Source organism: Homo sapiens, chromosome 6, assembly GCF_000001405.40.
Source record: "Homo sapiens chromosome 6, GRCh38.p14 Primary Assembly".
Classification (NCBI taxonomy): domain Eukaryota; kingdom Metazoa; phylum Chordata; class Mammalia; order Primates; family Hominidae; genus Homo; species Homo sapiens.
This window is the reverse complement of record NC_000006.12, coordinates 14,775,959-15,059,928: the sequence shown is the minus strand read 5'-3', so window position 1 is coordinate 15,059,928 and position 283,970 is coordinate 14,775,959. Positions and strand designations below refer to the sequence as shown.

Sequence of the window (283,970 nt, the reverse complement as noted above, 5' to 3'; positions counted from 1 at the left end):
TGGCCTTGAACTCCTGACCTCAGGTGATTCTCCTGCCTTGGCCCCCCAAAGTGCTGGGATTACAGGTGTGAGCCACAGTACTCGGCCATTGCTTTTATTTCAAGCGGTGTCATTTAATGGCCCATGGAGATATCAAGAAGCAGTGTAGCATAAAGGTTAGGGGCTCAGGACGGGAGTCAGACAGTCTGGATGTAGTTTCAGCTCTATTCTCTGAACTTGGATTTTTTCATCTGAAGGATGGGGTGATATAATATTAGTAGCTACCTGCTATAGAATGACTGTTTTTGTCCCCACCAATATTCGTATGTTGAAATCATAACCCCTAATGTAATGATATTAGGAGGTGGAGCTTTGGTAGCTGATTAGGCTGTAAGACAGAGCTCTTATGAGTAAGATTAATACCTGCTATGGTTTGAATATTTGTGGCCCCCCTCACCCAGATTCATAGGTTGAAACCTAATCTCCAATGCAGTAATAAGAGGGATATGACTTGGTCATAAGGGTGGAGCCCTCATGAGTGAGATTAGTGCCCTTATAAAAGAAACCCAAGGGAGCTTCTTCATTCCTTCTGCCATATGAAGACACAGCAGGAGACACAATCTATGAACCTGTAAGAAGGTCCTCGCCAGACATCGAATCTGCTGGTACCTTGATCTTGGACCTCCCAGCCTTCAGAATTGAGAGTAATACATTTCTTTTGTTTCTAAATTACCCAGTCTAAGGTCTTTTGTGATAGCAGCAGAACAGACTAAGACAGTGTCCATATAAAGGAGACCCTCCGTGGGGTGGGGACAAGGATTGAAAAACTACCTAGTGGGTACCATGCTCATTATCTGTGTAATGGGTACTCTAGAAGCTCAGCACCTACCAGAACACATTATTGCAATATACCCATGTAGTAAATGTGCACACGTATCCCCTGAATCTAAATTTTTTTTAAAAAAGGAAAGACCCTGGAGAACCCCTTGCTCCTTCTGACATTTGAGGTTTTAGCAAGAAGATGGTAATCTGTGAACCAAAAACAAGCCCTCACCAGATACTGAATCTAGTGGCACCTTATCTTGTACTTCCAGCCTTCAGAACTGCGAGAGAGAGAGAGAAAAAAAAAAAAGAATGTTATTTGAACCACCCAGTCTATAGTATTTTTGTCATAGCAGCCTGAACAGACTAAGATACCAACATGTAAGACTCTAGCAGGGGCCGGTGGAAATTGAGACAATAGATGAAAAGTATTTATATGCATACAGAAGACACTCGATACATGTTATTAGTCAATTATTAGGTGGAGGCAAGAGTTTACTGGCCTGCAGATGCTATCATCACCACAAGGGCAATATATTTGAAAGCGGTATTTAACCCTTAAGCTGCACCCAACTTAAAGCAGCTATTTTTCTTTTTAACTTCTTTCTATGTGTAAAGCCTATTTCCTTTAGGTCATATATTTGTACTGATTTGCAGGCATCTGTGAAGTTATCAGAATAATTGAATTTTAGAGCTTATCAGTCATCCAGTAGAGTGTTTTCCACCCGGGATACCCAGAGGGCTCAGCCTCCCTGAATATGGTAATAGGAGTCCTCAGGCTTTTTTCAATACGGGCATACTTCCTTTTATTGCGCTTCACCTTAGTGCATTGCTTCTTTGCAGATACCTCTCTCTCTCTCTCTCTCTTTTTTTTTTTTTTAAACAAATTGAAGGTTCCTGGCAACCGTGCTTCAAGCAAGTCTATCTGTGCTGTTTTTCCAACAGCATGTGCTTACTTCCTGTCTCTGTGTCACATTTTGGTAATTCTTGGAATATTTCAAACTGTTTCATTATTATTATGTCTGTTACGATGATCTATGGTTAAGTGATCATCTTTTAGTTTGTTTGCTTGTTTTTTGTTGTTGTTGTTTGTTTGTTTGTTTTGATGGAGTCTCACTCTGCAGCCCAAGCTGGAGTGCAATGGCACGATCTCGGCCCACTGCAACCTCCGCCTCTCCGGTTCAAGCGATTCTCCTGCCTCAGCCTCCTGAGTAGCTGGGATTACAGGCATGCACCATCACGCCTGGCTAATTTTGTATGTTTTTTAGTAGAGATAGGGTCTCATCATGTTGGTCAGGCTGGTCTCAAACTCCTGACCTTAGGTGATCCACCCGCCTCAGCCTCCCAAAGTACTGGGATTACAGGTGTGAGCCCCCGCACCCAGCCTATTTGCTTGTTTTTGAGACTGGGTCTCACTCTGTGCCCAGGCTGGAGGGCAGTGGCATGATCTTGACGCACTGCAGTCTTGACCTCCCAGGTCAAGCAATCCTCCTGCCTCAGCCTCCCATCTGGCTGAGACTACAGGTGTGTGCCACCATGTCCAGCTAATTTTTGTATTTTTTGTAGAGATGGTGGTCTCACCATGTTGCCCAGGTTGGTCTCAAATTTCTGAGCTCAAGCAATCCTCCCACCTTGGCCTCCCAAAATGCTGGGATAACAGGTATGAACCACTGTGCCAAGCCTATTTGTTTGGTTTACTTCTCTTACTATCATTCCCAAATTGGTGATCTTTGATGTCACTCTTGTAGTTGTTTTGGGACACCATGAACTACGCCCATATAAGATAGCAGACTTAATTGATAAATATGTGTGTGCTGACTGCTTCACCAACTGGCTATTCTCCCATCTCTCTCCCTCTCTTTGGGCCTTCCTGTTCTCTGAGATGCAATCATTTGAAATTAGGCCAATTAATAACCCTACAATGGCCTTAAATGTTCAAGTAAAAGGAAGAGTCATATGTCTCACTTTAATCAAAAGCTAGAAATGATTAAGCTTAGTGAGAAAGCCATGTCAAAAGCTGAGGTAGGCCCAAAGCTAGGCCTCTTGTGCCAAATAGTTAGCAAACTTGTGAATATGAAGGAAAAGTTCTTGAAATAAATTAAAAGTGCGACTCCAGTAAACACACAAGTAATGGGAAAGTGAAGCAGCCTTATTGCTGATACGGAGAAGGTTTTAGTGATCTAGGCAGAAGATCAACGTAGCCACAATACTCCCTAGATTCAAAGCCTAATCCAATGAAATGTTTTAACTCTTTTCAATTTTATAAAGACTGAGAGAGGTGAGGAAGCTGCAGAAGCAAAGTTTGAAATTAGCAGAATTTGGTTCACAAAATTTAAAGAAGCTGTCTCCATAACAGAAAAGTGCAAAGTGAAATTTAATAGCAAGTGCCGATGGGGAAGCTGCAGCAAGTTATCCAGAAAATCTAAGATAACTGATGAAGGTGGCTACACTAAACAGCAGGGGTTTTTTTTATCTTTTTTTTTTTATTTGAGACAGAGTTTCGTTCTTGTTGCCCAGGCTGGCGTGCAATAGTGCAGTCTTGGGTCACTGCAACCTCCGCCTGCTGGGTTCAAGCAACTCTCCTGTCTTAGCCTCCTGAGTAGCTGGGATTACAGGCATGTGCCACCATGCCCGGATAATTTTGTGTTTTTAGTAGAGACAGGGTTTCATCATGTTGGTCAGGCTGGTCTTTTTTTTTTTTTTTTTCTCATCATTGTTGCCCAGGCCGGAATGCAATGGCATGGTCTCGGTTCACCACAACCTCTGCCTCCGGGGTTCAAGTGATTCTCCTGCCTCAGCCTCCCGAGTAGCTGGGATTATAGGCGTGCACAAGCACGCCCGGCTAATTTTGTATTTTTAGTAGAGACGGGGTTTCTCCATGTTGGTCAGGCTGGTCTCGAACTCCGGACCTCAGGTGATCTGCCCGCCTCTGCCTCCCAAAGTGCTGGGATTACAGGCATGAGCCACCTCGCCCGGCCTGGTCAGGCTGGTCTTGAACTCTTGACCTCAGGTGATCTGCCTGCCTCGGCCTCCCAGAGTGCTGGGATTACAGGCGTGAGCCACCTCGCCCAGCCAACAGCAAGTTTTCAATGTAGGCACAATAGCCTTATATTAGATGAAGATAAAAAAAGAAAAAAAAAAAAAAGAAAATCTTGGCTATCACTAAAAATAAATAAATAAATAAATAAATAAATAAATAAATAAATAGGCCAGGGGCGGTGACCCACGCCTGTAATCCCAGCACTTTGGGAGGCCGAGGCGGGTGGATCATGAGGTCAGGAGTTCGAGACCAGCCTGGCCAAGATGGTGAAACCCCCGTCTCTACTAAAAATAAAAAAAAAAAAAATTAGCTGGGTGTGGTGGCGGGCACCTATAATCCTAGCTACTCGGGAGGCTGAGGCAGGAGAATTGCTTGAACCCGGGAGGTAGAGGTTGTAGTGAGCCGAGATCGTGCCACTGCACTCCAGCCTGGGTGACAGAATGGGACTCCATCTCAAAAAAATAAATAAGTAAAATACAAATAAATAAATAAAGTAAAATAAAGGGCCAGGCATGGTGGATCATACCTGTAATCCCAGAACTTTGGTAGGCTGAGGTGAGCAGATCACTTGAGGTCAGGAGTTCAAGACCAGCCTGGCCAACGTGGTGAAACCCAGTCTCTACTAAAAGTACAAAAATTTGCCAAGAGTGGCGGTGGGTGCCTGTAATCTCAACTACTCAAGAGGCTGAGGCAGGAGAATCACTTGAATCTGGGAGGCAGAGGTTGCAGTGAGCCGAGATCACGCCATTGCACTCCAGCCTGGGTAATAGAGCAAGACTCCGTCTCAAAAAAAAAAAAAAAAAAAAAAAAAGAAAAAAAAAGAAAAGAAAAAAGGAAAAAAGAAAGAGGAAAATCCCATTTTTTTCTCATGCTTAAAAATCAACTCCTCAGTCTCAAAAATAAATAAATAAATAAAAGGAAGAGAATGCCATCTAAGACTTTCTTAGCTAGAGAGCAGTGCCTGGCTTCAAAGCTTCAAAGGACGGGCTGACTCTCTCGTTAGAGGCTGATGCAGCTGGTGACTTTACGTTTAAAGCTGCTACTCATTTACCATTCCAAAAATCCTAGGGTCCTTAAGAATTATGCTGAAGCTACTCTGCCTGTGCTGTATAAATGAAACAACAAAGCCTGGATGACAGTACATCTGTTTATGGCATGGTTTACTGAACATTTTAAGCCCACTGTTGAGAAGTACTGCTCAGAAAAAAAATAAATAAATAAATTTTCAAAATATTACTGTTTATTGATGATGCACCTGGTCATCCAAGAGGTCTGAGGTCTGAGGGAGATGTATAAGGAGATTCATGTCGTTTTTGTGCCCCTAATACGGCATCCATTCTGCTGCCCGTGGATCAAGGAGTAATTTCAACTTTCAAGTCTTATGATTTAAAAAGATACATTTTGTAAGGCTATGGCTATAAAATCATAGATAATGATTCCTCTCAGGAAAGGATTCACCATTCTAGATGCCAATTAAGAACAATTCATGATTCATGGGAGAAGGTCAAAATATTAACATTAATAGGAGTTTGAAAGAGGTTGATTTCCAACCCTCGTGGATGACTTTGAAAGGTTCAAGATTTTAGTGGAGGAAGGAACTGCAGATGTGGTAGAAACAGCATGAGAAGGCCAGGCATGGTGGCTCACACCTGTAATCCCAGCACATTGGGAGGCTGAGGTAGGCAGATCACCTGAGGTCGGGGGTTTGAGACCAGCCTGGCCAACATGGTGAGACCACTGTCTTTACTAAAAAAAAACAAAAAATTAGCCAGGCATCGTGGTGCATGCCTTGGGAAGCTGAGGCAGGAGAATGGCTTGAACCTGGGAGGAGGAGGTTGCAGTGAGCCAAGATTGCGCCGTTGCACTCCAGCCTGGGCAACAAGAGTAAAACTCTGTCTCAAAGAAAAGAAAAGGAAAGAAACAGCAAGAGAAATAGAAGTGGAGCCTGAAGATGTGACTGAATTGCTGCCATCTCATCAAACTTGAATGGATGAGGAGTTGATTTTTAAGGATGAGAAAAGATTGGGATTTTCCTCTTTTTTTTTTTTTTTTTTTTTTTGAGACTGAGTCTCACTCTGTCACACATGCTGGAGTGCAATGGCATGATCTCGGCTCACTGCAACCTCCACCTCCCAGGTTCAAGCAATTCTCCCACCCCAGCTTCCTGAATAGCTGGGATTACAGGCACCCACCATTATACCCAGCTAATTTTTGTATTTTTGTAGAGACGGGGTTTCACCATGTTGGCCAGGCTGATCTTGAACACGTGACCTCAGGTGACCTGCCTGCCTCGGCCTCCCAAAGTGCTGGGATTACAGGCGTGAGCCGCCGTGCCTGGCCAAGAATGGGATTTTTTTTTTTTTTTAGACGGAGTCTTGCTCTTGTCGCCCAGGCTGGAGTGCAATGGTACAATCTCGCTCACTGCAACCTCTGCCTCCTGGGTTCAAGCGATTCTCTTGCCTCAGCCTCCCGAGTAGCTGGGATTACAGGCGTCCACTACCATGCCCGGCTAATTTTTGTATTTTTAGTAGAGACAGGGTTGTGCCATGTTGGCCAGGCTGGTCTCAAACTCCTAGCCTCGTGATCCACCCGCCTCAGCCTCCCAAAGTGTTGGGATTACAGGCGTGAGCCACCACGTCTGGCTAAGAATGGAATTTTCTTGAGGTGAAATCTTCTCCTGGTGAAGATGCTGTGAACATTGTTGGAATAACAACAAACATCTTACAGTACTACATAAACTTAATCGATAAAGCAGCAGCAGAATTTGAGAAGATTCACTCCAATTTTGAAAGAAGTTCTGTGGGTAAAATGCTATCAAACAGCATCTCATGGTACAGAGAAATCTTTTGTAAAATGAAGAGTAAATTGATGCTGCGAACTTCACTGATGTCTTCTTTTTAGAAATTGCCACAGCCTCCGTAACCTTCAGCAGCCACCATCCTGATCAGTTAGCAGCCATCATCAAGACAAGACCCTTCCCCAGCATAAACATTACGGCTTGCTGAAGACTTAGATCATAGTTAGCATTTTTAAGCAATCAAGTGTTTTAAAATTAAGGTATGTACATTATTTATTTATACATAATGCCATCTTACACTTAATAGACTACAGTATAGTGAAAACATAACCTGTATATACACTGAGAAACCAAAATCTTCATGTGACTTGCTTTATTGCAGTGGTCTGGAACTGAACTCACAATATATCTGAGGTATGCCTGTATTTCAGGAAGTCTAACAAAAACCACGCATCATTTGTCTGTGGGAAGAGGGTATAGTATAATTGAAATGTCAAGGTTTTTCAATAGTTTGCTTTTAATGGAATAATAGTTGCTAGGTGTGGTAACACTGGTTATCTCATGAAAAAAGGAATTAACATATACAATTTGTTTCAGATAAAAGATTTACAAAGTATAGGGAACATACGTGAAATAATAAAAGTGTCTTTGTATTGTGTTCCAACCATTTAATGTTATGTCATGCTGTTATGTGATGTTGTGGTCTCTCCAGGACCAAATAGAGGCTCCAAGAGGTTCAATAAATTGTCTATGGTCACAATTATTTAGTGATAGGGACAAAATTATCACACAGGATTTTGACTCCCAATGCAGGACTCTTCCCCAACAATATTTTCCATGAGTTCTGAGGATTCTTAGACCTTTGGTATCTATCTATCTATATCTATATCTATCTATCTATATCTATCTGTCTGTCTGTCTATCTATCTATCTATCTATCTATCTTATTTATTTATTTATTTTTGAGATGGAGTTTCACTCTTGTCACCCACGCTGGAGTGCAATGGCGTGATCTTGGCTCACTGCAACCTCTGCCTCCCAGTTTCAAGTGATTTTCCTGCCTCTGCCTCCCAAAAAGCTGGGACTACAGGTGCCTGCCACCACGTCCAGATAATTTTTGTAATTTTAGTAGAGATGGGGTTTCACGATGTTGGCCAGGCTGGTCTTGAACTCCTGAGCTCAGGTGATCCACTCTCCTCAGCCTCCCAAAGTGTTGGGATTACAGGCGTGAGCCACCATGCCCGGCAGGCCTATATTGTTCATCCATTTGTTCAACATACAGATGTGACCGGTCCAGACACTGCCACTATATTCACAGAGCTTGCAGCCCTGGTAGGAACATAGTCATGGGACTCCTTGGCCACCAAGTAGCAGAAGCCCAGCTTTAGCAAGAGTGTGGATATATGGCGAGCACCTTGGAGCTCCTTGCAACCCCAGAACCAGGGACACCTATTGTCGGAGCATACCTGATCCTTTGCCTCTGAACTTTTCCATGTGTTGGCTTCCTTCTATTCTCTCTCTTTCTCTCAATCTCCCTCTCTCTTCAAAAATCAACTTCCCTCAGCTCCGGGGTCCACATGGTGAAACATATAGCCAATGCCTCCTCCAAGGCCACCTATAAAAAGGTGAGCACTTTTTTGATGGGGGTTACACAACATGCTATTTAGAGCACTGGAAAAGGGCATTTCACATTTGTGCTGAGACCTGAATGGTGCATCAGCAGGAGGGGAGGTGGAGGGCAGGGGTAGGGAGAGGGAGGGTATTTCAGGGACAGCATTTGTGAAGGTCCAGAGACAAGACAGGAACTGCAAGTGGGCCAGTAGGATGAGAGGGGGTGTATAATGGGATGGGGCTGGGCAGGTGGCGAGGGGAGGGCTGAGGCTGGAGAGGTGAACAGGGGCAGGAACACTGGCGCCCTATGGGCCATTTTAAGTTAAGTAAGGACCAGACATAATCAGATTTGGCTAAATTTCATCTGCTGAAAAAATAGTTGATAAGAGAAACTGTGAGTGTAAGGAATGATCAAAACAAACTATGTAAAATGAGTTCTGTTTTCTTATTTGTTTACACCATGTATTTTGTATTCAATGTCCCATGGAAGAAAATATTAGGCCACATCCAGTTACAATTCAGACCTTGCTAGGTGCCAAGGGCAAGGACCCACTAGCCCATGGTGGGCAGGGATTCAGGGTGCTGGGGTGCACAGTCTAATCCAATATACCATATACTGCTTTCTCCTGAAATGTTTTTGGTTCTGATCAATCAACAGAAATATCTGACCCCATAGAAGTGAGGGAAAGCTCTCATTCTGCAGTGTGCCTACCACTCTTCCAGGATGTCAGCTGTCACCAGATTCCTGCTGCACTGTGTGAGGTCTAATTCTAGTCTTTCTAATTTGTTGGTTTGGTTCTTTTTTTTTTTTTTTTCTTTGAGACAGGGAGTTTCGCTCTGTTGCCCAGGCTGGAGTGCAGTGGCCTGATCTTGGCTCACTGCAACCTCTATCTTCTGAGTTTAAGCGATTCTCCTCCCTCAGCCTCCTGAGTAGCTGGGATTACAGGCATGCACCACCACGCCCAGCTAATTTTTGTGTTTTTAGTAGAGACAGGGTTTCACTGTGTTGGCCAGGCTGGTCTCGAACTCCTGACCTCAGGTGATCTGCCCACCTCAGCCTCCCAAAGTCCTGGGATTACAGGCTTGAGCCACCATGCCCAGCTGGTTCTTTATTTTTGGACAAAAGTTGTGTTCCTGGTGGATTTGGTTATTCCTTCTTGTCCTGATCTATTACACCATTTCATCAAATCAGTCGACAATATGTTGTTCTTTTTAAGTAACTCCAGTTGACTTGTAATACTGATAGCAGTCCTGCGGTATCGCGTTTCCTTCTGGGGTAGCAAATTGAAAAGTATATTTCAATTTTCCAATTACAAGAAATATTTTTCAAAGCCATTTATTTATTAAAATCTTAAGTGCATAGTAAAGCTATGTTTTAATGTGATTTTACAGAGCATTTTAAGACCTGTTTTGTTAAAAAAAAATTATTATTCTGGCCACTGGCCAAAGTGCCCATGTTAGTCTTGTTTTCTTTTTAGCCATTGAAGGCCACCAGGAATTAGCTGGCATTGTGGCATGCACCTGTGGTCCCAGCTACTCTGGAGGCTGAGGTGGGAGGATTGCTTGAATCCAGGAGGTCAAGACTGCAGTGAGCTATGATGGTGCCACTGCACTCCACACTCCAGGCTGGGCAACAGAGCAAGACCCTGTCTTAAAATAAATAAATAAATAAATAAATAAGGCCAGGTGTGGTGGCTCACGCCTGTAATCCCAGCACTTTGGGAGGCCAAGGTGGGCAGATCACTTGAGCTCAGGAATTCGAGACCAGCCTGGCCAACATGGTGAAACTCTGTCTGTACTAACAATACAAACATTAACTGGGCATGGTGGCAGGCACCTGTAATCGCAGCTACTTGATATTGGGATTGGGAGGCTGAGGCGGGAGAATCGCTTGAACCCAGGAGGCGGAGGTTGCAGTGAGCCAAGATTGTGCCATTGCACTCCAGCCTGGGCGACAGAGCGAGACTGTCTGAAAAACAAAATAAAACAAAGCAAAAAAGGCCACTAGGATTAAAATGCAATTTATGCCTCAGAAGAAATAATCCATCCCATCCCCTGGCATTCTCCTTCTCATCTAGATCAAATCTAGTGATCGGTCTGGTCCCTACCCCCTCGAACAGCCTAACCCCTGGTCTGTCTCCAGACTGCAGACACTCCTTCATCTCTAGCTGGCCCTAGAGTCACGGGCTTCTCTTTTTCCTAGACCCTTCACCTTGCTCCCTGAGGTAAGAAGGCCAAAGGGAAGAAAAGAACCTGCTCTGTCGTTTAGTAAGCTTGCACTGGTAGCCCAAGCCCAGGAACACATGCTTCCAGCAGCTTCTCCTTCAGAAGCTCACCCAGGTCCTCGGCAGACCAGCCCTCATCACAGTGCAGGCTTCAGAGCAACAGGCTCCTGGAGAAGTAGGCTTGTGAAAGGCAAGTGTCAGGAAAAAGGAAGCGGAGCATGGCCTGAAGTCACGGAGCATCTTTGGATGAGAGAGGAGGGTGGGGCGGGCGAGTGCAATGCGGTGCAGAGGCTTGGGCAGATCTGACTTTCTTCACATCCGACTTTCCACTTAGTTGGTGTTGTAATTGTGACTTCAAAAGGCCATTCCACCATTCTATCCATCCAGCTGCTTCAGGATGATGGGGAACATGGTAAGACCAGTGAATTCCATAAGCATGAGCCCACTGCCACTTCTTTACCCATAAAGTGAGTGCCTAGGTCAGAGGCAATGCTGTGTGGAATTCCATGATGGTGCATAAGGCATTCTGTGAGTCCGCAGATGGTAGTCTTGGCAGAAACGTTGCGAGCAGGATAGGCAAACCCACATCTTGGCCTGCATGAGCCCTCCATACACTCACACTTAGATTCTTCCCATACATCCTTTCCTCACACTGGGATCCCTACTGGGAGCTTACCTTTGGAACCCTACGCGGTTGTACACCACATGGATGAGAGGTGACCTCTGGGGCTGGCGCACCCTGTCACTCTGGGCACACATTATTCTACAAGCAATGGATGAGGTTTCAGCATCCCTTTCTCTCCAGACCCGTCCCCACTCTACTGCAGCTTCTTTACATCATGTTTTACACAATAATCCCTTGAGGGTTCAACACTGATTTTTTTTTTAAGCCTGAAGAAAAACACATTTTCTCTCCTCTTTCATTTTTAGTTATCAAAGCACTGAAGCATTTGATTCGAAAGCAAAACAAAAAGCAAACACATGAGGCCAAATTATGCCTTCCATGGACAGGAACTGTGCGTGTGGATTAAAGAACTGGGTTGGTTCCCAGGAAGAAAATGACATGGATTTCTAAGAACAGATAGAGGAGAAAAGTAGGTCCACTTTTCAACCTCTCAACCCTGTCATTGTCCTTTAAAACTCATTGTCAGTGTTTGGTGAAGTCTGTGCAAGGCCATGAATACTGAACTCATGCTCTGGGCAAAATAAGGAGCTTAGCATTTGAGAAAGTGTGGCTGAACTTTGTCTCCATAAAGACATTGTAAGAGAGTCAATTACTTTTATTTCTTATTTCAAATCAAGGCTAATGGATCACCAAGTAACGCTTTGCCATTTTGATGGGAGGAAAAATTCAAATTTGATCATAAGAAACTAAGGTTTAGAAAAGTATTTTTTGCTTTCTTTTTTTTGTTTGTTTGGTTTTTTTTGTGAGATGGAGTCTCGCTTAGTTGCCCAGGCTGGAGTGCAGTGGCGCCATCTCGGCTCACTGCAAGCTCCGCCTCCCGGGTTCATGCCATTCCCCTGCCTCAGCCTCCCAATTAGCTGGGATTACAGGCGCCCGCCACCACGCCCGGCTAATTTTTTGTAGTTTTAGTAGAGATGGGGTTTCACTGTGTTAGCCAGGATGGTCTTGATCTCCTGACCTCGTGATCCGCCTGCCTCAGCCTCCGAAAGTGCTGGGATTACAGGCATGCGCCACCATGCCTGGCTTTTGCTTTCTTAAAAAAAAATTTTTTTTGTAAAGACAGGGTCTTGTTCTGTTGCCTAGGCTAGAGTGCAATGGTGTGATCACAGTTCACGGCATCCTCCAGGCTCAAGTGATCCTCCTGCCTCAGCCTCCCAAGTAGCTGGGACCACAGGCACACACCACCACACCACCTAATCAAAAAATATTTTAATGAGATATTCTTTCTTTCCGAATCAAAACTAGTAGAACTAAGGACACAGTCATTAAAGCAATTTTTTTCCTCCCACCAGTATTGACCAAGTGTCTACTATGTCTGTGTTCGTTTTCTGTATGTGCCCTAACAAATGACCACAAACTTGGTGGCTTAAAACAACAGAAATTTATTTTCTCACAGTTCGGGAGGGCAGAAGTCCAAAATCAAGGGGTTAGTGGGACCACCGTCTATCAGAAGACTCTAGGGGAGAGTCCTTCCTGGCCTCTCCCAGCTTTTGGTGCCTCCAGCGGCTTTGGCTGGGGGCTGCATCACGCCACTCTCTGCCCCAATCTTCACACGGCCTTCTCCTTTGTCCATGTGCCTCTCATCTTTTGCCTCTTACAAGGACACTTGTCATTGGGTTTAGGGCCCATCCAGATAATCCAGGACAATCCCGTCTTAATTGTAGCTGCAAAGACTCTTTTCCCAACTAAGGTCACCATCACAGATTTTGGGGTGTGGGAAAATCTTTTTGGGGGCTACTATAATATATAACCCACCACAGTGTTGAAACACTGCACCTGGTACTGTAGAGTGAAGGCAGCTGTGTTCTCAGGGTCACAGCTGGGAGTGTGTGTTGGCGTCAGAAACAGATGTAAACGTGTCTGCGTTCAGAGTGGGGGATGCATTTCTGGAGGGGCTTCTCTCAACAGTTTATAGATGGGATACCACCTGATCTGGGCCTTTGGTAGGATTTTTGTTTTATTTTTCAAAAATGTATGTTCAATGCAGACATTTAGAAGTTACAGACAAACAAAAAACAAAACAAAATGCAGTCACTTATATTTCTACCACTTAGAAGTTCTATAAAATCTTTTCAGGTTTTTTTCTGTTTCTGTAAACATATTTAAAATATGCTTTCTAATAAATAAAATCGGAACATTAGACCTCATTTTTTGACCCAAAATTTTTACTTATGAAGATGGCAAGAACATGTTTCTGTGTTAAATTTAGAATGTCTATTCCAATTTAATTGAGTGATTGATGGATGGAGGTGGAGTCTCACTCTGTCACCCAGGTTGGAGTGCAGTGGCACCATCTCGGCTCACTGCAACCTCTGCCTCATGGGTTCAAGTGATTCTCCTGCCTCGGCCTCCTGAGTAGCTGGGACTACAGACACGCACCACCATACCCAGCTAATTTTTGTATTTTTAGTGGAGATGGGGTTTCAACATGTTGGCCAGGCTGGTCTCGAACTCCTGACCTCAAGTAATCCTCCTGCCTCAGCCTCCCAAAGTGCTGGCATTACAGGCGTGAACCACTGCGTTCGGCCTCTATTCCAATTTTAATAATGTGTTAGTAGTGTTTCACCTAATGATTGTAGATACCAACAATTATTTAACCAATCTCTTATTGTTACACACGTAATTTTTTAACTTTTGCTATTGTGAAGCATGCTGCAATTAATATTCTATTATGCCATTTTGGCTGGACACGGTGGCTCACACCTGTAATCCAAGCACTTTGGGAGGCTGAGGCAGGCTGGTCACTTGATGTCAGGAGTTCGAGACCAGCCTGGTCAACATGGTGAAACCCTGTCTCTACTAAAAATACAAAAATCAGCTGGGCGTGGTGGTGTGTACCTGTAATACCAGCTACTCAGGAGGATGAGGCAGGAGAAAGAATCACTTGAACCCGGGAGGCGGAGGTTGCAGTGAGCCAAGATCGTGCCGCTGCACTCCAACCTGGGTGACAGAGACTCCGTCTTAAAAAAAAAAAAAATCTATTTTGTCATTTTTTTGATGCTTGTCTGATTATTTTCCACAGAATAAATGACTAGAAGTAGAATTGCTGGGGGCAAAGGTATGTGCTCATAGGGCTTTTGATAGTTATTTCCAAAAGGCAACCTGAAAGGCCATTAACAGTGGAAAGTCAATTAAGATATTTGAGAAGCGTGATCTCCAGAAGACCCCTTCCAGCTTTACAGTTTTGTGACTCTGGGATTCCTAGATTTAAGAAGTGTTAAGGCTATACTGGAGGAAGAAAGACACTCAAAGAGAAAATCACTGGATTTGTAGAGCTTGGATATCCACAGAGACCTTGGGCATTGCCCAAGATAATATTGGGATTAGGACCAGAGAGGACTCCCGTGGCCAAGGTGTTAAACGCCTTCATTTATGTTTGGGGTTCAGTAGAGACCAGAGAAGAGGAGGGAAAGAAGTGGTATTCTCTACTTATTCATGACTTCTCCTACCCTAGGAGTTCTGTTTATTGCCTTGTCTCTGTGTTGTTTGCCTCTGTTTCTTTTGTGTCAGCTGGTCTTTCCTATATCTTGCATCTGAATTCTCTGAATTGCAGAATATGATTTGACCAGCCAATCACAAGCTAATATAGAGGCTGCATGCTGTGCAGATTACATCAGGGCAGCTGACTAGCCTTCATGTTATATGTCCACCATGGTCTGGTTGGCTGTGGTCAGCATGACAAGGTACTATAGTACCAAGTACAGGGGCGAAGTTTTGCTGAAAATTCAACTCACAAAAATGCAGGTTAATAAAAGAGAAGGCATACAGATGCATTACTACCGTGTGCATGGGCAGAGTCACAGAGTGATTGCCCAGTATCCCAATGGGGTACAGATTCTTATATACCCTACTTCTTAGGGAAAAGGAAGATGGTGGGGGGGCGGTCTGTGGAGGATTTTAGGGGTAGTAACCGATTTTTAGAGAATTCAATGGGCTTGAAGAACATACAATGGTCTTGGGACAAAGTCTTTTGAGCCTGCAGAGCAGACAATGGTTTGTGACAAAAATCCATCTAGGTTTGTTGACAGACTTCTGCCTGCCTTCCTGCAGTAAGGGTTCAGTTAATGAAAACTCAGGGAAGGGACCAGAGGTCATTGCTTTGTTCTCTGGTAGGTCTGGACTTTAGGCAGATAAAGGAACTTCAGAGAGCAACTTCACTCTGTGCTTTGGGAGAGGTAGAGGATTAAGAGGGGGGAAGGACACAAATTGTTCTCCTTAGTGGGTCTGCTGGGCTTAGTGTAGATAGGGGAAAAGTCTCTGGCAGCATCCACTCATCTCTAAGGACCTGTAATTCCAAATACTTGTTATACCAGGGAGCCAAATTTGAGGGGAAGTTCCCTGCACTCCTTCACAAGCATATTGAAGAACCTCTAGGTTCTAGGCTGGGATGTGGCAGGCACTCAGAAACTTGAAGTGTGGGTGAATTCCTGGTGGCTTCTTGGAATTCTCTGCCTAGGACAGGAGACCAGTTAGGAAGAGCTAACGTAAACCAGCCAAGTTGTAACACGAGCCTGAAATAGGGAAAGAGAGTGGAAATGAAAAGGAGGGAGGCAATAACACAAATGATAGTGCACATTTATTGAGTGCTTTTGATGCGCCAGGGTCTGTTCTCAGCACTTGACATGTATAGTAAAACCAAGTGATAAATCAATATCCCATAAAACATGATTGGCTATTGGTAATTATCTCCCGGCCTCTGCCTGCTCTCGTTCTCATATGGGAGCTGAATAAATTCCTGTTCTTTTCGAGAGGAAGGCCCTTTATAATCCACAGTTCTGAGGTTAACCTTGATCCTAGCCCTCCCTTTCCCATTTCTTACCAACTTTTTTTTTTTTTTCCGAGATGAAGTTTCGCTCTTGTCGCCCAGGTTGGAGTGCAATGGCGTGACCTTGGCTCACAGCAACCTCTACCTCCCTGGGTTCAAGTGATTCTCCTGCCTCAGCCTTCCAAGTAGCTGGGATTACAGGTGCCCCCTACCACACCAGGCTAATTTTTGTGTTTTTAGTAGAGATGGGGTTTCACCATGTTGGCCAGGCTGGTCTTGATCTCCTGACCTCAAGTAATCCACCTGCCTTGGCCTTCCAAAGTGCTGGGATTACAGGTGTGAGCCACTGCACCCGGCCTCCCATCAACTTTCAAATTTAATTTCCAGAGGCTGTGCTCTCCTGCTCTGCCCAACGGTGTCATTTCTTCCTCCCACTCCTGTCCCTTCCTGCACCTGAGGGTGGAGGAACAGGAGAGAGATGGTGAGGGCATTGTTTCTGGTCAGTTGAGCACAGTGTAGGTTTATCTTTACTTTTGTGCTTTTCATGACAAAACAGACTGACAAAAATCCTGTTTTTCATTAACCTTGCCTTAACACAAACCCATCCTTTTTGCCACTGAATTTTTGGGGTCATGTTTATCACTTACGTGTTAGGAAAGTGTTATAGTGTATCATAGGGTAGAAACTACTGTTTCCTCCTGTTTTATAGGTGAGTTAACTGAAACAAAGAGATCTCAAGTAATCAGTTCAAGGGTCCACAGCTGATAGTGGCATAACCAGAATTCAAACCAGGCAGCCTGATTCTACAGCTTGTAAGGTTGAGACTGATACCGCAGAGAGGACAAATTGCCCCTTGTCATACCTCCCAGAGATAACCTCTAATTATGCTCGTGTATACAGATGTCCCTGACTTATGGTGGTTGGACTTATGACTTTACGGTGGTGTGAAAGCCATATGCATTCACTATTTTCCTCAACTTATGATAGGGTTACCTCTGGAGAAGCCTATCGTAAGTTGAAAATATCCCAAGTTGAAAACACACTTTTGACTTACAGAAATTTTCAATTTAAGATGGCCTTATCAAGTTGTAACCCCATCCTACATTTGGAGACATGTTATTCTCTTTTTATTCCTATACTTCATTTTTTCACTGTTCTTCCCAACACACTTATTTTTTGATCAAGAGATGACTTCTATTTCTTGGCCCACTTAATTTTCTCCCAATCTATGAGCATCTTTCCTGTTCTATTTCCTTTTCCTACACAGCCTAGATTGCATATTTTATCGTCTCTACCTTTCCCAGGTATTAGTTTTTTTTGTTTGTTTGTTTTTTCAAGACAGAGTCTTGCTCTGTCGCCCAGGCTGGAGTACAGTGGTTTGATCTTGGCTCACTGCAACCTCTGCCTTCTGGGTTCAAGTGATTTTCCTGCCTCAGTCTCCCAAGTAGCTGGGATTACGGGTGAGCACTACAACGCCCAGCTACTTTTTGTATTTTTAGTACAGATCAGAGTTTCACCATGTTGGACAGACTGGTCTTGAACTCCTGACCTCAAATGATTCGTCCACTTCAGCCTCCCAAAGTGCTGGGATTACAGGCATGAGCCACCGCGCCTGGCCTCCCAGGCATTAGTTTTTAAGCTAGCATACCAATTGCAGCTTAGGCTAGATCATAGTGTTGAAAACTTGAAAGCATTCTCTGGTGCTAGCCTCTTTTTTTTTTTTTTTTTTTTTTTTTTTTGAGACGGAGTTTCACTCTTGTTACCCAGGCTGGAGTGCAATGGCATGATCTCTGCTCACTGCAACCTCTGCCTCCCACGTTCAAGTGATTCTCCTGCCTCAGCCTCCTGAGTAGCTGGGATTACAGGTGCCCACCACCAAACCCGGTAGAGATTTTATTTGAGCCACCGCGCCCAGCCTCAAGCTAGAGTTTTATAAAACCCGCCATCATCAGACTTTTGCCCATATCCATATATCACCTATATTATTATTTACTATTATTTACCTAATGTTTTCTTCTTTCAATCATCTCACATGTTTAAAGTGAATTTATTTAACAAAAACCACCTTCCTAATTGAACATGGGCTAGACAGCATGAGGGAATTATTAATGTTATTATGTGTGATAATGGGTAATGATTTTGTGGAAGAATATTCTTGTTTTCTGGAATTGCATGTTGAAGTATTTCAGGAGAAAAGTGTCACAATGTCTGTAATTTAGTTTTAAGTTTTTGGACAAAAAATAAATTATAGATGAGATTGTAAAGAATGGTTGAATCTCTGTGGTGAGGATACGGTTATTCATTGTACTATTCTTTCTGTTTTTTATTTTGAAAATTTTAAGATAAAAAATAAAAAGCTTCTTTTTGCTAATATAAATGGAAATTTTCTATCACTTGCTATACGGAGAAGATAACTCTAAAAAGAAACATGCTGAAAAACAGTGTCTTCACATTCTAGCTAGATAATATTGCCTGATCAAAGGCACTGCACCTATTCTCTTTGCAAATAAAAGGAATTTTTTTTTTCTTCCCTGGCGCAGTGGCTCACGGCTGTAATCTCAGCACTTTGGGAGGCCAAGGTGGGCGGATCACTTGAGGTCAGGAGTTTGAGACTAGCATGACCAACACGGTGAAACCCCGTCTCTACTAAAAATACAAAAATTAGCTGGGCCTGGTGGTGAGCACCTGTAATCCCAGCTACTCGGGAGACTGAGGGAGGAGAATCGCTTGAACTCGGAAGGCGCAGGTTGCAGTGAGCCCCAAGTGTGCCATTGCACTCCAGCCTGGGTGGCAGAGTGAGACTTTATCTGTTTTTTTGTTTTTTTTTTTTTGATGGAGTCTTGCTCTGTCGCCCAGGCTGGAGTGCAGTGGCGTGATCTTGGCTCACTGAAAATCCACCTCCCGGGTTCAAGTGATTCTTCTGCCTCAGCCTCCTGAGTAGCTGGGATTACAGGCGCACGCCACCACACCCGACAAATCTTTGTATTTTCAGTAGAGACAGGGTTTCACCATATTGGCCAGGCTAGTCTCAAACTCCTGACTTCGTGATCTGCCTGCCTTGGACTTCCAAAGTGCTGGGATTACAGGCATGAGCCACTGCACCCTGCCTATACTTTATAATTTTTAGCCTTCAATCCCTTCATCCAAATTCAGCCACAAAAACCTGAAGACATTAGATAACAGATAAAGCTGGGCATGGTGATGAGCCTGTAGTCCCAGCTACTCTGGAGGCTGAGGCAGGATGATCCCCTGAGCCCAAGAGTTCAAGGCCAGCCTGGGCAACACAGCAAGACCTTGTCTCAAAACAGAACCAAACCAAACCAAAAAAAAAAAAAAAAAAAAACCCACAGAAGCCGGCTGTGGTGGCTCATGCCTGTAATCCCAACACTTTGGGAGGCTGAGGAGGATGGATCACTTGAGGACAGGAGTTGGAGACCAGCCTCGTCAATGTGGTGAAATCCTGTCTTTACAAAAAATACAAAAATTAGCCAGGCTTGGTGGTGTGCACCAGTAGTCCCAGCTACTCGGGAAGCTGAGGCAGGACAATTGTTTGAGCCTGGGATGCGGAGGTTGCAGTGAGCTGAGATCACACCATTGCACTCCAGCCTGGGCCACAACTTTCCCATTTCCTAGCTTTGTTCTTTTTCCTTTGTCGTTTGCCATGCCCTAGAAGGGAGTGGATTTCCTGAGGAACTGAATGAAGTCTCCATCTCCTTTCCTCCTTTCCTCCTTACACTATTGGCGGTTGCCATCTGGAAACAAATGGAGGAAAGTCAAACAGACAGTGATTTCAATGCCCATCCGCTCCTCAAATACTCCATCGGAGGTTTTTCTTTGTCTCATTAGTGGTAGGGTATACAATGTGGGCAAGTTATATTTTGTAAAAACACGTTCTTTTTATTTTCCTTTTCCTTTTTTTTTTTTTTTTTTTGAGATGCAGTTTCACTCTTGTTGAGTGAAACAAGGCTGGAGTGCAATGGTGCCATCTCGGCTCACTGCAACCTCTGCCTCCTGGGTTCAAGCAATTCTCCTGCCTCAGCCTCCCGAGTAGCTGGGACTACAGGCTTGTGCCACCATGTCCGGCTAATTTTGTATTTTTAGTAGAGATGGGTTTTCACCATGTTGGTCAGGCTGGTCTTGGGCTCCTGACCTCAGGTGATCCACCCACCTTGACTTCCCAAAGTGCTGGGATTACAGGTGTGAGCCACTGGGCCTGGCCACGTTCTTTCCTCTTTATACTTATTAACCCTTGATGATTATATGGTAATGTTGCACCAAGTTATATCTTTGATATCTCTTTATATGATACCTAATCCCTGTAGTTAAAGTTAATAATTATATGAAGAAATAGTCCCTCTGGGCAAGGTGGCTCATGCCTGTAATCTCAGCACTTTGGGAAGCTGAGGCAGGAGGATCACTTGAGCTCAGGGCTTCAAGACCAGCTTGGGCAACAAAGTGAGACCCTTGTCTCTACAAAAAAAATTAGCCAGGCATGGTGGTGCGTGCCTGTGGTCCCAGCCACTTGGGAAGCTGAGGTGGGAGGACAGTTTAAGCCTGGGAGTTTGAGGCTGCAGTGAGCCATGATGGCACCACCGCACTCCAGCCTGGGTGACAGAGCGAGACCCTGTCTCAAAAAGAAAAGAAAAAAAAATTCTTTAGGAGCTTGGTGACCCATGTCTTGCAAAAGGGCACTGCTATCAAGATGACAATTTTACACAATCAGATTCTGCCTGTACTTCCTCTCATGCCAACCACCAAAAATAGAAAACAAAATAATTGAGATAAAGAACATTATCATTCCTTATTACAGTTAATGGCTAGAAGGCTATAGAACCAGCACAGGAGTGCACCCTGAAATCCAGGCCTGTGGAAGAAAAGGTTAGTTTCTGTAAATGAGGCTCAGAGAATGGATGGAAGTAGCTGTAACTCATCCTCTTCAGTGATTTGGAGATAGCTTACTTTTAAAATTAAAGTGCCAGGAAGCAACAACCCTAAAATGTAGCTAATGTCAGATAAGATGTAATCTAGGAAATTGTAATATGCCCATCATGAGGTAATGTTGTAATGGCAGTAGCTTTTGGTGGCTGATAAGGAATATTGGAAAAGGTGCCGGAGTGAGAGAGTGAGTCTCCAGTTTCTCCAGCAGAGACCAGGGCAGGCATACCCTGACTGTCCAGTTACATGTTGTCTTCTGGTTGGCAGCTGGATGGCTGCATGGTGGAGGATGGAGAATCAGGCGCTCACAGCCAGAAGCTATTCCCAGAGACCTTCTGGCTCCTTGTAAACTGGGCCTGTACTCTGCCAGCAGTGGGATCATCTTAATAGGATTTCCCAAGTTAATTTTCCTGCTGGGAGCAGAAAGTACCCACCAGCTTGGAAGGCAGAAGCAGGTGTGAAAACAGGGTGGTCAGAATCTTGACCCTGCCAAGTACAGAATTTGGGGGCAGTTAGCTTCAGTCACCTCTCCCAATAGGCTTCCTCATTTGTAAAATTCAATGACAATATTTCCCCCATGGGGTTTTTGCGAAATACGCACCAGGTAATGTAATTGGAAAGCTCAGCGCCCCCCAACTCCACATACCTGGGGATTCCAGTCATTCCGGCACTTTTCTTTTTCTATGTTAATGAACACATTTGCACTCTGTTTTTGCTCATTCATTCTTTTTCTCCTCACTCAGATCTGTTTATGCAACAGATGTTTATAAAGTGAACGTGGGCCACCCCTGTAATCCTAGCACTTTGGGAGGCTAAGATAGGAGGATCGCTTGAGCCCAGAAGTTCAAGACCAGCCTTGGCAACATAGTGAGACCCCCATCTCTACAAAAAATACAAAAATTAGCTGAGAGCGGTGGAACGCACCAGCAATCCCAGCTACTCGGGAGGCTGAGGTGGGAGGCTTGAGCCTGGGAGGTCAAGGCTGCAGTGAGCCGGGATTACTCAACTGCTCTCCAGCCTGGGTGGCAGAATGAGACCCTGTCTCAAAATAAATAAATAAAAATAAAGATAATGTGAACCTGAAGTGAATTTGTGTGGAGGGACTTGAACCCTTGGGGACAGCTCCCTTTCTGTAGGCGAGGAGCCACTGGGTAACTTGAGTCAAACTTGAGCATACTCAAATGAGATGAAGGCCTTCGGTCACTGTGTCAGGGATCAGAGGGTACAGCTTCCTCAGGCCTGACTTCCTTCTGGAAGCCTTTTTGAGCATCTTGGCCCTTACTCTGTGATTTTCCCAAACTCTGCACACTTCTGGCAGAGGCAGGTCAGGGTAGGGGTGGAGAGTGTGGATTCTGGGGCCAGGGTGCCTGTGTTTGAATTGTCGCCACTGACTGGCAGCCACTTCCTCAGCCCTGTCTGTAAAACAGGGATAATCACGTACCCTCCTCATGGGGTTGTTATATAAATGAGGTGAGTTTGTGTGTGGAGAGATTAGAACCTTGCCTGAGCCAGGCATGGTAGCATGCACCTGTAGTCCCAGCTACTCCAGAGGCTGAGGCAGGAGGATTGTTTGAGTCCAGGAGGTGAAGGCTGCACCGAGCTATGATCGTGCCACTGCACTCCAGCTTGGGCAATGCAGTGAGACCCTGTCTCTTAAAAAAAAAAAAAAAGAATTTTGCCTGGCACATAGGATATGCTACATAATGTAAGAGTCAGTGACTGCTGGACCATATGAAAGTTTTGTTTTTGTAGGCAAAAATGATCTGATACTGGCAGCTTCACTTGGTTGAACGTGGTATTTACTGCACCGTGCTGCAACTCTTTGCTTCAGGAAGGCTCACCTCCCTGAACTGGGGTTGCTGGGAGAGTCTGCTGGCTCCGTGGCAGTGTCTGTGTGTTTCTGCCTTATCCAAGTGACTTCTGTGATTTTGACTTTGGCCCGTTTAGCTATAGAGCAAGCAACGGTGTCATCACTGTGTCACGCCCAGCATAATCTCACGCACAAGGTGGTGGTAGGAGCAAACAGGCTGGTTAAGGAGGCTCTGGAAGATTCCGCTGCTGTGGGGGAGAATGCCCTGGGTCATTTAGCCAACAGGGAGGTTGGCCCTGGCAGGAAGCCAGGTCACCACGCCAGGCTGTCACTCGAGTACATAATCCCTGTTCTGTGCTCCCTGTCAGCTGCCTGATGGCTGCTCACCAGGGGCAGACTCTTATCTGGGAGCAGTCATCCTGATCTTGCAGTTTGTCACTTCAAGCCTCATGACCAGAGTTGTGAAAATGTCACTCTGAGTTGAATATCCAGTCCAGGCATTCCTCTGGCTCATTGCGCTGCAGTCCACGCCTATACCTCTTGGGCCAGTCAAACTGATGGACAGTCATTTAAAAAAAAAAAAAGGAAAAAGGAAAAAATAGAGTTTATTTTATGTATTTATTTGAAATGGAGTCTCACTCTGTTCCCCAGGCCAGAGTGTAGTGGCGCGATCTTGGCTCACTGCAGCCTCCGACTCCTGGGTTCCAGCAATTCTACCACCATTTATTTATTTATTTATTTATTTGAGACGGAGTTTCACTCTTGTTGCCCAGGCTGGAGTGCAATAGCGCTATCTCAGCTCACCGCAACCGCCTCCTCCCGGGTTCAAGTGATTCTCCTGCCTCAGCCTCCTGAATAGCTGTGATTACAGGCACATGCCACCACGCCCGACTAATTTTGTATTTTTAGTAGAGACGGAGTTTCTCCATGTTGGTCAGGGTGGTCTCGAACTCCCGACCTCAGGTGATCCGCCTGCCTTGGCCTCCCAAAGTGTTGGGATTACAGGCGTGAGCCACCGTGCCTGGCCTCTACCACCTTTTAAAGGATGATTTTAATTTTATTTTTATTTTTAATTTTTGGAGACAGTGTCTCACTCTGTTGCCCAGGCTGGAGTGCAGTGGCATGATCATGGCTCACTGCAGCCTCGACCTGCTGGGCTCAAGAGATTCTCTCACTTCAGCCTCCTATGTGGCTGGGACCACAGGCATGCATCACTACACCTGGCTAAATTTTAGTTTTACATTTTTTTATAGACATGGGTTCTTGCTGTGTTGCCCAGGCTGGTCTCAAACTCCTAAGTTCAAACGATCCACCCAACTTGGCTTCCCAAAGTGTTGGGATTACAGGTGTGATCCATCATGGCTGGCAAAATAGAGTTTAAATGGAAAACTTTTTGTTTTGCTCAAGGGAACACACACAGGATAGGCCTTTACTTACAGACACTGAGGAACTGCCAGTCATGACATGAGCTTGTCAGGGCTAAGCAGAAGCCTGATGCAGTAGTGCAGTGGGCTCTGCATCTCCCCTTGGCACCCACATATTCATCCCTAGAGAGCAAGAGCATCTTATTCATCTTTTGCATCTGCAGTGCCAGGTACTGTATTTGATGCAAAATATGTAATTAATAAATATTTATTGACTGACCAAAGAGCAGGCACTCAGTAAATACTTGTTGGTTGTCACTTGTGACCTCTGGCATAATTACCTTCTCCCTTGACCTGGACCCTGGCAATTCTTGGGTGTGTGGCCATGGGAACCGAAGGGTAGCTGGGTTGTACTTTCTCTCAATCCATGGGTCAACATTCTCCAAGCATGTGATACTCAGAGACTTGACTTGGGGCTTCATGTCCCCTCTCCTGAGGCCACGATGGCAGGTCTACAGAGTTTAGATCCTTGGCTGTCAGGAAGGTAGGGGACTAGGAAGAATGAGAGAAGGGCCCATCTCAGCCTGGCCTCCACTTGCTGAGGCCCTTCTCCTAACTTACTCTTTCCAATTCCATGTTTATAAGGAATGGAACCATTCATTCTTCCAGCAGGTGTTTATTGAGCTGCTCATATGTGCCTGACTCTACACGGAATTAAACAGAAATGCCCTCTTTACTGGCTTATGGCTGCCAAGCATTCATAGCAACCTTGCTTTCTGATGCTTCGATGTTGGCTCTTCCTAGTATTAAAAAAAAAAAAAGGGAAAAGAAAAAAAGAAAAAAGAAGAAAGAAAGAAATGCTCTCTGTTCTTAGAGCACTTATAGCCTAGAATGAATGAACTTTGGTTTTGAGAAGTTAAAAGGGTCCATATAGAGTAATGGGGACGGGGGTGGAGAGGTAGGGGAACAAAGCAAATAAAAACTGTCCCCAACCACCCCCTACAAGGAGAAGAGCAGCACATGCATTAGTCATTCTGTGCTTATCATCCTCAACTTCAATATTTCTAAACCTATGTCTGTTTCTATATTTTAGCTCTGGTAGATATTTGAAATAGTCAATCTTTTTAGTTAAAAGCACTTTGTTTCCTTCTTTTCTTACAAAAGTAGAGATGGTCAGGCACGGTGGCTCACGCCTATAATCCCAACATTTTGTGGGACTGAGGCAGGCGGATCACTTGAGGTCAGGAGTTCGAGACCAGCCTGGCCAACAAGGTGAAACCCTGTCTCTACTAACAATACAAAAATTAGCCAGACGTGGTGGTGGGCACCTGTAACTCCAGCTACTCAGAAGGCTGAGGCAGGAGAATCGCTTGAACCTAGGAGGCAGAGGTTGCAGTGAGCCAAGGTCACGCCACTGCACTCCAGCCTAGGTGACAGAGTAAGACTCCATCTTAAAAAAAAAAATAGTAGAGACAATGTTTTGCTATGTTTGCCTAAGCTGGTCTTGAACTCCTGAGCTCAAGCAATCTGCCCACGTGGGCCTCCCAAAGTGCTGGGATTATAGGCCTGAGCCACGGCATTCAACTTGAAAGTGATATAGGAGTTAAGAAGAAATTACTTAGGCAGTTAGTGAAGGTACAGGAGTCCTCGGTAAGGTTTCCCTTTTTAATGAAAAGCAGCCCCCAAATCATTTTCTAACAAACAGCAACCTATAAAATCGAGCTGCAGACATAGATGCCGGCAGGTGTACCAATCATGTTCAAAATGATGGCCCCAGCTTCCCTTCTGTCTCTGCCAGCCTTGTGTACAGTAAGGAGCAAACAAGATGGTGCCGGTCGTGTGGAAAGTTCATTCGCATAATAAGATTAGGGTGGGGCGGCCAGCCTTCCCTGCACTATGTAAACGTTACACCTGATCGAACCTATCTGTGGGCCCTAAGTAAATCAGATACCGCCTCCTCAAGCCTGCCTATAAAATCCGGGGCATCTACCACCAGCTGGTCTTTCCCTTTCAGAAGCTCATCTCTTTCACTAGAGAGAGAGCTGTTCTCCTTTCTCTTTACTTTGCCTATTAAACCTCCACTCCTAAACTCCTCAAATGTGTCCATGTGCTAAATTTTCTTGGTGTGAGATGATGAACCCTGGGTATTTACCCCACACAAAGAAGCCACTTCAAAAGAACTTTGGGCGGGGTGCAGTGGCTCATACCTGTAATCCCAGCACTTTGTGGGGCCGAGGTGGGCGGAACGTCTGAGGTCTAGAGTTTGCGACCAACCTGGCCAATATGGTGAAACCCCGTCTCTACTAAAAATACAAAAAATTAGCTGGGCGCATTGGCAGGTGACTGTAGTCCCAGCTACTGGGGAGGCTGAGCAGAATCGCTTGAACCTGGGAGGTGGAGGTTGCAGTGAGCCAAGATCGTGCCACTGGACTTTGGAGGATATTTACCCCCCTACCAAAATTCATACATTGAACCTCTAGCCCTCAATGTGGCTGTGTTTGGAGATAGCGCCTTTAGGGAGGTAGTTAAGGTTAAATGAGGTCACAAGGGTGTGTTCTTAATCCTATAAGACTGATTGGTGTCCTTGTAAGAAGAGGAAGAGATGGGTGCAGTGGCGTACGCCTGTAATCCCAGCACTTTGAAAGGCCGGAGTGGGGAGGCTAGCTTGAGCCCAGGAGGTGGAGAACAGCCTGAACAACATAGCAAGATCTCCATCTTTACAAAAAATTAGGAAGAAAAATTAACCCGGTTAATTTTTCTCCCAGCTACTTGGGAGACTGATTGAAGTGAGAGGATCACTAGAGTTTAGGAGGTCGAGGCAGCAGTGAGCTATGATTTTGCCATTGCACTCCAGCCTGTGTGACAGAGACCTTGTCTCTAAAACAAAAAGAAGAGGCAGGGACACCAGGAATTCCTGTGCACAGAGGAAGGGCCACATGAGGACGTAGAGAAGAGGCCCCCATCTTGCAAGCTAGGAAGAGGAGAGCTGAAAGAAAATACATTTCTGCTGTTTACACCACCCATGCTGTGGCACGTTCTTATGGGAACCAGAGCTGACTAATAAAAAATAGTTTTAATTTTTCCTTCAGTGAAGATTCAGAAATAAATAAATTCATAGGATGTCTTCTTCTCTCCCAAATTCGTTGCGTTTCAATAGGTATTTATTAATATCTTTAAGGCCACTCGCTCAGTTTAAGTATTCAAGTAGCAGATGCAACTCGAAACCTTCCTAAGAAATGCTAACATTTTCCCCTGGTTTCCCCAATCTCTGAGTCTTTCATAACAAATATGTTTGGAAATAAAGATGCAATTCCTGCATCTTATATGTATTTTCAGTGGTAATTCATGCTGATCTAATGCATGAGCACAGATTTTATTTATCCACCGTGCTATGGGATCAGGGACGGACACAGGGCAGTTCTAGGTGAATAATGCCCCGGTACTCAAATAGCATCTGTTCCCCAAAGTCAGGCAGCCCAACCCTGCTGCAGGAATTGAGGGGGCTCCCACACACTGCCTGGTTCTGACTAGCTTCTCTTAATTTAGTTCTCATAGGTATTGATACATATTTATATAATACTATGTATATTCAATCAGTTATTTTTGAATGGAATTATGTAAATGTGTGCTCACTCATAGTATAAAAATGATGCTGCCGCAAATGTCTCTGCCTCTACACCCCTTCTAAGGAACAGGAAGCCACGAGGTATCTGTAGAATCACAGCTTTCATTTGTTGCTGGGGGAAAATATTTATAAGCAGAGATGTAGAATTTCATTTGTTTTGACACATTGTGGGAGGTGTTCTCAGAAAGGTGTTTTGGAAAAGTGTAATGTCATCTCCCATGGATCTTATTTTGGGATCCCCAGAATGTGCAGGGAAAATGAACAGACTGTCTTTAACGACCTCTTTAACGGCTGGTGGCGCTTCCCTTGCTGCACAGAAAATGTTCAATCGTGTTCTTTTTCTCTCCCCTCTCACTTTTCCTTATCTTACTTCTTTTCATCTCCCCTCCTCTTTCTTCTTCTTCTCCTTTTCTTCTCTTTTGAACACTTTTTGACTTTTCTTTTGTAAAATAAAATAATCAAACTAGGTGAGTTGTTGGCCAAGTTCAAGGGCAAATGTGTAGTTGACATGAGAAAGCCACCTGTTTAATGATAACTGTTGGGGAAAACTGCCTCTCACTAGGTAACCTACAAAGTAGGAGAAACAACGACAATGACAAATGGAAGCACGCGTCTGCACAACTTTCCACTGAACTTTTAGGGAAGATTGTGTTCCTTCTGCTGGCCTGGCTGCCCTATTCAGGCTGATGAGTAGAGCCTTGGCTGATTTAACCTAGCATGGGGATAAACAACTTAAACAGGAGAAAGGAGTAGCTCCAGGACAAGTCCTGGGGCAGAGAACTGGGAGTGAAACCACCTCTGCAAAATTATGGCTGAGACAGTGAAAGAGATCTAACTTAATTGATTCCATCTTGCTTCTAACCTCCAAGCTTTCCATGTTCATTCCTGGGTGTAGGCTGAACTAACTTTGGGAGAAACTTAGTTTATAGTTTATAGTGTTTTTTTGGTTTTTTTGTTTGTTTGTTCGAGACAGAGTCTCACTCTATCGCCCAGGCTGGAGTGCAGTGGTGTGATCTCGGCTCACTGCAACCTCGGTCTCCCGGGTTCAAGCGATTCTCCTGCCTCGGCCTCTCGGGTAGCTGAGACTACAGGCGACCGCCACCATGCCTGGCTAACTTTTGTATTTTTAGTGGAGATGGGGTTTCGCCATGTTGACCAGGCTGGTCTCGAACTCCTTGACCTCAGGTGATCCACTGCCTTGACCTCCCAAATTGTTGGGATTACAGGCATGAGCCACCCCACCCAGCCTATAGTTTATAGTTTAAAACAAAGAAGAAAACAACCCTTTCCCAAAGTAGACCTCCTTCTTGCCTGGGGACTAGATTGCCTTTGTAGGGCCAACATTAGCCAAAAGATTAGAAATTATAGTTTAGGAGTCACGCAGCTAGAGATTACAAGATCCTGACCCTCCCTAAACTGCTGCTAAGATCAGTGCTTGAGATATTTTGCAGATCCTGCACTTGATGGATCAGCTGGCCCCACCCAGATCAATAAACTGGCCCATCTGATCTTGTGGCCCCCTCCCAGGAACCAACAGTGCAAGAGGACAACTTCAATTCCCTCTGATTCCATCTCTGACCAATCAGCACTCTTGGCTCACTGGCTTCCCCCAACTCACCAAGTTGTCCTTAAAATGCTCGGGGAGACTGATTTGAGTAATAATAAAACTCCAGTCTCCTGCACAGCTGGCTCTGCATGAATTACTCTTTCTCTATTGCAATTCCCGTGTCTTGATAAATTGGCTCTGTCTAGGCAGTGGGCAAGGTGAATCCATTGGGCAGTTACAGGAGGGAAGGAGAATGATAATTTATTTTATTTTATTTTTATTTATTTATTTATTTTTTGAGACAAGGTCTTGCTCTGTTGCCATGGCTGGAATGCAGTGGCACAATTATAGCTTCCTGTAGCCTCAACCTCCCAGGCTCAAGTGATCCTCCCCCTTCAGCCTCCTGAGTAGCTGGGACCACAGGTGTGTGCTGCCACACCCAGCTAATGTTTTAAATTTTTTGTAAAGACGGTGGTCTCACCATGTTGCCCAGGCTGGTCTCCAATGCCTGAGCTCAAGTGATCTGCCTGCTTTGACCTCCTGAAGTGCTGAGATTACAGGCGTGAGCCACCACGCATGGCGCAAATGAGGGTTTGGGTGGGCTTTGCTTTATTTCTCTTCAATGTTTTCTTTTCTTTTTTAAGGAATTCGGGAGGTCAGACTGGAATTTCTCCTGATGAATACTGTGTTTAGATACTTGGTGGAAATGTGAAAGGTTTTTTTCCCCTCAATTCAGCTATGGTGTCTTACGCTATGCAAAATAAATGTAAATATCCGTGATAGGGTGCCTTGGTCAATAAAGGGCCTCAAGATTTTTTTTTTGTTGTTGTTGTTGAGACGGAGTCTCACTCTGTTGCCCAGGCTGGAGTGCAGTGTCGCGATCTCAGCTCACTGCAAGCTCCGCCTCCCGGATTCACGCCATTCTCCTGCCTCAGCCTCCCGAGTAGCTGGGACTACAGGCGCCTGCCACCACGCCTGGCGAATTTTTTTTTTTGCATTTTTAGTAGAGACAGGGTTTCACCGTGTTAGCCAGGATGGTCTCGATCTCCTGACCTCATGATCTGCCCGCCTCGGCCTCCCAAAGTGCTGGGATTACAGGCGTGAGCCACCGCGCCCGGCCAGCCTCAAGATTTTTCAAGCCTCTGTGGTTATAGATGGATTCAGACTTCCACTGAAGTGGTGACAACAGTGTATTTTTGCTGCAGGGAGGTCCCATGGTTCTGACTCCCTCAATATTGGATCTCACAGACCTGCAAATGTAAAGGTAAAGCAAAGAGATTTGGGCTATGTGGAAGTTGGAGGCATGTGGCTCAACTTCTCTACACACGAATTGAACAAGACTGTCTTCTTGGTGGGCAGAGTTGCATGTTTGAGATTCAGTTTCCATTTAAAGCAAAACAAAACAAATCAGGACCCTTTTTTTTTTTTTTCTTCTCTGGGGGCCTCAAATGATATGAGGCCTGGAGCCTTCGTGGTTTCTTTTTTAGAGAGGCAGTCCCTGAAACAGAATGGTGAGCCAAGACTCTGAAACATGTTCAGAATTTTCTGGGCTCAGCTTCTTTGGTTATCCCCAAGCCTTCCAAAGGCCACATGATGAATGTGAAGGCCTGGCCTCAGGCAGCACTGTGTGGGAAGGAGGGCAGGCTTGGCCCACTCTTGGGGCTGGTGGAGGTGGCCACAGTGGAGAATAGAAGCTGGTCTGAAGATGCCTATCGAGGGTCTGAAGGGCAATGGGCTTGAGCCAGATGCTGGTTTGTGGCAAGTGACAACCAAGGCAGATTTATAGAGCTTCTCTGCACTCTCCAGGGTTCCTAGATGCTGGGAGAGGGGAACTTGGTAAATAATTGGACCTTGCATGGCCAAACAAGTTAGTTGGGTATGTGAAAGGAAGGTAACATCTTGGGACCCCAAACTCACTATGCCAAAGGGAAAGTTAAGCTTGGGAACTGAGTCATGCAAAAAATCACCTTCCTTTTTGTTCCCAAACAGTTATCTAGCTGCAATGATAGAAGGCCACCTATCCCGCTGACGAGGACTTCCTCACAAATTGCTCACAAGGAAATTCCTTGTGGACACCCAAATCTCTCAGAATGCATATTCCCTCTATAAACTAACCCTAAAACAGAGTTCTGTTGAATCTCACCCTGACAATGTAAATAAATTAATAGCCTATCTTCACAGGTACGGGACAAAAACAAGACTAGAAACCATCCCTCCACCTATCCTGAGACAAATGCATATTTTACTTCTTCCTCTACTCTATGCTTATTTTGTTATTTATTATTTGTTTTGAAACAAGGTCTCACTCTGTTGCCCAGGCTGGAGTGCAGTGGTGTGATCATGGCTTACTGCAGCCTTAACCTCCTGGCTCAAGTGATCCTCCCATCTCAGCCTCCCAAGTAGCTGGACTATAGGTGTGTGCACTACACCTGGCTAATTTTTTTTTTTTTTGTAGACTCAGGGTTTTGCCATGTTGCCCAGGCTGGTATGCTTACTTTATCTTATGTAAAATGAAGCATGACATGAATGCATAGTTGACTCTCCTCACTCTTCTTTTTTTTCACATGTAAAATGTGGATTTCGAGAGCACCAATCAAAGCCTCACAAGATGTAACCACCTCACCTCCTACCCTCCCCACTTTCTTTTTTCCCCTTTCTTTTCCTCCTTCCCCTCCTGTCCACTCTTTCCCCTTTAAATACTGAAGTTCTAAAAACTCTTTCTGGAAAAAGCACAGGCCTCTCATCCTACCGTAACTTGCCTCTTTTCCCCAGGCACGTCCTCAACCTTGGCAAAATAAACCTCTAAATGGACTGAGATCTGTCTCAGACACTTTTTGGTTTATAGGCAGTAGAGGGAAGTGGCATCCCCAAGGACGGAGAAATCTGAGACCTCTTGGTTATGAGAATGATTATCAGAGTAACAAGACTTCCCATCTAATAAATGCTTACTATGTCTCTGGTACTTAATTGTATCCAAATTAACTCATTGAATCCTCACAACCACATTGTGAGGTATCATTCCCACTTTAGAGATGAGAACACTGAAGGTCAGAGAGATTGGGTAAATTGCTCAAGGTCATGCAGACAGGAAACACTGGAGCCAGAATCTGGACTCCACCGGTTTGATTCTGGAGCCCACACTCTTGGCCATACCACCATGACCACCAGCCCAGGGGGTACAGGAGCCCCAGGGAACCAGCACTCACTGAGAGCAGGAATCACATCTGCTGGCATCTTGCCTTTGATTCTTGCACAGTTCCAAGCACACAGGAGGTGCTTAATACATGTTTGTCAACTCTATCCCTTTGCTTAGGGGGGTTTATATTCTTGTTAGAGGGAAAATACTATTACGCCTGAGAGAGAAAACAATTTAGAACAAAATACCCAATGCCAAAAACCATGGGGGGTGATAAGGCAGGAAAACACAATCATTTAGCAGACTGGATACTGTTAGCGCCTTCTCTTCCAGTGAGGAAACCATCAAAAATCAAATTAAGATCGGAAGGTTGCTTGATGAGTTTAGAACCCTGGGCAAAGGAAACTGGATTTCCTAGAGGGTATATTTTTATCACACGGTGGCTGTCCCCGTGAAACATCCTCCTTCAGTGAGGAGTATGTTTGCCCAGTGGACTGGATGTTTACATTGGCCAGCCATGTTCTGCTCTGGTCAGTGCTGGAAAACACCCAGTGTTTTGCCCTCCAGCTTTCCAGACTCCATGGAAACTCCCCGCTCTCTGTTTGCACTTGTCATTACAGCATCCCTTCCCTGGCTTCCACACTCTCCTCACATTACAATTTCCATGTGTCCGGTTTATTTTACATGGGTTAGAGTGCCTGCTCCTCAGGACCGTGGGGCCACTTGTCACCTGATCACATTTTAGGGTTGCCTCCTCCAGTGAATGGGTACTTGTTAGCCTTAAGGAGCTAGCCCATCTGTGCCTGCATTTTTGCCTTTTCCTAGAGCTCATATTAGGGCCTTTCTTTGAAACTTTGGCTGTCTGAATAGCTTAAGGTGCATTCCTCCTATTTACCTGTTTATCTATCTTTCTCTCTTTTTTTTTTTTTTTTTTTTTTTTGAGACAGGTTCTCACTCTGTCACCCAGGCTGGAACATAGTGGTGTGATCATAATTCACTGCAGCCTCAAATTTCTGGGCTCAAGTGATCCTCCTGCATCAGCCTCCCAAGTAACTGGGACTACAGGCATGTGCCACCACACTCAGCTAATTTTTAATTTTTTGCAGAGACGGAGTCTCACTATATTGCCCAGGCTGGTCTGGAACTCCTGGGCTCCAGCAATCCTCCTGCCTTGGCCACCCAAAGTTCTGGGATTACAGGTGTGAGCCACCACACCCGGCCTTATCTGTCTATCTTTCTATCTAATATATATATATAATATATATATATAATTAAACTTTTTATTTTGAGATTATAGAGTCACATGAAGCTGTAAGAAATAAGACAGAGAAATCTCCTATACCTTTTGCCTAGTTTCCCTTAATAGTATACCCTGCAAAACTATACTAAAATATGATAACCATGATATCAACATTAAAACAGTCAAGAAAGAAAACATTTATATCTCCAGAAGATCCTTCCTGTTGCCTTTTTATAACCTCCGCCTCCCAGGTTCAAATGATTCTCCTGCCTCAGCCTCCTGAGTAGCTGGGATTACTGGTGCTCGCCACCACACCCAGCTAATTTTTGTGTTTTTAGTAGAGACAGGGTTTCACCATGTTGGCCAGGCTGGTCTTGAACTCCTGACCTCATGACCCACCCGCCTCTCTTGCCCTTATGTCTTCTTTAACCTGCTTCTCTCTTGTCCTTATGTCTTCTTTAACCACTGGCAACCACTAATCTGTTCTCCATCTCTATAATTTTGTCATTTCAAGAATGTTATGTCAATGAAATCATACAGTATGTAATCTTTTGGGATTGACTTTTGTCACCCAGCATCTCTGGAGATCCATCCAGGGTGTTGACTGTAGTGATAGTTCATTATTTCTGTTGCTGAGTGATGTTCCATAATGTGGATCTAGCAAAGCTGTTTTATAACCACTTACTTATCAAAGGACATCCGGGTTGTTTCCAGTTTTTGGCTATTACAAGGAAAGCTGCTATAAACATTCATGGAAAGTTTTTGTGTGAGCAGAAATCCTAAATCATCTGGGATAAATTAGCAGGAGTGCAACTGCTGGGCCTTAGAGTAAGCGCGTATTTAGTTTTTTGGGGTTTTTTTTTTTTGAGGCAGACTCTCACTCTGTTACCCAGCCTGGAGTGCGGTGGCATGATCTTGGCTCACTCCAACCTACGCCTCCCGGGTTCAAGTGATTCTCCTGCCTCAGCCTCTCAAGTAGCTGGGACTACAGGCATGAGCCACCATGCCTGGCTAATTTTTATATTTTTAGTAGAGACGAGGTTTCACTCTGTTGTCCAGGCTGGTCTCAAACTCCTGACCTGGTGATCCGCCCACCTTGGCCTCCCAAAGTGCTGTGATTATAGGCGTGAGCCACCATGCCCAGCCATGTGTGTATTTAGTTTTTAAAGAAACTATCAAACTGCCAGAGGATCACTTGAGCTCAGGAGTTCAAGAGCAGCCTGATCAACATAGGGAGACCACGTTTCTACTAAACAACAAAATAAAAATACAAATTAGCTGGGCATAGTGACACATACCTGTAGTCCCAACTAGTCAGGAGACTGATGTGGGAGGATCATTTAAGCATGGGAGATCAAGACTGCAGTGAGCTATGATCACGTCATTGCACTCCAGCATGGGTGACAGAGCAAGACCCTGTCCCCACTACCCCCACAAAGAAAGAAACTGTTTTTTTGTTTGTTTGTTTGTTTTCCGGAGTCTCACCCTGGCTGGATTGCAACGGCAGAATCTCGGCTCACTGCAACCTCTGCCTCCCAGGTTCAAATGATTCTCCTGCCTCAGCCTCCTGAGTAGCTGGGATTACTGGTGCTCGCCACCACACCCAGCTAATTTTTGTGTTTTTAGTAGAGACGGGGTTTCACCATGTTGGTCAGGCTGGTCTCGAACTCCTGACCTCGTGATCCACCCGCCTCAGCCTCCCAAAGTGCTGGGATTACAGGCATGAGCCACCATGCCCGGCCCAGAAAGAAACTGTTAAACTGTTTTCCAGAGTGGCTGTACCATTTTTACATTCTCACCAGCGATATATCAGTGATTCGATTTCTCCATATCCTCATGAGAATTTAGTAGAGATGGGGTTTCACCATGTTGACCAGGCTGGTCTCGAACTCCTGACCTCAAGTGATCCACCCGCCTCGGCCTCCCAAAGTGCTGGGATTACAGGCGTGAGCCACCATGCCTGGCTTGTGATTAATTACTTTTATTTTTATTTATTTATTTTTTTTGAGACACAGTCTCGCTCTGTCGCCCAGGCTGGAGTGCCCTGGCGCAATCTCAGCTTACTGCAAGCTCCGCCTCCTGGGTTTACGCCATTCTCCTGCCTCGGCCTCCCGAGTAGCTGGGACTACAGGCGCCCGCCACCACACCTGGCTAATTGTTTGTACTTTTAGTAGAGACGGGGTTTCACCGTGTTAGCCAGGATGGTCTCGATCTCCTGACTTTGTGATCTGACCGCCTCGGCCTCCCAAAGTGCTGGGATTACAGGCGTGAGCCACCGCGCCCGGCCGATTAATTACTTTTAAAGAACGAAACCCAAGCCTCCTCAGTGAAGCACACTATGAAGTCCTGTCTACAAAATACAAAATTCCCTTCACAATTTTGGGATGGAACTTCTTCTTTTTATTTATTTATTTATTTATTTTTTGAGACAGAGTCTCTCTCTGTCGCCAGGCTGGAGTGCAGTGGCTCAATCTCGGCTTACCGCAACCTCTGCCTCCTGGGTTTAAGTGATTCTCCTGCTTCAGCCTCCTGAGGAGCTGGGACTACAGGCGCGAGCCACCATGCCCAGCTAATTTCTGTATTTTTAGTAAAGACGGGGTTTCACCATTTTGGCCAGGATGGTTTCGATCTTTTTACCTCGTGATCCGCCCGCCTCAGCCTCCCGAAGTGCTGGGGTTACAGATGTGAGACACCACAGCTGGCCTGGGATGGAACTTCTTAGTCAAAGTTTCATGTTCCTTTAGCACCTTCTCTGTTTGCTTAGTAATAGGGTAGACATGCAAGAAATATCTGTGTGTGGCAAGTTTAAGACCAAGGTGTGAATGTTAGCAAGACTGCCTCCCTGACTGACACAGCCATCTCTGTGTCAGGTTGCCTGGGGTCTATTACCTACTCTGTGTGTGAACTTAGCAATTTCTTTACCCCTCTAGGACTTGTCCTTAAAAAGGGGGCTGATGACCGGACAGCTACTTACCTTCTAACGTTGCTAGGAACAGAGTAAGGGACTAAGAGTTCCTAGTTGCTATTGTTGTAGTTGTTCTGACAAAGTGAAGGAAATGGCTTTCTTTCTTTCTTTCTTTCTTTTTTTTTTTTTTTTTTGAGACAGAGTTTCGCTCTTACTGCCCAGGCTGGAGTGCAGTGGCGTGTTCTCGGTTCACTGCAACCTCCACCTCCCGGGTTCAAGCAATTCCCCTGCCTCAGCCTCCGGAGTAGCTGGGATTGCAGGCGCCCGCCACCACGCCTGGCTAATTTTGTATTTTTAGTAGAGACGGGGTTTCGCCATGTTGGTCAGGCTGGTCTCGAGCTCCTGACCTCAGGTGATCCACCCGCCTTGGCCTCCCAAAGTGCTGGGATTACAGGCATGAGCCACTGCGCCCGGCAGGAAATGGCTTTCTTTAATTGGTCCCACTTTAGACAGAGGAAGAGAGAGTCACTATGTTACTCTCTTTAAATGCAAGATTTCTCTACATCAGCATTAGTAACATTCGGGGCCCCATAATTCTTTTTTTTTTTTTTTTTTTTTTTTTTTTTTTGAGACAGAATCTCGCTCTGTCGCCCAGGCTGGAGTGCACTGATGTGATCTTGGGTCACTGCAACCTCCGCCTCCCGGCTTCAAGAGATTCTCCTACCTCAGCCTCCCGAGTAGCTGGGATTACAGGCATGCACCACTACGCTCGGCTAATTTTTGTAGTTTTAGTAGAGAGGAGGTTTTGCCATGTTGGCCAGGCTGGTCTCAAACTCCTGACCTCAAGTGACCCGCCCGCCTCGGCCTCCCAAAGTGCTGGGATTACAGGCGTGAGCCACCGCGCCCGGCCTGGGGGCCCCATAATTCTTTGTAGCGGGGGGGCTATCCTGTTCATTGCAGAATGTTTAGTGGCATGGGTGGCCTCCATTTCCCACCTGCAGTGCTGCCTTCCACCCCCAGCTGTGACAATCAAAAATATCTCCAGACATTGCCAAATGTCCCCTGGGGGTAAAAACTGCCCCACTGGCCTCTAGTTATGTAAACTGTTCACATTTCTTTGAAATTAATACATGCTTGTGGGGAAAGTTTGGAAAATCGTTGTAATAGAGGTAGAGGTAAAAATACTATTTTAAACCATGGCAGCTGCTTCCCCTCAGGGAGTGGCAGAATTCCTCTCCGGAGTAAGTAGCCTTGTGTTGGGTAAAATACCTTGACTGGCTACTTCACTGGTGAAATGCAAAGGGGAGGTCCTTCCCCAGGCCTGGTGGATGGAGGCTCTGAAACACTCTGCATTACAAATGAAGAAGAATTCGTGGGCGGTGATGGAGGAAGGAGGGGAGAGGTGAGGAAAAGGAGGGGTGAGAGGGAGAGGGAGGGGGCCGGCCGCAGGGTGACGGGTGGCAGCCTGGGGCTGTGCAGATGTGGGTGGCTGAGAAGGGCACTAGGGTGGGGGTGGCTGGAGGAATTTTAAGTGCTGTGATGAAATGGGCACCCTTCTCTGCCCTCCATCGCCAAGCCCTACACCTCTGCGAAGACTGTGACACATAAAGTCCTGTGTCAACGGTTGGTAAGAAATCGGGAAAGCGCAGGGAAAAGATCAGCTGAGGGAGGCGAGGAGTCCGTGGGACTGAGGGTGGAACGGGGGACAGGAAATGAGAGCCTCAGATGGTGAAGCCCAAGCCCTCTGGAATTCATGGTGGCTTCGGGGAGGATCCTAGACTTCATTCTGGAGGTGGGAGAGGGGGTCCGAGTGAAATTTATGTCACTCTTAAAGGAGGCAATGATTTAGGCTGCCAATTCTGTACAGGAAAGAAACCCATTTACAGTATTTCCTTCCATTATTATTTTCCATGCATATTTTTAATGCAGTTAATCTTGCGTGTATGGCCATTTTTTTTTTTTTTGTCCGCTGTGTCAGTCCCCTGAGGGAGCGGGAGATATTTTCGGTCGTTGCCAATGTCACCATCTTGTGCAGTGCCAGGTAGAGACAAAGTCGCTGGAATTGCAGCCGCCTGGTACCTCTGGAGCATCTGGGTCCCTGGAGGGCAGAGCTGTCTTGAACTGCTTGCAAAGGAGTGAGGGAAAGTGTGTGTGTGTGTTGTGTGTGTGTGTGTGTGTGTGTGTGTGTGGCAGGCACATGGGAATGGGCGGGAAAGTGGATAATGTAACTTCTCCTACCTTCATTATTTTATTATTATTATTTTTATTTTTTTGAGACTTAGTTTCACTCTTATTGCCCAGGCTGGAGTACAATGGCATGCTCTTGGTTCACTGCAACCTCCGCCTCCCAGGTTCAAGTGATTCTCCTGCCTCAGCCTCCCGAGTAGCTGGGATTACAGGTGCCCACCACCATGCATGCCTAATTTTTAAAAAATATATTTTTAGTAGAGACTGGGTTTCACCATGTTGGCCAGGCTGGTTTTGAACTCCTGAACTCTGATTCATCTGCCTCGGCCTCCCAAAGTGCTGGCATTACAGGCGTGAGCCACCACGCTCGGCCATTCTCCTACTTTTATGATAATCTCCGCAAACAGGGCTCTCAACGTCTCTCAGAGATTTAGTAAACAGGCCTTTTGGTTTTTTACTCTGCCTTTTCTGCTTTAACTTAGACTAGAATCCTTGCAATTTAGGTCCAAGGGTTATCTGCAGGTAGGGGACCATGAGATTTTGCCCTAAGATGAAGCTCTCTCTTAGGATTAGTTCTCTCCCAGGGGACTCTGCCAAGTCTCCTGCAACTCATTTGCAGGGCTGCCTCCCAGGCCCTCCAGATGGATTGAATCCTAGGAAGAACACAGGGGAAATGCAGGGTTACGTTCAAGCCACAATGTTACCAGAAAGGGGTCCTTATTCAGACCCCAAGAGAGGGTTCTTTTACCTCACACAAGAAAGAATCCGGGGAGTATCCATAGAGTAATGTGAAAGCAAGCTTATTAGGAAAGTAAAGGAATAAAAGAATGGCTACTGCATTGGCAGAGCAGGGGCGTGGGCTGCTCAACTGAGTATACTTATGGTTATTTCTTAATTGTATGCTAAAAAAGGGGTGGATTATTCATGAGGTTTCCAGGAAAGGGTTAGGCAATTCCCGGAGCTGAGGGTTCCTCCCCTTTTTAGACCATATAGGATAATTTCCTGATGTTACCATGGCCTTGGTAAACTGTCATGGCGCTGGTGGGAGTGTCTTTTAGCGTGCTAATAATTTACCTTATAATTAGCATATAATGAGTAGTGAGGATGACCAGAGGTCACTTTCGTCGCCATCTTGGTTTGGGTAGGTTTTGGCCAGCTTCTTTACCGTGACCTGTTTTATCAGCAAAGTCTTTATAACCTATATCTTGTGCCGACCTCCTGTCTCATCCTGTGACTAAGAATGCCTAACTTCGGCTGGACACAGTGGCTCATGCCTGTAATCCCAGCACTTTGGGAGGCTGAGGTGGGCAGATCACCTGAGGTCAGGAGTTTGAGACCAGCCTGACCAACATGGTGAAAACCCGTCTCTACTGAAAATCCAAAATTAGCTGGGCATGGTGGTTCATGCCTGTAATCCCAGCTACTTGGGAGGCTGAGTGAGGCAGGAGAATCACTTGAACCCAGCACTTTGGGAGGGCAGGTGGATCACTTGAAGCCAGGAGTTCAAGACCAGCCTGGCCGACATGGTGAAACCCCGTCTCTACTAAAAATACAAAAATTAGCTAGGTGTGGTGGCGGGCACCTATAATCCCAGCTACTTGGGAGGCTGAGGCAGGAGAATCCCTTGAACCCGGGAGGCGGAGGTTGCAGCGAGCCGAGATCGCGTCATTGCACTCCAGCCTGGGCAACAAGAGTGAGACTCTGTCTCAAAAAAAAAAAAAAAGAAAAGAAAAAAAGAATGCCTAACCTCCTGGGAATGCAGCCCAGTAGGTCTCAGCCCCTATTCAACATGGAGTCACTCTGGTTTGAGCGCCTGTCACAATGGCAACCCTTTGTCAACCTTCTACACCACCCCCTAACTCACACAGGTCAACATAAACACCATTAGCCAGCGGAAAAGACAGTTCTTTTAAGATGAAACCCGAGAGCTGATAAGCCTGGAGGTAGTGGTGCCTCCAGGTAAAACTGTGAAGGAGGATGCCACCATCTTGTTCACACAGTAGTTCACCCACCTGCCCCCTTCTTTCCTATTCTCTCTTCATGGACACAGCTCTGCCCGTAGCTTGCCACGTTTGTTTTTCAAAAGCGTGTGTGTATAAGGGGTTTGGTTAACTGAGGACACCTGAATACGACGATAAACAGAATTCTGTCCTATTCTCCCCCACCCCCAGCCCCCATTCATAGGTTGGAGATTATAGGGGAGAAAAAATTTTCTCTACCCTCATGTTCAGCATCTCTGGGCCTACAAATTAAACTGACAGAAAACATTAACAGGAGAAAAAAGGTATATATGTGTGTATATATATATATATATATGCTCACAAAGGAGTAGCTGGTTCTTTAAATGGTTAAAGTTAGAGGCTTATACATCTAACTTAGTAGGGGAAAGGGAGGGAGAGCAAAAGCTTTTATGTGAGGAACAAATAGGTTTCTTTAGGAAAGACAAATGGGTTTTTAGGAGAGCAAATGAGAGATAAAGTTTGTGATAATGTTTGTTTATACAGGTATGAGTGATCTTTCCGTCTCCTTCAGGACCGTAAAACCCCTGGAGAAGGGATTGGGGGTGGCTTTTATTCGTGTTCTCCCTTCTGGGAGTAGATATGATCTGAAGTGGGGATTTACAGCAGCCTTATTTCCTAGAAGTTGCTGTTTTTAGTTCGATAAGGGAAGTTCTGAGAAGGCTTCTTTCTGCATCTGTGGATTCTCAGTCGCCATACCCCAATGTGGCATATTATGGGGAAGCATCTTCTGATCTCCTTCAATCTCTAACCCCCACTGTGATTGTATTTGGAGCCGGGGCCTATAAGGAGGTACTTAAGGTTAAATGAGGTCAGAAGGGTGGGGCTGTAATCTAATCGGAGTTGTATCTTTTTTTTTTTTTTTCTGAGACGGAGTCTTGCTCTGTCCCCAGGCTGGAGTGCAGTGGCGCGATCTCAGCTCACTGCAACCTCCACCTCCCGGGTTCAAGCGATTCTTCTGCCTCAGCCTCCCCAGTAGCTGGGATTACAGGCGCCCGCCACCACGCCCGGCTAACTTTTGTATTTTTTGTAGAGACGCGGTTTCACCATGTTGGTCTGGAACTCCTGACCTCAAGTGATCCGCCCACTTTGGCCTCCCAAAGGGCTGGGATTACAGGTGTGCGCCACTGCTCCCGGCCCACATTACAAAAAGGCCAACCCTGGTGAGGTACCACAATTTCTGTCCTGAGTCAAAAAAGGTAAGAGAATTTTGCAAATTACCTATGTGCGCTAAAAGATAAGAATTGCATCACGTGAAGTCTTACCATCTGCTGGCCTTTCTGCTAGAAACCACCTCGACATTGTTCAGGGTAGAGTGTTACCTGCCAGTGAGTCTGAATCTGGGACTCTACCCTTGGAACCTCCTGTTCTCCCTTCCAGTGGGCCCTGATAGAGGAGTGGGGCTCCAGGGACCCTAATCAGATGCATGCGATCATCTGGAAATGTTTAAAGTCCTAAGGACAGATAGAAGCCATATTGCTGATTGGTTCCTTATTTTGAGTTGAGCCTGCTTCATTGTTTAAGCACTCTCATTTGTTGGGATTTTCTCTTCAGCATTGTAAAAAAGCAAACTTACTCTGCCATACGAGAACAGGACCTTCTAAACTGGGCTTTGAAGTTTGCAGCTTTGTAACGAGTCAGCCATCTGAAAGCCTCTGCTTTCCAGCCGGCTCCAACCAACCCTCAGCTACTGATTAGCATATCAAAGAGTGGGCGTGTCCTGATGGGCTCCGGCAGTGGCACTGGCTCACTGGTTTGGTGGCCCATGTTTCGGACGGGAGGAGATCTAGTGCCTTTCGGCCGTGTGCCCTGATGCCGGGTGGTTACCATTTCACCTTTCATTCCATTTCTTCTCCTCTTCCAACTGTGTGCTTAAAAACACATACCACACACATACATACAAAACCCAGCCCTCGTTCTGAATGATAGAAAGGAATCAGAAATGAGGAACAAGGAAAGGAAATGAAAGGGAGGCTTTTAAAGGGGGATAAAGCCCTATCTTCCTCTCTCATCCCTCTCTAAAATCCAAACAACTCCCACAGATAAATACACTAAGTATTCAAAAGTGTCTTCGTTTTGACTAATTGAATTGCCGGGTTAGAAAAGAATCTTCAAAAAGGTTGGTGGAAGAAATTTAGAGTAAATTTTACCATTGCCCTGGGGTGCTGATCCCAAATAATCGCAACCCTTAATAGCCAAGCTGAGCTGGAGACTGCCTGATTATTTTTATCCTAACAAGAGACTCTGGCACTGCCAAGGAAATTGTCTCTCTGGGAGAGGATTGCTTCTGTGACTTGACCAGCAGCAGTAACAAGTTTTGGGGGCCCCCAGACGGGTGTGTAGAAACAGGTGACCATGAATACAGATGGGGGGAAAGGAGACAAAATGGACAGAAACCGAAGACTCCCAAGATAACACGTCATGGAAATAAACAAAAGTCTACAGAAATTAAATGAGGGATAAAAGACACAGACTCCTCTAATAAACTGATTTTGAAAGAAAATCATTTGAATTCTTTTCATGTTAAAAGTATAAACAAGGTAGACTCATATTCTTGAAAACTGAATTATATGACTTTTATTTTTAAATCCCTCATATATGTAAGGGAGAGGATAGCAATACATTAATTTCTCCTCAAAGTTCCAGTTTTTTATTGAGTTAAAAAAAATCAGAAAGGAATTTCATCAACAGTTAGATTTTTTTCCCTCTGTTTTTCTTTTTAGAGATGGAGCCTTGCTGTGTTGCCCAGGCTGGACTCAAACTTCTGGGCTTAAGCAACCCTCCTGCCTCAGCCTCCAGAGTATCTGGGACTACAGGCTGGAGTCACCATGCCCAGCTTAATTAATCAACATAATATAAATATTTGGGTAGATTATGGATCATTTTATCTTGTTTTTTATACTTTTTTGGGTGTTTTTCAAAATTTTTTTTTACAATAGGGATGTATCCATTTTATATAAAAAAAGTAGCATGCTATTAGTAAAGATCATGGATTACATTTGGAACTGGATGGGGGGATGGCTGTCTTCCCGCTGTTATATAAATTATGGACACCACAGAATTTAAGGTAGAAAGAACTTTGGATGATTATTTCTCCCTCTCATTTCAAAGGTGAGAGAACTGAGGAACCACTGAGGACCTTAGTTAAATCCAGGGTCACATCTCTAGCTGCCAAAGGATCAGAGTCTAGTGCTCAGTAGCCACCAGACACACATGGCTATGGAGCATTTGAAACGCACCTGGTCCTAACTGAGATGTGATGTAAGTGTAAAAGATACGTTGCATTTTGAAGAATCTTTTGCTCCATGTATGAGAAAATGTAAAATAACTCAGTAATTTCCATATTGATTACATGTTGAAATGATAGTATTTTGATACGCTGAGCTCAAATTAACTTAATCTGTTGCTCTTCATTCATTTTAGTGTGGCTACCAGAATATTTAAAATGACATATAGGGGCTGGGCATGGTGGCTCACACCTGTAATCCCAGCACTTTCGGAGGCTGAGGCAGGAGGATCACCTGAGGTCAGGAGTTCGAAACAAGCCTGGCCAACATGGTGAAAACCCATTTCTACTAAAAATACATGGTGGCACAGGTCAGTATTCCCAGCTACTCGGGAGGCTGAGGCGGGACAATTGCTTGAACCTGGGAAGCGGAGGTTGCACTGAGCCGAGATCGCACCATTGCACTCCAGCCTGGGCAACAAGAGCAAAACTTTGTCTCAAAAACAAAACAAAACGAGAAAACGTACAGGGCTCTCATTCTATTAGTTTGGTGCAAAAGTGTTTTTGCACCATTACTTTTCAAGGCAAAACCAGAATGACTTTTGCACCAAACTAACATTTATTTTGGACAACACTGGTGTAGAATACAGATCTGGATTCTCCGTCCAGTATTCTCTTCATATACTGCTTTGAAATGTAGAATGTCAAAAGGTAAGGAAAAATTTGCTTCCCCTTTTCTAGAATTAGGTAGTTAACCCAACTCAAAGCAACAATATCATTATTGATTTGATAATTTCTCATTTTGTTGAAGATGTGTAGTTTGTATCTGCTATAGCTAATAGAGATTTGTTTATTGCATAATCACATAGATATTCATGTCTAAGGTGTTTCCTTGCAGTTATTTTTGGATGTTAGGCATCATTACCACTAGTGATCAAGCAGTTTTCCTTGCCTCCCCCTCAGAAAAACTCAGAACAATGACAAAAACCATGGACTCTAAAATCAAACTTTGAGAAGTGCCAGAAATTACTTTTTTTTTTTTTTTTAAGATGGAGTCTCGCTCTGTCGCCCAGGCTGGAGTGCAGTGGTGCGATCTGGGCTCACTGCCACCTCCGCCTCCCGGGTTCAAGCAATTCTCCTGTCTCAGCCTCCCGAGTAGCTGGGACTACAGGTGCACGCTGCCACACCTGGCTAATTTTTTGTATTTTAGTAGAGACAGGGTTTCATCATGTTGCCCAGGCTGGTCTCGAACTCGTGAGTTCAGGCAATCCGCCCTCCTCGGCCTCCCAAAGTGCTAGGATCACAGACATGAGCCACCACGCCCGGCCACCAGAAATTACTTTTAAACAATACTGTGTAACTTTCCATGCAATTATGCAAACATTTCCTAAAGAAAGCAACTCTTCTCTTGCCAGATCTCTTCCCTTTTCACTCCCAGTCCCCTTACCCCCTTGCCGTTTAGCACAGTGGTAGCATGTGAGAACTTTTTTCTTTTTCCAAATCAGTTGACAGTGTGACTGATTTGGGAAATATTAATATAGATGTTCTTTTAAACATAACTGTATGCATTTCATCCTATTCTATAAATTATACTTCAGCTAGAAATTATTTTAGCATTTCGGGTTACATATCATTTAGGGAAGGCAGGCATTTATAGACACAGCCACAGAGAACAGATTGCTGGGTCACCCTGCCACCAAGAAGACATGTCCTGTGTCACATCCAAAGCTTCAGGCAGCTCAACATTGTGACTCTTTCTCTGACAAGCACTGTGTGTTAGGTCCATTGAGGAAGTGTTGGAGAGGGGGACAAATGAAGATGACCTTGACCACTGGGGAGCTAAAATCTGGTTAGAAAACTAGATTCATGGCCGGGCGTGGTGGCTCACGGCTGTAATCCCAGCAGTTTGGGAGGCCAAGGCGGGTGGATCATGAGGTCAGGAGTTCGAAACCAGTCTGGCCAACATAGAGAAACCCTGTCTCTACTAAAAATACACAAAAAATTAGCCAGATGTGGTGGTGTGTGCCTGTAATCCCAGCTACTCAGGAGGCTGAGGCAGGAGAATTGGGTGAACCCGGGAGGCGGAGGTTGCAGTGAGCCAAGATCGTGCCACTGCACTCCAGCCTGGGTGGCAGAATGAGACTCTGTCTCAAAAAAAGAAAAGAAAACTAGATTGAATCCCAAGCCATGTTGAAAGACTAGTGTAACTCAGCACTGAGTGATGTGGTTCTAGGTACAAGTGCTTTAGGGAAAGGAAAACTTAGAGTCCTGATCAGAGGAGTTTGAAGGATTGTAAGAATGAGCTTGGACTTGAGGCAGAGTCTGAAAAGATGGGTCAGGGTTATTATTTGAATGAAAAAGAGAAGCCAGGAGAAGACTCCAGGCAGTATGGGCAAAGGCAGAGAGGTGGAAACTGACAAATTACCTGAGCCCCCAAAGGAGGCCAATGGAAGAAAAGCATGAAAGCAAGTACCTTGTCTCTCTCTCTCTCTTTTTTTTTTTGAGACAAAGTTTTGCTCTTGTTGCCCAGGCTGGAGTGCAGTGGCGTGATCTTGGCTCACTGCAACCTCTGCCTCCTGGGTTCAAGCGATTCTCTTGCCTCAGCCTCTCAAGTAGCTGGGATTACAGGTGCCCACCACCATGCCCGACTAATTTTGTTTTTTGTATTTTTAGTAGAGACAGGGTTTCGCCATGTTGGCCAGGCTTGTCTTGAACTCCTGACCTCAGGTGATCCGACCTCCTTGGCCTCCCAAAGTGCTGGGATTACAGGTGTGAGCCACTTTGCCCGTCCTGTCTCTCTTATTTATTGCCATACTCCCTGTGCCTAGAACAGTGCCTGGTTCATCGGAGGTATCTGCTATTGGTTTTGTAAATGCATGGATATACTGCTACCTTTTAACAAGTACAGGAGGCACATAGAAAGGATTGTCTCAGGGCTGTTCTTTTTGGAGCAAAGGGAGACCGGGTGTGCTGCTGGAGTCCCAGCGATCAGCTCTGGGACACTAGGTGACAGATGCCAAGCACTTCTGGAGTTGGTGGCACACTGTGTCCAGAGTTGTTAGCCTGAGCTTTGAGTTGGTTTGGTGTTTTAGTCTATTTATGCTACTATTCAAAATACCAAGATTAGGTAATTTGTAAACAATAGAAATGTATTTCTTTCAGTTCTAGAGGCTGGGAAGTCCAAGACTGAGGCACCAACACTTGGTGTCTGGTGAGGGCTGGTCTCTGCCTTCAAGGTGGCCCCTTGTTGCTGCATCCTCCAAAGGAAATGGATGCTGTTCCCATCAGCCCTTTCAGAGAGTTGCTAATCCCATTCATGAAGGCAGAGAGGGAATATTCCACACAGTATTCCATCGTATGGAATCACCTCCTAAAAGCCCCACCTCTTAATATTGTGCATTGCGGATTTAAGTTTCAACATAAATTTTGGAGGGGACACAAACATTCAAACCATAGTGGGTGGTGATCTGGCCTGATTCAAAGGGTTGAAAAGGGAGGAGAGAGGCAAAGAAAATGAATTGAGATCTTATCCTCCCTTTCTACCCATATCAATAGGCTTTGGATGCTAGAAGTCTCTTTAATGTTTGTGATAATTCACAAGCCATTCAGAAGGAGAAGGAAAAGAATGTTACACTTACCGAGCATCTACTGTGTGTCAGGCATTTGCACTTGATATCATTTAATTCTCACAGAGATTAAATAAGGTAGCCATTTAAAAAATTGTAGTAAGAAGCAACATGAAATTTACCATCTTAACCATTTCTTTTTCTTTTTTTTTCTTTTCTTTTTTTTTTTGAGACAGAGTCTCACTCTGTCACCCAGGCTGGAGTGCAGTGGGACCATGTTGGCTCACTGCAACCTCCATCTCCTGGGTTCAAGCAATTCTCTGGCCTCAGCCTCCTGAGTAGCTGGGATTACAGGCACCCACTACCACGCCCGGCTAATTTTTAAAATATTTTTATTAGAGATGGGGTTTCACCATGTTGGCCAGGCTGGTCTCAAACTCCTGACCTCAGATGAGCCACCCACCTTGGCCTCCCAAAGTGCTGGGATTACAGGCATGAGCCACCACGCCTGCCTACTCATCTTAACCATTTCTAACGGTACAGTTCAGTAGTATTAAGTATATTCACATTATTGTGAAATAGATCTATGGAACTTTTTCATCTTCCCGAAATGAAACTCTTTTTGTTTTTTTTAACTTGTATTTTAGGTTCGGGGATACATAGGCAGTTTGTTATGGAGGTAAACTCACGTCATGGGTGTTTGTTGTACAGATTATTCATCATCCAGGTACTAGTCCCAATAGTTTTTTTAAAATTTTTTTCTGCTCCTCTCCCTCCTCTCACTCACCACCCTCAAGTAGACTCTAGTTTCTGTTGTGCCCTTCTTTGCATTCATGAGTTTTCATCATTTAGCTCCCACTTATAAATGAGAACATGTGATATTTGGTTTTCTGTTCCTGTATTAGTTTGCTAAGAATAATAGCTTCCAACTCTATCCATGTTCCTGCAAAAGACATGATCTTGTTCTTTTCTATGGCTGCACTCTTCCATAGAACAACAACCCAGGCTCCTCCCCCAGTTCCTGACAGCCACCATTCTACTTTCTCTCTATATAAATTTGACTACCCTAGGGACCTCACGTAAGTGAAATCATACAGTATTTGTCCTCAAAGTTTATTCATGTTGTAGCGTGTGACAGGGTTTCCTTCCTTTATTAAGGCAGAATAATATTTGATGGTATGGATATAGTGTGTTTTGTTGATCTATTCACCACCGATGGACACTTGGGTTGTTTCCACCTTTTGGCTGTTAGTGCTGCTGTTACGAACATAAATGGGTATGTAAGGACCTCTTCGAGACCCTACTTTCAATTCTTCTTTTTTTTTTTTTTTTTTTTTTTTTGATACAGAGTCTCACTCTGTCTCCCAGGCTGGAGTGCAATGGTGCGATCTCAGCTCACTGCAACCTCCGCCTCCCGGATTCAAGTGATCATCCTGCCTCAGCCTCCCAAGTAGCTGGGATTACAGGTGCCCGGCACCACACCTGGCTAATTTTTGTATTTTTTAGTAGAAATGAGGTTTCACCATGTTGGCCAGGCTGGTCTTGAACTCCTGACCTTGTGATCTGCCCGCCTTGGCCTCCCAAAGTGCTGGGATTACAGGTGTGAGCCACCACGCCCGGCCTCAATTCCTTTTTTTTTTTTTTTTGAGATGGGGTCTCACTGTGTCGCCCAGGCTGGAGTGCAGTGGCACGATCTCGGCTCACTACAAGCTCCACCTCCCGGGTTCACACCATTCTCCTGCCTCAGCTTCCCGAGTAGCTGGGACTACAGGCGCCCACCACCACGCCCGGCTAATTTTTTTTGTATTTTTAGTAGAGACAGGGTTTCACCGTGTTAGCCAGAATGGTCTCGATCTCCTGACCTCATGATCCTCCCGCCCCGGCCTCCCAAAGTGCTGGGATTACAAGCATGAGCCACCGTGCCTGGCCAATTCTTTTGGATATATAACCAGAAGTGGAATTGGTGGAGTAGGCAGGCATTTCTATCTCCACTTTATGAATGAAGAAACAGTGGTCCAGGGAACTCCTGTAACATGCCCACGGTCTGCAGAAGGCTGCAGAGTGAAGGCTCACCCTTGACTCTGGTCTTTGCCCATTTCCACCCCATTCTGAGGTCACAGCCTTAGCTGCATCATTTAAGGGTACACCTAGGTTTAACTTGGAAAATTGGGGATTACATTTATGCATACTTGTGGCAGCAGCTGATTTTGCAGTTTACATAATTGGAAATGGGAGAAGGTTTAGAATTCTGTTTTGTCCCAGGCTCAAGTTGCATTAAGTGGTTGACAACCATAAATTGGCTGAATTCTTTTCTGGACACCAGATTCCAACATTGTTCTGCATGTTGTTTTAGTTTTGTGTTAATTAAGTGTTAACAGAAGTCTGGGGTGTATTGTTTTGGAATTAGCTGACCAAGGACCCATTTATAGTTTTTTAACTTTGGGCACGTCAGTATTCAAAAGCAATTTTATTTTTTTTCAAAAGCAATTTTAACCTGAACTGTTCAACTGTTCTGTTTAACTATGAAGTTCTAATTTATGCCAATTATCACATTGCCAAATAGTTTTATAGTCATATTAAAATTTCAAGTGGAATTTGCTGAGTCTAATTTTGTAGTGGCTCTGAGATTAAGATGTGTGAGGAGAAAAAAGTGATTTTATTTGTTTCCTTTCTAACCCTAATTGTTCTGTACTGTCCCTGGGTTTCTGTTTGGTTTGTGTGGTGTTCATGGGGGAGGAAGCTGTGTGTGAAAGGAGAAGTCACGAGGAAGAGAAAGGAGGACGGGTAGGGCAGGTAAAAAAGGTCTGTAGAATGATCTTATATCCGACAGGATTGTTGAGACCATTTCAGCCCTTTGTTTTTTCTTTTTTTTTAAATTAATTAATTTTTTTTTAAACACTTTGTCGCCCAGGCTGGAGTGCAGTGGTGCGATCTTGGCTCACTGCAACGTCTACCTCCTGGGTTCAAGCAATTCTCCTGCCTCAACCTCCCAAGTAGCTGGGATTACAGGTGCCCGCCACCACAACCAGCACCCAGCTAGGTTTTTTTTGTTGTTGTTGAGATGGAGTCTTGCTCTGTTGCCCAGGCTGGAGTGTGGTGGCACGATCTTGGCTCACTGCAACCTCAACCTCCGCCTCCTGGGTTCAAGTGATTCTCCTGCATCAGCCTCCCAATTTAGCTGGTACGCACCACTATGCCCAGCTAACTTTTTGTATTTTTAGTAGAGATGGGGTTTCACCATGATGGCCAAGCTGGTTTCAAACTCCTGACCTCAAGTGATCCACCCGCCTCAGCCTCCCAAAGTGCTAGGATTATAGGCATAAGCCACTGCGCCCAGACTAATTTTTGTATTTTTATTACAGGCGGGGTTTCACCATGTTGGCCAGGCTGGTCTAGAACTCCTGATCTCAAGAGATCCACCCACCTCGGCCTCCCAAAGTGCTGGGATTACCTGCATGAGCCACTGCACCTGGCTTCAGCCCTTTGTTTTATCCAAGAGAAGGTCAAGAGCAGATAAATTGGGTATGTCATCCTGCCACGTGGATGAGCATGGTGGAATGCTGCTGGAATCCCTGAAGGTCCACTAACCCTCAGTCCAGGGGTCTCTGGATTTCCATATATCTGTTCGCATCTGCTCAGAAGTCATGTTAGGGCTCTTACAGGAAATGAAAGGCGTATACCAACTGGGTCATTTGAGGAGAGTTTATGAAGTTGGGGCAGGACAGGGTGTTGGAAGCCCTATGGAGAGCGCGGTGTGCCAGGGTAGATAGCGGTGGGCAGAGTTACCATTCTGAGGGTGGACAGAGTGAGGAAAGAGAAAGACACTGGAGCCTGGAGAGAGCTAGATGGCTCTAGAGGGAGGACTGCCTGACAAGAGCCATGGACCCCAGTTGAGAGGCTCAGCCAGCTCACAATGACTAAGTAGAACCAACACCCTGAGCTGACTGTCCTCTCTCCCTCTATCACCTGCTGGAGCTCCCTATTTGCCAAACCCAATCAGAAGCCAGGGACAAGAGAGCTGTTTGATGTCATCCTTACAGATCAGCCTTTTGTGTAGAGAAGGGTGATCTAGAAGGATGAAAGGGATGCCCAGCACAAAGGTTTAGAAATGCAGTTCAGGCTGGGCATGGTGACTTGCACCTGTAATCCCAGCACCTTGGGAGGCTGAGGTGGGCAGATTACTTGAGGTCAGGAGTTCAAGACCATCCTGGCCAACATGGTGAAACCCTGTCCCTACTAAAAATGCAAAAATTAGCTGGGTGTGGTGGCAGGCATCTGTAATCCCAGCTACTTGGAGGCGGAGGTTCAGGAGGATCCTTTGAACCCAGGAGGCAGAGGTTGCAGTGAGCCAAGATAGTGCCACCGCACTCCAGCCTGGGTGACAGAGCAAGACCCCATCTCAAAAAAAAAAAAGACAATTCAAACCTCCTAAACAAAAAAATTTAGCTGTGTAGCCTTCCATGGTTCCCCAGGCCCTGACTGAGTTTCCGTGGTATTTGCTTAGCAATTACTTTGTTTTTGTAGGAGCAGGCCCCTGAATTTTGATCTTTCTGCACTCAGCTCTGAACTGGTCATTGTCTCTTTCAGTGATTTCATGATCTGGTTGACTCTGGTGATTAGGTGGTGGCCTATGTCAATTATCACTGCGTATGTCTGGGCAGACAGAATAGCCCATATTGCAATCTGGCCATTTTCCCCATGCAATTATAGGCCTTAATTTTAATGAAACTGTTTGGGGTTTATTCTAATCAGCAAAATGAAATGTGGTGGTTACTGTAGAATTTCCTTTTGGTTGGGCAGTGAAACCATACATGATCCTTTGGCTGCCCTTGGCTTTCATCTGAAGTCATGGGAGAATGTGGTTTCACATGGAAAACTGTGCCTCCCTGGTATTCTGCTATGAATGGAATATAGCTCTTACACGCATGACCATTATTTAATCGCAGGTGCAGAATATCTTGAGCATATCACAGCTGACTTATGTCTTCCTTTCCCCATCAGTCACAAAATCCAGGAAATTGAGAGTTATCCTGTTGTGAAGAAGGCCTGGATTGGCAACATGGCTTCATCCATAGAGACATGCATATCCTTGGAGGGGGATACAGGGACTTAGTTTTGTGGTCTGAGAACATTCTTGGCCTGCTGATAAGTCATTTCTGAAATTTGTTGTGCAAGAGGAGTGGACTTTTAGTATCGAATAATAGTCTTTACATCAATTTCATGAACTTACGTAGTAGGTAAATTATATGCTTAGTCAGTAATCCATAGACCCAGTACATTGGATTTTAAGACAGTCTACCTTACTTTACCTTCAACCACTTCTGTGATTTTATAGCATTGTATTGGGGCTAAATGGAAGTGAATGGACAAATGCTGTGAATTTCTTTCTTAAGATTGCCTGGGTTGAATCCAGGCTCTCCACTGGCTATTGGACCTCAGACAAGCTACTCAATTCTCAATTCTCTTATATGTAAGTCTCAACACTCTCTCTTTTTTGAGACAGGGTCTCACTCTGTTGCCCAGGCTGGAATGCAGAGGCACCATCACAGCTCACTGTACCCTCAAACTCCTGGGCTCAAACAACCCTCCTGTCTCAGCCTCCTGAGTAGTTGAGACAACAGGCAGGCATCACCACACTTGGCTAATCTTTTTTTGATTTTTTTTTTTTTTTAGTAGAGACGAGGTCTTGCTATGTTGCCCAGGCTGGTCTCAAACGCCTGGCCTCAAGTTATCCTCCCACCATGGCCTCCCAGAGTATTGGGATTACAGGCATAAGCCACCATGCCTGGCCTCAATATTCTTACATGTAAGATGAAGGGAAGGTGTCTCGGTTATAATTAGGTTAAACAACATAGAACAAAACATCCCAAAGAATAGTGGCTTAGTCACATAAGTTAATTTTTTTCTTGTATGAAATAATTCTGGTGGTAGACAGCCAGGGGCTGGGTTGGCAGCTCCTTGATTGTACCAGAGGCCCAGGTTTCTTTTATCTTCATCCTCTGCTACCTTTAGTTTGTAATCTTCATCCACAAATTACAAGATGACAGTTGGAGCTCAAACCATCTCATCCATACTCCAGGCAGCAGAAAAATTGGAATGGACAAAGAGGGCATGCATGCCATCAATCTGTCTCTCTTCTCTTCTGGAGGTGTCACTCAACAACTTCTGTTTCCATCCTGTTGGCCACTGCTAATCACCAGGTGAACTGGTCAATTAGTGCTTTAGGGCTGGGCCCAGTGGCTCACGCCTGTAATCCCAGCACTTTGGGAGGCCGAGGCAGGTGGATCACCTGAGGTCAGGAGTTCGAGACCAGCCTGACCAACATGATGAAACCCCATCTCTACTAAAAATACAAAAATTAGCCAGGTGTGGTGGTGTGTACCTGGGATGTATCCCAGCTACTCGGGAGGCTGAGGCAGGAGAATTGCTTGAGCCGGGGAGGCAGAGGTTGCAGTGAGCTGAGATTGCACCATTGCACTCCAGCCTGGGCAACAAGAGCGAAATTCCATCTCAAAATAAACAAATAGATAAAAGATAAATAAATAAATTAGTGCTTCAGTTAGGAGCCTTGAAGTTTCACATAAAATAGGGACTCTCTTCTAAGGAATAAGGAAAGAATGGATCTCTGGCAGACAACTTTTGGATTCTGCACAGGGGATGGAGACAGACTTTTGTGAGGTTGAGATGATAAATTCCCATCAAAGTGTCTAGCAAAATGGCTGGCACTAGGAAAGCACTCATCGCACACAATACATAATTATTATCTATTTATAAAGCAACGAGACTTTCAAAAACATAGCCAAATTAAACAGAACAACATTTATATGGTTTTACCTTCAAAAGTAATCACCTTGAAAGGCAACAACATATCATTTCCTTTGCACTTGATCTTAGTCAAAAGGCCGAGAAGCAATATATCATTTCCTTTAATTTAACATGACTACCTTGAGAACCAGTTTATTATTTACATAAGAACATCAGCTTTGTTGGTTTGTTTCCACTATTAGCTTCATCATCTGTTGTATTCAATAAAATTAACCTTGAATGACACTCAAGGATGATGAGACTTGACCCTTGGGAATATGTTTAAAAATGTTCACAGTTCTTAGGGAATTCTGGTTCAGTTATCTCCTATTTCTAGAAGTCAGACTTCCATACTTTCCATGCTAATGGGAGATATTTGCATAAACATAACAGAGGAAAGTATATGTAAAACATGTATGTAGCCAGGCACAGTGGCTCAGACCTGTAGTCCCGGCACTCTGGGAGGCTGAGGCAGGAGGATCACTTGAGCGCAGGAATTCGAGACCAGCTGGGCAACATAGTGAGAATTCATCTTTACAAAAAAAAAAATAATAATTAGCCAGGCTTGGTGGTGCACACCTGTGATCCCAGCTACTTGGGAAGCTGAAGTGGGAGGATCGCTTGAGCATAGCGGGTTGAGGCTGCAGTGAGCTATGATCTCACTGCTACACTCCAGCCTGGGCGACAGGGCAAGACTCTATGTTGAAAAAAAAAAAAGTGTAAAAAAAACAGTTTGCCCTAGCCATGAAGATTAGTACATTTGAAAGTACTTACTATCCTTATTAACCTTTGTTCAGATATTCATGGTAATATAGGCTTACAGATGAGATTGAATAGTGATTCACTAGAATTATACAGATACAGGTTGAGCATCTCTAATCTGAAAATCCAAAATCTGAAATGCTCCAAAATCTAAAACTTTTGTGCGCCAACATGATGCCACATGTGGAAAATTCCACATATTAATTGCTTAATGTAAATTTTGTTTTATGCACAAAATTATTAAAAATATTGTATTAAATTACCTTCAGGCTGTGTGTATAAGGTGTATATGAAACATAAATAAATTTTGTGTTTAGACTTGGGTTCTATTCCCAAGATATCTCATTATGTATATATTATGTGTATATATTATATAATTATATAATTTATATAAATAATATATATAATTGTATATATTTATATATTATATAATTTATATAAATAATATATAATATATACACATAATATATACATAATATATAAAAAATAGTATTATGTAGATATTATGTATATAATATGTATATATTATGTATATATAAATACCCCAAAATCTGAAAAAATTCAAAATCCGAAATACTTCTGGTCCCAAGCATTTTGGATAAGAGATACTCAACCTGTATTCCCATTTCTTATTGAAATTAGTTGAAAGTTTGTATAAGAAAACTTCAGCTTTTGTTTGTTTTTAACTTGTGGGTAGGACTGGTAAATATTTCCATACGACTAAAGCTTTACAAACACACAAGACTTATTTACATACTAAATCATGCAATTATTTTCATAAGATAAGTCCATTATATACATTCCATTTAAGACTAAAAACATGTGATGTGAGTTCTGGTTATTTACTGGTCAACTTGAGGGGATATGGTATGTTACAAAGTCTACCCTGTTATACTGTTGACCCTGACATCATTACATGTAAGATGTAGAGGTAATCTCATCTATCAAGTTGTTTATTTTACAGATGAGGAAACTGAGATGCTGAATTTCAATGTCTTGCCTGAGATCTCACAGCTAACATATGGCAGAGCAGGTATCAGCATGCAGCCCACCTGGGTCCTAATATCATGCCTGTTTGACACCCAATTCCCTCCCATTCTCTCAGGGTTGACATTGCTCTGTCAAGTTTTCCCCATTGGAGCAGGGAAGGTGAACACCGAATCTGAGGATTGGAAATCTTTGCCTCTTACATGTTGTGAGACAATGACCACTCTTTGTCGGTCAATATCCACTCTTCCTTTCCTTATACAACTCCTAAATTTTTGCCGGGTATTTGGCTATACAACCAGACTACATTTTTGGTCTTGTTTGTGGCCAAGTGACTGTTCTGACCAATGGGATGTGAGTGAAGGTGGGTGGATACAACTTCTGTGAGCCACACATTAAGGATGGTAGAGCTACCCCGCCAGCTTTGGACAGTGCACCTCTGGACTATTATATGAGAGAGTATTTAAGTGTTTAAGTCCCTGTGTTTCGGGGTCCCCTTATTACAGCAACTGTGACTGTACCCTAACTAATACACTTGGTATCAATCAATTAGTGCAACTGTGACTGTACCCTAACTAATACACTTGGTATCAATCAATTAGTTCTGTATCGTAGCAGGAAGTAGACTTTCTCCTCTTAAGGCCTAAGGTGCAATTCACAAAGATGGATTTCGCTCAGGCTCAGATTTTAAACTTTGATATTTTTAAAATTAAAAAAAAAATTTAGCCGTGTGCAGTGGCTCACGCCTGTAATCCCAGCACTTTGGGAGGCTGAGGCGGGCAGATCACCTGAGGTCAGGAGTTCGAGACCAGACTGGCCAACATGGTGAAACCCCTCTCTACTAAAAATACAAAAATTAGCCGGGCCTGGTGGCACATGCCTGTAATCCCAGCTACTCAGGAGGCTGAAGCAGGAGAATCAGTTGAATCCGGGAGGCGGAGGTTGCAGTGAGCTGAGATCGCACCATTGCACTCCAGCCTGGGCAACAAGAGCGAAACTCTGCCACACACATAAAAAATAATAAATTATTTTTTAGAGATGGGGTCTTGCTCTGTTGCCCAGGCTGGACTTAAACTCCTAAATTCAGGCAATCCTCCTGCCTCAGTATCCTGAGTTACTGAGACAACAGGTACACACCACTGTACCTAGATTTTAAATGTATACCCTTGTTTTAAGTCAGTGTAAGGACATGCTTGTATGAGGCAAAGTAGTTTACTAGAAAGAATGTTGCCAGGCACGGTGACACACGCCTGTAATCCCAACACTTCGGGAGACAGAGGCAGGAGAATTGCCTGAGCCCAGGGTTTCAAGACCATCCTGGGCAACATAGTGAGACCTTGTTTCTACAAAAAATTTAAAAAGTAGTGGGGCATGGTGGTGCATGGTGGTGCATGCCTGTGGTCCCAGCTATTTGAGAGGCTGAGGTGGGAGGATTGCTTGAGCCTCGGAGGTTAAGGCTGCAGTGAGCTATGATAGCACCACTGCCCTCCAGCCTGGGTGACAGAACAAAAAAAAAAGAAAAAAAATGTTGACCCAGGGAGTTTGGTCAAGGGTTTCTAGCATTAGTTTGCTACTAACTTCCAGAGCACCTTCATTGGGTGTCTGCTTCCTTAGTTATAAAATGGTGATTATATTGTTCATTTATCTCCCAGGGTATTATGCATAATACTTCATAAAAAATGGTTGTAAAGCATTTGGCAAATGCAAGCTTTCTGCCTATTATGCTGAACTAATCCGGTAGCTTTCTTGGCACCCACAGTCTCTAACGATTTATAGATGGGCCTTTTTACTGAAGGGGGCTTGACTTTGGCATGATCTGCCTGAGCTGCTGGACTCTCCGTTGACTGTTAGAATTCAGTGGATATGTTATACTTTCCCTGGGACCCTCCTTAGCACCATGATGAAGAAGGCATCTCAGCATTGGAGAGGAGGGCCGGAGGCCCCTATTGACAATTCTCTTCTCCAGAGCTGGTGTTTGCATCAATGTATTGGTGATTTCTTGAGCCTAAAAATGTTAAATAAACAAGTCTTGCTTCTGAAACCCTTCTCATGTGATCAACATCATGTTTGCAAAAAACAACACCAAGTTAGAATCATGCTTTATGCATTTAAAAAAAAAAGCAACCTTGTGACTGGTATAATTCTCATGTTACATCTGTGCCACATACATATAATAGCTCATTGTGGTGGCTGAACAGGACTCCCGATATTTTGCCTTGGAGACCATTACTTAAGCAGGTGACTCTTGAGCTTTCTATTTCAGCACTTTGAGAAGTTTGCCAGAAGGTGCTTGCTTGTGCCAGGCAGTCCTTAACATTTCCCCCGGGGCAGCCTCCACGTTTTAGTTACATTACTTTTGACCACTAATCTTTCTTTTACCCTGAGCATCTCTGTAAGAGGCAGATTTGGAACACTTCCCTGACTAGACCCATTCTTCTAAGGAGCATAAATCTGTTAGAGTGTAGTAACTATGTGAGAACGCAGTCCAAGTACATTTTTCAAGAAAAGTATAAAAAACGTTATCAGGACAATGAGAGAACAGGATTATCATGCTAATAGTTCCATGTGGAAATGATTGGTTGGTATCAAAACTCCATTTACCAGAGTTCTTGTAATGTTGGCATTCAAGTGGAATGGGTTTGGATGCAATTACAAGGTAGTTATCTTCCAATGTGATACACAGTTGAACCTTGAACAACACAGGTTTGAACTGCGCATGTCCACTTATACATGGATTTGTTTTTAATAAAAGTTACCCTGCCTCTCCTGCCTCCCCTCCCACCTCCTCTATCTCTTCTGCCTCTGTCGCCCTGAGACATCAAGACCAACCCTTCCGGGCCGGGCGGGGAGGGCTCACGCCTGTAATCCCAGCACTTTGGGAGGCTGAGGCGGGACGATCACCAGGTCAGGAGATCGGGACCATCCTGGCTAACACGGTGAAACCCCGTCTCTACTAAAAATACAAAAAAAATTAGCCGGGCCTGGTGGTGGGTGCCTGTAGTCCCAGCTACTCAGGAGGCTGAGGCAGGAGAATGGCATGAACCTGGGAGGTGGAGCTTGCAGTGAGCCGAGATTGTGCCACTGCACTCCAGCCTGGGCAACAGAGCAAGACTCCATCTCAAAGAAAAAAAACAGAAACAAAAACAAAAAGACCACCCCTTCCTCTTCTCTTCCTCCTCTGCCTACTCAACATGAAGATGAGGAGGATGAAGACGTTTATGATGATCCACTTCCGCTTAATCAATAGCAAATATATTTTCTCTTCCTCATGATTTTCTTAATAACATTTTCTTTTCTGTAACTTACTTTATTGTACGAATACAGTGTATAATGCATACAACATTCAAAAATATATGTTAATCGACTGTTTATGTTATTGGTAGGTAAGGCTTCCAGTCAACAGTAGGCTATTAGTAGTTAAGTTTTTGGGGAGTCAAAAGTTATGCATGGGCTGGGTGCAGTGGCTCACGCCTGTAATCCCAGCACTTTGGGAGGCTGAGATGGATGGATCACGAGGTCAGGAGTTTGAGACCAGCCTGGCCATTATGGTGAAACCCCATCTGTACTAAAAATACAAAAATTAGCCAGACACAGTGGCGGGGGCATGTAATCCCAGCTACTTGGGAGGCTGAGGCAGGAGAATCACTTGAACTCGGGAGGCGGAGGTTGCAGTGAGATGAGATCTCGACACTGCACTCCAGCCTGGAGGACAAGAGTGAGACTCCGTCCAAAAAAAAAAAAAAAATGTTATGCATGGGGCTGGGTGTCATGGCTTACACCTAGAATCCCAGCGCACTGGGAAGTTGAGGTGGGCAGATTACTTGAGCTCAGGAGTTCGAGACCAGCCTGGAGAACATGGTTAAACTCCATCTCTACAAAAACATACAAAAATTAGCGGGGCCTTGTGGCATGCGCATGTAGTCTCAGCTACTCAGGAGGCTGAGGTGGGAGGATGGCTTGAGCCCGGGAGGCATAGGCTGCAGTGAGCCAAGATCATGCCACTGCACTCCAGCCTGGGCAATAGAGCCAGATCCTATCTTAAAGAAAAAAAGCTCTCCAAAACAAAGTCAGACATGGATTTTTGAATGTGTGTGGGGACAGTGCCCCTAACCTCTGTGTTGTTTTAGGGTCAGCTTTACTGTAGTCATTTCTGCATCACCAGTTTTAGCTGTTCTTTGAAATGGAGGAAGGAAGGAAGAAAGATAGGGAGGGAGGGAGAAAGAAAAGGAGATAATGATGTGGAATAGGAGATGGGGAAGCGGGAAGGGCCTGGAGCCCACACCTGCCGTATGCTATGAATATGGTACCATTGAGTTCCCATGAATCCTATGTCATTTCATCCCCCAACATCCCTGTGTGGTTGGTATTATCCCAAATGTACAGAGGAGGAAGTCATGAGTTAGAGAGGCTGAGTAGCATTCAGTTAGGAAGTGTTGGAGAGAAAATCTGAATCCGCATTTACCCGACTCCAAAGTCCTTACTCCTGTCATGAGGCCATCTCATCTTTTTGGTATGGAATGTACCAGAGGAAGGAAAAGCATTCAGGTATGTTGCCCAGGCAGGTCTCAAACTCCTGGGCTCAAGTGATCCTCCCGCCTTGGCCTCCCAAAGTGCTGGGATTCCAGGTGTGTGCTACCATGTCTGACCCTCAGCCAGTTTAATCAGATTCCTCTGAAGGAGCGTTGCTTGGAACATAATCAACTTAAACAGGAAAAGAAGACAGAATGAGGAGCTACCTTGCAGCATCCCCATGGCTAGGAACTGCAGACAGCCACGAGGAGCTGACAGCCATTCCTGCCAACCCTCGAGGGAAAAAGGGGCCCTCAGTCCTACACTCACAAGGAAATGAATTCTGCCAACCTCAGCTTGGAAGAGTATCCCAGCCCCAGCTGAGAAGGCAGCCCCAGCTGACACCGTGGCTTCAGCCAGTGAGACCCTGAACACAGAATCTAGTTACTCTGTGCCCGGATTTCTGACCTATGGAAACAATAAGATCATAAATGGGTATCGTTTCAGCCAGGCGCGGTGGCTCACACCTATAATCCCAGCACTTTGGGAGGCCAAGGCGGGCAGATCACTTGAGCTCAGGAGTTCGAGACAAGCCTGGGCAACATGGCGAAACCCTGTCTCTGCAAAACTTAGCCTGGCGTGGGCCGGGCGCAGTGGCTCACGCCTGTAATCCCAGCACTTTGGGAGGCTGAGGCTGGCGGATCACAAGGTCAGGAGATTGAGACCATCCTGGATAACATGGTGAAAACCCGTCTGTACTAAAAATACAAAAAAAAAATTAGCCGGGCATGGTGGTGGGCACCTGTAGTCCCAGCTACTCGGGAGGCTGAGGCAGGAGAATGGCGTGAACCCGGGTGGTGGAGATTGCAGCGAGCCGAGATCGTGCCACTGCACTCCAGCCTGGGCGACACAGTGAGATTCTGTCTCAAAAAAAAAAAAAAAAAAAAAAAAAAAAAAAAAAAAAAAATTAGCCTGGCGTGGTGGCACATACCTGTAGTCTCAGCTACTTGGGATGCTGAGGTCGGAGGATTGCTTGAGCCCAGGAGGCGGAGGTTGTAGTGAGCCAAGATCGTGCCACTGCACTTTTAGTCTGGGCGACAGAGCGAGACCCTGTCTCAAACAAATAAATAAAAATAAATAAATAAATAAATACCTATTGGTTTTTTTTTTTTTTTTTGAGACGGAGTCTCGCTCTGTCGCCCAGGCTGGAATGCAGTGGCACTATCTTGGCTCACTGCAAGCTCTGCCTCCCGGATTCACGCCATTCTCCTGCCTCAGCCTCCGGAGTAGCTGGTACTACAGTTGCCCGCCAACATGCCCGGCTAATTTTTTTGTATTTTTAGTAGAGACGGGGTTTCACCGTGTTAGCCAGGATGGTCTCGATCTCCTGGCCTCGTGATCTGCTCGCCTCGGCCTCCCAAAGTGCTGGGATTACAGGCATGAGCCACTGCACCCGACCATAAATAGCTATTGTTTTAAGCCACAGAGTGTGTGGTGATTTGTTACACAGAAATAGAAAACAAACACATAGATATCCCATTTCCCTGGTTCCCTCCACAAGCCTATGAAGAAGGTAAAGCAAGTATTTTTTAGTCTCTATTGGATTTGGAGGAAATTGATGCACAAAGAAAATATACATCTAGCTCAAGTTTATTTAGCTAATCAATCATTGAGCTGGGAGGAGTTTGGTTCCTTTGACACTTCCAGAAATGCTTGTACATCCTAATGGTGTGCTTATGCTGTTTTTGTTAGCAGAGCAATGCCTTTGAGCATGTTTGGATCCAGTGGAAGAGTTGGTGATAAGGGGCAAATGACGCAGTGGGGGAGAACTCAGGAGAGGGGAAGGTGATGGGGGCTCCATCTACCTTCACATTATTCCTAGCTAATGCCCCTCTGCATCCCCCTTTAGATCTGTGCCCGCAGAGAGAGCCTGCTCCAGCCTCTTTGCTACAGCCTTGAGTCTTCTGCTGTAAGTTTTCATTCTTTACCTTTTTTTTTTTTAATGAAAAACTTATGGTTAATTATTGTATTGCATTTGGGTTTGTGTGTGCATGCATATGAATGTGTATCATGTTCTCCAGGGGTTTCCTGGAAAACCCTTTAAAGCCTCTGTCTATCTCAGACAGGACAAGAGGAAGAGGAGGGCTCGGACGCTGTGGCACAGAGGGCTGGTTTCCTCCCAATGTACATTTCCCTTGCTTCCATGTCATACAAGTGTTTATCTGTGCTCGTGGCTGCCCTGAATAAGAACTGTATTTCCAGCTTTGTGGAAGCCAGGTGTGGTCATGTGACTAAGTTGTAGCCAATAGCCTGTGGGGAGTAGTGAGGTGTGCAACAACTGGCCAGAGCTGTTAAAGGGAAACGCTGTGTTCTTCCTTCTGTGTTCCCCCTTCCTTGGCTGGAATTGCCTGTGGCAGTGCTCTACTTTTCCTTTTTCTTTTCCTTTTGGTTTTTGTCTCACTCTGTTGCCCAGGCTAGGGTGCAGTGGTGCAATCTCAGTTCACTGCAACCTCTGCCTCCTGGGCTCAAGCCATCTTTCCATCTCAGCCTCCAGAGTGGCTGGAACTACAGCTGCATGCCACCATGCCAAGCTAATTATTTATTTAAATTTTAAAATATTTATTTATTTTGAGATGGAGTCTCACTCTGTTGCCCAGGCTGGAGTGCAGTGGCACGATCTTGGCTCACTGCAACCTCTGCCTCCTGGGTTCAAGCGATTCTTCTGCCTCAGCCTCCTGAGTAGCTGGGATTACAGACATGTACCTCCATACCCAGATAATTTTTGTATTTTTAATAGCGACATGGTTTCACCACGTTGGCCAGGCTGGTCTCGAACTCCTTACCTCAGGTGATCTGCCGCCTCGGCCTCCCAAAGTGTTGGAATTACAGGCATGAAACACCGCAGCTGGCCAGTCCTCTTTTCGTTTTGTTTCGTTTCTTTTCTTTTCTTAGAGATAGGGTCTCACTATGTTGCCCAGTCTGGTCTTGAACTCCTGGCCATAAGCAATCCTCCTGCCTTGGCCTCCCAAAGTGCTGGGATTTTCTCTTTCTTCTGAATCCACCTCCAGCGTTACCAAGTTTGGTTCCTCTGGTCATGTAGCATCCTCTCATGTGTGGCCTCGGGACCCCTTGCGCTGCCTCTGCAGGTTCTGAGCACACTGTATTGAGGTTTCTCCCGTCATGGCCCTTATCACACTAGACTGAAATAGCCTGTTCCCTTGGTGCCCTCCCCACAGGGTTGTAAACTGGCTCAGGGCAGGATCTGTTTCCCATCCTACCAGAGAGCCTGTTACATATTAAGTCCACAATACATATTTGTGCAACCATCATACATATGAATGAAAGAGGGAGTGAAGGAATGCATAAAAATCACTGTAGACTGGAGACTTGGATGTCAGCATATGTGGGACTCTGCAGTGTGGGTGTCTGATATAAAATAAGGTTTTATTTGGGAGGGACGCACTAGACGTGTGAAGTCAAATGCTCTTTATTCTTCTTACAAAGTGCGCTTTCAAACTCAGCGAGGGGCATCTAACTTTCCATCCTGTTTTTCTCTTGTTCTCCTTGTCCATTTCCTTCTACCCTCATGAAAGCCCCCTCTCTCTATCCCTTAATTTTCAAGAAGCGATCGTGTAGTAAATCCCATCCCACTGAGTCAAATTTAGGTCATCTTTTATTTGATCAAAATATAGTCTTACTGGCAAGTGGTATCACTATTATTCAGGAACACACATATTGTTTTACTTACAGCTGTGTAGTATTTTATGTTCTCATATAAATGTTATGCCTGGATTATAGTGGAAGCAAACTGGACTCCATTTATTTGAAAAAAATAATGGGAAATCGGGTTCATTCTATCCACCGTCCTGATGGTTTCCCATTTCTCAAAGGAGTCCTTGCCTGGGCTGTGCAGTGTTGCTTGGTAAACAGGCTCTCCGCTGATTTCTCTGAGATGGTTTTCCTAGTAGTCTGCACTAAGCCCTCGGCTGGGGTAGGAGTGAGGCAAGAAAACATGACAGGGAGAGATAGAGAGCTGCTTGATTGAGCTCCTTGCAGGGACAGAGGTGGACAAAGCTGTCAGGTTCTCTTGGGTAAAGATCTTGGAAGGTAGTTAGAAAAATGTATACACTTCTGTGGGCAAGACATTCAGAACAGACGGGAGAATCCAGCACTGGTGGTGGATTTGCGCATCATCATCATCGGGTGTCGTCATTATCATTATCCTGTTCTCAGGAAGGGTCCGCTTTGTTTAGAGGGTGTGTGCGTGTGTGTGTGTGTCTATTAACACTCTGCTCAGTCTCCCCTTCGCTAGCAAAGAGTGAACAGAAATCTGGCTCTAAAATCCAGGCTCTCTCTGCTCTACTTCTCAGCTCCTTTAAACATGCAATTGCTGACCCCACTTCTTCTGTCCTTATGTATGTCACCTTGTACTTATACATGTATGTACACATGTATATAGATGGCTACTTTTATGGAGGTGTGTGCAGGAACATAGTTCTTGAAGTCTTTTCACAGAATCACACAGACAGGAATGGCATTGCAGAACCTCCTTTTGGCTGAGTGCGGTGGCTCACTCCTGTGATCCCAGCACTTTAGGAGGCAGTGGTGGGCAGATCGCTTGAGCCCAGGAGTTCGAGAGCAGCCTGGGCAACTTGGCAGAACCCCATTTCTACTAAAAACACAAAAATTAGACAAGCATGGTGGTGCCCTCCTATAGCCTCAGCTACTTGGGAAGGTGACGTGGGAGGATCACTTGAGCCTGGGGAGGTTGAAGCTACAGTGAACCATCGTTGTACAACTGCACTTCTGCCTGGGTGACAGAGTAAGACACTGTCTCAAAAAAAAAACAAAAAACTGTATATATGTATACACACACGTGTGTGCACACACACACATACGTGTGAATAGTACCTGAAACAGAGTCAGCTTTCAATGAATATTAGCTAATATTGTTATGAAAACAGGATCAGAATGTTCAGTTTCTTACAAGTTATTTTTTTAATCACTTACGATAAGAATTGACTGTTGACAGTATAAATGAATATAAATACATAAATAAAATAGTTTATATATTTTGAATGTATATCAATAGACATTAAATGTTATTATTTATTAAAATCCTGATTTGGTTAAGTTTAAAAAGTTAAATAGCAAACCTCTAATAATTTTTCTTTTTTTTTTTTTTTGAGACCGAATCTCACTCTGTCACCCAGGCTGGAGTGCAGTGGTGCGATCTTGGCTCACCACAACCTCTGCCTCCCGGGTTCAAGCCAGTCTCATGCTTCAGACTCCTGAGTAGCTGGGATTACAGGCGTGTGCCACAATGCCCAGATAATTTTTGTATTTTTAGTAGAGAAGGGGTTTCACCATGTTGGCCAGGCTGGTCTCGAATTCCTGACCTCAAGTGATCTGCCCACCTTGGCCTCCCTCCCAAAGTGCTGGGATTACAGGCATGAGCCAGCACGCCTGGCATAATGTTTATTACATTGTTATATGCAATAATATTGTAAAGGAATCATGCTGGAATAATAGAACATAAATGTATGCATTTATATGTATATTTTATGAGATATGTGCATTTATATATCTACACATGTATTTGAAATTGTAAACAACACATAATACAAAATTTACCCTCTTCGGCCAGGCACGGTGGCTCACACCTGTAATCCCAGCACTTTAGGAGGCCGAGGCAGGTGGATCACATGAGGTCGGGAGTTGGAGACCAGCCTGACCAACACGGAAAACCCCATCTCTACTAAAAATACAAAATTAGCTGGGTGTGGTGGTGCATGCCTATAGTCCCAGCTACTCGGGAGGCTGAGACAGGAGAATTGCTTGAACCTGAGAGGCAGAGGTTGCGGAGAGCGAAGATCACACCATTGCACTCTAGCCTGGGCTACAACAGTGAAACTCCGTCTCAAAAAAAAAAAAAAATTTATCCTCTTCACCATTTTTAAGTTCACTAGTGCTAATTATGCTCACATTGTTGTGTAATAGGCCTCTAGAACTTTTTTATCCTGCAAAACTGGAACTCTGTATCCATTGAACAACTCTCCATTCCCTCTCCCGCTACCCTGACCACCATCCTACTTTCTGTTTCCATAATTTGACTACTCCAGGGACCTCATGTAAGTGGAGTCATGCAGTATTTGTGTTTTTCTTCTGGATTATTTCACCTAGGACAATGTCCTCAACATTCATCCATGTTGTAGCATAGGACAGGATTTCCTTCTTTTTAAGGCTGAATAATATTCCATGGTATGTATAGACCACATCTGCTTTATCTGTTCATCCACGGATGGACATTTGGGCTACTTCCACCTCTTGGCTATTGTGAATAGTGCTGTTGTGAACATGCGTGTGCAAATATGTCTTCAAGATCCTGCTTCAATTGCTGGATCATATGATGATTCTATTTATTTATTTATTTATTTATTTATTTATTTATTTATTTATTAGAGATGGAGGCTTGCTAATGTTGCCCAGGCTGGTCTTGAACCCCTGGCTTCAAGCTGTCCTTCCACCTCAGCCTCTGAAGTAGCTAGGACTATACATATGTACCATCATGCTTGGTTAATTTATAAATTTTTTTTTTTTTTTTTGAGACAGGGTCTTAATCTGTCACCCAGGCTAGAGTGCAGTGATGCAATCGTGGTTCACTATACCCTTGACCTCTTTTCTTGGTAAATTACCCAGTCTCAGGTAGTTCTTTGTAGCAACATGAGAATGGGCTAATATAGGGGCACAGAATTCAATCTGTAATGGTACATGTCAGGCACTACACTAGAAGTTAGACATCGTCACTCATTTACTCCTGACAGTGACCTATGAGATCAGCAGTTATTATCTCAGTTACATAGATGAAGACTTGGAGTTTTAGAAGACCTCAGTGACTTGCTAGGGTTTCCCACTGCGGATAGCACCCTCCAGCCACTTGCCTTTGCACACAACTAGGCACTGTGACACTTAGAGAGGAAGCTTTGCTTCTGGGGCTGTCTAGTACATTGGTGTTTTAGAGATGTTTTTTCTTATGCTTCTGTTTGATTCAAAGATTTTCCAGATGGTCAGTTTACCTGGCCGCAAAAGGAAGTTTCCCTTAGACTGGAGCAGGCCTGTCTGGTCAGATTTTGTCCCATTCTTCCTGGACATGAATACAATGTCTAGGAAGACAATTTCCAGGGAGAAATTCTAGGTCTTTCTATATTGCTCTTCCTAAGCCCAAAACTCCTTTTAAGGAGTACAGAAAGATCTAGAATCCAGGACTTAGAGGAAAACCAGAGAAGATTTCAAATGTACATGGGTAGTGATTTCCTGGTTGCACAGATGTTATACATAGCCATACATAAGACCTGAGATGAATACATGGATTATTGTCCTTCATGGAGCAGAGTCTGTTTCTATCTCTGGCCTTTCCTAATTCTTGCTTTCTTTAGACTGATCATATTGGAGAAACTGAGGCAATTCCATGTTACTCTCCACCCTTGCCCTAAAATTGCTCTCAAGAAAACAAATGCCAGTGAAACCCAACTATACACGTCTAACTCTTCTCAGGAATCTTTATCTCTTAGCAGAAGGCAAAGACAAAGGAATTAAACTGGATCAATTCTTTCCTTTTGTGGGGTCTCTGGAGCTCCTCTTTGCTCCTGGGGCAGTCTTCAAGGTCCTCTCTACAGAATCCTTAGGGCTTTAGGCCGCCCAGTTACAAACCACTGGCCCAGGTCACCTTTCAATTTTCTTGAGTGAAGAAAGATCTCTAAGACACATGAAGAGAATAAACTGAGGGACAGAATAGCACGTGTGGTCTAGATTTCGTTTCTCCATTATTTATGCATACGCAAAAGAGAAAGAGCTAGCACAACCCACAATACCTGTGATAAGCATCTAGAAAGGCAGAGGGATTAGAGTGGGAAAATCAAGAGGACTTTCAATCCCAAGTTGTTTGAAAGATTTTTGCAGAGCTGGGTGCCGTGGCTCATGCCTGTAATCTTAGTACTTTGGGAGACTGAGGTGGGAAGATCACTTGAGCCCAGAAGTTTGAGGCGGCAGTAACTGAGGATCATGCCGCTGCACTCCAGCCTGGGCGACAGAGAGAGGCCTTGTCTTTTTTTTTAAAGAAAATAATAATAATAATTGTGCATGTGTGTGTGTTCATGCACTTAGATGTTACTTGTGTAATTAGAAAGAAATTTCGGGCTGGGCGTGGTGGCTCATACCTGTAATCTCAGCACTTGAGCCCAGGAGTTCAAGACCAGCCTGGCCAACATGGTGAAATCCCGTCTCTACTAAAAATACAAAAATTAGCCAGGTGTGGTGGTGCACACCTATAATTCCAGCTACTTGGGAGGCTGAGGCACGAGAATCACTTGAATCCAGGGGGTGGAGGTTGCAGTGAGCCGAGATCACGCCACTGCACCCAAACCTGGGCAACAGAGTAAGACTGTCTCAAAAAAAAAAAAAAAAAAAAAAGGAAATTAAAATAATGAATTAAAACCCCTATATAAGGCTATATGTCTGTAATGAATTTCAGTTGTCAGCTCACGACATATTAACAGAGTATTTTTGTTTGGATCAAATAATAATTTTTTTTCTTTTTTATACATAGCCACACTCAGGTGTGGTATACCTTCAGTAGCTTTGAGATATTTGATCCATATATTTGTGATTTATTTATAGGTAATGACATGGTGTGATTCTTCAAAGGATAAACTGATACAAGACTAAAGGTGCCTTTGACAAAAAGCCCCTGTGCCTCTTTCTTCCTCTTAATCAATAAAAAGTCACTTTTGACCAAAGGCAGAACCTGACCCAAGGATGTTTGAGGAGCCTTTCTAATAGAAGGCATTCTTCTCACATTGAGAGAAGGTGTTTTATTTTTTCTCTTGCCTAACTGGGCAGGCTCCCAGAGTGAGGGTTTCGCTTAAGCCCAAAAGGAAACCAAGTGGACTATTTTTTTTTTTAAAGAAGGGTTTATAGCTGCCATAGCTTTCACCACCAGCTGCCTAACACAAGGTTTCTGTTTTGAAGAAGGGATGGAGGTGTGCAGGGCAAATTATCCCACTCACTCTTGGTTCCCTGCCTCTTGATATAGTGTAGTAACAGTTAAGACCTGCAGTGATTAAGATTTGTTGTGATTCCAATAATATCATGCCTCTGCCAAGCTAGGACTGATTTTCCAAGTTGTGGTCATCTTTCTTTGTGCATTTATTAAACTGCATATATATATATATATATATATATATATATATATAAAATTGCAGCAAAACCGTGACAAGACACAGAAGTCATATCTGCAAACTAGCAGAGATAGGGCAGGGAAGGAGGACTGCCTTGAGGACTCAAGAAAGTGTTCATTCATCCATTCACCTAGTAGTTCATTGAGTTTCTTTTTTCTTTCTTTTTTTTTTTTTGAGACAAGTCTTGCTCTGTTGCCCAGGCTGGAGTACAGTGGTGTGATCTTGTCTCACTGCAACCTCTACTCCCAGGTTCAAGTGATTCTCCTACCTCAGCCTGCCAAGTAGCTGGGATTACAGGTGCGCACCACCACGCCTGGCTAATTTTTGTATTTTTAGTAGAGATGGGGTTTCACTGTGTTGGCCAGGCTGGTCTTGAACTCCTGACCTCAGGTGATCCACCCACCTTGGCATCCCAAAGTGCTGGGATTACAGGTGTGAGCCACCGCGCCCGGGTCCATTGAGTTTCTATGTGCCAGCTATAGTAATAATTAGTGGGGATGAATAAGTGATTGAGACACGATTCATAAGCTCAACATAAAAAGAGTCCACATTCTAAATAGGCTGATATTTTTGAAGAATCGCAGACCACAGATTTTAGAGTCAAAAGAAAATGTAAAGATACTTCCCATCCACGTCTTAGTAACTGGGCTTGTTTCAATTAGCAAAACTGAACACATCTACCTAGATAGTGGGAATATGTTGATCTATATCTGTTAGAAATTGATGTATCCGTATGTATAGCTTGATAAATTATAAATTACCATTTTAAAAATTCTTGTGTCTTTTTTCTTTTTTCCTTTTTTTTTGAGAGAGTCTTGCTCTTGTTGCCCAGGTTAGAGTGTAATGGCACGATCTCAGCTCACTGCAACCTCCGCCTCCCAGGCTCAAGCGATTCTCCTGCCTTAGTCTCCAGAGTAGGTGGGAATACAGGCGCCTGCCACCACATCCAGCTAATTTTTGTATTTTTAGTAGAGATGGGGTTTCATCACGTTGGCCAGGCTGGTCTCGAACTCCTGACCTCAGGTGATCCACCTGCCTCGGCCTCCCAAAGTGCTGGGATTACAGGCGTAAGCCACCGCACCCAGCCTTTTTTTCTGTTTTTAAAGGCATGTGAATTTGCTTTTTCTCATCCAGTTAATTGTTGACAAGGGAACATTCATTTATTTGAGTATGTAGAGAACAGCAAGAAAAAATGTGTGGGGCTTTGGGACTGTCTTCTCACCTAAAAGGCCCTGGGCCAGCTCTAAAGATCATTCTTGGGACACTTGGGGAAACTTCATTATGGGCTGTGTAGTAGTGCTAAGTTTGTGCTAAGCTTCCCAACATGGTCCCTGTGCTGTGGTTATGCAGGAGGACCTCCTTGTTCCTGGAAGTGCCGATGTTTTTGGGAGTGAAGTGTCATGATGTCTGTTAGAAACTCTTCAATGACCCAGCTGAAAATAAACACTTAAAATAAACAGAAATAATTAAAATTATATGTATACATAGTCATGTGCTGCGTAACAATGTTTTGATCAACTATAGACCCCATATACAATGGTGGTCCCACAGGATTATAATGGAGCTGAAAAGTTCCTCTTACCTAATGATGTGGTAGCTCTGGTAATGTCCCAGTGTAATGCATTATCTTTCTATGTTTAGATACACAAATACTTACCACTGTGTTCCAGTTGCCTACAGTATTCTGTACAGTAATATGCTGTGCAGGTGTGTAGCCTGGGAGCAATAGGCTGCACCATCCAGCCTAGGTGTTCAGTAGGCTATGCCATCTAGGTTTGTGTAAGTACACTGTGATGTTCACCCAAGGACAAAATTGTCTAGTGACACATTTCTCAGAATGTATTCCCGTTTTTAAGTCACACATGACTATACACAGATACACATACACACATACATACACATAAACACATATATATACCCCCCCACACACACACACACACACTACGTATCATGATTTGAATCTCCCCCACTGTCTACCTTTTGAGAGAGTCTGTAATTGTTCTTATGATTTATACTACTCGCTCTGGGGGAAAGATTATACTTCCCCTGTCCCACCACTGTCAAGCTTTGGTCCCTTGACTTGCTTTGGACAATAAAATTTGCATACACTGGCACTCACAGTAGAAGCTGAACAGCCAGGGCATTGTTGTGGCCCCTCACTACAGAGTCCCGGTACCATGCAGCACTCATCAGCACTGCTACCCTAGGGTTCACATCTTGGGCCGGGTCTTAGATTCCCTCCTTGTTACTAACCTCCAAAGAATAATTTGGGCAAGAGTAATTGGACATTTTATCCAATTTTTAAAAAGACATACACACATTAGTCTGTTCTTTTGGCCTTTTCCCTTTGGCCCCTGTCTTGCTGTGCTGCTCCTTTGGAGTCCTCTTTACCCCACTGAGTCATCTGACAATAAACTCTCTTGCTCCTGGTTGGGACACGCTGATGTTTCTGTAGAACAATTAAGCATCATTTCAGGGTGAGCTAATTTCATGACAGCTTTCTGCGGTTTAGAACTATCCCCTGTAGGGTATCAGAGCCCAGGGGCTGCTCAGCTGAGGCACGGAAGCAGTCCCTGACAAGCATTCCTTTTGTTTCAATGCCCTTGTGTCTAGATCTTTCTGCACCTTCCGCCTTCCCTGAGATTGGGCATTTACATGCCTTTCCTCTCCTTCACATCTACTTCTTCCTTGTGCTGGTGCTTCACTGACTGGCTCCTATTTCAGACTTTTCTCCTCCAAATATCAGTTTGCTTATCTGTAAAATTGATATAGGAATGTTACAGTAGGTAGTTAGGCAGACATGAGCAGGGCAGGAGAGGGCTCCCCCAAACAGGAACATTGGGAGACCATCAGGTGATGGTCAGGCGGTTGTTAAACTGTCTCTCTAAGATAATAATGGGGCTGGGCGTGGTGGCTCACGCCTATAATCCCAGCACTTTGGGAGGCCAACATGGGCAGATCATAAGGTCAAGAGATCAAGATTCTGGCCAGCATGGTGAAACCCCATTTCTACTAAAAATACAAAAATTAGCTGGGCGTGGTGGTGCACGCTTGTAATCCCAGCTACTCGGGAGGGTGAGGTATGAAAATCACCTGGGAGATGGAGGTTGCAGTAAGCCAAGGTCACGCCATTGCACTTCAGCCTGGGCAACATGAGCAAAACTCTGTCTCAAAAAAATAAATAAATAAATAAATAAATAAAATAAAATAATAATGGGTTGCAGCCAGTGCCAGGGAAAGGAAGTCTCCCAATAGATAGAGAACACCTGAAACTGGTGATCAACAGCTTCCCAATAAGATCTCAGGAGATGGGTGAGTGGGCTCAAGCATATGTACTAAGGCAAAATAGCAGAGTTTAACTTACCAGTTGAGCATACCTAGTCGATTTCTGCAGTTGACAGTCCTTCCCCTGGTAAGGTATATGACCTCCCTCCAGGAACGCTCGACTGGTGAGCAAAAGACACCTCAAGTCAACATGCGCACAACTTCAATAAACACACCGTACATGTGGCCCTCTCAAGGGCTGGCAGGCCACTGTGCACGTGGACAACCCACCCCAAGGGAAGCATCAGGGGAGAAGTAATGCCGCCCCTGGAAGCATGCCAACATATAAAACCCCAAGTCAAAGGGTAAACCATGCACTTGAATCTCTCAAGTCACCTGATTGGCCCTTTTCCAAGTGTACTTTACTTCCTTTTGTTCCTGCTCTACAACTTTTTGATAAACTTTTCCCTCCTGCTCTAAAATTTGCCTCTGTCTTTCCCTCTGTCTTATGCCCCTCGGTCTAATTCTTTCTTCTGAGGAGGCAAGAATTGAGGTTGCTGGCTGGGTGCGGTGGCTCTCGCCTGTAATCCCAGCAGTTTGGGAGGCCGAGGCTGGCGGATCACCTGAGGTCAGGAGTTCGCGACCAACCTGGCCAACACGGTGAAACACCATCTCCACTAAAAACACAAAAATTAGCCAGGCATGGTGGCGCATGCCTGTAATCCAGCTACTCGGGAGGCTGAGACAGGAGAATCCCTTTAACCTGGGGGACAGAAGTTACAGTGAGCCAAGATCACGCCACTGCACTCCAGCCTGGGCAACAGAGCAAGACTGCATCTAAAACAAAAACAAAAACAAAAAGCAATTGAGGTTGCTGCATACCCATACGGATTTGAGGCTGTTAGAGGCTGTTAACAGCCTATGTAGCAAGGCTGCCTGAAGTTTCAACCATAGGATAGATGTAAAGCCCCCAGCGCAGGGTCTGGCACAGAGCATTCTTAGCCTGATAGTGTTGCTTCTCTTTCCATCATTAGCTCGGCTGATACGGATGGTGGCAAATAGGGATGGGGAGGGGCTTTCTATAGTTGTGCCTTTGCTTGTTATAGATATACTTCTCTATTTGTTGTGGGGTCTAAAATTGCTTCTTCTTCTGTTTTTGTTTTTGTTTTTTTGTCACCGTAGCAGGTGTTACATTTTAGCCCTGCCAGTTGGGATTCATTTTGCTCTTCTGTTCCTCTCCCAAGCCACTCAGCACCAACCTCCCCAACCTTTGGTTTTGTCTGTCCTCTAGTCTAGGTTTTCATTGTCCTCCCCAAGGGCCGTGAACTCCTCTGCCATCTGCCCTTGTCTGGCCCAGCTGCTTTTTAGGTCACCTAATCCTTTTACATTATCCCCTTTCCAGGTAATCAACAAACGGCTGTATTTTCCAAGTAGCTCCCACAGATGCCATCTCCGTTTCTTTAAAAATACTTGGCATTGATGTTTTAATACAACTCCAGCTCCTGCAGATGCCTCCTCTGAACTTCTCACACCCACTCCCTTTCAAGGGGGAAAGGGGATCTCTCTCACCAGCTCACTAAGGGGCACGCCCTCCTGAAGATGCCCCCACCGCAGTCCCGTGCAAGGATAGAATCTCCAAAGTTTGAATCTATGCATGCTTTGAATATAGAGGCAAGAAGCCCTCAGAAGTCTCAGGGGCAGCCTGAAGGACACTTCTGACCTGTTCTGAATTTTATCTCTAGTTTCCAAATTAGCTGGGGATATGTTACTTTCTATCTACCTGATTGGAGGAACTCATCCATAACCTGCTAACATTTCAAACTGACTTCAGGAACATTTTTTTGTTCCCTTTTCGAATACACTCCCCATAGGATTTGAAATCAAGGGTGACATTCTAGAGCACAAAATAGTTATCTGTCCACCCCAGACCCCCTCCCCTAAAGTCTAGTCAAGAGACATTCAAGGAAACAAACAAACAAAAATCTCAGAAGGAAATATGGAAATAAAGAACATCGACTCTTCTGCTTTTTTGGCAGGAGTTCACGCCAAGTGCTCAAATAACACAACATATGCTGCATTGGTGTTTTGAGGTGACCAGAGTGGATTAGTCAGGAATGAGGGTCAGCGATGAAGGCTTTTCCTTGTCACAGAAAGACAGCTGAGCAGAACCAGACCTTCCGTTTCTGCCTCTGCCCTTAACTAGTTGTTTGATGTTGGGCAAGTTACTTAACTGGTCTACGTTTTAGATTCATGGGGATAATGAAACCTCTGTTACTGGATTGTCCCACTGGAATGATGTCACACACAAGGAGCACTTGGGACCACGTGGGTGCCTAGGGAGTGGCCACGATTGTTGCAGGAATGAGAGTAGGCAAACTCTGAAGGTCAGGCAGATCTCTATTTGGAGTTGTCTGGGCTTTTCTGGCTACGGATGAACTGTGTTCATATGATCAGTCCAGAACTGGGATAACCAGCTAATTTCAGGCAAGGTTATATGATTCTGCAGGGCAAAGCCTACATTACTGCCTGTTTTATAGCCTGTGACTTTTAATGGCTCCTGCAATTGACAGTCCTTCTCCCTGAAGCCAAAGTGAACTTGTTATCCTGCACTTTATTTTGCAATTAATAATGCTTTGCATTTCCAAGGTGCTTAACAGGCATTAATTCATTCTTCCTCCTGCTTCATCCTATTCTTTTCTACTGTTTATTTATTTACTGACTTATTTTGCAGACTGGGGAGTTTACTTGGGGATTTGCCCAAAGCCATGCAGACCTAGTCAGGATGTTGCAATTCTATTCATGTTCACACCTCTGTTCTGGGCTAAGTTCCCTTCTCACTGTCCAGGGATCATCAGGTGAAATCAAAGGACTTTTGGGTCTTTGGGAAAGGATTCCCGAAGTTAAGTGTCTGCTAGGACTACTCTTTTTATTTTGGGCAAATTTTGACGGGTGGGAATATTTATGTATAAGCCCTCAAAGTTTTAGGATTTTGGAGCACCACATGATTCTAGGGGAGCTACACCAACTGGCTGGGGGCCTCTGTCTCAGGTTACTGTGAGTCAGTTTGGCTCCAGTTCAAATGCTGATCCAGCCATTTGGGTAAAACAGCTGGATCAGATTTTTCTGTTCTCTTTTATAAAGAACTTGGGTTATAAGAAATCACTCTAATTTGTCACTCTGAAACCAGAAACGATCTACTCACTGTTCCCCAAATGCTCACGCCTCCTTTTTCCTTCTTCCAGGTCTGCAGCCACTCCTCAGACACTTGCTCAGAAAGTGTCAGGTATTTGGCTTTTTTTTTTTTTTTTTTTTTTTTTGGAGGCAGGGTCTTACTCTGTCACCCAGGCTGGAGGGCAGTGGTGTGATCACAGCTCATTGCAGCCTTGAACTTCCAGGCTCATGCAATCCTCCCACCTCAGCCTCCTGAGTAACTGAGACTACAGGCACGCACCACCACACCTGGCTAATTTTTGAACATTTTTTTTGTAGAGACAGGGTCTTGCTGTGTTGCTCAGGCTGGTCTCGAATTCCTGGGCTCAAGTGATCCTCCTGCTTCAGCCTCCCAAAATGCTGGGATTACAGAAGTGAGCCACTGTGCCTGGACTTTGGTTTCTACTTAACAAAAATTGTAATATTCATATCACAATTAAGTCACTTGCCAGGAACATTTAATTCAGAGGTAACATACACATGCTACTACCACCAAACCATTTTAAGTTTCTGCTATTCAGTTTTGTGAAGCAGTGAAAATTTTCCATTTTTTTGAGACAAGGTCTTGCTCTCTCAATCAGGCTGCAGTGCAGTGGCACAATCAGAGCTCATGGCAGCCTCCATCTCCCAGGCTCATAGGATCCTCCTGCTGCAGCCTCCATAAGTGTGCACCACCATAACCAGCTTTTGTTTTGTTTTGTTTTGTTTTTTAAGAGATAGGGTCTCACGGCCGGGCGTGGTGGCTCACCCCTGTAATCCCAGCATTTTGGGAGGCTGAGGCGGGTGGATCACCTGAGGTCAGGAGTTCCAGACCAGCCTGACTAACATGGTGAAACCCCGTCTCTACTAAATACAAAAAAGTAGCCAGGTGTGGTGGCATACACTTGTAATACCAGCTATTTGGGAGGCTGAGGAAGGAGAATCGCGTGAACCTGGGAGATGGAGGTTGCGGTGAGCCGAGATTGCACCATTGCACTCCAGCCTGGGCAACAAGAGGGAAATTCCATCTCAAAAAAAAGAGATGGGGTCTCACTTTGTTGCCCAGGCTGGTCTCAAACTCCTGGGCTCCTGCCAAAGTGTGCGATTACAGGTGTGAGTCGCCAGGAAATATGGAAATTTTTTGGTCAATTTTTCCTTTTGTTGTGTCTTCCTACTTCATTTTAATGTCGTCATTCTTGGATGCCTTGAAAAATCTTGATTCTAGAGAAAACTCAGGTGACTGAAATTGCAAGTGCAGAAAAGCAAAAGAGAAGGACGTAGCAAAAGCGGGGTAGCCGTGGAAAAGTATTAAAATAAAACCCTAGAGAAATAAATTGAAGTGTTTAATTGAGCAAAGAACGATTTGTGAATCAGGCAGCTCCCAGAATCAGCATAGGTTCAGAGAGACTCTGGGCTGCCACATGGTCAGATAAAATTTATGGACAGAAAAAGGGAAGTGCTCTACAGAAAACAGATGCGAGGTACAGAAACAGCCAGATTGGCTGGTTACAGCCCTGCCTTTGCCTTATGTGAACACAGTATGAACAGCTGGCTGCCTGTGATTGGCCAACACTCGGCTGCTGTGATTGGCAGAGACTCAGTTGCTGCGATTGGCTGACTCGGTTACTCGCTATTAGAGTAGGTTAGTCTGTTTATAGGAGCAGTAGGTAACAGCTCACTGTATAGAGAAAGCGTTAGGCTGAACTTAACTATGTAAGGAGGCTAAACGTAATTTAAGAAGTATTCAGGCTTCAGGCTAAACTTAAGAAGTATTTATCCAACAGCACTTTGGGAGGCCGAGGTGGGTGGATCACGAGGTCAAGAAATCGAGACCATCCTGGCCAACATGGTGAAACCCTGTCTCTACCAAAAATACAAAAATTAGCTGGGTGCGGTTGCACGTGCCCGTAGTCCCAGCTACTCAGGAGGCTGAGGCAGGAGAATCGCTTGAACCCAGGAGGCAGAGGTTGCAGTGAGCCGAGATCGCGCCACTGCACTCCAGCCTGGCGACTGAGCGAGACTCCGTCTCAAACAACAAACAAACAAACGAAGAACTATTTATCCAAACAAAGCACCATTCACTCTTTTCACTCATTCTTGCTCTCTCTCTCTCACCAAAGAAGCTCAGTTCAGGGCCCAGGCGCAGTGGCGCATGCCTGTTATCCCAACACTTTGAGAGGTGGAGGTGGGCAGAACACCTGAGGTCAGGAGTTCGAGACCAGCCTGGCCAACATGGAGAAACCCCATCTCTACTAAAAATACAAAAATTAGCCAAGTGTGGTGGCACGTGCCTGTAAACCCAGCTACTCGGGAGACTAAGGCAGGAGAATCTCTTGAACCCAGGAAGCAGAGGTTGTAGTGAGCCGAGATCGCACCACTGCCTGGGTGACAGAGCAAGACTCTGTCTTAAAAAAAAAAAAAAAAAAAAAAGCGCAGTTCAGGGACGTACTACTTACATTCTAGTAATGAGTCTTTAGTGAGCACTACACCTTTTTACACCTGTGACAACCTGCTGCTGTTTGGGGAGGGGGACACAATTCATTCTAAACCAGTCCTTGACCACCAGGCAAATGTATCAGCATAAATATCCAAAATGCCCAATGAAGGTTCTGGCTACTCCTGAGTGCAGAAGTGTTCCTTCACCTTCCCTGTGCACCTGCCATGGCTCCATGGTGCCTTTCTAAGGTACCAGTGTCTATTTTCCTATTGATATTTCCATTTTCTGGAGATTACCCAGCTATGGTTAGCAGAGTTGATCAATTATTATACTTTACGGAGAATGTCAGGGTCTTTGAATTGCTGTTTTGGTCTTATAATTTATTTTTCTCTCTGAAGAGTGGTTTCCTTTAAGCTACTTGAGAGCACCCTTCGAGGACAAAGGTGGGCTTTTGGACAATAACATGTGAATGGCTGGGTAGGAAGATAGGTTCCAGAGATAAATGTAATCTTTGCTTTTTGGAAAAGCATAGGGACATAGTCGCATCATTCCTGAAAAGAGAATTCAATGTGAGGTCACTTTGGTTATTATACCTAGTATTTCTATGAGATTTGAAAATATTTGAGAATGCAAAAAATTTGGCTTATGAATTTGTGAGTTCCCTGAGCTAAGATGAAAGATAACTTCCAGGTAGATTAAATGAAGCTCAAGAAAGGGTGGGGGGCGGGCAGGCATTGGAACGAACAGTTTATAAACTGATAAACATTTGTTAAGCAGCCACTGTGAGTTCAGCCTAGAAATACTGAGATGAGCTGAGCACAGTGGCTCATGCCTGTAATCCCAGCACTGTGAGAGGCCGAAGCAGGTGGATCACGAGGTCAGGAGTTTGAGACCAGCCTGGCCAACATAGTGAAACCCCATCTCTACTAAAAATACAAAAATTAGCTGGGCATGGTGGTGCACACCTGTAGTCCCAGCTACTCGGGAGGCTGAGGTTGGAGAATCACTTGAACCTGGGAGGCAGAGGTCGCAGTGAGCCAAGATCGCACCACTGCACTCCAGCCTGGGCAACAGAGCAAGACTCCATCTCAAAAAAAAAAAAAAAGAAAAAAGAAAAAAGAAATACTGAGATGAGTAAAACAAAACTCCTCACCTAAAGTTCTCAAGTAAGTTATAATAGAATGTGGTGAAAATTAGAATAGAAATATGGAGAAGGCACAGAGTAACCTTATCCAAAAAGGGAGGACTATGTAGTTATAGTTCCAAGGCAGGTGGTAATTCTGAGCTCGGTCATAAAGAATAAATAGAAGGTCATGAGTTGGGTAAAGGAGGATGTTATAAGAATGTGAATTGTGGGCCAGGCGCGGTGGCTCGTGCCTGTAATCCCAGCACTTTGGGAGGCCGAGGCAAGTGGATCACCTGAGGTCGGGAGTTGGAGACCAGCCTGCAACATGGAGAAACCCCATCTCTACTAAAAAGATAAAATTATCTGGTGTGGTGGCATGCACCTGTAATCTCAGCTACTCGGGAGGCTGAGGCAGGAGAATCGCTTGAACCCGGGAGGCAGAGGTTGTGGCGAGCTGGGGAGGCAGAGGTTGTGGCGAGCTGAGGTCGCGCCATTGCACTCCAGCCTGGGCAACAAGAGCGAAACTCAGTCATCATATTTGGAAATAGGGTCTTTGTAGAGGCAGTTAGTTAACTTAAAATGAGATCATACTCTATAATAATTTAATTATTTTATATTTATTTACTTTTAGAGACAGGGTCTCACTCTGTCTCCCAGGCTGGGGTGCAGTGGCACGATCATAGCTCATAGCAGCCTTTAAACTCCTAGGCTCGAGTGATGCTCCTGCCTCAGCCTCCCAAGTAGCTAGGAGTACAGGAAAGGGCCACCATCATATCTAGCTAGTTAAAAAACATTTTTTTGTTTGTATGGAGATGGGGTCTCACTATGTTGCCCAGGCTGGTCTCGAACCACTGGCTTCAAGAGATCCTTCTGCCTCAGCCTCCCAAAGTGCTGGGATTACAGGTATGACGCACCACACTCAGCCCTATTTCTTATTGTTAAATTATTATAGAGTATGGGTCAGGCACGGTGGCTCATGCTTATAACCCCAGCACGTTGGGAGGCCAAGGTGGAAGGATTGCTTGAAGCCAGAGGTTTGAGACCAACCTGTGCAACACAGGGGACCGTATCTCTACAAAAAAAATGTTAAAAAAAAAATTAAAAAAATTAAAAACCAGCAAACAAGCATTGACAAGGGTGTAGAGAAATTGGAAAGCTTGTGTTGCTGGTGGGAATGTAAAATGGTGCAGCTGCTATGGAAAACAGTATGGCAGTTCCTAAAGAGTCCAACATAAAATAACCATATGATTCAGCAATTCCAGTCCTGGGGGGTATACCCCAAAGAACTGAAAATAAGGATTCACACAGGTATTTGTACACCAGTGTTCATAACAATGTTATTCACGGTAGCCAAAAGGTAGAAGCAACCCAAGTATCCATCAACAGATGAATGGACAAACAAAATGTCTGTATCCAGACTGTAGAATGCTATTCTGCAATTAAAAGGAATGTGATTCTGATACATGCCCAAACACGGATGAGCCTTGAAAACATTATGCTATTTGAAATAAGCAGGCGGGCGCGGTGGCTCACTCCTGTAATGTCAGCACTTTGAGAGGACGAGGTGGGCAGATCACCTGAGGTTAGGAGCTCAAGACCAGTCTGGCCAACATGGTGAAAACCCGTCTCTACTAAAAATACAAAAGTTAGCTGGTCATGGTGGCAGGCGCCTGTAATCCCAGCTATTTGGGAGGCTGAGGCATGAGAATCTCTTGAACCTGGGAGGCGGAGGTTGCAGTGAGCCGCCGTTGCACTCCAGCCTGGGCAACAAGAGCGAAACTTAAAAAAGAAAGAAAGAAATAAGCTAGACCCCAAAGGACAAGTATTATATGACTCCAGTTATATGAGGTTCCCAGGATGGGCAAATTCATAGAGAAAGAAAGTAGAATAGAGGTTACCAGGGGCTAGGGAATCAGGGCAATAGGATGTTATTGCTTAATGTGTACAGAGTTTCTGTTTGGGGTGATGAAAAGCTTTTGGAGACAGTGGTGATAGTTGCACAACTTTGGGAATGTAATCAGTGCCCCTGTAGTCTACATTTAAAAATGGTCAAGATGGCAAACTTTTAAATACATATTTTACCACTATAAGAATAATGAGGTTGGCTGGATGTGGTGGCTTACCCCTGTAATCTCAGCATTTGTGGGAGGCCAAGGTAAAAAGACTGCTTGATGTCAGTAGTTCAGGACCAGCCTGGGCAACATAGCAAACCTCATCTCTACTAAAAAAAAAAAAAAAAAAATAGAAAAAAAAAATTAGCCACATGTGGTTGTGCATACCTATAGTCCTAGCTACTAGGGAGGCTGAGGTGGGAGGATGGCTTGAACCTGGGAAGTTAAGGCTGCAGTGAGCTATGATCTTGCCACTACATTCCAGTGTGAGTGACAGAAAAATACTCTGTCTCAAAAAAATAAATAAATACAAATAAAAAAGAAAAATATAAAAAGAAAATAAAGGCCAGGTGCAATGGCTCATGCCTGTAATCCTAGTACTTTGAGAGGCCGAGGCAGACGGATCACCTGAGGTCAGGAGTTGGAGACCAGCCTGACCAACATGGAGAAACCCCATCTCTACTAAAAATACAAAATTAACCAGGCGTGGTGGCACATGCCTGTAATCCCAGCTACTAGGGAGGCTGAGGCAGGAGAATCACTTGAACCCAGAGGTGGAGGTTGTGGTGAGCCGAGATCGCGCCATTGCACTCCAGCCTGGGCAACAAGCGCGTAACTGTCTCAAAGAAAGAAATAAATAATAAAAACAATGAGGTCATATTGACTTAGAATGGGCCGTAAATTCAATCGCTTGTGTCCTTAGAAGAAAAGACACAGAGGCAAAGAGAAACACATAGAGAGGAGAATGCCTCGTGAAAATGGAGACCGAGATTGGTGCAATGTGTCCACAAGCCAGGGAATGCCAACGTGGCCAGCAACCACCAGAAGCTGGGAGAGAGGCATGGAACAGAGTCCTCGGAGCCTCCAGAAGGAACCAACCCTGTTGATACCTTGACTGAAAACTTCCAGCCTCCAGAACTGTGACAGAATTAATTTCTGTTATTTAAAGCCATTCAGTCTGTGGTAATTTGTTACATCAGCCCTGAATAGCAAATACAGATGACCCAGGTTTAAATCCTAGTTCTGCCACTTATGAGCGTGGGTACATAACTACTTTCTAGAGCCCCGGTTTCCTCATCTGTAAAAAACCTCATACGGTTATTAAGAAGATCAAATGAGATACAAACATAAATTCTTAACAGTGCTGGCATGTTAATTGTTCAATAAATATGAGTTATTTACAACAATTGTGATAGTAATGAGTAACACAGAGAAATGAGAATTGACTTAACAGAGGCTGGCTCGGCAAGCCTCTATGCCAACAAAATTTATTTGGAAATCAAAAGTATTTACTTCAGACTGGGCGCAGTGGCTCACACCTGTAATCCCTGCACTTGAGGTCAGGAGTTGGAAACCAGCCTGGCCAACATGGTGAAACCTCATCTTTACTAAGGGAGGAGACCACCCCTCATATTGTCTGCATATGCCCAGTTTCTGCCTCCAAAGAAAGAAGAAGTAAAAACTAAAAGGCAGAAATGAAGTCCACAGGCAGACAGCCCGGTGCCACACCCTGGGCTTGGTAGTTAAAGATCGACCCCTGACCTAATCAGTTATGTTATCTATAGATTACAGGCATTGTATAGAAAAGCACTGTGAAAATCCCTGTCCTGTTCTGTTCTGTTATAATTACTGGTGTATGCAGCCCCCAGTCACGTACCCTCTACTTGCTCAATCGATCACGACCCTCTCACGCAGACCCCCTTAGAGTTGTGAGCCCTTAAAAGGGACAGGAATTGCTCACTCGGGGAGCTCGGTTTTTGGAGACGTGAGTCTTGCCGAAGCTCCCGGCTGAATAAAGCCCTTCCTTCTTTAACTCGGTGTCTGAGGGGTTTTGTCTGCGGCTTGTCCTGCTACACTACTAAAAACACAAAAAATTAGCTGGGTATGGTGGCAGGCACCTGTAATCCCAGCTACTTGGGAGGCTGAGGCAGGAGAATTGCTTGAACCCGGGAGGCTGAGGTTGCAGTGAACCCAGATCTTGCCACTACACTCCAGCCTGGGTGATGGAGCGAGACTCCACCTCCAAAAAAAAAAAGGAAGAAAGAAAAAAAGAATTTACTTCAAGGAAAATTTACTTTCCCATTCTCGTTATGGAAAAAAGTGTAGGGGAAATATGTGTTATTTGAGTTAGCATCACTGAAATGGATATGAAAGTTGGATGATTTCTCAGGCTCTGAGAAGTTTAGAGAAATTGACAAGCTCATCAGCCTCCCCCTTTCTCTTGATAAAAGAAAAACTTCAGCCGAATTAAATTTAAAGGAGTTTAATTGAGCAATGAACAATTTGTCAATCAGGCAGCCTTCCCAGCCAGAGTAGGCTCAGAGTCTCCAGTGCAACCACGTGGTGGAAGATGATTTATGGACAGGAAAAGGAAAGTGACGTACAGAAAATGGAAGTGAGGTACAGAAGCAGCTGGACTGCATTATTTGAACATGGTTCGAACAGTTGGTTACATTTGATTGGCCAAAACTTGATGATTGTCACAAATGTAGGCTATAGTCTTTTTACACCTCCACTTGTTATAGTTCATGATGTACAGAAAAACCTTTAGGTCAAACTTAAAATATTTAGGAGGCAGCTTTAGGCTCAACTTGATTTAACACTCTGACATAACCTACCCATAAGCTCACTCAGGCTGTTACACTTAGAAGGGAGCCCCATTCTTACATTCTAAGGGTGTTCTTTCTGCCCAGTGGCATGGGGAAGGAACGCACCTCAGCTGCACAGGTTCAAGCTGCCGGGGAGCTCTATGCAAATTCGAGACCCTGCTGGGATACTCACAAAGCCAGAATTGCTTGCTGCAGGACTAAAGAGGGAGTGTATTTGATTTTTTTTTTTTTTTTTTTTTGGTGATAAATGGGAAAAAACAATGCATTTTTTTCAAAAAGCAGTCCAATACCCTGATGTACTATAAAATGGAGTTTAATCCATAGGAGAGTGGGAGGCACCAGGAATGGACTGGGTGGGGTAGCAATAGCTGTTGTCTATCATCTGTGGTTAGATTAGCTGTTATCTCTATCAACACTTTCACTGTCATCACCAGCATTAACATGCCCACCTCTTACAGGGGCTGTGTTGGACCGGTTAAATGTGCATGCTTCTTGGTGCTTGCAACAATTTACAGAGATGAATTCACAGGTCTGTCTAGGCTGAGTTTGTATTCTTAGTGCAGACAGCCCTCCACATCCTCAGATGTTGCATCTGAGGATTCAACCAACCACAAATCAAAAACATTTGGAAAACACAGCAATAAAAAATAACAATACAACAATAGGACCTAAAATTTTAAAAATAATACAGTCTAACAACAATTTACATAGCATTTATATTCTATTTGGTATAGGCATTTTTGAGAGCAAGTTGAGTCCACCACAAAGCCAGGAGGCTGAGCCCCTTAAGCCCTGGTCTTCTGGTGACCCATCAAATTCTGCTTACCCAGCACTCTGCTGCCTCCTCCATGTGGGCCCATTGCCTGTACTGAACTCTCCAGGATTCTCCAGACCAACATTCTCTACCTCATCATTTAGCACGATATTGGATATTGTGTGTTGAATTGCTTGCCAACTGTTCCACAGAGATCAGCCTCATCCACCTGTATTCTTTTTCCTTTCATTGCTCTCAGGATAAAACACAAACTCCTTACTATGCCCACCAGGCCCTATCCTCTCACTCCAGCTCCCTCTGGCCACGGCACCCCTTGCCCTGCATTCCAGCCACATGGCCATCTTTTAGTTCCATTTGGCCTTTCTTACTCAAACTTTATCTCTTAGTTTAAAGGTTATTTGTTTCGAGAAGCATTCCCTGAATCCCTCTGGTAGGATGTCTGCCTATTCCTTCTTGAAACAATAGTGGTAAAAAACACATAACATAAAATTTACCGTCTTAACTATTTTTATTTATTTATTTATTTTTGAGACAGAGTCTCACTCTGTCGCCCAGGCTGGAGTGCAGTGGTGCGATCTTGGCTTACTGCAACCTCCACCTCCCAGGTTCAAGCGATTCTCCTGCCTCAGCCTCCCAAGTAGCTGGGATTGCAGGCTCGTGCCACCACTCCCAGCTATTTTGTATTTTTTGTATTTTAGTAGAGACAGGGTTTCACCATGTTGGCCAGGCTGGTCTCCAACTCCTGACCTTAAGTGATCCACCCGCCTCGGCCTCCCAAAGTGCTGGAATTACAGGCGTGAGCCACCAAGCCCAGCCTAACTTTTTTTAAATGTATAGTTCAGTAGTGTTAAGTACATTCACATTGCTATACAACCAATCTCCACCACTCTTTTCATCTTGGAAAACTGAAACTCTATACCACTAAACAACAAATCTCCATTCACCCTCTCCCCAGCCCCTGGCAATCACCATTCTACTTTCTGGAACTTGACTATTCTAATTACCTCTTATAAGTAGAATCATACCATAGTTGCCTTTTTGTGGCTGGATTATTTTATTTAGCATAATGTCCTGAAGATTCACCCATGTCGTAGCATGTATCAGAATTTACTTCCTTTTTAAGGCTGAATAATATTCCATTGTATGTATAGACCACATGTTGTTTATCCATTCATCTGTCAGTGGACACTTGGGTTGCTCCCACCTTTTGGCTGTTGTGAAAAATGCTGTTGAACATGGATGTACAGCTGGGTGCGGTGGCTCACATCTGTAATCCCAGCACTTTGGGAAGCTGAGGCAGGCGGATCACCTCAGGTCAGGAGTTCAAGACCAGCTGGGCCAACATAGCAAAACCCTATCTCGACTAAAAATACAAAAATTAGCGGGACATGGTGGTATGTGCCTGTAATCCCAGCTACTCGGGGGGCTGAGGCAGGAGAATCACTTGAACCCAGGAGGTAGAGGTTGCAGTGAGCCAAGATTGTGCCGTTGCACTCCAGCCCGGGCGTGAGACCGTGTCTCAAAACAAAAAAAAAAAAGAAGAAGAAAAAAAAAAGAACATGGGTGTACAGATATCTCTTTGAGACACTGCTTTTCATTCTTTTGGGTATAAGAGGTGAGCCCTTTGGGAGGTGGTTAGGCTATGAGGACTCTGCTTTCATGGATAGGATTAGTACCTTTATAAAAGGGCTTGAGGGACCAAGTTCATCCCTTTTGTTCTTCCGTCTTTTCTGCCATGTGTGGACACAGCATTTGTTCCATTTCCGCTTCTGCTTTGTGAGGATGCAGCAGCAAGCAGCCATCTTGGAAGCATAGAGTGTGCCTTCATCAAATCTGCTGGTGCTGTGATCTTGAACCTCCCAGCCACCAGATCTGTAAGAAATACATTTCTGTTGTTTATAAATTACCCAGTTTAGGTATTTTGTTATAGCAGCAGGATCAGATTAAGATAGAGGATATTTTATTGCAGTTAAGTCCCAGGCACAGATAGCTTTTTTCTTTTTCTTTTTTTTTTTCTCCAGACAGAGTCTTGCTGTGTCATCCAGGCTGGAGTGCAATGGCGTGATCTCAGCTCACTGCAACTTCTGCCTCCTGGGTGCAAGCGATTCTCCTGCCTCAGCCTCCTGAGTAGCTGGGATTACAGGCACATGCCAGCATGTCCAGATAATTTTTTTCTTTTCTTTCTTTTTTTTTTTTTTTTTCTGAGATGGAGTTTCACTCTTGTTGCCCAGGCTGGAGTACAATGGTGTGATCTCAGCTCTCCGCAACCTCCGCCTCCTGGGTTCAAGCGATTTGCCTGCCTCAGCCTCCCAAGTAGCTGGGATTACAGGCATGCGCCACCACGTCCGGCCAATTTTGTATTTTTAGTAGAGAAGGGGTTTCTCCATGTTGGTCAGGCTGGTCTGGAACTCCTGACCTCAGGTGATCCGCCAGCCTTGGCCTCCCAAAGTGCTGGGATTACAGGTGTGAGCCACTGCGCCTGGCCTAATTTTTTGTATTTTTAGTAGAGACAGGGTTTCACCATGTTGGCCAGGCTGGTCTTGAACTCAGGACCTCGTGATCCACCCACCTTGACTTCCCAAAGTGCTGGCATTACAGGCGTGAGCCACTGTGTCCGGCTCACAGATAGCTTTTTAATCAGTGATGTACACTTGGTCAATGTTAGCCTCCTGGACCATGTATCAAAATTTTTTTTCTTTTTTGAGTCAAGAGTTTCACTCTCTAGCCAGGCTGGAGTGCAGTGGCCTGATCTCGGCTCACTGCAACTCTGCCTCCCGGATTCAAGCGATTCTCCTGCCTCAGCCTCCTGAGTAGCTGGGACCACAGGCATGTGCCACCATGCCCGGCTAATGTTTTGTATTTTAGTAGAGATGGGGTTTCACCATGTTGGCCAAGATGGTCTCGATCTCCTGACCTCGTGATCTGCCTGCCTCGGCCTCCCAAAGTGCTGGGATTACAGGTATGAGCCACCGCGCCCGGCCAATGTATCTAAATATTTAGAAGTTGCAAACTGCTTAATAATTTTTTACCCTCTACCTTGTCAAATATATTGTCATTAACAAATGTAGGCTGGGCGCAGTGGCTCACGCCTGTAATCCCAGCACTTTGGGAGGCCGAGGCGGGCGGATCACGAGGTCAGGAGGTCAAGACCATCCCAGCTAACACGGTGAAACCCCGTCTCTACTAAAAAATACAAAAAAAATTAGCCGGGTGCGGTGGTGGGCGCCTGTAGTCCCAGCTACTCGGGAGGCTGAGGCAGGAGAATGGTGGGACTTCCAGCCCACACTTCTGATATGAGTTTATGCCAATGGCAATTGCTTTTCTAATTAGCATATTTTCTCATCCTATGATTTTCTTAATAACATTTTCTTTTCTCTAGCTTACTGTATTACAAGAATATAGTATATAATGCATATATAAAATATGTGTTAATTGACTGTTTATGTTATTGTTAGGGCTTCCAGTCAACAGCAAGCTATTAGGAGTTAAATTTGTGGGGAGTCAAAAGTTTTACATGGACTTTCAACTGCATGAGCAGTTGGTGCTCCTAACTTCTGCATTGTTCAAGGGTCAGCTGTAAATGTTAAAAAGTGAAAAATCAAAATTATTTTTCACACGTTTTCCAATTTTTTTCTAAAAATACAAAATTTTCAGAAGCAAAAGGTAAAATACAAGTTATAATTAAAATGTCTAAAGATTTAAAAATAAAAATAATTTAGGCTGGGTGTGGTGGCTCACGCCTGTAATCCCAGCACTTTGGGAGGCCAAGGAGGGTGGATTACCTGAGGTCAGGAGTTCGAGACCAGCCTGGCCAACATGGTGAAACCCCCTTTCTACTAAAAATACAAAAATTAGCCAGCCATGGTGGCATGCACCTGTAGTCCCAACTACTCAGGAGGCTGAGGCATGAGAATCACTTGAACCCAGGGGGCAAGTGCAGTGAGCCAAGATCGTGCCACTGCACTCCAGCCTGGTGACAGAGAGATACTCTGTCTCAAAATAAATAAATAAAATATAAATAAAAATAATTTAAATAGAGACAATATTTTTAATTTCTTTGTTTGGAAATTTAATCGCATCTTACTCAATGTTTTTATAAAGATAAAACTATTTGCCATTCTAGCATTCTATGTTCATCCAGTTGCCAATATTAAAGAATTAGTATCACTGAATTAGTATCACGGTATTTATACTCCTACAAATACATATTTGTAAATTTAGAGTAATATGAGTTGTTTAATATTGTAGAATTTTTCTCGGCTGTCATGTGCAACATTTGGAAAACTATGCTAATTTATGAGTAGCTTTGGAATCACTAATTGGAACACAGAGAGAAGCAAGAAATGATGCTTTGTTATGCAAGAAGCTATGGCATTTATGCAGCCTGAGAGGGAGTTTTTGACAAATAATTTGGAATTTTACCTTAACTTAAAGCTTCTGCTTTTCAAGTCTTCTCAGCACTTTGAAGGAGGGTCTGTTGCAGATGTTGGCAGTGGTAAAATTCGCAGATGTTGATGGTGCTGAGATGCAGTTGTCCTATGAGGGAATAAGGCAGGATAATGGGGAAACACATCCCTGGGGCCTGAGTGAGGTCAGTCTGAATGCTGTGTGAGGCTGTCTAATATGTGGGCTAGGCAGAACCCTCTAGCTAGGACTTCCAGCTCACACTTCTGAGTCTGGTTCTCCAAGGCTGTGATATGAGTTTATGCCAATGGCAATTGCTTTTCTAATTAGCATAGTGAATGTTGGAGATGGTGTTCTATTGCTGAAATCAGTGGCTTGTTGTTGGTTGATGGATTCTAGAAATGGGCTCCTGGTGAAATTGTAGGTACTCAGCATTTCTGTGTTGGTTGGAATATTTTAAAGACTTCCTAACTTACATGAACAGAGAGTAAGAATGTAGTGAGTTTATAGCCTATACACGTGGGAGGGGTTCCTGAGGCTTGATTCTGAAGGGGCCCAAAATATGCTACACCAACATATGCTACTTTGGTATATTGATGATCTTGAGCTGAAGACAAGTGAGAAACAGCAGACACAGGAAGAGCTCTCTGCCCTCCCCATATCTGCCTAAAAGCATGGCATAACTTTCTCAAGAGAAAGTGCTTTCCTTGTACCAGAAAAAGGAGCACAACTCTTATCATCAGCAATGGAGAATTGACAACAAGACAAAGCTACATAAACATGCCTTACTAAAATAATCTTTTTCTTCCATTAGCTTCCTCTATATATTTCCTAGTCACTTTCCCACAACTTATCATCCCCAGTAGCCCAAACCCCTTTTCCTTTGTCTAGTCACTTCTCCACAATTTATCACCCTTTGCTAGAATGGTATATATGACCCTGTGTGTAAATGCTTCTTTGGATTTCTACTTTTCTGTGAAACCCCTGTGCATGTAACCATAACATCAGTAAAAATTGTGTCTTTTCTTCTGTTAACCTGTCTTTTGTCAATTTAACTCATAGGCCCCAGTCACTGAACCAAAGATGATAGAGGGAAAAATTTTTTCTCCTACATGACTTTTTCTTAATTAAAAATTTTAATTTTAATGGCCCAAATAAATTGTTTTAAACTTATAGTCATCATTCTTTTTTTTTCTTTTTTTTTTTTTTTGAGACGGAGTTTCACTTTTGTTGTCCAGGCTGGAGTGCAATGGCGCGATCTTGGCTCACCGCAACCTCTGCCTCCCAGGTTCAAGCGATTCTCCTGCCTCAGCCTCCTGAGTAGCTGGGATTGCAGGCATGCGCCACCACGCCCGGCTAATTTTTGTATTATTAGTAGAGATGGGGTTTCACTGTGTTGGCCAGGCTGGTCTCAATCTCCTGACCTCGTGATCCACCCACCTCAGCCTCCCAAAGTGCTGGGATTACAGGCATGAGCCACCACGCCCTGCCACTTATAGTCATTATTCTATGGAGAATTCCATGTGTAAAATTTTATAAAGATGGATTAGACATGTGATGACCTCCAGTGACTAACAGGGAGTCTGCGGAACCCACAGCATTAGCTAGCAGGCAGTGATTGAAATTTTCAAAGGCTTTGGCAATGAGAGTCAAGTGGACAGTAATCCATGGCTGTTGTGCATTTTAGTGTATCTGGAGCTTGATATCCTGCACTGTTTTTAAGCATTCCAGTATTGACGAAGATTCTACTTTACCATGGCCTAGGCAACCAATGGCACTGACAATTGATGGCACTGTGCCAAAAGCTTGCAATGCTGCCTGGGGGTAATTTTCACTCCCAGTGCTGTAGGCTCACTTGCTGGGCCTCCAGCTCCTGCAGCAATGGGACTGTTCATAAGTCTTGTTCATGTGAGCATCCCTAAGCCCTAGCCCAGTGCTTGGCACACAACAGGCACCCAGTTAGGATTTTTAATGTTGCAATTCAGCAAATTGGACTTTTACTCCCTTCCACCAAGCAGCTCTCTCACACCTGCCTGCTTTTCTCTTAAGGGAGCAAACTCCACCCTGCCTCCCTCACTCCCACTCCCACTGCCGCCCCATTGCCCTAGTTCTCTCCAAGACCCTTGGGACAGATCCCATTCAAACTACTTACTTTTATCTACTCCCCAATAGTTAAAACTTCCACCTTCTGGGTGGAGCTGAATTTAGCTAGGAAGATAGCAACCTGATAAAAAATAAGTCACTCTAAAGCTTTACCCTTCTGTGGAAGTCTTTGCATTTTAAAAGGTAAGAGGGATTTTGAGCCTGAGGGACTTCCTCCTGCACTCTGTTTACCCCAGGCTGTTGGGATTGTAAATGAATCCACCCAAATCTCCAGCTATACTCAAGGCATGGTACAGCATGGACAGCACCTGGGAGCTTGTTAGAAGTGCAGGGTCCACCTCAGGCTACTGGAGCCCACATTACTGGTTGAGAACCTCTATTTACCTTCAAGTTTGAGACCACTGAGTCTCCATCCTGTCTTCCCAGGGACGTATAAGGATGCACTCCTACAGATGAAAACAGTGGGTGTCTTGGTTCCTCATTTGGGAGAACTTTAGGATCCTTGCTTGCCCTAGGGTTATATACTTTATCAGTAGTTTTCAATTTTTTTTTTTTCTTTAGACAGTGTCTTGCTCTGTCATTCAGGCTGGAGTGCACTTGTGTGCATATAGCTTGCTGTAACCTGGAACTCCTAGGCTCAAGCCATCCTCCCACGTGAGCCTCTGGGGTAGCTGGGACTACATGTGTGCCACCACCTTGCTAGTTTTAATTTTTTTTTGTAGAGGTGGAGCCTTGCTATTGTTACCAGAAAGGCGTCCAGATCCAGACTGCAACAGAGGGTTTATGGATCTTGTGCAAGAAAGAATTTGGGGCGAGCCCATGCAGTAAAGTGAAAGCAAGTTTATTAGAGAAGTAGAGAAACAAAAGAATGGCTACTCCACAGACAGAGCAGTGGTATGGGTTGCTCAACTGAGTATAGTTATGGTTATTTCTTGATTATATGCTAAACAATAGGTGGATTAATAATGAGATTTCTGGGAAAGGGGTGGGCAAGTCCTGGAACTAAGGGTTCCTCCCTCTTTTAAACCATATAGGGTAATTTCCAGACATTGCCATGGCATTTGTAAACTGTCTTGGTGTTGGTGGGAGTGTCTTTTAGCATGCTAATGCATTATAGTTAGCACATAATGAGCAGTGAGGACAACCAGAGATCACTTTTGTTGCCATTTTTGTTTTGGTGGGGTTGGCGATTTTCTTTACTGCACCTTTTTTTTATCATCAGGATCTTAACAAAATTTAGATTTTTAAAATTAAAAAAAAAAATTTAAAACGAGCTGAGTGTTTTGAAATTTTTTTTAAATTAAAAAAAGATGTAAACTCCTGGGCTCAAGTCTGAGCAACAGAGCAAGACCCTCTAATAAACTCGGTATCCTGTGATACCAGTCCTGATGACCTCCTATCTCATCCTGTGACTAAGAATGCCTACCCTCCTGTAAATGCAGCCCACTAGGTCTCAGCCTTATTTTACGCAGTCCCATTCGACATAGGGTCACTGAATGGCTCTGACGCTATATTTCCTAGGCTGGTCTTGAACTCCTGGCCTAAAGTGAGCCTCCCACCTTGGCCTCCCAAAGTGCTGGGATTACAGGCGTGAACCACTGCACCTGGCCTCGAAATTTCAAATTTTTACTGTGCACTAGCCTCATTAGAGGGCACTAGTTAAAAATGTAGATTCCTCTGAGAGTCTGACTCACTAGGTCTGGGATAAGGCCCAGGAATTTGCATTTGTAACAGGGGACTTAGGTGACTTCCTAGGAAGGTGGTACTAGTTTCACACTCTGAGGAATCTAGTCCTTCATCTGGTCCAGCCAGGCAGAGTGATTCACGAGGACTGCAGAGTATGCCACACTGAAGCCTGCCTGAGGAAATGCTGGGACTAGCCTGGAGCTTCCCTTGAAAGCCCTAAATTTATAGTCTAAAGTCCTTGTTATTTACAGACTGGATCTTCTGCCTGTTGTCAGCTAAGGAAATATGAGAACTTCACATTTCAGGGTTGGTTTAAGGCAAGTAATTGGAAGTTATGTTTACCACCTGGGTATCTGTTTTACTCTCTGCAAAAGAAATGCGATTTTTCCCCTACCGCCTGGCCTCTGTTTCTCCGTGGCTTTCCCTCCTGCCCCTGGGACCCACCCTTGGGCTGTTCACACTTTTGGGAGCCTGGGGAATGGCTTCTGACTACAGCAGGTGAAAGCTTTGCAGGTGGTTGATAGGGAAGGAGATGGAATTGCATCACTTTCTTGGTCTCTTCTGAGTTATTACGGAAAATGAAATCGTTGGCTGTGGGGAATTAATTGAATATGATGAGCCCAGAACTGCTAAGAAAATACCTGTCCTGAGATTTTCTGGAAAGGAATGCTGTAGATTGCATTTCCAATTTGCCATTCTTTCCCTAGGGTTTTGGCCGGTAGGACTGCTGAGACAAAGGGTAAATGTGGTGACACATTAGATGACGCTAGCATACATATATTTGCAGAGAGCACAGATAGACAACACGTGCCATTTGTTGGCTGTTCCTGAGTGTGTTTAAATGAAGAATCAACGTGTCAGGATTGTTCACGCTGCAATTCTGAAGACTGTGATTGTTTCTTAGGCTTTGGGTGTCTTTCATAAAAAGACTGTTGAATATTCCAGAATGTGTGTTCTATTAGGAATGTGATAATTGCAACCATGTGTGATGTGGCAGTTCTATCACCTGATGAGAGGACCTGGGAGAACAAAGACAGCTAGGAAGTTCATGTGTATTTGTTGTACAAATTAATACAAACTAATTGTATTAATTGTTGCTTACTAATTAAGCAAATTCCTAACATTCTGTCTCACCCAACACTGGGCTGAGATGTAGTCATCTGTGCCTCTTGATGTTTGTCCTGTGTGTCTTTTTCTCAGCGAGAAAGGCAGTTAACTGTTTTATGAAAATGCCTAAAATGGTCACATTTTAGATGTCCTCATACAGCAGGGGAAATCTCATTTGTTTGAACACCTCTGGCCAGTCCTTCCTTGTAAGCCCCAAATGGTGCCTTGGCCTTCCCCTTGATGGATTCATTGTGTTGATTTAAGCCAATGTGGCAGAAAATCTGATGTCATCTGCAGCTGCTACACTGAGATTCAAAGAAGCAGCCATTAACCCTTACAAAGATCCACATGACGGCACTATGGCCTTTCCAATATTCTGTCTGTCAATAACCATCGTGTGAGTCAGATTTCTGTATTGTCTTTAAAATTTATTGGGCATTGGCAAAGGAGCTTTTAGCTCTTGCATACGTTTAATAAATACACATTTACTGAAGCCCTGCAATGTGCCAGGCAAGTATGTAAACTCAGCTATGTCTGTAGTCTCCCTCAGCTCTAGGTGCCTTAGGAATCCCCCAGGCTTTAGGAAACCTTGGTCCATGAGCGCGGGGGAAGGAATTTCACTTCTAGGAAAGGCATTGGGAACCCTTGATGTTGCCCCTGCCGCGAAGCTCTCTTTCACACTCCCGGCCGAAAGCCCTCAGAAGATGCGAGGAGGAGGATTTTGGCATGGACAGTGATGCCATAGGGCAGTTGCTGTGGTAACAGGAGTCTCTCATGCTGTTGGAGTAGTGTCTGGGAGTCCTTAGGACTATTTTTTTTTTTTTTTTGAGACGGAGTCTCCTGTAGCCTAGGCTGGAGTGTAGTGGCGCGATCTCAGTTCACTGCAAACTCTGCCTCCTGGGTTCACACCATTCTCCTGCCTCAGCCTCCCGAGTAGCTGGGACTACAGGTGCCCGCCACCATGCCCAGCTAATTTTTTGTATTTTTTAGTAGAGACGGGGTTTCACCATGTTAGCCAGGATGGTCTCGATCTCCTGACCTTGTGATCCACCTGCCTCGGCCTCCCAAATTTTTTTTTTTTTTTTTTTTTTTTGAGATGAAGTCTCGTTCTGTCGCCCAGGCTGGAGTGCAGTGGCACGATCTCGGCTCACTGCAAGCTCCACCTCCCGGGTTCACGCCATTCTCCTGCCTCAGCCTCCCGAGTAGCTGGGACTACAGGTGCCCGCCACCACGCCTGGCTAATTTTTTGTATTACTAGTAGAGACGGGGTTTCACCGTGTTAGCCAGGATGGTCTCGATCTCCTGACCTTGTGATCTGCCCGCCTTGGCCTCTCAAAGTGCTGGGATTACAGGTGTGAGCCACCACGCCCGGCCAGGACTCATTTTTAGAGGTCAGGAGGAGGCCCCCAAGCCTGATCTCTTATACTGAAGTTTTTGGATACCCTCAATGGCTACTTTTTTTTTTTTTTCATACGAAAGACAATTCTGAAATTTATTTCTATTTTAGGAATTAACATTTTATTGGATGGGTGTGGTGGCTCTTGCCTGTAATCCCAGCACTTTGGGAGGCCAAGGTGGGAAGATCACTTGAGCCCAGGAGTTTGAGACCAACCTGGGCGACACAGAAGACCTTGTCTCTAAAAAAAAAAAAATTAAATTAAAAAAAAAATTAGGTGGAGTATTTCAGTTTTTTTTTTTTTTTTTTTTTTTGAGACGGAGTCTTGCTCTGTGATATAAGTTTTAATTTTAATTTTAATTTTAATTTTCTCTGGATAATGAAATTTCAGGGAAGGGGTTGAAGGCAATTGTGTTTCTCTTTGGGGGTCTAGTTTCTAGGTAGATAAGGGAACTTCAGAGAAAAGCTTCCTTCTGTGTTTTGAGAGAGGCAGAGTATTGAGGAACAGGGCTGAGGGAGGTCAGAGAGACCTTGAGGCTGTTTGTTTAGTTCTCCAGGTCAAAGCACCCTATTTTGGGGTACTGTTTCCTGAGCCCCAACATATTTGACTGATAACTGATGATTTGGACACAACTTTTCATGTACAAATACATCTCGATTACAAATGGAATAATATCAAGCATATAAATGCACATTTTTAACCTACTGCCTGGCGCCCAGGATGTCCAGCCAATGGTGCTTATTATTATTGGAGATTTTTGAAGGGATCCTCAAACCATTAAGAAGATAGGACCCCATCCGGTGGTTGGCCAGGTGCGGTGGCTCATGCCTGTAATCCCAGCACTTTGGGAGGCCGAGGCGGGCAGATCACGAGGTCAGGAGATCGAGAGCATCCTGGCTAACACGGTGAAACCCCATCTCTACTAAAAATACAAAAAAATTAGTTGGACATGGTGGCAGGCAAATGTATTCCCAGCTACTTGGGAGGCTGAGGCAGGAGAATGGTGTGAACCTGGAGGCGGAGCTTGCAATGAGCCGAGATCGTGCCACTGCACTCCAGCCTGGGCTACAGAGTGAGACACCATCTCACATACACAAAAAAAGAAGATCCAGTGGTGGGAAGCTGAATTCGGCAGATCACTTGAGGTCAGGAGTTCAAGACCAGCCTGGCCAACATGGCAAAACCCCGTATCTACTAAAAATACAAAAAGATTAGCTGGGCGGTACCTGTAGTCCCAGCTACTCAGGAGGCTGAGGCAGGTGAACTGCTTGAACCCAGGAGGCGGAGGTTGCAGTGAGCCAAGATAGCGCTGCTGCATTCCAGCCTGGGCGACAGAGCGAGACTCTGTCTCAAAGAAAAAACAAAACAAAACAAAAACAAAAGGTCCAGCGGTTACACTAGGTCTTTGACAAATACTGAAAACTAGACAAGCTATAAAAAAAGAAAAGATATCCCCTGAATGGTAGGTGTGAGAACTCGACAAGAAAGAGGGAATGGATAAAAGGGAGAAAATAGGCAGAAAATCACCTATAACTATATAGAGATATTTATATTTAGTAAAATATTTTCAGCTTCAGCTTACACACACAAAAAACCAGTGAAGCATCCGGTTGAATACAAGAATATGTCACTGCAGGGAGACGGTGCTTCACAGAGAGATTTTCTTCATAAAGAAATAGAGCCTCACCTATTCAAAAGCCGTTCCATTTAATGCAACACTGCATTGAACAGGGTTCCTTTTCAAGGGGTTCCTATTAGAAGCAAGATTATTATCTTCAGCATTTAGATGGCGTGCTGACTGGGGCCATAACACCAGGGCACTTAGGCGCTCCCATTATCAATGGACAGTATAATCTTTGGAAGTTTAAAATAGCTTTCATGGCCGGGAGCGGTGGCTCACGCGTGTAATCCCAGCACTTTGGGAGGCCGAGGTGGGCGGATCACCTGAGGTCAGGAGTAACCTCACCTCTAGGTGCAGAGAAGGACAGAAGAATGGAACACTTTGCTTCAGTTTTTTGTTGTTGTTGTTATTAGGCATTTATCCAAGAGCTCCCTTTTCGAAAGGTTTGAGTCACTCATTAGAAAAAACTTTCTAATAGAACAGTCCAAAGACATAAACAGGCCAGGCACGGTAGCTCACACTTGTAATCCCAGCACTTTGGGAGGCCGAGGTGGGTGGATCACTTGGGGTCAGAGTTTGAGACCAGCCTGGCCAACATGGTGAAACTCTGTCTCTCCTAAAAATACAAAAATTAGCTGGGTGTGGTGTCACGCACCTGTAATCCCAGCTACTCAGGAGGCTGAGGCGGGAGAATCGCTTGAACACAGGAGGCGGAGGTTCCAGTGAGCTGAGATCGTGCCACTGCACTCCAGCCTCGGCAACAGGGTGAGACTCTTGTCTCAAAAAAAGGTAGTCTAGAGTAGTCCCAGCTACTCTAGAGATTGAGGTAGGGGGATCACTGTAGAGACTGAGGATGCTTTATGAGGTGCTGAGTTTCTAAGTGCTTCGACATATTTGAATAGATTCTGGGGGACACTGGCTGGGCCGGCTATAGATGATATTCAAACAAAAGGATCTTCCAAAGGCAACAGTGAGCAAAAGAGAGAAAAAGCCAAGAGTAAGGGAAAGCTAGGACGTGGTTTGTTCCTGGAGGCATGAGCAGAGGAGAGTGGAGTCACCCCGTGATGGTAGAGCCCTGGGGGCAGTAAGTGCCTTCTCCCAGGAGGGCAGCCACCAGTGTGGCTGCTGAGCCAACAGCACTGCTGTATGCTCCAGACAGGGCCTGCTGTCTGTGGCTGTCCAGCCCTATGCTGCCCACATGATAACACCAGGCACATGTGGCTGCTTCCATTTAAAATAATTAAAATGATGGTCGGGCAGTAGTGGCGTGAGCCTGTAATCCCAGCTACTCGGGAGGCCGGGGTAGGAGAATCACTTGAGCCTCGCAGGCGGAGGTTGCGGTGAGCCGAGATCACACCACTGCACTCCAGTCTTGGCAAGAGTGAGACTCTGTCTCAAAAAAATAAAATAAATAGAAATAAAATAAAATAATTAAAATGAAACGAAAAATGCAACACCTCCATCACATTTGCCACATTTTAAGTGCTCAGTGCCTGGTGAGTGGCCCCAGAATTGAAGATTGCCAAGAACATGTTTGTCCTCACAGAAAGTTCTGTTGGACAGCAAAGATTTATACGGTTTCTTGTGCTCATCACTTCCCCATGTATCCTTACCTGAGATAACTGGAACTCGCCCCTATTCTATACCTTCAGAGTCTCTCTAATACAGTGACTTAAGGTCTCTTTAAATCTCACCTACTATGGAGAGTGTAGATGTGTGTGCTATGAGGTGTTCTGGCTAAGACTGGGCCCCAAGGCAGTTCCCCCACTATTTGTTTATTTAAAATACACATAACATAAAATTTACTTTTTTTTTTTTTTTTTTTTTTTTTTTTTGAGATGGAGACTCGCTCTGTCACCCAGGCTGGAGTGCAGTGGCGCCATCTCGGCTCACTGCAACCTCCGCCTCCATGGTTCCAGTGATTCTCCTGCCTCAGCCTCTCGAGTAGCTGGGACAACAGGCGCCCACCAGCACACCCGGCTAATTTTTTTTATTTTTTATTTTTAGTAGAGACGCAGTTTCACCATGTTAGCCAGAATGCTAGATCTCCTGACCTCATGATCTGCCTGTCTTGGCCTCCCAATGTGCTGTGATTACAGGCGTGAGCCACCATGCCCAGCCCAGGATTTCTTTTTTTGATATTCCATTGTATGGATGTAGCTTAGTTTGCTAATCTATTCATCTGTTCATGGACACGTGGGGTGCTTCTACCTCTTGGCCAATGTGAATAATACTTTTTTTTTTTTTTTTCTGGATACAGAGTTTCGCTCTTTTTGCCCAGGCTGGAGTGCAATGGCGTGATCTCAGCTCACTACAACCTCCACCTCCTGGATTCAAGTGATTCTCCTGCCTCAGCCTCCCGAGTAGCTGGGATGACAGGTGCCTACCACCACGTCCAGTAATATAGAATTTTTAGTAAAGATGGGGTTTCACCATGTTGGCCAGGCTGGTCTCAAACTCCTGACCTCAGGTGATCTGCCCACCTCGGCCTCCCAAAGTGCTGGGATTACAGGAATGAGGCACCGCGGCTGGCCCATTGTGAATAATTCTGCTAGTTACATGAGTGTAGAAATATCTCTTTGAGTCTCTGCTTTAAATTCCTTTGGGTATACTGTATACCCAGGAGTGAAATTGCTGGATCAGATGGTAATTCTGTGTCTAATTTTTTTGAAGAACCATCATACGATTTTCCATAGCAGCTATTCCACCCTACATTCCTACCAGCAATGCATAAGGGTTCCAGTTTCTCCACATCCTTATCAACACTCATGTTTTGGTTTTTGTTGAAGGTAGATCTCCTAATGGGTATGAGGTGTTATCTCATTGTGGTTTCAATTCGCATTTCCCTAATGATTAATGATGTTGAACATCTTTTCATGTGCTTATCGGCCAAGGTTTACTTTGTGAAACATCAATGGCTAAAAGTAGGGGGGAAATGCCATTTAAAAAGTTTAACTACAGCTGGGTGCAGTGGCTCATGTCTGTAATCCCAGTGCTTTGGGAGGTGGAGGCAGGAGGATTGCTTGAGGCCAGGAGTTTGAGACCAGCCTAGGCAACAAAGTATTTTATGGCAAAGTATTTTAATGGTGAAAACCACAATTATTTTTGCACCAACCTAAATAAGACCCTGTGTCTTAAGAAATACAAAAATTAGCTGGGTGTGGTGGGGTGTGCCTGTAGTCACTGCTACTCTAGAGACTGAGGCAGGGGAATCACTTGAGCCCAGGAGTTCGAGGCTGCAGTGAGCCATGATTGTACCACTGCACTCCAGCCTGGGTAACAGAGTGATACATTGTCTCTGAATAACAACAACGACAGCAACGACAACAGCAAAAGAAGTTTAACTAGTTGTTTTGATGTCTTTGTGTTATTTTGTTTCTATTTCTCTGGTGTAGGGGCTTTGTTTCACCTTGAGGACAGACTGTTTTACAGAAAATAACTGTAAGGGCCTTTAGTTAAACAATGGTGAAGCAATGATCCTTTTCAGAAGTGGAGAAGTTTGAGACACCAAGAACTAATGACCTTAAAGTTTGTCTTATTTCAAGTTTCTGCAGATGTGTTTTTCTGGAAAAAGCTTTCCTTAATCTTCAGGAGGTTGGGCTTGGACATTCTGGTGGGGAAAGAGAACTGATCCTCGCCAGGCATGGTGGCTCATGCCTGTAGTCCCAGTTCTTTGGGAGGCCGAGAGGGGCGGATCACATGAGGTCAGGAGTTTGAGACCAGCCTGACCAACATGGAAAAACCCTGTCTCTACTAAAAATACAAAATTAGCTGGGTGTGGTGGTGCATGCCTGTAATCCCTGCTACTCAGGAGGCTGAGGCAGGAGAATCACTTGAACCCGGGAGGCAGAGGTTGTGGTGAGCCGAGATTGCGCCATTTCACTCCAGCCTGGGCAACAAGAGTGAAACTCTGTCTCAAAAAAAAAAAAAAAAAAAAAAATTAGTTGGGTTGTGGTGGCACGTGCCTATAATCCCAGCCACTTGAGAGGCTGAGGTGGGAGGACCGCTGAGGCAGAGGTTGTAGTGAGCTGAGATTGTGCCACTGCACTCCAGCCTATGCAACAGAGGGAGACCCTGTCACAAAAAAAAAAAAAAAAAAAAAAAAAAACGCTTAAGAACCTCTTTTAAAGAAATTAAGTCAAAACTGAATTGGTCAACTTTTCAAATTCTCAAAATCAGTTTTTAAGGTAATTTTATCTTATTCAAATTGAATAAAGATATAATTTAAAACAGATGCCATCAAAAGGAGAGAATCAAAAGCTCCAAAATAAGCAGGAATGGTTGTATTCATCAGTTAGCTTAAAGGATCAAGAGAAGATGGTTGTAAAATCAGGTTTTTGTTTTAGGCTCCTAATTTAGGAATAATTGCTTAAGCCACGTCCCTTGCTTTAGACTTTTAATGCTATTTCCCTCTCTCATTTCCCCTTTCCTCCTCCTCGGTATGCCTTTTGTGGAAAGCACCTTCTCTGAATAGCCATCAGGACAAGCGTCAGCTATCAAAAGCAGATGTTTCCAATTTTCAACCTACCTTGTTTGGGAAACCTTGTGTTGAAGAATGTTACTTTTTTTTTTTTTTTTTTAATTTTTGGGTTTTTTTTTTTAATAGAGACCAGATCTCACTATGTTGCGATGGCTGGTCTCAAACTCCTGGACTCAAGTAATCCTCCCGCCTATGGCCTAGAAAGTGCTGGGATTACAGGTGTGAGCCACCACACCTGGCCTGAATGTTATCTAACCAGTGTCTCACTGATAGGCATACACTGGGCTGTTCCAACATCATACCACCCCTCCCTGTCCCCACCAACCGGACCTAATTCAAACATCAGGATAACTAATCAATCAATTCAAATCAAAGCGCTTATCTGCTCTAAAATTTCAGCTTCTCTGCTGTACCTTGAGTTGGCTTCAGTTTGAGTGCTAAAATATATGTATATGCATATGTGTAATTTACATCAGGAAAAAATCAACTGATCAAAAAAGATCCCAAAAATGTACTAAAAATAGAATAAAAGCAATACCTTTTTACTACTGTCCCTCTATTTCAGTTTCTGGATATAAAAGTTGTATTAAGATTAAATTTTTGGCCAGGCATGGTGGCTCATGCCTGTAACCCCAGCACTTTGGGAGGCCGAGGCAGGCAGATCACTTGAGGTCGGCAGTAGTGAGACCAGCCTGACCAACATGGAGAAACTCTGTCTCTACTAAAAATACAAAATTAGCCAGGCGTGGTGGTGCATGCCTGTAATCTCAGCTACTGGGGAGGCTGAGACAGGAAAACCATTTGAATCCGGGAGGCAGAGGTTCCAGTGAGCCAATATCACGCGATTGCACTCCAGCCTGGGCAACAAGAATAAGACTCCATCGCCCCACCAAAAAAATTAAATTTTTTTCTCATAAATGAAGATAAGCTCCTCTATATTCAATAAGACACTAATTCCTAATTTCCAAATACACAGAAATTGATAGCCATGTTTACAAGTATTACATGAGTAAATTAAACCATAACAGTATAAAATAATGCAAAAGTCATCTCTATTTGACTTAAGGATCTATATGTTATTTGTATCAATGTATTATATGAGTTATTTGGGGATGGGAGAAGAACTGACCTTTTATGAACACACATCAACCCAAGGCCAGGGAAGACAGCCTAGGAGCATGCTAGATTTAAGGAAAGCCAGCCAAAATGCATCCTCCCAGACCTACCCACCCGTCTAGCTTTGGGGTGGCTCTCAGAATTGCCCCCTCTTCATGCCTTCAGTATCCTCATGGTCCATTCCCATCACCCCACACCTGAACCTCAACATCAGACTCATAACTGGTCTCACCACTACATCCCTCCCCAAAGCCATCCTTCCCAGAGGGAGTAGCACTTTATACATCCAGGATGCCAGGGCCTTGCAAAGATGGAGAGAAGTCCAGGCCACTTACATTTTTTGAGGCTTCCAATATGTTATCAAAGAAGAAGGAGGAGGAGGAAGAAGAAAAACAAAGGCCAAGGCGCCCATCCTGGCCAACATGGTGAAACCCCATGTCTACTAAAAGTACAAAAAAATTACCGGGGTGGTGGCACGTGCCTGTAATCCCAGCTACTCGAGAGGCTGAGGCAGGAGAATCGTTTGAACCTGGGAGGCAGGGATTGCAGTGAGCAGAAATCGTGCCACTGCACTCCAGCCTGGTGACAGAGCGAGACTCTGTCTCAAAAAACAAAACAAAACAACAAAAAAAACGCAAACAAAAAAAAGAAAGGCCAAGGCGGGCAGATCATCTGTGGTCAGGAGTTCGAGACCAGCCTAGCCAACATGATGAAACCCCGTCTCTGCTAAAAAAAATACAAAAATTAGCTGGGCATGGTGGTGCATGCCTGTAATCCCAGCTACCTGAGAGGTTGAGGTGAGAGAATCGTTTGAACCTAGAAGAAGGAGGTTGCAGTGAGCTGAGACCCAGCCACTGCACTCCAGCCTGGGTAACAGAGCAAGACTCCATCTCAAAACAAAACAAAACAAAAAAAAACAAAAAAAAAAAAAACAAAAAAAACCACAATGCAATCTCCTGTGAAAGTCAGGAAAGTGAAATTCCTCTGGTTAAAGGCTTGCTGAGCTTCCTCCTTTGAGGTCCTCAGGAAACACCTCAGAACGCCAGGACTGAGAGGCAGACAGATTGAAAAAGGTTGATCTGATTTAGTCCCTGTACTTACAGATGAGAGAACCCAGGCTCAGACCAAAATAAGACTTACAAATGCATTCAGTCTTTACCAAAGCACTTATAATGCCATTAATAGTAATAATAAAAAATAACAGTAATATTACAGTTATAATATTAATATAATATATAAATATAATATATAATAATATAATAAAATGTAAAAGCCCCTCTTTAGAGCCTCTTCTTTTTAACCTCTCTCTCTCACCTTACCTGTGCCTCTCTGCCCCTCCCTGCTCTCTCCACTTCTCTAATAGGATCTCAGAGAACATGCTACCACACAGAATCAAAACACAGAGTGGGTAGACTTCAAGCCAGTCAAGTGACTGCCATACCCACCATGAGGACTCCCAACCCCCTGTAACCACCCAATGGGTTCACCTTGCCTGGTGCCTAGATAGAGCCAATTTGTCAAGACAGGTGAATTGCAATAGAGAAAGAGTAATTCACACAGAGCCAGCTGCGCGGAATACCGGAGTTCTATTATTACTCGAATCAGTGTCCCCGAGCATTCCGGGATGAGAGTTTTTAAGGACAACTTGGTGGGTGGGGAGAAGCCAGTGAGCCAGGAGTGCTGATTGGTCAGGTCAGAGATGAAATCACAGGGAACTGAAGCTGTCCTCTTGCGCTGAGTCAGTTCCTGGGTGGGGGCCACAAGATCAGGTGAGCCAGTTTATCCATCTGGGTGGTGCCAGCTGTGCCAGCTGATCCATCAAGTGCAGGGTCTGCAAAATATCTCAAGCACTGATTTTAGGAGCAGTTTAGGGAGGGTCAGAATTTTGTAGCCTCCAGCTGCGTGACTCCTAAGCCATTGTTTCTAATCTTGTGGCTACTTTGTTAGTCCTACAAAGGCAATCTAGTCCCCAGGCAAGAAGGAGGCTTGTTTCGGGAAAGGGCTGTTACCATGTTTGTTTGTTTGTTTTTGATACAGGGTCTCACTGTGCTGCCCAGGCTAGAATGCAGTGGTGCAATCTTGGCTCACTGCAACCTCCACCCCACAAATTCAAGCGATTCTCCTGCCTCAGCCTCCTGAGTAGCTGAGATTACAGGCACACACCACCACGTGCGGCTAATTTTTGTATTTTTAGTAGAGGTGGGGTTTCAGCATATTGGCCAGGCTGGTCTCGAACTCCTGACCTTAAGTAATCCACCCGCCTCGGCCTCCCAAAGTGCTGGGATGCCATGCCCAGCCCATCTTTATTTTAAACTATAAACTAAGTTCCTCCCAAAGTTAGTTCAGCCTACGCCCAGGAATAAACAAGGTTCATTCCTTGTTTATTAGCTTGGAGGGTAGAAGCAAGATGGAGTTGGTTAGGTCAGATCTCTTTCACTGTCTCAGTTACAATTTTGCAATGTCAGTTTTACTGCAAAAGGTGGGCACTAGCAGAGGGGAGAGGCAAGTGACAGAATGCTACAGAGTAGCCAGCCCTGAGGGGCAACCATCTCAGACCTACGTAACAAGGTCACACTTCCTTCTTAAACCCAGATCATCCCAGCACGAGCCCCACTGTGTTGGACTGCAGGAAGTAAGACTTCTACCAGGTTCCCTTCCCCACATCGCAGTGGGGATCCCCAGGGAATGCCCACATGTTCCACAAATCTGTCCCGCTTATCACTAGCCACCTCAGCCACCATCTGTCCCGTCGCCATGGCTCTACCCTCCTTGTTGTCCTGAAACCTGACTCTGTAGGCAGCTGCCATTCCCTTGATTTCACCCCAAGCATGGGCACAAATCCTCCCCTTAACTCCCCTCAGTGGCAGTGAATCTGATTGCAATATTTGCAATGTATGAAAATCAGGGCATGACCCAAGGTAACTGCCACCTCGCCTGACCAAGCATTTTTAAAAACATATTTAAATACCGTGGACGGCCAGGCATGGTGGGTCACGCCTGTAATCCCAGCAATTTGGGAGGCCGAGGTGGGTGGATCACCTGAGGTCAAGAGTTCAAGACCAGCCTGGCCAACATGAAACCCTGTCTCCTAAAAATACAAAAATCAGCCAGGTGTGGTGGCTCACGCCTGCAATCCCAGCCACTTGGGAGGCTGAGGCAGGAGAACCACTTGAACCTGGGAGGCAGAAGTTGCAGTGAGCTGAGATTGCGCCACTGTACTTCAACCTGGGTGACAGAGTGAGACTCTGTCTGAAAAACAAACAAACAAACAAAAAATACCATGGACTCTTTAGAATAATGTCTTCAAGTGTATAAGATAAAACATTTTAAATAACAGAGGAATCTAATTAAATGAAAGTGCATTTAAAAATATTTTTAAAGACCAGATTTGCCATATAGTAGTATATGTGCTTCTCTGTTGGTGCCTGAAACAACAAGACCTCGTGGCAGATCTAATACTTACCATAATTTCAAAGTAGTAGTATGTAGAAATGATATTTTGTGATGTCTATAACAACCGTAGGTGATTTTTATTGATGACAAAAATCACAGTTACTGATCATACTACTGTAGTTTATTGCCTACATTCATAATAGAAGAAAATGCTAAATTTGAATTAGAGGCTAGTGAAAATAAAAACATATTTTCCCCTACTTTTGACTACCTTGAATTCTATCTATGGGCACCTTGACGAGTCTAAAGACCCCAGTTTAAGAACCTTTGCTTTAGAAGATTGCAGATTCTTAAATTTTTAAATGATTGTTTTGGTAAAATATCTCTTTCCTCTGTTGGTATTTCTCTAACTGAAGTTCTAAGCAGAGTGTCCTAAATATACATTGTATTCAATTAAAGATTCCTGTCTTAGTCCATTTTCTGTTGTTTATAAAAGAATATCTGAAACTGAGTAATTTATAAAGAAAAGGAATTCATTTTTATAGTTACGGATGCTGGGAAGTCCAAGGTAAAGGGGCTACATCTGGTGAGGGCCTTCTTGCTATGGGGACTCTGCAGAGTCTGGAGGAGATGCTGGGCATCAGGTGGTGAGGGGGCTGAATGCAATAGGTCTGGTATCTTTTCCTCTTCTTATAAAGCCACCAGTCCCATTCCCATGATCACCCATTAATCCATTAGTCCGTGAGTGGATTAATTTATTTCTCAAGGCAGAGCCCTCATGACCCAATCACCTCTTTTTAAGAAATTTAATTAATTTTATTTTTTATTTGGAGACAGGGTCTCACTCTGTTGCCCAGGCTGAAGGGCAGTAGTACAACCTTGGCTCACTGCAACCTCCACCTTCCGGGTTCAAGCAATCCTCCCATCCCAGCCACCCAAGTAGCTGGGGTTATAGGCGTGTGCCACCATGCCCGGCTAATTTTTGTATTTTTTGGTAGAGACAGGGTTTCACCATGTTGGCCAGACTGGTCTTGAACTCCTGACCTCAAGTGATCCACCCGCCTTGGCCTCCCAAAGTGCTGGGATTACCGGCCAAAGCCATGGCACCCAGCCCCCAATCACTTCTTAAAGGCCTCACCTCTCAATACTGCCACACTGGGGATTAAATTTCCACATGAGTTTTGGAGGGACAAACATTCAAACCATAGCAGTCCCAAACTCCAATTTTTTGTCTCCCCATCACCTTGAGACTTGAAAGCTTTACTCAGCTTTTCAGCTGCTTTTGGTAAGCCCTCTTAGCTTCTTGCTAAACTTCTAAACATAGCTTAGGAATTAACCAACGACTGGAGGGGAAACCAGTGAGGAGCTTCAGGATTCCTTCTCCACATCTCTCTCCTCTCTGGCATTTTGGCCCCACCTCTCAGTTGCCCTGACAGCCACAGCTCCATTTTTTGTTTGCCTAGACCTGAGGGATAGCCAAAAGCTCTGCACTGATTCTTATCCTCTAGCTCAAAACTGCTTGAAAACCAGCAAATGAAGTGTTGGCTCTCTCCAGGAGCTTCCATTCTTTCTGGATCCTGGTGCTTCTGGAGAATTCCATAGCTTCCCAGTGCATCTGAACAGATTATTTTTGTATTTTATCCAGATCTTCCAGTTGTTCAGAACCAAAAGCAAATAAATTCACAATTTAAAAAACCTTTTTTTTTTTTTTGAGATGAAGTCTCGTTCTGTTACCCAGGCTGGAGTGGGGTGGTGCGATATCGGCTCACTGCAACCTCTGCCTCCCGGGTTCAAGCAATTCTCCTGCCTCCGCCTCTCTAGTAGCTGAGATTACAGGTGCACACTACCACACCTGGCTAATTTTTGTATTTTTAGTAGAGATGGGGTTTTACCATGTTAGCCAGGCTGGTCTCGAACTCCTGACTTCTGGTGATCCACCTGCCTCGGCCTCCCAAAGTGCTGGGATTACGGGTGTGAGCCACCGGGCCTGGCCAAAACCACTTTCTTATAAGTTCTCATGTTTGAGCTTCACAAAAACCTCGTGTATCAGAAAGGGTTTGGGTCACTACTCCCACTTGACAGGAGAGATCCTTGACTGGAGGAGGTGGGAAGTCTGAGAAGTGGAGAGGAGAAATCTCATCTGCCTCACAGCAGGGCTGAGACTAGAACCCACGTCTCTTGGTTCCTAGCAAAATAGATACTATTTTTCTTCACACCATCTTGCTTCTCCATGTGTATTTATTTGCAAGGGCTATCAAAACAAAGAACCACAGACTGGTGATTTAAACAACAGGTTTATTTCTTCACAGTTCTTAAGACTAGAAGTCCGAGATCAAATTGTCAGCCTGGTGGGTTTCTTCTGTGGCCTCTCTCCTCAGCTCACAGGTGCCATCTTCTCCCACGTCCTCACATGGTCTTCTCTGTGTGTCAGTCTGAGTGCTAATCTCCTCTTCTCATAAGGACACCAGTCAGATAAGATTAGGGCCGTCCCTGCTGACCTCATTTTAACTTGATTATCTTCTTAAAGACCCTAGCTCCAAATATAGCCACATTGGGAGATACTGGGAGTTAGGGCTTCAACATATGAATTTTGGGAGTAGGGGAGAGACCCACAGTTCAGCCCAGAGCACCACATAAGTGGCTTATGATTGTAATGACCAGTTTTCTTGAAATATCTGTAAATTAAATGTGTAGGCCCCCTCTTTGCTTTAGCATGGAGTTCTCAAAATATGGCACTGGCTCCATGACCATCTGCAGCTTTAGCATCAACAGTAGCACCAGCACAAACTGGTTAGAAATGCAAACTCACTCCCCACCTTAGACCTACTCCATTAGGACCTCCAGGAATGGGTCCAGCAAACCTTTCAGGTGATTCTGATGCTGCCCAAGCAGTTGCGCAAAGGACAGCTCCGAGGCAGAGTTGGTTCAGCTGTAAATTCTGGTCATGCTGTTCCCCAGCCCTTTTCTAAAGGATGACTCTCCTGAGACATCAGGTTATGATTGATGGCCAGATCTGTCAGATAGCAGCATTTAAATCAATGCTAATCTGTCTTGTGGTATCATTTGGCATTCAAATATCACCTACTCATTTGAGGATTTATAAAGGAGGCAACTTTCAGTAGGAAGCTTTCTTATTTGAGAAATGAGATTCTTTGCTAATCTGGGCCTCAGTTTTATTATCTTGAAAATGAGAAATCTGCATTCCTTTTTCAGTGCAGACAGTCTGTGCATTCATAGAAATGATCAGAGCAACTAGTATCCCAGAAGAAACCGTGTTATGATGTTTTGGGGTTCCCTGAATGGTCAGACTAAGCAACCCAAACTGCACCAGGCAGAGTGCCTCAAATTGGAAATTTTTAGAGGCGAGCATGAGGTTTGCACCCAATCATTGCTCTGGTTCTGGCTGAATATATGTAATGGGTGCTTGATAAACATGGGAGGGTTTAGATCAGAATTTGTATATTGCCCCTAAGAGCTCAAACTCCCCCAAACCCAGTACCCGGCTTCACCTACTGGTGAGGGCCCTGGCGGAATTGTGGGGCTCAGTGTCCCTGCCGCCTCACTGCTATGCCCCAGATTCACAGTGAGCAGCACCATTTTTCTTCTACATGAGCTCTTTTTAAAATTTCTCTTTTGGCCGGGCGTGGTGGCTCATGCCTGTAATCACAGCACTTTGGGAGGCCGAGGCGGGTGGATCACGAGGTCAGGAGATCAAGACCAGCCTGACCAACACGGTGAAACCCCATCTCTACTAAAAATACAAAAATTAGCTGGGCATGGTGGTGGGCGCCTGTGATCCCGGCTACTCAGGAGGCTGAGGCAGAATTGCTTGAACACAGGAGGCGGAGGTTGTGGTGAGCCGAGATCGCACCACTGCACTCCAGCCTGAGTGACAGAGTGAGACTGTCTCAAAAGAAAAGAAAAATTCTATTTTGAGACAGGGTCTCATTTGTTGCCCAGGCTAGAGGGTAGTGGCGGCATCATGGCTCACTGCAGCCTTGACCTCCTGGACTCAAGCAATCCTCCCACCTCAGCCCCACCGAGTAGCTGGGACTACAGGTGTGTGCCACCATGCCTGCCTAATTTTTTTAGTTTTTATAGAGACAGGGTCTCACTATGTTGCTGAGGCTGGTCTTGAACTCCTAGGCTCAAGTGATCCTCCCACCTCTGCCTCCCCAAGTGCTGGGATTAGAGGCATGAGCCACCGTGCCCAGTCCTTACACGAGCTCTTTCCATCTCTTTATCATAACCTCACAAAGCAAGCAAGCAAGGTTTTATTGTGTCTATTGTGCTGCATTATAGAAAGCTTGAGAAAGGTAAACACTGGTCCAAATGTACAAACTGGCAGGTGGTGAAGGAGCTAGGAAGAAACCCTCCTTGGCCATTGCCAAGGTACTTCCCCTCCTTCAAATCTTTGTTTTGGGGACTGGAATAAAATGGAGAAAAAACACACGAAACAACCAAACTCCTGAAAAATGAGGCATGCCTTGAAGATTCTGCTGTGGGTGGCCACAGAGCTCTGAGCAACTTCTCTTCCCTGATACAATCAAATTTATTTTTAAACACGCCGAGTTGATTAAAGTGTCAGGTCGGGATGGAGTGGGTGAGTAGGCAGAATAAGACCGGGTTGGTTCCTACATTAATTTTCTCCTTATAGCTGTGGAAAATCCAACTGAAAATTCAACCCACCATGTTTCTGGGGAAATTTAGAAGGCTATTGGTTATTCTTATCAAAGGGAACTGTGACTTGGCCTGCGTGGAAGGAAATCAATAGGAGGCGAGGGCTGTTGTGGGCAAAGCAGCAGGCTGCACGCTAGATTCCTAGAGGCAGGTCCGGCATTGCTGCGTGTCTGTTTGCAGGACTGTAGTCCATTTGCATGCTGTAATGACGTATTGTCTATGCATTCGTGTTCAATTTTTTCTTTTTTTTTGGAGATGGAGTCTTGCTCAGTGCCCCAGGTTGGAGTGCAATGGCATGATCTTGGCTCACTGCAACCTCTGCCTCCCAGGTTCCAGTGATTCTCCTGACTCAGCCTCCCGAATAGCTGGGATTACAGGCACCAGCCATCATGCCAGGCTAATTTTTGTATTTTAGAAGAGATGGGGTTTCACCATGTTGGCCAGGCTGGTCTTGAACTCCTGACCTCAGGTGATCTTCCCGCCTCGGCCTCCCAAAGTGCTTGGGATTACAGGCGTGAGCCACCGTGCCTGGCCCGTGTTCATTTTTTAAAATGACCATAACTGCTATTAACATGTGACCATGCCTCATTAAAATGAATGTGTAATTGGGCCAGGCGTGGTGGCTCATGCCTGTAATTCCAGCACTTTGGGAGGCCGAGGCGGGCGGATCACTTCAGGCCAGGAGTTCAAGGCCAGCCTGGCCAACATGGTAAAACCCTGTCTCCACTAAAAACACAAAAATTACCCAGGTGTAGTGGCACACACCTATAATCCCAGCTACTCAGGAGGCATGAGAATTGCTTGAACCTGGGAGGTGGAGGTTACATTGAGCCAAGATCGCACCACTGCACTTCAGCCTGGGCGATGGAGCAAGACTCTGTCTCCAAAAAAGGAAAAAAGAATGAATGTGTAATTGTGTCTGTCAGTAATGATATTGTTTTAATGGACTATGGGACATTAACTCTATTCCTTTAGATCCTTCACTACCAATTCTCCAGGTAGAATTCAGAGCCCAAGCAGTCATTTCATCTACCTCTTATGTCTGAGTGCAGTTGTGCTTAAGCTATTTGAGAAGATGGTTATTTTACTTATTAACACACATAAACACACATATACACTTCCTCTTAACTCTAAAAAGTCTACAGCCATTCTTGGGCAATTTGCTATAGTGGTTTTACAACTGACCCCCAAAGGTTTGTGCCTAGGTTATTTTTGATGTCTGTAAAGCTCTTCCTTCTCTTTTTTTTTTTTTTTTTTGAGACAGAGTCTCGCTCTGTTGCCAGGCTAGAGTGCAGTGGCGCGATCTTGGCTCACTGCAACCTCCGCCTCCCAGGTTCAAGGGATTCCCCTACCTCAGCCTCTCAAGTAGCTGGGACTACAGGCGTGTGCCACCATGCCTGGCTAACTTTTTGTATTTTTAGTAGAGATGGGGTTTCACCATGTTGGCCAGGGTGGTCTCGATCTCCTGACCTCATGATCCACCCGCCTGGGCCTCCCAAAGTGCTGGGATTACAGGCATGAGCCACCGTACTTGGCTCCTTCTCTCTTTTTTCTCCTCCAGAGCACAGCTATTCTCAACCTTGAAAGTTGACCTTGGGACATCTGGTTCCAGTTCTCTTTCAGGGGTGGTACTCCCCAAGAGGGCATTTGGAAATGTGTGGAAGATTGTTCTGGTTTTTTGTGTGTTTTTGTTTTGTTTTGGATGTCACAATGTCCGAGTGCATGATGGGCATTTCCTAGGCTGAGGCCAGAATTGCTAACAATGCTTGTATTTCAGACTAGTTCAGTCTCATCCGACAAAACATTGGTCTGGTCCAAATGCCAGTAACACCCCTATCAAGAAATACGTCCCTAAGCCTCCCTCTCCCTGGGCTGTAGGACAACATGAGTTTTTTTTTTTTTGTTTTCTTTTTTTTTTTTGAGTTGGAGTCTCACTCTATCACCCAGGCTGGAGTGTGGTGGTGCGATCTTGGCTCATTACAACCTCCGCCTCCCGGGTTCAAGTGATTCTCCTGCCTCAGCCTCCCGAGTAGCTGGGACTACTGGCATGTGCCACCACGCCTGGCTAATTTTTGTATTTTTAGTAGAGACAGGGTTGTGTCATGTTGGCCAGGCTGGTCTCAAACTACTGACCTCAGGTGATCTGCCCGCCTCGGCCTCCCAAAGTGCTGCGATTACAGGTGTGAGCCACCGCACCTGGACCCAAGTTTATAGTTTTTATGTTTGCTGAGGTGACCTCTGAGCGTTCGCATCTCCTACCACTGAAGACTTCCAGTTCCCTCCCTGAAACAACATCTCCTGTCATCAGTGTTTTCTTTGAAACAAAAAACCAAAACACCAGTGTTACTCTCAAAGACAGAAGAACTGTTTCTAGAAAGGATCTTAGTCCATAGTCTCCTTGACGCTATCCCAATATAAATGCAGAACAGACACCTACTTGGAGAAGAAAGAAAAATATGCTTGTTATGTGTTTAAACACAGATGCACTTCAGATGTTGTTGTTGTTGTTATTATTGTACATTGATGGTCTTGCCAGCCATTATGGTCGGAAGTTAAAACACCTGGTTTACATTATTATGACTTGTATTTCAGACTACTTCGCAGGCATTTGGGCAGAGGATGTGTGTATGCTCAGGAAAGTGGTATCTGATCCTTACTGGGGATTTTTTTGACTTTTGTTTCCCTTCTCTCTCTCCTGTTGCATTTCCTTGAAGGCGGCTTCTCTTCACAGCTGCTGTTGCTGCTGGCTGGCATTGGTGTGGTCTTCCCTCACCAAGGAGACACAGAAAGCCAGATGCCTCGTCTTCTCTTAGCCTTTCCTCCCTCCTATGTGCCATTTTACTTAATCCCTTAAAGCAGTTAGTAATTTAGATGGGACAGGATGTGAGCATGTGCAGCAGATGGGGGCTTCCATCTCTGATCTCTTTCTTCTTTCTTTTCTTTCTTCTTTCTTTTCTTTCTTTTCTTTCTTTCTCTCTTTCTTTCTTTTTTTCCCTCCCTTCCTTCCCTCCTTCCTTCCTTCCTCCCTCCCTCCCTCTCTCCCTCTTTCTTTCTCTCTTTCTTTCCTTTCTTTCTTTCTTTCCTTCTTTTCTTTCTTTCTTTCTTTCCTTTCTTTCTGATGGACTCTCGCTCTGTCTCCCAGGCTGAAGTGCAGTGCTGCGATCTCGGCTCACTGCAACCTCTGCCTCCCGGGTTCAAGCGATTCTCATGCCTCAGCCTCCCCAGTAGCTGGGACTACTATGCCTGGCTCATTTTTGTGTTTTTAGTAGAGATGGGGTTTCGCCATGTTGGCCAGGCTGGTGTTGAACTCCTGACCTCAAGTGATCCACCCACCTTCGCCTCCCAAAGTGCCAGGATTGCAGGCATGAGCCACTGTGCCCGGCCTCATGTCCCTGTGCAGCTGCAAAACAAGAGAGCAGGCTCTTGGATGCCCAGGTGACTTCTGGGGGCCGATTGTCCATTTTTCTTGTCTGATCACCCTCCTTTTGTGTAGGACAAAATTTTTGACAGTAGGGGGATTATTCAGCCAATTTAATACCAGCTGGAAAGCTGCAGGGGGTGGCTTGTTTTGAGTAAGATGGAGAAGTTTTATGAGAACCATAGTGTTGGGGGAATATAAAAATTTTGAACATTTGCAATCATCTGTCAGTCTTGTAATCCAGTTTCCCAAGGTTGTGACTGAGGAGGTCTGGGGTGGGTTGACAGACCTGCAGAAGGCTGGAGTCTTCTAGTTGATGAAGAATGACACTGCACTGCTGTTAATAAAGCCTTTGAGTTTCTCTGCCTGCTCCCCAGCCAGGTGAGTGCAGTTTGTTTTATGACTTTCCCAGGGGTGATCATCCTCTGAGGACTGATGCAATCTTGCCTAACTCCCAACAGGGTGATTAATGCCCCAGAAAGCTGAAGTCTTACTTTATGGTGGGTCTATATTTATCATGACTGCCCAGGAGATCTTTGCCTTGGCTTCTCTTCTCCTGATGAAACCTGGATGTCAACTGTCCCCCTCTGCTCTGATTCTATGGCTCCATATCTGAATGTAGAACTTAGAACCTCCTCAGGTTCTTGTTTTGTTTTTTCTCTTTTTTTGAGACAGAGTCTTGCTCTGTCGCCCAGGCTGGAGTGCAGTGGCGTGATCTCGGCTCACTGCAGCCTCTGCCTCCTGGGTTCAAGAGATTCTCAGCCTCCAGAGTAGCTGGGATTACAGGCTCATGCCACCACATCCAGCTGATTTTTGTACTTTTAGTAGAGATGCGGTTTCACCACGTTGGCCAGGCTGGTCTTGAACTCCTGACGTCAGGTGATCCACTCACCTCGGCCTCCCAAAGTGCTGGCGTGTGCCAACACGCCCAGCCTCTCCACAGCTTCTTTAAAAGAGCAGCAGATGCTTTAGTGAATGTGCTGTGTAGGGGAGATAGAGAAGGGGACTGAAATCAAATCTCAACAGCAAACAACCTAAAATGCATTCGATATTTCTGTTCTCTTCAAAGCCCCTTCCATTCCACTCAGTGCCTAATCTCTTTGCCTGTTCTTTTCCTTCCCTCTGCCCTGCACCCGCTTCCTGACTTTCCTGTAAGTTGTTTTTTTTTTTGTTTTTTTTTTTTTTTTGAGACAGAGTTTTGGTCTTGTTGCCCAGGCTGGAGTGCAATGGCACCATCTTGGCTCACTGCAACCTCCTCCTCCCGGGTTCAAGTGATTCTCCTGACACAGCCTCCCAAGTAGCTGGGATTATAGGCACCTGCCACCACATCCAGCCGATTTTTGTATTTTTAGGAGAGACAGAGTTTCATCATGTTGGCCAGGCTGATCTTGAACTCTAGACATCAGGTGATCCACCTGCCTTGGCCTCCCAAAGTGCTGGGATTACAGGCGTGAGCCACCGCACCTGACCCTTTCCTGTAATTTTAAAATTCTTTACATTTTCATTATGCAGAGCAATTTAACTGTGACCATATTCATAGTCAAGTTTACCTACTCAAACCCACTGAAATGCTCACAAAATAAAAGACCCTAAGGTGTTGGGAATTCCCGAGAAAGCAGATCGGCATTATTGTTTATTGCTTGGCATCTCATTCCTCAACCCATCTGGCTAATCAGTGGATTTCTTCCTGGTAAATATAGGACTGTCCCTAAGAGGAGGTCTTATTCCAGCTGCTAAGGAAGAAAAATTTCCTCTGTCTCATTACACCAGAAACTGGAAAGCAAAACTAGTCATTAGAATGTTGTTCAGTTTTCAGGGTATGAGAGTGAAAGTAGCTGGGAGGGTGTCAGGGAGACTTCAGGCTAAGTGAAGGGCAGGTGGCACTTGCGCTCTGGCCTTGAGTGTGTCATTCTAATGATGGTGTGACTGTGGCCAGGTTCATGGATGGGTAAACCCTAATCATTGCTTCCTTCCCAGCTCGCCTTCTGGGCTGCATCTAGACTTTCCCCTCTCCACTTGATCTGTCATTATAATACTGTGTGACTTCGAGTATGTGTTCATATTTTATTGATTTCATTTTGTATGATAATTAGTTGCTTCCAAGGCACCTTCATTTCAGGAGTTAGAGTTTGCCACATCTCTCTTGTAGGATGCACTCATAGTGGAGGAAAGATTTCTTTTTCTCACCCATTGCTAGGTTCATGACTGAGGCCCTTATAATATAATAAAAGACAGATTAATAGGAGAAAAGCATACAAATTTATTTGATGTCGGTATTATATGCCTGGGTGAAGTGGCTCATGCCTGAAATCCCAGCACTTTGGGAGGCTGAGGTGGAAGGATCACTTGAGCCCAGGAGCTGAAGACCGGCCTGGGCAACATGGTGAGACCCTGTCTCTATTTAAAAAAATAAAATAAAAAAGTTTTACATGATACAGCAACCTCAGAAATGAAGACTCCAAGAAACAGGTAATCTTGCATATTGTTATGCTTAGATTAGATGAAGTAGATGGTCTTGCAGAAATATGATTGGACAAAGGGATAATAAACTGGGGGAAACTTAGCCAGGCCTGTTAGTTAGATTCTTCTCCATGTCCTTGTGTTTTCAGAGACAAGGATGTTCCTTTCTTCAGGATACAGCAAGGGTACCTCTTGAATGAGGGTCTCATGACCTGCTTCAGGGGAGAAGGGCAGTGGGGATAAGGGGAGAGGGACCTTCCTCCTTCTGCTATTTTCTCAAATGTCAAGGTGCCATATTTTGGGGTAGCCTGTCCTGAACCCTACCACGCTCTTCAGAAAGCATTCTTGGCAATTGCCAATCTGCTCGTAGACTAATCATAGGTATTAGAACTGCGAGAAACCTGCACACCGTCAGTCCCCCTTTTACTGAGGCTCAGAAGAATAATACTACTTTCCCAAGTGCACACAGTTTGCATTGTAGCTAGGACTAAATCCCGGCTCTTCTGTGTCTAGTTGCTATGTTTCAGCAACGGGACAGCTTTATCTTGCTGCCTATCAGCGTAGTTTGGATGGTTGTTCTTTTCTCTGTGGCTCTTCGATTAGGCCATCAGCTCCTTGAAAAGTGGAAGTGTATCTTCTCTAAGATATGGTTAGGCTCCCAGTGGGCACCCAATGTATGCTGTTTATCCATTTTAGCAGACAATTTTAGAGCTCTCACTATATTTGACCATGTTCTGTATGTATGTGCTAGTGCTGGAGATGTAAGAAGATGAAAAAGATACTATCTTTTATAAGAAGCTCATCATCCATGAGGCAGCTATAATAGATGTACGGAGACAATATATATAAGTACAAGGGAAGTAGAGAGAAATTTCATCAAAGGGCCCAGAAAACTTTTTTTTTTTTTGAGACGGTCTCGCTCTGTCTCCCAGGCTGAAGTGCAGTGGTGCGATCTCAGCTCACTGCAACCTCCGCCTCCTGTGTTCAAGCGATTCTCCTGCCTCAGCCTCCCGAGTAGCTGGTACTATAGGTGCACGCTGCCACGCCCGGCTAATTTTTTGTATTTTAGTAGAGACAGAGTTTCGCCATTGTTGCCCAGGCGGGTCTCAAACTCCTGAGCTCAGGCAATCCACCCGCCTCAGCCTCCCAAAGTGTTAGGATTACAGGCATGAGCCACCGGGCCTGGCCTCATTTTTGTTTTTTTAGTAGAGATGGGATTTCACCATATTGGTCAGGCTGGTCTCAAACTCCTGACCTCAGGTGATCTGCCCACCTCGGCCTCCCAAAGTGCTGGGATTACAGGCGTGAGCCACTGCGTCTGGCCGGGGCTCAGGAAACTTTATGGAGAAGGCAGGACTAGGGCTGGGCCTTACGAAAGAATTTCGCCAGAGTAGTAGGAAAAGGAGGGACCTATTAGTAGCAGCTTGAACAAACACTTAGAGGCAGGAGAGCACAAAGGTATGTTGAAGAATGGCCCACAAGCCCCTGTGGCTGATACATGTGGGTTGCAGTGGGATGTTTGAGGCTGAAAAAGGAAGACATTGTACAGGGCTTTGAGTGTGAGCCTTTGAATATGCATGCGACAGTGGAATAATGCACTCCTCGGCTGGGCGCGGTGGCTCATGCCTGTAATCCCAGCACTTTGGGAGGCCGAGGCGGGCAGATCACGAGGTCAGGAGATTGAGACCATTCTAGCTAACACGGTGAAACCCCGTCTCTACTAAAAATACAAAAAAATTAGCCGGGCATGGTGGCGGGCACCTGTAGTCCCAGCTACTCAGGAGGCTGAGGCAGGAGAATGGTGTGAACCCGGGAGGCGGAGCTTGCAGTGAGCCGAGATCGCGCCACTGAACTCTAGCCTGGGCGACAGAGCGAGACTGTCAAAAAAAAAAAAAAAAAAATGCACTCTTCTAACATCTGTTTGAGATAGAACCTGGCCAAGGACAGATCCTTAATCAATATATGTAGAAATTAATATTAAATATGCTCCAGGTCTACTGACTATAGAAATTATGGTATCCAGAGGCAGTATATTGTTTAACAGCATGGACTTTGGAGCCAGAATGGCTACATTTAGAGCCTAGCTTTGCCAGTTACAAGCTGTGCAACCTGGGAAAGGTTTTTAACCTCTTTGAACCTCAGTTGCTTTAATTTTTGTGAAATGTGGATGATAATAGTATCTACCTCGTAGGCTTGTTATGATGATTAAATTAACTGAGTTAGTATATGTGAGGCACTAACAATTTACAATAGAAACTGGTTCATAGTATTATATTTCTTTTCTTTTCTTTTTCAAGACAGGGTCTCACTCTGTCACCCAGACTGGAGTGCAGTGGTGGCATCATAGCTCACAGCAGCCTCAAACTCCCTGTCTTGGGTGATCCTCCTACCTCAGCCTACCGAATACCTGAGACTACAGGCAAGCACTACAAATTTTTTTTTTGTGGGACACTCCTGTAGAGACAGGGTTTTGCCATGTTGCCCAGGCCAGTCTTGAACTCCTGAACTCAAGCAATCCACCCACCTCAGCCTCCCAAAGTGCTGAGATTACAGGTGTGAGCCACTGTACCCGGCCTTATATTTCTTATTTATATTATTATAATAATTATTGCTGAAATAATTGTATTTTACTGTCACAATAGGAAAAAGCCTGTCTTCTCAAAAATGTCTCCTACTATACTGCCTTACTGTCTGAAATGCTCCCCTTAGGGCTTCTTTAAAAATTCACAGATCTTTATTAAAATACATACGTAATTAGGAAGCCAACTCTAGGATATCAGTCATTCATTCTTTAGCAAGAATTCAATTGCTCCTAATAGAGTCCAGAGGAAATGGGCTATATAATGATAAGTCAAAAGAATTATTGTGGCTCACGCCTGTAATCCTAGTACTTTGGGAGGCTGAGGCGGCTGGATCACAAGATCAGGAGATCGAGACCATACTGGCCAACATGGCGAAACCCCGTCTCTACTAAACATACAAAAATTAGCTGGGCGTGGTGGCACGCGCCTGTAGTCCCAGCTACTCCGAAGGCTGAGGCAGGAGAATTGCTTGAACCTGGGAAGCGGAGGTTGCGGTGAGCCGAGATCGCGCCATTGCATTACTGTCTGGGCAAAAAGAGCAAAACTCCATCTCAAAAAAAAAAAAAAATTGAGGCATGAACTTGAATCACATTTGCCACCAGGATAAGGGTGGGGTGTGGGCAGCAAAAGTCAGTCTAATGAGGGTGCCCAGCAGATGGATCATCCAGCTTTCATCAGCCTCTCAATTCTGCTTTATTCTCTACTGGCCTTGTCTGCACTGTAACTCTTTTGTTTTGTGATGGAAACTCAAATTCTTTGTGAAAAATGGCCCTGGAGCTCCTTGTAGAAATGACTGATTCTATGGCTGGGGCAGGAAATATACAAGATGAGATGGAACATATTGCAGTGCCTGCAAGTTAAGGCAGTGCTCAACAAAACAGAACCAAAAAAGCCCAAAACCAAAACCTCCCTGGGTACCCACGATATTGGGGGGTATGTCAAAGGGTCACAGGGGCCAAAGGAAAGAGCTCCCAGTGGTGAAAGTTGCAACGATTTGAGAAGCAAAGTAAATAAAGCAATACTGAATTACAATCCAACATATAAAGTAAATATCCATGAGTCCATATGAACATAAGTGAATGACTAAGTAAATTAATAAATGCGGATGAAGGGCCAAACCTCCTGTGCAGAAAAATTCCAAATAATTTATATACGTACCCTGCCCTCAATGAGGGGAAGCTTAACTCCCCACTCCTTAAGTGTGACCAGCTCGTAGTGACTTCTTTCCAAAGACGACAGTTACAGAAAGGCAGAAAAAAGAGTAACTTTGGAAAAATCTGTCAAGTATAACTTCAGCCAGGTGATCAGAATCAGCATCAGCAGTGAGATATCAGGCTGATCATTTGTGTCCTTAATATGATATGACAAAAATGGCACTTTACCTCTGGGATCTTCCTCCTTCAAACTCATAACCCTAGTCTAATTATGAGAAAAACAGAAAATTCTTACAGGGGCACATCTTACATAATACCTGACCAGTATTCTTCAAAAATCCCATCGTCATCAGAAACAAGGAAGGTCTGATGTATTTTCACAGCCAAGAAGAGCCTAAGGAGACAGAGCAATTAAATGTAATGTGGTTGCTGGGCATGGTAGTTCACACCTGTAATCCCAAGCACTTTGGGAGGCTGAGGCAGGAAGACTGCTTGCGTCCAGGAGTTTGAGACCAGCCTGGGCAACATGGCAAAACCCTGTCTCTACTAAAAATACAGAAATGAGCCGGGTGTGGTGGCTTGTGCCTGTGGTCCCAACTACTCAGGAGGCTGAGGTGGGAGGATTGCTTGAGCCTGGGAGGTCGAGGCTGCAGTGAGCTGTGATTGGACTAACGCAGTCCAGCCTGGGTGACAGACTGAGACCTTGCCTCCCTGCCTCAAAAAAAAAAAAAAAAAAAAGTATATATATGTATATGTGTGTGTGTGTGTGTGTGTGTGTGTGTGTGTGTGTGTGTTAAACATGATTTCCTATGAGGGATTCTGGAACCGAAAAAGGACATAAAGGACACTTGGTTAAAACTAAGGAAATCTGAATAAAGTACGGACTTTAGTTAATAATAATGTATCAGTATTGGTTCATTAGTTGTAATGAATGTACCATACTAATGCAAGTTGTTAATAGTAGGGGAAACAGGGTGTGTGGTGAGCATGGGGGATATATGAAATTCTCTTTACTGTGTCCTCAATTTTTCTATAAATAAAACAGTCCTAAAAGATAAAGTTTAATGTAAGACCCCAATCTATGAAATTAGTAGAAGAAAACATAGGTGAAATGTTTTAAGACATTGGTCTGGGCAAAGAAGACCTCCAAAGCACAAACAACAATCCAGGTGAATTCTTGGAGCTAAAAACAAAACAAGGCCGGGCACGTTGTCTCACGCCTGTAATCCCAGCACTTTGGGAGGCCGAGGTGAGTGGATCATGGGGTCAAGAGATCGAGAGCATCCTGTCTAACATGGTGAAACCTCGTCTCTACTAAAAATACAAAAATTAGCTGGGCGTGGTGGTGCGTGCCTGTAGTCCCAGCTACTCGGGAGCCTGAGGCAAGAGAGTCGCTTGAACCCGGGAGGCAAAGGTTGCTGTGAGCCAAGATCGCGCCACTGCACTCCAGCCTGGGGACAAAGCAAGACTCCGTCAAAAAAAAAAAAAAAAAAAAAAAAGGCACAGACAACAAAAGCAAAAATAGACAAATGGATTATATCAAATGAAAAGCTTCTGCACAGCAAAGGAAACAATCAACAGAGTGAAGAAGAGACAATCTGTAGAATGGGAGAAAATATTTGCAAAGTGTTCATCTGAAAAGGGATTAATATCCAGTTTTTACAAAGAACTCAAACAACTCAGCAGAAAAAAAAAATCTGATTTAAAAAAATGGGCAAATGAGCTGAATAGACATCTCTCAAAAGAAGACATACAAACAGCCAACAGGTATATGAAAAAATGCTCAACATTACTTATCGTTAGGGAAATGCAAATCAAAACCACAATGAGATATCTCATTGCTGTTAGAATGGCTAATATAAAAAACACAAAAAATAGCAAATGCTGACAAGGACACATAGAAAAAGGAACTCTTTGTTCCCACTATTGGTGGGAATGTAAATTAGTACAGCCATTATTGAAAACAATATGGAGATTCCTCAAAAATCCCAAAACAGAACTACTATATGACCAGCAATTACACTCCTGGGGGTATATCCAAAGGAAAGAAAATCAGCGTGTCAGAGAGTCATCTGTAATCCCATGCTTACTGCTGCACTATTGTCAATAGCCAAGATATGGAATCAACCTAAGTGTCCACCAACAGATGAATGGATACAGAATATGTGCTATAATATACAATGGAATACTATTTAGCCATAAAAAGAACAAAGTTCTGTCATTTGCAGTAACATGAATGAGCTTGGAGGGCATTATATTAAGTGAAATAAGCCAGGACAGAAAGATAAAGACCACATATGTTCTCACTCATATGTGGGAGCTAAAAAAGTTGATCACGTGAAAGTGGAATAGAATAATGGTTACTAGAGGCAGGGAAGGGTAAGAGGAAAGAGGGATTAGCCAGAGATTGGTTAATGGATATAAAATTATAGCTGGACAGGAAAAATAAGTTCTAGTGTTCTACAGCACTGCAGAGTGACTATAATTAGCAATAATTTATTTTATATTTTCAAATACTTAGAAGAACAGATTTTTTAAAAATTAATTTTTTTTTTTTGAGACAAGATGTCTGTCTGTTGCCCAAGCTGGAGTATAGTGGCACAACCACAGCTCATTGCAAAATTGAACTCCTAGGCTCAAGTGTTCCTCCCATCTTAGCCTCCAAAGTAGCTAGGACTACAGGTGTGAGACACCACTTTGGCTAAAAAGAAGAGGCAGAGTCTCGCTATGTTATCCAGGCTAGTCTCAAACTCCTGGCCTCAAGCTGTCCTCCTGCCTCGGCCTCCCAAAGTGTTGGGATTACAGGCGTGAGCCACCATGAAGAGCAGATTTTTTAATGTTCCCAACACAAAGAGATGATGAACGTTTGAGGTAATGGATATACTAATTACTCTCATTCAATCATTACCCATTGTATACATTTTTTGAAATATCACATTGTACTCCATAAATATGTACAATTATGTTAATATCACATTGTACTCCATAAATGTGTACAGTTATCAAGTTAATATTTAAAAATGATAAAAAGTCTAATAATTAATTTAAAAAGAAAAAGAAAAGGCAAAAAAAAAAAGGCCCTAGAAAAAAATGTAACCACTAGTGCTGCCAATGCAGTGAGGAGATTTGATGAATATTGTTCTTAGAAAGACTAGAAGTTTCATGGGAGAAATTGAATATGAGAATTTATGAAGACCTGGGTATACACCCCTTTGGAATGTCAAAGTCTACTCTTTTTTTTTTTTTTTTTCAGATAGAGTCTTGCCCTGTCACCCAGGCTGGGGTGCAGTGGTGTGATCTCGGCTCACTGCAACCTCTGCCTCCTGGGTTCAAGCGATTCTCCTGCCTCAGGCTCCTGAGTAGCTGGGATTACAGGTGTGCGCCACCATGCCTGGCTAATTTTTTTGTTTTGTTTTGTTTTGTTTTGTTTTGTATTTTTAGTAGAGACAGGGTTTCACCACATTGGCCAGACTGGTCTGGAACTCCTGACCTCAGATGATCCACTTGCCTCGGCTTCCTCAAGTGCTGGGATTACAGGCACCTGCCACCATACCTGGCTAATTTTGTTTGTATTTTTAGTAGAGACAAGGTTTCACCATGTTGGCCAGGCTGGTCTCAAACTCCTGACCTCAGGTGATCCACCTGCCTCGGCCTCCTGAAGTGCTTAGATTACAGGTGTGAGCCACTGTGCCTGGCTGACAGATGAATTCTTTTGGGAGGCTCTGCTTTTAGGCAGCAGAGGGGAGTTTGGAAAAAATAAAATTAAACAAAAAGACTCTTCACAGGGACCCTTCAGTGGAACGCTGGGTCTCCCAATGTCACCAACACAAACCTGTGTTTACTGTGGTCAGGGAGACACCACTTAGTCACAGCTCTGACAGTGTCTCCGGAGTGGGTGGCAAGGTGGAAATGGATTGAGAAGCGGAAATTTAGTTTAAGGCATGTCTTTGCAGTGTGGAGGCTTGATTAGGATTGGGTAAGGATCATGATGCAATTGTCCAGGATTGATGGAAACAGTGAGGTGAGGATTCTGAGGTGAGGGGCTCAAACATTTTAGGGCTCACACCATCTGTTTTCTGTTTTCCATGGAAGAGTTAATGAGCCTTCTGGAAGTTCCTGTCATGGACAATCACGACAGTTACCACTAGAGTCTGCAGGAATGGGAAAATCATGCTAATGAGGATGATGGAGCAGTGAAGTCAAGTTCATGTTAGCTGGGGGTTTGTGGGAGGTGTGGTGGGGTCATTTTAGTCCTCAGCATCCAAAGCTATATGCTTAGTTAGAGGGTTTTGGTTCTCAGATTTCTCTGCAAGACTAAAAGAAAAAAGATCAATATATAGTAAACAAAAATGGATTCATGCTCGCCACACTACTGCTACTTTTTCTTTGACCTTAATAACCTATCATGGCTGCTCTTCCATGTCTTACAGCCAGGTCGAGGTCGCTCCTTTTAATCAGAGAATCATTGCAAAACTCCAATGTCCAAGTTGCTTTGTGGCTGGTGGCCCTATCTTCTGATTGCTTAGTTGAGACCGAACTGGCAAGGGAACAGGTTCTTAGGCCATGACGTCCACTGTCTTGCTTTTACTTTAAAACAAAACAAATAACCCTCTTCCAGATTCTTATGGCAATTTTCTCAAGGGGAAGAAAATCCAAATCTTCCCTGTCAGTCTGCACTTGGCTTGGGGGAGAGCAACTCCCTCACTGCTTTGTCCCCATGAAGCTGGCTGGGTCCTCTCTGCAGGTCTGAGAGCACAGGATGAGAATGTCAGAGGGTTGGGAGACTCAGAAGCTCAAGGTCACTTGGCCAACACCATAAAAGTCACCTGCCTGGCTGAACAGTCATTTGAGGAATATAGTTTTGAAGACACACTCCCACTTAAGGAGTGACTGACTGGGGGTTGAAATCCTCCCTGGTGTGCAACACAGTTTCTGAGCAATATTTTTATCTAATTTTTAAAAATATACAGGGGGTATCCTTTCCTTATGACTTTTCTCTGGTCACCCTGATGTGTGCGTTTTGCAAGCTTGGGTGTAATTATCCCTCCCATCCTGCCGAAGGGACCTGGGGTGTGCTCCCAGAGTTTTCTGGAAAGTTCAAGACAGATCATTTTGGCCGGGCATGGTGACTCACGCCTGTAATCCCAGTAATTTGGGAGGCCGAGGTGGGTGGATCACCTGAGGTCAGGGTTTCGAGACCAGCCTGGCCAACATGGCGAAAGCCTGTCTCTATTAAATATACAAAAATTAGCCGGTCGTGGTGGTAAACACATATAATCCCAGCTACTAGGGAGGCTGGGGCAGGAGAATCACTTGAACCCGGAGGCAGAGGTTGCAGTGAGCTGAGATCGTGCCACTGCACTCCGGCCTGGGTGATGGATCAAGACCCTGTCTCAAAACAAAACAAAACAAAACAAGCCACACACACACCTTTTAAGTCCAGCCACCAGGCCCCATTGCTTTTCCTCAATTGCCTCGGAACACCAAGCCCTCCCCCTCTGGCCTTCCCACCCTCAGCCTTGTTCTCCCCTCCCCTTAGCCCTTGGCACCCTTAAACTTTTTTCCACTTGCTATATTTCTTTCTTTCTTTTTTAAACAGGAACACAATATCTCTCCAAAGCAGGGTTTGCATGGCATGTAGTAGCAGCCGTTACAAAGAGAACAAGTAATTTCTTAGCCTTTCAGCGCTGCACTGCCTGTTTTTTTGTGAGTGGCCAGTGCACCTGTTGTGATAAGCAGTACTCCCTTCTCAAGCAATTTGAAAAGAGGGCAAACCCTGCACCCCACTCCCGCCCCCTTTCTTTTAAGTGGATGTTAATAATTTTAAGGGGGGTGGGGAGAGAAGACCCGTCCTGCGGATGGATTCTTTAGGCTGACACTCACAAGGCTCTCAGAGGCTGCAAAGAGAAGACAGTGCAGCCCTTGCTGGCTTCATCAGGGGCTGTGCCAGGCCAGGCTCAGTGAGACAGGCTAGATGGAAGTTGGCTTCCGTTTGGAAACGGAGGCTTTCCTTTCCTTGTTCTCTGTGGGCTGTTTTGGTTTATTTGTTCCATGGTTCTCTGAGCTTCTTTGTTTGACTCTGGCTGGTAAAGAGCCTGGAGGCTTTGGTGAAAAGAAGCTTCTCCCAGCAAAACACAGTTTGGCATAAGGAGAATAAAAGGCTTCCCTTTTTCCTAGGGTGGGTGAGTGGGAGGCATGCATATGGCCTCTTCTGGTTTTTTTCTTTTCTTTTCTTTTTTTTTCTTTTCGAAAGTCTATGAACCTCAAGCTGGCAAAAGGTGTTGGCCTGACAGGCTAGAGAGTGGAAATTCTCTGTTTGGCCCTGGAAAAGTGGCCCTCTGGCCTGTCATAGATAACACCATATCTCAGGGGACGAGGAGTCCAACATTCTGTGCATGAAGCTCCGGTGAAGTCACCTACACCCTCCCCTGCCTCGGTCTAGTCAAGACAGGGGGCCCTCTCTGTGAGCCTGAAGTTTCTCTGGGGTGCTGTGGCTGGCAGGCCCCCTGTGTGGAGCGCCTGGGAGGTGTTTGTGTGACAGCTGGAGGGAGCAGGCCTGGCCTGAGAGGGGACTAGGGCATGCCTCCCCAAATATACCACTTTGACAGAAGAATTGAGCTGGAGGGATTGAAAGAAAAAAATCTTTAGGCTGGGCATGGTGGCTCACACCTGTAATCCCAGCACTTTGACAGGCTGAGGCGGGAAGATCACTTGAGGCCGGGAGTTTGAGACCACCCTGGGCAGCATAGCAAGACCTTGTCTCTATTAAAAAAAAAAAAAACGAAAAGAAAGAAAAGAAATAAAAAGTCTTTTAAAACATTTAAGATAAATTCTTCGTCTTCTAGTTTTTCTTTTAACAGATGGGGGCTTGCTATATTGCCTAGGCTACTCTTGAATTTCTGGCCTCAAATGATCCTCCTGCCTCAGCCTCCTGAAGTGCTGAGATTACAGGTGTGAGCCACCGTGCTCAGTCCCCCCAAAATCTTTTATCTTCCAAAAGGCAGAGCCTCTCAAAAAAACTCAATTGTCATAAATCCCCTCCCAAGAGCAACTCAGTAATCTCTTCTCAGAGTCTAGAACTCAGCACCACACCCAAACAGATATTGTCATCAAACTCTCAAATCTCTCATCCATTCTCCTAGGAGCCCATTTCTCCTTCCAAAAGTCATTTGCTTTTCCATTAGTGCCCTCTCTCCCCAACCCTTCCTCCAGTAAGTTAGGTACATAGACCTCAAATTCTTTTTTTTTTTGAGACAGAGTCTTGCTGTGTCTCCCAGGCTGGAGTGCAATGGCGCAATCTTGACTCACTGCAACCTCCACCTCCCAGATTCAAGTGATTCTCCTGCCTCAGCCTCCTGAGTAGCTGGGACTACAGGCGCCCATCACCATGCCTGGCTAATTTTTGTATTTTTAGTAGAGACGGGGTTTCACCATGTTGGCCAGGCTGGTCTTGAACTCCTGACCTCAAACAATCCACCCACCTCGGCCTCCCAAAGTGCTGGGATTACAGGTGTGAGCCACGGTGCCTGGCCAGTAGACCCCAAATTCTAACCACCCCTGTGAGTTGCTCCTCACTGGGTGCTCTCATATGTAAGGAAGATGCACAGGTTTACAAACTCCTGTTGGTTTTTCTCTCATGAATCTGTCTTTTATCAGCTTAGTTTATAGGGCACTAGTCAATAACCTAGGAGGGTAGAGGTAAAAAGGTTTTCTTCCCATACACCTGTGTCCTTACTGAGACCTCTCTGTGGCTTGGGAAGTCTTTGAGAACACCAGACAGCAGGCAGCACAGCCCCTGGCTCCCAGTAACCTGCCAAAAAGATTTGGTGAGTCCAGGCATGGTGGCTCATGCCTGTAATCCCAGCACTTTGGGAGGCTGAGGCAGGTGGATCACCTGAGGTCAGGAGTTCAAGACCAGCCTTGCCAACGTAGTGAAACCCCGTCTCTACTAAAAATATAAAAATTAGCTGGGTGTGGTGGTGGGCGCCTGTAGTCCCAGCTACTCGGGAGGCTGAGGCAGGAGAATTGCTTGAACCAGGGAGGCGGAGGTTGCAGTGAGCTCAGACCATGACACTGCACTCCAGCCTAAGTAACAGAGTGAGACTCTGTCTCAAAACAAAAACAAAAACAAAAACAAAAAACTCAAAAACAAAAAACAACCCAAAAAGATTTGGTGAGTAAATAACAGAATATCTTACTCTGAGTGACAGCATTTAAATGCAAGTGGTCCTAACCAATCTGTGTATTAGTCACTCAGGGCTTCAGCTGAGATCTGTAGAGTGGGTGATGGGGTTTTGGAGGAGAGGAAAGGGCATTTTGGAGGGAGGGGTTGAGTCTCTGTGTGCAGGTCTTGCATTGTTGATTTAAGATGGGGTGTGGGGCCCAGTTGTATGCCTATTCAATGTATTAGTAATTCGTCAGCCACACCTAACTTTGTGGTTCTAGGTGTGTCTCTTCTAACCCACTCACTGGGCCAACCAGGGGCCAATCAGCCTTTTTCTTATCTGGTATTGGCACCAGGGAATTATAAGTCTTTAAAGCCAAGTGCTAAGTTTCCAGGGTTGGGGCCACTTGGCTACCTCCGGGAGGCTGTGATTTGAATCTTATATCTGATCTGCTATGGGTTCCTCCCCTGGCCATTCCCAGAAGGTAAACTTTCATCCTCTTCTGCTGACTTTTCCTTATGGTTTTGTCCTGCTCAACTGCCTGCCAGTGTCAACTCCTAATGCCTGCTTTCAGATATTTTGAAGAATGGGACTTCAACAGGGCTTTCTCCTATCCTGATCCAATTGATACGCAATCAGTTGATGTATTATTAAAGGATTTTACAGCTGCAAAGGGTTGGAGATCATCTTAAAGGGAGATTTCTGGGGTTAAAAGTTGACCTGGTACTGGCTGGGCGCGGTGGCTCATGCCTGTAATCCCAGCACTTTGGGAGGCCGAGGCAGGTGGATCACGAGGTCAGGAGATCAAGACTATCCTGGCTAACACGGTGAAACCCCGTCTCTACTAAAAATACAAAAAATTAGCCGGGCGAGGTGGTGAGTGCCTGTAGTCCCAGCTACTCGGGAGGCTGAGGCAGGAGAATAGCGTGAACCCGGGAGGCGGAGCTTGCGGTAAGCCGAGATCCCATGATGGCTCTCCAGCCTGGGCAACAGAGCGAGACTCCGTCTCAAAAGAAAAAACAAAAGACAAAAGTTGATCTGGTACTTATTTCAAAGAATACACGTCATTATTTCTAAATGGCCCTTGCATTTTACAAGAAAATGAATCTGTGCAGTGGTTATTGTGGAAGAGGATGTACCTTTCTTTTCCAAGTGCTTGGGGTGGATTACCTGTCCTGGGAAGACAGCTTAGGGTCTTCTGTTTGATAGCATCCAGCTTGGAGGGAAACTAGGGACCCCTTAACATGGGAGTCGGAGGTGACTGCAAGAGGTCACACCAGGAAATTAAATAATATACTAAATAGCACAGCAAGAAGGCAGTATCTTTCAATTCCCTTTTATGCCCACTGATTAGATCAGAGAGCCTCAGCTTAGTCCTAAAATGTCTTGAACACTTCTCTGACACCAATTCTTCTTCTCCTTTTCTATCGGCTTTCTCTTCTTCTTCCTCATCATCGTTCTTCTGGTAAGTAAAGAGGGAGCAATTCCCAGGCTCTCAGCTTTCAGGAGCTTGCTGGAATCTAGAACATTTTCTCCATTATGTTTATTTTTCTGGCTGCCTTGTGTTTATGGCAAGTGACATTGGTTTTTCCCTTCCCCATTAGTGTTCAAAATTTGTACTTAACATCAGAATATTTAAATATAAAATGTGAATTGATTTAAAGATGAAAGTGGCAGGTAGAATTGGATGTGGCACACATTTTGAAGGTGGTATGTGGATGACCATTTTTCCTGATTTTTCCCAATTCTAGTATCCTCTTGCCCATTAACCCATCCTTTTTTGAGAAGATTTCATGTCAGTTTCTTCTCTTTTGTTCTTATCTTCTTCACCACCACCTTCTGCTGCTGGGAGATTTCCAGTTTTTGTTGTTGTTGTTGTTGTTTTTTAGATAGGGTCTCCCTCTGCCACCCAGGCTGGAGTGCAGTGGTGGGATCATAGCTCACTGCGCCTTGACCTCCTGGGCTCAAGGGATCCTTCTACCTCAGCCTCCCAAGTAGCTGGGACCACAGGTGTGCCCCACAATGCCTGGCTAATTTCTTATTTTTTGTAGAGATGTGGTTCTCTCTATGTTGCCCAAGCTGGTCTTGAACTCCTGGCCTCAAGCAATCCTCCTGCCTCAGCCTCCCAAAGCTCTAAGATTACAGACCTGCGCCACCTCTCCTTTGCAGGCCACGCCCACTCTTTCTCTAGTTTGCCAGAGTGTTCAGGTGAGCAACAGGGACAGGAATATCAGCAGAGGCAGGCATGTCTCTTGCTTGTCTGATACTTTTTTTTTTTCCCCTGAGACAGAGCTTCGCTCTTGTTGCCCAGGCTGGAGTACAATGGCATGATCTCGGCTCACTGCAACCTCCGCCTCCTGGGTTCAAGCGATTCTCCTGCCTCAGCCTCCCGAGTAGCTGGGATTACAAGCGCCCACCACCATGCCCAGGTAATTTTTTGAATTTTTAGTAGAGATGGGATTTCACCATGTTGGCCAGGCTGGCCTTGAACTCCTGACCTCAGGTGATCCACCCGCTTCCGCCTCCCAAAGTGCTGGGATTACAGGTGTGAGCCACCGCGCCTGGCCGTCTGAATACTTTTAACATTTGTTTTTGCACTTCCAATTGGGGTGTGGAGTTCCTGTGCTTAACCTCTGGGCTTACTGTCTTAACTCCTCTCCTGGGTTGCCAGGCCTTACGGTGTTGTGTCCTGTTTAGCCCATCTCTGCATCTTGCACGGAGCCGAGGCCATTGTGAGTGCACAGGAGGTCCCTAATATTGGTTGTAAACTGATCACTATGGCATTTTAGCAATTGTCAGATTCATCTGGTCAATGTTGGCAGCCTCTGGCAATTAAAAGACAGGTGGAGGTTACACAGCCCATCCTCCACAGCCACAGCCTCATGGTCAGGTTGAAAGCCAAGTCTTTTTTTTTTTTTTTTTTGTAACGGAGTCTTGCTCTGTTGCCCAGGCTAGAGTGCAGTGGTGCGATCTCGGCTCACTGCAAGCTCCGCCTCCTGGGTTCATGCCATTCTCCTGCCTCAGCCTCCCGAGTAGCTGGGACTACAGGCGCCCACCACCACTCACGGCTATTTGTTTTTAGTAGACATGGGGTTTCACCGTGTTAGTCAGGATGGTCCCGATCTCCTGACCTCGTGATCCACCTGCCTTGGCCTCCCAAAGTGCTGGGATTACGGGCGTGAGCCACCGCACCCAGCCGAAAGCCAAGTCTTAGACCAAACATTGATGTACAGGTTCCTGTAGGTTGGTGATGTGGCACTCTTTGTCCTTTGGCACAGGGACAAGTACATTGCATCATAGGTTCATTCTGAAGTGACATTGTTGCCCTGTCTTGGAATCAGGTGACAATGTTCCCTGTGAATAGGGTGGCATAGGCCTCAGCAGGGTTGAAGGCCCACTATGTTGTTTTTAAAATTTTGAGATTAAGACTTACAGGATTCATATGCCTTATTCATATGGGGTGGTAGTACCTGAGCAATTTTTCTCTCAACCATATGTTGCACTGTAACCACTTCACAAAGGAAGAACAAAGTGTCATCTTTAATGCTAATAATGAAGCCTATGGTGTGGACTTTCTTTTTTTTTTTTTTTTTTTTTTTTTTTGAGATGGAGTCTTGCTCTGTCACCCGGGAGTGCAGTGGCGAGATCTTGGCTCACTGCAACCTCCGCCTCCTGGGTTCAAGAGATTCTCATGCCTCAGCCTCCTGTGTAGCTGGGATTACAGGCAGGTGCTACCAAGCCCGGCTAATTTTTATATTTTTAGTAGAGATGGGGTTTCATCATGCTGGCCAGGCTGGTCTCAAACTCCTGACCTCAAGTGATCTGCCTGCCTCTTAAAGTGCTGAGATTACAGGTGTGAGCCACTGTGCCCGGCCTCTTCATTGGGTTTTTTTTTAATGCACTCTTGTAGCACCTTTGGGGTATCTGTGATTGGTAAAGATCAAATGCTAACTATCTCTAGGGCACAGATTATAATTCACACACACACACACACACACACACACAAATATCACATTGTTAATAATGAAGTATTTTAGAGCAAATCACTACCCAGGCAATGTAAGATTTATGGAACTGAAGAATGTTGTTGGGCAGAGGCAGATGCCTATGTTTTATTTTTATTTTATTTATTTATTTTCGAGACCAATTCTTGCTCTATCGCCCAGGCTGGAGTGCAGTGGCGTGATCTTGGCTCACTGCAGCCTCCGCCTCCGGGTTCAAGTGATTCTCCTGTCTCAGCCTCCCGACTAGCTGGATTACAGGCGCCCACCACCATGCCTGGATAATTTTTGTATTTTTAGTAGAGACGGGGTTTCACCATGTTGGTCAGGCTGGTCTGGAACTCCTGACCTCAGGTGATCCACTAACCTCAGCCTCCCAAAGTGCTGGGATTATAGGCATGAGCCACCACGCCCGGCCAGATGGCTACGTTTTAGTTGCAGCTCTGCCTCCCTTAAAGGGGCTCTGTTTCTTCACAAGAATTGCTAAGATGACTTCTGCCAGCCCAACCAATGACAGATAGGTTCTCCCCATCGATTTCTTGGGAAATTTCCTTATCTGTGAAATGGGAATAGTAAGCGTACTTAAATATCAGGTTTTCTTCTTACCTTGAGGAGCTCATGAGATGTGTGTTAAATTGCCTGGTGAACGGTAAAAAGCCATTCTAATGTAGGTTATTTTCACTGTTATCACCAGGAAGACCAAATAGAAGCCAAAGATCAGGGGAACTGCTTCTTACCTGGGATAGAGAACTAAATCACTGGTATCTGCTAAAATCAGGAGTGAACTGAAGTCCTGTCTACCCTTCAATGGTGTTGAGTTAGGTCTGAGAAAGTAACCAGAAATCGAACATTTTCTGGTTCAGATGAAAATCTCTGTTCTGCTCTGAACTTTTATGTGTACTTCCAAGGCTTAATAGGCAGTATTATGAAGCATAGAGAAGAGATTCTTTATTAACACTAGCGTTGAAGATATGGATGACTGGTTTGTTTGTCAAGAGTAAGGTCATAACTCTGTAATCTGCTTTAGTCTGAGAGTTGGACCGATCCCATTTGGCTTACCCAATACCAGTGTGCTACTCTTTTTCTGCCTTCATATATTTCTGCCCACATTGCTTGACTTAAGAAAATATGCATTTGCCTGCTACACATGACTAGTGACTCTCCTATTGAATTAGATTCTCATAAGAAAGCAAAGAGGGAGTGAATGGGGGAGAGATGGAACACACTATATTTCTTTGAGACCAGTGCTTATTTTCTTGGCTGGCAAGTGCTTTTTTCTCACCTTTTGACATAATCCTAATGGTCCTATTAAAATACATTTAGCCTTCTCTCTCTTCTCCATCTGCCAGCACTCTGTGTCATTTGGTGGACGGCAGGCAGGTTTTAAGTTCCGAAAAGCAGAGAACAGACTAAGTATTGGAACAGGATCATATGTCTCCTGTTTTATTTTCAGAAACACACCCCTTCGCCCCCTTGTTTTATTGCTAAGTGTTGAGTTGCAGCTGGATCAGGAGAGGGTGGGACAGCAGGGAGACGTCTTTGCCTCTGAGGATTGTGTGATGCCAAGGAGGGTTTTCCAAGGAGTTCAAGGAGTCTCTTTCATTAGGAATCTTTTGAAGCAAAATATTCTGATGCTGTTATTTTTGGAAATTCCAATTTGGGCTTGTTTAGATGATTCCCAACATTCCTTCCATTGCTTTGAGTGGGTGATTTTTGTGGCTGTGTTTTGGGTTCAAGTTCACAAATAATGTGAGTGTGCCTCAGCCTTATACAGACTTTCTGCCAACAGAAAGAGCTGGAAAGAGCTAAGGCAGTTGCATATTAAGGGCAAATATAGCTCGTGTTCAGCGAACATGAACTGTGTTTGCTCATGCTCTTTGGATGAGCTCTTTGCCTAGTGGGGAGCAGTGGCAGCAGCTGGGGTGGGTAAGTGATACTGTGCTGCAGAGCCTCTGAAACTCCCTGTTCCATCACGGGCAGTGACATTCAATCCCTTCCAGGAAGCAACGTGAGCCCACCACAGCTGGCCAGAGGGAGCTTTCTCTTCTGGTTGGGAGGGGCGGGCTTTGGTCTTTAGAGCCTGACTATCACTGCCTGTGGAGAGCTTTGCATGCTGTCGGGTGGCAAGAACCGGTTGAGTGTCCTTCCTTCCCTTGCAGGGAGCTTCAGGAATGGAGCCCAGTTCTTAACTCAGGGATTTGGGCAGGGGTTTGGGATACTGAGAAAATGCCCATCACGTCAGGCTCCTGAGCAGAACTGGAGGAAGAACCTTTTGAGAATTGGCTGGTCTGGGGTGTGTGGGGGGAGGTTTCTAGACCAGAGGTGGGCCTGGGGGGCGGGAAGCTGGTGTGCTGACCTGCCTCAGGACAGAGGCTAACACACTGCCCTCCCTGATGTGTTCTGGAGCTCTGTTTTCAAAGTAGCGGTACTCAATGTACAGCTAAGGCTCTGTGTCCCCAGTAGCGCTGGACACCAGGATTTCTCAACCTCAGCGGTGCTATTGACATTTGGGATACAGAATTCATGGTGGTGGCGGTGGGGGCTGTCCTGTGCGTTGTAGGATGTTTAGCAGCATTCCTGGCCTCTATCCCCTGTATGCTGGTAGCACTTCCATTCCACTGCTACAACCAAAAATATCTCCAGACATTGCCAAACATCCCCTGGTGGGGCAAAATTGCCCGCAATTGAAAAACACTGCATTTTACAGAAAACAAAACACACTGCTCTCTTCCCCCACCCCCAACTCTGAATTTATATGTACTATTTAGGAAGAGAGCAGGTGGGAAGTCAGATAATATGTTTTTAATATTTGAATACCAGGCTCTTTTATTAGATTGAGGCTTACGAAACTGTCATTCTTTTTGGACGTCAACATGGTTGAATAAGGGCAATTTTGTATGGCTCAACTTAATACCAGCCCATGAAATCAGATTTGTACAAACCTCAGTCACAAGGGGCCTCAGGACAAGGTCATGACCTATGCTGTTTATTAAACACCTCGAGAAGCATCCTCTGCAAGGAATTGCATTAAGACGGGTGGGTGGGGTGAAGAGAGGGAGAGCTGGAGTGAGCCTGAGAACAGAGCCAAAAGCATTGAAGAATATGGAAGAGGAGAGGGGGGGACAGGGATAGTTTTACATGTCCCTGGCTGTGGGAAAGGAAGGTCGCAATCCTACTGGGGTCATAAAGCAGAAGGAGCCATTCAGGTATAGAGGGGAAGAGGGGAAAGGAGACCAAGAGATACAAAGGGACTAAGGCTGGGGGAGATGAACTTCAGAGTCTTAGAGCAAAAATGAACAGGAACTTACCTTCTTCCCTTTGTGATTTAAGAGGCAGAGGTTAAGTACAGGTATGAATCTGGAGGCAATTGGAGACTTGTCCTGGAGCTTTGGGAACAACCTGAGCGTGGTGTATTTTTGGAAAGAAGAGAGGAGCTGGGTATGGGCCCTGGGCATCTTTCCTTGCTGGCCTGGCCTCTCAGGAGCCTGCCCCTCTGGCTGGGTAGATGTAAGCCCCCCTCGAGCAGGTCTGGGGATACCTCCTCTCAGCCATGGCACTGACCTCTTTGTGTGTTGAATCGTTTGTGTTCCTATTTTTTTGTACATTGCCATCATGGCTATACTAAGACAAGTTCCTCAAAAAAGTTGTGTTCTTGGTTTTTTTCTTCCTTTCCTATTCTTTAATCCTTGCCTCTCTGGCATGTCTCAATATGCCCTTTCAAAAATTGGTGCACTAACACCTGTTTTTCCATTTCGTTACAAAGTTGTCTGCAACTTGATCAGCTAGGGGTCTTGTTTGGGGCAAGAAGGGTGATCGGGCAGTGGGAGCCAGGGAGGCTGGCTCTGGTGAGGCACAGGCCTTGGCAACTGTATAAGGAATGTGATGGCTCAGATAAATAGGGCCAGTCCCAAGATGGGAATCTCGTGAATTCACAGGCTACAGCAAATCTCAGAGATGCTCAGTTCTGCAGCTCCATTTCACAGGTGAAGGAATCCAGGCCCAGAACGACCTCCTGACTTGCTCACATCACACAGTTAGTACCAACGCTGAGCACGTAAATCTTTGGGCCTAAGCCCATGCTCTTTTCCCTGAATTACCCCAGTATGCTGTGGTGTGGCTAAGGGTCGAGAAGTTCCAGGGCCCCTCAGTCAGGAGTTTTAGCTCTCATATAAAGGAAAGGGCAGATGACTGCTGCTGTTACTTTTCTTTTGTAATTTGGTGCGTGCATTCAGTGGGCATGGGATGCAGGCTGGTCCAGTGCCTGCCAGGGGGAGTGACTCAGGAGTAGGCTGCCTGCTCCGGCCAGGAGCTCATTAGCAGGGCTGCACTCATTTGCAAACCAGGCAACACAGACCCGATAGCTTCCTGCAGTCCCCGGCTCAGACTCAATAAATATCTGCAGCATTTAGGTGGAAGGGAGGAAGCAAAATAAAGAAGAAACATACTCAGAGGGCGGTTCCTCCTGACTCATTTACGGTGTGAGTGGTTCCCTAGAACACACTTTGGATTTGGGTCAGTTTGCTTGGACTTTGTCAGAAAGCCGAAACTCAAGGAGAAGGGGCGTTCATGCACATCCTTATGCTCAGCAGCAGATTTACCAAGAAGCTAATGAAACACGCTTTGGGACCCTTCACTTGTATGGACCCCTTTCAAGTTCTCACAACTAATCTGTACTTATAATTTTGTAAACGCTTCGCATTTTAAAAACTGTAGATGCTTCCGGTCTTGCAAAATGTGGACTTGCTTCAGAAACCACAGCACGTGATAGGCCAGTATCTTACATGATTTCACTAAACCGACTGAGAAAAGGCACCAGGGTCACGAGTGCCCTAAGGAGCAGATGAATGGGAGAAGTAGAATATGTGCACCAGAAGCTGCATTTCTGCACAGGACCCTCCCATCCTAGCCCTGTTTAAACAAATGTCAGATCTGTCAAAGGAGGCAGTGAGAGTCCATTTGAATTTGGCTTCCTTTTTTTTTCACCTCTTCTTTCAACAGTGACATGGAGCAGAGGGTATAGTTGAGTAGGGCATCCAGCAGCAGGGATTAGGAAGAGGATTTAGGCTCTGCCGAGGCCTCTGAGGATGACCAAAGGAATCCTTGAAGGTTCCTAAAGCTGGAAACCAGCAAAGGCTGGGATGTTGTCACATAAGCCCCAGGGTGGAGACTTTACCTTACCGTGTCCTGTGTTCAAGGTGCACGGGGTCGCAGGTTTCAATTGTCTTCGAGGGCAACGAGGGGCCACGCTAGGGTTGCTTGAGAGCAGTTTTGCTTCCATTCATCCTCCCTTCCCCCTTCTCCCTCATTTGTACATGTGTAATTAGAGTGACCAGCCTGCTGGCCTGTTTACAAGGGGAGGAAGTCCCTCCTCCCACCGCTTTTGTGGTAGCTTTAAGTGGACTCTATTCTTCTGTGCTTCCTGCCTTGAAAGTGCTGACCAGGGTCACTCACAGGGCTGTTAAACAGCTGCTGCGCCTCACCCTGGCAGCAAACAAGGCCATTCCAGGCCCATCCATCAGCGTGGCTCGACAAGTGCTTTGGGATCTGCCTGGGTGAAAGATGGGAAGTGAGCGTGGGCGTGGCCCTGACGCGCGTCAACCTCCAGATCAAATTTGTCCCAGGCCCTGGTGTCCCCGACGCAGGGAGGAACAGAGACTGTGGGGAGAAACTTGGGCATCCCCATGTTGTCATCTGGGCAGTAGCCATGGCTACTTCTTTCTCATTCATTCTTTAAATATTAATTGATTGCCTGCTTAAGACTGCACAAAAGCCTGAATTGTCAACTGCTTTATTTCAATAGCTGACATTTGATTTAGTGGATGTAAAAAAGATTGCTTGGTTTTTTTTTTTTTTTTGAGACGGAGTCTCACTCTGTCACCCACCCTGGAGTACAGTGGTGCGATCTTGGCTGACTGCAACCTCTGTCTCCAGGGTTGAAACGATTCTCATGCCTCAGCCTCTCGAGAGCTGGGATTACAGGCACATGCCACCACACCTGGCTAATTTTTGTATTGTTAGTAGAGACACGGTTTCACCGTGTTGGCCAGGCTGGTCTCGAACTCCTAAGCTCAAGTGATCTGCCCGCCTTGGCCTTCCAAAGTGCTGGGGTTACAGGTGTGAACCACTGTGCCTGGCCAGAACTTTTAAATTTTTATTGATTTTTTATCTTTTCTTACCCTGCCAGGGTGCCTAACATCCAGCTCAAGGCTTTAGTTTTTTCAGTAGATGATTCCAAACTGCTGTCCCCCAAATATCACAAGTGATTCCTAGTTTTCTAACTGGAGAATCTCAGATTTCACTTGGTTACTCTGTTCTTGAGAAAATAACATTGAAAACCCAAACCTCATCTCCGAGGACTTTTAGCAGTCGCCTCATGTGTGGGCATTGGGAAACCATGTGCATTTGGGCAGACTCCTCCAGCCCTTCCAGCTCTGGTGTCTGCTGTGCTTCTGGTCTCTGCTTTTAGAAAGAGAGGTGGGAGCCAGCAAGTGGAGATTGTTAGTGGGTGAGACAATATTCCCCTCCCTTAAGCCCCTCCTCAAGCCTCTGTCTGCTGTGACAATGTATTTTGGGATTTCTGAGCCCTGGCCCTAGGATAACCCGAGATTGAATCCTCAAAGAGGGACAAGGGGACAGAGGGTGACATTGATGATTGATGGGACATAAGGTGGAAGATGGCAAAAAAAAATGTCTTTTTTTTTTTTTTTTTTGAGATGGAGTCTTGCTCTGTCGCCCAGGCTGGAGTGCAGTGGCGTAATCTCGTGTCATGGCAACCTCCGCCTCCCAGGTTCCAGCAATTCTCCTGCCTCAGCCTCCTGAGTAGCTGAGGTTACTGGCATGCACCACCACGCCCAGTCAATTTTTGTATTTTTAAGTAGAGATGGGGTTTCACCATCTTGGCCAGGCTGATCTCGAACTCCTGACATCAGGTGATCCACCTGCCTCAGCCTCCCAAAGTGCTAGGATTATAGGCGTGAGCCACCGCACCCAGCCAGAATAATGTCTTCTACCAAGTTTTTCTTTTTCTTTTTTCCAAGACGGAGTCTTGCTCTGTTGCCCAGGCTGGAGTGCAGTGGCGCAATCTCGGTTCACTGCAAGCTCCGCCTCCCGGGTTAACGCCATTCTCCTGACTCAGCCTCCTGAGTAGCTGGGACTACAGGCGCCCGCCACCGCACCCGGCTATTTTTATTTTTTTGTATTTTTAGTAGAGACGGGGTTTCACCATGGTCTCGATCTCCTGACCTTGTGATCCGCCTGCCTCAGCCTCCCAGAGTGCCGGGATTACAGGCGTGAGCCACTGCGCCCGGCTGTCTTCTTCTAAGTTTTTCAAATATCTGAAAAGACTGTTGTGAAATCATACATATTTATGATAAAAGAATTACATAATTGACAGTGGCCTTTTGTGGCCATGTGCTTTCTCCACCCAAGGAAATTAAAATACAATTATTATCATGTGATTGTTGAGGATATTATTTGACTTAAAAGGGATCTTGATATTTGAAACGTTCACTGATCTTTAGAAACTAAAATATGAATGTGTCTGGGCATGGTGACTCACACCTGTCACTCCAGGACTTTGGGAGGCTGAGGTGGGAGGATTGCTTGAGTCTGGGAGATCAAAACCAGTCTGGCCAACATAGTGAGACCCCAGTATCTAATTAAAAAAAAGAACGTTCATTCTGGAAGATAAAATAGAAGCCATGGAAGCTGGCTGTGCTGTAAAAATGGCCTAAATCTGTTTTTCACCTTCAGATCATTGGCCTTTCTGCAGTGCACACAAGCTCTGAGGTTTGTACAAACCTAATATGATCAGCACAACTGCTTCTAGAAGGTCTCTCAGAGCCAGTTAGTGAGGCAGGACTCTGAAGGAGGGAAGACAGGAAAGGAAAGTTAATCTTCCAGCAGCTCTTGGGGTGTAGAAAGCCCCTCAGATCCCTCAGCTCACCTCAGCTGTTTGTCTCCTGGCCCAGCTGCCCTGGTTTAGCGGTCGTTTAAATATTTTCTTTGCTTTCCCTTTGGCTTGATGAATTGTGGATGTCTAAACATGGGCCCTTTCCCACCTGGGCCTGCCCCGCCTCTTTCCTGGGGATATAATGGGCTTGTTTGAAGGGCCTGACCTGGCATCGGTGCTGGCCAGCAGGAGCTGGGGGAGAAACACCTCTGTGTGTACAGCGCTTGGGCTAAGTAGCCCTTTCATTGGAGTAGTCAACACCTTTTGTTGCTGCCAGACCCTTCGGGACTGATCCAGTATTCGCTGTCCTTTGAGGTGGGTTGGAGAGAGGTAAATGTGCCCAGAGCAGCTTCCAGAAAGAACTCGCTGAACACTGCCTCCTTTGGTTCCATCCTTCAGGAGATCTGCTAAGGAAAACAGAAGCTTGTTAGTCTCAATTTTGGTGATAAGTAGAATACATAACCAGAGAAAGTAAAAACGCTTTAGGAAGTTCCCACTTAACACGTTTGCTTCTATGATTCTTCACATTTTTACATCCTCCGCTTGATTTCCTATTTCCTTTCTATGAAATTTTCATGAGTTGGTTCCTTTCGAAAAATCTTTTTTTTTTTTTTTTGAGATGGAATTTCTCTCTTGTTGCCCAGGCTGGAGTGCAATGGCACGATCTTGACTCACTGCAACCTCTCTGCCTCCTCGGTTCAAGCGATTCTCGTGCCTCAGCCTCCCCAGTAGCTGGGATTACAGGCATGCACCACCACGCCTGGCTAATTTTGTATTTTTAGTAGAGACAGGGTTTCACCATGTTGGTCAGGCTGGTCTCAAACTCCTGACCTTAGGTGATCTGCCCGCCTCAGCCTCCCAAAGTTCTGGGATTGCAGTCAAGAGCCACTGCGCCTGGCTGAAAAAAGAAATCTTAAATCATACATAATTATATTTACTCAGACTCTACTTAACGTATGAACTCACTGAACTGACAAGGGGACCACTCTGCTAGGAAATCTCAAGTTCAACCAAATGTTCCCAAATGGAGTATGGGGGAAGCAGAGGCCCACTGGGTCTGACGTGTGGCTTTTGAATCGTGAAGATACTTCTGCAAGCTTGCTGGTGGATGGTTGGATTGACAACGGCATGTCTAGTTACTGTTGCAAGGGATTAACCTGAAGTATGGTGATCTAAACTGCAATGCAAGGAAGGATTCTCAGCTCATCTTTTCTGTCCTCAAACTGTCTTCCTTTGCCAAAACTGTCAACATTCTGCCTACAGATAGACTGTCAAACGGAATATGACAAACTCCAAAGCACTTTTTTTTCCACAGCGCCTATCTTAATTTCATGCTTCTCCCCTTACATTACCTACTTTAAGGGATTTTTGGTGGTGAGAAGGGAGGAGTACCAGGAAGAATTTTGCATAAATAAATGCTTTTGCTCAAAGTCCTGAACTTTTGAACTTTTGTTCAAATTCTAAGATTTTAAAGTTTTTTTTCCTATTATATCTACCCTGTTACTAAATTTGCAATGAAAGCAATGAATCCTTTTTATTGGCCCTAGCGCTCCGTCTTGTGCAGAGGCAATGAAAAGATATGCACGGTCTCATCCTTAAGAAACTTGACCGTCTGGTAGTCAGGGCAGGATTTATGAATGAGTCAGCTGAAGAGCAGTGTTTGAGGAATCTAATTTAGTCTCTAGCCTAGTGGTCTGAATGCAAAGAGGGTTCAGGTGATGTTAGCCCAATAAAGAAAGCACTAAATTACAGTGTTCAGACAATAGTGTGTCCAGAGTCGGTGGGTTCCTGGTCTCACCGACTTCGAGAATGAAGCCGCGGACCCTCACGGTCAGTGTTACAGTTCTTAAAGGTGGGGTGTCTGGAGTTTGTTCCTTCTGATGTTCAGACGTGTTTGGAGTTTATTCCTTCTGGTGAGTTCGTGGTCTCGCTAGCTTCAGGAGTAGAAGATGCAGATTTTTGTGGTATTACAGCTCTCAAGGCGGCGCGTCTGGAGTTGTTTCTTTCTCCCGTCCGGAATTGTTCGTTTCTCCCAGTGGGTTCGTGATGTCGCTGGCCTGAGGAACGAAGCTGCAGACCTTCATGGTGAGTGTTACAACTCATACACAGTGCGGACCCAAAGAGCGAACAACAGCAACATTTATTGCACACAGCGAAAAAACAAAGCTTCCACACTGTTAAAGAGAACCAGAGCCACTTGCTACTTCTGGCTGGGGCTGCCTGCTTTTATTCCCTTATCTGGCCCCACTCACATCCTGCTGATTGGTCTGTTTTACAGAGAGCTGATTGGTCCATTTTGACAGGGTGCTGATTGATGCATTTACAATCCCTGAGCTAGACACAAAAATTCTCCAAGTCTCCACTAGATTAGCTGGACACAGAGCACTGATTGGTGCATTTACAAACCTTGAGCTAGACACAGAGTGCAGATTGGTGTATTTACAATCCCTTAGCTAGACATAAAGGTTCTCCACAGTCCCCTCTAGACTCAGAAGCCCAGCTGGCTTCACCTAGTGGGTCCCGCACCAGGGCCCCTGGCAGAATTGCCCGCCAGCACCACTCCATGTGCCCACAGTCCTCAGCCCTTGGGTGGTTGATGGGACCTCGGCGGTGCCTGTCGGGGAGGCTTGGACTGTGCAGGAGCCCACAGCAGGAGGAGGCTTGGGCACTGCGGGCTGCAGGTCCCGAGCCCTGCCCCGTGGGGAGGCAGCTGAGGCCCGGCTAGAATTCCAGTGCGGCACCGGCGGGCCGGCACTGCTGGGGGACCTGGTGCACCCTCCGCAGCTGCAGGCCCGGGTGCTAAGCCCCTCACTGCCTGGGGCCGGCGGCACTGGCCGGCTGCTCCGAGTGCGGGGCCTGCCGAGCCCATCCAGAACTCGTGCTGGCCTGTGAGTGCTGCATGCAACCCCGGTTCTCGCTCGCGCCTCTTCCTCCATATCTCCCCGCAAGCAGAGGGAGCCGGCTCCGCCCTCGGCCAGCTCAGAGAGGGCCTCCCACAGTGCAGCGGCGGGCTAAAGGGCTCCTCAGACGCCGCCAGAGTGGGCGCCGAGGCAGAGGAGATGCCGAGAGCGAGCGTGCTGTGAGGGCTGCCAGCAGGCTGTTACCTCTCAATAGCATGGTAGGACCTCAGAGAACTGGGAGAGGAGGTAGGTTCTAATAGTTGTAGTCTGTGTGCAGAAGGTGGGGATATGAGCTAGGTCTTGAAGGAAGAGTAGAAAGGTTGAATGGGTTGAGAGGGTGTCATTGGTAATTGGAAAAGTCAGAGGAATGACCCAGGGAACAGCATCTTGGTTGGATCAGAGGGTATGCCCTGAATAAGGACCAGTAAGAGATAACATGAGATGAATTGTAGAAGGGGTTGCAAATCAGAGTTGAGACTTGGATTAAGCCAAGTTGATAAAACTATAAAGAGAGCTATTGTAGGTTTGGAGGGTTTGCTTATAGTAAATTTCTTTCTCTCTCTCTTTTTTTTCTTTTTTGTTTGAGACAGGATCGCCTAGGCTGGAGTGCAGTGGCACCATCTTGGCTCACTACAACCTCTGCCTCCTGGGTTCAAGCGATCCTTCCACCTCAGCCTCCTGAGTGGCTGGGACTACAGGCATGTGCCACCACACCTGGCTATTTTTTTTTTTTTTTTTTCTGAGATGGAGTTTTGCTGCTGTCACCCAGGCTGGAGTGCAATGGCACAATCTCAGCTCACTACAACCTCCGCCTCCTGGGTTCAATTGATTCTCCTGCCTCAGCCTCCCGAGTAGCTGGGATTACAGGTGCCCGCCACCATGCCCAGCTAATTTTTGTATTTTTAGTAGAGACAGGTTTTCCCTATGTTGGCCAGGCTGGTCTCGAACTCCTGACCTCAGGTGATCTGCCTGCCTTGGCCTCCGAAAGTGCTGGGATTACAGGCACGAGCCACCGTGCCTGGCCTTGGCTAATTTTTTGTGACTTTTGTGGAGACAGGGTTTTGCCATGTTGCCCAGGCTGGTCATTTGACATTCCCACTAGTAAGGCACTAGGGTTCTAATTTCTCCCCATCTTCACCAATATTTATTTTCTGTTTTTTGTTTTTTCTCTTTTATAGTAGACATCTTAATTGGTATGGGATGATATTTAATTGTTGTTTTGATTTGCATTTCCTTAATGACTAGTGATGTTGAGCATCTTTCAGAAGCTCAGAAACATAAAAAGATGACCACATTTGTATATCTTCTTTGGGAAAATGTTCAAGTCCTTTGCCCATTTTTAATAGATTTTTTGGGGGCTGTTGAGTTTTAGGCATTCTCTCTATATTTTAGATATTTATTAAACCCTTATCAGATATGTGATTTGCAAATATTTTCTCCCATTCTGTGGGTGACCATTTTACTCTGTTAATAGTGGTTTTTGATGGAAAGAGATTCTTAATTTTGATGAAGTTCAATTAGTATGTTTTTTCTTTTGTTGCCTTTGCCATTGGTGTCATATTCAAGAAATCATTGCCAAATCCAATCTCTGAAGGTTTTTTGTTTTCCTCTGAGAGTTTTATAGCTTTAGGTCTTACATGTAGGCCTTTGACCCACATTGATTTAATTTTTTTGTATATGGTATGTGTATATTCAGCTTTCCCAGTGCCCACTGTTGTCCTTTCCCTATTGGATAGTCTTGGCAAAATATCACTTAACCGTATATGCAAAGGTTTATTTCTGAATTCTCTATTCTATTCTACTGGTCTGTCTCTTTGCCAGTAGCCTGCTGTTTTTTATTATTATGGTATTGTAATACGTTTTGAAATCAGGATGTGTGAGACCTCCAACTTAGTTCTTTTTCAAGATTGTTTTGGCTATTTGTGGTCCCTTGAGATTCCATATAAATTTTAGGATGAAATGTTCTGTGTTTGCAAAAAATGCCATTGGGATTTTGATTGGGATTGCATTAAATCTACAGATCACTTTGGGTAGTATTGACATCTTAAGAGTATTAAATCTTACAATCATTAACAAGGGTTTTTTTTTAATTTATTTTTGTCTTTAGTTTCTTTCAGCAACATTTTGTAGTTTTCAGTATGTAAACCTTTTGTCTCTTTGGTTAGGTATTCAACTCTTTTTGATGCTATTGTAAATAGAATTGTTTTCTTAATCAAGGCAGATGGTTTTGCCATCCACGATGGTTCTTACCTCTCTATTCCATGTTCCCTTTCTGAAAGGCCGGCTGATACTAATTAGGATGAGGGTGGAGGCCACCCAGAGGGTCACCTTCGCCCTGGGAAGTGAATACAATTCTGAACCTGCAGAACGAAGGAATAAGGGCTGGTTTAGAGTCCATCTGAGGTTGTTCAAGGTCTTTGAGACACACAGACATATTATTTAATATGCTTTATCGAGAGCACAAAGACAAATAACTTTCTTCCAAATCCTACTTCAAGCAAAGGGAAGAGAAATATAGCAGCTGTCGGGAGGCTATTCAACTTTTAAAGTTTGACTCCAGCAAAAATTGTAAGAGGCAAACAGTATATCCTTAGCTGTGTCATCTCCTCACCCCAATTCAGCTTTGATCTTTCTCTTCTTTTATACTGTTTCCCTGTTATCCTGTCATCACCCTACCTCACTCCTTTTTCCAAAGTTCCCTTTCCTCTGCTTCCTTAACAAATGTACCTATCCCATTGTCATTTCCTCAGGTTTTTTGCTGGGCAACAGTAAACTCTTCCTGAAAAATTAACTCTTGCAAAGCAAGAACAGGTGAAGTCTTTGCAATTTAACAAGGTGACAGTGTCTTCATCTGAGCAAGGTGAATGAGTTAGTCTAATTCTGGTGACTTCAGGAACCCACAGACTGGGAGGGAAAATGATTTGGGATTTTGCCTAGACCTAGTCTGATCTGTTAGTGGGCGGAAGCGGGAGGGGACAGAGAAGCCAGGGACAGATGACTGGGAAGCATGATGTTATGCTGCTCTTTGAGGCAAAGGAGCTTCACTACTAGAGGTGCCTCAGAGTCAAACTCAGTCTTGCCTTAAGTGGCTTGTCACAAGGTCTCAAGGAGCCTAGAGCTGTAATTGAAATTGATATTGTCTCTCAGTGACCCATTTCTAACCTTAGAGCTTCCTACAGACTTGGTCTTGGGAAGGGTTTACCCCTAGACTGTGTGGTTGCAGGAACCTGTGGGCATTCCAGAGGGAGTCTGTTAACTCAGCTTCAGAAATGAGGAAGATTATAAGTCAATGCAGGCTGAAAACCAGAGGACCCCAAACTGCATGGACTGGCTGATCACTAGCATGTGGGCTAACGTAAAGTGGAAAGCCTGCAGGCAATGGTGGCAGGCCATGCCTGCGGACCTCTGTTACATACCACCTGCCTGACCACTGTGTGTGGGGAGGTAACAGCCCCCATGTCCAGACCCCGTAGCAGCTCTCTTCCGCTCTGGTGAGCACCGAAGGCCAGGGCTGCACCGTCCTGGGCTGCGCAGTGGGAGGTGGGGCTTGGCAGTGAGCTGGACCGGGGATTCTGCTTTGTGTCCGGCTGCCCCGCAGAGATGTCTGCACCATGAATTTGATACAAAGTCCACAAACATTTCACTGCAAAAGGCACATTTTATCTCCCTTTGCAGAACCTCCAAGAGAGCCAAGCTTGGTGGCTTGCCAGACAGGCTCTACTCCTTATGTCTGATCTAGGGTACATGCTGGTGTTTGCCATCTTCCTATCGAACCCACATCCAGAGCTTTGGATGTGAGATGAAGGGGATGGTAGCTGGGGGAGGCTAGAGGAGAAAGACAATGCAAACAATACCTCAGGCAATGGGCTAAGCACACAAACCGATTTAGGTGGACCAGAGGAGAAAAGAAAAAAGCCCCAACAAACCAAAAACAAAGCAATACTTCTTTCCTACTTCCTTCCTTCCCATGCGTCTCATTTGTGTTGGTGGAAACTACAGATTGATTACTGTTTTGGGGCCTCTGATTAAAAACTCACATGTGTAAGAGACTCAGCTTCGAGATTAGGAGCTTCTTTGTTGAACCGAGGCAATCTCATGTTATTAAACCTTCCCTCTCAACTTGCCACCTGCTCCTCTCCTTCCCTAGCCCTAAGACCCTGAACCCATCTCCCCTTTTATCTTTGTTGCCTGTTAATTCCTGTTTCCTCAGGTGGAGGGCTTGTTCTGGAAATTAAGGTTTTGGGGACAGGGTTCCTCACCTTCCTCTCTTTGGGTATAGGAGGGCAGTCCTAAGATTTCCATAATCACAGCTTTTCCTGTGCCTCCTGCACTTAACGACTGCTACCGTACATCTGACTTCTTAAATTCATGGCCTGGAACTGCAAGGATATTTGCTAGTGTGTATGTTTTGTCTGCAACTAGATTGTCAGATTGGGTGAAATGGGCTCTGTATTAGTCTGTTCTTGCACTGCTATAAAGAAATACCTGAAACTGGGTAATTTATAAAGAAAAGAGGTTTAATTGGCTCATGGTTCCAGAGGTTGTACAGGCAGCATGGCTGGGGAGACCTCAGGAAACTTTCAATCATGGCAGAAGGGGAAGGGGAAGCAGGCACGTCTTCTACGGCCAGAGCAGGAGGAAGAGAGACAAGGGGGAGATGCTACACCCTTAAACAACCGGACCTTGTGAGAACTCTCACTCTCACAAGAACAGCAAAGGGGAAATCCACTCCCATGATCCAGTCACCTCCCACCAGGCCCCTCCTCCAACACTGGGGATTACAATTCGACATGAGATTTGGGTGGAGACACAGAGCCAAACCATATCAGACTCCAAGGCCAATTTTAAGTGGCTCCAGGATTCTCAAATTCTAAGTGTTTTAAGTGCTCAGACAGAGGCATAGCAGGCCTTCAATACGTTTTCACGATTTTCACTTTCTAGGAGCCTTCAGAGTGACTGTCTAAGGAGTTTTCTGGTCAAGCGCCGGGGTAGGCATTGGCATTCTTCTCCAGATGAAAGTCAAGAGGCAGACAACACAGTGACCAATGCCTCATCCAAACTCCTGAGGCAGAGGAGAGTCCAACTGCCACTTCCTAACAATGTGAAGCCATGATACGAGGCCTAATAAACTTTCCCTGCAGTTTCAAGAGGATGTGGTCTCTTTCACTTCCTGTCCCAAACTGTTCTGCACTGTTGCGCCATGCAACAGCTGCTTCGGATCAAGCCACGGCCAAATTCTTGCTGGGGAAGAGCAGTGACATTTGGGGAACCACAGGGACAACAGGGAGCCACTTCTGTGGGTGCTGGAGACTCCACTCATAGGACGTCTGGACACTGATGTCTAAAGCCTAAAGGAGGACATTAAAATGTTAGATCGGGGAGGGGACAGATCCACCATTGTAATTTCAAAGGTGAAACTCGGATGTCCTGGAAGGAGGGTAGACAGACCTGCTTGTGACCTGCTAATCCACTATCACAAACTGTGCATGCTTTCTTATCATTTTACTTCTTTCATAAATAGAGGACAGGAACAAAAAGCCAAAAGGTTACATGAAGGAGCAGGTGAGAAATCTCTAGCTAGTTCCCATGGTACTGTGGAGCTAGTACCGCATCATACTGTTCATCATACTTTGCTTGTGTTGTGGAGAAAACTCAAGCATAGACAAGGTGTCACTGGCCTCGCTGTAAAATAACAGGCTGTTAATGAAGCAGCCGAGGGATATGGAGATGGTGTCTTCATCCCTGTGCTCACCTTTTCCCGAATGTACCTTTTTCCCTTTAATTTCCCTAAATGAGATGTGCCATAGAATGTACCTAATTTGTGTCAGGTCTATACAATGAGAAAATCATAATACATCCATGAATCAGGGTTCAGTTAATTTATTTCCTAAACATCTACATTTTGAACTAATTTCAGATCTACAGAACAGATGGAGTCTCGCTCTGTCATCCAGGATGGAGTGCAGCAGCATGATCTCTGTTCACTGCAACCTCCGCCTCCCAGGTTCAAGTGATTCTCCTGTCTCAGCCTCCTGAGTAGCTGGGATTACAGGCACCTTCCCTCACACCTGGCTAATTTTTGTATTTTTAGTAGAGCCAGGGTTTCATCGTGTTGGCCAGGCTGGTCTCGAACTCCTGACCTCAGGTGATCCACCCACCTCGGCCTTCCAAAGTGCTGGGATTACAGGTGTGAGCCACTATGCCTGGTCAGGGTCATGTTTTATATCAAAGATTTAAAGCACTTCTCAGTGTTTTATATAGAAGACTTATAATGTCAGTTTGTCTCATTATAGAGGATAGATTTTGATCACTTTATTCGTCTACCAGGTTTCTATATTGTAAAATTATTATTTTTCCCTTTGCAATTAATAAGTACAATGTGGGGAGATAATTCCAGACTATACAAGTATTCTGTTTCTCAACAAACTATTATCCATTATTTTTAGCATCCATTTATATTTTGTTGTTGTTGTTATTGTTGCCCAGACTGGAATTCAGTGGTGTGAACGTGGCTCACTGTAGCTCACTGTAGCCTTGAACTCAAGTTACAAGAGGATCCTCTCACCTCGGCCTCTTGAGTAACAGACTACAGGTGTGCACGATGCCTAACTAATTTTTAAATTTTTTTTTTTTTTGTAGAGATGGGGTCTCACTTTGTTGTCCAGGCTGGTCTTAAGTTCGTGGGCTCAAGTGATCCTCCTACCTTGGCCTCCCAAACCTTTGGGATTACAGGTGTGAGCCACCATGCTGGGCCCTGGCTTGATGATTCTTGAATGAGTTAATCATTATCACAGTAATAATCAAATGCTTGTTTTTCTAATTTTATTATTCACATTTATCAGCTGGCATTTCCTGTTAGCATGAACTTTCTCCTTTCCCTTATTTATTTCTTTCTTTATTTATATCAGCATGGACTCAGAGAATCTTTTTTCACTCAGTGGCTTATTATTCATTACTATTGTTATTTATTTTGATGTTTAAATTGTCCTAGATTTGGCTGATGGGAGTCCCTTCCAACTGGCTTTTGTGTGCTTTTATAAATCAGGTGTATTTTGGTATAATTTACATACAGAAAAATCCATCCCTTTCAAGAGAATAGTTGGATAAATGTTGACAAACATACAGCTGTGTGAGCACCACCACTGTCAAGGTATGGAACATTTTATCACTCCAGAAAGTTCTTTTTTTTTTTTTTTTTTGAGACAGTCTCACTCTGTTGCCCAGGCAGGAGTGCGGTGATGTGATTTTGGCTCACTGCAACCTCTACCTCCCAGGTTCAAGCAGCTCTCCTGCCCCAGCCTCCTAAGTACCTGGGATTACAGGCATGTGCCACCACAGCTAGGTAATTTTTGTATTTTTAGTAGAGAGGGGGTTTCACCATGTTGGTCAGGCTGGTCTCAAACTCCTGACCTCAAGTGATTCACCCACCTCGGTCTCCCAAAGTGCTGGGATTACAGGCGTGAGCCACCGCACCCAGCCCCAGAAAGTTATTTTATACTGAGCTCATAGTCAGTCTCCTACTCCCAGTTCCTGGCTATCACTGCTTTGATTTTTGTCTCCATAGTTTTGCCTTTTTAGAATGTACTTTGTATTTGCTTGTTCTGCTTAGCGTAATTATTTTGAGATTCACCCATGTTGTTACATGTATCAATAGTTCATTCATTTTTATTACATGTAGTATGCCATGGTATGGATATTCCACAGTTTGTTTATTCATTCTTCTGTTGATGAACATTGGGGTTGTTCCCAGTTTTTATTAAAAATAAAGCTGTGGATGGGCATGGTGGCTCATGCCTATAATCCCAGCACTTTGGGAAGCTGAGGTGGGAGGATCACTTGAGCCCAGGAGTATGGAGACCAGCCTGGGCAACATAGTGAAATCCCATCTCTACAGAAAAAAAAAAAAAAAACCCCACAAAACAAAACAACAAAAAACTGCTATGAATGTTTGTGTACAAGCAATTGTATAGACATACACTTTCATTTCTTACAGGTAAATATTTCATAGTGGATGGCAGGGTTGTATAGTAGATTTATGTTTAACTTTTTAAGAAATTACCTGTTTTCCAAAGTGGTTGTACTGGCTGAGCATGGTGGCTCACTCCTGTAATCCCAGCACTGTGGGAGGCTGAGGCGGGCAGATCACTTGAGGTCAGGAGTATGAGACCAGCCTGCCCAACATGGTGAAACCCCTTCTCTACTAAAAATACAAAAATTAGCTGGGCATGGTGGCACATACCTGTAATCCCAGCTACTTGGGAGGCTGAGGCAGGAGAATCTCTTGAACCCTGGAGGCAGAGGTTACAGTGAGCGGAGATCATACCACTGCACTCCTGCCTGGGCGACAGAGCAAGACTCTGTCTCAAAAAACAAAAAAACAAAAAAGTGGTTGTACTATTGTGTATTCCCATCACCAATATATGGGAGTCCTAGTTGCTCTGCATCCTTCTCAGTGCTTGGCATGATCAGTTTTTTTACTTTTGGCCATTCTAGTAAGCACGTAGTTTTAATGCACATTTTCTTCCTTTTTTTTTTTTTTTTTTTTTGAGACAGAGTCTCACTCTGTCGCCCAGGCTGGAGTGGAATGGCATGATCTTGGCTCGCTGCAACCTCCGCCTCCTGGGTTCAAGCAATTCTCCTGCCTCAACCTCCTAAGTAGCTGGGATGACAGGCATGTGCCACCACACCCAGCTATTTTTTTTTATTTTTTATTTTTAGTAGAGATGGGGTTTTGCCATATTGGCCAGCCTGGTCTCAAACTCCTGATCTCAGGTGATCCACCTGCCTTGGCTTCCCAAAGTGCTGGGATTACAGGCATGAGCCACTGTGCCCGGTCTTAATGCATGTTTTCTTGATAACTCATGATGTTGAGCTTCTTTTCATGTCCTTATTTGTCATTCATGTATCTTCTCTGATGAAGCTTGGCTTCACATTTTTTGCTCATTTGAAAAATTGCACTGTCTTCTTTTTATTGAATTGTAAGAGCTGTATTTTGGATTGAAGTTCTTTATATTTAATTGTAAAGAAAAATAATGTATTCATTCATTTAAGTGAAGATTTAGGCCAGGGCTAGATAATATTTTAGGCTCTGTGGGCCGTATCATCTCTCTTCTAACTACTCAACTTTGCCTAGTCATAGATAATCTCTAAATGAATAAGCATGTCTGTGTTCCAATAAAACTTTATTTATAAGAACAGGCAGAAGGACAGATTTGACCTGTTGGCCAGGGCTTGCCAACCCTTAGCTTTGGCTTCAGTTTCTAGCACTGGACAGGGTTGACTGAATCTGGGTTCCTGCTGTGAATTGCAAGATTGAAATACAGAGTTCATTAGAACGATCTGGGGGCTAAGTCCAGTCCATTTTACTTAAAAGTCAGAATTGCAGGACATATAGAATTTCTATATCAAGCTACATGTTTCCTAAGTTATTTTTCAGACCTGGGAGCCAGTGATCCTGAGGATGCACTGTCATATGAGATAGTCCAGCAGAAGAACGTGTCCCTCCTGGTTAGGGGTCCTCATATCTGGCGTGCATCATAGTCACTGGCAGCTTTTCAGTAGATGTTCCTGGGCTCTATCTGCTGCATCAGAATCTCAGGGGTGGGCTGGGTTATGTGTATTTCTATTTTTAAAGCATCTTCCAGGTGTTTCAGATGAAGTCAGATGAGGGACTTGCACTAAGTGATGAATAGAGATTCTCAGGAGACTTATCTTAATGAAGAGATAAGAATAATCTCTAATTACTGCATTGATTTTATGTAAATAGATGCTTCTAAAGTGTTCACAATATTTTAAAGTTAATAAGTAGTTAAAATACTCTTTCCTAAGCCTGCTCTCCAAACTTGATTGCCACTACTGGGATTCTTATCAAACTATTTTTTTCATGCACAGTGCAAAAACAAACTTCAGAACAGCCTCTGCTGGATTTTCAAAAAACCTGAATTATTGGACTCTAAATTAAAGAGTAAAAAGTATTGTGGAAATTCAAGCCCATTACCATTTATTCATAAAGACAAGTGACTCAATCAAAACAGTATCTTTGATGGATTAAGTGTGTTTAAACAAATAGTTAACCATAATACTAGGGGATTAGTATTTTTGAAGAGCTCTATTTTTGGTAGAGCTTTAACTGATATTCTTTGATAATCCCTGTTTTTCCCTGGCAGTTGATGCCTCTATTTGCTTTGGAAATAGCCTTTTAGTATGTTGCATTTTAACAATATTCTTATAGTACAGAATGTGCAATTCTGTTTGTAATGCAAAAATCTATCAGGTAAGCTTGGGAAATGACAAAATAGTTGCTTGCAAATTGCTTTAGACCTAAAGTGGACAATCTGAAGTTATCAATCAAATTGTGATTTGTTGATGTAGGACTCTCAACTATTTTTACATTTAAAAAACCCCCTGTCTATTATTGTCTTAGTCTATTTGCTGCTATAACAAAATACCTGAGATTGGGCAATTTATAACAACAGCATTGTATGTCTCATAGTTCTGGAGGCTGGGAAGTCCAAGATCAAGGCCTGGGCAGTTTCAGTGTCCAGTGAGGGCCCAATTTCTGCTTCTAAGATAGCAGCTTGTTGCTGCAACCTCTGGAGGCGATGAATGCTGTGTCCTCACCTGGTGGAAGGAATGGAAGGGCAAAAAGGGCCTAGCTAGTTCCCTCCAGCTGTTTTATAAGGTTGCTAATCTCACTGGTGAATGTTGTACCCTCATGGCTTAATCACGTCCTAAATCAGCCTACCTCTAAGTACTATCACATTGGTGATTAGTTTCAACACACAAATTTTTGGGGACATTCAAACCATAACAATCGTTAAGAAAAATTATGTAAAACTTTTGGTGTCACCCTGGGGTCTTGTCTAACAAGCTCACCCACAGATTATTTGATTCTCAAGAGAATGTACTTTTCATTGAATTCTGTTTACTATTGATTAGGGCTCAGATGCTGTGAAGTTACATGTTAACTTAGAGACTTTTGTTTATTAGAGACATAAATGATTTTTTATTGGTAGAAAAGATAACCTCAATGCTTATAGTTTTATTGTCCTGTAGGTCATTAACCAGCTTGATCTCTAACTCAGTAAACTTATTTTGGTATAACTTTCTTTTCTTCTCTTTCCCTCCTTCCCTCTTTCCCTCCTTCCTTCTTTCTCTCTCTCTCTCCCTCTCTCTTTCTTTTTTTTTTGAGATGGAGTTTCACTCTTGTTGCGAGGCTGGAGTGCAATGGCACGATCTCGGCTCACTGCAACCTCCACCTCCCGGGCTCAAGCAATTCTCCTGCCTCAGCCTCCTGAGTAGCTGGGATTACAGGCATGCGCCACCATGCCCGACTAATTTTGTATTTTTAGTAGAGATGGGTTTTCACCATTTCACCATGTTAGCCAGGCTGGTCTCGAACTCCAGACCTCAGGTGATCCACCCACCTTGGCCTTCCAAAGTACTGGGATTACAGGTGTGAGCCACCACACCTGGCCTATACCTTTTACCTTTGCTGATTTAAATCTGCGTCCTTTCTCTGGAGTGAATGGTAACTTTTACTCCATCTTTTTTGAGTTCTCTGAGTCCCTGCAGCAAATCATTGAATCTGAGGGTAGTTGTGGGGACCCCAACACAGACATGGATATATAAAGTGCTTTGCTCAGTGCCTGGAAGAGTCTGTCTGGCTCTGCCTTTGCCTGACTTCTGATCCTTGGCTTGTCCATCCTTTCTAGCCCCATAATCCCAATTGTGACCCTTTGGACCCACTGACTATCTTTGCTCGTTCTGTTTCCTCTAAGAATTGTTCTCTGGAAACTTCATTTTAAAGAATAAAATATCTAACCTCAGTCGGTTGGTTGAGGGCAGCTCTCCTCAAAGCTTCGGCCTGTGTAGGCCTAATAATCTGTGGCTGTGCCAGTTTTTAACTTTTGATTCGTGTCTATGTCTTCCCTCCTGCGCTAGGTTACAATTTATGTAAAGTGGATAGTGCCACTTCTTTCCTTGTCATCCACAGTGCCTGGTGCCTGAGAGGACAATGTGGCCTAATGGGAAAGACCTGAGTTTTAGAGTCAGCATAAGCCTGCCTTGAATTCAGCTCAGCTATGTACCTGCCACATCAGTCTGGGCAAGTTGCTACACCTCTCTGAGCTTCAGTTTCCACATTTGCAACACGGGCCTCACATTTCCTATTTCACAGGGCTGCCAGGGGTTTTGATGGTATCCTGGCCAGCTCAGACCTAAGACGTGGCTATGCCAGCATTTAGAGTTAGGTGGCCCACTTATGGGGGTTGTGTGCTTTGCATAGATAAAACCTCTCTAACAGGCATGAAATATTGGACGAGAACACGAACTCTGCCCTCAACCAGGGTTCAGGAGTGAACAGACATGGCTAATGGGCTTCAGGGCAGGACAAGAGATAAAAGCAGGTTACAGGTAGGGACAAGTAATCACTGTTGCTAAGCTTAGTTGAAACCTTAACCATATGCCAGACTCTGTTCTAAGCAATTAACATGTAATATACTCTCAATCTTTCCAATCCCTATAAAGAAGGCCTTTTTCTTTTGAATTAGGAAACTTAGACACAGAGAATTTAACGAACTTACCCACAGCCAGGAAGTGGCAGAGCGAGGACTGAGGGGGCAGTGATCCAGAGCCATGCTCCTAACCATAATACCATATGGCCCTCATTGAACTAACTGCCTGCCAGAGTGCTAACACATCCCAGGCAGGAGAAGCGTGATGAAAACAGAGTTCTTTATTACTGGAAATATAATAAACTCTCCTGGGGAAGACTTTCTCAGCGAGTTGGGCAGTAAAACTGAAGTTACAGTAGCATGAGAGGTGCCTCACCCTCACCCAACCCTTGTATCAAAAGAGCTGGGCCCCTGAGATAAAAAGGGCTTCTCTAGCCTGGTGTGGTGGCTCACACCTGTAATCCCAGCACTTTGGGAGGCTGAGATGGGCGGATCACGAGGTCAGGAGATCGAGACCATCCTGGCTTACACAGTGAAACCCCATCTCTACTAAAAATACAAAAAAAAAAAAAAAAAAAAAAATTAGCCAGGCGTGGTGGCAGGCACCTGTAGTCCCAGCTACTTGGGAGGCTGAGGCAGGAGAATGGTGTGAACCTGGGAGGTGGAGCTTGCAGTGAGCCGAGATCGCGCCACCACACTCCAGCCTGGGCAACAGAGCGAGACTCCGTCTCAAAAAAAAAAAAAAAACAAAGGGCTTCTCCGTATCGGATGGAGAGAGATAAGTCCAGGAGATAAGCAGCATGGAACGTGAGGCTTCCAGAAAGCAGCAGCAGCAGAGATGGCACAGGATACCAGGACCGCTGTGTCATAGGTAAATAGGTCCCCCAAATGCAGTGTTGGCCCTGCAATGAAAGCTCTGTAGGTTCTGACACTGGTGGGCCTGGAGAAGAACTCAGGATAGCAGCAGCCAAGCACTGCAGCCCGGACATTGGGATAGCACATCTCCTATATTCATTTTAAGACTTCTGTATTGGAGTATGAGAAAGAACAGGAAAACTCACAAGCCCTAAGTGTCCAGTTCAATAAACATTTATAAACTGAACCTAATCCCTGACCAGGGTTAAGTATCAAAATGTGACCAGCACCCCAGAAGTACTACTTTTGCCTCCTCCCTGTCATTCCTCCCCAAGGTCGCCCCTATCTTGACATCTAAAAAGCCTTGGGTACATTTTACCAGATTTTGCTCTTTATATAAGTGGAATCATTCCTGTACTTTACTTCTTTTGCAAATATGGCTGTGGGTAGGTGTCATTCATTCACTCTCATTGCAGCATGGGATTCCATTGAGTAAATATCCCACAACATTTTCATACATTCTATTGCTGATGAGCATTGCAAGTAGTTTCCAGTTTGGGCTCCCTCCGCTTTTGAGGAATCAAAGAAAGACACAAGAGGAGAAGGATTGAGAACCTCACATTGGTGGAACTATGAACAAATTCTTACCATAATGGCCTTAGGAAGCACAACATGAGATTCTCAGAGATGTCTGGAGAGGAGGACTACTGGAAAGCAGAGGCAAGGATCTGGAGGACTGAAAAGGGAGGGGTTGGCTCAAAATTTGCCTTTATTATTATTTAATTTAATTTAAAGTTCCAGGGTATATGTGCAGGATGTGCAGGTTTAATACTTAGGTATTAAGCCCAGCATGCATTAACTATTTATCTTGAAGCTTTCCCTCCCCTAGCTCCTCACCCACAGGCCCCAGTGTGTGTTGTTCCCCTCCCTGTGTCCCTGTGCTCTGATTGTTCAGCTCCCGCTTATAACTGAGAACCTGTGGTGTTTGGTTTTCTGTTCCTGTGTTAGTTTTCTGTGGGTGATGGCTTCAAGCTCCAACCATGTCCCTGCAAAGGACATGATCTCATTTCTCTTTATGGCTGCATAGTATTCCATGGTGTATATGTACCACATTTTCTTTATCCAGTCTATCATTGATGAACATTTGGGTTGATTCCATGTGTTTGCTATTGTGAATAGTGCTGCAATGAACATACACATGCATATGTCTTTATAGTAGAATGATTTATATTCGTTTGGGTGTATTATCCAATAATAGAAATACCAGTAATGGGAACCAAACACTGCAGGTTCTCACTTATAATAATTGCTGGGTCAAATGGTATTTCTGGCTCTAGGTCTTTGAGGAATTGCCACACTGTCTTCCAGAATTGTTGAACTAATTTGCATTCCCACCAATAGTGTAAAAGTGTTCCTATTTTTCCACAGCCTCACCAGCATCTGTTGTTTCTTGACTGTTTAATAATCGTCATTCTGACTGGCTGGCACGAGAGGGTCCTCATTGTGGTTTTGATTTGCATCCGTCTAATGACCAGTGATGTTGAGCTTTTTTTCATGGTTTTTGGCCACATACATGTCGTCTTTTGAGAAGTGTCTGTTCATGTCCTTCGCCCACTTTTTTTTTTTTTTTGAGATGAAGTCTTGCTCTGTCGCCCAGGTGGCTGGAGTGCAATGGTGTGATCTTCGCTCACTGCAACTTCTGCCTCTTGGGTTCAAGCGATTCTCCAGCCTCAGCCTACTGAGTAGCAGGGATTACAGCCACCCGCCACCTTGCCCAGCTAATTTTTGTATTTTTGTAGAGATGGGGTTTCACCATGTTGGCCAGGCTGGTCTTGGACTCCTGACCTCAGGTGATCTGCCTGCCTCAGCCTCCCAAAGTGCTGGGATTACAGGCCTGAGCCACCACGCCCAGCCCTTTGCCCACTTTTTAATGGGGTTGTTTTTTTCTTGTGAATTTAAGTTCCTTCTAAATTCTGGGTATTAGACCTTTGTCAGATGGATAGATTGCAAAAATTTCTCCCATTCTGTAGGTTGTCTGTTCACTCTGATGATAGTTTAGTTTGCTGTGCAGAAGCTCTTTAGTTTAATTAGATCCCATTTGTCAATTTTTGCTTTTGTTGCAATTGCTTTTGACATTTTCCTCATGAAATCTTTGCCTGTGCCTACATCCTGAATGGTATTGCCTAGATTTTATTCTAGGGTTTTTATAGTTTTGGGTTTTACATTTAAGTCTTTAAGCCATCTTGAGTTAATTTTTGTATAAGGCGTAAGGAAGGGGTCCGGTTTCAATTTTCTGCATATGGCTAGCCAGTTCTCCCAGCACCATTTCCTAACAGGGAATCCTTTCCCCATTGCTTGTTTTTGTCAGGCTTGTTGAAGATCAGTTGTTTGTAGTATGTGATATTATTTCTAAGATCTTTATTCTGTTCCATTGGTCTGCTTATCTGTTTTTGTACCAGTACCCTGCTGTTTTGGTTACTGTAGCCTTGTAGTATAGTTTGAAGTAGGGTAGTGTGATGTCTTTAGTTTTGTTCTTTTTGCTTAGGATTGTCTTGGCTATACAGGCTCGTTTTTGGTTCCATATGAATTTTAAAGTAGTTTTTTCTAATTCAGTGAAGAATGTCAATGGTAGTTTAATGGGAATAGCATTGAATCTATAAATTATTTTGGGCAGTATGGCCATTTTCATGATATTGATTCTTCCTATCCTTGAGCATGGAATGTTTTTCCATTTGTTGGTGTCCTCTCTGATTTCCTTGAGCAGTGGTTTGTAGTTCTCCTTGAAGTCCTTCACATCCCTTGTTAACTGTATTCCTATTTATTCTGTTCTCTTTGTATCAATTGTGAATAGGAGTTTATTCATGATTTGACTCTGCTTGTCTATTGTTGGCGTATAGGAATGCTTGTGAGTTTTGCACATTGATTTTGTATCCTGAGATATTGCCAAAGTTGCTTATTAGCTTAAGCTTTTGAGCTGAGACAATGGGGTTTTCTAGATATAGGATAATGTCATCTGCAAACAGAGACAATTGGACCTCCTCTCTTCCTATTCGAATATCGTTTATTTCTTTTTCTTGGCTCATTGCCCTGGCCAGAACTTTCAGTACTATGTTGAATGGGAGTGGTGAGAGAGGGCATCCTTGTATTGTGCTGGTTTTCAAGGAGAATGCTTCCAGCTTTTTCCCATTCAGTATGATATTGAAAATTCGCCTCTATTTTTACTACCATTTGGTACATGTGGGTTGTAAGGATTGGAAACAATATATGAAACACCTAACTTGGCACCAAGTAGGCACCCAATAAATGGAAGCTGTTGATATTGTTAGGCATGTGCTGATAGCTGATGTTAACTTTATGAATCAATCTTTAACAAAAATGGGGCATGATAAGAAGAAGAGAAAGGTGTGCAAAGTTATATGTAGACAAAGTGGGTGCTGTTGTCATTCTTGCTGGAGACTACAGGGGCTTGTCTTACTTCATTCAGGCTGCTATAACAAAATATCATAAACTGCCTATAAATAATAGAAATTTATTTCTCATAGTTCTGGAGGCTGAGAATTCCAAGATCAAGGTGCTGGTAGATTTAGTGTCTGGTAAGGGACTATTTCCTTGTTCATAGATGGTACCTTGCTGTGTCCTCACATGACAGAAGAAATGAATGGGTTCCCTTGGGTCTCTTTTATGAGGGCAATAATTCCATTCATGAGGGTACTACCCTCCTGACCTAATCACCTCCCAAAGGTCTTACCTCCCAGTACCATCACCTTGGGGGTTAAGATTTCAACATATGAATTTCAGGGGGACATAAATACTCAAACCATAGCAGCAGTCTGGGAGGGCTTCAGGCCCAGAATAAAGCCAAGGGGCACTCCAGACAAAGTTTCATCCAACCTCTTCACTTTATTTTTTATTTTTTTGACATGGAGTTTCATTCTTGTTGCCCAGGCTGGAGTGCAGTGGTGCAATCTCAGCTCACTGCAACCTCTGCCTCCTGGGTTCAAGTGATTCTCCTGCCTCAGCCTCCCGAGTAACTGGGATTACAGGTGCATGCCACCACACCCAGCTAATTTTTTGTATTTTTAGTAGAGACAGGGTTTCTCTATGTTGGCCAGGCTGATCTTGAACTCCTGACCTCAGGTGATCCCCCTGCCTTGGCCTCCCAGAGTGTTGGAATTACAGGTGTGAGCCACTGTGCCTAGCCCAACCCCTTCACTTCAAAGATGAGCACAAGGCAGCCTAGAGGGTTCTGTGACTTGTCTTTGGGAAGCTTCTGGGTGTCTGCTTCAGGTCAGAAAGGTAGGATCAGGACTCCTGGTCAAAGAAAGGGAAGAAACCCACCCAAGAAAGATGCAGGGATGAGAAGTGGGGGGATTCACTGGTGCACACAGCCAGTTCACCGAAGGTTCAAGGTGGCAGATGGCCTCAAGATCACTTGGAACCAGGGTTTTAAATGTTCTAGGATTCTCCTCTCAGTCTCTCAGTTGGCTTTTATCACAAAGCTGGAAGTAGGGCTGTAGGCGGCTCTTGGTTTCACTACCAGAGAGGGATCATCTGTCTTCCTTCAGTCCCTAAAATGCAGGGAAAGGCTCTGATATGTCTGTTGGGCCTTATATTTTCCCCTGTGGGTTGAGAAGGGATGTTGGGGCCGGCTTTAATTTGCAGCCTCCTTTAGAACTGTGTATGTGTGTGCGCGTGTGTGTGGTGGTGGGGGGAGGAACAGTTCCCCCAAAGAAGGGAAGTAGTGTTTCCAGAAGAAGAAAGGGGTGTGTGGCAGTTAAAACAGTAGGCGACCAGTTATCTCAGTTCAGATACTTTAGGTTGTAGGTAATAACTCTTGAACTAATTTAAACAATAAAGACAATTTGTTGGCTCACATAGCTGAAAAAGTTCAAGGTAGATCCTCACTTAGGAGCATTTGGATCTGGGTTCAAATTCTTTTTCCTTTGATTTCTTTCTATTGAATATTCCCTGCAGTGTGTGTTGGTTTCATCCTCAGGCTGGCTTCTAGAATAAGAAATATCTTTCACAGTTTCAGCTGAAGTCCTGAGATTCATTCTGATCAGACTGGGTTAGGTCATAAGACTAGCCATGGCTGGGTGCAGTGGCTCACACCTGTAATCCCAGCACTTTGGGAGGCCGAGGCGGGCGGATCACCTGAGGTCGGGGGTTCAAGACCAGCTTGACCAACATGAAGAAACCCTGTCTCTACTAAAAATACAAAATTAGCTTGGCTTGATGGTGCATGCCTGTAATCCCAGCTACTCAGGAGGCTGAGGCAGGAGAATTGCTTGAACCCGTGAGGTGGAGGCTGCGGTGAGCTGAGATGGCACCATTGCACTCCAGCTTGAGCAACAAGAGCAAAACTCTGTCTCAAAAAATATATAATAATAATAATAATAATAAATAAAAGACTAGCCCTAAACCATTGTGCATGTGTGTGTGTATGTGTGTGTGGCCAGGTGATAGAACACACTAATGGCTTTTCTAAGGTTCCTTGGTCCAACTTCTGGAGCTATGGTGCAACTGGCATCCCTAGAAGGGAAAAGCATAAATGCTAAGGTGGTGGAGCAACCAACAGGAACCCACTTTATCATGAAAAAGATGAAGAGAGGTTAAATAAACAACCCCAAATCACACTCCTAGTCAATAGTGGTTATGAGTTTTGCACTAAAGTCCAACTGATCTCCACAGTCAAAGCATTTGACAAGAAGTCCTCTCATTGGTAAATACAAAACCTGTTATTGATTGCTGCATCATACACTACCCCAAACAAAGTAGCTTAACAATCACAAATTATGATTTCCCCCACCTCTGCTATCTGGGCTGAGCACAGCTGAGTAGCTATTCTGTTCCACGGGTTTCACTCAACAAATGTCTGGTGCCGCCTCCGGGATGCTGGAAGAGCTGGTTGCTGTTATGTGTTTGTCACTCCACGTGGACTTACCAGTAGGATAGAGAGACCTCTTCACTTGGTGGCCCAGGCCTCTAAAAACAAGCATTCCAGAAGGATAAGCCTCTGCTTGTGTCATTCTTGCCAAGTTTCACTGGCCAAGGCAAGTCATGTGGCCAAGCCCAGAGTCAGTGTGGGAGGGATCTACACAAGGTGGTGACTATGAAAAGAAGTAGGTTATTGGAGGCCATCCAGGGTGACCACCATGGCAGTGTGCTCTTGCTCTCCTTCTCCAATATAGAAAAGATTCTGTCATAAGTCAAGGAGCAGAACCCTCTTTTCTTAAACTCTCCTCTTCTTTGAAGGGAATAACTATTCATAGTTAGTCCAATCAAGGGTACAGTGTCTTGTGAGAATCCCATCAATGGGCCCTCCGGGGACCCTTGGTGGGGTGTGGCTGCATGGCCATTGCTGTGGCAGGGTCTGCTGGCAGCTCTGCAGCTAATGACATTTGCAGTTTCCATTACAGTCTGGCTTTCACAATATAGATTGTCCCAGATGCACACCTTGGAGTATGGAGTTTTACTTCTTATTTTATTTGGTTTTATTTCTTAAACATAGGCTGAATGTTAAGTTGCTTGACTTGTGTTTTTCCCCTTTAGGTTTTATTTTGGGAGCTTTACGTGATTAAAGCCGTAGTAGGAGGCTTTACATTTCACCATCTTTTCAGATGCCCAAGGCGTACGTTTTACTTTGGGTATTCTCCTGGGAAAAAAGAGGAGAGTCTTTCAGAAGGGAGGCCATTTGTCACCCACCCCGTGGTCTCATCTAAGGCTGCTGTGTACTGTTCAGCTAATAAATGTCTCATCTCTGCTTTCCCAAGGACCTGGATGATCCATCCACTTTTTATGGGTTGTTAGTATTCCATCACTTCTTTTGCTAAATAGAACAGCTTTAAAATTGGTATCTTTTTCTTATAAAGCTTCCTCATTCCATTTTTTTATTTTTCCCCTTCTACTGTAAAATTAATTCAAATATATTCAAGTTTCTAAATCCCAGGGTTAAAATTTGTCAAGCTCAACATTCTTTTTTTTTTTTTTGAGACAGAGTCTCGCTCTTGTTGCCCAGACTGGAGTGCAGTGGCGCGATCTCGGCTCACTGCAAGCTCCGCCTCCTGGGTTCACGCCATTCTCCGGCCTCAGCCTCCCGAGTAGCTGGGACTACAGGTGCCCACCACCACGCTTGGCTAATTTTTTGTATTTTTTTATAGAGATGGGATTTCATCGTTTTAGCCAGGATGGTCTTGATCTCCTGACGTCGTGATCCACCCGCCTTGCCTCCCAAAGTGCTGGGATTACAGGTGTGAGCCACCGTACCTGGCCCAACATTCTTAACATCATGTAAATTTGTTTTAGGTGGTGTGAGAGTATTTCTTTTTATTTGCTGTTTTCCTTCAAGGGCCATGACACAATAGTTGTCTCAATTCAGCTCCACTTGTTTCCACATACGAATGCTGTCTTTAAGTTTAGTATTTTATTTTCTCTCTCCTCTCATTTCATGTATCAGTCTGAGTTATGCTCTGGATCTTTTATCTTCTAACTTGGCATTTTTTGGGGAACTTACTCTATGGATGTGTTCACCCCACTTTAGCTGTTTTTCTAACTGTCATTTCATGGCTCATAAACAAATAAAAAATTTCAGAGTGTGGCATTTCTGGTAACTCATAGTGGCACATGTTTCGAAGTCAAACAATGGCTACTTGCAGTAGATTTCCAGACTGAAAACAGTCAAATTTCTACCCGAGTCTAGAAAATCAAAACTGGGTATCCCTGTGTCCCTTTCTGAGATACAGAAGCTTGGAGAATGCCCTTAAATATCCTACAGCTTTTGGCATCTCTGAGTCTGTATTCTGAGTCTATAGAATGGGCTTTCTGAGCATTCTTTTTTTTTTTTTTTTTTAGACGGAGTTTTGCTCTTGTTGCCCAAGCTAGAGTGCAATGGCACGATCTTGGCTCACTGCAACCTCCGCCTCCCAGGTTCAAGCGATTCTCCTGCCTTAGCCTCCCAAGTAGCTGGGATCACAGGCGCCCACTACCATGCTTGGCTAATTTTTTTGTATTTTTAGAAGAGATTGGGTTTCAACACGTTGGCCAGGCTGGTCTCGAACTCCTGACCTCAGATGATCACCCACCTCAGCCTCCCAAACTGCTGGGATTATAGGCATGAGCCACTGCACCCAGCTGTTCCTGAGCATTCTTTAGAGACTGAGCCTACCGAAACACAAAAATGACTGCCAACCTTAGTGATGTTGTTTGCTTCCCACTCGGTGCAACTGAGAACCATTTGAAGGCAGAAGACCACATGACAAGTAGGACTTTAGCCACTTCACTTGAACAGAGCAACTGAAGGATGTTCTAGCCACATAGAACTAGGACATAGCAACTGGAACTGGACTCCCTCGGAGCTGAAAGGAATTTGAGATATCAGGTCCATTCTCATGTATTGACTGAACTTTTCCAGCCAAGTGATATTCTTCCCTGGCTTAGAACAATTCTTGTGAATGATTTACAACTCTGCTAGAGTTTAACTATCCACCCTTTTTGAATGCCCAAGACAAATTCTACACAGCAGGGTGGATTAAGCTTCTGACTTGGTTTATCCTTGTGATATAATCTGGATGTCTGTCCCTTCCAAATCTCAAGTTAAAATTTGATGTCTGATGTTGGAGATGGGGCCTGGTAGAAGGTGTTTAGGTCATGGGGGCAAGTCTCTCATGAATGGCTTGATGCTGTTCTCCTGGTATTGAGTGAATTTTTGCTCTGTTAGTTCCCAGGAGATCTGGTTATTAGAAATAGCCTGGCATTTCCTCCCTTCTCTCTTCCTTTGTCTCTTGCCATGCATTGCTAGTCCCCGTTTGTCTTCTGCCATGAGTAGAAACTTCCTGAGGTCCTCACCAGAAGCAGATGCTAACACCGTGCTTCTTGTGCAGTTGGCAGAACCGTGAGGCAAATAAACCTCTTTTCTTTCTAAATTACCCAGCCTCAGTATTCCTGTATAGTGATGCAAAGGGACTAAGACACCTTGTTGGGGATTATGGGAAGTCCTGGCCAGACTCATTTATATGGAAGACCTAGGCTTTGTGATGCAGGTGCAGATAAAGGAAGGTTACGTAGCTTGGGGCTTAGATGCAGAAAAGGGAACCTTTACAAGAGAAGGGATAGCAAGGATTTTAAGGTCTGGAATCTGGATGTTAGGCATGGGAGGTAGGGCTTACTGAGTGACAAAATCGTTGCTTTGCATGGTGGCATAGGTTGTTTTGGCATGGAGGCATGGACCTTCCTGAGGAGAAGAGGGAGGATCAAAGCCAGGAAGTCCCATTGTTGGTTTTTTTCTTGGACCTGGGAAGTGGCAGAGAGGACAGCTGCCGTTGGTGATTTGTGCTCCCTTCCCACAGTAAAGTTGTTGCTTTCTCAGCCCATCTAGATCCAGGTAGGGCCATGAAAGTGAGTTCCAGTCAATGGAATGTGGGCAGAAATGATGACGCCGCCTCTAGTCCTGGCCCCAGAACTTTCCTACAGGATCCTGTACATGTTTTCTCTTTCCAGGAATGCCAACTGACCTCAGCCCCCAGGGCCAGGGCATGGGGACCATGTGTGGAAGATGGCATAGCTTCTGTCAGGTGTGTTTACCATGGTTGTGTGAACTGAGTTTCCCTTCCCCCATTCTCCTCCTTCCCTCCATCCCCAACCACCAGTCTCTACCATTGATGTGAGCAAAATTAAATAACTCTGTATCTTGTGAAGCCCCTGAGAATTTGGAGTGTGCTCGTTATGACAGACAGCATTAGCCTAACTAACACACAGGGGATTCCTTATTCTTCATGGGCTGCTGGCCATTGTCCCCACCTTCGGCATATCCCCATGAGGCACAGTTAGAGGACACGGAGAAGCCATCCTCGCTGAGCCTGCTTCTTGGTCTGAGCCGTTCTTTCCTTTTCAGACATGCTAAAACTTGTGAGCAGAAATGATTACTATACTTGAGTTTTACTTTGGCCCTCCTCTGGAACAAAGCCTGATTCTTTCTAACCTGGACCTAGGACAAAATTGCTTTTGATTACTATTTGCTATTCTCTATGCAAACAACAAGCATTTATTAAACCCCTGGTTTTATCTGGCTAGTTTTGGGCTGGACAGAAAGAGATAGCAAAGAACACAGCCTGTCTTTCCAAATATTTTATAAATTTAGTAGAGACAGAGGAGATTCATGCAGAAGTCATCTAGAGGATAATATGATGCCATATGGGAATAGATTGTATAGGAATTCAGTGAAGGCATAGACTTGTGTGGATTGGCTTTATTGAAGAAGATACTAGGAGATCTAAGGGTTCTACTTGGCCTTGGAGGGAGACTGAGAACCAGAGAACAATGAGTAAGGATGGGCTCTGGTGTGAAGCCTGATATCCTCCTGCTTAGCACAAAAAGAAATTGTCACCTTTTCTTTGGAGCAGCAGAATTAAGTTTGGCCCAGTGAGATGGAGGCTCTCAGGTAACTGCAGCGGGCCAGAAGGGTGGGGAAACTGGGTGAGATGGACACATCTTGCCTCACAGTGATCCCACGGGAGGGGAGGAATTCAGGACCATGGGTTGGTTCCTCTTGTCTCCGGCCCCTGGGGGGGACGTGTATTAGTTTGTTTTCATGCTGCTGATAAAGACATGCCCGCGACTGGGAAGAAAAAGAGGTTTAATTGGATTTACAGTTCCACATGGCTGAGGAGGCCTCAGAATCATGACGGGAGGTGAAAGGCACCTCTTATATGGCAGCGGCAAGAGAAAATGAGGAAGAAGCAAAAGTGGAAACCCCTGATAAACCTGTCAGATTTCGTGAGACTTATTCACTGTCACAAGAATAGCATGGGAAAGACCAGCCCCCATGATTCAATTACCTCCCCCTGGGTCCCTCCCACAACATGTGGGAATTCTGGGAGATACAATTCAAGTTGAGATTTGGGTAGGGGCACAGCCAAACTATATCAGGACCCTACTTCCCTGGGGAGCTCTGCTGTAGCACATATCCCCTTAAACCAGGGGTGTGCTGAAGGCAACGCATTTTGGCTTAAGAGAGTTGATTAGAATTTTGTGAGCCAGTTGTTAAACACACCTATTATTATAAATTAAACTATAGTCTGGGTGTGGTGGCTCATGCTTGTAATCCCAGCACTTTGGGAGGCTGAGGCAGATGGATCACTTGAGCTCAGGAGTTTGAGATGAACCTGAGCAACATGATGAAACTCCGTTTCTACTAAAAATACAAAAATTAGCCTGGCCTGGTGACACGTGCCTGTGGTTCTAGCTACTGGGGAGGCTGAGATGGGAGGATCACTTGACCCTGGGAGGTGGACGTGGAGGCGGAGGCGGAGGTTGCAGTGAGCCAAAACTGCACCACTGCACTCCTGCCTGGGTGACAGAGTGAGACCACATCTCAAAAAACAAACAAACAAATATATATGTATGTATGTCTTACATGAACTTATACTAAATAAATTATAAAACTAAATAAGTGAACTTACAACTAAATAAATTAGATTAAAGTAAATATAATAAATACTCAAAAGTCATCACTTCCCAGGTGTTTTGCTGTTTCTTTCTTTTCTTTTCTTTTTTTCTTTGAGACAGAGTCTCACCTGACACCCAGGCTGGTGCGCAACGGCACAATATTAGCTCACTGCAACCTCCGCCTCCAGGATTCAAACAATTCTCCTGCCTCAGCCTCCTGAGTAGCTGGAATTACAGGCACCTGCCACCACACCCAGCTAATTTTTGTATTTTTAGTAGAGACGGCGTTTCACCATGTTAGCCAGGCTGGTATCAAACTCCTGACCTCATGATCCGCCCGCCTTGGCCTCTCAAAGTGCTGGGATTACAGGCATGAGCCACCGCGCCCAGCCTGTTTAGCTATTTGTTTTGTTTTGTTTTGTTTTTTGAGATGGAGTCTCGCTCTGTCACCCAGGCTGTAGTGTGGTGGCGCGATCTCGGCTTACTGCAAGCTCCGCCTCCTGGGTTCACGCCATTCTCCTGCCTCAGCCTCCCAAGTAGCTGGGACTACAGATGCCCGCCACATGCCCGGCTAATTTTTTTTTGTATTTTTAGTAGAGACAGGGTTTCACCGTGTTAGCCAGGATGGTCTTGATCTCCTGACCTCGTGATCCTCCCGCCTCGGCCTCCCAACTATTTTTTATTATCTATGCTCTAGAAGCTCTTTATGACTATTGTCACTGTACGGTGGTCTTATGGGTTCATTTGTGTTCCCTCCCTCCACAAATTCATATGTTGAAGTCCTAACCCCCAGTATCTCAGAACGTGACCTTATCTGGAAAGAGGGTTGTTGAAGATGTAATTAGTTCAGATGAGGTCATTAGGGTGGGGCCCTAGTCCAATATTACTGGTGTCCTTATAAAAAGAGGAAGTTTGGGCACAGAGAAATATGCACGCAGGGAGGATGTCACGTGAAGATGAAGGCAGAGATTGGGGCGATGCAGCAGAAGCCAAGAATCGCCCAACACGGCAGCAAACCATCAGGAGCTGGGAGAGACACAGGGAACAGATTTTCCCTCGGGGCTCACAGAAGGAGCCCCCCTTGCCCACACCTTCAACTTGGACTTGCAGTCTCCTGAACCGTGGAACAATGAATTTCTGTTGTTTGAGGCACTTGGTTTGTGGCACCTTGTGATGGCAGCCCTAGGAAACTCACACCAGTAGAAATATGACATTAGATTTCTACAAGCTGGTGAACACCACCTCCCCATACTCCTCGTGCAGTGACTTTGCATTGTTAGCTTGAAATAGCCACAGCAACTGATTTGTAAACAAACGCTACAAATCAGGCTGGATTTATTGTCTCATTGGTTGTCTAGACAAGGGGTTGGGAACTACAGCCTGTGGGCCAAATCTGGGCCCCCACTTGCTTTCATAAAAAGTTTTATTGGGACATAGCAGGGACGCTCTTTTGTGTTCCTGTTGTCGACGGCTGATTTGGCACTACAATGGCCCCGTTGAGTAGTTGTGACAGAGACCGAATAGCTCACAAAGTTAATATTTACTATCTGGCTCGTAAGAGTCAAATTTTATGGAACCCTTGGTCTAGACTTAAGGAAGTGAGGGAGATAATATTAAACATACAGATAAAACTTTAAAGTCTGCCTATCAATAGCCATTACTTTGTGAATGACACAAAAAAATTTGAGAAAATCTTCCTCCAGTCTTTGACAACTGTATCTGATTCTGTAAAGGAGTTGTTCCTATCATTGACGAATGAGTGGAATTCTGACACAGATCTTAGTTGTTTCACTTTCCTGTTGTTTACATAAATGAAAATAGCAACCAACAGCCATCCCAGAACTATACTTGTTCATCAGTTGCCACACTGGTTGGCTACAGAGAAGAGAGTTTGTCAAAAATCAATGGAAGTTGCTGGGTGTGGTGACTCATGCCTGTAATCACAGCACTCTGAGAGGCTGAGGCAGGAGGATGGGGCAGGAGTTCGAGACCAGCCTGGGCAACATAGTGAGACCCTGTCTCTGGTTATTATATTTAAAAATAAAAATAAGTAAAATAAAAATCAATGAAAGCATACATAAGAAACAATTGGCTATATGGAATTTACCAGATTGTGTGTATCATATAGCAGTAAAGTTTATAATAAACCTATGTGTTTACATCTACATATGCACACATTTTCTCTCCTGGAGAGCCACTTATTAAACTTTTATCAGCACGCCACTTCACCTAACCTCTGTGCGACACCTGCAGCTGGGCAGAGGACACATAGTTTGTGGGGCTGTTGCCATATGACTCTGGCCTTGGCTTGGTTTCACCACCATGCTGCCTAAGGGAGCACAGTTGGTAGAAACAACTGCGGTAGGAAGGCCCAGTGGCACGAAGGAACTGGGCTTGGCTACTCCCTGCCCTGGGGGATGGACAGTACGTACCAAGCTTCAGGGGTGAAGCAGGCCTGCTGATGAAGGGGTGCCAATGCAAATCCGAGGTTGGACTTGCTCCCACCAGTGATAGAAGTCCTTCAGCAAGGGAACAACAGGGTGACAGGCCTGATTTAAGAAGCCAGATTTGGTAACAATGTGAAGGACAGATTGGATGGGAACAACCAGCTCTGGGGCTGTCACAATCTGTGGTTTAGTAAACAGAGCTCAGAAAGTCCATGGCTCTGCCCTAGGCATGTTTTTTGGCATTTGTAAAAAAGGCTTGCAAAATGTTAAGAAATGGGATCCTTGCTTGACTGTAGAAGTCTCAATGGAACCCCAGAGCCTACAAAACAGAAAAATAGAAAAGCAATTCTGAAAAGCTTTGCCAAATGGCTGTCATGTGGCTTTCTACCATCCCTCTGTTGCTTTCTAGGTGCCTATTAGAAATGAAGAAATAGTTTGGCAGCGACCTTCCCTTGAAACAAGCAGTTATGGATGGAGGGCCTTGATTTGAAACTAAGACTGTGCATTTGCAGTAACTTGACAAGGCTCTTGGGTTCCATGGAGAATATATTGGGTGGGGCCGCCCACAGCACCTTGGGTTCATCTCTAGCAGGGCATGTCAACTCTTACCTGGTCTTCCCAGCCCGTGACGGCAGATGCCGGGACAGTTGCTCACCACATAGCAAAAGCTGCTCATGACATTGCAAACCCCTCACTACCCAGCAAGGCAATGACTTTAGTCAGTATCCTGTCCTCAGGATGGTCTTCTTACAGCTGCTTCTTTCCCCCAAGCCCAGGTTTGATTTTAGGTGGGAAGGATTTAAGAAACTTTAACTTAGGCCAGGTGTGGTGGTTGACACCTGTAAACCCAGTACATTGAGAGGTTGAGGCGGGATGATTGCTTGAGCCCAGGAATTCAAGACCAGGCTGGGCAACATAGTAAGACCCTGTCTCCCTCTGAAAAAAAAAAAAGAAACTGCAATTTGTTGCTCTGCCATCTGGCATGCAGCCCCGGACTTGTCCGCTACATCGGGTTCAGAACTGGCTGCTGGTCTGGAGCGTTTCTCCCAGTGTGGGGCTGGTCAGGTCTGCCTGTTCCTGGGGTCCCTGCTCAGTGTTACAGATGCCCTAGGACAGGGGTGCAGCCTGGTTCGTGGCAGTCCTCCTGTGGCCTTCAGAAATGGATCCTCACTCCGGGTTCCCAACCCACTGGGCTTGTAACTTGCTGACAAATATTCAGATAACTGCCTGTCTGCATGCATTTGTTCAGTCAGGATACTGACTGACATCACTGACTTGCTGGGTGGTGAGGGCTTATTGCTAGAATTTTCTTTTCTCCACTCAGCACTGGACTTCAGATATGTGGTGGAAAAGACAGTGACTTTGGAATCAGCCAGATTCAGCTAAACTCTATGTTTTGCTGAAAGGTAGCTGTGTGGTCTTGGGCAAATAAGTTAACCTCTCTGAGCCACGGTTGCTTTTCTGTAAAAAGGAGGGTCAGACTGTCTGTGTCAGGTTGTTCTGAGGATTAAAAGAGATGACATAGGTAGAGAGACACCTCAATGTGCAGTGCTTGTCGGTTATCTGTTAGATAATACAGATAGTATCGTAGATATTAGCTAATACCAATGAGATCTGTTTGCTAGGATGTTCTTCAAATGCGACTGGAGATCTGTTTGCTAGGATGTTCTTCAAATGCATATTCTGATTCGGTTGCTCTAGAGCTGGGCCTGAGATGCTGCATCTTTAACAAACCCCCAGATGATGCCGATGCTGCTGGCCCCAGACCACACTCTGAATAGTGAGATGTGACATTGACCTTGGCTTCCTTCCTCGCACCTGCAGCCTCCAACTCCTGCCTTATCCCAGAGGGAAGCTCTTACTTCAGGCCAGAGACCCATGATCCTCCTTCTCCTAAGTCATCACCTAGCCTTGTCAGGAGATAAGTCCCCTGACTTCCGTAAGTCAGGCGAACTAATGTCAGAGGAGGGAGAAATGAAACGTGAGTGTGTGTGGTGGGGAATTTACAATTACAACAATCGAGGTGGGCAGATCACTTGAGGTCAGGAGTTCGAGCCCAGCCTGGCAAACATGGCGAAACCCCATTTCTACTAAAAATACAAAAAAAAAAAGTTAGCCAGGCATGGTGGCGGGTACCTGTAATCCCAGCTACTCAGGAGGCTGAGGCAGGAGAATCACTTGAACCTGGGAGGCAGGGGTTGCAGTGAGCCTTATTGCACTCCAGCCTGGGAGACAGAGTGAGACTCTCTCAAAAAAATAAAAATAAGTAGAATTAGAACAATGAGCAGGATAGATGCAGTAACAAGCAGTCAGCAGGGGCAGGTGAGTGCAGCTCCATTCATTCCTAATATCTTAAGCACATCATGACTTAAAAAAACATTACGATGAATGAACCACAGAGAGCTGGGATGTGGAAAAATTTGGAGGGAGCTCATGGCTCTGTCCCTGAGCTGATATAAGATATGGAAAAGTTGCAAGAAAGAAGGCAAAAAACAATGTGCATGCTTATGTGGGTCTGTGCTCTATCCGGTTTTCATTCCTGGAAATGCACCTTTTCTTCTTCTATATTTTATTTTCATCACTGAATGCCTTTGTGTGAAACCTTTGGGTGCATGCCTCTCTTTCATCCAGATGTTCACACTCTCCTCCTTGAGGCCCAGCCTGAATGCCATGTCCTCTTACAGCCCTTAGTAGGGTAGTGAGTTTCTCCGAGCCATCCTGGTCCCACTGTGTCAAACTGTCCCAGTCACAGGAACCGCAGCAGCCCCCTGACTCTCCCCCAGCCCTGCTGGATCTCTCTAGTCCTGCCGGGCTTTCCCTCTGGGTGGGGACCAACAGGGAGTCGCTTAGTGTTTGAAAATGGCTGTGATGGCAATGGAGGCACCACCGCAGCTCCCCACAACAGACCCCACACTGTTGGTCTGGCCACTATAGTTGGGATTCTGTCTGCCTCCAGAAGGCCTCATGAATGAGGAACCTGTGTGACTTTTATCCTGTTCCTCTCCATCAGGCTCTGGGTTAGGGTGAGTGGGTGGGGATTACAATTCTTTCCCCCACACCAGGTCACAGCCTGCAATGGGACAGTGATAGAGCTTCGACTGACTCAGTTTTTAGCTCATCTCCGCCTTCTTAGGAAGATGGCTGTGGTCCAGAGGGAGCTGGCCGGGAAGTTTCTCATCCAGGGCTCTGCTGGCTCTTTAAGTGTGTTGACCCCGTACGGCTGTCTGAGGAGCTTCATAAAGGCATCAGTTGTAAGTGTCCAAATAGACAGCTCCATTTCCCTTTCCCATGAAGCTTCTCAGTTGTTCTTGCAAATAGAGCAGCTTCCTGTCCATCTCCCTCTCTCCATCCAGAAGCACTTCTGTCTTCTGAATTTTTTTTTTTTTTTTTTTTTTTTTTTTTTTTGAGACGAAGTCTCTCTTTTGTCAACCAGGCTGGAGTGCAATGGCGCGATCTCGGCTCACTGCAACCTCCGCCTCTTGGGTTCAAGCGATTTTCTTACCTCAGCCTCCCAAGTAGCTGGGATTACAGACATCTACCACCACAAAATTTTTTTGTATTTTTAGTAGAGACAGCGTTTCACCATGTTGGTCAGGCTGGTCTCAAACTCCTGACCTCAGGTGATACGCCCACCTCAGCCTCCCAAAGTGCTGGGATTACAGGCATGAACCACTGCCCCCGGCCTGTATTCTGAACTTCTATAGCCACCTTCACTTGTCTCTGTTTCCTATTCCATTCCTTTTTACACATGCATTATTTCAGACTGGGCTGGATTGTCCTGGAAGGCAGGATTCGTGTTGGAAAATATGTTCTTAGTAGGGGAGTGAAAAATTCGTATGCTTTTGTACCATATCAGTCTTATTAAGCCAGTCTCAGTTAGACCTGAAATTTATTTTCATGTCTTATCTTTGTCTCATCTCAGCTTAATATTGAGCGACTCTTGAATCTTTTAGAGTAGTTGTGATGGGCAGATACACCATTTGCTGTACCACATAGATCCTAAGAAATAATATCACCAGGCCATTTTCAAAGTCAAAAGCCACATAATTTAGTGTTTGGAAATACAAGATTTTTTTTTTTCCTCAAGTGTGGAGACTAGAAAAGTAAGCTGGAATGCCAAACACTTGTTTTGAAATTCTTTTAAACATTATAATTGATATTCCTTATGTTTGGCTTTGAAAACAATTCTCTCCAGAGCCTACAAAGAGCTCCCTCCGATCCTGGTAGCCGGCTGAGGCCGCAATGCTGGAAAAGTTGCCTGCCTGGGTCTGGGAGTCAATTCTGTTCTTTCTCATCAATAGTGGGAGGAGCCAAAGACGATGGAGCTCTAAAGTGTGGACCTCTTTCAGAGCAGTTAAAAAAATCAGTGTCTCTGGCAGAAGAAAAAGGGTAGGGGGAAGGACAACTCAGATCTTGGATCATAAATGAAAGCATCTCTTTAAGCCGCTGCTCCCTCCTTCCTCCTACCCCCAGGCTGCGCTCACACAGAATCGCAGAATCATCACCAAGAGTGGGTTTAAATTTGGTTGCACTGGTAAGGGTAAGGCCCTGACATGACCGTAAATTACAGGGGATGGGGTGCAGCAGCTGGAACTTAATGGGATTATTCTGGGTTGTGACCCCTGCCGGGCAACCCCACCAGGGAGAAGCCTCTGCATCCACACTAAAATTGCTCTGCACTCCATCAGCTGGAAAGGTGTCATATTGCGTTGTGTCAGTGACTTGAGAGTTCTTAATTCAGAGCAGCTGGTTGACCTCTGCAGGAAGGAGTGGCCTCTTTGGGCTATTTCCTCCTCACTGTCTCTTCAAACTTTGCTTTTGTGGAGTTTGGGCAGCAGATCTAATTGGTGGCTCTGTGGGCTTCCATGTGACTTTTCTGTAGCAGCACTTCCATCGGAGCTCCTTCCTCTTCCTCTAGGACCCGCGTTTTATTTTATTTTAGTTTCTTTGAGATGGAGTTTTGCTCTGTTGCCTGGCTGGAGTGCAGTGGCACTATTTTGGCTCACTGCAACCTTCGCCCCCCGGGTTCAAGCAGTTCTCCTGCCTGAGCCTCCCGAGTAGCTGGGATTACAGGTGCCCATCACCACGCCCTGCTAATTTTTGTATTTTTAGTAGAGACAGGGTTTCAACATGTTGGCCAGGCTGGTGTCAAACTCCTGACCCCAAGTGATCCACCTGCCTCGGCCTCCCAAAGTGCTGGTATTACAGGCATGAGCCACCGCGCCCGGCATGGGCCTGCATTTTAATCAAATCTCTAGTCACCTTTTCCTGGCCCAAGCGGTTCTGGAGAGCACCACCTCTCAGATCATGGAATTGAAGCTGGTTGGACGCATATGTTAAGTGTGGCTGTTACTTAAATACGTGGTCACCAGAATAGCTAATTAACATGCTTCCCTGCCCCTTCTGCCGTCCCCTGCACACAGAAAGGAAAATAATGTTTTATTTTTAATTTTTTGGCTTCTCTGATTTTGCTTGCTATTTTTGGCCGAAAGTCTATTTTATTAAGTTCAAAGGCATCTCTGTTTTGCCAGGAGTGGAGAAATAGAGCAACTTGCCAGCAGTACCTGAAGAGACCAGGGTCTTCTGGGCCATAGTGTTATTCTGGGAATCCTGGTTTCCACAGGAAGCATGCTGTTGATTTTTGTTTCTAATGTTGGAGTTTCGTAGTAACACTGTTTTAGTATTGGGGGACTGGGTGATGAGATTCCTCTTGGTATTTCATCCATTTACAGGCCACCACTGACTGAGCACCTACTACCTGTCCTGTGCTCTATTCTGAGACACAAGGATGAATGATCTGTGTCTTTAATGCTTGTGAGGCTCAGAGAGTATCGAGGAAGAAAGTTATGTAAACTGTGGATTGTAATGTAATGTGATAAGTACGGGTGTGTGTCTATTTGCAACACGAATGCTTCCAGGCATGCCAGCTTGTGGGTACAGATGAGGTCAAATGCACTGTCAGAACTCACATTTCATTGTTCCGGCCCCTCCCCCATCACTCAGAACCTCAGCCATTTATCGCTGTGAGTCCCTGGGGTCTCGCTTCTTTTCTTTGGCTCGTGCCTTTATGCTGTCCCTGGCCCCCAGGTCCACTGCTGGGTTCCTCTGCTGCTTGTGTTCCCTGGGATGACCCTTGGGCTTCTGCCAAAAGCCTGACAGCTCCTGCTCCCCAGGCCCACTCAATGCCTTGGTCCTCACCCACATCCCTGAGCTGAGCCACCCTCGGTCCTGGGCAAGAGAGGGGAGAACATGGCTCGCCTCTCTTTTGGGTTACATTTCATCACTGGGCACAAAGCAGCATGTCTGGGCTCCTGTGTCTCACAGCTCCTCTTTCAGCCAAGTTTCAGCAGAACTTGGACATAAATCCATGGGGCCAGGTCAGGGTCCAACATCTGGTACAAACACAATAAGCACCTTCTTGCAGACATCACCCCCATTGAGTAAGTGCATTCCTCTCTTTCTCTTACTTCCTTCTGCCAAGCATCACCTCCTTAAACAAATGGCTTCTGCCGGCCACTGGTCAGTTCATTAGACACACTCAGACTTAATGCTTCTTAAGGGTGTCCTTTTCTTCCTGCTCTCACCATTTTATTTCAGGTCCTCATGACCTTGCCTGAACTGTTGGCCATAGTTTTCTAATTGGCTTTCCTTCCTCTGGTCTTTGCTCCCTTCCACCCTGTACCCAGAGTTGCTTCAATCAATGACCATCCTTGGAAAGGGTCTGTTCTGAGTTTGCGTTGTACAGAAATGATCTTGCTAATTAGAGCAAGGTCCCAGGATATGATTAAAATTACATTGCTGGTGATTGGCCTCTTATATATTTTTTATATATACGGTTTTTACCTTACCCAGTTTCCAAATGGAATTTGATTTCATGTGATTCCATGAATCATTCTTGTTATTCCCAGCCCATCAATATCTAGGGGAAATGGCCATTTAGAATCAATGTCTTTATTTGTTCCATCTGGATAGTTATGAAATTTGAAAGCATTAGAACTCTTATGAAGAAGATGGTCCTTACCAAATTTCAGAAACAAAGATTGGATTTAGGCCCACCATAGCTTTATTCACGATGGGCTTTAATGATAGTATCTGAAATGGATTCACTAGAGAATGCGGTCCTGCCCTGGGGCCTCATGTTTCTGAACTGATGGAAACCGCTGGACGAGCAGAGCTGGGAGCTGGGAGAAGTCAGGATATTAACTAGGCAGCACTGGATAAATCACAAACCAAGATCCACAACTTCCTCAAAGGGTTGACTCATAGCATTGACCAGTGCCAAAGATCTACTACAATAGTAGCCTTAAAAAAAAAAAAGTTTCACTAAGGTCAAGAAGAACCATAAGCACTGCCTATGCATTAAATTAACACTGGGGAACATTTTTATCATAATGCAATACAATTTAGATTTTTCTCATTGTTTTCATTTTGGAGGGAAAAGTGAGCTCCTCAAAGCCGTTTGCTTAGTATGTGTGTCACCGATTTGGAGACCAGATGCTGGGAGATACTGGAAGTCTGTGTCTAGAGGGGACTCTGCCTGTGGAGCTGGAAAATCTTTCTCCTGACTCAGTTGCTCCACCCCAAAAGGATACCAAAAATATTGTGCAAAGAGAGAAAAGTCAGGATCTTGGTGAAGGGAGCAGCCTCCTCCATCCTTTTAATCAAAGAAAATTTCATGATTGTATCCTTACAGTCCTTTGTTGTAAGGTAAAGGCTGTAGAAAGAGATCCCAGCAGGCTGGATTAGACAAGGAAATCTCCACAATATAAAAGGAAATTGCCCTTGTCTCTAAAGGATGGGCAGGATTTAGACAGCTGGAGGCAAGAACATTCTCCATGGGGAAAGGGGCAGTGGAGATGGAAATGGGATTGATGGATTCCTGAGACAGAGGTCGGGAGCCTTGCTGTGAAAGAGGAAATGTGTTGGGAAATAGTAGGAACCGAAGTTTCTGGGCAGAGCAGGCCTTTATTATGGAGGGCCATGAAAGACAGGAAAAAAAGTTTCTGTTTAACCTTGCAGGAAGCTGGAAGCCATGGAAACTTTTCAGCAGGGGAATGACAATAACAAGACAGACTTGGAGACAGAAAGCCTGGATTTGGGGGCATTGTAATTGAGCGCCAATATCATGAAAATAAAATAAACAATAACAACAAAAACTGCTGAGACTATGGAGACTGATTTGTTATGGGAAGGGAAAGAAAGTGATGTCAAAGATGCCACCAGGGGTTGGACTAATAGAGACCAGGGCTACCCAAAGACACGAGGAGGGGCTGCTGGTCTGGAGGGAGGGTTGTGAGTTTTGTTTTGCCTGTTTGAGTTTAAGAACATGATGAGGAACCCAAGTGCAGCTCAACAGTGGGGCTGCTGCCTGAGCCCCTGGAGACTAAATCCGCTTAGAGGTGATGATTGAAAGAAAGTGTGAGCCTGGAAAAATGTTCTTTTAGAGAAAGCGTGAAGAAAGGAGAGCGGGGGCCCAAGACTGGGCCTTGGACTGGAGGCTGAAGAGGAACCTGTGAAGGAAACAGAATGTTCCCAGCCAAGGGCTCCCTGGTCCTGCAGGATGCCTTGCTGCCTGCTGCCCAGGGCACAGCAACCATTGCTACCAAAACAGTGCCAGCTCCAGCTTGCGGCAGAGAAAAGCGATGCAGGCCTGGAGGCCAGCAGCAATGTTGACATGATGTGCTACATTATTCGACCTACCCACCTTGGTGTCTACTTTAGGGCACCCTTTCAAATCCGGCGCTGTCGGGTGCAGTATCCATGTTACCAATGGTTTAAGCTGATAGTTTAGAAGGGCCCTGTAATTAGGGTTGCCAGATTTAGCAAATGAAAATATAGGATACTCAGTTAGATTTGACCAGATAAACCATGAATGTTTTTTAGTATAAGTATGTCCCAAATATCATATAATATATACTTGTATTTTAAAATGTGATTATTTCTCTGAAATTCAAATTTAACTGGGCATCTTGTTTTTCATCTGGCAATCTTTCTATACTCTGATAAATCTTCTGATCTCAGTTCTAAGGGGGCCATGATCACACCTTTTCTTGGCGAGTGGCCCCTCTTCCCCAAGACACATTTCATTCTCTTTTTTCCCTCCCCCACATTGAATCAGATGGTATTATTCAGAATACACAGGCCATTGTTCTACACCCACCATGTGCTTGGCAGGGCACAAGTTATTTTCACATATACAATATCAGTAGTTTGCAACTTGTTCAGGGGATATAGAACTTGAAAATCAGGTGCTTTTGGCAGACTATCACAGATGTAAAAATTTTTTTTTTTTTTTTTTTTTTTTTTTGAGACAGAGTCTCACTCTCTTGCCCAGGCTGGAGTGCAGTGGCATGATCTTGGCTCACTGTAACCTCTGCCTCCTGATTCTCCTGCCTCAGCCTCCTGAGTAGCTGGGATTACAGACATGCATCACCATGCCCGGCTAATTTTTGTACTTTTAGTAGAGATGGGGTTTCACCATGTTGGCCGGGCTGGTCTCAAACTCCTGACCTCAGGTGAGCCGCCCACCTTGGCCTCCCAAAGTGCTGGGATTACAGGTGTGAGCCACCGTGTCTGGCCATAAATGTAAAATAATTATACCAGCAATTCTGACAATGCCATGGAGGTGGGAAAGAAGCCCCAACAATGATTGAGACTGAAAGTTATGTGCGGGCATGCAATGAAACATTACAATAGAAAAATACATATATCCAAAGTACAGTCATGTTTTTAAGTCATTCCATTGATATTTTTGACAGGCAGTTTATTGAGATATGTGTTTTTGTTCTCCCTGTTGTATTTTCACCTTCCTCATTCCTGAGAAACTGAGTCTTGTCTTATAAGACCAAAGCATGACTTGTTGGTACCCAGAAGACAACTCCACCTGATATTTGTTGTAAAGGCCCTTTGAGTAGGATTACACTGGGCCTTCTGGGAAAGGAAAGGGATGAAAGAAAATGTTCACAGTTGAGAAATTGAATTGGGTTGGTGGGTAAGGAGTGGGGGAGTCCATGAAATTAAGAGCAGGACTGGCTTTGGGATCTCTAAACATGGGAGGTCCTGGGCCCTGAAGGGGTCTAGAATAAGCCAAGGTGGCATAAAAAAATTATTTTGAGCTGAAGGCATTTGAGTTCATGAAATCTCTTATCTGCCTAAAAGCAGAGCCTCCCAAAAGAACTCAGTTTTTATAAATCCCCTCCTTGGAAGCAATTCTAATCTTCTCTTCTTGGAAATGAGAAATTGGTACCACAGTCAAACAGATATTGTTACAAAAAGATCATTTTTCCCTTTTATTCTCCTATGGGCACATTTGTCTTTCTAAAAAGTCATTTGTTTTCCCTAAGTGCCATTTCTTCTCCATTTCTAAGTAGTCATTTGTTTTCCCAGAAGTGCCCCTCTGCCCCTCCCCTTCCCCTAATAGGGTAGCATATAAGCCCTGAATTCTAACCACCTCCTTGAGACTCCTTGAGTCTTTGTGAATTCCAGTGTGTACATATACAATTATAATCTGTTTTTTTTCTCGTCCTCATCTATCTTTTGCCAGTTTAGTTTGCACATCCCCAATCACCGCACCTAAGAGGGTAGAGGAAAAGTTTTTCCTCCCAGACAGTCCCTCTTGTGCCAAGTGCCTCCTGAGGATTGTGGCAGGTTGCCTGTAGGGTTAGGGTGGGGGTCCCATGGGTGTATCTGTGGACACAGTGGCTACATGGGGGCTCCCTGAATTCTTTCAGAGTAGGATGTGCTGATCTTGCCAGGCAACCAGTGCTCAACAGAAGCAGAGAGAGAGGGACTGTTGGCCACAGTGGCAGCCCCCACAGCTCAACCTCCTGGTACATTCCTTCCCTCCTCACATATTCAAGTCCTGGTACCACATAGCACTCACAATGCCACGGCGGGGGAAGGAAGCCTCAATAATGACTGAGACTGAATTTCCTACCAGCTAGGCAGGTGGGGATCAGAAGCAGAATAAATTTAATTCAGAAATATAAAAAATCCTATTCTTGCCTCTTTGCGTCAAGAGAAACATTCATTCCTTTTTCATTTTTCTTTTTGTTCATTGTTTAAGAAGTCACAAGAACTACAAACCTAAAAAAAAAAAAGTCTACTGGAGAAAAGCCTAACATTGAGAAAATTCTAGAAAATTCTATCCATTAACTTAATCCCATCCCCTAACCCTGGGGTTATGAAAATGTCACCATTTAAGAAAATTTTTAGCAGCTGAACACCTCAGTTAGTTCAGTGCTGTAGGAATGCAGTTAGAAAAACCATATTATCTCATGGGGTAAGGCTGCGCACAGGATGCTGACATTTAAAACCCAGTGTCCAGCATGACACAATGATGTTATTTATAGACCGAGAAGGATCTAGGACAAATGTGATGCATAGAAAGAAATAAAAAGAAGGAAGGAGCAAGCCATAGAAACCCGAGGTTGAATCGAGGAGGAAAACCCCCAGCAAAAAATCTGAGACACATCAAGCTTTTGTAGGGTTCATGTTTAGCAGGAAGTTGAAATGACTCACCGTATCCTGTTGTACTCGCCCTGTGATTCCATTTATCCCCTCCAAGGCTTTTAAAGCTCTGATTTGTGTAGGAAAATCACACAGCATGTCAAAGAATGACTACGCTCTGGTTTTACACATCCGTATTTTTAAACAGCACAAAATGGTTGTACTTCTCAATATCGAAATCTGACTGGGGCCTCTCCTGCTTGACCTTGCCCTGGAGGCTGCTGTCCTTCCATGGGTGGGTGCCCAGGCTGAGCTTGCACGGGCTCCTTCATGTCCCCCTTGGTCAACCTAGGTGAAGAGGGGAAGAATCCAGCTCCCACCATGCACCTTATTGACAGAAGCCTTCCTCAGATGAATATTCATGAGCAGCCTAAGTTTCTTTGGCTTTTCTGTTTACTAGTTTTATTAGCTCTTGAGAGGGGAGAGAGAGAGAGAGAGAGAGAGAGACTGGGGGAGACAGAGAAAGAAGCTGGGTGCGGTGGCTCATGCCTATAATCTCAGCACTTTGGGAGGCTGAGGCAGGAGGACTGCTTGAGCCCAGGAGTTCAAGACCAGCTGAGCAACATAGCAAGATCCCATCTCCATAAAAAAAGAAAAATAAAAATTGAAGAGAGAGAGAGAGAGAGAGAACTTTCCATAATTAATAGAGATAAGGTCAGCAAGATAACTCTTTTTTGCTCTTTTCCTAATTGCCCCTTCCTGGGGTGATTCCTTTCCTAAATGGGCCTCCTCTTAATCCTCAAGCTATTATGATATAAAAATTAAAGTGTGATATCCTGGCTCGCCCATTTCCTATTAATGGAATGACCTGTGGTAATCAATAGAGGAAATGCAGGAATGTTAACAGATGTGTGGTTCTGTTTGAGAGTCTCCAATTAAGTGATATGTCTTCAAGGTGGAAAGATGAGATCATTTTGAAATTAGTTTCTTTTTGGCTTTTTAAGTCTTTGGTTATTATCAATTGCATTAAAAAAACCAATTGGAAAGGAAAATCGATCGGTGCTGAATTCCTCCCCCACCTGAAGTCTTCATGCTTCCTCAGGTGATAGGATGCTAGAGAGGAAAATTTGGAATTAGCTTTTAAAAGGAAGAGAAATGACGGTGTAACCATCTGCCAAATACATGGAAACAACAACAACAAAAACCTCATCATTCACCTGGCCTGGCAAATAGGTTTGTGCATTTTTTTTCTTTTCTGTCCACCCTGTTGTTTGTCAGAGGTTGACCAAGAACTTGTCCAAGGGCCATTCCTGTGGTGTCATTGGTTAGAGACTTTTTAACAATTTCAAGTTCTGGTGAAATACTGTGAGTAAATAAAGAGAGAATTTTGCCTGAGTTTAAGGGGCTTTCCTGGGAGGTAATGTATTTTGTGGCCTAACACTTCATTACTTAGCCTGCAGATCTGGTTTCTTTTGAAAACAAACCCTAAGTCTGGAACTTTCCATGCTGAGAGTCCACGTCAGTTTCAAGAAGGCCTGGTAAGATGTAGCTGAGTAAAAACGAGACTCAATATGAATGATTACTGCTGTTCTTTCTCACTGGGAAGCCTGGGGACGTCAAGGATAAAATGACCTTTTGTACAGTGGTGATATTTCTCCATGTCTCAGCCTTTTTATCAGCATAACTATGGCCAAACCCAGTGCTTTTGTGGAAAACATTGGTAGCACCGTCATCTCAGAAGTCTTTATGTAACTTCCCATAGTCATGTCAGAGGAGATGGGGATACAAATCATCAAACGCTTCTCTTTGGATTGTGCAAGTCAGCAAATCAGCTCTGGCGATTTCCAAAGAGCTAAGACTACCATCCCTGGGTATGGTCCCTGAGTCTTCTTTCCCCATCCTCTACAGCCCCCACTCAAAGAAAGTGCCTCAAACAGATGGAATGACGCAGAGGTAGAATTGCAAACTTCAGAAATGCATGCTTAAGAGGGCAGGTGAGCCGGGTGTGGAGGCTTACATCTGTCTTCCCAGCACTTTGGGAGGCAGAGGAGAGTGGATTGCTTAAGCCCAGAAGTTCCAGACCAGCCTGGGCAACATGGCAAAACTCCATCTTAATGAAACATGCAAAAATTAGCTGGGTGTGGTGGTGCACGCCTATAGACCCAGCTACTCAGGGAGGATCACCTGTACCTTGGAGGTCAAGGCTGCAGTGAGCCATGATGGCACCACTGCACTCCAGCCTGGGCAGCTGAGCGAGACCCAATTTCAAGAAAAAAAAAAAAGGCATGTGATTATTTTCTTCCAACATCCATCTGTCCCCCAAGTGTTGTAGGTCCTTCTGCACAAAAGTTCCATACCCTCCCTTCTCCTTTGGTTTTCTAATTTAAGTGTGATGAGTAGCAGCCAGCCAAGTGAAAGAAAGGCCTAGGGATTTCAAAGGAAAGATACAAGGCTGGCGGCAAAAAGGAAGGGCTTTCTCCTCACTGGGCCCTCTTCAGTGGCTTGAACTGTGAGACTCCTGGAGGTATCAGCGCTTGGTTCAACCCTAAAAGAAGTTGCATCAGACATGGCAACTTTGGCCTGCTTTGCTTGTATTCTCTGTGGCGAATGGAGTATTAATAAGTGGCTCTCTGGGGAAGTTTGCGCAGCTCATACTAGAAAACAAATAGATACGTAAAGTTCTTGAATGATGTAGATGTGATGCCATATCTGCTCTCCTTCCCATAATTTCAGAGAAAAATCAAGGACGATGTGTGGTGAACATAATTCCTCATTTTTCCTTTATCCATGAAATATTTGCTTTAAAGCAGCAGCTAAAACCACAGGTTTTAGTGAGCAGATTATTACCTTTCTGAGAGACACAGAGATTAAGAGAATGGTCAGTTGCTTGCCACTGAGTAGGGAAAAGGGAGAAAAATTATGATTCAAGGCATTTTCTCTGCTTCCAGTTAGCTGCTGGGGGGGACTGGATTATGCTTCTCCAATATCTGAAGGGTTGTTGAGCTGAAGGCAGTAAGAAGCAAATGCAGGAAAGCTCTCATCTTCCCCTCTGGTTACCTAAAAGCAGGACATAGATTTACAAAGACAAAAGGTACCCTGGCCACCCCTCCTCCCGGAGAGAACAAAGGTTAACCACTGAAGGCAACTTTGTACTCTTATTGGCCTGGAGATGGAACCAGAGGAATCTACATTAACAAGCTTTACAAATGAGCCTTTGACTGATAGTTATTTGCCCCCCTCCAAGTTACCACCCATAAAGATTCAAAATCCTTTGCTTTTGTCTTGCCACTTTTTTACAAATTTCATAGCCAGCACGATGGCTCATGTGTGTAATCCCAACAGTTTGGGAGGCTGAGGTGAGAGTATGGCTTCAAATCAGGAGTTTGAGACTATCCTGGGCAACATAGCAAGACCCTGTCTCAAAAAAAAAAAAAAATTAGGCAGGCATCGTGGTTCACACCTGTAGTCCCAATTACTCAGGAGGCTGAGGTGGAGGGATTGCCTGAGCCCAGGGTTCAAGACTGGCCTGTGCAATATAGCAAGACCCCATCCCTAAAAAATAAAAAACACCTATCAGGGTGGGTGCATGCCAGTAGCCTCAGCTACTCAGGAGGCTGAAGAGAGAGGATCACTTGAGTCCAGCAGGTTGGGACAGCAGTGAGCTATGATTGTGTCTCTGTACTTCAGCCTGAGTGACAGAGCAAGACCCTGTCTCAAAAAAGAAAAAAAAAAGTTTACTATTTGTTGTTGAAAATGCTATATAAGCTGGAATTCAAAGCCACCTCTTTGAGAATTACTCATTTTCTGGGTATATATGAAATATACATGGTAATATGTGACATATACATGGTAATAAACTTCTGTTTGTTTTTCTCTTGTTTTCTCTTGTCTTTTGTAACAGGGGTCCTTTCCAACCAAGAACCTATGGGGTCTAGTCTTCCCCTACACTGCCTTTCACTCACCACTGGGCTGCCTGCTTTAAGCTAGGAATCAAGAGACAGTGGCCTTCCACAGGTGCCTCGACAGGTGCCTCAGCTTCCAAACAGACACAGGAAGGACCCCAGCATGGTAGCATTCATCTCATTCACCTTTATTGGGTTAAAAGTGTGTGAGACACAAAACTGAAACTTGAAAGTTAAGAAACTTGAAAGTTAAGTAACAGCTTTTCTCTGTCTTCGTATTTTTCTCCCAAATACATGCAATCTCTAGAGAACTTCAAGAAAACTTCCTCTCTAAGCAGCAGAGAATAGCTTGCAGAAGAGGGAAAAATTCAAGATCTATTGTATTTTATTGATTTATACCTGGTTTTGTTCCAAAATTGTTGTTAGCTGCATGCATAATTAACTCTACCACTGACTGCCGTGTAACTTACTCCAAGTTCTCTTTATTGTAGTTTCATGCACGGCCTTGGCATATCCAAAGATTAATGAAGATGGATCCAAATCCTTACTACTAAGCAAAAAGCCTCCAAGCAAATAACAATGGACTGAAGAGTTACCTTTGTAGGCATAAACGTATCATTACAATTAAAGAGATGTCAAATGAGCCAGTTGTGTGCTAGATAATGCTGAGGCTCAGGACACACTACCACAAAACATGGTACCTTTCCATTTGAGAAAACAGCAGAAGCAGGAAAGTCACTCTCACCTTCCCCACTGCCCTTCTCCCCTGAAGCAGGTCCTAAAACCTGTGACGGATTCTCTGACCTTCACCTAAGCAGGTCATAAGACCCTCGTTATTTGAGAGGTGCCCTCCTTGTACCTGGAGGAAGGGAATGTCCCTATCTCTGAAGACGGGCACAGGAAGAATCTGAACAAACAGGCCTTCCTAACTTCCCCACAGTTATTACCATGAGGTCAGACCCCCTTTGTTCAATCACACTTCTCCATAACTGTCCATTTCTTCCTCAAACCTAGCATCATAAATACCAGGTTTCCTTGCTTCTTTGGATCTTCCTTTCCTTATGAAGGCTCCCATGTCATGTAAAACCTATACATACATTTGTTTGCTTTTCTTTTGTTCATCTGTCTTTTGGTACAGGGGCCTCAGTCATGAACCCAGTGAAGGGTGACAAAAGAAATATTTTTTCCCCTAGAATGCAATAGCCCACTAGTGCTCTCAAAGATGCTGGACTTCTCTGTGATGTTATTTATCCAGGAACATTGGAGAACTAAAGGTGATAAGAAGAAAAGAGGCATGGAAAGCCAATAACACAGCCAGTACCTTTGGCCAATTGAAGCTGGCCAACTTCAAGCTATCACTGGGCCTTAATAATTGTACAAAGGGATGGGCAGTTCTGGGGCTGCACCCACATATCTGTGAGCTCTGCTCGGCGGTGTTTTGAGGATAACCCTTATCCCAGATTTTTCAAAGTATTGTGGTCTTGATGGCCAGTTTCTTACGTACTCCAGATGACTACTGCCATGCATGATTGCAAAGGCTGTGCAAATATCAAGGACGGTTAAGGTGCTGGCGCTTTTTGTGACTCAACCTCCTTTTTCTTCAAATCTTTATTTTATTTTCCTTTCATAATGTAACCAATCTTTCTCACAAAAAATTGCTTTGGGTTGCAGTGGAGAAGAATTTTAGGATTTTCCCGACCTGTCTTATATTGCTCTTTAACAACTTGTGCCTAAACTATGGATTTTTTTTTTTTTTTTTGTCTTTTAAAGGTATGGAGTGAAGAATCAGTAGTTGGTCAAGGGGAAGTGTCACTGGAAAACCAAGATCCCCAAAGGCTTAGTTTTTTCTTTTTTTCCTGCTAACATCTCTAAAAAGAATTTTCCTGCAGAGCAACAGTAACATAAATTGACAGACAGCTGATGTGTGTTCTTAGCAGTTTCATTCATTGGACAGCCTTGGTGATTATTATATTTCTCTCTCTACGACACTTGACTCATTTACCAGCCTCATTCCTGGTGACGCGTGTGCTGAAACACGCAGCCAAGTGTTAGTACCAGGTGGGGTGATAGGCCAGCTCCCTGCCAGTTGCATTTATTTAGAGTGAAGAGGACAACATTGAAGTGGCATGAACAAGGCCCAGGGAAGGCTCCCAGGAAGGAGCCAGTCGACAGATGGCAAAAGAGACTCAGGGTATCTTTTTGCACAGGGGTCTCCAAATAGCCAGAGGATCTGTGCTCAGGGCATTATAAACACATCACCTTATGTTACCTTCATCTGTGTCTACCCAGCGGTAACTCTGATTTTTTTTTAAATTGTGTTTGCAGGTTAGCTGCTTCATTTGGAAAAAACTAGGAAGAGCACCGTCACCTCAGCTTCAGCTCTCCTCTTGTTTTTTCTTGGTTCTCTCTGTTCTTGCCCACCAGCCCCATGTGTCAGGTTTGAATCTAGGCTGGTGAATACATTTTGCAGGAGATGATATGTAACTAGGGTACCGCTTCTCTTTCATCATTATTCACTTTTTATTTCATCATTCTTCACTTTTTCCTTGGTCTGCTTTCATCTAACTAGGGGTGCCTCGGCTGACAAGGTGGACTTCTCAAGTGAGAGGTTGTATTTTCTCTCTTCTTTTATTAGACATGTGGAAGTTTGGGCTCATAGGACTAATTAGACTATTGAGGAAGTGATGGGTAAAAGTCTCACACACCTTTCTTTCTTCCTTGATAGTGTAGGGGAAGAAAAATCATTTTTTTCTCCAATCTTCATAACTTCTTAGTTGGAATGGACCCCTGTTACAAAAGACAGATTAACAATTGAAAAACAGTTTATTAACGTGTATTTCACATACCCAGAAAATGAGCCTCTCAAATAGGTGGCTTTGGATTCCAGCTTGTATAGCAAGTTTAACAATGAACAGTAAAATTTTAAAAACAAGACAAAGGAAAAGAACTTTGAGTCTCTAGAGGCTGGTGGCAACTTGGAGGAGGGCAAATAACTGTCAGATAAAGGCTCACTAGTAAAGCTTGTTAATGTAGATTCCTCTCCAGGCCAATAAGGGCCCAAAGTTGTCTTCTCCCTGGTAGGCAGTATATCTTTTGCATTTTGGTAAATACAGAGAGAGCAGAGAAATTTCCTGTATCAGCTTTTAAATTGCCTTCAGCACAACAATGCTTCATAGTCTGGGGTGGCATATTTTGATCTCCCACAATATGTATCTTGAGGTTATTTCTGGAGACAGAGGAGGCAGGCCTGTTGTGTTTTAAAGAGTGATATTTATACATGTGTAACAAAGAACATATTTTGCTGACTATTTTTCACTCTATGAACAGGTGGTCTTGCTGTGGGGCACTTCCTTGAATCTTAAATCGTTGATTACACATGAAAATGTCTGCATTGCAGACAGAGAGACAGCACTTATGAAGATGGGGTGGCATTGAGAGGACTGGGATGTTCTGGGATACAAGAGTGATCAGAGTACCTGGAGCTTGGGAGAGGAGAGGGGAGAGGAGAGGAGAGAGAAGGCTCAGAAGTGCTTTTGAGCCAGATCAGGAAGGGCTCAAAGCCTTGCAAAGCAGTTTGGGCTTTTTCTTGAAGGTGAAAGGAAAACCTCTGAAAGATTTTATGCAAGGACTGGCCAGACCATTTTCACATTTACAAAATATAATGATGGCAGAATGGAGCAGCAGTATGGAGAACAGCTGAGGGGCACAGGTGATGGACAAGATGTTTGATAAAGAGGTGATTGAAGTAACCCATCGGAAAAATAATGATGGCCTGAACCAAGTACGTTAGGAGATGAACTTGAAAGTTATTAAGAAAGTAGAATGGGTGCCCCTGATTTCTATCTTGCCTTTCTGATAGCCACTAGAATGGCATTTGGTGGCTCCTTTCTCTTTGTGGATAGACATGTGTTATTGGGGGGAATAAAGGGCCCAGTCAAAAACCTAAGTCTTCCAGACACCGTTGCAAGGGGGCTAATGAGATATGGCCTAAATGACAGGCTGGGCTTCCGGAAAACTTTTAATGGGGGCTTACTCAGCTGGAGGTGCCTTAATTGCATCTTCCCTCTTTCTCTTTCTTTCTGCCTGGAACTTGGGAATAGCCATCTTGAATGTAGGGAGTGAGTTGAAGGATTTGAGGAGGGACTCGTTTATGGCTTGGCTGAAAGGGTAGATGATAGTTGCAAGACACGGAACGTAAGGGAGATTTAGGGGCCAGGATGGTGCATTTTGTTTTGTACATGTTAAGTCTGAGGAATCTCTACGATGGCCAGTCTGTGTCCAGGAAACAACGGGATGTGGACCTGGGCGAGAGAAATACACCTGGAAACCATCACTTGCCAGAGAACAGTTGACACGATGGAAGTGTATGAGGTCCCTGGGGAGGGTGTCTGAGAAAAGGGCCAAGGGCAGAGCCTGGGGAGCCCAGCACTGGGGCATGATGCAGCCCTGAGCAGGACAGGGGAGAAGCATCCAAGGAGCTGGGGAGACGCCCTGGAGAGGGCAGTGTCCTGGACATCAAGGACATTCAGAGGACACAGTGGTCTCTAATGCCACAGTAAGAAAGGACTTAGGGGACAGTGGGGTCAGGAAGGAAAATGGCCAGAGGACTGCTGCTTTCTACAAAAAAGACTCTCAGAACCATCTACACACAGAAGGTGGCCACAGGCGCAATTTGTGTCATGATGCCACCACACTTGTGATTCTCTGGAGTCTTGTAATACCCTGTTATTGGTTCCTTTTTTAATACAATTCTCTCTCCCATCAACTTATCTATCTCTCCAACTGTGTCAATGATATATTTCACTTAAGATCAAAATGAATGCACATGCATTAAATGTTCATTTTAAGTTCTTTCTTTTTCTTTTTTGAGACGAAGCTTTGCTCTTGTTGCCCAGGCTGGAGTGCAGTGGCGTGATCTCGAATCACTGCAATCTCCACCTCCCGGGTTCAAGCGATTCTCCTGCCTCAGCCTCCTGAGTAGCTGGGATTACAGGCATGCGCCACCATGCCCGGCTAATTTTGTATTTTTAGTAGAGATGGGGTTTCTCCATGTTGATCAGGCTAGTCTCAAACTACTGACCTCAGGTGGTCTGCCCACCTCAGCCTCCCAAAGTGCTGGGTTTACAGGCGTGAGCCCCCTTGCCCAGCCAAGTTATTTCTTGATAAAGAGTTTTGGGGGATCCCTTGTAGCACACCGATGTGAAACCCATCGAGACTGGATTCTGTGTTCTGTTCATTAAATACGTCACTGTGAAGGACTCTGATAGAAGAGAAAAAAGGCTTTTAAAGAAGGTTAAAAAAAAAAGACAAGGCAGTGGGCAAGAATGCTTTGGTTTTCCTTGTGTGCTGTGGCAGTGGTACCAACAGAATTTCCTTCCCCCATGGTGGGACCTATGAGCTCAGGGCCTCTGCCCTTTGCCACATGCTGAACTGAGGTATCATGAGCTGGATCTGTCTTCTGTCTCTAAAGTCAAAGTAGGATGATGCTTTCTTAACTTCTAATTTATTTTCTTAAACTGAGAAGTGAGGAGTATGTCTTCTGGGGAATGTCCTCAGATTGCATCAGCCAGGAGCCGTGAGGACCAGCTCTCTCCCTGGTCCAGGTCTCTCAAGGATGCTCAGAGAACCTGTTCTGGCTCTGGGCAGCTTCCTGCTTAGAGTGATGAAAATAATTGTTTTCTCATCTAAATGACTGTTGAGCGATGAACTCATTGCTTTTAGGTCTCTAATAGGGCACTCCCCGGGGAACAGGTGATAGTCCTCATCTGAAACAATTTAATTGGGAAGAGATTTCACTTGGTATCTCCAAGAAGGACCCCAGGCCCTGCTTCCATAAGCAGTGCCTTGCCACATAGGAGCTGTGGCTGCTTCTTGACCCATTAGCTAGGTCAAGAGTGTTAAGAACACTCTGAACATTTACTGGGAACTCACTGGATGTAAAGTTTCTCTTTAAGATGTCACATGGTGACAGATTCAAGATATGATGCCTGCTCTCGAGTGGCTTAAACTCTCCATTTGGGTGAAGGTTAGAGAGGAAGAGGGAAAAACACTCTTGTTTGAATGCATCAATTTTAGGCTAAATATCTAGAAGCATATGCATTATAAACACATGATCCATCACAGGTATAAACATGAAACTCCACTTATCTGGTGTTCACTTATTCAATCAGCTCAGCTATCCAGAAAAAAGCTGAGATCTCAGAGCAGACACAGTTTATTAAAAAAAAAAAAAATTAGGATTCTACAGTTCAAAAACTTTGCTTGCATTGTTCTGAATTCATTTCCTCTTATTTTGGATATATTCTAGAAAGCTTTTCCAGAACATACCAGATTAACGTTGTGGAGGTGAGCTGGCCCAGGCAATGGCAATAGACTGCCTAGAAGGAGCTGGCCCAGGCAATGGCAATAGACTGCCTACAAGGAGAAGTAATTTCTGAGGACCTCACATTAAAGCAATGGTTCCCACACTTTTCAGACATGCTTTAGCATCCTCCGGATATCTTTCATTAATTTTTAAACTCAGGCCACTCACAAAATGGATTAAATAATAATCCCTGGACATGGGAGTGGGGGGAGGTGGGGAGGTGGGGTGAGCTGGGGGTTGGGTGGGTAATGGAGGACACACAGGCATCGGTAGTTTTGGAAGCTACTCAGGTGATCCAATGCACAGACAAGATAGGGAGTTATTGCATTGGACGTTAAGGATGAACAAGCAGATGTTTCACTGTGTAGTATTCTGTGGCCATTTTGTAGTATTCTACAGCCATTGCCATTTTGTGTCAGGGCAAGTACTCTTCACCTTTCTTTTTTTCTTTTTTTCTTTTTTTTTTTTTTTTTGAGATGGAGTCCTGCTCTGTCACCCAGGCTGGAGTGCAGGAGTGATCTTGGCTTACTGCAACCTCTGCCTCCCAGATTCAATTGATTCTCCTGCCTCAGCCTCCTGGGTAGCTGGGATTACAGGCATGCATCATCACGCCCGGTTAATTTTTGTATTTTTAGTAGAGATGGGGTTTCACCATGTTGGCCAGGCTGGTCTTGAACTCCTGACCTCAGGTGATCTGCCTGTCTCGGCCTCCCAAAGTGCTGGGATTACAGGCCTGAGCCACTGCACCTGGCCACCTTTCACCCTTCCAAAAAGCAGCCTGTACCTTCCTTAGGTGCATGAAGGTGAAACAATGCCCCGAACAGGCAGGAGGGATGTGCTTTCCTCCCCAGTCACTGGGAGTCCTGGGAGGTATCACTGCATTACAAATATAACCCACACCAAAGGCCCCTTTTCTGTCGCACAGAATCTGTCTCCAAGGATTCTCTGGAAATGGAAAGTGGGAACTTGTGGGCCTTTGAGATGGAGCATAGTATAGTTGTCTTCCTTTGGGTTATAGCCTTCAGAGAGGTGCTCCTTTTCACCTTGTACAGCGTGGGCTACAAGAGGCTCTTGCCACCTTTTGCATGTGACCAGGGAGGGAAATGGACACCCCTCACTAGTCAGAGGATATTACACATCAATGCCCCCCCACATCAGTGGACGTTTCTTTTCACAACTTCTTTCATTTCTTCCTGTTTCAGTGTCTAGAACTTCCTGTTGCCACACTCTGCTCCCTTGAACTCCTTTCTATAGAAATAAGGGTGTTCTTGTCCCTTCATCCATTCTTCAGCCCTAAAAATTTCACAGCCTCAGTCATTTGCTAAGGATCTACCACTTTTTAGCTCTTTCAAGCTGCTGTGGTCACAGCAGAGGATGATGTAAGCTCCTCTGCTCCCCTGCATGGGGCGGGAGGGGCCGGAGAAGTGAGGGAAGAGTGGGGGCCCAGGATTTCTCCCTTGATTATAGAGATGTGGTGGAGGATGGGGAGGCAGACGGAAAGAAAAATGTCCCAGCTCACCCTGGCACAGAGACATTGTTCCACAAAGAATGCTCACTAAAAAAATGTTTATACTATCATATTAACTTGTAAAAGAGCAAGCTATAACATTTTATGTTCAATGTAATACATTTTTATTAAGGCATAACTCCCTAAAAATGGCTGGGTAAAAGCCTGGAAAGAGATACACAAATGTTAGCGGTGGTTGCTTTTTGGACGGTGTGACCATGGCGATTAGAAATATTTTTTCCCAACTTTTCACAAGAAACATATGGCTTTTCTCATTTTTTTAAAAAAACGGGGTGGGGGAAAGAGCAATTATTTTAAGCCAGAATGTCCAAAATGATGCCGTCGAGTCCAACACAATATTTTAGACTTTGTTAATTCCTTTCTGTACAGGATAGAAGACAAAGGAGGGGCTAATCTACTTTAGCCAGATCTATCAAGCAAAGCAGTGGGAGTTGTTCACATATAAGTTCTGTACCCCCTAAAGGAGGCCCAAGTTAGTTTCTTGGCCCATGTAATGAATGCTTTCTCTCTATTGACTTTCATTTTTTAATATTCTCTGTCATGTGACATAACAAGTCAATGCTCCATAAATATTGGTCAGTTGAATGAATTAAAGAAAATATTGATGCTTACAGGCAGATAGTTTTCTAGAAAAATCTGCTTATTTTTCTGAATAATTATGAAAAACGACATGATTTCTATTTTAAAAAAAAGAGATAATGTATCTATTGTCGACGGACGGTGGATGTGAGCCATGTGTTGTGTTCATACTCGGAGAATGAAGGAAAACATCAGAGACTGGGTAAGACATAAGCATGATTTTGAAGAAATCAATTGAAATTTTATGGAAAGGAACGAGGATGTTCCAGGCATGTGGATTAGCTTATGCCAAGATCTGATGGCTAAAGAAAGGTGAGCATAGAGGGTGGCCAGGTTGTTGACGGGAGCAGATGGCGTGGGCTAGAAGGATCCTGGCAGGGGTCACTGATAGATAGAGGAGGAGAGAAACCCGTAGACAAACAGATTAGATTTCCCTCTGATGCTGGTAAATGCGGAGCTTTTTGTAAGTTTTGGGGGAAAGTGTGTTCCCAAACACATATCCTGCTCTCTTGCTCCTCTTTCTATGGCAAAGGAGGAGAAATTTCTTCCAGAGACATAAGCAGGAGGAAGCTGGAGCTCTCTCCTGAGTGATTGTCAGTTGCAGAGGAGGTGAATATCACAGGACAAGCAAGCGTGGGGGAGAAGACTGCCTAGACATTCTAAAGGTGCAGTATGGCATTGAGGAGCGGGGAGAATTTTATCCCATCCATGGTTAGCTGAAGGGTTCTTCCTCTTCCTCAGCTCCCACACCCTCTCACCCCCACCGCTGAAATTTCCTGCCTTGTGCTCATCTTTGTTCCAGATACTCATTGCCTGTTTGGCTCTCCTGCACCATTCCGTTTCTCTGCAATGGTTCATTGCTTTCTCAGCAGACTGTGTTTACAGTATACCCAAGACTGCCCCTACAGTCCTATCCCGATAACCACCAAGCCGATTGCACCCTGACTTATCTCCGGAGCTCACACTCTTACTTCCAGGCACCTGCTGGACACATCCTACTAGGTATCTCTTAGGCACCTCTATCACAACATGCCCCAAACTGAATTCATTTTCTTCTCCCTCCAAGTCTGCCTGCCGTTTTCTTTGCAGTCTCAGTTTTAACCCCACTGTCAGACAGAACACCGTTTGCCCTTGCCTACCTCTCACTCACCCCCCATGTCTAGTCAATCACTGTTCCTGGACCATTCATTCTACCTGCAAAATGTCTGTTGATGCCGGGCACAGTGGCTCACACCTGTAGTCTCAGCACTTTGGGAGGCCAAGGCGGGTGGATCACCTGAGGTCAGGAGTTCGAGACCAGCCAGACCAACATGGTGAAACCCCTTCTCTACTAAAAATACAAAATGAGCCGGACGTGGTGGTACAGGCCTGTAATTCCAGCTATTCTGGAGGCTGAGGCAGGAGAATCTCTTAAGCCTGGGAGGCGAAGGTTGCAGCAAGCCGAGATCGAGCCAGTGCACTCCAGCCTGGGCCGCAAGAACGAAACTCCGTGTCAAAAAAAAAAAAAAAGTCTGTTGCATCTCTTAGCTTTTCTTTTCCCTGGTGCTAATTTTGTGTCGTCTCCTGGGTCACTGCTTTCTCCTGGGACAGCATGCTAACTCTTGCCTTCAATTCCTCTCTGTTTCTGTTTTTCCAATCTATCCTCCTCATTTCCTGCCAGGATGATCTTTCTGAAGCCAATCGGATCATGTCAATTTTGCTGAAAAAGCACTCAAGCACCCCAAGTCGTGGCCTAAGGATCAAGCTTCTCATCTGGCTCAGAATATCTTCCCAGCCTCATCTCACATTACCTGTGCTCCTTCCTCCCTTTTGCACAGTTCTCCATCCACACAGAAATATTTCCCATGCCCCAAACAACAGCCTGGCTCCCTTTCCTACTTTTGCACCTGATTTTTCCCTCAATCTGGTTTTCCTCTCATGCCCTGCCTGCGAACCCTGTCTGCAAAATAGCATTATGCACAAGGGGACCCACTGCCCTGCCCCGCTCATCCTTCCTAGCAGCACTTAAGGCCCCCTCCCTGCAAAGCCTTCTCTGCCCTTTCTCCAAGGTTCGGTTAGAGCTTAAGGACAGCTTATTTAATGTGGTTATCTCTCCTCTACAATATCAATTCTATGCAAGGAGAGATCTGAGTTTTATTCATCCAGATCCTAGCACAGAGCCTGGCATGAAGTAAATCCTTAATCTCTGTTTATTGAATGAATGAATAAATACATTCTTTTTTTTTTTTTTTAAATAAAAGTATTGGCCGGGCTTGGTGGCTCATGCCTGTAATTCCAGCACTTTGGGAGGCCAAGGCTGGTTGCTTGAGCTCAGGAATTTGAGACCTGCCTGGGCAACATAGCAAGACCCCATCTCTAAAAAAAAGAAACCATAACAACTAGCCAGACATGGTGGCGCACACCTGTAGTTTCAGCTACTCGGAAGGCTGAGGTGGGAGGATCACTTGAGCCCAGGAGGTCAAGGCTGCAGTGAGCCATGATTGTACCACTGTGCTGGAGCCTGGGCTACAAAGTGAGACCCCATCTAGAAAAATAAATGAGTAAATAAATAAATATATTCCTATTGTTTAATTCAATAATTCCACTTCTGAGAATGCTTCCTAGAAAATCATCCAACATATTAGAACAAAATAAAGATGTTCCTTGTAGAATTATTTAAATGATAACTCTTAAAATATATTTGCCCAACAGTTGTGGAATGGTTAAATCAATTATGATACTTCTATTTCCTAGAGTTTTGTACAGATACGGTGGAAGCTTATGAATAAATAAATGCTTTATTCTTCTTAGATTAACATTTTTTTTCCTTCCAGAAAGGTCCCATTTTCTTTATAACTTTATCCTTCAAAGGTAGACCTCAGTGGAGCATTCTTTTTTTTTGTTTTGAAATAGAGTTTTGCTCTTGTTGCCCAGGCTGGAGTGCAATGGCACAATCTCGGCTCACTGCAACCTCCGCCTCTTGGGTTCAAGTGATTCTCCTGACTCAGTCTCCCAAGTAGCTGGGATTACAGGTGCCCACCACCACACCTGGCTAATTTTTTGTGTTTTAGTAGAGATGGGGTTTCACCACATTGGCCAGGCTGGTCTCAAACTCCTGACCTCAAGTGATCTGCACACTTCAGCCTCCCAAAGTGCTGTGATTACAGCCACCGCGCCCAGCCCAGTAGAACCTTCTTATCTCCCTCTCCTTACATTTGCTTAGAGGGATGAGAGCCTCCTTGCTTGGGGAGGGGAAAGCTATTGGGGAGGGACATTACTGGCCTTTTGTCTCCACCTCCCCAGTGGCTGCTCTGGTTGGGTGGACTGAGGGTTCCCTCCTGCAAGTTCCTGCTGAGTGTGGCTGTCCTCAGGAAACCAAGTCCCCTCTGCGGCCCTACGGTAAGTGGCCCTGGCTTCAGAGGAGCTTGCATTTGACTAGGCCTGCTGTGACTGGTATGTGGGTTTAATCATGGTTTCCTTTTGTGGTGGGGGCAGATATTAGAAAACCCATCTGTTTCCAGCTCTAAGCTTCAGACTCCAATCGGCTTTATCAGAAATAAAGCAGATATTTTGATCTCCATCTGTCTGATTCTGAGTCTTTTAATTGGTCCCACTTGAAGCTGGGTGGGGGCTGGGAAGAGAATGGGGACAGGAGTGTTATTTGTTCTTCTAAAACCCCAATAACTATTCTCTTATTCCACAGTGAAGAGATCAGGAGTTACTCAAATCCCAGCCATCGGAAGGAATCTTAAGCCACATATGATTTCAGAGAAAGTTTCTGCTTTATAGGGCAAAGGGGTGCCTAGGACTGAGCCTTGTATGTGCTAAATGCCTTGTACTATTGAAATGAACGAATAAAGAGGTTTGTGGACAGCAAGCTATAGTTCAAACTCACATATCCTGAGAAAGACAAGTAATGGATTTTCCATTTTCATCTATCAGATGGGCAAAGACCAAAAAGTTTAGTAATCCACTGTGTTGGAGAGGGTGTGAGAAAATACACTACCTCATACATTGCTGGTAGGAGTGTATTTTGTTTAAAATAATCCATGTAGGGCAATTTGGGAGCATCTATTTAAAAATACATATGCACATGGCCTTTGACCCAGCACTTCCGTTTCTAGGAATTTATATTATGGATATACTAGCATATGCAAAATGACATTATGTACAAGGGTATTTATCATCATATCATTTATAATAGGGCAAAGTTAGGAATATTCTAATTGTCCAACAATTAGGGAACTTGTTAAATAAATGCTGCTGCATCTTAATGAATTTTTTTAGCTATACAAAAAAAACGAGGACGCTTCTTACATGCCAACGTGAAGTGATTTCCAAGATGCTGATAAATGAAAGCAATCAAAGTGGACAATATTGAGTATGTAATGCTAGCATTTAAAAAAGGAGAGAGCAAAAATGCATTTGCTTGTAATGCTTTTATCTGAAAATATATAATTGAAACTGATAACATTGTTTGCCTCTGGGAAAGAGAACCAGATGGTTGGAGGGACAAGGTTAGGTGGGAGACTTTGATAAACAGTATTTGTACCTTTTGAATTTTAAACAGCGTAAATGTTATTAAAGTTATATACTCACAACAAACAAATGTATACACTTTGATTTTTCTTTTCGTTTATGTGTTTGTTTTAGCAATGGTGGTTTTGATATATTACCCAGGCTGGAGTACGGTGGCTATACACAGGCGTGATCATCGTGCATCACAGCCTCAAACTCCTGGGCTCAAGTATCCTCCTGCTTCAGCCTCCTCAGTAGCTGGGATTACAGGTGTGTGCCACTTGCACTTAGCTTGATTTTTATTTTTATTGAAAGGAGACCTTTTTATGACGTGGGAGGAAACGTGGCATTAGTTTCCTTAGATAATAATTTCTAAGGATAATTTAGGAAGCATGGATTATTAAGAAGTAGGCAAAAAGGGTTAACACAGTGGTCAGTGTGCAGGTTCCCAAGTCACACTACTTAGATTCACATTCAGGCTCGGTACTTTCTGTGTGACTGTGGGCAAGTTTTCTCTTCAAATGAGGGATAATAATAGTTCCCAACACCTAGGACTGTGGTGAGGATAAAATGAAAGAATGGGTGTGTAACCTGCATAAAGTCAGGTCCCACGTGGTCCTGTCTTAGCTTAAAGTCACTTCCAGAGAAAAGAACAAATTCACAAGGAAGCTTAGTGGAAAGCAAGTCAAGTGTTTACTGTGGTTTCTTAAGAAAATTTCAACAGCATATGCCTAAGAAATACTAAGCTTTAGAAAATTTCTTGGCTTCAACTTGCCCACCCCTCACTTCTAACAGAGCATACTTGAAAAACCCTCCTCAGTGCACTCTTCATCCCAACAGCAGACTTCTCATGCTCACCTGCCATGCTTGCTTTGAGCTATTTTTGTTTGTTTGTTTCTGCCAGAGGTTCTTCCCATTGCAAATATAAATCTTGCCTCTCAGGCTTACAGTATTTTTTCCCCAGTCTGTGAATTAAGGCCTGTGAGCTGAGGATATGGGAAAATGCCAAGGGAATCAAGTCAGAATTTTACTAGTGGAAGTGGAGGTGAGCAGACATAAGAGAGGATGGAAAAAAGGGCTTTAAAAATATTTTTATAATAATAATTTTTTGCCGCTGTTACATATGGAAGGAACTTATAACATTGCTTAGCATTGTAAGCACTCCATAAGTCTTAGCTATTAATATTATTCATAGTAACCACTTTCCTACAACCTGATAGTAATAATAACACCTAACATTTACTAAGAGTCTATTTACTGTGTGTCAAACACAGGTCTAGCACTTTATGTGAATTAATTCTTGTTAGTTTCCCAACACCACCATGCGGTAGGCCCTTTTATAACTCCCATTTTATAGATGGGGAAACAGACACAGGGAGATTAAGTGACTTGGTTGGAGTTACAAAGGAAGAGGGAGAGTCGAGACAGGCAGCCAAGCAGCCTGACTCTAGTTTCCATCTGAGCCATCATTTATATTGCCTTGAATTCACGTTTTCCGTTCTGTTGTAATGAGTCAGGGAACCAGCCAATTCAATCTTCTTATACTGAAAGTTTTCTGAGGGTTTTCTTCTGCTAGTTTTCACAACCCTTAGTGATGAGATCCCAAATGAGATATATAAGTAAACAGTAAGGATGGTGGGTGCCTTCATGTTCCTGGGAGGATAACTGCTGTCATTGTCATTGCCTTAGCTCTTTGGATACGAAAGCTTTCTGGTTAGGAACCAGAGAGAGGCTCCTACCAATGAATTATTAATGAATGCATTTGATATTTTTCTCCATTGCCTCCCCAATTGCCTATCTAAGGAAAACAGTGCTAACCAGATAAATTAAATGCCCTTTTACAAATTGACCTACTCTGGGGGATGTAATGGAATATATATATATATATATATATTTATTTATTTTTTGGTTTTTTTTTTTGAGACGGAGTCTCACACTGTCTCCTGGGCTGGAGTGCAGTGGCGCTATCTGCAACCTCCGCCTCACGGCTTCAAGCGATTCTTCTGCCTCAGCCTCCCAAGTAGCTGGAATTACAGGCGCCCACCACCATGCCCAGCTAATTTTTTGTATTTTTAGTAGAGACGGGGTTTCACTATGTTGGCCAGACTGGTCTGAAACTCCTGACCTCGTGATCTGCCTGCCTCGGCCTCCCAAAGTGCTGGGATTACAGGTGTGAGCCCCCGCGCCCTGCCATGTACTGGAATATTTGTTTCACAGTTGCTAGTGCTACAGTGTGTTTGTGTACTTTTGTATCAGGTTGTCCTGGAGCTGAATCCATCAATTCAGGGGGAGAGAAGGAGGAGGCTGCTCAGAAGAAAGAGTCCTGGCTTAGCTTTGGGTTTCATGTTAGAATTGTTTTGTGCAAAGTGAGAGAATCTTCCAGTCCATGCTTTGCTAAGAAAGAAAAGTATTTCCCAAATTCCAATAAGTTTCCATCTGCCTGTGAAAAGTAGACCCTGGAGGTCTGAGCACTGGGTGTTATTATCTTACACCATGATGTGCAGAACAGAGAATCTGACATAAGGAAATTATCTGTACTGCTGGACATGGAAAACCCTTCTAGTTGAGAGAGGAAGGACTGAGGAGAGAAGGAGAAAGGGAATAGGTGTGTTCTTAGTTTCTTCCTCAGAGTTCCAGTCTCTTGCTGAAGGCGGGGGTGGAAGTGGGGGCGCCGGTGGGGGGACGTGTGAGATGCGGGTAACACATCTCAGATAAGTTGCAGGAAGTTGACACTGAGGGGCGGTGCTCCCACTCCACATTCAGAGAATGAAAGGAGACCCCCCCACACACACCCCCGTGATGGTGCCCGAGGCTGAGGCGGGGCTTCCCCACAGAGAAGAAAAGAGGATGTGACGTGTCAGTGAAGAGAGCCTTACGCGGTGGTTCCACGCTTATGCCACACTGTGTTTTGGTGGGAGATGTGGACGGTAGCTGAGGTGTGGGCTGGGTGAGCCCACTGAGGGACTTCACCGGGGGAAGGGCAGAGTCTTCTGCATACGCAGCTAGAAGGTGGCTGCTGGAGTTGGCATCAATAGGGAGATGAAGCCTGACCCTGGGGCACTTGTGGGACCAGGGAGAGCTCAGGTGGACCAGGCGGTCAGCGGGCGGGAAGGCTAAGGTCCCCGGAGCAATGAGTGGGTGATGCCCCACTCAAAGAAGAGACGCAGAGTCACACCGGCCTTGGTGCTTCAGCAACAACAGCAGTGAGGACAGAGGCCGATGCCCAGGTGCAGGCAGGGGACACAGCAAGGAGCAAGAGCGAGGCCTGAGGCCTTCCTGTCACTGCTGGGAGGATGCCAGTGCTTATCTCTACCCCTACAGAAAGTGGGTAGGCTGAGTCCTGGAGAGAGAGGAGATGCCCTGCAAAACTGGGCACTTACTGGGAGACATTGGGTTACCCCAGAGAGACTGTTCCGAGCCAGGACATATGGAGTTCTTCCCTCCCTGGCTCCCGACACAGTAGTTGGAATTGGAAATTCTGAGCAAGTCAGAGAAGAACGTAAAATGTGTGTGTGCGTGTGTGTGCACACATGTATGTAATGTTGATCTGGTGATGCTTCAGGAAAAGCAGGTTCTTAGCTGAATTTTGTCCCTCCCCCCCCGTCAAATTCATATGTTAAAGCCCTAACTAATCTCCAGTTCCTCAGAATGCGACTGTATTTTGTCTTTTTTTTTTTTTTTTTTTTTTTTTGAGGTGGAGTCTCAGTCAGTTGCCCAAGCTGGAGTGCATTGGCGCGATCTCAGCTCACTGCAGCCTCCGCCTCCTGGGTTCAAGCTATTTCCATGTTTCAGGCTCCTGAGTAGCTGGGATCACAGGTGCCTGCCACCGTGCCTGGCTAATTTTTGTATTTTTAGTTGAGATGGGGTTTCGCCATGTTGGTCAGGTTGGTCTCAAACTCCTGATCTCAGGTGATCCAGCCGCCTTGGCAGGGATTACAGGCATGAGCCGTATTTCATCTTTAAAGAGGTAGTTAAGTTACAATGAGGTCCTATGGGCGATCCTTAATCCACCATGACTGTGTTCATGTAAAAAGAGGAGATGAGGACGCAGACACTCACAGAGGGAAGACCATGTGAGGACACAGTGGAAGACGCCATCTGCAAGCCAAGGAGGGAGGCCCCAGGAGACACCAACTCTGCTGACACCTCGACCTTAGACTTCCAGCTTCCAGAACTGTGAGAGAATACATTTCTGTGTCCGGCCACCAGTCTGCGGTATTTTGTTATGGCAGCCCTCAGAAACAAACACAGCAAGCAGACCATACCTGAATTATTAAACATTAGGATGAAGCCAGCAGTTACAGAGGTCCAGCAGTAAGTTACTGATGTGATGTAGATTATGAGTGTAGTGTAGATGTTGGTGTAATGTAGATAAGCAGCCAAAAAAGTGCTGGGTGAGGTGGCTCACGCCTGTAATCCCAGCACTATGGGAGGCCAAGGTGGGTGGATCACCCAAAGTTGGGAGTTCAAGACAAGCCTGACCAACATGGAGAAACCCCGTCTCTACTAAAAATACAAAATTAGCGGGGCGTGGTGGCGCATGCCTGTTATCCCAGCTACTCGGGAGGCTGAGGCAGGAGAATCGCTTGAACCCAGGAGGCGAAGGTTGTGGTGAGCCGAGATTGTGCCATTGCACACCAGCCTGGGCAAGAAGAGCAAAATTCCATCTCAAAAAAAAAAAAAAAAGCCAAAAAAGCAACATGTGTGGTGGAGAGGCCTGAGTGTTGAATAGTAACCCATGTGAGGCTATAAAACAGTTGAAAATGTGCTCCTTCATTAACTTTAATTTAGAGAACTCGGAATTTCTTCCCCATTATCTTCCCAAACCCATATAGTGCCAGGAGGGCAACTGCAATATAAATCAGTCCTCCCTTTCACCGCTTTCTCTCCTACCTTTGAAGAGTAATAATTCATGCTGAGCCAAAACAGAGTGATGTTGATTTTATAAGTGGTGCTATCTGTGTCCCTATCGCGGAAGGAGGTGATGGATGGTGCCAGTGTTGGCAGGGGAGAGTGAATCAGACGATGGTGGAGGAAGACCAGTAACAGTTCCCACCCCCATCCCAGTGAGAGGAATGTTGAAAGATTTGTTGTGGCTAGGACCATTTCCTCCAGCTCCCAACAAGCCATTTAATCCCAAATATCTTTATAAGCAGTCTTGTTGTTGTCTCTTCCTACGATGCCAGTTGCACTGGTCTTTTAGCACTGTGACAGACACTACTGGACTACAAACACAATGCGATTTATGATATCCATAAATCACAGGGCTAAATGGTATGATTCAATCTCATACTTGCAGCTAAGAAGTCAAAGGGAGGTGGTAATGATTTTAAATGTCGGACTGTTTTTGTGTCAAAAATGCATGATTTTGCACAACTTGAGGCCAATGTAAAGGCACTAGTAAAACTGTGTAGACTGTCACCCCACAAGGGCCGGGGGCTCTGTGTCCCTGGGCCTGTGGAGATGGTGTCTTATGCGGCTCCCACAATGTCCCTCTCACATTAGCAATTTTCTCCACTGTTCCCCTTCCAGGTGGGGACCACGTGGAGGAAGCAAGTATTGTGTTGTACAGCGAATGTGGCCTTGGATCAGTTACAGGCAAATGCGTTATTCTTACTTTGTTCCAGGATAAGCGACATTGCAGGACACTATTCATTACAACTTTATCTGTTTTGTGATAATCTGCCTCCCCAACTTCTTCATTTTCCTTCTCCTTCCCTGTCATATCAGCAATTAAACGATACTGCAACGGTGATGCTGCCACTAATTAATTTCTCCTCACATCGATGGAGACCTTTGGCTAGTGGGGCATAATGGAAAATAAAAAGAAGATCCCAAATGCAAGCATTCCATCTGTCCCTGATACGCTGGGATTTCCTGCAGTCGTGTTTGCTTTTCACCGTCCACTGAAAGATGTGCATAATCTGACAGCCTTGTGAAAGTAAGTCTTTTCTCCTTGAGTAGATACAGTGTGTAATTTTTTATTTTTATTTTTTTGAGACGGAGTCTCACTCTGTCACCCAGGCTGGAGTGCAGTGGCGCGATCTTGGCTTACCACAACCTCCTCCTCCCGGATTCAAGTGATTTTCCTGCCTCAGCCTCCCGAGTAGCTGGGACTACAGGCGCGCACCCCTATGCCTGGCTAATTTTTGTATTTTTAGTAGAGACTGGGTTTCATGATGCTGCCCAGGCTGGTTTTGGTTTCAATCTCCTGACCTCGTGATCCATCCGCCTCGGCTTTCCAAAGTGCTGGGATTACAGGCATAAGCCACTGTGCCTGGCCCATTTTCTTTTTCTTTCTTTCTTTTTTTTTTTTAATAATGGAATCTCAATTGGGCACCTGTGGGTCAAGCTCTATGCTGTTCCCATTTCTAATCCGTGTGTCTTTTTAGCTGGGAGTTGTTGTCAGCCCATAGGCTTTAAGTGCCTGGCATGAGCACAGAGGTCTTGCATCAGGTGTGTTTTGAGGAAGGGACCAGGATCATGCCTATAACTTACCTCTTCTCCTACAGGGTTCAGGTGCAATCAGCAACATTTATCAAGCAGTTCTGAGCTAGATGGCAAAGGCATACAAAAAGAGGAGTTCAGAGCGTTTCTGCCCTTGGAGGGGAAGTAGACCCTGGTCCTGGAAATTGGTACTTGAAACAAGGTGTCCAACAACTTAGGGTTGGTGGTCTGCCACAGGCTAAGCCAGCCATGAGGATTCAGAGGAAGACTGAATAGATACTTGGTATCTATTAGTGAAGTTGGCAGCCAAGAATACAATCTATTCACTCAAGAATGAATATTCTGAGTGTTTCTTCTTCTAAGGCTGAACTATTTGGGAAGGTTTGTATTTTCTTAGGGAATAATGATCAAGTGATTTGAGCATATCTTTTGGCTAAATGGCAGCTAGATATTATCTAATCTCATGGGTAGAGCGGCACCATTTAATTACCAGTTCTGAGGGAAGTATCGCAATGGTTTGTGTCTAATGAGCACATTTCTTCCCCAGATGCAAATGTCTTTCTTTGAATGCACACTTATTAGTTAGGTCTTATTTAGCCTCTTATGGGTAGAAGAGCAAGTAGTAGTATTCCCATTTTGTAGACGAAGCTGGGTCCACACTAAGTGAGCCAGTGCCACTAAGCTTCTTAGTAGTGGTACCAAGAGCAAGCTGTCTTAGAAGGAATTTTCTGAACAAGGGAGAAGAAAAATTTGTTTTCCAAAGGCAAGAAGACATAGGACAGCATGATTAATACTGAAACATAAAGTTTGTTTTTCCTTTATTATAGAAATTAGTGTGTTTTTTTGGTAGAAAATTTAGAAAATTCAAAAATGTTTAAAGAGGAAAATAAGAACCATCCATAATTTCACAACCCAGATCCCTGTCTTATTATAAAGGACTTCACTTATACATACGAATGTGAAAGTATCATATATTCTTCTCTAAAATTGTGTTGTGTTGAATATGCAATTTTGTATTCCACTTTTTTTTTTTTTTTTTTTTTTTTTTGTGATGGAGTCTCACTCTGTAGCCCAGGCTGGAGTGCAGTGGTCTGATCTCAGCTCACTGCAACCTCCACCTCCTTGGTTCCAAGTGATTCTCCTGCCTCAGCCTCCAGAGTAGCTGGGACTACAGGTGTGTGCCACCAAGCCTGGCTAATTTTTTGTATTTTAGTAGAAATGGGGTTTCACCATGTTGTCCAGGATGGTCTCAATCTCCTGACCTCATGATCTGCCCCCCTTGGCCTTCCAAAGTGCTGGGATTACAGGCTTGAGCCACCTCACCTGGCCTCCCACCCTTCTTTCTTACTATTTTATCATTAAGTATATGAGCAGAAACGTTTAGCATTCCCCTATATCTGACTTGTCCGCCTGAGTGCATAGTAGGATTACATTTTTCTCGCCCACCTTGCAAGTAGGTGGAGCTATGAGACTAGTTCTGGCCAATGGGCTGTCAGCCAAAGCGAGGGGTGTTACTTTTGGGCTGGACATTTAACTGCCTGTGCAGGACTCTGCAGTGCTGTCTATTCTGGCTGAGACAACTGAGAGGGCTGTCAGGTGCCCATCAGAGAGTTTGGGTCACTGGGTGATTATACGGAGAGAGCCTCCTTCCATCCCTGCCTGCTTCATGTCATTTCAATGTGTAATGTAAACAAGAGACATATTTTTGTCGTGCAACACTGCTGAAATTTTGAAGTTGTTACTGCAGCATAACCTAGCCTTTCCCAGTCAATACAAGTATTTTCTTCTTCTTTGAGACAGAGTCTCGCTCTATCACCCAGGTTGGAGTGCAGTGGCGCAGTCTTGGCTCACTGCAGCCTCTGCCTCCCAGGTTCAAGTGATTCTCTTGCCTCAGTCTCCCGAATAGCTGGGATTACAGGTGCCCGCCATCACACCTGGCTAGTTTTTGTGTTTTTAGTAGAGACAGGGTTTCGCCATGTTGACCATGCTGTTCTCGAACTCCTGACCTCAGGTGATCCACCTCCATCGGCCTCCCAAAGAGCTGGGATTACAGGTGTGAGCCACCATGCCCAGCCCTACAAGTATTTTCTTATGTCAGCAATACTCATTTAAAAATCTGATTTTGAATGACCACCGTAATTTGCCTTTTTTTTTTTTTTTGAGATGGAGTCTCGCTCTTTCGCCCAGGCGGGAGTGCAGTGGCACTATCTCGGCTCACTGCAAGCTCCGCCTCCTGGGTTCATGCCATTCTCCTGCCTCAGCCTCCCGAGTAGCTGGGACTACAGGCTCCTGCCACCTCGCCCGGCTAATTTTTTGTATTTTTAGTAGAGACGGGGTTTCACTGTGTTAGCCAGGATGGTCTCGATCTCCTGACCTTGTGATCCGCCCGCCTCGGCCTCCCGAAGTGCTGGGATTACAGGCGTGAGCCACCGCACCCAGTCAACAATTTGTCTTTTATGCATATTCTTAATTTTATTTAGTCATCCCCCTATCATTGGGCATTTATTTGCATGACAGTTTTAAAATTCTTTTTTAAATAGCACAGCAGTGAATAATCTCGAGTGCCTATCTGATGTGTTCTCATGAGAAATTTTTACAAATGGAGTTGTTAAGTCAGAAAATATGAATGTCTTCAAGGCTCTGGAAATGAACTGACAAACTTCTCTTCGGAGACTTCATTCTAGTTTGCACTTCCTGTGGCAGCACATGCTAGTGCATTTCAATGCATTCTTGTCAAAACCAGGTCTTCAATGTTTAATTTTTTTTTTTTTGCTGTTTTAAAGAAAAAATAATTGCCATTTATTTGAATAGTAATGAGGCTGGGCTTTCTTTCAATGCCCTTTGCCCTATTTGTACGTCTTGTGACCGGTATGGATTATGCCCTACCCACTGGGGCTGTTTTGCTTTTTCTTATTGATTCGTAAGTACTCTAACATCTTAACATTTAAGATCCTTGTTGTCTTCAATATTTTGATCTTTAACATATGTTTCAGAGAGCAAAATGGGAGAGATTTGTATGAGATAGATGGTCCTCAGTGAGAGCTAATTTTATCTTTCAGGAGGAGGGGAAGAGAGTAGATGATAAGCAGCTCCCTGGGTGTGTGCCTCAGTTTCCTCTATGATGCTGTCTGAAAAGCCATCCTGCATGGACGATGGAAGGAGGAGCCCTTCATGTGCTCCTCAGCGACACCAAGGGAAAGTGGGTCATGTAGCAGGGAGTCCCCACTTTCCCATGCCTGGACCCCACTTTAGCTTGATGTGAACCCAGCAAAGAGAAAGGTTGAGGTTTTAACAGACAAAGCTCACGTGCCTTAGTGGAGGATGTGATTGGAGAGCATGCTCCTAAAACAGGTCGCTAGGCCAGGCGCGGTGGCTCGCGCCTGTGATCCCAGCACTCTGAGAGGCCGAGGTGGGTGGATCATGAGGTCAGGAGTTCGACACCAGCCTGGGCAACATGGTGAAACTGCACCTCTACTAAAAATTAGCCGGACATGGTGGTGCACATCTGTAATTCCAGCTACTCAGGAGGCTGAGGCAGGAGAATCGCTTGAACCCAGGAGGCAGAGGTTGCAGTGAGCTGAGATTGCACCACTGCACTCCAGCCTGGGCAACAGAGTGAGACTCTGTCTGAAAAATAAAATAAAATAAAATAAAATAAAATAAAATAAAATAAAATAAAATAAAATAACAGGTCGCTAGGGCTGCAGAGCTTCTGTCTAGCAGAGAAGGTGAGCCACATGCTAGGGTAGCAAAGAAAGGGAAAAGCCACCTAGAAGAGGTAGAGATGAGATGCAATGGGGGCTCAGAGCAGGTGGTGACTGCTTCCACCTTGGGGTGTGGGTGGGGAGCAAAGGAGCGTACTGGGGGAGTGGTATTTGGTCCAGTCATGATGGATGGGTAAGAACTGGCTATTCTGAGACGTCTGAAACTAAGTATGGGACATACACTGAAAAAATGATTCACCATTGATCTGAAATTCAAATTTAACTGGGCATCCTGCATTTGCTCCATCTGGCAACTGTTCTAGAAGCGGATATAGCGTGGGCTCCAGGTGGCCCCATGCTTTGGCCTCTTGCCCCAGGGCTATAGGGGAGCTGGAATGGGGCTGAGAGAGCAGGGATCATGGAGCAGGGACCCTGGGTGCTAGGTCTAAGGGCTAAATGCTTAGAGATGATATGAGGAATAAACTGGATCACAAATATAAAGTGGTTCAATAAATGGTGGCTATTATTATGAATCTCTTCTGGGTGTGATAAATGGTCAATTTACCTTAGGATCTGAAAAACAATTGATTGGCCATGGGCTACTCAGAAAAGGATTCAAAAACTTATGTTTTTGTCCACAAATGGACATTTGGATGCACTGTACATTTATAGATGTCTTTTAGAATTCTTTCCACTCTTGTTTACTAGGCTTTTTTTTTTCATCATATATTGCATGGCCTATGAGCTTATCTGGGCCTCTGGTTCCCTGACTCCATTGTCTGCATTCAATTGTTGTGTGATAAAGGGGGGAACAGGTTTCTTCAGCATCCTACATTCAAATTCTGGGTCCCCTGGAGGGCTTCTGCCAGCTTTTGTTTTATGGAGCTCCACACACTTAATCTTTCTTGAATTGTTTCATGGGTGTCTGTAGAGTTTGCATTATTCACTCCAGAAGGGCAGGGACCTGCTTTTGTTCTGCATTCCCCAGCATTCAGATTTCAGGCTGGTGAGTTGCTGGTGTTTGTCTTTCAATAAACACTTGATTGATTAGGTGGATCACTAGAGGAGCTGGGCTCACTCCTAGGGAGCCCTGTTCCTGTATGTGGAATTTGTATGATGGGTGTGTGAATTTTGAAATGTACATGAGCCTCACCCATCATCATGAATTCACTTAATTAACAATTATTGAGCATGTTCTAGGTGCCAGGAACTGGGTTAGCCCCTGGGTTAGAAAGATAAACAGATAGTCTCTGCCTTCAAGGAGCTTGAAGTCAAATGTGGAGATATAAATCCAAATAATTGACAATAACATCATGCTGTGTTGGAAGAATGGAGAAATTCAGGGCTAGGAGAAGTCTGGACTGGCCAAAAACACATGGGCATCCTAGGCAGACATAATTTGACATTCCTCAAACTGATATTCTTTAAATGTATGTTCAACATATAATCAATTTTAATGTAGAGAAAAGGATTTTCTATTAAGAAAACTTATGTACCTTCTTCTTCTTGATTTTAATAAGGAATTTATGACACACTGAATATACATAAGCAGTTTAACCTTTTTTATTTATTTATTTATTTTTTTGAGAAGGAGTCTCACTCTGTCGCCCAGGCTGGAGTGCTGTGGTGTGATCTCTGCTCACTGCAATCTCCGCCTCCCAGGTTCAAGCGATTCTCCTGCCTCAGCCTCCTGAGTAGCTGGAACTACAGCCACCCGCCACCATGGCCAGCTAATTTTTATATTTTTAGTAAAGATGAGGTCTCACCATGTTGGCCAGGCTGGTCTTGAACTCCTGACTTCAAACAATCTCCCCGCCTCGGCCTCCCAAAGTGCTGGGATTACAGGCATGAACCACTGCACCCAGCCCAGTTTAACCTTTTGGAAATTGCAATTTTTGAAGCAGACAACTTTTGGGGAGGCATATTAAAGTAGTTAAGATTTATATGGTAATATGACCCATGCTTTCCTAGTAACTACTGCCCTACCATGAGTTGTTTTGTTTAAGCATCTTTTGCAAGTTCCAACTATGACTTCAGGCAACTGGCTCAGAAATGGCCTGTGGTGGTTTAGAGCAATCTTTCATGTCCAGGGCAAAAATACTCATGATGAGAGATAGGCCAGTGAGGAAGTAGAATGATTTCATGTTGGAACATTGTTGACTTCAATAGTCATTATTAATTTACATGCCACCTGTTACAGAAAGCGTTGACTGTGGGAACCTGAGTTAAGTGGCATCATCTGTTTAATTTATGCCATTGATGTTTCAGCATCTCATGTTGGTTGGTTTCCTGGGCAGATGCCCTTCTCCTCTGCTGTGTATTCCGGCTCGAGGGTGGAAGCCTGGAAGTCAGTCTGAGGGGAGAAAGTATTGGAGCTGAAACTTGAAGCCTAAATTAAATTTTTCCTGGAGGGGTGAAGTGGGAGGGAATAGCCTTCTGGTTTAGGGATTAGCACAAGAAAAGTACGAAGGCAGGGAAGACTATGGCGAGTTTGGATACTTCTAAGCCGACCGGTATTTGCAGATCACCAAGTGTATGATATGGTTAGAGAACAGGAGATGAGGCTGGACGAACAGCCCAGAGCCAGAACTCAAGATAGCCAAATATGAGTTTCCCTTCGGCCAAGGATGGAAGTTTTTCCCTTCAGTTTAGGCAATACAGAGTGAGCCAACGATAATTTTTTTCTTTTTTTTACAAACACATAACACTGTTCCCTCAATATTTCACTATGAAAATTTTCAAAAACACAGACAAATTCAGAAAGAAGGACAATTAACACTATATATCCACCACCTACATTTTGCTATTAGTGTCTTGCTCTCTTTGTTTCTGCAGCTTTCAAAATGTGGCCTGCAGGCCCTGGAGACCTTGAGACACTTTCAGCTGATCTTTGAGGTCGAAATAATTTTCATAATAATGCTAAAATGTTAAGTGTCCTTTTTTTTGTCACGTTGCTATTTGCACTGATGGGGCAAAAGTGAGGGTAGGTAAAACTGTGGTACCTCAGCAGGAACCGAGTCAGTGGCACCCGCCGTACCACCAGTCCTGGTATTATTCTTTACTGCCACTCAGTTGTAGGCTAAGAAATATCAGTTTCAATTCAGAGTGTCCCTGATAAAGCATTACAAGTTATTTTTTATTCATTTATTTATTTTTTGAGACGGAGTTTCGCTCTTGTTGCCCAGGCTGGAATGCAATGGCGCGATCTCAGCTCACCGCAACCTCCACCTCCCAGGTTCAAGCAATTCTCCTGCCTCAGCCTCCCGAGTAGCTGGGATTACAGGCACGCACCACCACGCCCGGCTAATTTTGTATTTTTAGTGGAGATGGGTTTCTCCATGTTGAGGCTGGTCTGGAACGCCTGACCTCAGGTGATCCGCCCGCCTTGGCCTCCCAAAGTGCTGGGATTACAGGCGTGAGCTACCATGCCCGGCCGAAGCATTACAAGTTATTAATTTATAATCTCAACTCTTGAGTGCATAACTTTTGAATCTTTTGGGTGATGAAATGAGAACCGTGCATAAAGCACTGCTACTCCATATTGAAATACAATGGCTATCTCGAGACAAGTCCTTGTGTGACTGCCTGAATTGATAGCTGAACTGGCAGCCTTTTTCATGGAACATCAATTTTCATTCGAAAGAATGACTATGTTCATTTCCTAGGGTTGCTGCAACAAATGGCCACAGCCTTGGTGCTTTAAGATAACAGAAATTTATTCCCTCACAGTTCTGGAGGTCCCAAGTCCAAAATCAAGGTGCTGGGAGGGCCCTGCTCCCTCTTGAGCACCTGGGGTAGAATCTGTCCTTTCCTCTTGTGGCTTCTGGTGGTGATGGGCATGCTTTGGCGGTCCTTGTCTTGTGGCTGCATCACTTCAGTCTCTGCCTCCGTCTTCACATGATCTTCTCGTCTTTGTGTCTCTGTGTCTTCTCCTCTTCTGTGTGTCTCAAATCTCTTTCTGCCTCTCTTATAAGGGACTTGTCATTGGATTTAGGACCCACCTGGCTAATCCAGGATAAGCCCCTTTCCTCAAGATCCTTAACTTCATCACTTCTTGGGCCTTAAAAGGTAACATGCACAGGTCCCAGGGATTGGGAAGTGAATACATCTTTGGGGTGTTAGAGGTGGTAGTGCATGTTTTTCTGCTTATCACAATGACAGATAAGCTATAGTTATCCAACCTAGGGTATTTGCCAAATATTTTCTTAGAAATGAACAAAGTGAACCTATCACTTCAAGGGAAGCAATGGACATTTTTGTTGCCAATTAGAAAGTTCCAGCTTTCAAATAAAAAGTGGGATTTTGGAAAACTTGTATTTACCACCATGAACTTGCCAGTTTCTCAATATTTGAATACTTATCTGATAAGAATGTTGCTGATACAAAATGTATGGGATTTAAAAAAAGTGTACATATATATGTCTTCTTTAACAAAATGTGTCAACTTTTGGAAGTTCTGCATAACTCAGTGAATCAATATTTTACAAACGATCAGTGCTTAATGGTATAAAATCATGAGTAGATAAAAATCTATTTACAGTGCAAGATAGACCAATGGATTATAATATACTAGAGTATGAACAGTTTACTGATAAGGTTTCAGATTTTACACTGAAACTAACTTTCAAGAAACTATCACTTTCACAGTTTTGGTTAATATAAAAAAGGAATCTTCACAATTATCTGAAAATACTATTACAATTCTCTTCCCTTTACCCAGCACAAAGGCTGCGCGAGTGAGTTTTCCTCATTTACTTCAACCAAAACAGCATATCACAAAAGATAGAATGAAGAAGTAAATACAAGAATCCAGCTGTCTTTATTAAGCCAGACATTAAAGAGCTTTATTTGCAAAAATATAAAGCATTACCACTGTTGTTGCTATTTTTTTTTCATTTGGAAGATATGGTTATTTTTCATAAAATGTATTTTTGTTTTGTTTTGTTTTGTTTTGTTGAGACCAAGTCTCACTCTATCAGCCAGGCTGGAGTACAGTGGTGCGATCTCAGCTCACTGCAACCTCTGCCTCCCGGGTTCAAGCAATTCTCGTGCCTCAGCCTCCCGAGAAGCTGGGATTACAGGCACCCACCACCACGCCTGGCTAATTTTTGTATTTTTAGTAGAGGCGGGGTTTCGCCATGTTGGCCAGGGTGGTCTCAAACTCCAGACCTCAAGTGATTCACCCACCTCGGCCTCCCAAAGTGCTGGGATTACAGGAGTGAGCCACTGCGCCCGGCCAAAATCTGTGTGTGTTTTTAAAATAACATGTAGTGTTTTTGTTTTTGTTTTTATTTTTGTTTTTCAGCAATGTAATAAATATTTTAACAACTTCATCAGTTTAATTTACATTACGGTAAAACTGACAGATACAATTCACCAAATGAAAGCCCTTTGAGGTCCTCAATAGGTTTTAAGTATGTAAAAGGGTCCCCAAACCAGAAAGTCTGAAAACTGCTGTTGAATGAATTTAGACGGCAGTGGGAGTCAAGGCTATGGGACTCTGGATGAACTCTGTGGAGACTGAGGAGGCGCCGCTCACGTGCTACGTGGCAGGAAAGAGGAATGAAGGGCAGAAAGGGCACCGAGCGTGGGGAGGGGCCGTGTAGCGGGACCACGGGATTGTGGTTGGGAAGTAATGGGAAATTGAAGGCCCAGGCTGCGTGGGGTCAGGTTGTGAAGGTGTGTGAATCTGACATGCAGGATTCACCGGGAGGTGTGGGAGAGTACTGATGCTTCTGCGAAGGGGGCGCGGGCAGCCGGTGGGGGAGGCTTGGGATCGGCGGGGGAGGCAGAGCCTGTCCTGAGGCTATAGCTCTGGCTCAAGCATGGGTAATAAGGATCACGCCTGAGTCAGTGTTGAAGAATTGTGAGACTATGAAAGATTGAATACATGGAACAGACATTTTGCGGGAAAAAAAAAAAAAAAACACAACCGTACATGATAAACGGTGATAAAAGGGGTGAGGGAAAGCAATGGGACCAAGGTAAAGTTGCTGTCATTGCGTAGCAGCAATAATACGACATCTGAACATCTGAAGCTGTCTTTCCAACTGTCAGACTAGAAAAAAAAATCTATTCATTCCCCATTCTTTCACCTTCCTTAATTCTATTTTTTTTTTTTTTTTTTTTTGAGGCGGAGTCTCGTTCTCGCCCAGGCTGGAGTGCAGTGGCACGATCTCGGCTCACTGCAAGCTCCGCCTCCCGGGTTCACACCATTCTACTGCCTCAGCCTCCCGAGTAGCTGGGACTACAGGCGCGTGCCACCATGCCCGGCTAATTTTTTGTATTTTTTAGTAGAGACGGGGTTTCACCATGTTAGCCAGGATGGTCTCGATCTCCTGACCTCGTGATCCACCCGCCTCGGCCTCCCAAAGTGCTGGGATTACAGGCGTGAGCCACCGTGTCTGGCCAACTTCTTTAATTCTAAAGATGAATTGTGTAATGTTCACACTGATTGGCCAAATTTTTGGTTAGGACCAGAGTCCCACTCTTTGGAATAATCAGCAAAAAGTTTTGCTAAACAAAGTGGTATTTACACCAAAATTCAGAAGATATATTCTGGTCTAGAGGCATGAAAGAGCCAGGTCAGTTCACTAAGTGAAGATGGACTTTCTCAGAAAAGAATGCAGACCAAGGGAAAAGAAGAGGGTCCCATTGCTTTCAGAAAAGTGGAGGGCATGGGCTTGGTCTAGGGACATTGCTACCATGGCAGAGTGAACATGGCTGAGGACCACAGGCTGTGTACTACTCCATTATTCTCCCATTCTCCACCAATGGCTGTGCCACAGCCTCTTTGGTGACCAACAGCTTCTTAGTTATATTACCTCTTGAAGAGTGTACGTTACTTGAAACTCTCTTTTTTGGTTCCTCTGTCATCACTTTTTCTTGGTTTTCTTGATACTTCTCAGAACAATATTTTTGACTCCCTACAGGGCTCCTTTTCTCTCTATCCCTTCCTTCTTTTCCTTTCTTTCCTTTTCTTTTCTTTCTTTCTTTTTTGACAGGGTCCCACTCTGTCACTCAGCCTGGAGTGCAGGGGCACGATCATGGCTCACTGCAGCCTCTACCTCCTGGGCTCAATCCATCCTCCCACCTCAGTCTCCTGAGTAGCTAGGACCACAAGGTACATGCCACCATGCCTTGCTAATTTTTTTTTTTTTTTTGGATGGAGTTTTGCTTTTGTTACCCAGGCTGGAGTGCAGTAGTGCAATCTTGGCTTAGTGCAACCTCCACCTTCTGGGTTCAAGCGATTGTCCTGCCTCAGCCTCCCAAGTAGCTGGGATTACAGATGCCTGCCACCACACCCAGCTAATTTTTTGTATTTTTAGTAGAGACGGGGTTTCATCATGTTGGCCAGGCTGGTCTCGGACTCCTGACTTCAGGTGATCTGCCTGCCTCGGCCTCCCAAAGTGCTGGGATTACAGGCATGAGCCACCATGCCTGGCCTTTTTTGCATTTTTTGTCAAAGTCTCACTGTGTTGCCCAGGCTGGTCTTGAACTCCTGTGCTCAAGTGATCCTCCTGTCTCGGCCTCCCAACGTGTTGGGATTACAGGCAAGAGCCACCATGTCCATTGTTTCTCAACCCTTTAATCTTTTTTTTTTTTGGAATTCCATCCTTGGTTTTGTTTCCTACTCACTCTATTCTCTCTTCCTAAGTGATCTTATTCACTGGATGGTTTTAATTACTGGAAAATAAATTCTATGTGGGTTGAGATTTTATCTTCTTCACAGCTATATTTCCAGCACCCAGAAGAGTACCTAGTGTATCGTGGGTGCTCAGTAAAGAGTTTTTAAGAGGTTGAATGAATTGCCATTCATAGGCACAATCTAAATGTAACCCTAATAAAACCTAGTTGCCTTGAGTCCAGCTTAACACAGTGCAAATTAAAAGGAAACATAAATTTGACTACAGAATAAAGTATTTGTGAGTGCAGATGGGTAGAGCCTTTCTGGAAGGCAATCTGGCAATTCTTAGTTAAAATAAGTATGTGTACACTCTATGACTCAGTACTCACTTTCCTACTTATAAATCACAGAAAAAAAAATCTCCTATGGGTCTATAAAAGAACATGAATGAGGATGTTCATTCCAGTGTTATTTGTGGAAAAGAGAGTTGGAAGCAATTTGAACATCCTTCACTGAGGAATGTCAAATGAAATGTGGCAGATGTATAATAGGGACACCATGAAGCAATCGGAAGCAACTGGAATGAATAGCATGTAAACACAGCAGCACACATCAACCTCGAAAACATTGTTTCGTGGGATGAGGTAAGAAACATAATGCTCTCTTTTGCACAATGTCACTTACGTAAATTTAAAACATGCACAGCGGGTCGGGTGTGGGTGTGGTGGCTCACGCCTGTAATCCTAGCACTTTGGGAGGGCAAGGTGGGCGGATTGCTTGAGGTCAAGAGTTTGAGAACAGCTTGGCCAACATGGTGAAACCTCATCTCTACTAAAAATAGAAAAATTAGCTGGGTGTGATGACACATGCCTGTAATGCCAGCTACTCGGGAGGCTGAGGCAGGAGAATCACTTGGACCCAGGAGGCAGAGAGGTTGCAGTGAGCCTAGATTGCACCACTGCACTTCAGCCTGGGCAACAGAGCCAAACTCCATCTCAAGACCAGCCAGGCCAACATGATGAAACCCCATCTCTACTAGAAAAAAAAAAATACAAAAATTACCTAGACGTGGTGGCAGGTGCCTGTAGTCCCAGCTACTCGGGAGGCTGAGGCAGGAGAATTGCTTGAACTTGGGAAGCGGAGGTTGCAGTGAGCCAAGATCGCACCATTGCACTCCAGCCTGAGCAACAAAAGCAAAACTCCTCCTCAAGAAAACAAAAACAAAAAAACACAGAGCTGCAGAAAATATTCTAGCTCATGGTTTGAGTGCTATTTACATAGGTGTATACATACATGTAAATTCAACAAGCTGCATACTTAAGGTTATTTTGCTTTACTGTATCCATGTTATACCTGAATAAAAAATTAAAAAGTGCACATGAAATATTATATATAAGAAAAATTAACGAAATAGAAGGATACACATCAAACACATTAGAAAATGGCTTGTAGTGGGGAGGATGGAGATAAAAGGGAATGAATGAATAAATAAGTTAAAGAATTTCTTTTTAAAAATCAAAAATGGAGTTTTGCATGAACCAACATGAGAATGTGCCCTGGACTGAGAAGTCTGAGGTCTCTTCCATATATTTCATCTATTTGTCTATGAGTCTATCTATGGAATTATCTACACATTTTGTTGATGGTTCCCCAAACCATCCACAGCCCTACTCTCTTGTCTCAAGTCCAATTCTACATCTCCTGTTGCCTGTTAGGCACCCCGAACTGGAAGCTCTTGATTTGTGTCTTAAACACTAAAAACAGAACAAAACAAAACAAAACAAACAAAACCCCAAACCAAAAACACAACGTTAACTTCCTTGAGAGATGGTCTTTGCCAGCATATTGAAATCCTGCTTACTGCAGGAATCTAGGCATCTCTCCATATGCTCTAGGTTGGAGCAAAATTTTAGACCAGCAGCACCGGCATCACCTGAAAGCTTATCAGTAATGCAACATCTTAGGCCCCACCCCAGACTTACTGAATCACAACTCTTTTTTTTTTTTTTTTTTTTTTTTCTGAGACGGAGTCTCGGTCTGTCGCCCAGGCTGGAGTGCAGTGGCGCAATCTCTGCTCACTGCAAGCTCCGCCTCCCAGGTTCACACCATTCTCCTGCCTCAGCCTCCAAAGTAGCTGGGACTACAGGCGCCCGCCACCACGCCGGCTAATTTTTTTTTTTTTTGTATTTTTAGTAGAGACGGGGTTTCACCGTGTTAGCCAGGATGGTCTCGATTTCCTGACCTCGTGATCCTCCTGCCTCGGCCTCCCAAAGTGCTGGGATTACAGGCGTGAGCCACCGCGTCCGGCCCACAACTCTCTTTTTAACAAGATTATAGGTGATTTGTTGTACACGAAACCTTGAGAAGCACTGCCCTGTTTCTTGTTGTACTTTCTTAACTGAATGCAGACTACTGGGTAGAAAGAAGTGGAGACTCCTTCTGGCAATACCTAAGTGGGGTTAAAGACATGCTGTATTCAGGCTTTGTATGCCAGGATCTGTTAGATGAAGAGTGAGCATCCAGAGTTCTAGCCTCTTCTTGGGCGAGTGTCCTTGGAGAGGCCATTCCTCATTATGCATTTCAATAGCACTCTATATTAACAAAGCACTTCTCCATCAATTTATTAGTGATTCTCTCTCAAATTCTCTGCATCATCTTTCCAAGCAATAAATCGTGGTGTATTTTCTTTGTAACCCATAAGTGGTCGATAAGTAAACAAATGGGTTGAAAAGGTAACATAGCAGAAAAGTGTTTCAATTTTCCTTCATCCGTCCTCCATGCATCACTTAGGGAGAAACCAAGTGTTCAGAGACTCCATCTGTATTTAGAATATCATTCTAAACGGAGAGAAGGAGGGAATAACTTTATGTTACATTATAGAAACCATTAGTTTAATAACTTTAGACAGGTTTGAAGAGGTGGTCTGTCAATTCAATGGCATTAGCTAAACTGAAGCCCGACGTCAAAAAAATTAAGCTAATGCTTTCCACTTTCTGACTGTATGTATACCATTACTGAGCTACAGTGTTGGCACAGAGATTAAGTCTATTCTGTGTTAGTTTATAGGCTGCCTCAGTTTGAGTTGGGCATAAAATAAAACAATGAATATGTACTCCTATTTTTCTCCTGTATAAATTGACTCTTGAAACAGCTTTCTCCTTGCCCAGAGTAAGGGCAGTGGGTGGCTATGAAATCCTCTCTATCTGCATGCATTCGTCTCCGGAAATCTCTTTAAGCTCTCTACTTTTCTCTGTCTTGCTTCTCTGCAGTTCTCTGCCAGACACCTTTAGCTTAGTGTTTCAGACCTCCCTTTCTAGTGTCTTCTTTTATCAGAGACATGGGCTTCGCTTCCCTGTTGCTTCATATCCACAGCCTCAATCAAGCCTCATACAAACCAGGCTTCTCATTTCCCTCTCCAGCTCCAGAGTAACAGCCCTGGCAGGCAGCCTGAGGAGCCTGGGGTCCACTCCCTCCTAGCAGGGGTCAGATACCCCCATTCATGCCAGTCATTGCCAACTTCTTAGGATAACCCAAGATAAGAAGCAGAATATGCAGACCTGTGATTTCATGGTCAACCTGTCAATTTCTGAGATGGTGACACTCTCATAGTCAATGTTTGACTCCTACAATAAAAAGATTTCCATCAAGACAAAATAAAGAAGCAGCAAACACTGGCCCAATGAGAAAGCTACCTGTTTATATCATTAAAAAAAATTGGCTTGATTCAGGTGCAAAGACAAGTTGCAGTAGCTAAATAAAACCAACGTGAGTGTAGATGAGGAAAAAACAAAAGGAGAGAGAGTGGATCGGAAAGAGACAATCTTCTGGTGGGCAACATCAAAGAACCCGCTGACCCCATCAGAATTTCACGAGTGCCGTGCCAGCACTCAGTAAGGAAAAGCAATTATTTTAAGAAAATCTATTTGAGGGTAACACCGTCATTATCCTTTTAATGGTACTGCTCTAACAATCCAGTTACAGTAGGCTTTAAAAAATAAGAAGTGCTCCTTTTGCCAATACAATTAAGGCATTTTGGAGAGGCAGATGGTATTAGTTCAGCTTATAGAGGCTTTTCTTGCCATGTCTAGAAAAGAACATTTTTGCAAGTGCAGTATGGTGCAGTAGCCAAGTCCAATATAGGTGTGCACAGCCAATGATTGTAGTGGTCTACCAAGAAAAAAAATAAATAAATAAATAAAACGCCAGTGCAAATGGAGCTTCTTCTAGGCGTCAGACAAATCTGTTTTCCATCAGTGGAGAATGAAGTGGAAAACTGCTGTGCTTTCCAAATAACAAGAGAAGAGATAACTTTTGGAAAACTAACAAGAAGTTTCCCTGCATGTAATAAATCAGTTGCCCCGAAACTGGGTTACTTCTCTTTCTCTGCCTAGGGCAAGTACTTTTGTGTGACATTAGGTGATTCAAAAGGGCTTTAAGTTTAGCTAATTAAAGGAACTTGGAGAGGGAGCTGGAGAAGCAGGAGCAGACAATTGAAAAGGTTAAAGGTTTCGTCCACATCCATTAATCACCTGAAATCCAAAATGAACCCATAGAATACTACTCTTGAAACTCTGTGAGGTCCTGAAGGCATGTGTTTCTTTGGAAGCTTTGCTATACATCTGCTATTAATAGGCCAGAACAATTAGAAATAGTCTCCCTCCAGCAACATGCAAATAACTCCCTTTTTCGATTAACTAGGGCAGAAAGAAGCAAAAGTAGAAAAGTGAGAGAAATTGAAAACTACATTGCCCTAAAATTTTGTACTCACACATCAATCCCAATTTGGTGGTAAAAGTGGAGATCGGTTTTGTTTTATCCAGATAACCCCATTACACACAAAGGAAATCTACTGATAAGGAATGATACCTTTGAAGTGGTAGGGCTGGAATTTTCATACAACTGTGTTGAAAACCAAAACCTTTCTCCTTACTGTAAAATGCTTTGTGAAGGGTGCTGGGGGGGATCTTTATTAACTAACTCTGGATGATGTTGAGCTACTCACTCTTTTTTGGCTTTAGATTCTTCAGCTGTAAGATGTAAAGATGTAGTAAGACATCTCCGTCACATTCAAGCTCTTACTTTCTATATGACCATGCGTGCAGTCAGTACATGACCCATATGTTTATAGAAGTGCATGTCTAACCAGGGAGATCACACATCCACACAATGAAAACTGTCAACATAAAGCAATGCATTTTAGGTGTCAACTTATTAGTACAGGTATTAATTTATGTATAATCCAGGTGCTCCACTCTTAAGGCAAATTCGTCCATGACCCTGCATCCTCCTGTAATATGTACACTGTACCTCTCTCCTTCCTCTCATAGCCAGGTTTCTAGAACCATTAGTCTTCATGTGCTATCTCCATGACCTCATCTGTCATTCAATCCTCAACCCACTGAAATTTGGCTTCCATTTTCCCAGCTCCAGGAAAACTGTTTTCCACCAGGGTCACCATCCACCTCCAAGTTGCCAAATCCTATAGACTCCTTTCAATCCCACCCCTCTCTTGCCTTCTCAGCATTTTGTACTGTTGACAAGTTCCTGTTCTTGAAACTGTTTCCTTCCTTTGTTTCCAAGACCCCATTCTTCCCTGTTCTCCTCCTTCCTCACCAACTGCTTTTTCTCAAGGTTCTTTTATCGGTACCTTTTCCCTACCTGCCCTTTAAATCCAGGCACTGCTTTAAGCTGTTTTTGGCCCTGATCACAAACTCTCCCTCTCTAGACAAAAACTTTTTATGCCCTGTAAATGCTGCTGAATCTCCAATGTGTATCTCTATTTGAGATCTCTCTATCCCATAGTTTATATCTGGATGTCTCATGAGTACCCCAAAATTATATCCAAAATTCATCTTACACCCTCCCCCCTATATGTTTCACTACCTAAAGTCAGTTCCTAACTAAATGTACAGCCTCACATTTTACCTGTTGTTCAAGGTAGAAATTTGGAAGTTACTGTGAATTCCTCTCCCTCCCTCATCCTGCCCCTGCCATGTCTAATCAGTTATTAAGAGCTGTCAATTCTCCTATCTGTTTGTCCCTTTCTCTCTCCCTGTTCCATCCTCGCCCTGGTCCAGGCCCTCATCTTCTCTCTCTGAACCCTTTGCAATGGCCCCCCACCTGTTCCCCGCCTCTAAGCCTTTCTCATGCCTGTCATCTTCCCTACTGGCATTGGGTTCTTTCCCACATCTGAATTTGATCATGTCACTCCCTGCTCAAATTCTTTGTTGCATTGAATTCTGTTGATGCTATGCATGCTGATATGTTCAGAGGTAAGTCTGCAATTTATTTTGAAATCCACCAAGAAAATAAGATGGATTGATGGATGGATCAAGGAGCTGATAAACAGAAAGATGTGTTATAAGCTAGAGTACTCCCTCATCGCTCCTAAGACAGGTACCAGTCAAAGGAACCTCTCTGCCAATATTTTGGCATAAACACATGGAGGATATCATATCACTTCTATTTAGCCTTTTGTTGGAGCTCAAAATAATGACAAAGAATACAAGAGAGTGAATCAGGATATAGAAACTAACATAGCTATACCTTCAATGATAGACGTTTTGAAAAATAACAGATTGAAATGGACTTTCCTGAGGCATTAGTAGTTCACCTACATGCCTGAAAGGAGGTCTCCCCTCTCTATTTTTCTTCATATATGGGATTAAAACAGAAGTAACCTTGAGGCAATTTCCATTTGGGTAGAGAGTAAAGTGATAGATTATTTTGTCAATAGTAAGCTGTTAACATTTCTCTACGAAGGAAAAAAAAATTGTCCAAGGATGGTGGCTCATGCCTGTAATCCTAGCACTTTGGGAGGTCAAGGTGGGTGGATCACTTGAGGTCAGGAGTTCGAGACCAGCCTGGCCAACATGGTGAAAGCCCATCTCTACTAAAAATACAAAAATTAGCTGGGCATGCCTGTAATCCCAGCTACTCGGGAGGCTGAGGCAGGATAATTGCTTGAACTCAGGAGGTGGAGGTTGCAGTGAGCTGAGATCATGCTACTGCACTCCAGCCTGGGTGACAGAGTGAAACTCCATCTCAACAACAAAAAAATATATAAAAAATTAGCTGGTCATGGTGGCAAATGCTTGCAATCCTAGCTACTTGGGAGGCTGAGATGGGACGATTGCGTGAGCCCAGGAGTTCGAGGCTGCAGTGAACTATGATTACACCACTGCACTCCAGCCTGGGTGACAGAGAGAGACCCTCTCTTAAAACAAAGCAAAACAAAACAAAACAAAACAAAACAAAAATAACTAAGTTCAATAGATGTTTAAAAAGAATTCAGAGAAGCTCTACTAAGAAACACTGCCTAGCTTTCAAGCTTTGGAATTAGCTGTGAAACCATTTCATAATAAGGCCTTTTTGTGACCTCAATAGATAAACACCTTTGGATGGTGTCTATGACACTCTTTGGATGGTGTCTATGACACTCTTTTATACAAAATCTTACCCTTTAAAAAATAGTAATACAGTGAGAGCCCAGTGTAAAGTTAAGAACTATTTTTTTTTGCAACTAATGCAATGCTAGAGTTATTATAATATCTAAAAATAAGGAAGGATTTATTCCACATTGTACACTTCGGTTGTAATCTGGAACTATTTTGTCACAAGAAATCGGAACCATGCATATCCTAGTTCCAAGCATAATTTGGCATTATTTTATTATGTGTGGTTCCAATATCTTGGAGTGAAATAAGTCCAGTTTGTTTCCCATGAATCCAATGCCGAATAATCTTTCCAAAGGGGTTTGGCTTCAGGGAGTATGCCAAGGAACATACATGGTTAGGGATATTGCAAGAGGGAGATGGGTCATTATTACTGAGTTGATCATTATGAATACGAAGTGGACTTGCAAATCAGTTTTTCATCACAACTTGACTTTAGGTACCATTTTAACTGTGTGAAAACTTTTTCTTTGGGTGTCCAAAACACATAAAGCAAAACCAAAAATAAGACAACCTTTTCCCCCCCATTTTTGATGTCAGCATGAAATATGTACTGTAGGAACATTTGAGAAAAATACTCTTAAGCAAGTCTTCTTATGAAGATGTAGACAAAGATGTATTTTTACCAAATGTCAAAATTATGTTGTCAAGTTTGATATGCAATGCCACAAAAATGAGTCTATTGCATAGATTTCCATGGTAGCAGTTCTCTGTGGGAAGGAGTATATTTGGTAAGGGAAATGGTTCACAATCAAAGTATTATTGCTTTGGGGGCAAGGAGGATGCTTGCCATTCAGAATAATACAGCAGCAAAACATACTGATAAATTTTTAGTTATGTACCGCATTGTTAATAGCAAGTGTCAACCATATTTTGCATTCTATTATAAACTTCAGCCTTAGACTCATGAAACTGAAAGGAAACCTATGAGCTTGGCAGGACCAAAATAAAACCAAGAATTCATAGATCTTCTGGAGAATTAACTCCACCAATAATGTGTGAGGTTTAGTTATGAGATGAACTACCAACAGTGAAAACTATTCTACTCTGGTTGAAACAGCCTGTCTTTAACATTGGGCATATTTTACCATCTACCTAGATTAGAGGAACCCAAATCCCCACACCAACTTCCAGTCATCACATCGATTGGCTTCCATAACTTTATGCAAAAAGCATGGATTTTGATTTGAACATTGCTGAGAGCTGGGTTTAAGTTCCAGCTCTCCTGTTTACTGTGTGGATGGTGATGGACTAACTACTTGATCTTTGGAAGCTTCAGTTTTTTCATCTTAGAAGGGATGTAAGTTACCTTTTAAATTTTACTGTGATGGTTTCATGAGATATTGCTTGGCAGATTCTCCATAAATAGCTGTTGTTCCTATGACGATAGTAAATTGGCTTTTCCTCTTAGGGTGATGGTGGCAGTTTCCCCCAAATGACTTGGGAGTGAGTATGGATTCTGGGGGCAGGATTTTGCCATGAAGACCAAAGACTTTTGGAATGGTCCACTGACGTCACTGCAGGGCAGCTGCTCTTAGGAGTTGTTCCTGGAGACCCGTTTTGGGTGCCCACTTTCTGTCCTGATTCCTCCCACCAGTAACTCTTGTTAGGCTGCACTACAGAACCAGGAAAGGAAATTGTAGCTATAATTACAAAGGGTGACAAGCTTTTATAGAAACCCCATTTAGAGAGAAGACCAGGGCTACTATTTAAAATATTAAAATAATCCTATATGGGGTGGCGAATAGCAGCTGCATCAAATCCCCTGAGTGAGCCTGCCCTCTCTTTCCTACTCCCTCATTGTGACAGTTTTATGTGTCAACCTAGCTAGGCTATCGTATCCAGTTATTTAGTCAAGACTCATCTAGTTGTTGCTGTAAAGGTGTTTTATAGATGTGGTTAGTATCTCCTACCAGTTGACTTTATGTAAAGGAGATTACCCTTGATAATGCTGGTGGGTTTCATGCAATTGTTGAAGGCATTAAGGGCAAAAAATGAGGTTTCCCAGAGAAGAAGGAATTCTGCCTCAAGACTGCAGCAAATCTTGCAAGAGTTTCTAGCCTGCTGGTCTGCCCTATGGATTTCGGACTAGCTAGTCTGTATACTAGCATGAGCCAGCTCCTTAAAATCTCAATCTCTAGCCAGGCATGGTGGCTCACACCTGTAATCCCAGCACTTTGGGAGGCCGAGGTGGGAGAATCACTTGAGGCCAAGAGTGTAAGACCAGCCTGGCCAACACGGCAAGACCCTGTCTCTACCAAAAGAATGAAAAGAATTAACCAAGTGTGGGAGTGCACACCTGTAGTTTCAGCTATTTGGGAGGCTGAGGTGGGAGAATTGCTTGAGTCCAGGAGATCGAGGCTGCAGTGAGCTATGACTGTGCCACTGCACTCCAGCCTGGGTGACAGAGTGAGACCCTGTCTCCAAAAATAAATAAATAAATAAATCACAATCTCTGTCTCTGTTTCTCTCTGTGTATATGTATATATCCTACTGGCTCTGTTTTATTGGAGAACCTGCCTCTCCACCCACCCCTTCCTGCTCAGGCTGCCCTGCCATTTATCAGAGATCTTCCCATGTTCCAGAAGTGAAACAGTTAAAACCTGGCCCTATAGGAATCCAGCCAGGGGCCTATTCTCCAGATCCATTGGTCAGTATTCCCAGGAAGAAATAGAGAGGGCAGAGCTTCTGGAAACGTGGACTCCCCTTAAGCTTTTCTTGGTGTCTTTCTATCATCTCAGTCTTGGTATTCTTTTCCTTTTTATGTCAAGAAGGTTTCAATTTTTTGCAAAAGAAATTGTGCCGCTGATAAACATTAGTTATGGAAAGGTTTTCTTTCAAACCCAAGGGAAGGAACAAGATAATTTCCCCTGGTTCAGGAAAGTCAGAGTAGAATAAAGCTTCTTGAAATATGAGCTTGATAAAGATAATATTGTCAGTATGAAATAAAAATGAGGACTTGGAGACAGTTTCATTCAAGCTCACTTGATCGTATATAATAAAGCCACGAGAAATCGAGTGGGGGAGGAGGGATTTTTAATACGCTCAAGTGAATCAAGTGGAGCTCTTAGCTTCTGAGTTTAGTTTTCTCTGGCAATTTGAATGTGGGAATTGTCGCTTGAGCAGAGACTGTTTTGTTGATCTCAGGGTCAGAGTGAACAAAGAGCCTCTGCTGGGGCTCCCAGTTGGAAATATTTCTCTGAGTTCAGGTTAATCTTGCTCCCTCTCACTCCACAAACAAAAAACATTTACTCATGTGTATTAGTAGAGTCTGTCCTTAGAACACAGAACATTTACACGGATAAAATCTAGGGGAGCTGGAATACCCTACTTTGCCAGTTTAGGGATGAAAATAAGTTCACATTTTTTGGTAATGTTCAAACCACAGTCACTCTGAGAGCCCCATGATGTCCAAATGGGAAGAAATTCAGTCCGTCTTTAAGGTTTCTTCTATAGTTTCTGGGTATCCCTGATGAGTGCTAACTTGTTCCCCACACTCATCCCGGTAGGATCCTGTCACACCTGACACAGGAAACAGCTCTGTTACTGCCACGCTGTTGATCTCTCTTTCCCTCTATCACAGAATTTTCCAGGTCATACACTCACTTGGGTTTTTTTCACCCCAGCAGTGGGTTCTGTCAGGGCTAACAGCCCCTGAACCCAGCTTCAGTTCCCTGCCCAGCTTTCAGCAGACTTCCACGTTTCCTCTCCCTGCTTCTCTGCATATGCATGGAGAACTCCCCATGCTCCTTCAGTGGGCTCCACGATGGTCCTGCCCTCCAAGCCCACTCACTCTCTGTGGCCCAACATGGCTGACATGGGAACATTGATTTCCTTAAGGAGGAGAAAGTGCCACCTTTATCTACAAGGAGAGTCTGCCCTCGGAGTCAACCAAGATCATATCAGTGATGCTGGCACTTGGATCTACAGGCAACTCACAGTCTGTCTGATGTGGTTTGGCTGTGTCCCCACCCAAATCTCATCTCCAATTGTAGCTCCCACAGTTCCCATGTGTCGTGGGAGGGACCCAGTGGGAGGTAATTGGATCATGGGGGCAGGTCTTTCCCGTGCTGCTGTTCTCGTGATAGAGAGTAAGTCTCACAAAATCTGATGGATTTATAGAGAGGTGTTTCCCTGCACACATCCTCTTCTTGTTCACCGGCATGTAAGAAGTCCCTCTGCTCTTCCTTGGTCTTCTGCCATGATTGTGAGGTCCCCCAGCCATGTGGAAATGGGAGTCATTAAACCTCTTTTTCTTTATAAGTTACCCTCTAACAATGTGAAAATGGACTAATACACTGACCATCCCTAGAGCCTAAAGGAAGAAACTGCCTGATTCATCTTTGTCCCCCCTGCAGGCTTAGACAGTGCCTGTCACACAACACATTTGCCTCTCTCCTCCTCACTTCTGCTGCAGGGCCCACGCAGCTCAGGGTCTCCTCAGCCCTTGCTGGTCCTCTTACCATGGCCCCCAAATCTACCCCCAAAGGAGTCATCCTCTGAGATAAGGCCTCATGACCTCCTGCTGATCCTTCTTAATGGCTCCCATATCTTAGAGTGAAGACACAGCCTCTTGTGTGGCCCCTGTGGTCTTCTCATCCGATTCCTGTCATTCTTTTCAGCTTTACCCTCAGAATGACAACCCTAAACTGCTTGTCTTCCCCAGTACACATCATGTCTTTGGTCATGCAGCCTGAAACACCTACCATGATGCTAACTTTTATTAAGAGATAGGGGAGTTTACCCTATCTCTTGTCCCCTTGGTGTGTGATTTTCCTACCTATGAAAGAAATGGAAGACACTTTCCCTACCCTGGAGGCTCAAAATGTGTACATTTTTATGCAGGTGGAAAGACAATTGAATAAAGAGGAAGAAGGCATGCTGGCTAGTGGGTATGTTCTTTAGGGGAAGAAAGGGTTGACCAGTATGCTGCTTGGAATGCAGCCCCCCGCCTTGAGTCTGTAGTTTATTACTTTGAATCCTGACGTCTGGTCAGAATAATTCATTTCCTCCTCTCTCAATTGTGAGTATTACCTGAACACTGCAAGTTCTTTTCTTTAGAGAGGAAAAGGAGGAGCTGTTGGTTGATTCTTCTTCCATTATTTCGGGTTTCTTCACCAGGTGGGTTTGATGAGAAATCAACTGGTAGGCAGTTAGTTATAATTTTAGACATCTTGGCATTAGGAACAAAGCATTTGGGAGCTAGATGAGACCGTGGCTATTTGCATGGTTTCTGGTTCCTGATGGTCTTATGAGTCTCTATTTTCTAGCAGCGGGAAATTTTGTTACCTTAAGAGATAAGTGCTTTGTCTCCTTATTTCAATTTCTTTTCTGTCCTAATTTCCCAGCCCAGTGCTAGCAGTCTCACGGTTCCAGTTCAGTGGAGAATATTGCTGGATGGCTTGTCCATTACCACACTCTCTTTCCTTCTTATTTTATTTTATATTATTTTATTTTTTTGAGATAGAGTTTCACTCTTGTTGCCCAGGATGGAGTGCAATGGCGTGATCTCGGGTCACTGCAGCCTCCGCCTCCCAGGTTCAAGTGATTCTCCTGCCTCAGCCTTCCCAGTAGCTGGGATTACAGGTACCCGCCACTACACCCAGCTAATTTTTGTATTTTTACTAGAGACAGGGTTTCACCATGTTGGCCAGGCTGGTCTTGAACTCCTGACCTCAGGTGATCCTCCTGCCTCAGCCTCCCAAAGTGCTGGGATTACAGGCGTGAGCCAATGCACCCAGCCTCTTTCCTTCTTAGCTTAAAGTTTTGGGACATGTGCATTTTTTTTTCCTCCTGAATTATCCCCCTCCCCTCCATATTTTTGTTTTGTTTTGTTTTGTTTTATCTTCGTCTCTGGTTAGTTACCAGAATTAGAAATTTGCTCTGTCTTTTCATTCCTTTACCTATGGATAACTTTATGGAGCTTTCATTATGCTATGTGGTGGGTATAAAGAAAAAATAAGACAAAGTTCTGACTCTTGAATCAAACAGTAGTAAAAAAAAAAATTCAAGCAAATGAGATAGGAATATGAATGAAATTCACAAAGTGGGGAGCAACTCTTTATACCTGGGGCATAAGAGAGAGAAAATGGGTCTCTCTCTTATTTAGGAAAGCCTTCCCAGAGGAGGCAACTCCTAGCCTAAGTTTTCTGAATCAGGATCATCCTGACGGAGACACCCCCACCCACATCCCAAGTAAGATTCTAGAAGCATCTGTGCCTATCTAGAAGCATCCATGCCAAGCAGTTATTGGCACTGCCTGGGTGAGTTATTCACACTGTTTCTGACTCTGAAGGTGGCAATATTAAGAAGGAGAAGATCAAACACAGCTGTCATTGAGGTCTTTGTCACACTGGGGTCTCAAGCAAGGAGAGCAAATGGTTCAGCTTCAAGCATGTAGGTCTTCGGGGCCTCATGGCCTGGCCTCTCCCCAGGACTGCTGTGGCCTCTTCTGGATTGGCTCCAGCCCATGCATATGGATGGGTCCCCTCTCCTGTCCTTGGCTCTTGGAATCCACAGATCTTTGTGCTTCTCTGATGCGGAGACCCAATGCCTGTCCATTTGGCTTAAGGGTTGGTCAGGAAACACTTCTGTGGAGCCATTCCATTCCTGCCCCTTTGGCATGTGATTTTCCTACCTAGGAAGACCTATAAAATGCAACCAATGCCTCGTTAATTTTAAATGAATCTCCCCATGTACCCACTCATCTCTGACGGCCACAATTAACTTCTACACGACACTCCTTTCCTTTTGTATGTGGCTGGCTGATTCCTTGCCCATTTGCTCTCTCTTAACTTGCACCCCGGAGTGTTGCAGGCAGTTCAGTAAAACTCCAGGAGGGACTCTCGAGTTTACAGCCCCTCCTTTTTCTGCAGCTCCTTGGACCCCCTCCCCCCATTCTGTGTCTACAACTTCCAGACCGTCTAATAATGCTTTAAACATGTTGAGTAATCAGACTTCCCGAGGCAGTCACTTTGACCTTGCAATTTCCTCCCCTACCTTCTTCCTTTGACTTTCAGACTGGCGTTTTCTGCTCCGTGATATGTGTGGGTTGTGGACAAGGGAATGGGCTTCATCAGCTATACATTTCCCACAGCAAGAAGGAGGAAATTCAAGAATTGGTGTTTTCTTCATGGCTTCAAACCACTGTTTTGCTTGCAACTGGGGCCATGGGATTCCTTTGTCCTGCACAAGTCGCGGGTCTAGCTTCCTTTATATTTATGAAGTGGGGAAAGTCTGAAAATGCCACGAATGGCTGAATACTCCCTGTGACCTAGAGGGTGTGTTTTTTTCAGATCGACTCTGTCTTGTATTCATTTGCACTTTGCTCTTTGAAGGATTCAGGCCTTCTTCTGTGTCCATTCAACCCATGCCTGTGGACTCCTAAGGGAAGATCCCATTGCCCCAATTTATTTTCTGCACCTCCCACAACCTCCCTGGCTTAGCCTGCAGTACAGGCTTTGGGGAAAGAGAAATCACTGCTGACAACTCACAGGTGTGATTTACATCTTGGATTACGAGAGGATCCACCTAGGACCCGATGAGGCGGGAGAAGGCCGTGGTGGACTTATTTCCCCAGATGGGAAGAGACGTAGCGATTGTGGAAATGCAATAAGGTGTCTAGAGAGGAGCGGCCATTTGAGTGCAGAAAGCCCAGCCTCTTGTCGTGGAACCTAAGCGGTGTCCCAGTGCCCTGAGAGGCTTAGCAGTTGCTGCAATGATGATGAAACCTTGCTCCTTCACTCCCTGTGTTCTGGAAAGGAGCAGTGAATGATAGACTTTTTCCCCAGCACCTGGTGGCAGGAAATGAGTTTCATATCTATTCTTATAAGAACATAGTCTATGGTGCATTGCAAGCTCAGATTATCTTTTCAAACTAGCTGAGGAGGTCTGTGCGTCTGTCTGCCTGAGTTCCTTCTGTCCTGCTCTTTCTCCCTTCTTCCTGCTCTTTCTTGCTTTTCCTTTCTCTTCTTTCCTTCCTCTTTGTCTTTATTCCAAACCCGCCTCTGTTTTTCCCCATACTTGGGTTCTTTTCCACTCTCTCTGTCCCAGCCGCTTGATGCTGTCTAGGAATAGGCACGGGAGGACATTCTGGAGTCAATGGCGGCAAAGTGAATGATGGGCTCCCTGAAATTCTCTTTGCTGGCTTTTCAAACACTTTTCTGGCTCTCGTTCTGCATTGCTTTTGGTGGATCAAAGCAATGGTGATCAGGGTTGAAGGATTTAGCAAATAAAAATGTGGGATGCCCAGTTATGCTTGAATTTCAGATGAACAGCAAATAAAATTTCTAGTAAAAGGTTGCCCATGCAATTTTTGGGACATACTTATACTAGAATAATTATTCCTTGCTCACTAGAAATTCAAAGGTCACTGGGCATCCTGTCCTGCGCCTGACAGCCCTCTCCATGATCCAAGGCTCTGGTTGGGGTGCTGATGGGCTGAGAGTTGCTGTCACCCTCCTTTTCTCCTGTTTAATCAGATCTTCTTGACACGGGACCATCTATTTCTTTTCCATAGTTTATTTTCTTCTCATTCTAAGCCTCAGCACAGCCAACATAGCCAACCACTCCTTAGCTCTGTTTACTGCGGAGTCACGTGTCTGAGTTTAGGGCAATTAACTCTGGTATTGCAGCATAGGAGGGGGCCCACACCCACCTCCCTGGCACTGAACACCAACTTAGTGGTGATCTGGCGCCAGGCACCTCATGTCATATCCACAGCAGGTCCTCAATATAATTATTTCAACCCTATGGAACAGATAAGGCTCAGGGTTTAAGTTTCTTGCTCAAAGACAGACTGTGTTTGAATCCTAAGTTTCATTTTGTTCTAAATCCCATCCTTTTCCTCCTCTCTGGGTATACCCATTCATGCCTCCTAAAGACAACTCAGGGCAGAAAATTGTAATCCATACCCATTTCTCCCTTAATATAGGACCGTTTCCCAATAGTCACAAAATGGACTAATTCCCAATGCTCTGGAAGGAATTTGCAAAGGCGGAGTCTATCTGGAGATCATGTCTGTCTTAGAAGGAAATGGAATGCTGTGCTTCTGCACTGGGGGCACCTGCTTTGATTGGAAATATTAAGATACATATGTAAGAAGCTCTTAAGGTTTGGGGGGAAGCTCACTGGGTTCTTGACCCAGTACCTTCTGGAAATATGCTGCCTTGGGCGGGGATTCTAGGAAAGAAGGCTTCCTGCTGGAAGGCAGTTTCTTTCTAGGCGGTTCCTCTGAAGCTCCGGTCCCTGGGCTTGGTTCTCCTTTCTTTGGACTCCTTTACTTTCTCCTGCCTTTTTCATTTTCTAAAGTCTCCTGCCATGTCTCTATTGAGCCTCTCTTCCTGGTCATGTTAGGAAAGCATACTCTTAGACGCCTGCTTATCTTACAGTGCTGTTTTAGGTTTAACGCTTGATAGTTCTCTCAGATACAAGAATTTAATACCACTTTAAATTGTCTATCTCTGGCAAGGTTAGGTCTATGTTGTTCTATTTATTTATTTATTTATTTTGAGACAGAGTCTTGCTCTGTTGCCCAGGCTGGAGTGCAATGGCACAATCTTGGCTCACTGCAACCTCCACCTTCTGGGTTCAAGCGATTCTCCCACCTCAGCCTCCCGAGTCTCTGGGATTACAGGCATGCACTTCCACACCTGGCTAGTTTTTGTATTTTTAGTAGAGGCAGGATTTCATCATGTTGGCCAGGCTGGTCTCAAACTCCTGACCTCAGGTGATCTGCCCACCACGGCCTCCCAAAATGCTGGGATTACAGGCGTGAGCCACCGAGCTGGGCTGGTCCATGTGGTTCTATAACTTAAAATTGTATTAGCATTTTCCTCATTTGTGCCACTGCTGTCTTCCCATAAACTATAAACCAACTAGCAGATTTCAATAGATAGGAAACTACTTAAGAGAAAAAAAAAGAAAGAAAGAAAAAAAAAAGGGGTCAGTCTTTGTCCTGATCATGGTGCAAGTTTGTTTTCCTAATGGGGAATTTTCCAAGAGCTCTTAGTGCTGGGACTTTATGGGATAAATGCGGTGGAAAGGGGCACACTTCCCGTGCAGAATGTCCTTTTTACTCTCTTCTGCTCCTCTGAGCTTTGCTTCTGAATACACAAAACCTGTATTTGTGACTGCCAAGAGGCCTTCCACTGTGAGGAAGAATGCATTGTAAATCACTCTTTCACAGCCAGTTAACAGGGAGTGTCTTTCTCACCCATAATTATGGTTTTGCTTGGAGTTGAGAAAGTTGTTTTGGGGGCAATAAATTGTGATGTCAGTTATCCTTCACTCCCTTTGCATGTGAGTCCTCAGTCGGAAATTGGTATTCTTAACAGTTGAATCTCTGGGGTCTCCAAGGCTTTGCAGCTGAAAATTTTGGAGTCCTCTGCTTTGGAAAGAGGAGAGAGAGAGGAAGGAGAGGGAAAGAAAGCAAGGGAGAGAGATTCATAGAAGGCCCTTTTGTTTTCAACTTTGGTGACAGGAAATTTGAAAGTGGGGGAAGGGAACTTGGCTCTTACTAAAAATATTTTATGTTGGAGAATGTTAATGAGGCTTTACACGAATAAAAAAAAAAATTCCAAACCTAGTGCATCAGGGTCATGACCGGGACTTTTTTCGTGTGCAAAGGCCTTTGTACACACACACCTCTTCTAAAAAGCAGCCGCGCACACACACTTGTATTACTGCTGCATCACATTGCGAAAGCTCCCCAGCAAGAAAAATTCCAGGCAGAATAAGAGAATCAGAGCTCTTCCATTCGTGGAAATTGTTAGTGGAAAACTTCATTTCCAATATCAAATTTAATATTACTGAGTGGCAGGTTATGATAAGGCCACTTTAACACTTAAAAACGAGCTGTTTCTTAAGTCTCCTCTGTGATGGTTTTATGAATTGTTATTCTGCTCTCTTTAGGTAATCAGATACGAGGAATTGTTTGGCAGCCTAGCCAGAGAGAAAAGCCTTTGCCCAGATTTTAGGCAATCCCTGGTAATTGGTGCAGCCTGCTGTGGCTGGGCCAAGCGCTTGTCCGCATCCCTCAGTATGGCTTTGGGTCTTGTATTTCCCGTGCAGAGGAGAGGTCATTCAAGTCACAGGGGCATGGCACTACTTCAGCAATCTGCTGAATGACACAGGGATTTGGCTTATTTCTATCTTATGTGTGGAGAGGGCAGAGTAGAATTGGGACAGTTTGACCCATGGAATTTCCAACTTAGGCGGCTTAGGGGTTTTAAACATGAGGCAGTAGGGCAGTGTGGGGAAGAGGATGAGCTCTTGGATCAAACCAATCCTGATTTGAGATGTGGCTCTGCATTTATTGGCTGTATCCTCTTGGGCAAGTTACTCTGCCTTTCACTTACAAATTTGTAAAACGGGCATAAAGATGCTAACACAATAGAGCTCTCTCTCTCTCCTACCTCCATATCCCAAACACCGCAAATCTGGGCAGCCCTGCCTTCCAGAGATTTCAGGAAGTTTGCAGCTTCTCCCTACTTCCTGGGCTACCACGTTGGTCCAAGTCACCCTTGTATTTCACTTTGATTATTGCATTAGTCTCTGAAGAGGTCTCCCTTCCCCGCTATACAGTAGCCGGAGTGATTTTATTTTTATTTATTTATTTATTTTTGAGACAGTCTCTCACTCTGTCACCCAAGCTGGAGTGCAGTGGCTCGATCTCGGCTCACCGTGGCCTCAACCTCCTGGGCTCAAGCAATCCTCCCGCCTCAGCCTCCCCAGTAGCTGGGACCACAGGCATGCGCCACCAAGCCCGGCTAATTTTTTTTTGTATTTTTTATAGAGATGGGGTCTCACCATGTTGCCCAGGCTGGTCTCAAACTCCTGAGCTCAAGCAATCAACAGTCTTGGCCTCCCAAAGTGCTGGAAGTACAGGCATGAGCCACCGCCACTGGCCCAGAGTAATTTTTTAAAAAGGTGAGATGGAAAGTCTCCCGTGCCTTCCCAGCTCATTCTGAATAAAGCCAGAGTCCTTACCGTGGCATAGGGGGCCCTCCTTAATCCGGCTCCTTGGTACCTGTCTGGCCTCACCACTAAACATTCTTGATCCAGCCATTTGGACCTCTTTGCTGCTCCTAGAACACAGTAAGAGTGTTCCTGGCTCAGGAAATGGTACTTGCCTGGAGTGTTCTTCCCATATATCCATCCCCAAGGCTGACACCCTCACTCCCTGCTCAAATGTCACCTGATTTGGAAGGCTCTTATTCTCCTGTATGTCTTCTGTCGTTTGAATTTCTCACCTTCCTACACACTATGCATTTCCTGCCTGTCTCCAACATGGAATGCAAGCGCCACGAGAGCAGGGTCTCTGTCAATGTTGTTTATTTATGTATCTTCAGTACCTGGAACGGTGCCCGGCTGATTAATATTTGATAAATGAATGAATCGGATGTGCTTCATTTAGTTGTTTAAAAAATTAAATGAAACCATACTTCTGAAACGCTTGGCACAGTGCCTTACACATGTTAAGAATGCAATAAATGTGAGCTATTATTATTTTTACTACAGAGTTTAGTAATAAGAAATTCACTTAGGAGTGGAAAATGGGAATTTAACTATAGTGAATTGGCAGAGCCAATTAATGGTGAGGAAATCCATCCAGGCTCCTCTGTTCGGGCTTGGGTTATCTTCATGGCTCTTCCCTGCAAGTTATTTCTTCTTTGCTCTTTTAAAGTTAATATACAAGATAGAAACTAATAATAAAAACAAGCTCAAAGGAGAGCCTAAAGCAGTTAGCTCAAAGAGGATGGGTACCCAGGGCTAAGTAAGCATCTTCAAGCAGAAGCTGAAAATACAGGTAGGCATCTTCCCTGATTGTGGTCGAGGCTTGGGTGTCTCCTGGAGGGAGGCATTGACATGGTGGATCCTGTGTCCTGTGTCTGAGAACCATGGGGGGTAACACTCTCTTTTGTATCAGTGTAACAAGCTGTGTAACAAGCCATCCCCAAGCTTAGGGACTTAAAACAACAATGCTTTGTTACTTCTCATACTTCTGTGATCAGGTAGGAGGCTCTGCTTCTCCTGCTGTGAGCTGGAGCCACTTGTTTGTCGATCTGAGAGTTGGCTGGGGGAGGGTCTGTCATGGTCTGGGGTCGAGTGTTGGCTGTCAGTGGGATACCTTGGTTCTCCTCCGTGTGACCTGTCTCCAGGCATTCTGTCATCATTTGGTAAGTAATCTAGCCTAAGCTTTTTACTTGGTGGCTGGTTTCTCAGAGAGAAAAGAGAACTAGCAAGGCCTCTTACCTAGACCTGTAAGTCACACGATGAGACTCTACTGTGTTCTACTGGTCAAAGCGAGATGCAAGTGGAGGGGAACGAGTCTGTCTCTCGCATGGCATGCTCGCTCACATGTGCACGACGTTGAGAGGATGATTGGTGGTCATCTTTGCAGGTGATCTTCCACACTCTTGAACTTGTACCAAATGATGGCTCTTGTCTTGAGCTCTCCATGAGTCTTTACTGCCTATGAGAGAGCTGGACCTCATGGCCCTCAGGTTGCAAGGCTAACAGCCTCAGTATCCAGATGTACAAAAGACCCTGACATGTGTGAGGGGCACAATTCTCTCTGCCTAAAAAAGGAAATTGTTAATTATTTGATTAGAAATTAGTCACTTGGGAGGTGTATGTTCTGTGGTCTTTTTTTTTTTTTAATTTTGAGACAGTGTCTCACTCTATTGCCCAGGCCAGTGTGCAATGGTGCGATCATGGCTCACTGCAGCCTTGAACTCCCAGGCTCAAGTGATCCTTCCACCTCAGCCTCCCAAAGTGCTGGGATTACAGGTATGAGCCACAATGCTCTGCTTCAATATTCTTTTTATTTTAGATGTCCTAAGCATTTATTGAACCCCCACCACACATCAGACCCTGGCTAGGCTTTTGAAAACATATTCCTATCACTTAATTCTCACAGTAACCCCAACAGGGTTTTTTGTTTGTTTGTTTTGTTTTGTTTTAGATAGAGTCTTACTCTGTCACCCAGGCTGGGGTGCAGTGATGTGATCTTGGCTCACTGCAACCTCTGCCTCCTGGGTTCAAATGAGTCTCCTGCCTCAGCCTCTCGAGTAGCTGGGATTACAGGCACACACCACCACACCTGGCTAATTTTTGTATTTTTAGTAGAGACAGGGTTTCACTATGTTGGTCAGGCTGCTTTCAAACTCCTGACCTCAAGTGATCTGCCCGCCTCAGCCTTCCAAAGTGCTGGGATTAGAGGCGTGAGTCACTGTGCCCAGCTCCCAGTGGGGTTTTGATGATTAAAATGGAAATTACCCCACGTTTTGAACACAAGATGTCATTTACTCAGGGTCACATGGCTGACAAAGGGCAGAGATGAGTGTCAACTTGGGCTTCTCTTACTCCACGTTGCCTGCAGGTTCCATGGCACTGCTCAGCCTCCTGTTCATCTGAATGGAGAAACTCACAAAAGAAGAATAGAGATGGGGAATGACAAAAGTACAATTTTAACCTGTTCTGTTAAAAAGAGCCGTGGATTCATTTCATTTACAAAGACGGGAATTGGCACATACATGGTCTTTTGGAGCAGAGCAGCATACACAGATATTGGCAGGATTTTGGTTTGAAGTTTCTAGAAGTTATGAACTGAATGATAAGTTTTGACTCTTGGATAGGTGTGACAGGTAAGAGTAGGCTTAGCTATGCATAATGGAAAGCTCTAGATAACCCCGGGTGTGGTGGCTCATGCCTGTAATCTCAGTCCTCTGGGAGGCCGAGGTGGGCAGATCACTTGAGGTCAGGAGTTCCAGACCAGCCTGGCCAACATGGCAAAACCCCATCTCTACTAAAATTATGAAAATTAGCCGGGTGTGGTGGCGGGCACCTGTAATCCCAGCTACTCAGGAGGCTGAGGCTGGAGAACTGCTTGAACCCAGGAGGCCGAGGTTGCAGTTAGCCGAGATCACGCCATTGCACTCTAGCCTGGGCGATAAGAGCAAAACTCCATCTCAAAAAAAAAAAAAAAAAAAAAAAAGGCAAAGCCCGCCTAATGTCATCTCAGATAAACCACAGCGTAAGTCGTTTGCTTCAGGCCAAGTGTGAAACACTGCTACGAGCTGTGACACTTTACCCCAATCCCTGCCAACAAGTAGCAGGAAACAAATGGGTCTATTTAGTATGAAATTCGTACACCTAAATCGATGAGATAAAAACCATAATGTATGACAATAGACACTATAATTACCAATGTTTGCAAAGTAAGCAATAATTGAACAGAATTGTATCACATTGTGCTTGTTGCTGTGATGGTCAAGACAAAAGGATGCATAGATTAAGTAGATATGTACTAAATGAGTTTGTGTATGTTTGGCTGAACGAGTTTTTATACGTTTGGCTTCCATATGTATACCATAAACTGATGGGATATGCAAGAGTATGAGACACCTTCTCTGTTTTCTGTGCATTAATAATTCAAGTGGGGAAAAGATGAGAGTTTAGCTAGACTTTGGAACGGGAGTAGGATTTGAGTAGAGAGGAGGGAAGTAGAAGGGACGTGGCCCAGGTAGAGCCTTGGAGTTGACAAAAACATTCACATCTGTGGTCCAGGCTGGAGACAAGCAGCCTGGCTGGAGTAGAAGGGAAAAGTGGGAGGTAGAGCTGGCTGGCAGGGTCATGTGCAATGATAATGGCCTTAAAGGCCGGGATAATGAACTTTGTTCTATCAGCAGTGAGGATCAATGGGATATCTCAGAGCAGGAGAATGAAGAGAAAAATACAAAGCTGAGGATTAATATGAGCCTTGGAGATGGATCATTCTGCTCCTGCTTTTAGAAGAGGAGCAGTAAAGGAGGCAGAAGGGAAATACCCAGGTAGGAATAAACCCATGAGGGCAATGCCATAGAAATAAAATTGGTGACATTCGAGGGGTGGAGGTGCTGATGGGTGTTACCAAATTGTGAAATGAAAAGTGAGAAAAGATTATTACTGGATGGGGCCAAAGATTACTGCTGACAATTGAGAGCTTGCAGCTCCAGGAATGCGAGGAGGTGTGGGCCGGATTGCCTGAGGGTAAGGAAGGCAAGAGTGTGAGGAAAGGGATGGGTAGAGATGACTTGAGCCAAAGGTTGTCTGAGAAGGAAGGAGGGAAGCAGCTCAGAGGGCCTTCCCCCCATGCCCATGCCTGAAATGAAGAGAACAGAAGGGCCACGGCTCTAGCAAGGGCTGGGATACAGATGCAGAGAAGGAATGGTCATGGAAGGGAAGTCCCTTGGGATCTAATGCCTAAGAGGAGGGCTGGCTGTCCTGAGAGATGAGAAAGTCTTCTGTGCTTCTGGGGAGGAACCATGACAAGATGGGCATGGTCAGCAGAGGGAGAAGCTCAGACTGGAGCTGGAGGCAAGTGTCAGGTTTGGAGAAAGCACTGGAGCTCCCAGGGCAGGGTGCTGGGGGTGGGCAGGGGTCAAGCGACCAGAGTACAGCAGAGAGCTTTCTGCTGAACACGTGTCTTGGATTGGGAGCAGAGCTGTGTGCCTGACTGTTTCTTCACCAGGGCCCTTTCACCTCGGTAGGAGTGGAGAGATAAGTGTGAACTTGGCCTAGATTGGTGACTGGCACATCAGACTTGGCAAGGCCCCAAGGAGACAAAGGAATCCCTGGGCAATGTGCCTCTGGGAGGGCAAGGGCCGAGTGGGAGGTTCCCGTCCCATTTCTTTGTAGAAAGGGTCCCAGAATGCATATTTAGTCATCATATTGTAAACGTTTCCAGGTGACCGTTTTATTTCACAACAGCAGATGGTGAAAATAGGGTTGGTTCTCTTTGGCCGCTTTGATTATATGGCACATGTTAAGTACGGTTGTGCGTTGCTTAACAACAGGGATGCATTCAGAGAATTGTGTTGTTTGGTGATCTTGTCAATGTGCAAACATCATAGAGTCTACTTACATAGACCTAGACAGTATAGCCCACTATACCGAGGTAGATGATATAACCTACTATACCTAGGCTAGATGGTATAGACTATTGCTTCTAGGCTACAGACAATAGAAGGTGGAATTGCCAGGTAAGTACACCTGTAGACACCTGTGCTCACCTCCTGCCCCTTTCCTCCTGCATTGTGAGAACATCACAGAGTGAACTTACACAAACCTAGATGGCATAGCCTACTATACCCAGGCTAGATGGTACCTATCACTCTAGGCTACAAACCTTACAGCAGGTTACTATACTGAATGCTGTAGGCATCTGGAACACAGTGGCAAGTACTTGTTTATCTAAATATAGAAAAGGTGAAAATATGATATTAGAATCCTATGGGACCACTTTCATTTATGCAGTCCCTCATTGACTGAAAGGCCCCTGTGCAGCGTGACTGGTACTAAAGCGACTACGTGGGGATGGGGGGTGGCCATAAATAGCTTGCTGCAGCCCCGCGGCTGATGGTCGCGGTGCACCTCATGGTCTGCTCGTTTGGACTGCAGCATCTCTTCTTGTTCTTTCTTCCATCCCATTTGAGACCTTGACCCACAGGACCTCCTGGGCGTTTTTATATCATCAAAGTGGCTTTGGCTCCAGGCAAAAGCAAGCCCCTAGATGCAGGAGGTGCCTTTTAAAGGCCATGTGACTATCAGTGCTTGTACGTCCTGGGCAACTGCGAGGGGGTACGCGGGCAGTCTCATGGCAGCCAAGTGAAATCCTCCAGACGCTCTGGCTTCCGGCTGACTTTGAGATAAAATAAATAATAGAGACGGAGGGGAGAAAACTGCAGAGGGTGGAACCTCCAGGTAAGTATACCTGGAGACACCTGTGCTCACCTCCTGCCCCTTTCCTCCCACTCCATCTGTCCTCTTACCAGGAGAGGCATAAACAGAACACATTTGTTTCTCAAACCTTATGACATAGTTACTTTGTCACACCGGGCACATTTGCTGAGGGCAGGTGGGTCAGAGTTCACGGTTGCCTGATGGAGGCCCTCTGTTCTGTTCTGGATGTGAAGCGTCTGTGCCAAGACTGAGCAAAAGTCCTCCTGACTTCCCTGCCTGAGAGCAGTCTGACCTCATCTCCCCTTCCCTGGGTTGACCTCTTAAGAGCAGGAGCTTCACTTGTTTGTGTTTTCACAGGATACACTGATTACTAAATGAGGCGGAGAGTGCCGAGTGAGGAGACCATTAATCTCCAAAGCAAGCCTCAAACTGCAGCCAGGAGCTCTTGGGAGCAAAGGGTACCTGTGCTTCACTGGAGACTTGATTCCTGAGATCTGGGGTTACCCGAAAGCTGAGTGTCATCTTCCTTCAGAGCACAGAACTCTCTGGCTTATACGTGGCATTCAGTCCACATTGTCTCCAGGAATCCAGCCTTGGTTTATTCTGTGCAGCTAGAAGGTGGGGTGTTAGAAACACAAGCTGTTAGGTTTGGAAAAATACGATCTTTCTTTCTTAACCCCTGTGTGAGATCCTCTTGAGAATTCCAGGTGGGTCCCACAAGGGATGACCTTGAATACTCATAAAATACTGCTTTTATGAGATTTCCCTGGAACCCACAGGTTGAGATGAACAGTGCCATGAACGATAAGATGGAAGGTTAGGAGTTAGTGTTACCCAAGGCTCGGCCTCCATCTGCTGGGTGACCTTGAACAAATCCCCTTACTCACTGGCTCTGGAGTTGGAATGTGGGCTGATAGCGCAGTCTGGCTGGTGGAGAGCACAGAGGTGTGGTGAGGCTGGTGGAGGTCCCTTCTGTAAAGGGCTGTGAACTCCTTGCACAGAAAAGCAATAAGCAATGCTCAATTATCAGTGAACATTGAACATCATAAACAATGTTCAATTATCAATGTTCAATTATGGCGTAATTGTTCCTTTAGGTTCTGCCAGAGCCCAAAGACCTCTTATGAGTTCCCGTCTCAGAGTATAAAGCATTGCACAAGAATTCCAGCTCCCCCCACCCCCAGGCTCTCTGTGAGTCGCTCCCAGTATCGCACAAGCTCTGGTTTTTGTGTCGGTGGATGTTTAATTGGATTTATCTTGGTCTGGGTTAGGCCGGATGAAGTCAACTAGCCAACAAATCCTCGATTGTTTCTGAGGAGAAGAGGAGGTTCACAGGCGGTTCTCTAACCACTTAATTACCCTCAGTTGCAGGAAAACGAAGCCTGGATTTGAATAGGGTATTTGCATATCTACACAGCTTTCCTTCTGTCCACTTTCCCCCAAACCCTCAGAAGGCTCCTGCTGCACAGCCTGTCAGATGTTAGAAGCCTTTTTTAAATGTCCTTGGCTAGAAAACAATGGTTATTAAGAAGCCGTAACTTTTTCTATTTTTATTTCGGTTTGGTTCTGTGTTTAATGAGTTAGGTCTGTCTTGCTACTCATTTTTTAAAATCTCTCTCTTATATCTCTTATATGCACACTCCTTATTTTTTTTCAGGTTCTCTTGCTTCAGATATCAAAAGCTAGCTGTTGATTGTACTCAATCTTGATCCAGAACAATACTAGGCTAAATAACTTTTGTTGCCCTTTGTCCATCTCTCATCTATACAAGAAAGGCTATGTCTGGAGCAGGTTTCCCCATTCCGTCTTCCCCACCAACTAGAAGAATTCTTTTTATGGTCCTTTCTACAGTCAGCACTGCATGAAGAGTGGAGATCTCAGACTGGTGCCATTACCTGTCCTATTCTAAACAATGAGAGTTATTTTTCAGAGAAAAAGAATCCTGTGGCATTGTCTCTTCTTTCCCGCAATTCTGACTCCAAGGCTGTGCAGATCTTTGCCATCTCCCTGCGTTGCTAAAACCAGTGTTGGTAACTCCCCGGCCTGATCTATTGCCCTCTGTGCACGAGGCAGGAACTACTTCCAACAGTGATTTAGCCTCGTTCCTGACGTTACTTTTTGGGTCACAAGAAGATGGCATGTTCTATTTCTATGTCCCCTAGATATTTCTTCTCCTTCAAGCTACTCCAAGCCTTTTCATTTATTTGGCCACAAAAACGCTTCGAAAGAGGAGCCTGTAATCATGGCCTCCTTTTCCCCTCCTCCCTTTCTCTCATCATTTCGCTCTGGTTTTTGCCTCTGCCACTTGCCTGCAACTGCTTTGGCAAAACTCAGTGAGGACCTCATTACCAATTTGGTTACTTGGTGAGGGGCCCCTAACCTGGGGGCTCGGAATTTGGATGGGGAAAATACTTTATTTTCACTAACCTCTGACTGAAATTTACTATTTCCTTCAATTATGAATGTAGGCAACAAACCATGGTAGTGTCAATAATATCTACAGATATTTCCATATCACATTACAGTTGTATTGCAGGTATCTTAAAGCCCTGTTTTCCTTCATCACTACTGAGAAATTACATTGTTTTGTGGACCTCCTGATTGATCTTGTTACCTAAGGCATTAATAATGCAACTCATATATGACTATAGTATGATCTTTTAATATTTCAGTAACTGTAAGTAGTTTTATTTATTACTGTATGTATTGTCTTTTATATATTTAATAATATTCTTTTGAGAAGGGGTCCATAGGCTTCACTAGACTACTAAAGAGGTCTATGGTACAAAAAAAGGGCAAAGAAACTCAGTTTTTTTATCACTGGTACCTGATTTCTCTAGAGTGTTTCTCTTATAATGAGAAGAGCCTCCTACTAAAAATTATTTTCTTCTTTGCTCAAATGATACCACTCCTTTGCTCCTCTGTTTTTCATTACTGTTTCCCAGATCTTTTACTAGTTCTTTCTCAGTTCATTTCTCACATTTAAGATTCTCTCAGGATTCTATTCCTTTCCCCGGTTCCTTCCCTTTCCCTCCCTCCCTCCAGCCCTCCCTCCCTCCCTCCCTCTCTTCCTTCTTTCTCTTCTTCCTTCCTTCCTTCTCTCCTTCTTCCTTCCTTCCTTCCTTCCTTCCTTCCTTCCTTCCCTCCCTCCCTCTCTCCCTCCCTCCCTTCCTTCCTTCCTTTCTCTCCCTCTTTCACAAATATTCATTGAGTTCCTACTCTTATGTCACTGACATTCCTGTGGGGACAACAGACAAATAAATAGGCTATTACAATGTAGTCTGATGATACTTAGGGGACACTTAGGAGAAATACGTAACCCAGCCTTGGGAGTTGGGAAAGACTTCTCACTGGAGGTCACCTCAAGTTAAGTCCTGGAGAACCACGTGAAGTTGGCTAGGCTTGGTGGTGGGAACAGAGGGTGGCTACAAAGGACTGGATGGGTGGTTAAATGAGGCTGGAGAGGGAAGAGGTAGCCAGACTGTGGAGCTTTCTAAAGCATGCTGAAAGCAGCTACCAAAGGGTTTTAGGAGAACTGAGTTGAGAAACATTGCTGTGGCTTAAAGTACAGAATGGATTGGAGGGGAAGCCTGGAACTGAGAGACAAGCTAAGACCCTGAGAAACCCTACCCTTTGCTCATTCTGGAATGCATCACATGTGTCCACCCTGTGCTCGTGCTTTCCTCTGCCGGATAAGCTCTTCCACTGTACCTGATGCTCCTGAATAGCTGTGATTAACCTTCAGGATTCTCTCTTTAGAGTTCCCTGACTCTTTGGCTACATTTTTGGGCAACACTTAGAGTTATCTTTTACGCATCTGTTTCTTACCTCTTCTTTGAGTTACTTGAGGACAAGGACTGGGGCTTGCTTGTCTTCATATCTCTAGCACCTAGAATATTGCTGGACCCATAGTGGGTTCTCTGAATTGAGCCAGATGCAGGTAGGGAAAGTGCAACAAGATTAGAAAATTCGACAACAGTCACATAGCAAAGAGAGCCTGAGAAATCCCTCAGAGATGTCCACAGAATCATTACATCTCAGGATAAGAAAGTCATCTAGTTGTCTTTTTTTTTTTAATATAAACACTTTGTTTTGATATAAGAGAAATATTTATACCTCCTCTACCAACATCAGCCCATCATTGGGTGTTGCCAGAATTCAAAGACATTTTAACAGGACTGGAGTTTTTGCTTTTAGAAAAATGGATCCTATGGCCTTCTTTTGTTTTTAGTGGAGAAGAGAGATTTCCCCCCAGGATGATACAGAAGAGGCTAACTAAAAAAAAAAAAAAGAAAAGAAAAGAAAAAAGAAAATGGGCTAAATCTCAGCCAAGGAAAATGATAGGTTGAAAGCCAGAACCTCCGGGAAACTGACCCAGTGGTGGAGTGTGTTTGTCTGTGGCCCACTCTTTGAGATGGGGGTCGGAGGCGATGGCAGCCCTATTGTAGAGATTTCCCCATGAAGCTGGACAAAGCCCTTGAGCTGCTTTGATCATCGGCAGAGGAATGGACGGGGTGGCCCCTTGCGCAGCTTCCAGCCTGGATCTCCGGTTCTAGGTGACACAGAGGAAAAAGCAAGGCACAGACTGTATATTTTATTCCTGTGGGCACTTGCTGTGCTTCCCAGCTTTTCTCCATGATCAAAATGGAAAAAATGTTAATGGTTTTCTATGCAGGGAGCAGCCAGACACCAGAGCACCCTGGGAGTTGAAAGGAACATCATAAAGATCACAGGTCACTCCTTAAACTTCCTGTGACTGCACGTATGGGGAGAAAGGGCTGCTGGTTGGCTGGGAGGGATGATCATATATAATGGACTCTTATTGCCTAGTGGGGAGACCTTTGATCAAATATCAAAACCATGCTTCTTCCCATTTTTTCGAAAAGCAGAAATAAATTGCCCGGTGTGGTGGCTCATGCCTGTAATCCCACACTTTGGGAGGCCGAGGCAGGTGGATTGCTTGAGCCCAGGAGTTCGAGACCAGCCTGGGCCACATAATGGGACCCCATCTCTACAAAAAATACAAAAAAAATTAGCTGGGTGCACGCCTGTGGTCCCAGCTACTCGGGAGGCTGAGTGTGGAGGATTGCTTGAGCCCAGGCTGCAGTGAGCTATGATCTTGCCACTGTACTCCAGCCTGGGTAACAAAGTGAGACCCTGGCTCTTAATAAATAAAGAAATAAATAAATAAAGTAAAATAAAAACTTCCTCTGAAGATACTAAAAATAAACAAAGATACTCCTGATGGTGAGTTAGGGAAGCCCTGTTTACATTTGACAAGTACTTCCGTAAGGTTTTTACATAATCTTACCTTAGCCAGATTTTGGCAGGGAAACGTTGCTTAGTTCTTGTCTGGACTAACTGGTATTGGAAGTTTTGTAAAGCAAGTTGTTGAACTCCGTAGATTAGAAAAATAGAGAGTTACAGTTTTTGAGGGAGCAAGAAAGAAAGGGATAAAAGTCATACTTTAAGGAATTTAGGCCTCAGATTGGACACTGTTCAATGTTCTATGTTGGTTTTCAGGCACTTTTCTGGCTTTTTATCACTGCAACTGTTGAAAAGTCGACATCGCAAAGGTATGATGTCATTGAAAGGAATGAAGCACTAGCTAGTGATGAAGCTGTGGGCTAGTAGTACTATGCGAATGGTTGGATAGATCTGAGCTAGAAGTAGATCGAACTGGTAGTTCATGCACAGTCTGATAATGTTGAGTGTTGTGTGTTTTCTTCAAATTTAAAATATCCTCCTGGACATGGTGGCTCATGCCTGGCCCTTTGAGAGGTCAAGATGGGAGGACTGCTAGATGCCTAAAGTTCAAGACCAGCCTGGGCAATGTAGTGCGACCCCGTCTCTATAAAAAATAAAAAAGTTAGCTGGGCATAGTAGTGCATGCCTGTAGTCCCAGCTACTCAGGAGGCTGAAGTGGGAGGATTGCTTGAGCCTAGAAGGTAGAGGCTACACTGAGCCGTGATCAGGCCACTGCACTCCAGCCTGGGTAACAGAACGAGATCCTGTCTCTAAAAGAAAAAAAAAATTAAAAACCCTGTAGTACCAGTTTCAGTTTGTTGTGGCTCCTTGGGGCATCTGTCTCTGCACAGTTAGGAATTTAGCATTACAATGAAACAGGCAGGCTGGGAATATTGTAGAAAACTAGAAAAGAAGAAAATAAATGCAGACCAAAGGAATCAACGAAAACAAAATCTTCAAAACTTGTCTATGTTTGCCAAGTTCGTAAGACAGAAGCTCTTGAAGGCAGTAAACTGTAGAAACATAATCTATGAGGGCTAGAGGAAGTGGACAGAAGGTTTAAAGCTGTGATTAGACACTAGCCACATGTGCCTATTTCAATTTAAATTAATTGAAATGAAATAACATGAAAAATTCAGTTCTTCAGTCACACTAACTACATTTCAACTGTGCAGTGGTCACGGTGCAGACAGAAGCATTTCCATCGTTACGGAAGGGGCTGCTGGACGGCGCTGGTCTGCACTGCAGCTGGGTCAGCAGCTACATCCCAGGAGCCAAAGCCAGCTGGCTGCCTCTTTTTGTGTGGCCCATGAGGGAACAATGGTTTTTTTTAATTACATTTTTGGGTTTTTGTTTTTGTTTTAGACCAAGTCTCACTCACTCTGTTGCCCAGGCTGGAGTGCAGTGGCACAATCTCGGCTCACTGCAACCTCCGCTTCCCAGCTTCCAGTGATTCTCCTGCTTCAGCCTCCTGAGTAGCTGGGACTATAGCATCTGCCACCACACTCAGCTAATTTTAGTATTTTTAGTAGAGATAGTGGTTTTGGTATGTTGGTCAGGCTGGTCTTGAACTCCTGGCCTTGAGGGATCTACCTACCTTGGCCTCCTAATGTGCTGGGATTACAGGTGTGAGTCACTGTGCCCAGCCAGTTTTTATTATATTTTTAAATAGTTGAAAAATCTTGTGGAAATGTATTTTCTTTCCTGTTGTATAAGTACCTACAAATACCCTTGTTTTTGCCTCTTGGTCCACAAAGCCTAAAATACAATAGGACCTTTCCAGATAACGTTTGCCAGTTCCTTCCTGGTCTAAAGCATCTTCAAACTACAGTGGAGGAAACAGGCCTAGAGACAGACAGTAACCTGCGGTGGATCGCGCAGCCTGGGAAAGGACAGTCTCAAACCAGGCTTTTGTGGAACCTGCTCCTTTCCTGCGCCCTGGGCTCTTTCCTTCTGAAGGCCTCTGTTTCCATTCACCCAGCAGATAAAACAATGGGTTCCTTTAGCTGCATCATGAACTTGAGAAGGGAGTTCAACTACTGGAGGAGACCTTGATCATCCTTCCTTTATGAGTCTGTCGCAGGGAGGACAGGGAGGATCAGATGACCACAGCCACGTGTTCACAAAGGGCCTCAGATGTAGACGCTGGGATTCTCTTCACATGGGATTATAGACAGGAAAACAAGCAGATGGAGTAAAAGACAGCTGTCATCATGCAAAACTCGTGTTCCTCCGTCAGACCACACTGCCTGTAATGATCTATGAATTAATATTTTAAAAATCTTTTAATTATCTTGTGATTAGTACCCAGTACGTTGCACTATATTCAAGTTGTGAGTTAAAAGCATTAATGTGTCAAATGTAAGCACTTAAAACATACTGCATTTTAAATAAGCCTGTTGGACATTTCTTCTTTTTAATTTTTGTTTTTAAAAATATACTAACATCCATGGTGAGACCCTATCTCTACAAAAAATACAAACAATACCTGGGTGTGGTGGCACACACCTGTAGTCCCAGCTACCCAGGAGGCTGAGGTGGGAGGATCATTTGAGCCTGGGGAGGTCGAGGCTGCAGTGAACTGTGATCGCGTCATTGCACTCCAGCCTGGGCAGCAGAGCAAGACCCTGTCTCAAAAACAAACAAACAAAAAACAAACTGTATATGTATATATTTTTGATATATATAGCATATATAGCATATATCATGTATATGCTATATGTCATATGTATCATATCTATATGTATCATATATAATATATATCTATATATATCATATACAGCTCATATAGATACATATACTAACATCTCCCAAAATGAAAGTGGCTTGAGTGACCCTGAAGATGTGCTCTCTTAAGCAGTAATGTATTTAAACATCTAGTTTAGATTGTCCACAGAATAGCTGGGTTCCAGAAAGGAGTTACAGTACAACCTAGAGTCCATTCTCATTATTCACCGGTTGTGTATTTGCAAATTTGCCTACTTGCTGATATGTATTCGCAATCTCCGAATCAATACTCTTGGTGTGTTCACAGTCATTTACAGACATGCTCAGAGTGGGGACAATTTTCAGTTGCCCAGTGGGCATGTTCCCAGCCGAGGTGCAACAAGACCTCACTCTGCCTTCCTGTTTCAGCTTTCATCCTGTAAACACGTGTTTTTCCTATGATTTATTTGGTGCTGCATTTTTCACATTTTCGTGCTTTTTATGGTCATTTTCCTGTTTAACGTGGCCTCCATGTGTGGTTCTGAAGAGCTGTCTAGTGTCCCTAAGTGCCAGAAGGCTGTGATATGCCCTACAGAGAAGACGCGTGTGTTGGGTAACCTTCCTTTAGGCATGAGTTATAGTGCTGCTGGGCATGTGTTCGATGTTCATAAATCAACAATATATGTTAAATAAGGTGTCTTTAAACAGAAACACACATATAAAAGGTCACACATTGCTCAGTTGGTAAGAATGTTCTAATTAAATGCTCACAGCAACCTAACCTGTCTTTTCCCTAGGAGCAATGGTTCAGTATTCACTAATTCAGTGTTCCGGGTAGAACAGAACTACCTCACGTAACAAGTACCAACTATGTTTGTAAGACACAAGATCTTGCTGAGCTAAGAAGCCTGTGAACCCCTCAGTGTGCACCTTTTCCAGGACAGCTTGCCTGGGCTGGCTTAAGTGTCCACCTTGTATTTGAACTGAAGGGAGTCTAATAGTTGGCAAAGTAATACACAGACTGCCCCCTTCACAGGGATAGCTAGAATTCATTTCTCTAAGTGGCAGGGATTCCTGACCATCCTAACTGGAGCCCTTATGCTAAGGCTGAGCTCTTACAGCCAATTTGCGGCATTGTCTGGTGCTACTGAAACCCACCCAAGAGTCCCATAGAAAGGTGTTTTTGGATAAACATAGAAATTGAACTTTCTGGTCTTAAAGCTTGAAACCCAAATTTGTTTTATCTGAGTTCCTTCCTTGGGAAGGGATCCCTAGACCTCTCAAAAAGTATCAAATAACTGAAACTCACCAGATTCTCCCATCCAGACAGTGAAATGCCAGACTCCTCATTTATCGTGATTGTTTCCTTCTGTTTTCTTAGACATTGTTACCTTTCTTCCTGCTATATAAACTCCCAGTTTCAGAGGGTCAGGGAGACGGATTTGAGACTGAGCTCCCATCTCTTCATTGGCAGCACCTGATTAAAGCCTTCTTCCTGGCAATACTCATGATGTCAGCGACTGGCTTTCTGTGCGGCGAGCAGCAGGTCCTAGACCAAACCCCTGGTGTTTTGGTAACACGACTTACTTATTCTCTCCATGCCCCAGCCGGGTAGTAAAATGAGACTATCAGGACTGACTTAATTCACAGGCAGGTCAAGTGGAAGATCAAGTTGATCATGAAGGTCCCTTTGGCTGTATTACAACCATATAGGTTTGAATATTTTGGGGGGCTTTATTCTCCACCTGGAAATTACAGGGTGCACCAGATAGAAATGGATTCATTGAATCCAGGGTAGAGTGATTGAGGTGAAGGTATACTAAGAATTTCTTGTCTCTTGGGGAAGCCAGGACCACAAGAAAAATATCTGAAGGGAAGGAGCTAGTAAGGCAATCCATCTATCGATCGTTCAGGATTTCTTGTTTAGAATTCAACAGGTAGATGTCTGGTGGGACCACCACTGTTTTGGAAGCCTGCGGGTGTTTTAGACTGAGCAACGAGCACAGGCTAAGGCTTTGATGGACGTTCTAAGGAGGTTTCTTTTAAAATTTCTTTTCCTCTTTAAAGGGGGAAAAGGTTCCTTGAGGTTATTGAGAGCACCAGGGCTTCTTTCTGAACTCTTCAGAACATATATGAAAAATGAAGCTTGAGCGTTTCTCCCTATTTGGCTGTCTTCCTGGAGTCAGCTTTATCAGAACTCTAACTCATCGGTGTCATCACTGCCTTCTAATTGTACACTGTTTTCCGTGGCGTCTTCTGAACTAGCATCAGGTTTTCATCAAACATGGAAGTGTTCTTATCAGGGGAATGCCACATTCTGAAATCTCTGGAAGGGGTGTGTGTGTGTGTGTGTGTGTGTGATGTGTGTTTTCATGAGATTGTGGAAGACACCCCATGCAAATCCCAGACAGATCTGCCTGAGCTCGAGAACCCTAGGGCCTACCCCGGGGGGGCTCCATCTGTCCCGGCAAAAGCAACACCTGCCATGTAGTGCTCATCACTTCCCTTGCCCCATTACCCAGGTTAGCTTCCTATCATGTTAGTGGAACCCAGCCTCCCCCATTGCCCAAGCTCTCTTCTCTTATCCTCCGCTTCCAATACATTCCTGAATCTTGTGTAAAGAGAGCCTGCCTCCCAATTATCCCTGTATTTATGCATCCCTTCTGCCCATGTCTTACCTCTGACTCTGACATTTTTTTACTTGCCCATTTCTAAAGCCTCCAACTGTTTCTTTTCCCAGACCTGTCTCTTTTTCCATCAGAGTGTTCAAGGCTCTTCCTGATGAAAGCCTTGTGCTGACCCCTCATGGCCTTCAGGATAAAGTCTAAGCAACCCTGCACAGGAGATGAGGCTCTGCAGGATCCCACCTCCCTCTTCCCAATCCCCAACTTGTGTGGCAAAGCTCAGGTCTCCTTGATGTTGTCTGCACTGGTCCTTGTGTTCAGAATGTCCTTCCCAACTTTAAGAGGCTCTCATTTTGTCTTTAAGATCCAGCTCTGGGATCTCACCTTTCTCCAGGTAGATGATAATAAAAATATTTAACAACCTGTCTGATTGGGTTCTGAGCAGTTAGAACAGATGCCATGGATAACTACTGGTGTGGCCTTGCTTGAGCATGCCAGGAAACTGTCATCTGGGTCTACCCCACCAAGCAGGGTTGATCCTGCCCTGCTTTGCTGCACCACTGTATGTGTGGAGGCACACATTTTTCACCCTGTATTCATTCAACAGACATTTAATAATTGCCTACTCTGCTTAGACCCTGGCTAGATGACGGCAGTACAAGAATAAATGAGACAGTGTTTCTGCCCCTGAGGTGTCTGTGGTCTAGACATAGAGCTTTTGTTTTTCTCCTTATGTGATCATCTATAAAACTATGAGCTCCTTGGAGGGTGGGGACCAACTCTCTCACCTTGGCATCTTTGGTACCTGCCTGTACCTGGCATGTAGCATCCTCAGTCCGTATTTGTGGAATGAGGGGAGGATTATCTGGCTGGCATCCCCAGCGTCTGGGCCCACAGTTCAGGGTGTCAGTGTGTTAAAATGATTCCAGGGGTTGATTGGGCATGAGCTGAAGGGCTTCCAATGAGAGGTGTAGGTGACAATGTTTATTTATAAAGGCATAATTTAGAGAATTATGAGACTCATTTGCCTTCTCTGTTCCTCCAAATTCAACTCTCCTGCCCCCTTCTTCTTCTAGTTCTTTTTTGAATGGAATGTCAATGTCACCCACTCACTGGTTTTATATAGCTCTTATTGAAGTAAAATGCAACGGAAATTGTGCATATTAATTAAAAGCTCAGAATGTGCACAGTTTTGGAACTGCTAATTAAAACTCTTACCAATCAGGTTGCATTAGTGGTTTTAAACACTTTTCTTTTCCTGAACCTAGAACTTTGCTAACCAGAGAAGACGACTTTTAAAGAGGCAATTGTCAGGAATGATAGCACCTTTTTTTTAAATTTTAATGTTAAATTTTAATTTTAGAGTCTCACTCTGTCGCCCAGGCTGGAGTATAGTGGCTTGATCTTGGCTCACTGCAACCTCCGCCTCCTGGGTTCAAGCAGTTCCCCTGCCTCAGCCTCCCAAATAGCTGGGACTACAGGTGCACGCCACCATGCCTGGCTAATTTTTTGTATTTCAGTAGAGATGGGGTTTCACCATGTTGGCCAGGATGGTCTCAATCTCCTGACCTCATGATCCATCCACCTTGGCCTCCTAAAGTGCTGGGATTACAGGTGTGAGCCACCGCGCCCGGCCCAGAATCTTGTTTTAAAAACTGCTGTATGTACCTCCAGTGAAATCTGAGGTTTGGTGTCTCCCGGGCACTTTGAAGGTTATTGAGAGGGCACAAGTGATTTCTAAATCCCTTCCTTCTGCCCTCAAAGGATGGCTGCCACTGTGCAGGTAGCATAGCTGTTGGGAAAGGGCCTGAAAGCTCCTTCCTCCTCAGGCAGGTCAAGAGAAGCACGTGTCATCAGTTTCTGGGACTGTCTGGGCAACCATGGCCTCTGAAGTTTGAGCTCATGCTCTGCCCATGGCTGCAGCTGCCTGTGGTAAGCCGAATGAATTCCAGGAGGGAAGATGACAGAAGAGGCTCAAGGCTCCGGCTCTGTTCCCTGCTCTGCTTTCTTTCAGAGCCTGGAATTCTCCACCAAGCCCATCGCTGCTGCGTGGCTTTCTGGGCGCCGTGCCAAGGACTCACACTGGACTCTGTATTCAGCCCCAGATTGCATCCTGCCTCGGCGTTTGGGGTGGGGCGGCCCAGCAGGGCTCCCCTTGTGACTGGAGTCAGAGTTTGCCTGGGCTCCCCTGAGGCGGGCCTAGGCCGGGGTCGTGAGGCTGCTCCAACAAGCAGCCCCATTGTATCCCAGCCTGGGAGTGCACAGAGAGCGGCTCCTGTGATGGAGAAGCCCCTGTGCCTCTGCAGGGTTTGATTCCACCCAACCAGGCGAAGCCATGTGGTGAGCATGTGCTCGAGGCTGCCTGTGGTCGGGGACACGGGCTGGCCATGTGCTATGAGTTTGGGCTTCCTTTCTTTTTCAGAAGGTGTTTGATTCATGCAAAATGCTTAACGATGCCTGCTATGCACCTCATGGGGGATCAGATCCCCTTTGATGTGCGAGGTCTTTTTGGAGGTTCCAAAAAAACAGTTCAAAAGGTTTACTTTGGACACCACACCTCCAGCACATGTCGAAGTCAAAGCCAGGCTCCCCAGGCAGCACGCTGGAGAAAATATTTTGTGCCAGTTTCTTCCTCTTTCTCTGCTGTGTCTTGTGCTGAGCACAGATTTTTGACTTCACACTGTCCTGGTGGTGAAAAGAGGAGACTGAGCAAAGGAAAATAAACATCACTGAGCTTTTTGAGTGTCCAGGGAAGCAAAAGTGCACCGCGGTCTTTCAGTCCTGCTGAAACTGGGTGGTGAGAGCCGGGTGGATGAGCTGCCTGTGCTGACAGATCCTCCCTCATGCCTTAGGGCTTGGAGCGGTCCGAGGGAAGCACAGGCATTAACAGAGCCATCTGCCCGCCCCATGTGGGTCAAACCACAGTTTTGCCTGGGCTTGTGGTCAGGTGGCAGGCACAGTGCTGTTACCCTGTCTCCTCTCTTCCACGGTGCGTGTGACTTAGGGATGGCTCTGCAAAGATGGGGGTGCAGAGTGCAGAATGGGAGGCAGGACTGGAGACCCATGAAAGGGAAGGTTGGGACCCATGGAGAAATCATGTCTTATGCTGCATTGTTCTGAGAATTTCCTTGCTCTTCCCTGTGCCCCAGGCGTGGGGATGGAGAAGGTACCACCACCTCGTGAGCTCTGCTCACGAGCCGGGGGCTGTAGTGGTGGGATGGAGTGGGATTTCTCCCTGATTCTCTGGAGAAAGCAAAGCAGAAACATACCTTATCATGGATGTAGCCATGGCCTTGAAATCAGGGGCTCAGGGAAGGAATTTCTCCACTGTCTTGTCTAATTATCAGGAGTCCCTTGGAGGAAGTCATTTTTCTGTCTTATGGGGTATTTACCCACCAGCCAGGGTGGATGTTTCTGCAGTGACCAAACTGCTGTACACAAGTGAGGGGAGGGCTGGTGGACTCCAGATTACTTGGTCTTTCACTCTGCAAAAGAAAATGTTTTAGGGCCGGGAGCGGTGGCTCATGCCTGTAATCCCAGCACTTTGGGAGGTCAAGGTGGGCAGATCATGAGGGCAGGAGATGGCTAACACGGTGAAACCCTGCCTCCACTGAAAATACAAAAAAAAAAAAAAAAATTAACTGGGCATGGTGGTACATGCCTGTAGTTCCAGCTACTCGGGAGGCTGAGGCAGGAGAATCACTTGAACCGGGGAGGTGGAGGTTGCAGTGAGCCAAGATTGTGCCACTGCACTCCAGCCTGGATGACAGAGCGAGACTCTATATCAAAAAAAAAAGAAAGAAAAGGTTTTAAAATTTACAAGTCGAGGAACAGCACAGGCTCCGGGTGGGCCCAGAGACCAGAATCTGGAGTGTTTGCTAGCACAGGTGTGCAGGAGTGGCAGCGGGGAGGGACACGACCCAGAGGCCCCCACAGCTCTGCTTTCTGTGCCCTAGGGATGATATCATTTATTTCTATCCTTGCACGATGCAGGTGACTGCCCCCAGCAACCCCCAACCCCCTCACCAAAACTGGCATCTCTGAAAAGCCACAAATGCTCAGTCAGCCTCCAGTGCGATTTTAGCACAACATATGGAAATCTACTGGGGCCAACTCTGCAACTATCTGGCAAATGATAGGTATGTAGAATTGCAAACTATTCTTTATGCAGTTTAACTCAGGCTTTTGTATCACTCTCCAGTTTCCCTTCATAGATTTCCTTGAAGTTCTGCAAGTCCCCTCCCTCATCTGTGGCTGAAAATAATCCCTATGCACCGTCCAGTCTCTGTTAGGCTAAGACTGCTCCGTTGTCCTGCTCCTAGAGGAATTCAATGAATTATTCTTTTTCTTTCCTGGGTTCATGTCCTTGGAGATCCCCTCTGGCTTCAGAGCATCCCTACACATTTCTCTGTCGCTTCATGCTGTGGCTTTGCCAGTTTTCTCATGTTTTCTGAAATCCCTTCTTTTTAGCAGAGGTAGGTTTCTGCCCAGGCATCATTTTCTTAGTCTTTGCGTATCACATTCTGTCAGCCCTTCTCTCCGTGTCACTCTAGGTTCTTCTTTTCATTTTAGAACAGATGTTAGCATTTTAAAAAGTCCATTTCTGATTGAGTTAGCAATTCATGATTAGTTACTCTGGGTCAAGCAGTGTACCAGGCACTTTCATTTCTCAGTAATTTACAGGGCACTCCTGCATTGCTATTCCATTTTTAGACATGAAAATACTGTCACCCGATGAGTTACACTGGTAGTAAGTAGTGGAGAAGCTCCTCTAACACAAAATCAAATTCTCTTTTCTCTGTATCACATGTGGTTCCCTCATAGCTAGATGGAGACCACTCTCAATTTCACATAACATTTAGAAATGTCTCCAGTTCTGGCCGGGCTCAGTGGCTCACGCCTGTAATCCCAGCACTTTGGGAGGCTGAGGCGGGTGAATCACTTGGGGCCAGGAGTTCAAGGCCCGCCTGAACAACATGGCAAAACCCTGTCTCTACTAAAAACACAAAAATTAGCCAGTCATGGTGGTGCATGCCTATAATCCCAGCTACTCAGGAGGCTGAGGTGGGAGGATCGCTTGAACTCGGGAGACGGATGTTACAGTGAGCTGTGATCAGGCTCCTGCACTCCAGCCTGGGTGACAGAATGAGACTCTATCGCAAAAAAAAAAAAAAAAAAAAAAAGAAAGAAATGTTTCCAGTTCCCCCACATGCCTGTCTTGGAGAGGTAACTAATCCAAAGTGACAGATGAAACTCCATTTCTTGTGTGTGTGTTTTATTTAATGTTGGTCAATATTGTGGACAGACATTACCCTCCCCTTTAGCGAACAATGAAACAATTGATTAGTTTAAAGATCCAGCTCCAGATTTGTATGTCTATGACATGGAATGAAAATCCATGTATATTACTCCTCTCTTCATCAATCCATCTCCTGATTTTGTTCAGGCCTGCTTGTCCTTTCCTTTTCTAGTTTTGGTGCCTGGACATCCAGGCCAATTTACATAGCCACTTTTCTCTGGCTCTTGAGTCACTCAGCATGAGGCACAACACGGGCCAATAGGACAACACACAGATATTTGTTATATGGGCAGCAGGAACAGAGGTACTGAGAGATTATCTCAAATATTAACAGTGCATGACTTAAAAACAAAATATGCAATGGACTGGGACCAATTCCATGTCCTCTAGGACCAGAAACAGGAAGACATATTGGAGGCGCTGGGAGTCCAAGTCATAAAGTCAAAAGGAAGAAGACATTGATAATCAGCCTGGGACCATCCATAACTGGAGAATTTGAAGCAGAGGGAAAATAAGTGATTTGGGAAAGGAAAAACAGATTCAAACACCACAAAATCTTATCTCAAATTGGGAGACCCCTTGACCCTGGAATGGTGTTATTCATGAAGGTTTAAGTTGCATAGCTCCACCATGCTCGCCATTGGTGCCTCTTGTGTGGAGGTTAATAATGTACAGCACTGCTCTGAAGTATTTTTGTGTCCGTTTGGTCTTCCTGGCTTGAGGATGAAGTTCTTAAGGGCTGGATAACGTCATACACAGATGCTCCTCGACTTACAATGGAGTAAGGTCCCAGTAAAGCCATCATAACTTCAAAATATTGTAGGTTGAAAATGCATTAAGTGCACCTCATCAACTGAACTTATCGTAGCTTAGCGTAGCCTACCTGAAACATGCTCAGAACACTTACATGAACCTGCAGCTAGGCAGACACCTCTAATGCAAAGCCTATTTTATAAACAAGTCTTGAAAATATCATATAATTTATTGAATACTGTACTGAAAGTGAAAAACAGAATGGTTGTATGGGTACTTGAAATACGGCTTCTACTGAATGCATACGAGTTTCGCACCATCATAACATCATAAAATCGTTCAGTTGAACATTGTAAGTCAGGGACTGTCTGTTTATCTTAGTGCCAAGTAGAGTGCCTTGAATGGAGCAGATGACCAAAAATATTAACTGATTGGTAAATCGATTGACATATAATTAAAAACTCAAATGAACATGAGACTTGAATAAATCACAATTTAAATGTGTTCCTTGTCAGTCGTACTGTTAAGGTGGAAGTCCTGAGCCCCTGTATTTGTTAGGGCACAGGCTTATCTTTTCCTTAAAGATAAGGTATTAAAAAAAGAAAGATCTTGAATTATAGTGATGTAAATAGGATTGAAGTTTCCTTTTCTCTTATGTAACAGTGTGCAGAGGTCAGCAGGCTGGGGCTGGGTCCAAGGAAGCAGCTACAGCTGCAGCCAGCAGGAAGGAGGAAAAAAGCCAGAACCATGGGTTTGTGTTGTTTCCCAGGGCTGTGACCTAGAAGTGGTATTTATCCTTCTGCTCACATCTCATTGGCTATAACTTGATCACATGGCCACACCAAGCTGCAAGGGAGCCTGGGAAATGTAGTCTTCATCTGAAGGGCTGTGCCCAAGTACAATGTGGGAGTTCCATTGTTAGAGATGGGGAGAATGGGTATTACAGCCTCTGATATAGTTCCTAAAGTAAAATTCCCTAAGAGCCTCCCCTTAATCTGAATCAGTTGCAAAATAAATCTTGAGTAGAGCCAGCTTTTCTGTTTTACTCTCTGTGGGTGTAGTAGTTTTGTTTACTTTGACAAGACAGCTCTCATTGACAATTTCTGTGATTTCATGAAAAAGTGGAGTTTTTTATTTTTATGAGACAAACATTTATATTTCATTTTTACATAAAAGATACTCCTTCTCCATAAAGCCAATAGAGGCAGAAAAAGTACACTCGTTAATAAATTCTTAGATTTCCCAGAAAGGTAGATACCATAGTATAGGGATTAAGACAGCAATCCAGGAGGAGGAGGTAGTGGGAGGAAAATCTAGAACTGTCCAAAGGATCAGACGTCTATGGTTTGGGGTACCACCTCGACCATTTATTAGCTGTGTGATCATGATCACTTTACTTAACTGCTCTGAACCTCAGTTTTCTCTTCTGTAAAATATGGATGATAATATGCACCTCATTACAGAATTGATCCTGAGAATAAAAGAGGTGTTACAGGTAAAGCACTTTGGGCTGGGTCTAGTTTGTAAAAGTTGCTTAGTGAAGCCAACTTCCTTCCTCCCTCCCTCCCTCTCTTCCTTCCTTCCTTCCCTTCTTTCCTCCCTCCCTCCCTTCCTTCCTGTCTTCCTGCCTTCCTGCCTTCCTTCCCTCCCTCCTTCCTAAGAACAAGGGCTTAGCATTGTTCTTGTGAGGTCATTGTTCTTGTAATGTTAAAAAAGGGAGTAGCATTGTCCTTGTAATGCTAATGTCCTCCCTCCTTCCTTCCTTCCTTCCTTCCTTCCCTCACTCCCCAATTCCTAAAAAAAGGGATTAGCATAGTCCTTGTAAGTAAGTGGAAGAACCTCTGAAGGCATTCCCTGTGGTTACCCATCAATACTCACAGCCTGGGAGCAGTCCTTCAGAAGTAGCTAAAAAACCCCCAAATTTTAGCTCTGATCTAAACACAGGGCAGTAACCAAACCAGCCAGAGGAGCTGGGGACAAAGCTGAGGCAACTAACAGCACAGGAGAAATTCCCTTCTCTCTGCACTGAATACATCTTTAAGTGGTACTGACCCTGCGAACTGGGGAGTCAGGAGCTGAGGGCAAGCAACAGGTGTCTGCGGAGCTGGAGAACATGATACCCCTAGCCCTTTAGAAGCTGTGTGAGGAGGCTGAGAATGTTGGGGAGGGGGCCCATTATAAACTGGAAACAGAACCCACCTGACGAAGGTTTGGGATATGAGAGAAAACATGGCTTCTGCAGGAAACAGGCTGGATATTCTGGGCTGACCCATCCATTTGTTTGTGGAGCACGAGCAAAGCCAAGGCTAGAAAGATGAGCCACACTTGGGCTCCATGGTGCAGCTAATGGGCTGGACAGAAAGGCTGGACTCCCAGTGAGGCTGGAAGACCTCCCTCAGGGATGCAGGTCCAAGGCTGTTTGGGCTCCTGGGGCCAAGGGAGGAAACCTGGAGGAATTTAGACACAGTGGGAAAGGGTGCATTTTTTTCTATGATGAAGACATTCCCTCCTAGGCAGACACTCTTGTTTGTAATGTAGGAGGAGAGTCTTGCTTCTAGGCTGGATGTGCTGACTCTACAGGGGGAGGGAGGTGGGGAAGCAAGACATTGTGATAAGAAGATTTAAAAGCTTACCAACTTGAACCTACTTATCCCTGCTCTGTTTTCCTGGAGGCAGCCTTAGAAAAATAAGCCCTGTCCCTCCCTTCCTCCCTCCCCCAACCCTTCCCTCCCTTTTTCCCCTCTCCCTCTCTCCTGCCCTCCCTCCCCTCCTTTTTTCCTCCCTTCCTCCTCTCCTTCCTTCCTTTCTTCCTTCCTTCCATCCATACCCTCTCTTCCTTTTTTTCCCTAGCCTTTGTCTCTCTATGCTTCTCTTCTTTCCTTCCCTTCTAACACACATTCATTTAATCCTGATTATTTGCCAGATACTGTCTTAAGAGTTGGGAAAAACAACCAGTGAAGAAAGATTAAAATTCTAATTGAGGAGACAAACAATTAACATCAATTGCTGCCCAAACATCTTTATCTTTGTTCTCTCCAGGTCAAGTCTATACCTGGCCTTTTCCCCTAGGCCCATAACATGCAGCCCTAAATTGCATTCACTTGGTAGTCAGTGAGGGGGTGATTTGTTCTTTTGCAAGGAAGTTTCAGGGAATAGACTGTGGCTGCTGAACACTGTTTTACAAATCACCTGCACCCTATAGATGTTGACAGTGTAGAACTCTACCCAGAATTTGAAGTCTCCTCCCCTGGGGGCATATGAGAGACTGAGATGAGATGAGATGATGAAATCTCCTGAAATACACAGGCAAGCCATGGGAGAGCCAAAAGATTTCTGCCCCAGAGAACTGGAGTAATTTTGGTTGGTTTTTGGGAAAACATTCTAAGATGGGCACAGCATTGTGCAAGGTCTCAAAGCTCAGCTGCCAAATAATGGTGTTCAGTACTTAATCCTGTTGATTTGTATGATAATGTTTTACCCATTTTCAAGATCAGTCCATACACAATTATGGCAATGTAAAGTTATTCTTTTTTTTTTTTTTTTTGATTTAAGATTCCCCAATATATGTTGTAAATAGAATTGGCATGGCTGAGATTTATTTTTGGTATCATGAAAGAAGCTTTTAGATTTCAATTTAGAAAACTGGGACAGGAACACCATTTCTGGCCATTTTTGGCCACACTTGTTAATTTACAAAATGAGGATAAGAGAGGCCAATTTAGAGAAGTTGTGGGGATTAAATATGATAAATGGAAAGATACACGGTCAACTCTCAAGCATTGTAGAGATGTTAGATTGTATTATGACTGTGACTGTTATTCCTCAAGTGTCAGCTTACTTTTAAACAGCTTTGAATGGCCTGGTATCAACTTGGGCATTTTGAAGATCAACTATTCAGGGTATGAAACTAAAAAATAATTGCGATGGTTGGACAGGGACTATGAAAATCTGTTCCCATGCTCCTTTCGATATAACAGTTCTCTAAAACATTTGGAATTGTCTTTAGAGATGTCGTCATGGTTCATTTTCTTTCCCAAGGCATAAGACTTAGGCAATTGTTTTGGGATTAAAGTACATTTTATAATTGGGAAGAACAATCTCTGCCCAGTGATGGTGAAAATGCCAGGGGGAATTTTTGGACAATTGTACCCGTTTATGACTTCTTCTTTCTCCCTTGAAGAGAGGCTAACTTGTGGAAATCTTCTATCTAGATGGCAAGGTTATAACATTGGTTAACATGTTACCAAAGTTAACTTGCTTGGAGGAGCTGCCAAGGGCATTATTAGGTTATCTACCAGGATGCCAAAAATATTTCCAAGATGGAAGGAGATCCATGTTGACTATCAAGGGCCTTTGCTTTAGACAGCTTTTACCGCTGACACCCAGAGCTGGTGATATGGAGCAAAACGAGTCTGAAAGCCAGGCATGTGTTTCCGGACAAACATGGCCTGGACAAACAGCTCCTCTCTTCTCTCTGTCAGTTTCTTCCTCTGTCAAATGGAAAGTCCATTGCTAGATTTCTACCTCACAAGGTTGGTCTGCGAAGATGTGAAGACCCTGCCAGAGGAGTGTCTCAATACAGAGTACTCTTCTGTGGGCTAAAAGAGCTGTGTTTCAAACACTGGAATACATAAAGCATAACTCCTTTGCAGCCCACACCTTCTAGGAAGTAATATGGACTGAAAACCAGTGATCCATATCCTGCCAGGTAGAAAGCTGTGCTTTGGGAGCTGGAAGAGAACTCTTCCTGCCACTATGGTACCATTTATTATTTTATAGAATACTCAGTTGGTTTGCAAAGAGCAGACCCATTAAGTAAAATAAAACAAAATTAGCTCTGTGATCTTATAAATTGGTCTGTTCTGATGACAACAGACAATGATAGAAAGAAATTGTTACTTGCTATAGATGTTCTAGTTATTGTAAACATAGGACTGTGGTTTTCATGGGATGCTAAATGAAGGAATCGTTCTCCTTTTAGCATCTGGACGTCAATCCAGTCCTACTTCTGTTGAATGCCGCAGAGTACACTTTAAACCGTTGGGACCTTTAATACCCACTGACAGACTGCCAATGAAGACCCGCTGTGTTCTGAATTGCAAAATGGGGGAGGGAGGGAAGAACACTAGCAACAGGATGGGATGTGAGGTCCGTTCCTGCTTGTGGCACAAGTCCAGTTGGTCAAACGTAGAGGTTGGAGGAATCTGGAGAGAGATACGGTGACAGGCTTAGTTCCTCAGGCAAGGACCAGGCTAGTCACAGTCCGGGTATTTAGTTTCTGACCTTCTTGGTGAGGCAAAACCATATGCTCCTGGTTCGGAGAAAACCAAACAATAATCTGAAAGCCAACCCCAGGAGGAACCAACTGAGAGTTGTGCAGAGGCCAGTGAGGGTGACCTCATTTCTCACTGCTCTGCTCTCTGCTCTTAGATGGCCAGCACCGGGTTCTGTTTTGTTCTGTCTCCCATCCTAGTTCAAGGACAAATACCCTCTGGCTCTGAGCTTACCCTGCTTATGGCTTGACACATGTGTGCCTATTTCTTTTTCTCTTCTTTCTTTTTTTTTTTTTTTTTTTTGAGACGGGGTCTCACTCACCTCAGCCTCCCTAGTAGCTGGGACCACAGGTATGGGCCACCACTCTTGGCTAATTTTTGTATTTTTTTGTAGAGACTTGATCTTGCCATGTTGCCCAGGCTGGTCTCAAACTCCTGGACTCAAGTGATCTGCCTGCCTCTGGCCTCCCAAAGTGCTGGAGTTACAGGTGTGAGCCATCACACCTGGCCCTACTTTTTGAAAAAGCAAAGTACTTGTGATAACACATCACTAAGGAGCAGGCGGACTATCAGCCCAAGGCTCCCAAAGCACATTTCCTACTGTCTTTTACCAATACATGCAGCTCATCTCCACTATCTCCATCCAGAGCAGGTATGTAGAAGGTCAAATCTTAAGGGGCTTTAGGGTTCATTTTATAGTCCACCCTCCTCGCTTTTAAAGATGAGACAAGGGAAGCCCAAGAATTAAAGTGATTTTCCAAGACCACAGGTGGTCAGCGGCCGAGCTGTCAGAAGAACCTCATTTCCCATGTCTTCCATGCGGACGTCCCTGTGGGCAAAGATCCTGGACACTGTGCGAGTGGTGCTCTGGGCTGTGCAGCGACTCCTGGCCTACTGCCTTTTCAGGGCTGTGCCCTTGGGATTGTGGCCTTTGTCTCCTTTGTCCTTTTTTAGGGTTATCCCTGGTATGGTTTTAATATGCCATTAGACCCTTGAACAGTGTGGGAGTTAGGAGCACTGACTCCCACCCCTATGGAGAGAAAAATCTGCATAGGAACTTTTTGTTTTTTTTTTAACAAGGGCTTGCTCTATCACCCAGGTTGGAGAGCAGTAGTGTGATCACAGCTCATTGCAACCTCGACCACCCCCCATGCCCCACCCGGCTCAGATGATTCTCTTGCCTCAGCCTCTCGAGTAGCTGGGACTACAGGTATGCACTACCACATTCGGCTAATTTTAAAAATACCTTTAGTGGAGATGAGGTTTCTGCCATGTTGCCCTGGCTGGTCTCTAACTCCTGAGCTCAAGTGGTCCTCTCGCCTCAGCCTCCCAATGTGCTAGGATTACAGGCATGAACCACTGCGCCCAGCCTGTGTGGAACTTTCAATTCCCCTGAAACTTAATTACTAACAGCCTACTGTTGACCAGAAGCCTCACCAACAACATAAACAGTCAATTAACACATACTTAGTATGTTATGTGTATTATATACTATATTCCTACAATAAAATAAACCAGAGCAAAGAAAATGTCATTAAGAAAATCATAAAGAAGAGAAACTATATTTACTATTCATGAAATGGAAGTGGATCATCATAAGGGTCTTTGTCTTCATCATGTTGATGTTGAGTTGGCTGAGGAGGAGTGGGGGTGGTGGTCTTGTGGTCTCAGTGGTGGCAGAAGCAGAAGGAAACCTGCCTGTAAGTGGACCCTCATGGTTCAAAACCATGTTGTTTAAGGGTCAACAGTCAGTGTCCCTCTAAAATTTCTGTGTTGGAAGCTGAACCCCAAGGTGATTGTATTAAGATGTGGAACCACTGGGAGGTGATTAGGCCACGAGGAATCTGCCCTCAGGAATGGGATTAGTGCCCCTTATAAAAGGGCTTGAGGGAGTGAGTTTGTCTCTTCTTATCCTTTAGCTTCTTCTGCTGCATGAGGACACAGACAGAAGATATCTTCTTCTTGGAAATAGAAACAAGCCCTTATTAGATATGAAATCTGCTGGTATCTTGATTTAAGACTTTTCAGCTTCCAGAACTGTGAAAAATAAATTTCTATTATTTATATATTACCCAGTCTAAAGTCATTTTGTTATAGCAGAAGGAATGGCCTGAGCCTGTCACTTAATATCACTGAGCCTCTCTTTCCTCAAAATAAGAATCCCTCACACATTTATACGGCTGAGTTGATGTTCATATGAACTAATAAATGGAAATAAGTGCCATTTGTAATTTTAAAACATTCTGCCAGCGTAAGATGTGATAATGTACATACCTACAACATAACATCATCATTCCACTTTTTTTCTGGCCTGGAGCACCTCAATCCCTAGGTTGGCTTTAATTAATTTCAGGTGTATGATTAAAATGTTAATGATGCCCTCATTCATCTCTGGGCACTTAATTGTCCTACAAGGTCTCGGATACCAGTTGTGCTCTGCACTCTCAAGATCAGCAGGGCTTCGTAAAGAGAGCCTGTCTTTATCACATTAAGAAATCCCCACTCCAGCAAAAGATAAACTGAAGGATTGATCATTATTGTTGCAAATCAATTCCAGAGAAATCTTTAATATGAAGCTCTGCTGATGCATAGAGAATGGTTCCAATTGCAAAACTTCAGATGAACATGTGACTTGCTGAGAACCTGACTATTGTTTGAAATCAGGAGAAACATGGTTTTAGCCTAAAATCATGGGAATCTTAGGAATAAATAAAGGTAAACACTGGTCCTTGGCAGGGGTAGGGAAAGAGTTTCTAGTGACCTTTGTGACCAAGGACTAAGTGCGATCCTTGAAAAACGGATATTTTAAACCCATTCACGTAACTGTGTTGATGTTGCTGAAGTCTAACCTTCTTTCCTCCAAATCTCCTCTTCCTGGTGACGACATGGGTGAGTGGAGTGGCTAACTCTCTGCAGCTATCTGCTAGGACATCTACAGTCCAAAGCAAGGAAGGAAATAAATGAAAGTTCTTGTTTCAAGAGAATTCTCTCAAAGTGAAGCTCCAAATGTCTGCTGTTGTCTTTGTTATTTTGTTCAGTGAGGATTTTCTTGGTTTCTGCATGTCTGGCTTGGTGGATAATCTTTTGAATGTGGAGGGATACTTTAGACTGGAAACAATAGCATCTTAGGCATTAGAAAAGCTTGAATAATTCATTTTTCATACCTGCTGCAATGTGTTAATGACCAAAGGTTGCACAAAACATGAAGTATTTGGATCTCCTGATACGGAAAGTTAGCAAAAATGCTTCTTGCTCTTTTCCACTGCTGTTCCAAGCTCACATCTGTTTGGAACTGAACCGTAGCATGTGTGCTGGGGAACCTGTATGAAATTAACTTTTATAGCTGCCTTTACAAGCAGGATCTTTTATTGTCTACAACTTGGCAGAGATTCAGGAAGTTCCCAAAATGATTTATTGTCATATGTGCCTATTCTATGGTGGATGATGAAACTGATATATTATTGAACATATGCAGTCATTCTGGTTAGAGACAACAGATCATCTAAGCCTTTTATACAAAAGGATCAAAGAATTCACGTTGTGGAAAGGAAAAAAAAGTTGAGCATTTTGTTTTAAGCAAAATAATTACTTGCAGGAACAAAACATTTGTTCCCAATCCTGTAATTCTTTTCTGTTTGCCAACATAGTAAAAACTTATTAGAATGTAGAATACATTCTTTAAGTAAATATTTAAGGTTATATTTCCCCAATAAATGTTTGATTACATTCCTATAATATCTGAGATAGTTAGTTCTGTTTATTAGGCCATGATAATAAGAATCAAAGATCATAAATTTAAATTTCTTTCATGTTACTGAATGCAAACCCTCTCACCGAAATTCTTCCAGTTAAACAGAGGGGCCCCTTTAATCAGACCAGTCATGCTCCATATGGTTGCAAGAGGAATTCGGTGAAATGGTGAGCAATGCAATGGAGTTTCTACTAAGAGAAAACCACAGAAGCATGTTTTTCTGTTGTTGAGTCAGGAGAATTTCCATACATAAAAGACAACACATTCAATGACAATAACAACAACAACCTAACACTTAATTACTTCAAAATACAGAAAAGAAAAAGATTAAATGTAATTCTAGGATATGCATTTATAGCATTGAAAGCATTTAATCCTATGTCAAAATCTGGAGCTTTGGAATTCAATGTGTCCTGTCTCAGCCAGATAGCTAATTGACACATTCATATTTCAATTGGAAATGGGTAGTCAAAGTTCTGGGGGTTTCAGATGGATTTGGAAATTAAGCTACGTGACTCCAGATCTTACAAGGCTGTGTTAACCAGTGAGAAGATTTAGATCCAATTTTCTAGTTACAATGTCAATGGAAAACATTTGATTTATAGTGTCAGTGGAAAACAAAAAATAAATCCCTAGGTATTATGTAAACATTTTCTACAGGGTCATTTATAAGGCAAAAGTGAGGGTAGTTACTTCCAATGGAATTAGATCCAGCTTTTGTTTCTTTTAACAGTGTAGACACCCACATTTTTGGAACAGAATTTGGAGCCCGGTTTTGGGATCCTGCCTAGTCTCCACTAATCCTCTTCATTCCAGAAGCACTTTCTCTTAAAAATGGAAGTAATTCATGTAATTGCTACCTCATTCATTTTCATAAGAAATTTAGATATCAACAGATATCATTTGCTTTCTACAAATAGAAAAATAGAAATGGAATTTAAGGGACTTAGCATGGATTACAAAATTATTTAATATTATCCCCCAAATTCTGGCATTACGTTTCTGTCTATGAGCTGAGCTTGGAACCAGGCTGAGTCCTAGTTGAGTAAGTGCCTTGGTTATATTCAGAATTTGCTTTCCCTCATCTTAATCTGTTAGGCTGATGGTTTGACAGGGTTACATGTTAATAAACTTATTCCTGAGACAGGTAAGTTAGCTTCGTATAGTGAAATAATTTTTTGTAATGGTGGACAAATCTCTTAACTCCGGCTAATAACCTCAGAATAAAATGATCCTGTTCCAAAATGGGTCAGGTGGAAATAGATGTCTCTGTACACTCTTAACTTAAGGCTGGAAGCAAATGATTCAAATGCACGTGTTACTGTCAGGCGTGTCGTCTTTGTGTGTAAAGAAGGATAGCACATTTTCAAAGGGCTTTGAAACAGTTGAATGTGGGTAATGTTAATTTGGTGTAAAACTTCAAGTGGCATATTACTAATGCCAAAGAACAAAGCAATTGAGGATCTGGTAACTAATTACTAACAGCACTGTCACTATTTTATGTAAGTGTGAACAAGAATCATATGTTTCTGATAGTTCATCCTTGTTGATGTACTTAGTGTTACCGGTGAAAGTGTGATAATGAACAGCTAGTTGATTACTGAGAGCTGCCGTGGACTCCTCTTGATAGCAGTGTTTTGTACCCATGCCCAGAGGCCCTGGGGGCAGTGGACATTCTTTAAATAAATGAAAACACTTAATAGATGTTGTGATTTAAAAGCACTATCACAGACTTGAATTAAGAGACCCTGTCATAACAATCTGAAGCTAATGACACTGTGATTTGGTGTTGCAGGAAGCTGTGGAGACTACCAAATGGACTCGTCTAGATTTCACATGCAACGTGGCTCTGCCTTCCCTGAGCACTCTGGGCCTTTCCATGGAGACAGAATGAATAGATAATGGTGAGTAGGGGGGAGCTATATTAATTCAGAGATTCCAGGAGGGGATGAGGAAGATCAAATCAACAGCTGTGGATACCTGGTTTGTGTGTGTGTGTGTGTGTTTAAGAACACTTTATTCAAGAATCTGGAATTTACCTAATGCTCATGATAGGACAAAAATGACTCTATTCCCAAAACTAGGTGATTATGGATTGAAAAGACCCTCGACCAAAGGCTAAAGGTTTGTGTGTTAAAACATAAAAGGGATACTGAAAACATAAAGACAGAGCAATTCCAAGAATTTAGAATCACAGAAGCTTAAATGTGGGGCTAGGAGGGACTTAAAGGTAATTGTCTAATTTGCTGCTGTCTAGCTGATGAGGCCCAGTGACATGAAGAACTTGCAGCTGGTTAATGGGAGAATTAGAATTAAAATCAGCCTCCTAACTCCCAGGCCAGTGCTCTTTCCAGCACATCAATCCCTTAAGAAAATCCAACTCCTAATCTCTAAGCCCCCCTTTACCAAAAAGCATCTGAGTGTGATTTTATCTTTGGGTAGATCACCATGTAGATAACTAGTCTTGTGTGAGACACATCTCATTCCCCATTGTAAATTACTAAATTTACTCTCTGGGATGAATCATCTCATATGCCACTGGGAAGCTTGAACCACTTCCTAGGACCACTGGACTGGGGATCAAAAAATCTGAGCTCAGGCCGTATTTCTGTCAAGTCACTTAACCTTGCAGGTCTGTTCTCTTTATGTTCTCTTTATGAAGTTAGAAGAATGTTTGGGTGATCCCTCAGGGCCCTCTCAGTTCCAAATTGTTAAGATTCTATTTAAACACGTTTGAAGGGGAGACAATGGGGGACAAGATGGTGACTGTCTTTTTATATGCAAATGTACATTGTAAGTTCCAAAAGGGAGTGTGGATATGAACTGCTAGTAGAGGAAATGGACCCAGGTGGCTTGACAGCACCAGTGAGCAAAGCTGGGAAAGACCTAAGAAAGAGGTCTTTGAACAAAATGATGTTTAGATAAAAGGAATGACAAATGAACCTGGTCAACAGAGAATCTAGATTAAGCTCATTGAGAGTCCATTGGCTGAGAACATAGGAGACACTAGATTGTTGAATTTCTCTAAGTCTGGTCTAAAAATGGGATAGGAAAGGAAAATTATTCTATGATCACATAGGTTTTTTTTTTTTTTTTTTTTTTTTTTTTTTTTTTGATGGGGTTCTGCTCTGTCACCCAGGCTGGAGTGCAATGGCACCATCTCAGCTCACTGCAACCTCCACCTCACAGGCTCTAGTGATCCTTCCACCTCAGCCTCCCAAGTAGCTGGGACCACAGGCATACACCACCAAGCCTGACTAATTTGTCTTGTAGTTTTTGTAGATACAGGGTTTCTTCATGTTGCCCAGGCTAGTCTCGAACTCCTGAGCTCAGGGAATCCGCCCACATTGGCCCCGCAAAGTGCTGGGATTATAGGCATGAGCACAGCGCCTGACCCACGTCGGTTTTTATAACATTGAGTAAAACAAAGTTAAATTGGTTTCTTTATGAAGGCCTTCTCAGAACCTTTAATATGATAAAATGCTTTGGGAATCTCCAAGGTACAGAATTTCCCAGATCCATTTGGCCACGGATCACACTGTTTTGTGGTACATTCCATGAGAAATGCTGTCCTAGAACTGACCTGGAGAGAGGGGGAAGGAGAGTTCAGGGTGACACTTTAGAACTTCTGCAGGGATGTAGATCAAAGCTGAAAGGTAAAAACTAAGCGCTTCAAACAGGTTTCCTCCTCCAAACACCAAAGTAGGTTATGAGCATATCTGAGCCTGGGACTGGAAACTGTAAGGTAGTAAAAATCTATGGGAGAGACAGTGACCTTGAAGTGAAGGCTTACAACGAAGTACATGGCTTTTAAAAGGAGGGAGTGGGTAAACTACTCTTTGACTGTCTCATACTTTCAATGATTCCAAATTAGTTGTGTTGCTTATATGGTTTCGTGTTATCCTGGGCTGTAAATGGTATCCACAGCAGAACATCCTCACATTGACTCATTTTTATATGCTTTTATTTATTTTTTTTTGCAAAGATCAATTTTGCAATGTGAGTAAAGGGGGCAGGCTAGAGCTGAGAACTGGGTCTTGGGTGAAGACATGGAATGTCTGTGCTGGAAGGGACCTGGAGTTCTAACTTGAGGTCCCTGGATGTGCATCAGAGGATCAGTGGATTCATGTGCTCAGTTTTGTGAGGATGTGCCCGTCTGCTGTTTCTAGGGGAACAGTGTAAATGGCTTTCAGCAAATTCTCAAATGGGCCTCTAATCCCCAAAGCAGTCAGCAATGCCTTACTGAGGCTTATTTTACAGGGAAAGAAACTGAGGCTCAGAGAGATAAAACAGTTTGCTGGATGTCAGCATGATGGCTTTGATCTTTGGTTGCTGGCAGGAGAGTTCCCCTGAGAGCTGGTAAGCTGTAGGTACAATAAAGAATCTGCTGAGTGAAACTTGACCATGGGTTTTGAGGTTGTCCTCACCCCTGAACTGGAGTAGGCTTTAAGATACGCATTGTACTCCCCATTTGACAGCTAGAATGCAGAAAATACAAATTACTCAGAGTTACCGAAACTTGAACATTTGCACTAAAAGCCCTAAGTCTTGACTCTCCCAAGAAATTACTCACAATTAAAGTGTTATACATTCCATAAACAATATGCAAACAAATCTAGAAATAAATCTGGGTTTTAAACATGCAATAATCATGAAAGGTTTTCTCTGTTTTCAGGATCACTGTGTGTTTTGCCTTGGGTATCACAAGGATTTTGAAATAAAAAGGGTTTTCATTTTACCTTTTAGGAACATGATATAATTTATCTGCATGATTGCATTTTAATTAGCACTCCCATTGCCTTTTTAAACGTGCAAAGATATAAAATGAGCCAACCAAACAGGAAGACACATAGCCAAGGTGTTTGCTACTGTGCTGTTATTGAGCACAGCCTTGGGATGAAGCCTGTACCAGACTCAAGTTTTAATAGTGTGAACTGGTTCAAAATAAAGCCATTTGTATGCATAATATTTTACATAAGGGTTAAGCTGCCTTAGCAATTGTTGATAATGATGGATCTTTGCACAGCCCTGAGGATCTTCAAACATTCTTTGGGAGTAAATCAGGCATTTCTGCAATTAAAAAACCAACGTGTAAAGAATTTTACAGGGAGCATTTTAACACAAGTCTTAGATGGTGAGGTGATGACTCTGGGAACCCTAAAACTACATCAGAGTTGCACCTGTGTGGAGTTGGGTGTGGGGAGGGCAGGGGAAATAATGCAAACCACAAGAGTGGACTTAGTTTTGGAGGGAGGTGTTAACTCTCTTTATAGCACAGCATGAGGTGCTAGCTCAGCATGGTGTGTTCTGCTGTTCTGGGAGCCTCTACTTTTCAAAAATCTGAACTAGGTTATTAAGAAAAAATTAAAGGCAACGTAAAGAGAATTTGCGCTTCCCAACCTTGGAAGCCCTAGCTTGTAACACCTTTCTAAACAAGACCTTTGTGGGTTGAGTAGATGGAGTTCTGGCTGATTCCTTCAGCCTTTTCAGTTGTGGCCATAGGAGGTCAGATGAGCTGTAGCTCAGGCTGGTGGTCAGATGGCTATGATTGTCTGTTAGTAACTTGCTCTCAAAATTAAGTAGATAATTGTTTTAAATAATATGCTATGTGGGTTGGGCATGGTGTATCACGCCTATAACCCCAGCACTTTGGGAGGATCGCTTGAGCCCAGGAGTTTGAGAGCAGCCTGGGCAACATAGTGAGACCCTGTCTCTACAAAAAATTAAAAAGAAAAATTAGGCATGTGTGGTGGTGCATGCTGGTAGTTCCAGCTACTCAGGAGGTTGAAGTGGGAGGATTGTTTTGGCATGGGAGGTTGAGCTGCAGTGAGCTCTGATAGTGCCACTGCGCTCCAGCTTGGGTGACAGAGTGAACCTCTGTATATATTTAAAAAAAAAAGGCTATGAATATTTTATTTAAAATCTGCATTAAGATGAAAGAAAATTGTTATTATATGACTTGTTCAACTACCAGCTAGTTAACTAAAACTGGGATTCATTGGAATAAAATGCATAAACCCTCCCTTTAAGTCACACCATGATCAAAAATCTCCAGAGGAGAAAAAAAATCACATACCTATGTAGCTCTAAAGAGAATGGAAGCAAATCTAGAACTAGTAACACAACTTGTTTAACAGCTGTGGTGTAATTGTGACACTTCATTGAACAAAACTGTTCAATGGGCAGAAAGATTATCGCTATTTTTTGGTGGCATTCAGAATTATGCTTCTTGCAAAGCATTTCCATTTTTGTAATAATACATCATGAGACAGTCCATCCAAAAAGTATCTTGTAAGGATTAGATTGCTCTAAACAACAAATATCAGTTAATAGTGTGAGTCGTCCATAGCTTTCAGGGCCCTAGATATGATAAATAGAGAAACTTGGCATCTGAATTCTTAATGCCTAAACAATGCGCCCTCAACTCAATAACTGACATTGATGATGGCAAGGGCCCCCACTGATGACTTACTTGGCTTCCTCCATCAAATTCCTCATAAAAAAGAGGGAGGGTTGAACAACAAAACAAGGGTGGCAAGCCCAAATCTTTGTCCATTCCAGGCTCTTCACCACTGAGCAGACAAATGAGAGTGAAAGCACAGACTTCCTGCTCTTTCTCTTGCAACCCATTAAGACTTCTCTCTGGTAAACAGGCCTGTGGTTGCTTTTGTTTAGTTTTGTTTAGTTCTCCTCCCTTCCCCCATTTGTTTAAAGCATTGAAAGTCCTACAATTGCTGTGGCCATCATTCTCCCAGACTACAACCTGCACAATGGCAGGGTTACAATGGGAGAGGGAGGCTGGCGGTGATTCCTTTGTGTTTCAGAGAGTTTCAACGAATTTGTCAGGCTGCAGCAGCTATTGCCGTGTAGGTACTGGGCGCCAACCGGTAAGCAGCAGGCTCTTCCGGGTTGATCTGCAGGAACACGTTTTTGCCTTTTAATGTGTCGTGAAGCACGGGTAAGAAGCTCTCGCTGAGTCCTTGCTAGTTCTCACAGTTCTGACTTATGCCCTGAAAACTGTGCAGAGAGCTTGGAGATAGGGTGTTAAGACCGGCAAGAACATCCAGGGCTTTGTGGATGCTCCGTACCCGCCCCCACCTCCTCTGCTGCTGTCACAACCCCACACCATAATTGGCAGTACTTCTCAGGCTTGGGTGGAAAGAGAAGGCAGATAGTTGTAAAAACCAGATAAGATGCACTAATACCAAGGGCTTTAGTTAAAAAATCTTCATAGCTTTTTATTTCCCAACCACCACATTCTCCTAAGACTTGGGTTTGGTCACCTAGAATGTGTGCGATCTTACATGAATCACTAACATGCTCTGGGTTTCAATATCTTCATCAATAAAATTAGAGTAGTTCTCAAAGTGTGGTCCCTGGAACAGCATTCTCAGGGAAGTTGTTAGAAATGCAAGATTCTTAAACCCCAACAGAGACCTACTGAATGGGCCACGCTGGGTGAGGTCTAGCTATCTGTGTAGTTTTAACCAGCCCTTTAGGGAATGCTGTTGCAGGCTCAAGTTTGAGACCGCCTGAAATAGATGATCTTGTGCATTCTTTCTAGCACTGGCATTTCTTTTTTCTTTTGTTTCCTTTTTTTGTTTTTTTGAGACGGAGTCTCTCTCTGTCGCCCAGGCTGGAGTGCAGTGGCGCGATCTCGGCTCACTGCAAGCTCCGTATCCTGGGTTCACGCCATTCTCCTGCCTCGGCCTCCCGATTAGTTGGGACTGCAGGCGCCCGCCACCACGCCCGGTTAATTTTTTTTTTTTGTATTTTTGAGAGGTGACAGCGTGCCGGCAGCCCTTGCAGCCCTCCCTCGCTCTCCGCGCCTCCTCGGCCTTGGCGCCTACTCTGGCCGCGCTTGAGGAGCCCTTCAGCCCACCGCTGCACTGTGGGAGCCCCTTTGTGGGCTGGCCAAGGCAGGAGCTTGCAGGGAGGTGTGGAGGGACAGGCGCGGGCAGGAACCGACGCTGCGCCAGGTGCTTGCCGGCCGGCGCGAGTTCCGGGTGGGCGTGGACTCAGTGGCCCCGCACTCGGAACGGCAAGCCGGCCGGCCCGCAAGCCCCGGGTAGTGAGGGGCTTAGCACCTGGGCCAGCAGCTGTTGTGCTCGATTTCTCGCGGAGCCTTAGCTGCCTCCCCGTGGGGCAGGGCTCGGGACCTGCAGCCCGCCATGCCTGAGCCTCCCCCCGCACACCTCCCTGGGCTCCTGCACAGCCAGAGCCTCCCCGACGAGCGCCGCCCCCTGCTCCACGGCGCCCAGTCCCATCGACCACCCAAGGGCCGAAGAGTGCGGGCGCACGGCGCGGGACTAGCAGGCAGCTCCACCTGCGGCCCAGGTGTGGGATCCACTGGGTGAAGCCAGATGGGTTCCTGAGTCTGGCGGGGACTTGGAGAATCTTTATGTCTAGCTAAGGGATTGTGAATGCACCAATCGACACTCTGTGTCTGGCTCAAGGTTTGTAAATGCACCAATCAGCACTCTGTGTCTAGCTCAAGGTTTGTAAATGCACCAATCAGCACTCTGTGTCTAGCTCAGGGTTTGTAAATACACCAATCGACACTCTGTATCTAGCTAATCTAGTGGGGACATGGAGGGGAGGGACATGGAGAACTTTTGTGTCTAGCTCAGGGATTATAAATGCACCAATCAGCACCCTGTCAAAATGGACCAATCAGCTATCTGTAAAATGGACCAATCAGCAAGATGTGGGTGGGGCCAGGTAAGACAATAAAAGCAGGCTGCCAGCGCCAGAAGTGGCAACCTGCTCGCAGGTGTTTCCACAGTGTAGCTTTCTTCTATTGCTCTTTTTAAGAAATCTTGCTGCTGCTCGTTGTTTGGGTCCACACTGCGGTTTATGAGCTGTAACACGCACTGCAAAGGTCTGCAACTTCACTTCTTAGGCCAGTGTAGATTATGTAACCCACCGTGAGAAATGAGCAACTCCAGACGCGCCACTTTAAAAGCTGTAACACTCACCGTGAAGGTCTGCAGCTTCACTCCTGATCCCGCGAGACCACGAACCCGCCTAAAGAAAGAAACTCCGAACACATCCGAACGTCAGAAGGAACAAACTCTGGACACGCCGCCTTTAAGAACTGTAACGCTCACTGCGAGGGTCCGCGGCTTCATTCTAGAAGTCAGTGAGACTAAGAACCCACCAATTCTGGACACATTTTTAGTAGAGATGGGCTTGCACCATATTAAGCAAGATGGTCTCCATCTCCTGAATGGTCAGCCTGCCACGGCCTTCCAAAGTGTTGGGATTACGGGCATGAGCCACTGCGCTCGGCCAGCACTGGCATTTCTAATGATTTAGTTTCAGTTCATCAAGCCAGTTCGAACCCAAAGCTCTACACACGTGATAACGTTTTCCAGAGAGACTTGTCAAGTGTATCAGCTGTGAGCATCCGTGCTGATAAACAACAAGAATTAGAATCATGGGATCAAAGGAAAACTGGAAACCTGAACCAGCTCGGCTGGCTAAAAGCCTTTCCTTTCAGATTGCTATATTGCTCTCAAGTTGCATTGAAATGATTTTGCAGGACAATGGTAAGTACTTGACTTCTGTTACACTGCTCTAGGCACCATCTATCTACTTGGATGTGCACATTTGCTTGCTCTGAAAAAGAGCTCTTTTTGTTTCTTTTTCCCTTACCCAGGGAGCAGTTTTTGTTTGATAAAGTCGGCTTGAGAACACTAAGAATGTGGTATGGCTCCACCTGTTAAAGTAACCGCTATGTTGTATCGAAGGCTGGGAAGATGGGCCCGCCTGCAGCAGGTGTCAGAGCTACGACAGCGACATTCAGACCCAGGCTCCACTGCACATGCAGTTTTTCTTGCCTCTTATGCTCCATTCCCTCCCTCCTCCTTACTTGTGTAACTTCTTATCTTTTGGGCATCAGTTTCTTCTGGGATGCTCTTCCTGAACAGTCAGGTTAGGAGCCCCACGTCAGGGTCTCTGGGCGCCCTGTTCTTATCTGTGTCACTGCCGTCAACAGTGTGTGTCATAATTGCCACTTGACTCAGCCATTGCACTTCCTCAGCCTACATCCAAGAGGAAAGAGACTGTCTCTCATCCCTCATTTCACTCCCAGGATCTATCACGGTGCCTGGCACCCAAGAGGGCATCTGTGATGATTTGTTTATGGAGAATGACTCCATGTGTCCTGGCCACCCTCTGTTAGATTAATTGTTCCTCTTATTCATGCATTTGTTAAATATTGACCAATCAAATATCCATTGTTCAAAAAGTAGGCGTTGCCTAAAGATGGGACAGAGTACTGGGTCCTGTTAGGGATTTAGAGAGGAGCTCATTGCACCCTCCCCTCAAGGACCTTATGGCTAGTGGCTTCCCTGTCCCTGTTGTGTTTGTTTTTAACCCTCAGATGCAGAAGTCCAGGCCACAGCACACTCTAACCTTTGATTTCTTCAAGGCCCTCCTTTGTTTTCAGGCTTTGCTTTTATTCTCATCCCCACCTCTATTTTTGTCCTCTTTGTAGGTAACCAGTTTAACACGTTTGTTTGTAGTATTTTATTTGCCTGTATTCTTGTAAGATGTATTGTAAACGTGTTTTGCATTTACGAATATGGTACACAAACAACCTCCTTCTGCTTCTCACTTTTTCTGCCCGGCATGTTGTCGTGATGTGTGTTGCTACGTGTGGGGAGGAGGTGGTGTCTTCTCGCTGCTGTATAGTACTCCAGCCTGTGCTCCTCTGCTGTCTCATCTGCTTCTGCAGTGATGAGGCCCTGGACTGCCTCCAACTCCCCATTACACAAGTGCTGCCATGAACATCCTTATACATGTTCCCCTTGACTTATGGGAGAATCCCTAGGAATTAGCGGCATACAGGGATGCCCTGTGTCTCAGGGACAGGATTGCTGGGTCATAGCATACGTCCATCCTTATGTTGGCTGAGTGCTGCCAGATTCTTTCCAGAATGGCTGCCCCAATCTTGTAGGCTGGCAGGAGTTCCTTGTATGTATTCTAGATCGTAGTCCCTTGTCAGTTTTCACATTGCAGATATCTTCTTCCAATATGTTGTTTGTTCGCTTTGTTTATGGTGTCCCTTGCTTTAAAAAAAAATCCTTTGATTTTTTTTCTTTTTTAAAAATGCATGACAGAGATTGATTTGGAATGGCCCTAAATGATCCTTTGATTATGAGCAAAACCAGGGAGCTTTTTACCTTAACTAACATAAATTTTGCTATGTTTCGAGACATAGGCATAGATAGCATTGCACACAGGTGGACCTTAGCATGCCTGAATGAGTTAATCAGTAGAGTTTAAATGCAGAGAAATCTTTAAGTATTAATCTTAAAACTATCTAAATGTCAGTCTGTTTTGGAGATAGGGTTACAAGTGTTGTAAATAGGAAGTCATGCACATTTTTGATAAGCCCTGTAAATCATCAAAACAAAATAAAAGAAAGGAATACTCTTGAGAAAGCATTTGTCACCCTGGGGCTCAGGGGCCAGGTCTCAGAAAGGCTGAGAGAAAGAGCCATATTGGTTTTCCCTTGGGCAGGCCTCTGCTTACACTGTTTGTGAGAATTCAGAAGCAACCTCCTTGGTAGTTCCTATTGGCTCTGTGTATTTGATCTTGGCCAGCAGGTAGCCTGTTAGAGTTAGCAAAGCTTCCAAGGATTGTATTTTTTAAAAAATATAATATCTTGATATGTGTCAAGAGCATGTCTTAGTTCATTTTCTGTTGCTATCACAGAATGCTTGAGACTGTGTAATTTCTAAAGCAAAGAGGTTTATTTCTTACAGTCCTAGAGTCTGGGAAGTCCAAGATTGGGAGGTCTCATGATCCAATCATCTCTTAAAGTCCCCGCCTCTTAATACTGTTACATTGAGGATTAAGTTTCAATATGAGTTTCAGAGAAGACAAACATTCAAACCATAGCAAGGCCTTTATGATCCAGTCCCAATAACAATTTAATTCAATCCTTCCAGGCCCTCCTTCCTTCTGTTTGATGGAAAGCCACATCAAATCCTATATTGCAGTTCCCCTTAGCGTGCCACCTGTGTGCCCAGGCTGGTGTCTCTGCCTGGAAGGAACATCCACTTCATGGACTTTTCCCCATGCTCAAGGCCCAGCTTAAGCTGCATCTCATCTATGAAACTCCATACCCTTCCCCTTGTGCCATCCACATGCTACTACTGTATCAAGTACACAGCTCAATTAGTGCAGATACTGCAAGGTATTGCAGTTATTATACATCTGGCTGCCCCAGTTCCACTTAACTTTGAGCTTCTTGAGGGAGGAATAGGGTCGTGTTCACTATGCGGCACCAATAGACCCTCACACATACACAGAGACCCAGTAATTCTCTCCAACGTGAGAGAAATCTGTTTTCTTGCCCATTAAAGATTACCATCTGTTAACCTTGATCCTCAGGCTTTTAAAATACCAACTAACTAATCTGATGAGTGAATTCATGCTATTGTGTTACGGGTTTAGTGTGTAAAATCTTCTACATGATATTTACGTCTTAAAAGAAAATTTTTGAAAACAGAGGACAGGACTCATTAATATAGAAGAATGACTATAACAATGGAATTTATAAATAGCAACACATTGACTAGGAAGGGTAGGGGATGTTTGGGGGTAGGCAGTTCTTTCAATGCCGTAAAAATTACCCCACCTCTACAAAATATCGATATTTAGGGATGCATTGAGTTTGTACACAGAGTTAGTCTTTTCCTCCAAGTTTCTCAATAACAGAAGTAGATAAATATATAGCACATGAAATCTTTGAGTACCTATGAGTCAAATTTAATCATGACAACAACACACTGACACTTGTCCCTGAATAAGATGTGTTTGATGATACGTTTTGTTGCTAGAAATTTGCTGCTGGAGGAGGTAGAAATAATGTAGGAGGCATAGGAATGTTTCTCTTCAAGATGAAGATTTACTTCTTAGGATTCTCAGTGGGGATTTTCTTTCCTGGCTTTTCTTTTTCATTCCTGAACATCAGCGGAAAGGTCCTTAATCCATGAATGCGGACGTCAGCTGGACAGGTCAGCCCTAGAGACAGGATGCTCCATTGGGCACGTAGGCAGCACTCTCTCTCCATCTCCCTTTTCTATCTGTTTTTGTATTATTCTCCTTTCTTCTCTTAGCTGGATGACTTTATCTGCCCCTCAGTCTATCTGATAGAAAACACACACCTTAGTGTCTACCTCTTGCTATTCCAAAGTCCTGGGGTCTGGAATTTGAGATTCTCACTGGTCTGGCACGCGTCTGGTGCTCACTCTGGTCCCAGTCAACATGGCTCGGAGTATGGGGCCGTGTTGAACAGGCATGGCTACCGGGAGCTCCCTGTGACCAAGGCAGGAGTGGAAGGGAGCTCTGGAAAGAAGACCTGTGCACGCACTGTCACCAGCGTCCACTATGACAGCAACCTTTATATGCGAAAAGGTTTTCTGGGCACTCGCCAGATCATTTTTGAGAAATACCCATTTCTCTTTCAGCCCAATACTCCAAAGAGGAGAAAGAAATGGACACAACTTGGAACATGTTATGATAGGAGTCCCTGTTCTGTTATAGCACACTTGTCTTGGTATCACAATATACCTACATATGTGTGTACCTGTACAGAATTGCATATTGTCAGAGACTGTAGTGCAAACATATATCCTCTTGGGAATCCAGCATATGAGCTTCCCAATACACACCCTACACAAAAATCTCCCAAGGAAAGCAAATAATTTCAAGTTTTAGGAAAGAGCAGCGATTTGTTATGATAATAGCGTTCAACAAGTATAGCATTCTAGATTCAAAGGAAATGCCTTGTGGAAAAAAAAAAAGTGCTAAAATGGCTTGATTGGGGTTTTAATGAGAGTTTGTTTCTCCTCTACTCCACCCTTCATTCTCTCCCACCCCCAGTTATTTTCTCCAGCAAGCCAGTCAAGAGCCCTGTGCTGGGAACACTGAGAGAATGTTAACAATTCAACTCTACCAATTAATTGCCGCAACTTTCTCCATCCTGCTCAGCAGGGTCTCTCTTGCAGGCTGCTGAAAACCTAACAATGCACTTTACCGTTGTGAATGCGTAATGATGTGTTCATCAGGGGGCTTAAAAACCCTTGGGGCTACAATATCCACTTCTCGGCACCCATTATAGAGGCTAGAGTATGTCTTACGTGACAGTAAAATGTGAAGCAGGAATGCCGTCTTTAAAGAGAAAAGGCAACACCCAGGAGATACAGGAATCGCACAGTCATGCTGACTTAAAATACACATGTAAACACTCACTGTGCCCCTGGTGTCCTGTCCATAAATAAAATGGCTTGCTCAAGAAACCAGGTTTGAAGTGGAGGTTTGCCGTCACTCCCCAGATCTGTATGGAAGTGTCAGAAGTGGAGTCAGCTAGTTAGTTCACCCCAATAGGTACTGAGAGCTATTAAGTCTGTACCACTGTGTCGGGAGAGACCAGGAGGAATCGAGCAGGTATGAGTCTTTCTTTTTTTCTTTTTTTTTTTTTTTTTTAGACGGAATTTTGCCCTTGTTGCCCAGGCTGGAGTGCAGTGGCACGATCTCGGCTCACCGCAACCTCCGCCTCCAGGTTCAAGTGATTCCCCTGCCTCAGCCTTCTGAGTAGCTGGGATTACAGGCATGCACCGCCATGCCCGGCTAATTTTGTATTTTTAGTAGAGATGGGGTTTCTCCATGTTGGTCAGGCTGGTCTCGAACTCCCGACCTCAGGTGATCCACCTGCCTCGGCCTCCCAAAGTGCTGGGATTACAGGCGTGAGCCGCTGCGCCTGGCCCAGGTACGGGTCTTTCATATGGAGCTTCTAGTCAGTTATTGGTGACAAAGTGCAGAGGTAAAGGGTGAACAGATTTAGGGGAAGACAGAAGCCTGAGGATAATTAAGTACCAAATTAGTATCACTAATAGTGAGTGCTGCTTTTAGTCGCAGTTCAGTATAAAGGAGGAAGGAAAGAGGAGAGAATTGGATTTTCTTGTCTGTTTTTGCCTAATTGGGTATGATGGATGTGTTTGCCCAGGAACACCACACAGAGATTTAGGGAAGAAAGTGATAAATTCTGTTGTGAAAACAGGGACATAGAAAGGGCCCTGAAGGAGTTGGTTTTTAAAATCCAGCTGAATGTCACTGTAAATTTTACAGTTTGATGTTGTGTTTCTAACAGTGGTTCTCAATCAGGAATGGTTTTGAATATTGCAGGTTAGGTGGGAATCACTGATTGAAGGAAGGGGAAAGGCAGGGAGAAAAGTTCCAATAGAAGGCACAGGACACAAAATAGTTACAAATGAATGGGGGAGTAATGTCTTCTGCAAGTGAAATGTTCTCCAGGTTTAGAGTGATCTCATTTTACAGGCAAATGCCTGGGAATTTGATAAGACTGTCAACAATCCACTTCCCCTACAACTAAACCTCATTTTGATAACTCGGACTGTGCAGTGGTTTGTACTCCCACCACCAGCTCTCTAAACCCAACGAAATGTATCTACAGGACAGGTAGTCTTTTTTTAGGTTGATCTTGGACTGGCACGGAGAAAGAAAGGTTTGGATCACTGCTGTGGTTTGAATGTCCCTGTCAAAACTCTTGTTGAAATTTAGTTGTCAATGTAACATTATTGGGAGGTGAGGTCTCTAAGAGGTGATTCGCTCATGAGGGCTCTGTCTTCATCAGTGGGTTGGTGCAGGTATCATAAGACTGGGTTAGTTATTGTGGGAGTGGCTCCCGAGAAAAGGATGAGCTTGGCCTGATTTCCTCTCTCCCATCTCATATGCTTGTTCATCATGTGATGCTTTTCACAATAGAATGATCCCTACCAGATGTCAGCACCATGCTCTTGGACTTACCAGTCTTAAGAACTCTGAGAAATAAATCTATTTTCTTTGTAAATTATGCAGTTTGTGGTATATTTTTATAGCAGCAGAAAATGGACTAAGAC

General features: G+C 44.5%; 1 long non-coding RNA gene across 1 annotated transcript, besides 34 other annotated features; it reads left to right on the top strand.

The window, feature by feature from the left end:
• Positions 11,447 to 11,496: an enhancer, noted in NCBI's record as "active region_24063". NCBI's record gives its function as "activates an Ori minimal core promoter by ATAC-STARR-seq in GM12878 lymphoblastoid cells {active_cell/tissue: GM12878}" and the evidence as "EXISTENCE:reporter gene assay evidence [ECO:0000049][PMID:35858748]".
• Positions 36,954 to 37,823: an enhancer, noted in NCBI's record as "OCT4-NANOG-H3K27ac-H3K4me1 hESC enhancer chr6:15022337-15023206 (GRCh37/hg19 assembly coordinates)". NCBI's record gives its function as "activates a minimal SCP1, AML or CMV promoter by ChIP-STARR-seq in naive H9 embryonic stem cells {active_cell/tissue: H9 hESC(naive)}" and the evidence as "EXISTENCE:reporter gene assay evidence [ECO:0000049][PMID:30033119]".
• Positions 37,824 to 38,694: an enhancer, noted in NCBI's record as "OCT4-NANOG-H3K27ac-H3K4me1 hESC enhancer chr6:15021466-15022336 (GRCh37/hg19 assembly coordinates)". NCBI's record gives its function as "activates a minimal SCP1, AML or CMV promoter by ChIP-STARR-seq in primed H9 embryonic stem cells {active_cell/tissue: H9 hESC(primed)}" and the evidence as "EXISTENCE:reporter gene assay evidence [ECO:0000049][PMID:30033119]".
• Positions 41,858 to 42,553: an enhancer, noted in NCBI's record as "H3K27ac-H3K4me1 hESC enhancer chr6:15017607-15018302 (GRCh37/hg19 assembly coordinates)". NCBI's record gives its function as "activates a minimal SCP1, AML or CMV promoter by ChIP-STARR-seq in primed H9 embryonic stem cells {active_cell/tissue: H9 hESC(primed)}" and the evidence as "EXISTENCE:reporter gene assay evidence [ECO:0000049][PMID:30033119]".
• Positions 46,326 to 46,563: a silencer, noted in NCBI's record as "fragment chr6:15013597-15013834 (GRCh37/hg19 assembly coordinates)". NCBI's record gives its function as "represses an EF-1alpha promoter that drives an FKBP-Casp9 reporter gene in an ReSE screen in HepG2 liver carcinoma cells {active_cell/tissue: HepG2}" and the evidence as "EXISTENCE:reporter gene assay evidence [ECO:0000049][PMID:32094911]".
• LOC105374945 (uncharacterized) lies at positions 50,845 to 199,513 on the top strand. Its single transcript, XR_007059473.1, has 5 exons — positions 50,845 to 51,004; positions 62,454 to 62,513; positions 183,659 to 195,594; positions 198,212 to 198,307; positions 198,612 to 199,513. It is a non-coding gene; the product is annotated as an uncharacterized LOC105374945 (long non-coding RNA).
• Positions 62,378 to 62,877: an enhancer, noted in NCBI's record as "H3K27ac hESC enhancer chr6:14997283-14997782 (GRCh37/hg19 assembly coordinates)". NCBI's record gives its function as "activates a minimal SCP1, AML or CMV promoter by ChIP-STARR-seq in naive H9 embryonic stem cells {active_cell/tissue: H9 hESC(naive)}" and the evidence as "EXISTENCE:reporter gene assay evidence [ECO:0000049][PMID:30033119]".
• Positions 101,560 to 101,749: a silencer, noted in NCBI's record as "fragment chr6:14958411-14958600 (GRCh37/hg19 assembly coordinates)". NCBI's record gives its function as "represses an EF-1alpha promoter that drives an FKBP-Casp9 reporter gene in an ReSE screen in K562 erythroleukemia cells {active_cell/tissue: K562}" and the evidence as "EXISTENCE:reporter gene assay evidence [ECO:0000049][PMID:32094911]".
• Positions 129,105 to 129,305: a silencer, noted in NCBI's record as "peak5675 fragment used in MPRA reporter construct". NCBI's record gives its function as "represses an SCP1 promoter by STARR-seq MPRAs in K562 erythroleukemia cells {active_cell/tissue: K562}" and the evidence as "EXISTENCE:reporter gene assay evidence [ECO:0000049][PMID:32103011]".
• Positions 148,497 to 148,556: an enhancer, noted in NCBI's record as "active region_24062". NCBI's record gives its function as "activates an Ori minimal core promoter by ATAC-STARR-seq in GM12878 lymphoblastoid cells {active_cell/tissue: GM12878}" and the evidence as "EXISTENCE:reporter gene assay evidence [ECO:0000049][PMID:35858748]".
• Positions 149,247 to 149,306: an enhancer, noted in NCBI's record as "active region_24061". NCBI's record gives its function as "activates an Ori minimal core promoter by ATAC-STARR-seq in GM12878 lymphoblastoid cells {active_cell/tissue: GM12878}" and the evidence as "EXISTENCE:reporter gene assay evidence [ECO:0000049][PMID:35858748]".
• Positions 167,645 to 167,845: a silencer, noted in NCBI's record as "peak5674 fragment used in MPRA reporter construct". NCBI's record gives its function as "represses an SCP1 promoter by STARR-seq MPRAs in K562 erythroleukemia cells {active_cell/tissue: K562}" and the evidence as "EXISTENCE:reporter gene assay evidence [ECO:0000049][PMID:32103011]".
• Positions 175,997 to 176,708: an enhancer, noted in NCBI's record as "H3K4me1 hESC enhancer chr6:14883452-14884163 (GRCh37/hg19 assembly coordinates)". NCBI's record gives its function as "activates a minimal SCP1, AML or CMV promoter by ChIP-STARR-seq in primed H9 embryonic stem cells {active_cell/tissue: H9 hESC(primed)}" and the evidence as "EXISTENCE:reporter gene assay evidence [ECO:0000049][PMID:30033119]".
• Positions 179,164 to 179,673: an enhancer, noted in NCBI's record as "H3K27ac-H3K4me1 hESC enhancer chr6:14880487-14880996 (GRCh37/hg19 assembly coordinates)". NCBI's record gives its function as "activates a minimal SCP1, AML or CMV promoter by ChIP-STARR-seq in naive H9 embryonic stem cells {active_cell/tissue: H9 hESC(naive)}" and the evidence as "EXISTENCE:reporter gene assay evidence [ECO:0000049][PMID:30033119]".
• Positions 179,674 to 180,184: an enhancer, noted in NCBI's record as "H3K27ac-H3K4me1 hESC enhancer chr6:14879976-14880486 (GRCh37/hg19 assembly coordinates)". NCBI's record gives its function as "activates a minimal SCP1, AML or CMV promoter by ChIP-STARR-seq in naive H9 embryonic stem cells {active_cell/tissue: H9 hESC(naive)}" and the evidence as "EXISTENCE:reporter gene assay evidence [ECO:0000049][PMID:30033119]".
• Positions 182,724 to 183,224: an enhancer, noted in NCBI's record as "H3K4me1 hESC enhancer chr6:14876936-14877436 (GRCh37/hg19 assembly coordinates)". NCBI's record gives its function as "activates a minimal SCP1, AML or CMV promoter by ChIP-STARR-seq in naive H9 embryonic stem cells {active_cell/tissue: H9 hESC(naive)}" and the evidence as "EXISTENCE:reporter gene assay evidence [ECO:0000049][PMID:30033119]".
• Positions 182,754 to 182,943: an enhancer, noted in NCBI's record as "active region_24060". NCBI's record gives its function as "activates an Ori minimal core promoter by ATAC-STARR-seq in GM12878 lymphoblastoid cells {active_cell/tissue: GM12878}" and the evidence as "EXISTENCE:reporter gene assay evidence [ECO:0000049][PMID:35858748]".
• Positions 184,007 to 184,066: an enhancer, noted in NCBI's record as "active region_24059". NCBI's record gives its function as "activates an Ori minimal core promoter by ATAC-STARR-seq in GM12878 lymphoblastoid cells {active_cell/tissue: GM12878}" and the evidence as "EXISTENCE:reporter gene assay evidence [ECO:0000049][PMID:35858748]".
• Positions 184,087 to 184,156: an enhancer, noted in NCBI's record as "active region_24058". NCBI's record gives its function as "activates an Ori minimal core promoter by ATAC-STARR-seq in GM12878 lymphoblastoid cells {active_cell/tissue: GM12878}" and the evidence as "EXISTENCE:reporter gene assay evidence [ECO:0000049][PMID:35858748]".
• Positions 202,147 to 202,276: an enhancer, noted in NCBI's record as "active region_24057". NCBI's record gives its function as "activates an Ori minimal core promoter by ATAC-STARR-seq in GM12878 lymphoblastoid cells {active_cell/tissue: GM12878}" and the evidence as "EXISTENCE:reporter gene assay evidence [ECO:0000049][PMID:35858748]".
• Positions 215,097 to 215,391: a silencer, noted in NCBI's record as "tiled region #9180; K562 Repressive non-DNase unmatched - State 7:EnhWF". NCBI's record gives its function as "represses a minimal TATA promoter and a strong SV40 promoter by Sharpr-MPRA in K562 cells {active_cell/tissue: K562}" and the evidence as "EXISTENCE:reporter gene assay evidence [ECO:0000049][PMID:27701403]".
• Positions 227,564 to 228,080: an enhancer, noted in NCBI's record as "NANOG hESC enhancer chr6:14832080-14832596 (GRCh37/hg19 assembly coordinates)". NCBI's record gives its function as "activates a minimal SCP1, AML or CMV promoter by ChIP-STARR-seq in naive and primed H9 embryonic stem cells {active_cell/tissue: H9 hESC(naive and primed)}" and the evidence as "EXISTENCE:reporter gene assay evidence [ECO:0000049][PMID:30033119]".
• Positions 234,622 to 235,408: an enhancer, noted in NCBI's record as "NANOG-H3K27ac-H3K4me1 hESC enhancer chr6:14824752-14825538 (GRCh37/hg19 assembly coordinates)". NCBI's record gives its function as "activates a minimal SCP1, AML or CMV promoter by ChIP-STARR-seq in naive H9 embryonic stem cells {active_cell/tissue: H9 hESC(naive)}" and the evidence as "EXISTENCE:reporter gene assay evidence [ECO:0000049][PMID:30033119]".
• Positions 236,196 to 236,983: an enhancer, noted in NCBI's record as "NANOG-H3K27ac-H3K4me1 hESC enhancer chr6:14823177-14823964 (GRCh37/hg19 assembly coordinates)". NCBI's record gives its function as "activates a minimal SCP1, AML or CMV promoter by ChIP-STARR-seq in primed H9 embryonic stem cells {active_cell/tissue: H9 hESC(primed)}" and the evidence as "EXISTENCE:reporter gene assay evidence [ECO:0000049][PMID:30033119]".
• Positions 237,354 to 237,855: an enhancer, noted in NCBI's record as "NANOG hESC enhancer chr6:14822305-14822806 (GRCh37/hg19 assembly coordinates)". NCBI's record gives its function as "activates a minimal SCP1, AML or CMV promoter by ChIP-STARR-seq in naive H9 embryonic stem cells {active_cell/tissue: H9 hESC(naive)}" and the evidence as "EXISTENCE:reporter gene assay evidence [ECO:0000049][PMID:30033119]".
• Positions 239,003 to 239,082: an enhancer, noted in NCBI's record as "active region_24056". NCBI's record gives its function as "activates an Ori minimal core promoter by ATAC-STARR-seq in GM12878 lymphoblastoid cells {active_cell/tissue: GM12878}" and the evidence as "EXISTENCE:reporter gene assay evidence [ECO:0000049][PMID:35858748]".
• Positions 240,597 to 240,891: a silencer, noted in NCBI's record as "tiled region #9195; HepG2 Repressive non-DNase unmatched - State 22:ReprW, and K562 Repressive non-DNase unmatched - State 23:Low". NCBI's record gives its function as "represses a minimal TATA promoter and a strong SV40 promoter by Sharpr-MPRA in HepG2 and K562 cells {active_cell/tissue: HepG2 | K562}" and the evidence as "EXISTENCE:reporter gene assay evidence [ECO:0000049][PMID:27701403]".
• Positions 254,710 to 255,545: an enhancer, noted in NCBI's record as "H3K4me1 hESC enhancer chr6:14804615-14805450 (GRCh37/hg19 assembly coordinates)". NCBI's record gives its function as "activates a minimal SCP1, AML or CMV promoter by ChIP-STARR-seq in naive H9 embryonic stem cells {active_cell/tissue: H9 hESC(naive)}" and the evidence as "EXISTENCE:reporter gene assay evidence [ECO:0000049][PMID:30033119]".
• Positions 254,897 to 255,191: a silencer, noted in NCBI's record as "tiled region #11053; K562 Repressive non-DNase unmatched - State 7:EnhWF". NCBI's record gives its function as "represses a minimal TATA promoter and a strong SV40 promoter by Sharpr-MPRA in K562 cells {active_cell/tissue: K562}" and the evidence as "EXISTENCE:reporter gene assay evidence [ECO:0000049][PMID:27701403]".
• Positions 274,330 to 274,881: an enhancer, noted in NCBI's record as "OCT4-NANOG-H3K27ac-H3K4me1 hESC enhancer chr6:14785279-14785830 (GRCh37/hg19 assembly coordinates)". NCBI's record gives its function as "activates a minimal SCP1, AML or CMV promoter by ChIP-STARR-seq in naive H9 embryonic stem cells {active_cell/tissue: H9 hESC(naive)}" and the evidence as "EXISTENCE:reporter gene assay evidence [ECO:0000049][PMID:30033119]".
• Positions 274,330 to 275,433: a biological region, named in NCBI's record as "OCT4-NANOG-H3K27ac-H3K4me1 hESC enhancers GRCh37_chr6:14784727-14785278 and GRCh37_chr6:14785279-14785830".
• Positions 274,697 to 274,991: an enhancer, noted in NCBI's record as "tiled region #8253; HepG2 Activating non-DNase unmatched - State 21:Repr". NCBI's record gives its function as "activates a minimal TATA promoter and a strong SV40 promoter by Sharpr-MPRA in HepG2 cells {active_cell/tissue: HepG2}" and the evidence as "EXISTENCE:reporter gene assay evidence [ECO:0000049][PMID:27701403]".
• Positions 274,697 to 274,991: a silencer, noted in NCBI's record as "tiled region #8253; K562 Repressive non-DNase unmatched - State 7:EnhWF". NCBI's record gives its function as "represses a minimal TATA promoter and a strong SV40 promoter by Sharpr-MPRA in K562 cells {active_cell/tissue: K562}" and the evidence as "EXISTENCE:reporter gene assay evidence [ECO:0000049][PMID:27701403]".
• Positions 274,882 to 275,433: an enhancer, noted in NCBI's record as "OCT4-NANOG-H3K27ac-H3K4me1 hESC enhancer chr6:14784727-14785278 (GRCh37/hg19 assembly coordinates)". NCBI's record gives its function as "activates a minimal SCP1, AML or CMV promoter by ChIP-STARR-seq in naive and primed H9 embryonic stem cells {active_cell/tissue: H9 hESC(naive and primed)}" and the evidence as "EXISTENCE:reporter gene assay evidence [ECO:0000049][PMID:30033119]".
• Positions 275,434 to 275,985: an enhancer, noted in NCBI's record as "NANOG-H3K27ac-H3K4me1 hESC enhancer chr6:14784175-14784726 (GRCh37/hg19 assembly coordinates)". NCBI's record gives its function as "activates a minimal SCP1, AML or CMV promoter by ChIP-STARR-seq in naive H9 embryonic stem cells {active_cell/tissue: H9 hESC(naive)}" and the evidence as "EXISTENCE:reporter gene assay evidence [ECO:0000049][PMID:30033119]".